The 288,358-nt window shown below is 35.5% G+C and overlaps 1 long non-coding RNA gene across 1 annotated transcript; it reads right to left on the reverse strand.

The window, feature by feature from the left end:
- Nucleotides 1-100,322: 100,322 nt before the first annotated feature.
- LOC132515658 (uncharacterized) lies at nt 100,323-225,817 on the reverse strand. Its single transcript, XR_009539157.1, has 5 exons — nt 225,606-225,817; nt 223,678-223,730; nt 164,655-164,712; nt 130,497-130,921; nt 100,323-103,581 (listed from the first exon to the last, which is right to left on the reverse strand). It is a non-coding gene; the product is annotated as an uncharacterized LOC132515658 (long non-coding RNA).
- Nucleotides 225,818-288,358: the final 62,541 nt, after the last annotated feature.

Here is a 288,358-nt window from a genome sequence, read left to right on the forward strand (position 1 = left end):
AGGCTACTGATAAAGATTGGCGAACAGAAAAAAATAGTCTCTGCCCCACGGTATCAATAGCCTATCGTTTGGGTCCAATTATATGGTAAAAATAAAGACCATTTTGTGAGTTATGTTGGTAATAGTCTAGTTACAAAAACAGCAAGAAAACAGATAATAACAATGCCATAAAGTAAAACAATAAAAGCTCTGATGATTTTCAATAAGTTCCTACAAGTTACAGCTAGGGATAAAATAAGCTTCTATAATTTCACAAGTATTTCATTTACAATTGAGCATATGACAATATATACGCAAAGAAGCTATTCAACTAAGACTGGTAAAATAAATTGTAAGGGCAAAAGAACAGATAATGAAATAGGCAAGAAAAGAAATATATGGCCTTAGAATTGAACCTCTTTCTAGAAACCATAGAAGAGCCTAAAGAATTATTTTAATAAAATAATAGTTAATATTTTGTAGCTGCTCACTGCATGCTATAAAATGTGCAAAGCTATATGTATGTTTTATGTCATTTAATTATTTCAATATTACTGCCACCTTATACATGAGAACATTAGAATTTAGATGGTGTTGATAATTTGTCCAAAGTCACAGAACAAGTCATTGCCAGGACACGGGACTCAAATCCAGACCTTCATGTCTCCAAATTTCGACCACTCATCTGCTATATTCTATGGGCTGTGATTGAAAAATTCTGGATCCTAAACAATATCTCTTTTTAATTAAACTTATTCTCTGGTGCTTTTCTTTCTTTTCTCTGGATAGTATCTAGCTCAGACTCAGGAGACTGAATTAATTTATGAACACAATAAAATTGAAAAAAGGAGGTGAATTAAATGACAGGAAAAACAGCAATCATATGATGATGCAAGTCACTATGTATTTTATTTCTGAGTAATTTTATTACCTTTATTAAAAAAAAAAAACAACCCAGGGAGCTCTACTAGAAAATTACCAAAAGGTCAGGTGACAATTGACTATTTATCATTTAATTACTCTACATATTTTATGAATATCTATTATTGATATTAACCAGTGTTTAAAATTAAAGTAAAATATATAGAATTAAAATACCTTTTAAAATCGATTTTCATAGAATATTATAGGAAATACAGAAAAAAATTATGAAAACCACAAAAAGCATATTTAATAATTTCTTCTATCCAATCAGAAATCTATTATCAATTGTAACTTAATTGTCTTTTTAAAATTTATTTATTTATTTTTGACTGTGTTGGGTCTTTGTTGCTGCGCACAGGCTTTCTCTAGTTGTGGCGAGCAGGGACTACTCTTCATTGTGGTGTGCGGGCTTCTCACTGCGGTGGCTTCTCTTGTTGCAAAGCACGGACTCTAGGCATACGGGCTTCAGTAGTTGTGGCTCATGCGCTCTAGGGCACAGGCTCAGTAGTTGTGGCTCACAGGCTTAGTTGCTCCACAGCATGTGGGATCTTCCCAGACCAGGGATCGAACCCGTGTTCCCTGCATTGGTAGGCAGATTCTTAACCACTGGGCCACCAGGGAAGTCCCATAACTTAATTTTCAATTTCCTTTCAACCTTAATTAGAATTGGGCTGTTGGAGAAATAATTATCCATCAAACGCAAAATTATAGCAACATACTAGGCCATGTACAATAATTATGCTTTTTTGAATTATTTTAAGGATTCATAAGACTCTACAAACATAAACATGAAGGATGCTTACTATTCAGTAGAAGGAGAAAAGAACAGGCAATCATCTAGCAAGCCTGAAACATTTAAGAACAGCTTTCAAATTGTTACCCCAGTGTCACAGAACACCCTTTATCTCTGGGCCAAAATCACCAAGATAGATTTCAGTTACTTTGGTCTCAGAAGCCACAGCCTTATCTGAGAATGGGTATGATATATGCTATGTAGTTATACAGTCAACATTTGGCTGCATGGTCTGACTCAACAACTAAAACAAGATAAAATAGCAGAAACCAGAGGCAAACCATCTATCTGAAACTCATATGATACTATATATGTATGTATATATGCGCATATGTGTGTATATATTTACAAGATAGATACAGGATGCCCCTTGACATGTTTCAAACTCTAGTACAGAACTGTTTAAATCACTAATCAGCACATTTAATCTTTGATTGGCCAAGGATCAGCAGTATGGCTTCAGGCATGTCTAGAGATAAACTCAGGTTTGCAAAGAACAGTTGAGAAAAACCCTGTGTGTATATATGCTGTTAAAAAATCCTGGCACTGGATTTTAATCTAGTACAACACAAAACACTCGTACATTGTTGGTGGGAATGCAGCCACTGTGGAAGACAGTATGGAGGTTCCACATGATCCAGCAATTCCACTCCTGGGTATTTACCCCAAGAAAATGAAAACACTAATTAGAAAAGATATACACACCCCTATGTTCATTGCAGCATTATTAACAATAACCAAGATATGGAAGCAACTTAACTGCCCATCAATAAATAAATGGATAAAGAAGATGTGGTATACACACACACACACACACACAGGAATATTTGCCATAAAAAAGACTGAGATCTTGCCATTTGAGACAACATGGTTGGATGTGGAGGATATTATGCTAAGTGAAATAAGTTAGAGAATGACAAATACTGTATGATTTCCCTTATATGTGGAATCTAAAAAACAAATGAACAAACATATCAAAACAGAAATAGAGCCATAGATACAGAGAACAAGCAGGTGGTTGCTAAAGTGGAAATGGGTTGGGGGGATGAGTGAAATAGGTGAGGCAGATTAAGAGGTACAAAACTTTCAATTACAAATAAATGTGTCACAGGTATAAAATGTACAGTGTGGGGAATATAGTCAATAATTACATAATATCTTTGTATGGTAAAAGATGACAACTAGACTTATCATGGTGATCAGTTTGAAATGTATAGAAATATCAAATCACTATGTCGTATACCAAGAACTAACATAGTGTTGTAGGTCAAGTATACTTCAAAAACAAAAAAACCAACAAACATAGCAAAAAAGGTCAGATTTGTGGTTACCAGAGGTAGGAGGTGGGGGGAAGGGGGATTGGATGAAGGTGGTCAAAAGTCAAAAGGAAAAAAATAGAAAATCCTGCCACCATGGATTTTAATACAACACAAAAGCAGTTCAATTATTTAAATGACCATTTTGTCATATTTACACACGAGCGTTAATTGACCTAAAATTTAGGTGGATTAAACCATTTTAAATAATGTCTATAAAAGCACATAATAGCATTAAAACACAATTCCCCAAAATGGAAGGCCTTACAATAGCACATTCCTACAATGAGGAGAAAATATTTGGAAGGGATGGGTAAGCCTTGTACTATATTGCATACCACCACTCTGAAGTAGGTTTATCTGGACATGCAAATGCTTTCACATGTGAATCTTAGCTTACTTCCTTTGAGAAACAAAAGTATATAAGCAAAATCATTGCAGCACCTTCCCAAATAATGCAGTATTGCTCTTGTAGGCTTCCTCCTTGGAAATATTCAAAAGTTGCTTTGATAAAATCCTAAGAAGTGTCAGGATAGTTTCACTGTGTAACTAGGTCACATAAAGTGATGTATTTATCACACATAAACCTGTTTTTTATTCTCCTGTCTCACTCAGGCTACAACCTCCTCTTCTAAAACCTGCCTTTAATTTAGCTGGTTTCTCTAAAAATTGTCTTGGTTTTGTTAATATTTATTTCCTTGACTAAGAATTCCAGGGGAGAGGCAAAGATTTCAAGCTGCTTCCGAGAATCTGAAAATTAACAGACATTATTACATTTATTATAGAAACTGAGATCACTATGCTTAGAATTTCAAGTCTTTCTCAGAAGAAGATGATTTGATTTTGGCATGAATACTGCTGAAAAAAGAGAAGATTAGTGTATGTGATTATAAATCTTAGAGTCAATGTATTTAAATAAACTCAAATGGATAGAAAAAGATGGTTATTTTGTGAATATCAATATATATACCTTTAAATTATACTTTAAAATATGATAGTCTGTGGAGACACTAGGTTTAACAAAGAGAGTATTTGCAAAGTAAAATAAAAATTCCATTTGATTACAAATACAAATCTGCTATTCCTTGTCCAATATTCTTTGAATATCCTTTTAATGTTCTCTCACATTTCCACTTTAGGAATTATGGCTTTCTCGGGTAAAAATAAAACAAAAATACCACTTTTCATGGTGTAATCTGCATTTTGTAATATCTATTGATGTTGAAGGTAGGTAGACTCTATAACCTAGCAACTTTATGCAGTAATGAAAATGGTTAATCTCCAGCCACACCGACAAACTGGGTGAAACTTATAAATATGTTTAATTAAAAAAAAAAGCTAGAAAAAAACCCTACATATTGCATATTTCCTTTTATATATATTTTTAAAAATGAAAAATAAACTATAGAGTTGGAAGTCAAAGCAGCAGTTAAATTAGCAAAAAAGAAGTGGAAGAGTAGTGAGGAGAGGGTAGAATGAGGCTTGTGGGGTGATGGAGGTTTTATAATTGATGATGGAGCTGTTACACTTGATGTTGTCATGGTATTTACCTAGTTGTATTCATGTTGTAATATTTCTTCAAGCTGGAAAATTGTAAATTATGTACTTTTCTTTATTCATATTATACTTCAATATACATTTTATGACATTTTAAGGAAAACAATCTATAATCCTTGGGGAAGGAAAAAAAAAAGCCTTTTCATACTTGGTAAAACAATGTGCATACGACGTGGATAAGGCAGGATTGACGCCGAGGCCTTCCAACGATGCAGGAGTGAAAGCGCCTAGGCCTTTCAGGGCAGCTCTGGTGGAGCCCGACATGCCTGGACTACTATGCCTGTGATGTTTTGCTCGCTTTCTTCCTGATTATTTAATAGTAAGCTTGATTTGGAGGTCTTTCCAGGGATTTTGTGACTCTCCTAACATCCTTTCTGAATCCCTTTCTGCTGAAACTTGCTAAAGTGGATTTTGACACCTGTAGCTAAGCAACTTGTTTATTTTAAAAATTACTTTGATAATCAAACTGATGATCCTGTAAAGGTTTCTAGCTTTAAAACTGTCAAATAAGCATTCCCGCGTGTTCTTTCTCCCAAGTCAACCAGTAAAACCTGTGACTATTTGATGACATTTGGAAGTGAATACTGATGTATCGGATAGCTGCAGTTCTTATGAAGAAGAAACTATTTCGAGTTGCTGAATGTCTAGTGCAGGGGGCCGGGGAGGGGGGACGGATCTGGAACTGCTTGACTAAGAAAAGGGCCTTTCTCTCCCGCAGAGGCTGAAACAAGGCTGTAGATTAATTGTTGGGTCCGAGGAACAAAGATGCAGAACAGGGTGATGCAAAGTAACTAAAATAAGTATAAGTATCTTTGCTAACACAAGCATTAAAAATAGGAACAGAATACATTAATATTGAGTTTGGGACAGAGAGTGCTTGGGATTTAAAGAAAAAAAAAAGGTATTTGGGATAACTCAAACTGATCTGCTACAATTTAGACATTACAAAAATAACCAGATCCAAATGAATATAAAATTAGCTATGAACCAATCATAACTTCATTTTAAACAAAGGAGTTTTTGAAATGCAAGATTAACGTTTACCATATATTTTAATTTACTGCTGCTCACTTGAGCAATTGTATTGTTTACCCCTTGACCAAATTATGGTTATTGCATAATTAGAGAATCATGTTCAGGTCAATGGCAAAATTTCATTATTCACCAAATGCAATTCTGTTTGAGTTTTATGTCTTCCAGGATGTTTAGTTAATATGGAATTCCTGAGGGTGTTTTTAAATATACTTAAGTGTATCTCTTTCTATTTCATGATGTAGTATTACTTTATAACTTGTATCCATAGAATATAACTTTAGAAATTCATTCAAGCCATAAAATTGGAAACTAGAGGTAATGAATACAAATGACTTTAAGTGCTTTGGTCACATGGCACAAACTGCAATCTGCATATATTACATTAAATTACTATTATGGTAAAAATTTTATGTAGTTATTGATTTTAAATCTTGTCTTTATAAAATATTCTGATTCAACCCAGTGAGGTAGAAACTTAACACACATTTGTCTCCCAACACTGAACTAAACATGTAGTAGTTTAAAAAACAGAGAATGAGGGCTTAGGGTGTCACTAGTGAAATATAGACTTAAACAAATTTTGTGACAAGAAGAAGAAAATCAGAAGGGAAATGGATCAAATAAGCAGAGGACAGACAATATAGAATCCGGGTATAGCTGGGGAGGTGGCTGATTTTAACAATAGCAAATGTTTGTTTCTTTAACTCAGATTACTAAATATCCTATGTTGTGCAGGCTATTTCTATGTAATAGCACATTTTCTTACCCCAAATCCTTTTATTACTTTCATTGAGAAAACTGCAAGAGTGTTTTGAGATAGCATATTTATTGTGTGTACCACTGCTGACATTTGTTCACTGGGATAAGCATGTTAGTAAATTGTTTCTCTATTGATATTTGTTCTCAATGAAAGGTTTTGATTTCTTTTCTAATGTATAATGCCCTCAGAGTGTCCACTGGATATTAAAATTTCATCTTTTGAAATTGGCAAAGTGGTTATTTACACTTAAAAAGTAAAGTTTGTCTCTGAGGGCTTTTTAACAATGTTTTTGGTATTCTAACAGTATGTATAGGTTTCTACTCAGCTGGATATTAGCTAGCTTATGATTATTATAATATTATTTAAATTCAGTGAGCAATTTATTGAAGTAACTCACAGGCCTCCTGGAAACATTAATTAATTTCACTTCACTGTGATCTCTTTTCTCAGCAGGTCATGCATTGAAACTTGTCTTCAAAAACAGAAAATATGTAAGAAGTATTTACGTACATAAGAATATCGCATGATTATTTTTAACCAAAAGGTTTTTTTTAAAATTAAAGTATGTACATTTTGTTTTTAGACATAATGCCATTGCACACTTAATAGACTACAGTGTAGTGTAAACATAATGTTTATATCCACTGGGGAACCAAAATATTCATGTGACTCCCTTTATTGCAGTATTCTCCTTATTGTGGTGGTCTGGAATGGAAACTGAGTGATTCCTGAAGTATGCTGCATGTATACATAATGAACTGATTACTAGAGTCAAGTTAATTCATATATAATGCCCTCACATAGTTACTATTTTTTTTGTGTGATGAGAGAACCTGAAATCTACACTCTTAGCAAATTTCCAGTATTAAAAACAGTATTATTAACTATAGCCAACATGTTGTATTCAATAGTTTAGATCTCTAGATGTATTCATATTACATAACTGCAAGTTTTTAACCTTTTACCGGTATCTCCCCATTTTCCCCACCTCCCTGCCTCTAGTAGCAATGGGTCTACTCTCCAATTCTATGTGTATTTGTAGGTTCTGCATATAGTGTGAGATCTCACAGGGTTTGGTTTTGTTTCTGTATCTGGCTTACTACATTTAGCATAATTTCCTACGGGTTTAGCCATTTTGTTGCAAATGACTGACAATTTCCATATCTTAAAAATTGTAAATAATGCTGCAGTGAACCTAAGTGTGAAGATATCTCACCAAGGTAGTGATTTCATTTCCTTTGGGTATATACCACCAGTGGAATTGCTGGATCATATGGTAGTCCTATTTTTAATTTTTAGAGGAACCTCCATACTGTTTTCCATAACAGTTATACCAATTTAAATTTCCACTAACAGTTATCAGGGTTTCCTTTTCTCCACATCTTCTCTACCACTTGCTGTATCTTGTCTTTTTGATAAGAGCCATTCTAACAAGAGTGAGGTGATATTACATTGTAGTTCTGATTTGCATTTCCCTGATTATTAGTGACGTTGAGCACCTTTTCATGTACCTGTCGGCCTTTGTATGTCTTCTTTGGAAAAATGTATATTGAGGACCTTTGTCCAGTTTTTAATCCAATTATTTGTTTTGTTTGTTTGTTTTTGCTATTTAGCTGTATGAATTCCTTATATATTTTGGATATTATCTTCTTATCCAATGTGTGGTTTAAGAATATGTTCTCCTGTTCTGTAGCTGGCTTTTCATTTTGTTGATTGTTTCCTTTACTGTACAAAAACTTTTTAGTTTGATATTGTCCCACTTGCTTATTTTTGCTTTTGTTGCCTGAACTTTTAGTGTCAAATCCAAAAAATAATTGCAAAGATCATGCCAAAGCATTTTTTCCTATGTTTTCTAGGAATCTTATAGTTTCATGTTTGCTGACTTATTTTTTCAGATGCAAAAGAGTATCTCGTTTTCCCAATACCGTTGCCCAGAGACACTATCCTTTCCCCATTGTGTATTCTTGGTACCTTTGTCAAAAATTAGTTGACAGTATTATGTGGGTTTATTTTTGGACTCTATTCTGTTCCATTGTTCTGTATGTGTATGTGTGTCATATGTGTGTCTATATGTATTTTTATACCAGTACCACACTATTTTGATTAATACAGCTTTGTAATATAGTTTTAAATCAGGAAGTATACCTCCAGTTTTATTCTTTCTCAGTGTTGCTTTGGTTATTCAGGGTCTTTTGTGGTTCCATACAAATTCTAGAATTGGCTTTTCTATTTCTGTGAAAAATGCCACTGGGATTTTGATAGGGATCGAGTTGATTCTGTGTATCACATTGGGTAGTAGAGAAATTTTAACAACACTAATTATTCCAGTTCATGAACACAGGTTGCCTTTCCATTGATTTGTGTCTTCTTCAGTTTCTTTCATCAGTGCCTTATAGTTTTCACTTATCAGATCTTTCACCTTCTTAATTAAATTGATGTCTAACCACTTTATTCCTTTTAATACCATCATAAATGGGATTTTCCTTTTATTTTTTTTTCAAAGGCAAGTCAAGTGAAACAGTGAGAGTGGAGAAAGAAACAAAGAAATCTGTAATTGGCTGCGACCAATAAATGGTAAAAACCACTGCACTTGGACCAGCTGGGATCATTTTCTTGATTTTCTTTTTAAATATATTGTTTTTGATGTAAATAAATACAACTGATTTTCCTTTGTTGATTTTATAACTGTACTAAATTCATTTATTCTAACAGGTTTTTGTTTTTTTTTCTAAATGACGTCTCTAGGATTTTCTACATATAGGATTGTGTCACCTGCAAACAAAGATATTTTTACTTCTTTCTTTCCAATTTGAATACCTTGTATTTCATTTCCTTGTCTGATTGCTCTGGCTAGTACCTCCAGTACTTTGTTAAATAGAGGTAGTGAGAGTGAATATCTTGGCTTTGAACAAACTTTAGAGGAAAAGCTTTCAGTTTCTGTCCATTGCTTTTCATGTTAGTTGTGGCCTTTTTATAAATGCTCTTATTGTGTGGAGGAAATTTCCTTTTATAGCTATTTTGTTGAGAATGCTTTTTTTTATCATGCTTGGATATTGAACTTTTCAAGACATTTTTATGCATCTATTGAGATGATATTTTTATTTTTCATTCTATTAATGTGGTGTATTCTGTCAATTCATTAGCACATGTCAAGCCAATCTTTTATCCTGGGGATAAATCCCACTTGGATGTGGCACATAATCTTTTTGATGTGTTGTTGAATTCAGTGTGCTAGTATTTTATTGAGAATTTTTGCACTTATGGTCATCAGAGATATTCACGTGTAGGTTTCTTTTTTGTGGTGTTTTTGTCTGAGTTTGGTATGAGGGTAGTGCTGGCCTCTGAAAATAAGTTTGGAAGTATTTTCTCCACTTCTACTTTTTGGAAAAGTTTAAGAATTGGTAGTCATTCTTCTTGGACTATTTGGTAGAATTCAGCCATAAAGATATCTGGTCCTGAGATTTTCTTTGTTGGGTGATTTTTTATTACTACTTTAATCTCATTATTTGTCATTGGTCTGTTCAGATTTCCTATTTCCTCTTAAGTCAGTCTTGGTAAAATGTATGTTTCTAGGAATTTATCCTCTTTTCCTAGATTATCCAGTTTTCACATATAATTCTTCATAATCATCCCTTATGATCCTTTTTTATTTATGAGCAATCCATTGTAATATTCCCTCTTTCATTTCTTATTTTTTTTCTTCTCTTTTACCTTTTTTTTAAAATTTAATTTACCTAAAAATTAGTTGATTTTATTTTTTGTTTGTTTTCAAAAAACCAGTGAGTAAGAGTCTCTCAACTAGTTTCCAGACTTCTCTCAAGGGAATTAATCCATATATAACTGTGTATTTGGTGTGTCCATGGGAAGAGGGAAAGTCAGGAACATTCTATTCTGCCACCTTGTGTAGAACTCTGATATTGTTTATTTTTAATACATATTATATACATGATGTAAGTTACTTCTTTATCCTAAAGATATAACCTGTATCAAAAGAAGTTTTAAAATAAAAAGAAAGAAAACACTTTTTTTTTAATTTTTTAATTTTATTTTATTTTTTTATACAGCAAGTTCTTATTAGTTATCCATTTTATACATATTAATGTATATATGTCAATACCAATCTCCCAATTCATCCCACCCCCACCCCCACTTTCCCCGCTTGGTGTCCATACATTTGTTCTCTACATCTGTGTCTCTATTTCTACCCTGAAAACCAGTTCATCTGTACCACTTTTCTAGGTTCCACAGATATGCATTAATATATTTGTTTTTCTCTTTCTGACTTACTTCACTTTGTATGACAGTATCAACATCCATCCACGTCTCTACAAATGACCCAATTCTGTTCCTTTTTATGGCTGAGTAATATTCCATTGTATATATGTACCACTACTTGTTTATCCATTCGTCTGTCAATGGGCATTTAGGTTGCTTCCATGACCTGGCTATTGTAAATAGTGCTGCAATGAACATTTAGGTTGCTTCCATGACCTGGCTATTGTAAATAGTGCTGCAATGGACATTGAGGTGCGTGCGTCTTTTTGAATTATGGTTTTCTCTGGGCATATGCCCAGTAGTGGGATTGCTGGGTCAAATAGTAATTCTATTTTTAGTTTTTTAAGGAACCTCCATACTGTTCTCCATAGTGGCTGCATCAATTTACATTCCCACCAACACGGCAAGAGGGTTCCCTTTTCTCCACACCCTCTCCAGCATTTGTTGTTTATAGATTTTCTGATGATGCCCATTCTAACTGGTGTGAGGTGATACCTCATTGTAGTTTTGAGTTACATTTCTCTAATAATTAGTGATGTTGAGCAGCTTTTAATGTGCCTCTTGGCCATCTGTATGTCTTCTTTGGAGAAATGTCTATTTAGGTCTTCTGCTGATTTTTTGATTGGGTTGTTGTTTTTTTTTTAATATTGAGCTGCATGACCTATTTATATACTTTGGGGATTAATCCTTTGTCCATTGATTCGTTTGCAAGTATTTTCTCCCATTCTGAGTGTTGTCTTTTTGTCTTGTTTATGTTTTCCTTTGCTGTGCAAAAGCTTTTAAGTTTCATTAGGTCCTATTTAGTTACTTATTTTTTTATTTCCGTTACTCTAGGACGTGGATCAAAAAAGATCTTGCTCTGATTTATGTCAAAGAGTGTTCTTCCTATCTTTTCCTCTAAGAGTTTTATAGTGTCCGGTCTTACATTTAGGTCTCTAATCCATTTTGAGTTTATTTTTGTGTATGGTGTTAGGGAGTGTTATAATTTCATTCTTTTAAATGTAGCTGTCCAGTTTTCCCAGCACCACTTATTGAAGAGACTGTCTTTTCTCCATTATATATCCTTGCCTCCTCTGTCATAGATTAGTTGACCATAGGCGTGTGGGTTTATCTCTGGGCTTGCTAACCTGTTCCATTGATCTATTTTTCTGTTTTTGTGCCAGTACCATACTGTCTTGATTACTATAGCTTTGTAGTATAGTCTGAAGTCAGGGAGTCTGATTCCTCCAGCTCCATTTTTTTCCCTCAAGATTGCTTTGGCTATTCGGGGTCTTTTGTGTCTCCATACAAATTTTAAGATTTTTTGTCCTAGTTCTGTAGAAAATGCCATTGGTAATTTGATAGGGATTGCATTGAATATGTAGATTCCTTTGGGTAGTATAGTTATTCTCACAATATTGATTCTTCCAATCCAAGAACATTGTATATCTCTCCATCTGTTGGTATCATCTTTAATTTCTTTCAACAGTGTCTTATAGTTTTCTGCATACAGGTCTTTTGTCTCCTTAGGTAAGTTTATTCCTAGGTATTTTATTCTTTTTGATGCAATGGTAAATGGGTATGTTTCCTTAATTTCTCTTTCAGATTTTTCATCATTAGTGTATAGGAATACAAGGGATTTCTGTGCATTAATTTTGTATCCTGCAACTTTACCAAATTCATTGATTAGCTCTACTAGTTTTCTGGTGGTATCTTTAGGATTCTCTATGTATAGTATCATGTCATCTGCAAACAGTGACTGTTTTACTTCTTCTTTTCCAATTTGTATTCCTTTTATTTCTTTTTCTTCTCTGATTGCCGTGGCTAGGACTTCCAAAACTATGTTGACTAATAGTGGTGAGAGTGGACATCCTTGTCTTGTTCCTGATCTTAGAGGAAATGCTTTCAGTTTTTCACCATTGAGAATGATGTTTGCTGTGGCTTTCTCGTATATGGCCTTTATTATGTTGAGGTAGTTTCCCTCTATGCCCACTTTCTGGAGAGTTTTTATCATAAATGGGTGTTGAATTTTGTCAAAAGCTTTTTCTGCATCTATTGAGATACTCATATGCTTTTTATTCTTCAGTTTGTTCATATGATTCATTTGCATATATTGAAGAGTCCTTGCATCCCTGAGATAAATCCCACTTGATCATGGTGTATGATCCGTTTAATGTGTTGTTGGATTCTGTTTGCTAGTATTTTTTTGAGGGTTTTGCATCTATATTCATCAGTGATATTGGTCGGTAATTTTCTTTTTTTGTAGTATCTTTGTCTGCTTTTGGTATCAGGGTGATGGTGGCCTCATAGAATGAGTTTGGGAGTGTTCCTTCCTCTGCAAATTTTTGGAAGAGTTTGAGAAGGATGGGTGTTAGCTCTTCTCTAAATGTTTGATAGAATTTGCCTGTGAAGCCATCTGGCCCTGGGCTTTTGTTTGTTGGAAGATGTTTAATCACTGTTTCAATTTCATTACTAGTGATTGGTCTGTTCATATTTTCTATTTCTTCCTGGTTCAGTCTTGGAAGGTTGTACCTTTCCAAGAATTTGTCCATTTCTTCCAGGTTGTCCATTTTATTGGCATAGAGTTGCTTGTAGTAGTCTCTTAGGATGATTTGTATTTCTGTGCTGTCTGTTGTAACTTCTCCTTTTTCATTTCTAGCTTTATTGATTTGAGTCCTCTCCCTCTTTTCCTTGATGAGTCTAGCTAATGGTTTATCAATTTTGTTTATCTTCTCAAAGAACCAGCTTTTAGTTTTATTGATCTTTGTTATTTTTTTCTTTGTTTCTATTTCATTTTTTTCTGCTCTGATCTTTATTATTTCTTTCCTTCTACTACCTTTGGGTTCTGTTTGTCCTTCTTTCTCTAGTTCCTCTAGGTGTAAGGTTAGATTGTTTGAGATTTTTCTTGTTTCTTGAGGTAGGCTTGTATTGCTATGAACTTCTCTCTTAGAACTGCTTTTGCTGCATCCCATAGGTTTTGGATCATCATGTTTTTGTTGTAATTTTCTCTAAGTATTTTTTGATTTCCTCTTTCATTGCTTCAGTGATCTCTTGGTTATTTAGTAGCATATTGTTTAGCCTCCATGTGTTTGTGTTTTTTATGTTTTTTTCCCTGTAATTGATTCCTTATCTCATAGTGTTGTGGTCAGAAAAGATGCTTAATATGATTTATATTTTCTTAAATTTACTGATGCTTGATTTGTGACCCAAGATGTGATGTATCCTGGAGAATGTTCCATGTGCACTTGAGAAGGAAGTGTAATCTGCTGTTTTGGCATGGAGTGTCCTATAAATATCTGTTAAATCTATCTGGTGTGTTGTGTTTAAAGCTTGTGTTTCCTTATTAATTTTCTCTTTGGATGATCTGTCCATTAGTATAAGTGAGGTGTTAAAATCCCCCACTATTATTGTGTTATTGTCAATTTATTCTTTTATAGCTGTTAGTAGTTGCCTTATGTACTGAGGCGCACCTATGTTGGGTGCATATATATTTATAATTGTTATATTTTCTTCTTGGATTGATCTCCTGATCATTATGTAGTGTACCTCCTTGTCTCTTGTAACACTCTTTATTTTAAAGTCTATTTTATCTGATATGAGTATTGCTACTCCAGCTTTCTTTTGATTTCCAATTGTACGGAATATCTTTTTCCATCCTCTCACTTTCAGTCTGTATGTGTCCCTAGGTCTGAAGTGAGTCTCTTATAGACAGCATATATATGGGCGTTGTTTTTGTATCCATTCAGCTAGCCTGTGTCTTTTGGTTGGAGCATTTAATCCATTGATGATTAAGATAATTATCAATATGTTTTTTCCTATTACCATTTTCTTAATTATTATGCGTTTGTTTTGGTAGGTCCTTTTCTTCCTTGTGTTTCTCACTTAGAGAAGTTCCTTTAGAATTTGTTGTAGAGCTGGCTTGGTGGTGCTGAATTTTCTTAGCTTTTGTTTGTCTGTAAAACTTTTGATTTCTCCATCAAATCTGAATGAGATCCTTGCCAGATAGAATAATCTTGGTTGTAGGTTCTTCCCTTTCATCACTTTAAATATATCATGCCACTGCCTTCTGGCTTGTAGAGTTTCTGCTGAGAAATCAACTGTTACCCTTATGGGAGTTCCCTTGTATGTTATTTGTCGTTTTTCCCTTGTTGCTTTCAATAATTTTTCTTTGTCTTTAATTGTTGTCAGTTTGATTACTATATGTCTCGGCCTGTTTCTCCTTGCATTTATCCTGACTGGTACTCTCTGTGCTTCCTGGACTTGGGTGGCTGTTTCCTTTCCCATGTTAGGGAAGTTTTCTACTATAATCTCTTCAAATATTTTCTCAGGTCCTTTCTGTCTCTCTTCTCCTTCTAGGACCCCTATAATGCGAATGTTGTTGCATTTAATGTTGTCCCAGTGGACAATATTTTTTCTTTATTCTGTTCTGTGGCAGTGAATTCCACCATTCTGTCTTCCAGGTCACTTATGTGTTCTTCTGCCTCAGTTATTCTGCTATTGATTCCTTCTAGTGTATTTTTCATTTCAGTTACTGTATTCTTCATCTCTGACTCCCAGAGTAATGGAAATAAAAAATAAATAAATGGGGCCTAATTAAGCTTAAAAGCTTTTGCACAGCAGAGGAAACCATCAACAAAACAAAAAGACAACCAACAGAATAGGAGGAAATATTTTCAAACGAAGCCACTGACAAGGGCTTAATCTCCAAAACATAGAAAGATCTCATAAAGCTCAATATCAAACAAACAAACAAAAAAACCTCAATCGGAAAATGGGCAGAAGATCTAAAAACAGATTTCTCCAAAGAGGATATACAAATGGCCAAAAGGCACATGAAAAGATGCTCAGCATCACTAATTATTAGAGAATTGCAAGTCAGAACTACAGTGAGGTGTCACCTCACACTTGTCAGAATGGCTATCATCAAGAAGTCTACAAATAATAAATGCTGGAGAGGGTGTGGAGAAAAAGGAACCCTCCTACACTGCTTGTGGGTATGTAAATTGGTACAACCACTATGGAGAACAGTATGAAGTTTCCTTAAAAATCTAAAAATAGAGCTACCATATGATCCAGCAATCCCATTCCTGGACATATATCCAGAGAAAAACATAATTTGAAAATATACATGCACCCCAATGTTCATAACAATACTATTTACAGTAAGCAGGATGTGGAAGCAACCTAAATGTTCATTGACAGATGAATGGATAAAGATATTGTAACTATATACAATGGAATATTGCTCAGCCATAAAAAAGAATGAAATAATTCCACTTGCAGCAACATGGATGAGTCTAGAGATTATCATACTAAGTGAATAAGCCAGACAAAGACAAGTACCATATGATATCACTTATATGTGGAATCTTAAAAAAAAGGTTCAAATGAACTTATTTACAAAACAGAAATAGACTTAGAAAACAAACCTATGGTTACCAAAGGCAGAGGGTATAGAGGGATAAATTAGGAGTTTGGGATTAAAATATACACAATACTAGATATAAAATAGATAATCAACAAGGACCTACTTGTATAGCACAGGGAACTATATACTCAGTATCTTGTAATAACCTATAATGGAAGAGAAAGTAAAAAAAAAGAATGCATGTATATATATATATTTATATATATATATGTATAACTGAATCACTTTACACCTTAAACAAACACAACATTGTAAATCAACTATATTTAAGTAAAAGTTTTAAAAAGTGTACCTATCAAAAAAATAAGTCAATAGGCAAGAATAGATTGTACTTAACCAGCTTTGTTCATTAAGGTATTTAATTCTGAGACTAAATGTTAACCATTTAAAAAGTCCTTCTCTTCAGTATAAAAAATAAAACAAAATAGAATCAAACCATAAATATATAAACATTGTTAACAGGACTAACAAATGATAAAATTGGAATTTCATAGAGGTGAAGAGATTGGCTGTATCTCAAGAGGCAATCTGTAATTAAAACCCAGTTTCTTTTCCAAAGACCAATACCTTCAATGTCACTACATAAGAAACCAGCTAATACCTTAGGAAGGGGTGGTCAAAGTTCTGAGAGTGTGTGAAGAGGAGAGGGATTTATCTTCCTTGAGTATTTACAAGAGCCATTTAGTAAGAGATGCTATAAAGCAACAGAAATTGAAATTAATAAAGGCAAATATTTCATAGAAAAATCATCCCATGTTTAAGAAGGAAAGAGTAGTACTTTTTTTATCATTTACTGTGTACTGATTTCTAATAAATAAAATCTCATTTATTTCTGTATGTTAGTTATCATCACTTCATTTTATAGAAGTGACTTGGAGAAATCCAAGCTATTATGCTAATGAATGTTGGACCTGAGATAAGAATGCAATTTCTATGATATTGCCTCAGTATTATTTAATAGGATATCATAGGTTGGGAATCTGGAAGATGTAGGCTAAAAAAAAGAAAGAAAGAAAAAGAAATGTCAGGGTGATTACAATGTTTATATTAAGTTTGTTTCAAGTTATATAATGATATATCATGGAAATTTTGAAATATGAAATTATGGAAGGCTCCAAGAACTTCTGTCTTCATACTATGTCATTTGATGAAAAGATATTTGGAGGTTTATCTTATTTTAATAGATGCCACATGACCTAATACTGTACAATAGTCCTTCCAAATGTTAATAATACCCAGGTATTAAATGATGAACAAGTTGCAGAGGGATGACTGATAATTTATAAATAAGGTATGTTAGGATTTAAGTTTTAATTTCTAGAAAAATAGTACCAAATAACCCCAAACCAAAAGAGCAAACCCAAAATCTTAATCTTGATTTAAAACCAAAAAAATCTGGAAATCTTCATCAAAAGATTACCTAGAGGGCTTCCCTGGTGGCGCAGTGGTTGAGAGTCCGCCTGCCGATGCAGGGGACACGGGTTCGTGCCCTGGTCCAGGAGGATCCCACATGCCGCAGAGCGGCTGGGCCCGTGAGCCATGGCCGCTGAGCCTGCGCGTCCGGAGCTTGTGCTCCGCAACGGGAGAGGCCACAGCAGTGAGAGGCCCGCGTACTGAAAAAAAAAAAAAATTACCTAGAAAAAAAAAAAAAGGTGACTCTCTGCTTAATAAAGTCCTAGAAGTCCTGCTGAAATCTTTTAATCACAGGGAATTTAGTTAATTCCTCATTTGTCAAAGAAGCAATTACTTCAGTACGGGTTGTGCTGAATATGACAAAGCCACGAGAGAAAAGATTCCACATTTTCATGAGTTATTTTAATTTATATGCTACCCATGAAGGCATTCAAATCACTCTAATGATTCAATAAAGTGAGAGTAAGATTGCCCTTAAAAGAAAGTGAGCACTTGCACATTTGCTTGGATGACACAAAACTGCATTCATACACACACACACATATATATATGTAAAGATGATATTTTACTTAAAAATATTTTAGTGTTTAATTTACTCTGCTTTGGAAGCATTTCCTACGAAGGGAATGAAACCAGTAGGCTATGAAGGTCCCAAGTTGTAAATGTTGCCAGTGTACTTGTGGTGTTTGGATGTATCCATGGCAGTATTTTGCAGTTCTAGCTTTGAATGTTATTCAGAAGTTTAATGACTAGATAAGCTTATTTTGCACAGCAAGCCTCGAGGCTGAACTCTGCGTGGGAGCCTGACCCTGGGGGCCTCTTCAGTTCCAACTCACTTTACTCACCAAGCGTGATGACTGAGCAGGTGAGGTTCCTTCCTCACATCATGTTATCAGGCCCTGACCCCTTAACATTTTCCAAATCCGCACACTCCCACTTTACCAGCAGTGTGCTCCTATAAATATATAATTTTTACAATATAAATCTTTTCCAAGTGGTACACCAGATACATCTTTATCTGGTTATATTTTACATTCAATTTGCTAATGTTTACTCTTTCATCTAGAACATTGTAGCATATTTGCACTTTCTGTTATTTCAGTCATCATACTCTTTTCCCAATTATCTTTCCTTTTATCTTAGCGCTACGATCTATAGTCACTTATGAAAAATTTGGTCTCATCACGTGATATAAACAATTTCTTTCTCTGGTAGTCAATACCCTTACCCTATTTCATTTTGCTTCATTGCACTTGGAACCCATTATTTATATGTTTATTTGTATATTTTACTTCTTCCCTATTAAACTGTAGACTACAAGAGCTCAACGATTAAGATGTATGGTTTCAGTATACCCACAGTCTATAACGGCGCTTGCCATGCTGGAGTAGTATGCACTCAACAGACATTTGTTAGACAATGTAATAGTAGTTATCCAACAAATATTTGTCAAATAAAGGAATGAATGAGTAAATTCTTGAAGGCAACAGGAAAATATCCCTCTTGAATTTCTATGAGAGACTGCTTTTTGTTAGCTACTAACAGCTCATAATTGTATATCTATCTGCAAAATATTTAAACTTAAGTAGAAATATTCTGTCCATTGATTTAATTAATTTCACTTTCTACCTTATTGGCTTCAGAAGAAAAAAATCTAAAACCTTGCCTTGATATTTTGTAGCAAGTTTCATCCATTTATTGAATAATATAACTGATTATTTCCATATAAATATATACTTCTGATAGCAAAGTTCATGACAAGCTGGAAAGATTCATTTTCACCATGTAATTTGACAGCAGATTTATAGAAAACATCTCTTATGAGTCAAAAAAAAATAACAGTTGTAAATTGTTTTATGCAATTAAAAGAAAGTGTCAACTTTTAATATTATATTTTAAACCTCTGTAAAAACTGAATTAAGTTTGTAATTGTTAAGTAAATACAGTTTAAACAATTGAAAAGCTATTGCTCCATATGAAGGCAACTTTCTCAAAAGTATGTGTAGTTAGGGCTTCCCTGGTGGCGCAGTGGTTGAGGGTCCGCCTGCCGATACGGAGGACACGGGTTCGTGCCCCGGTCCGGGAAGATCCCACATGCCGCGGAGCGGCTGGGCCCGTGAGCCATGGCCGCTGAGCCTGCGCGTGCAGAGCCTGTGCTCCGCAACGGGAGAGGCCACAACAGTGAGAGGCCCGCGTACCGCAAAAGTATGTGGGGTTACATTCATTTTTATCAGTCATACTTTTTGTGGTAAAATTTTTATAGGGTAGATTAAAAAACAATGGAAAGTAACATTTTTTTCTTGGAAAAATAACATACCATATACCAATATATTTTACATAGAATATTTTGGTTTATAAGCGTTACATATGACACTATGTATAAAGTAAGTTTAAATCTTGTTTTTAATTTTTTTTCTTTTGCTACTAGTGTGTCTAATTATAGATGTGTATAGATCATATACAAAATTGTTTCCTGCCATTTATAATGACAGAATATGCCACTTAGGAAAGATATATCTTCATGATATGAAATAACTCTCTATTTCTAAATTAATATAGCCTATTATAGTAACACCATTTATTAAAACATTATACCAATTTTAAAGAGCCATTCTATTAATTATATCATTATCCAGAAGTTTAGAATTTTTAAGTTATTGAGTCATATTAGTCAAAGTTTAATGGCAGCTTTGTAACACTTAACCATACCTTAAATATTTAATGAAGTTAAATACATTTCCAGTAGGAGGGCAACATAATATCATACATCCTTTGTACTGTGGATCTCCAGGATTCCACAAAATTGCATGATTACATGCAGTCCACACGCAAAGCATTTTTTTAAAAAATTAAATGGTTGAGCAGTTAAGTTTTACACTGCCTGAAACTCCATGTTTGTTGTTTTTACGGAGGATTGTTATTAGACAATTTTTAAATGATTTTGCATAACAAAAATGGCCTGTTAACTAGAGAATGAATGTCTACTTGCTTATCAAATTCTTACTTTGTAATCTTTCTTCCTTTAGAACACTAGATATTTTGTGCTGTGGTCTATTGGATGGAAGTGTTCTGGAGGATAGTCCTAATGAAAACTTAGTATGTTTCCTTGGCAAATCTCTGGCTATATTTTTTCTTCAGTTTTAAATTTAAATGTTTTGCCCATTATGTGTAAATGTTTGTATTATTTCATTTACTTTGCCTGCTCTTCAGTGAGCTTTTTTGATCTAGAAACACAGGACTTTATTTAGCTTAGTACAGGTTTATTTAAATATTAGATCTTTCATTATTAACACTGTTATATTTGTCCTGGTCTCTAGCTCAGAAAACCAATCCATAGGTTGAGTTAATTAATTCATGTATTTATTTAACATAGTGGATTGTATTCAATATTTTATCCATTTTGAATTATGTTATAGTTCTAATGTCAATTCATATTTTGGGCTTTACTTGTTTGTTTTTTTCAAGTTTGTGGTAATTTGATACTGCAAGGAAACTCAGCATAGGAGCAGAGCTTTGGAGAGGCATGAGAGATAACTGCTTGTATATTAATGAAACTTATCGCTAAGAAAAACAACTAAAGGACACAATGGCCTATTAAATGAGTTAATTTATACTCACTATCAATTACACTCAAAAATATAAATTCTTTAGGGATACATCATTGTATACATGATGTATACATCATTTAGTCAGTGGATTTGGAAGTCTAAATAGTTCCTCCTCTATTTTTTTTTTTTTTTTTTTTCGGTACGCGGGCCTCTCACTGTCGTGGCCTCTCCCGTTGCGGAGCACAGGCTCCTGACGCGCAGGCCTAGCGGCCATGGCTCACGGGCTTAGTTGCTCCGCGGGAAGCCCCCTCCTCTATTTTTTATTATCACTCCCTGTGAGCTTCACGTAGGTAACACAGCTTATGTTCATGGTCCTCGTGACTATGGGGATTTTTTTTTCTTTTATCTTAATCTTCCACACTGAAAAAAAATTAAGGATGAAGCCACATTTGTATTTATGATTTAAAATTGAGACACAAGCTTTGTTGATACACAAAACTAAATGTCTCTAGGTTGTCGTCTTGTCTTTTTATGAGGACACGAATCCCATCATGGGGGCCCCTCTCTCATGACTTCATCTAAACTTAATTACCTCCCAAAGGCCCCACCTCCAAGTACCATCATACTCCAGTTAGGGCTTCAATATATGAATTTTGGGGAACCACAAACATTTAATCTGTAGCAAGTCTGCCACTTCTCAATGTCCCTAAGATATCTGCTGTGCTTTCAGGTATTGGATGCACGTATGACAATGTCAAGCAAAAGTAAAAGAAGCTTTTCTACCCTAGCACCTCTTTTTAATCAGAAAAATATCCTGACTCAGATGCTCTTCATCAGACATCCTCTTGTTTGCTAGTATTTTGCCACATCCTTTTCTCTAAAATTTCAACCAGTCAACGTAAAGGAAATAGAATTACCATGAGGTATTAGCTTAATTAAGAATCATTGCCTGGGTTTTGTGAAAGGCTTATTTTTCTCTGAAGCACAATTTTATTGGGTTTATATTAGGAAGGGATACGGTGGGAGAAATTGATATTTTTAGGCAAGAATGAGTGTCTAACATAGTCACTGGCTGCCTGAGTAATGTTGGGAAGTCAATTAATTCTTCTCACCCTCAGTTTCTTTATAAATTAGTTATGAGTTATATTAGTTATCTACTGACTCATAAAAGATATCCCCAAATTTAGGAGCTTAAAGCAACAGACCTCTACAATCTCAAAGTTTCTAAGGGTCAGGAATACAGGAGCAGCTTAGCTGGGGGTTTTGGCTCAGGGTCGTTTATGAGGTGAAAATCTATCTAGTATGTGGCTATAGTCACCTGAGACTCAACTGAGGTAGAGAGATCCACTTGTGATTTTTGGCAAGGCTTCCATCCTCTCTGGTGCCAGCTGGAGATTCCAGGTTCTCACCATGAAGCCCTCTTCATAGAGGTGCTCAAATATGGCAGCTTGCTCCCCCCAGAGATAGTGATCTAAGAGAAAGGATGGAAACACCACCAGGATGGAGGTTGCAGTGTTTTTTAAGTAAATGAGATAATAGGAATGAGAATATGTATGAATAATAAAACTTGTGTAACTCTGAGGATGATATATTTTCATTCATGAAAGCTTTATTAACTTCCCTCAAATAATGCCGTAGAAATGCAAATTGTATTTTGGCCAAAGATAACATTTTCTGGAAGGGAAAGTATTTATAAAAGAATCTGGCACCAATTATATATTGTCAAGGAAAAGACAAATCTGACCCTGTAAAGAATATTCAGTCTTGAGAATATCCTTTGTTTTTTTTTTATGGGGGCTCATTTCTCCTCACACCTCCCCACCTTCCCCCTCAGGATTTCCAAAATAATTTTTCTAATTCCATTTCAAGCAGTCTGAAAACACAAATATTTGCCTTTAGTGAATAAATTCAGAATTCACTAGAAAATACAGACTTTCATGAACAGAAAAGAGAAAGAGAAAAAAAAAAGCCTACTCATCAACAAGATATATGGTAAGAATAAATTATTTCCTCTTCCTGCTCAGATGAGATTTATAGCACTACTCAATATTTGACAAAGGTTTAGATATTGCCAAAACATTGGAAATCTTTACAGATAAAGTATTCATGGTATAGTGGTATACCATTATATTCCATGGCTCTTTGACTTTTTTAATATCAAAAGAGTCAGTCAACTGGCTACAGTGTAGGTCCAATGGCTAGAAAGTAGTATGCCTTAAAATCCCACTGAGTTAGTTTGATTGTCTCTTCATTTTGGTTCATATATAGTCATAATGAAATTAAGAATATAGAAAGATTCAAACAAGTTAAGGTTTTTTTCTCTATAAACAATTTGTATATTAATATTCATAGGAAAATATCTCATATACAATTATACTTTTCTGTCTGCAATGCTAATTTCTGAGTTTGTGAATTTTTTATAACCTTTTGATTATTCAAGTCATAAAAGATAGAAGGGAGGTAACTACAAAACTAATGTGTCAGTTTTGTAAGATTATCTTATTGGTGAGATTATTACCTGTGTTTCTGTAATGTAATAATTGTATTTAATACAATTTAAGAAAAACTAAAGCTTAGCTTTTGTTTTAATAATTATTAACTTTATTTGTCAATGATATTGCTTAAGTAGTTAATTTGCCCCCATTTTCCTAAGGAAAAAAAATAGCCTTATAAATGAAAAAGTTTTAAACGCAATTTATTTACAATTGTTTTTTATTTTATTCATTATGGCTATTACAATAATGTATTGTACAAAATAGCTATTATTTTATAATAGATTTATCTTACACGATAGTGATTAAAATTGCAAAATAAAATAATTTTGCTGATAGCCCCCACTAGATGTCTACTTCTAGATAATAATCAATATTAATAGAGTTTCTCTATTTACATAGACATGGTTTAAATTATTTGGAGACTAAGTGAACTCTTAAGTGAACTCTTTGTTCATTCATAATTCAATGTTTTTTAATGTATCACTGTATATCATTTATGCTCTTCTTGGAAAATAAATGTACTCTTGGGGCTTATTAATAAAATATATTCTGTAATATAAATTAGCATATATGTGCTACTTTAGAGTAGTACATTTTTCCAGTTTCTAATCTAGACTTTTCTTAAAAAATGGAATTGTTTTGTTGGTTTTGATATATACTAAGACTTTTGGTAACATTTAGATTTGTTATTTTAATTTCATTCTGTTTAGGCTATTTGAAACTAGTTTATATTTCCTGGATAAATAGAGGACAGAGAAAGAAAAATATTCTGCATTTGTGCTTCTGGCCACCATGTAATAGTAGGGGCTGGAATTGCCCTTCTCCTTTAAATAGAAAATCAAAAACAGGTATGATAAACAGTTTCAAATGCTAGAAAACAGGCAACACAGGAAATTGATTCTGGAGAAAAGGGATATGAAGTTGGTAAACCCTCCATTTGTCCAGGTTATTGCCTAGAGAGAATTTCCATGTTACAAAACAGAGAGGGAGAACTCACACAGAGTTTGGGGGGCTTGCTGAGTTGAGGAGACTGAGTTCAGAGAAGCTTAGATGGGTCGAATTTAGAGGGAAACGTAGTAGAGATGAAGATACTGCACAAAGAGAGGAGCTCAGGAGATCTGCATTTAACTGTCCACTTGGGTCCTGAGAAGAGTTCTGAATTATGCATGAATGGAAGGAAATTTCCTTGGCCAGGGAAGGAGGGACAGAGAACAAGTTGGCAGGATAATCCCTGGTGCTCTCATGAGATCGTGACTAGATCATGCTCCAATCAACCAGAGAGAAAAACCTCCTCAATCATGTGGCACCTCATAGAATGTTCAGAATATTTTTGTTTTACTTGATGTATAAAATCGGCACTCAAGTAAAGGCTGCTCTGGACCTCCCCTAACAAAGCTTAACAGGAGCTCTCTAAAGAAGTAAATATCATATGATATCGCTTATATGTGGAATCTAAAACAAAGTGTACAAATTAACTTATTTATAAAACAGAAGTAGAGGCACGGATATATGGTTACCAGGAGATAAGGTGGGGAGGATAAACTGGGCGATTGGGGTTGACATGTACACTGCCATATATAAAATAGATAACTAATAAGAACCTGCTGTATAGCACAGGGAACTCCACTCAGTACTCTGTAATGGCCTGTATGGGAAAAGAATCTAAAAAAAAAAAACAAGAGTGGATATATGTATATGTATTACTAAGTCACTTTGCTGTACACCTGAAACTAACACAACACTGTACATCAACTATACTCCAATAAAACTTTGTAAAAAAGAATTAAATATATTAGAAGTAAATTAACTAAACCTGAATAAAGTCCATGATATTTTAAGTATAACAAAATTTGGCACCAACCAGAGTAAAATCTAAAATGGCCAGCACCCAATAAAAAATCACCAGTCATCTACAGAAGTAGACAGATAGACCCATAACCAGGATAAAAATCAACAAAAACAGACATATTTAGAAATAACCCAGATGATAGAGAACAGAGAGACATGGATATTAATACCCCTATTGTGAGTATACTCCATATGTTTAAGAAAGTAGATGGAAACATGAACGTGAGGAGGGGAGACATGAAACTACTAGTGGTGAAAAATATAATATCTTAAATGAAAAGTACACTGAATGGGGTAACAGCACGCTGAACACTCTAGAAGGAAAAATTACTGTGCTTAAAGGACATCACAAAAGAAACTATCCAAGTAGATGCCTGACAAGAAAACAGACTAAAACAAAGAAAAAGGAACAGTGAAAAGAGCACCAATGAGTTGTGGGTTAATATCAGTTGGACTAACGTCATACAACCGGAATCCCAGAAGAAGAGGAGAGAGTGGGGGAAGGAAAGTGAAAAATATATTGAATATATTTGAATATGTTATTTGAAGAAAAATGGATGTATTTTTGAAGAAATATAAACCCAGTGTATTAGTTTCACACTGCTGCTGTAATAAATTATCACAACTTGGTGGCTTAAAATGACACCAATTTGTTATCTTAAATTAGTAGTGATCTGAATTCCAAAATTGGCCTCACTGGGCTGATATCAAGGTGTAAGCAGTATCACATTTCTTTTTCTACAATCAGGTAGAGGCTCTACAATCAGGTTATTTTTTGCCTTTTCCAGCTTCTAGAGGCTGCATGCATTCCTTGGCAGGTGCCCCTCTTCCATCTTCAAAGCCACCAATGGCCAGTGAAGGTTTTTCACATTGCATCACTCTGATACTGACTCTTCTTTCCCCAGCTTCCACTTTTAAGGACTCTTATAATTACTGCCCCAAATCCACAAATAGTAAAAAAATAAAGCCACTAAATTAATAAATAGGATTTAGTAAGGGTTTATTTTGCATATAAGAACAGTTCACAAACTGGGAACTTTCGAAAATAAAAACTTTTGGAGTTCAGGGGCATGAAGTTGCAGGATGACTATAAAATGAAAATGAAGAAGTTGTTTAATCTGTACAATGATTGGCTATTCCCATGGGGGTTTCCAGATGGCAGCGGACTGGTTAAACATGACTATCTCATACCATTTTTAGGGAGATGACTAAAATTGCTTTTATGATGATCAGAGACATTTACAAGAAATAACATAAGTTTCATTTATGTTCATGAAATAAACTAGATTTACTTTTGCTTACATGGCTTAAATACTTGTGTCTGCTCAGGAAATTCTTAAATCTGTTCTCCATTTTGTTTTTAATATTAACATTACAGTGGCCCCTTCTGGATGATCTTTGATAATCTCCCTACCTTAAAGTCAGATTATTAGCAGCCTTAACTCCATCTGCCACCTTAATCCCCCTTTTCCACGTAACGGAACATATTAACAGTTTCTTTGGATTTGGACTTGGATATCCTTGGGGGCTCATTATTCTGACTATCAAACCTGCATATTCAATAAGTCAATAAATTCAACAAACTCCAAGCAGAAGAAACATGAAGAAAAGCACGTGAAGACACATCATAATCAAGTTGCTAGAATGAGAGAAAAAGAACAAAACTAAAAAGCAACCAGAGATTTAAGGCATACAACATTTTAAATGATGTTGCTTCCAGTAATCTAACCAGATCAAGGTGTCAGCAGGGTTGGTTTCTTCTGAGGCCTCTCTCCTTGTCTGGCAGACAGCTGCATTCTTGCAGTGTCCTCATGTGGTCTTTCCTCTTTGTGTGCCTGTTTCTGATTATAACTTACCTTGAGCACATCAGAGAGTTGACTTCAGAGGACAGCAGAATACCCTGACTTCCTAAGAGGGAGAAGTCATTGAAATAGTGTCAGGGTACATTTCAATTTTGCCAGAGCGAAGTGAGCTTAGCTATCTTAAACCAAATTAAAAGCTTAGCTATCTTAAATTAAAAGCTTAGCTATTAAAAGGTAGCTATCTTAAAACCAAATTAGAAGAAATCAGCTAAAAATTTAAAAACACGTTAAAGCCAAGGTTGAGCTGTCATGTGAGTGTGCAAAAATTGGAGTGTATCACGTCAAGATGAGGATTCCAAACCCTCACAAAGCTCTCTTCTGTGGTTTTCCACTGAGTGCTTATGCAAAAGACTGGACAGTGCAGGAGTCCATAGAGAGCTTCCCTGGGTGGAACAGCTGTTCAGTAGGTGATGGGTGGTCCCTAGAGGATAAGCACAAAGCCCCACTCGTATACCTATGACCTTTTCTTCTAAGAAGTAAAATTCTTAAGCTGTGGAGGGAGAAGCTGCAAATTCTCTGTCTTTCAAAACCCAGGAGAGAAAAATACAAAAAACCCATAATTGATTCTAAGAGATGAGTAAAAACAAAACTGATCTACTTCTGTAGGACAAATAGGCAACCCTCTGGCTCCCAAGATAAAGTCAAATTTCCTTTGAAGTTCAGAGGAAGAAAGAAAAAAAAATGCCGCTCCCGGAGAAGGGACAGCAAAGGATCTTAGACAAAGGATCCGGTACCTAAACCAAGCAGTGGTCTTCTCTCTGTGTATGGGGGTTAGGGATCTGATGCCCAAGACCAAGCAGAAGTATTTGGGTTTGACTGCCTTGGGCTGAAGGAAGGGGAAGGCTCAAAATTACATCAGTCCTGAGAACTGTGACTCCACCTAAGACTGTAGCTGTACCATGACAACAGAGAACACCCCTGTCCCCATCACAGGCTCTGCATCAAGTAGCAGACAACACTGAATCTACCTGCGGAGGAGGGCCAATAGCATGAAGAGAGACCCTGTCTGTGGTCAGATAAAAGCTGAGGGGCAGCAGTCAAATGGAGAGAAACCCTCAGGACCCCAGCCCCTACTCTGAACACAAGGCAAGAATAGCTGACCATCAGAAGACGTTGAAATAAGAGCTACACTAAGGTAATGATAGTGACAACACAACATAAACACATTGTAGTGACCATCACCCTAACAACCTGATAGACATGCCCGTATGCGGATATAAAGACCGTTGAATTCACTGAGGTCCCATGTGAAATACGGTATGATAAATTAAGTGTATTGTAAATACTAGGAAAGCCAATGTAAATGATATAATTGTTAATCATTTAAAAATAAATATTTACAATTCATGCTTACGAATAGGCTAATGGTGTAAGAATAAATCTATTTGTGATGAAGTAAATGTTAAGAATTCATAAATTTAATGAAGTTGCCCTCTATGTGAGCAAGTCCTGACCAAGGATTTTTGAGTTTTTCTCTAAATTTCATTTTATTATTACAGAATACAACTCATCTCCGTTGTTCCTACTGGTAAATATAAAATATATTTACATAACAATAAAAATAACCATAGCTGTACTTGTAAAGTTACTCATCTTGATTATTATTGCATTGTGTTCAATTTTACTTGATTAAATCATTTGATTAGAGCTCAGATTTGAAAATCACTACTTATATATTTTCCTTAATTTCAATCATTAAAAACAATAAAAAATTAACAAAAAGGGGAGTGGTACATAAAAACACTTATAATTGTTGATCAATCAATCTAGCTGTTTGAAAAACCACAGTTACATTCACTTTTTGCCCTTAAAATAATCTAGTTAAACTTTAAAAGCACGTTCTTTTTATTTATGGAAATGAGGCAGACAACCTTTTAACTAGAGAACTTGACAAAGGGCAAAATAGCTAGCCTTTATGGAAATCAAATCTCAACATCAAATTCAAGGGACGCACAAAAAGAGGAGTCATTCAGTTTAGCACCTATGATACCATATATAGATAGCAACGTGGCTCTTTTAATACATTTAAATTGTCTCATTTAATTTATCATGACCTTAATGATGTAGCTGCTCTTTTTAAGTGGGCAATGTTGTAAACATTTCAAGATCTGAGAATCCATGGATTTCTGCATATCATTAGATAAAAATTGCACAAATTATCCTGTCTAACTATGTTGATCTAATTGGGCAGATAAGATGAAAACAGTTCCACTTATACTCTTTAGACATAAACTTGAATTAAGTTTCTCATTGTTAAATTAAAATATAATTACAAGGTCAGTTTCATAGGTGTATGGAAATAAGGATACAGGGCCAACTATTTTTACTTTTTGGAAAAAGTAAAAGCAGAAAGGGAAAATATTAACTCTCATTACTTGTAAACTGTTCTCATAGATCACATAATCACATATTTCAATTGAAAGTAAATATCTATTCTGATTAGGAAAGCCAGTTTGTTCTTAAGACAATGGCAAGTTCCAGTAATCCTGTAAGTATAAATTCAGTGAAAGCTTAGAAACTTCTTTAGGTTTCTATATAAATGAAAAACATTCGTGTTTGTAAGCATGTACATATTTGTGTGTTTGTAAGCTGAGTGATACCTAGTTGTTAATAGTCCTGATGAAACATCACTTACAAAGGTAAAAAGTAATGCTTTCCTGATATACTTACTTGGACCATCAGAAATTTCACTAGGATTTTAAAAAAATTTTTATTGAGGTATAGTTGATTTACACTGTTGTGTTAATTTCTGCTATATAGCAAAGTGATTCAGTTATACATATATCTGTTCATTTTTAGATTCTTTTCCCATATAGGTTATTACAGAGTATTGAGTAGAGTTCCCTGTGCCATACAGTAGGTCCTTCTTAGTTATCTATTTTCTATATTGTAGTGTGTATGTATCAATCCTAATCTCCCAATTTATCCCTCCCCCTCCTTTTCCCCCACTGTAACTATAAGTTTGTTTTCTACATCTGTGACTCTATTTCTGTTTTGTACAATATATAAGTTCCTTTGTACCCTGTTTTTAGATTCCACATATAAACGATATCATGTATTTGTCTTCCTCTGACTCACTTCACTCAGTATGATAGTCTCTAGGTCCATCTATGTTGCTGTAAATGGCATTATTTTGTTTTTTTTATGGCTGAGTAATACTCTATGGTATACATGTACCACATCTTCTTTATCCATTCCTCTGTTGATGGACATTTAGGTTGCTTCCATGTCCTGGCTATTGTAGATAGTGCTGCAATGAACATTGAGGTGTATGTATCTTTTCAAATTACGGTTTTCTCTGGAGATATGCCCAGGAGTGTGATTTCTGGATCATATGGTAGCTCTATTTTGAGTTTTTTAAGGAACCTCCATACTGTTCTCCATAGTGGCTTTACCAGTTTACATTCCCACCAACAGTGTAGGAGGGTTTCCTTTTCTCCACACCCTCTCCAGTATCTATTGTTTGTAGATTTTTTTGATGATGGCCATTCTGACTGGTATGAGGTGATACCTCATTGTAGTTTTGATTTGCAGTTCTCTAACATTTAATGATGTTGAACATCTTTTCACGTGATTTTTGGCCAAATGTATGTCTTCTTTGGAGAAATGTCTATTTAGATCTTCTGCCCATTTTTGATTGGGTTGTTTGGTGTTTTTGATATTGAGCTGCATGAGCTGTTTGTATATTTTGGAGATTAATCCCTTGTCAGTTGCTTTGTTTGCAAATATTTTCTCCCATTCTGAAGGTTGTCTTTTTGTTTTGTTTATGGTTTCCTCTTACGTGCAAAAGTTTTAAGTTTAACTAGGATTTTATTTTTAAAACGTATTTACCCTTAATTAATGGGGAAATATTTTTAAAATAGTAAGAAGAATGGCTCATTAAGAATGTATGAATATACAGTTTTGTGACAATTATATAGTTTGTTAAAATGGACTTGTGTAAAAGAACATATGCAACAAACCATAGATACTATGTAACATGGTTACTGCATTTGATAAATAACTGTGGTTTCTGAATTAAGCCCTAAAAGTCAGTAACTAAAGTTAACAAAAATCCTTTTTTTTTTTCTCACGTAAAGTCTATTTTTTTTTCTTGATTTGCTTGTGGCATTTTGCAGTCATTCAGGGACCCATGTTCCCTTGAAGTTGGGCTTGGCCCTTACCTGGAACTTCAGAGCCCTCTGCTAGAGCTACATACTCAGCATGTAGGTACTAGATACTCTGCCTCTGGCAAAAGTTGGGGCAAGAAAACATGGCAGAATTTACAAAAGGTCTGTATGGGCCAGGGCCCAGCACAGAGCACATCACTAATGTTCACAGTGTGTTACCCCAAACTCAGTCACACAGTCAGAACTTACCTTGCAAGGCAGGCTGGCAAAAGTGATGTAGCTATATGTCTGGGAGAAGAATGAGGAACAGAGGTCTTGGGAACGCCAGGTATTCTGGGTCACACATGTTACACTAATCTCTGGTCTTAAATAGGGTTTGTTGGATCTACTTCTGATCATGTTACTTCAGTTTCCAGAGATGATTATTTCATTAACTTAGTAGTAAGTTATTCAACAAATGTTTAGTAAGTGCCTTCTATGTACCTGGAATGTTTATTAACGGAGCTGTGTATATAGGATAACCAACCACCTGGTTTGCTGGAAGCTGATGAGGCTTCTTGGGACTTTCAGTGCTAAAACTGGAATAATCTTAGGCAAACCAGGAAAGTGAAGCCCAAAAAATATTTTTTAGTTAAATTACCATTAGGAAAATATCCTATCAGTTTCTACTAGTATTCCATGCTTATTGTAAAACATTAGAAAACACAGGTAAAATGGAAATCTGTGTACAGACAAGTGTTAATATCTGGGTATATAACTCTCTGTAATTATATAAATGGACTCATAAAACACAAACTAGTTTTCTAATAGTTTGTAGAATCTGATTCTACTTAGAATCCGATAAGTATGTGTCTAACATTATTTTAATGACTTTATAGCATTTTATGAATGAATGCATGGTTATTTATCATTAGCTTTTCACTGTCAGACATTCATTTCAGGTTTTGACAGCTAGAAGCACTGATTGAATTAACATGTTGGTATATACATTTGGGGATATTTGTGTCAAGCAAACAGTAGCAGATGATGACACAGCATATAATCCAGGTGTAGCTTTTATTGGGAGAATCTTACAGGGACAAGAGCAGTGGTAGCACCACTTCATCTGGGAAATACCCAGCATTCTACCTCTGGGTGACAGGTTTTTAATCTACTTGTTGGAGACAGTATCGATTGCTTCTCTAATATATCAGGGACTGGGGTTCTGGCTCAGAAGTTGCCACTATTTGGCCTGTGAGAACTTCAGTCTCCCATCCTGCTTTACCGCCCCGCCTTCTATCAAAATGGTTGTCAATCAGTGGAGACTAAGTCTCCATACCTTGAGGGTTTCAGGTCCTGACTGGTCTCACCTGTGCTCTGAAAGGCTTGGCTTAGCAGTTCAGCCTCAGGCAAGTTCATCTTTTCCTTTCATCTGTATAAATGGGTCTGAGTGTGCACCAGTAGCACTGCACAGTGCACATACAGAATGGGTTTATTTGCAAAACATGTTACTAGTAATAAGTCAGTAGAGCATACACAAACTCCCAAATTTTCATTACTCGCAGATTGTCTGCAGGGACCACGACCGGTATCCTGACTGAGAAACACTAGGCTCCCTAATCATCTATTTATGTATACCGATTGGGGTAGGAAGCATTAGGAATCATGAAACAGTGTAAGTCCCTGATCCAGGAAGTAACCTCCTGAATATTAAGGATTCTCTTGAATCCTTAATCTCTCAGTGGCTGGAGTCAGCCTAATTTCCTCTTGATTCAATTCAAACCTGCTGAACCATTTCTCCACTAAACTACTAAAAAGGGAAAGAAAAACAAACCAGTAAAATTGGCTAGATTTGTCTCTCCTCCCTCACAAGAGGTCTAATAATTTAAATAACGTCAGTTATATCTTTGATTGAATGTTTGATAGAACATGTCTTTAAAATATTTTGCATGTAAGACCTTTTTGGAGATACTTTGCCAACTTTTATAATCTTCACTGTGCTTATTGAAGAGAATGGAGTTTGACAATGATGCTGTATTTGTAATGATTAGACAGGCTGAAATATCTGAGAAAAACCACTCTATTAATAAACAGATGTTCCAATTGCAAGAAGAAATGCAGTGGGGATGAACAGTGAGTGTCTACAGTCATAGTGATTTTTTTAAGTATATTATTGTCTTGCAAAAACACTAAGAAAAAGCCAAAGAGCTGTGTGCTGAGAAAACCTGAGGAAGAAAGACTTTCTAATTCACTGTCATCTGTCTTCTTTGCCACCACTGCTGTGGTGTTCTTTCTTGCCACCCTTTATTAAAAACAAAAACCAGAATACTAAACAAGGACCAAAAAACAAAAATCAATGTGTACACATAAAAGGAAAACATAAAAGATGGCAAAGTATTTTTTAAATTATAAATGGAGAATAAAACGTTGAAAAATTATAGAAAAAAGAAAAATAGGATGAAAAATATCTTTAAAGACTAAAATGGCATAAATTATAAAAGCATTAGTCTTTTTTTTGAAGTATATTTGTTTTACAGTGTTGTGTTAGTTTCAGGTGTACAGCACAGTGTACAGTTATGTATATATATATATATATTCTTTTTCAGATTCTTTTCCCTTATAGATTATTACAGTATATTGAGAATAATTCCCTGTGCTATGTGGTGGGTCTTTGTTGGTTGTCTATTTTATGTATACTAGTGTGTGTATGTTAATCCCAAACTCCTAATTTATCCCTCCCCCACCCCTTTCCCCTTAGTTAACCATAAGTTTGTTTTCTATGTCTGTGGGTTTATTTCTGCTTTGTAAATAAGTTCATTTGTTCTTTTTGTTTGTTTTTTTTAGATTCTATATATAACAATACTATGTGATATTTGTCTTTCTCTGTCTGGCTTACCTCACTTAGCATGATAATCTCTAGGTCCATCCATGTAGCTGCAAATGGCATTATTTCATTCATTTTTATGGCCGAGTAATATTTCATTGTATATATGTACCACATCTTCTTTATCCATTCATCTGTCATTTAAATGTTTAGGTTGCTTCCATATCTTGGCTATTGTAAATAATGCTGCAGTGGACAGTGGACAGAGGTGCATGGCTCTTTTTGAATTATAGATTTCTCTGCATTAATCTTTTAATAGGAATTAAAGTTTAATTTTTAAAAATAAGAATATAAACATGAGATTTAAAATTAATTCAAAAGGGCTTCCCTGGTGGTGCAGTGGTTGGGGATCCGCCTGCCAATGCAGGGGACACGGGTTCGTGCCCCGGTCCGGGAAGATCCCACATGCCACAGAGCAGCTGGGCCCGTGAACCATGGCCGCTGAGCCTGCACGTCCAGAGCCTGTGCTCCGCAACGGGAGAGGCCACAACAGTGAGAGGTCCACATACCGCAAAAAAAAAAAAAAAAAAAAAAAATTAATTCAAAGACCTAAAGTTAAAGGATGTAACGTTCAGATAAGATATAATGCATCAGCCTTGATAAATTTATGCTGAGTGATAAGTGTAAGAGTTTATGACAACTTGTGATACTTTAAGATATTTTTAAAAGGAAATTTGGTGAGTATATGTATAAGCAACATACTAGGAATAGAGAGGTAAGATATGAACACTATATATACTTTTTTAACTTCCACTATCAAATAAGCCTTCTTTGTGTGAGGCTTGTCATGCCCCTAGGATCAGAGAGGTTTCCCCCAGCTACAGTCAAGTTACATCCTATTTTCAGTGTGTTTCATAATAAATGTGTAATAGCAGGTAGACGGGAGGGAATAAAGAAGAGGAAATACTAACACAGGGGCACACACAGCACATGAGCAGCAAAGTGTGTGACCCGATCTGTCTTCTCCTGGCAGATATTACAGTGCTTAAGTGGTGCTGGTCCGAAGAGAATGAAATGACAAGAGAAAAAACAACAACAAAAGATGATCCTGCATTTTAATATGATTATTCTTTAACTTCAGTGGACCTCATGATAACTCTGAGAGCTTGTGCAAATGCAGATTTCTGGTCCATGGAATAAAAATTTCAGTCAGTCAGTATGGTTGTTGCCAGAGAATCTTCATTTTTTATGCTCCTCAACTTAACCTAAAGTTTAAGAAATACTACTATATTCTGTCAAGGAGAGCCTGCAATCCCAAGGAATCCCATGTCTCCATTTATTAAGCAAAAGTGGAAGGTCTGTATGGTCTTTTAAAAATGTATTTTCTATTGTCAAAATTTTTAAATTTTCACTACAACTGACACTTGATAGAAGAGCAGTAAGCATTTCTTCCAATACCAAGAAAATATAAACAGTATTTTATTGGATGATTTAGTTAGTATGAGATCTGAGATTTAATTATTAGATTGACAATTATAAGGCTAATGAGTAAATTCAAAATAAATTTCTTATTTAAAAAAATTAATAAATACAAATTCCTACAAGGACATGCATATAAGCATCAAAGCACTTGTATTAAAAACATTGATTCCAGTTCTCTCAAGGAATCTGCTACTGAAAATTGTCTGACTTTTGGTTTCAATTTTAATATTAAGTGTATCTGAATTTAAAAGTATGGTTTCATAATTTTGACTTCTATATGCCATAACTATAACACTTATAAACTACATCAAATAAAATCTCAAAAAAATCACAAATCACATCCATTGTTGGCTACCAAAAATTCCAGGGGAAGAATCTTATTTATAAACTAGGTATATGCATCCAATCAGTATACACAGATATAAATGAAATAAAAACAGACTATGGTATACCTATATTTTTCTTCTCCCATTCTTCATCATATTATTATTATTTTGAAGCCTCTGAGTTGTGAAAAGACTTACTTGAACTTTCAAAAACAATTTCATTTGAGAGCCAGAAGAACTTTTAAAACCAGCAGTATGAATTTTCTGGGCAAGCAAAACAGTGATATTTATAGTGATTTTGTTCACAAGGCTGCTTATTAAACTGCTCTGCCCTATCCAATTTGAAGTTGAGCCATCTAAGTCATAAGTGGAGAAGCATCTGAGTTTTTTATGAAATTTTATATTGTGCTATATTGTGTTTTTAAATATAATACCTGCTACTGTCAGTTCCATTTTGACTATTCGTAGAGCCATAGAGTCATTATCACCCTGAAGCTAGAGTAAGAATCTGAGACTAGAAAAAAAAAAAATAATAAAATAAACAGGCAGCCCAAAAAGAAGAAATGTGGTCGAGTAGAATAATACGGTGGAGAGCGTATAAGGATTGTTCTATGCTTTAAGCATTTATTTACCGCTGGAAAGTAGATAAATATTTTAATAAAATACCATCACTTTGTTACATATTTATATTCTGTTTTTGGAACTCATCATACAAAATTAATAGTCAGGACAATGTACATTTTACTAAATGAGGAAAATATAAAAGCACACACAAATCCTCTTCAGCCCAATACTTTTCTTCCACTTTGGATGACACAGTATCTCAGCGATAGAGTTTTTTGTGGTTTAGCACAATATAATGAAAATCAGAACTTTTCAAAACTGCTTACTAGTAATAGCCACAGGATTTCTGTCACTCCTCATTTATATATCCTGAATAAATGCTCCAAGCAAATGGTAGCTGAAGTTTATAAATACGAACTGATGTCAAATTGGTTTTTTTTTTTAACATCTTTATTGGAGTATAATTGCTTTACAATGTTGTGTTAGTTTCTGCTGTCTAACAAAGTGAATCAGCTATATGTATACATACATCCCCACATCCCCTCCCTCTTGCATCTCCCTCCCACCCTCCCTATCCCACACCTCATTTCTCCAGAGAAGATATACAGATTGCCAACAAACACATGAAAAGAGAAATGAAAATCAAAACTACAATGAGGTATCATCTCACACCAGTCAGAATGGCCATCATCAAAAAATCTACAAACAATAAATGCTGAGGGTGTGGAGAAAAGGTAACACTCTTGCACTGTTGGTGGGAATGTAAATTGATACAGCCACTATGGAGATCAGTATGGAGGTTCCTTAAAAAACTGAAAATAGAACTACCACATGTCAAATTGTTTCAAGTAGCTGTCTCCTGCTGGTACTTCTAAAAGAATTTCTTCAGAAACTATCTGAATCATGAGAAACCAAAAGGAATACTGTTTACTATTTGGTTGGAAATTGCAGAAAACCACTTTTTAAAAAAATCTCTCCTGTCCAGAAATTACTCTTCTGTGGCTGATTATGGCAGTTCACAAGGTTGTCAAAGAACCAAAAGCTTTCTACCCTCCAGTTCTGTCCTAACTAAGCTCTGACAGTTATGCTCATGCTTCAGAATGACTGTGGCAGCTCCAGGCTTCATACCCACCCTTAGCCATCAGGAAGTCAGAAAGGGAAGAGGAGGGCATTGCCCTGGTTTTAAGAATGCTTCATGGAAGTTCAGCTCACATACAATTGGCCAGAACTTTGTCACATGACTACATCCAGCTGCTAAGAAAACTAAGAAATGGACTCTTATTTTGGGCAGCCACATGCCCACAAAAAAATTTGAGGTTTTTTTCATAGAACAAAAGAGAACAGATATTGTGGAACAACTATCAATCTCTGACATAACCTCTCTATTTGGATACCCGTAAATGCCTATACTCGCCTCCCGAAGGAAGACACACAATCCAGTTACTGCTTTCAGCTCAAAGCTCATGATCTCAGGGTTATATTTAGCCTTCTCGTCAAAAGCTGTAACTCTTCATGGTCTTGTGACCTATAATAAAGGACATATTATTGTCCCTAACACAAAGAAAAAAAAAAAAAACAACTGCACCTGGCAAGAGCTACTTGGCGGAAAGGAGTATGGGAAACAGAGCAGTCACGGATCCATAGCCCTTTTTTAAAAAATTCATTTTTATTGGAGGATGGTTGCTTGACAGTGTTGGGTTAGCTTCCACTGCACAACAAAATAAATCAGCCATACACATACAGATATCCCCTCCCTTTTGGACTTCCCTCCCATTTAGGTTACCACAGTGCATTACGTAGAGTCCCCTCAAATTCCACTGAGCTGAAATTGTAAAGATCCCTTTCTGTGCAGGGGACGAAGTTTCTCACTTAGCCCATTGGGCACTGCCTGCTTCTTTTCTGGGAAGAAATTCCTTTCACCAGCGTCCTCCAGGGACCATGACTCTGCTTTTTGGGAAGGTCTTTATCCTCAGTAACCCACACAGAAGAATAAGAAGTGGGCGTTGAGCACATGATTGTCTTGGTGGCTACAAAGCCTTTATGGCCTCTATCCTGCTGGTGTTTATTTTTGTTTTTTTTTTCTTTTAATGCCTTTATCTTTTATGCTTATTGAAGTATGATTTACATATCATTCACAAATTTTAAGTATATAAATTGGTGACTTTTTTATACTTTTTTTTTTTACATCTTTATTGGAGTATAATTGCTTTACAATGGTGTGTTGGTTTCTGCTTTATAACAAAGTGAATCAGTTATACATATACATATGTTCCCTTTTGAGAGCCCAAGAGTTTCTTCAGGGATTAAACAACTATGGAATATTTCAAGTTAGACTTTTTTATCTCTGTGGCAATAAATTTCCACAAAATTTCCAGACTTCAGTTGTTTTGCTTCTGGGCAGTTCTGCAAATGGGCAACCATAGGCAAATACTATACAGACATAAAGCCTGAAGACCCTGGTCTTTTACTTACTGGGCTTAGTATCATGGCCACCATCACCACAGCCTGACTGGTAGCTCTTCTGTGGTCATCTGAAGCAAATGACACTCTTAATCAGATCTTTGCCGCTATACTGGCCCTGATGCCTGGTATGGGACTATTTATGTAGGTGTTTAAAAAATGTATGGGGACCGTGATGTTAAGGACACCATTATGAGCAACTGATTATCATCATTTCTCTTTGGGATACAGATGGTTTTAAAACAGCAAAACTTAGATTGTAGAACAGAGATCACCCTGAGCAGACATATTCCTTTCATCTCTGTCTATAAACTGACTATTTCTAGGAGTTTGCAAAAATCTAGTAGAAGCAGTCAACATCCAGACCAGAGCACCATGGTATTGCTGACTGAAGTTTTGATCAAATATTCTTCTACAAATATTTCTACAAAGCAATAAAGATTATCACTTTGTCAGCTTACAAACTTAAGTCCGTGTTACCTACTAAGTTAATACCACAGATTTTTGTTTAAGTGAAGCATTTTTAATGTAGACTATAGTCATTTATAATAAGCTGTGTCCAGGTATGGAATTCTATATTAATTAAGGTTCAATTTGGCGATGAGTGAAAGAATAAAATTTCAAATAACAGAAACTTAAACTGATGAGGTTTAAGTCTCTGGGTTAAAAATTCAGAAGTCAGCTGTCCAGGGCTGGTAGAGAATAAGTCATCAGAGACTTATGTTCTTGATGGCTTGCCATTCTGTCATCCCTAGGGAGTAGCAGTCATTTTTTTCATATTTCAGTTTTCGTTTTTATAATTTTCCTGCATGTATTCTGATACTACTATGGTGTAAAAGTGAATTTTATTCATGTTTCAGTCTTCATCTTGATCATTTTCATCCCTCTATTTTCCTTAAGTAATTTTTATTGTCAAAGAAGAAAAATAATGTCATAGTATTTTCTTTTCAGTTTTTAACCTTGCTTTATGGAATATATACAATTTTCTAGAACTATCAGACCAGACTTACTGCATCCCAGGAGGTGGAAAATCTAGCTGTTGCCAGAAGGAGCGCTCATCCTGCCATTACCCTGGCAACTCCAAGCCTCAAGATAATATAGAGAGGCATGATTTAGCTCAAACAACTTCAGGATGTATTATTGCCTACATTCCAAGCTACCAAACCATGGATGTCAAGCAATGCCCAGTACAAATTAGTCTCAGAGAGGCAAACTTACACGTATTTTTTGTTAACTGTAAAATATCTTCTCCAGTTTTATTCTCACGGCAACCCCAAAATAAAAAGTGTCTGAGGAAAGAAGTCTAACGTTTAGCCTATCCATAGGTCTTTTCTTGGGTACTGACATTTCACTCTAGCTGGATCACTATTTGCCATATTCTGTTCATTAAAAAAGCCTAAATCACCTAGATTTTACTTGGTTACTAGTGCAGTGATCCTCTAGGGGGCTGGTAATCATGTGAGGTCATGTTGGAAAAGGTGTACTTTTTTGGCTACAGTGATTGGGGGTCCTTATTGATATTCAGTTGGCAAGGGTCAGGAGTTCTAGTTCTAGCTTTCCTGAAGTGCTCAGGAGAGTCATTTACATATAGAAAATACATACACAGTTGCTATGCAGGGGAAAAATGGTTTATAATTATTTGATCCTAAATCCTAGCCTAATTTAACCTATAGAAATATTTTTTGCACAGTTTTAACATACACTGAATTTTCCAGGAATGCATTTATATTAAAATAAGTTTGTACTTTGATTTGGATCTTTATCAAAAGTTGATCTTAATTTAGGAAAAAGTATCACATCATGGATGACACTATCACCCATGACAGAATGTTAAACGTATCAGGCTGCTTTCCATGTTAGGGTAGTGTATATAAATATCACACTGTTCACATTTTTCTGTGACATTTCTTTTGTATAGTATGACAATAGATAAATATACAATAATTTAATTTTCTGTTCTTTTCTAGACAATTCTTTGTTTCCAAAGTTTGCTATTATTAAAAAATACTGCTATAAAAATTTTTGGACATGTCTATGTGCTATAGTCTGAATGTTTGTGTCTCCCCAAAATTCGTATGTTGATATCCTAACCCTCAAGATGATGGTATAGGAAGTGAAGTCTTTGGGGTTTGATTAGGGTATGAGGGGGGAGTTCTCATGGATAGGATTTGTGCCCTTGTAGGTGAGTCCTGAAAGAGCTCCTTCCTCCCTTCCGCCATGTGAGGTTTCAGCTAGAAGGTGTTATCAATGAACAAGGAAACCGGTTCTCAAAAGAACCCGCCCATGCTGGCACCCTGATATTGGACCACCAGCCTCCAGAACTATGAGAAATAAATTCTGTTGTTTATAAGCTACATAGTCTATGGTATTTTTGTTATAGCATCCAAGATGGGCTATGACACTGCTTTAGACAATGGCAAGACTTTACAGATATTCACCTGGGAACAGACTTTCTGTTATAAAGTTTGGGCAGGAATGATATTCAGAATATTTAACCACTGTAATGTCACTGGCAGCACCCTATCAGAATGTAGGCCAGCAATCAACTACTTACTAAGCTGTACAAATGTGGACCAACATACTAATATTCATGGGTATAAATGTTTTTATAATTATTAAATAATTCCAGACTGTATCCAAACAGGTTCTACTTGTCTATATTATCAAAACCAGTAGAAAATGAGGGCTCTCTTTGCCCCACTTAGTGTCATCAGACTTGGATATTTTTTTCTGAAGAAGTAATTAACACGACATAATGGTTTTTCTTTGCATTTCCTTAATGGTTAATACCATGTTTTTCTAAATTGATGCTTTTTTGCTTCATCTTTTCAAAATTTCTGTTCTTTTCCTTTTGTTTTCTAGTAGATTATTTATATTCTTTTACTAATTCAGACAATATACCTATTCTTTATATTTAACCCTTTATTTATCGTTACTGCTCCAAATGACTTCTCCAAATTTGTTGCTTGTCTTTATCATGTCTTTGCTTATTATGAACTACTATATAAAATGCACTTTAGAAAGTCAAATATTCCCTTTATTATGTCCATGTCTTATGTGTCACTTATGAAATCTTTCTAGCTGAACTCATATTCTTTCCTAAAATTATTTTTTGGTGGATCATGTATGATCAGGGTTCATTTTTTCTTTGTATGGAAAATCAGTTGCCCCAGCAAATTTATTGAAATGCTCATCCTTTCCACATTTGTCTACAAAGAAATATTTATCATAAAAGGACTTTACATAAAAGTATACATCTAACTCTTTGCTCTATAGTCTGTTATTTTAATCAATTTGTCGAATTCTACACAAAATCAGAACTGACTTAATACCTATAATTTACATTGCATGTCTCAAATCTAATGAGGCAAGTTTCTCTCCCCATCTTTGTTCTTTGGAATTATCATTTTTGGCTATGTTTAGTCTTTGGACTTTCTCTAAGTATTTTAGAATTAGTTTATGACAAAATATCCCAAAATAATACTTGTTTTATTTTTGAATAAAAATATTAACTTTCTCCCCCAACCATTATGAATCATCTAGAATACTCTTTTGTGGGCATTCAGCCTATTTTGGACACCTCTGAAATACAGTGTAAATAACTGTCTTAGTTCTATCACTAAATTAATGAAATGTATTCTCTAGTCACCTGAAAAATTTCAATTATTTCTTACACATGCAATGCTCCTTCACAACTAATGTCTCTGTTTCAACAGTTCCATGGCCTAGATAATTTTCTTCTAGTTTTCAGCTAATAAAATTCTACACATCTTTGATAAACACCTTGAAATATCCTGTCCTATATTATATTTTATGATACTCACAGAAGTATAATCAGATGCATTTTCTTATTACATTATACTACTATATAATACATCTAATTTTATAATAGTTGTTACTTTTCGATGTGTCTATTTCCTTTATTAATTTGCCTGTGTAATAATATCAGAAAACAGATAATATTAGATTCCAAATACTTAACACAGTGCTTAGATCTGCTAAGAATTATATTTTGTCTTAAATCAATTCATTAGATTTTTTTCAAATTTATATTTTTTCTAAACTAAATATTATCCTGTCAGAGAAACACATTTATTTGGTATATAAGGCCAATTGTTAAATTATATCACATTTGCATGTAATATAAATTTAGATGGATATTCATTAGGAGAAAATTAATTACTAAATTTTTATGGGTATATTATAGCTTTAAGAATTACAGTTAAGTAGTACCTTCTTAGTGTCTCAGAATTTCATTGTTTATACCACTTAGTCAATTCTTAACATGTAAATCTAATTATTTTCTTTTATGTATTCCAGGCTTCTGAATAGAAACGTAAAATAGTCATGATAGAAGATAACTTGATCACCTGTTTTTTAATTTTTTTTCACATTTAGCAGATAACTTGCCTTTATTGAGAAAAGAAAGGTTTGTCTCTTATTTTTTATGATTTTTCTTAAAGCACTTTTTGCTTCAAAGCAAAACTGATAAAAAGAATTCAGAGATTTCTCATTCTTTCTTAGGGTTTCCATTTCTGCTTACATCATGCATGTGTTCTCACATGCTGTCTACTTTATCCATCAGAGTGCTTGGATATTAATGATAGTTGTTTTACATTTCAGTCTGGTATTTCCAACATCCCTGCCATGTCTAGTTCTGGTGCTTGCTCTGCCTCTTCAAATTGTATTTTCTGCCTTTTTGTGTGCCTTGTAATTTTCTCTTGCTAGCTGGCCATAATGCATAAGGAACTGCTATAAATAGCTCTTTGGTAATTCGGTGGTGAGGTGTGAGGTGGAGGGGTAGGGACAGCGTCCTATAGTCCTGTGATTAGGTCTCAGCCTCTCAGTGAGTTTATGCCTCCAGACTGTGAGCTTCCCAGGTGTTTCTCAGTTTTTCCTCCCTCCTTAGGTGGGACAGGATGGCTGGAGCTGACTGAAGCTGAGAAGTCATCCCTCAGTATTTGGGGGGGATTGGTTTCAGGACCGCCAGCCCCACCCCAGGGAAACCGAAATCTGCAGGTGTTCAAGTCACTTACATAAAATGGCAAAGTACAGCAGGACCTCTGCGTCCATGGGTTTCGCATCCCTGGATACAGAGGACCTGCTGTATTTCCCTTCCCCCAGGTCAATTAGGCTCTTATAATATGCAGCTGGTTAGGCTCTGGTTAACTAGTTTCCCCTGAGGGCAGGGCTTATTAAGAGGAGCAGAGTGCTCTGGCGTCTTTCGAAATGATTCCTTTTCCCCTCCTCTTGCTGGAAGTACACGGGGAATTTTCTCCAATATTTACTGTGAGAACCTGGTGGAGCTCCTGTAGGTAAATCTCACAGATTTGTGGGGCCGCCACGACTGGGTCCCCCTGAAGATTCTAACTCTCAGAGTTGTCTGCACGGAGCTTCCAGCACTTGGTCAATTACAGTGCAGGTTTTCCTGGCCCAGGTCTGGTTCCGCCCGTGATTTCCATTACGGAGTCTCTGATCTGGTAAGCTGACTTCTGTATTCGCCTGTCTCTCCAATCTTAGTGACTGTGGTTTGACATGTTCTTACCTCTCATATGGATCCGAGAAAAGCTATCAATTTTTCAGTCTGTTCAGTTTTTTACTTCTGAGGGTGAAACGGTGATTTCCAAGCTCCTTACATGCAGAACTAAAAATCCAAAGTCCCAAGATGACTTTGTTGTATACTTGTGTAGATAAGATTGCATTTTCTGTATGCTAGGAAGCAAAGTCTACTTGGTTTTTAAACTGAAGATGTATGTGTTAAGTATGTAGATCATAAATGTTCATTTGGGTGTATTTTTATATATATATAAATTTATTTATTTATTTATGGCTGCATTGGGACTTCGTTGCTGCATGCGGACTTTGTCTAGTTGTGGCGAGCGGGGGGGCTACTCTTCCTTGAGGTGCACGAGCTTCTCATTGCGGTGGCTTCTTTTCCATGTGGTGCTCGGGCTCTAGGTGTGCAGGCTTCAGTAGTTGCAGCACACAGGCTCAGTAGTTGTGGCTCCTGGGCTCTAGAGCGCAGGCTTAGCAGTTGTGGCGCACGGGCTTAGTTGTTCCGTGGCATGTGTCCCCTGCACTGGCCGGTGGATTCTTAACCACTGCAACACCAGGGAAGTCTGTCTGGGTGTATTTTTAAAGCAAAATCATCCTCGTAAAGCTCAGAGAAACATATCCTAAAAAACTGGTGCATTATGAGAGACTATAGAAGTATTTCCCCAACTGAAACAACCCCCCTTGAAACACTGTTCAAAAGATTGGCTTAAGTTTCAGATTAATATCATGAATTTTAGTTTTTAAGATTTGATGTGGATGATTTGTAGACATAAATATTTGAATTGTTTAATAGTAATCAAGGATTTAATTGTAAGTTTGAATCCTCAAAATTATTTTCCAAAGATACATGCTTCCAACGTATTCCAACAAATTACAAATTGTTATCTAAAGTAATGAATGTTGTGCTGTTTTCTAGTTGTCTGTACTTTGTTAAAATCACATCCTAAATCATTCTTTTTCTCTCATTTGAAGATGCTTTTACTTTATTTGCATTAAATACTGTGATTAATAATACCTTTGTTAAATTTAGAGACAGCTTGACACCTGCAATTTTATTCATAATTCTACTCTTGATGTGGCCATCTAGTTCCTTTGTTTTCCATTAGTAAGAGAGGTAGCTATATATTTGTAAAACGAGGTAAACAATTATACCTTATGGATGTTCACACTTATTTTTTTTATATTCTATTCAAACATTTTGTCCCATCATTTCTGAAGTAATAGAATATATTTAGGAAGAAAGGTAGAAAACGTATCACTGATGCAAACTCAGTGTTCATATAAATGAGAGTAATCCAGTATTGCTTCAAGCAGGGCATATAATGTCTGATGTGGTATAGAGATAATGCATAGGCTTATGATTGCTAGAAACTGTTGTGCTTCACACAAATCTAAAATAAGAATTTAATCCTCTTCAATTTGATTTGCTGGTGTATTTTTAGTTGTTAAAAATGTTAAGATAGGGCTTCCCTGGTGGCGCAGTGGTTGAGAGTCGGCCTGCCGATGAAGGGGACACGGGTTCGTGCCCCGGTCTGGGAAGATCCCACATGCCGCGGAGAGGCTGGGCCCGTGAGCCATGGCCGCTGAGCGTGCGCATCCAGAGCCTGTGCTCCGCAACCAAAAAAAAAAAAAAATGTTAAGATAATTGTAGATTTACAGGCAGTTTTAAGGAATAATACACAGAGATCCTGAGCCATCTTTACTTAGTTCCTCCAATGATAACTTGCAAAACTATTGGGGAATATCACAACCAGGATATTGACACTGATCTGGTTAAGATAAAGAACATTTCCATCACCACAAGGATTCCTCATGTTGCTTTTTTGTATCTCTCAACTTCCTTACCTCCACCACCTACTTATATCCTGACAACCACTAATATGTTTTATTTCTATAAGTTTGCCATTTCAAAGACGCTGTTTAATGGAATGATACAGAATGTGACGTTTAGGGATTGTCCTTTATCACTCAGCAAAATTCTCTGGAGTTTCATCCAGATTGTTCCGTATATTCATCGTCTGTACTCTTTTATTGCCTAGTTAAACTTCATTGTAAGGCTATACAAACAGGTTTTTTTAATGCTTTCTCTTTTATTCATTTATATAAATAATATTTTCCAAGACTTGATTCCCAATTCCTTTCCCTAAATAATTCAGCCTTATTCATCTCCTCCATTATAAATACTTCAATACCATATTCCCTAGGTAATTATAGGTATTTGTATAACATAGTATATTTGCACCAGTGAATAAATGCATTTGTAATTGTTCCCTTGTTACTTTATATATTTCCGTAACTACATGTAAAATTGTCAAAGTAAATCATAATAACTAGTTGTCACTGGATACATATTATGATCAGTTTTTATGCTAAGCATCTCATAGGCACACGTAACGATTCTCACAGCAACTATATGAAGTATTGAAGTATTAGTGATCCATTTTACGGGTAATAAAACTAAAGATTATCAAAGAACACCTAAGCCTTTCACTCCATACCCTCTACACTAGATTGTTTTGTGCTTTAAGTGTACTCTTTTTTTGGAGATATAATTGATACATAACATTGTGTAAGTTTAAGGTGTACAACATGTTGATTTGATACATTTATGTATTGCAGTATGATTACCTCTGTAATGTTAGGTAACACCTCTATCATGTCACATAATTATTCATTGCTTTTTTGTGGTGAGAACGTTTAAGATCTAGTCTCTTAGCAACTTTTGATGCATATGATAAAAGTATTGTTGACTATAATCACTGTGATGTGCATTAGGTCTCCAGAACTTATTCATCTTCACAGAAGTATAATCAGATGCATTTTCTTATTATATTATACTACTGTATAATACATTTAATTTTATAACAGTTGATATATTTCAATGTGTCTATTTCCTTTATTAATTTGCCTGTGTAATATCAGACAACAGATAATATTAGATTCCAAATACTTAACACAGTGCTTAGATCTGCTAAGAATTATATTTTGTCTTAAATCGATTCATTAGATTCTTTTCAAATTTATATTTTTTCTAAATTAAATATTATCCTGTCAGAGAAACACATTTTTTTGGTATATAAGGCCAATTGTTAAATTATATCACATTTGCATGTAATATAAATTTAGATGGATATTCATTAGGAGAAAATTAATTACTAAATTTTTATGGATATAATATAGCTTTAAGAATTACAGTTAATTAGTACCTTCTTAGTGTCTCAGAATTTCATTGTTTATACCACTTAGTCAATTCTTAACATGTAAATCTAATTATTTCCTTTTATGTATTCCAGGCTTCTGAATAGAAATGTAAAATAGTCATGATAGAAGATAACTTGATCACCTGTTTTTTAATTTTTTTTCACATTTAGCAGATAACTTGCCTTTATTGAGAAAAGAAAGGTTGTCTCTTATTTTTTATGATTTTTCTTAAAGCACTTTTTGCTTCAAAGCAAAACTGATAAACAAAATTCAGAGATTTCTCATTCTTTCTTAGCGTTTCCATTTCTGCTTACATCATGCATGTGTTCTCACATGCTGTCTACTTTATCCATCAGAGTGCTTGGATATTAATGATAGTTGTTTTACATTTCAGTCTAGTATTTCCAACATCCCTGCCATGTCTAGTTCTGATGCTTACTCTGCCTCTTCAAATTGTGTTTTCTGCCTTTTTGTGTGCCTTGTAATTTTCTCTTGCTAGCTGGCCATAATGCATAAGGAACTGCTATAAATAGCTCTTTGGTAATTCGGTGGTGAGGTGTGAGGTGGAGGGGTAGGGACAGCGTCCTATAGTCCTGTGATTAGGTCTCAGCCTCTCAGTGAGTTTATGCCTCCAGACTGTGAGCTTCCCAGGTGTTTCTCAGTTTTCCCTCCCTCCTTAGGTGGGCCAGGATGGCTGGAGCTGACTGAAGCTGAGTAGTCATCCCTCAGTATTTGGGGAGGATTGGTTTCAGGACCGCCAGCCCCACCCCAGGGATACCGAAATCTGCAGGTGTTCAAGTCACTTACATAAAATGGCAAAGTACAGTAGGACCTCTGCGTCCATGGGTTTCGCATCCCTGGATACAGAGGACCTGCTGTATTTCCCTTCCCCCAGGTCAATTAGGCTCTTATAATATGCAGCTGGTTAGGCTCTGGTTAACTAGTTTCCCCTGAGGGCAGGGCTTATTAAGAGGGGCAGAGTGCTCTGGCGTCTTTCGAAATGATTCCTTTTCCCCTCCTCTTGCTGGAAGTACACGGGGAATTTTCTCCAATATTTACTGTGAGAACCTGGTGGAGCTCCTGTAGGTAAATCTCACAGATTTGTGGGGCCGCCACGACTGGGTCCCCCTGAAGATTCTAACTCTCAGAGTTGTCTGCACGGAGCTTCCAGCACTTGGTCAATTACAGTGCAGGTTTTCCTGGCCCAGGTCTGGTTCCGCCCGTGATTTCCATTACGGAGTCTCTGATCTGGTAAGCTGACTTCTATATTCGTCTGTCTCTCCAATCTTAGAGACTGTGGTTTGACATGTTCTTACCTCTCATATGGATCCGAGAAAAGCTGTCAGTTTTTCAGTCTGTTCAGTTTTTTACTTGTGAGGGTGAAACGGTGATTTCCAAGCTCCTTACATGCAGAAATAAAAATCCAAAGTCCCAAGATTACCTTGTTGTATACTTGTGTAGATAAGATTGCATTTTCTGTATGCTAGGAAGCAAAGTCTACTTGGTTTTTAAACTGAAGATGTATGTGTTAAGTATGTAGATTATAAATGTTCATTTGGGTGTATTTTTTTATATATATATAAATGTATTTATTTATTTATGGCTGCATTGGGTCTTCGTTGCTGCATGCGGACTTTCTCTAGTTGTGGCGAGCAGGGGGGGCTACTCTTCCTTGAGGTGCACGGGCTTCTCATTGTGGTGGCTTCTTTTCCATGTGGTGCTCGGGCTCTAGGTGTGCAGGCTTCAGTAGTTGCTGCACACAGCCTCAGTAGTTGTGGCTCCTGGGCTCTTGAGCGCAGGCTCAGTAGATGTGGCGCACGGGCTTAGTTGTTCCGTGGCATGTAGGATCTTCCCAGACCAGGGTTCAAACCCGTGTCCCCTGTACTAGGCAGGCGGATTCTTAACCACTGCACCACTAGGGAAGTCTGTCTGGGTGTATTTTTAAAGCAAAATCATCCTCGTAAAGCTCAGAGAAACATATCCTAAAAAACTGGTGCATTATGAGAGACTATAGAAGTATTTCCCCAACTGAAACAACCCCCCTTGAAACACTGTTCAAAAGATTGGCTTAAGTTTCAGATTAATATCATGAATTTTAGTTTTTAAGATTTGATGTGGATGATTTGTAGACATAAATATTTGAATTGTTTAATAGTAATCAAGGATTTAATTGTAAGTTTGAATCCTCAAAATTATTTTCCAAAGATACATGCTTCCAACGTATTCCAACAAATTACAAATTGTTATCTAAAGTAATGAATGTTGTGCTGTTTTCTAGTTGTCTGTACTTTGTTAAAATCACATCCTAAATCATTCTTTTTCTCTCATTTGAAGATGCTTTTACTTTATTTGCATTAAATACTGTGATTAATAATACCTTTGTTAAATTTAGAGACAGCTTGACACCTGCAATTTTATTCATAATTCTACTCTTGATGTGGCCATCTAGTTCCTTTGTTTTCCATTAGTAAGAGAGGTAGCTATATATTTGTAAAACGAGGTAAACAATTATACCTTATGGATGTTCACACTTATTTTTTTTATATTCTATTCAAACATTTTGTCCCATCATTTCTGAAGTAATAGAATATATTTAGGAAGAAAGGTAGAAAACGTATCACTGATGCAAACTCAGTGTTCATATAAATGAGAGTAATCCAGTATTGCTTCAAGCAGGGCATATAATGTCTGATGTGGTATAGAGATAATGCATAGGCTTATGATTGCTAGAAACTGTTGTGCTTCACACAAATCTAAAATAAGAATTTAATCCTCTTCAATTTGATTTGCTGGTGTATTTTTAGTTGTTAAAAATGTTAAGATAGGGCTTCCCTGGTGGCGCAGTGGTTGAGAGTCGGCCTGCCGATGAAGGGGACACGGGTTCGTGCCCCGGTCTGGGAAGATCCCACATGCCGCGGAGAGGCTGGGCCCGTGAGCCATGGCCGCTGAGCGTGCGCATCCAGAGCCTGTGCTCCGCAACCAAAAAAAAAAAAAATGTTAAGATAATTGTAGATTTACAGGCAGTTTTAAGGAATAATACACAGAGATCCTGAGCCATCTTTATTTAGTTCCCCCAATGATAACTTGCAAAACTGTTGGGGAATATCACAACCAGGATATTGACACTGATCTGGTTAAGATAAAGAACATTTCCATCACCACAAGGATTCCTCATGTTGCTTTTTTGTATCTCTCAACTTCCTTACCTCCACCACCTACTTATATCCTGACAACCACTAATATGTTTTATTTCTATAAGTTTGCCATTTCAAAGACGCTGTTTAATGGAATGATACAGAATGTGACGTTTAGGGATTGTCCTTTATCACTCAGCAAAATTCTCTGGAGTTTCATCCAGATTGTTCCGTATATTCATCGTCTGTACTCTTTTATTGCCTAGTTATACTTCATTGTAAGGCTATAAAACAGGTTTTTTTTTAATGCTTTCTCTTTTATTCATTTATATAAATAATATTTTCCAAGACTTGGTTTCCAATTCCTTTCCTTAAATAATTCAGCCTTATTCATCTCCTCCACTATAAATACTTCAATACCATATTCCCTAGGCAATTATAGGTATTTGTATAACATAGTATATTTTCACCAGTGAATAAATGCATTTGTAATTGTTCCCTTGTTACTTTATATATTTCCATAACTACATGTAAAATTGTCAAAGTAAATCATAGTAACTAGTTGTCACTGGATACATATTATGATCAGTTTTTATGCTAAGCATCTCATAGGCACACGTAACGTTTCTCACAGCAACTATATGAAGTATTGAAGTATTATTGATCCATTTTACGGGTAATAAAACTAAAGATTATCAAAGAACACCTAAGCCTTTCACTCCATACCCTCTACACTAGATTGTTTTGTGCTTTAAGTGTACTCTTTTTTTGGAGATATAATTGATACATAACATTGTGTAAGTTTAAGGTGTACAATATATTGATTTGATACATTTATGTATTACAGTATGATTACCTCTGTAATGTTAGGTAACACCTCTATCATGTCACATAATTATTCATTGCTTTTTTGTGGTGAGAACTTTAAGATCTAGTCTCTTAGCAACTTTTGATGCATATGATAAAAGTATTGTTGACTGTAATCACTGTGATGTGCATTAGGTTCCAGAACTTATTCATCTTCTAGTTGCAAGCTTGTACCTGTTAACAGCATCTCCCCAATTCACCCCTCTGCCCCTGACCTACCACTGATAACTACATTCTATTCTGTTTCTACTAGTTCAATTTTTTTTACCTTCCACATATTAGTGAGATCATACAATATTTATTCTTCTCTGTCTGGGTAATCTCAGTAAAATGCACTCATTTCCATCTATTTTCTTGCAAATGGTAGGATTTCCTTCTTTCTCGTGGTTGAATAATATTCCCTTGTATGTGTACACCAAAACATCTTTATCCATTCATTCATTGACAGACACTTAGGTTGTTTCTATATATTGGCTATTGTGCATAATTCTACAGTAAACATGGGAATGTAGCTATCTTTTTGTTATTTTCTTTTCATTTCCTTTGAATATATCCCCAGAAGTGAGATTGCTGGATCTTATGGTAGTTCTATTTTTAATTTTTGGAGGAAGCACCATACTGTTTTCAATAGAGGCTGCATCAATTTACATTCCCACCCATAGGGCACGAGGGTTTGTTCTTCTCCACACCTTTGTCAATACTTGTTACCTCTTGTCTTCTTGATGATGGACATTCTAACAGGTATCAGATGATATCACATTATGGTTTTGATTTCCATTTTCCTGATGATTAGCAGTGTTGAATTTTTTTTCTTGTTCTGTAGGTTGCCTTTTCATTTTGTTGATGGTTTCCTTTGCTGTGCAGAAGCTTTTCAGTTTGAGGTAGTCCCACTTGTTGATTTTTGCTTTCATTGCCTGTGCTTTTGGTGTCATATCCAAAAAGATCATTGACAAAACCGATGTCAAGAAACTTCTTCCTTATGTTTTCTTCTGGAAATTTTACAATATCATGTCTTATGTTGAAGTGTTTAATAAATTTCAAGTTAATTTTTGTGGTCGTGTATTATAGGGGTCCAACTACATTATTTTGCACGTGGCTCTCCTGTTTTCCCAAATGATTTGTTGAAGTGAATATCCTTTTCCCTTTGAGTCTTCTTGGCTCCCTTGTCAAATAAAATATTAGTTGACCATATACGTGTGGGTTTATTGCTGGTCTTTCTATTCTGTTCCCTTGGTCTATGTGTCTATTTTTTATGCAAGTATCATACTGTTTTAATACTATAGCTTCCTAGTATAGTTTTAAATCAGAAAAAGTCACACCCCTGATTTTGTTCTTATGATTTCTTTTGATAATAGGGGTCTTTTGCAGATTCATAAAAATGTGAGGATTGCTTTTCCTATTTTTGTGAAAAGTGCCATTGGAATTTTGATATGGATTGCACTGAATCTATAGATGGATTTGGGTAGTATGGATATTTTAACAATATTCTTATGACCCGTGAACATGGAATATCTTTCCATTTGCTTGTGTCATCTTCAATTTATTTAATCACGGTCTTGCTGTTTTCATTGTACATATCTTTCACTTAGTTAAATTTATTCTTAAGTATTTTATTATTTTGATGCTATTGTGAATGGAATAGTTTTCTTTGTATCTTTTTCAGAAGACTCATTGTTAGTGTTTAGAACCACAACTGATTTCTATATGTTACTTTTATATCCTGCAGTTTTACGGAATTGGTTAATTAGTTCCAACAGGTTTTTGTTGAGTTTTAATGATTGTATGTAAGATCATATCATCTGCAAATTTTACTCTTTTCTTTCCTATTTGGATGCTCTTTATTTTTTTATCTTGCCCAGTTACTCTAACTAGGATTTCCAGTAAAATGTCCAATAAGAGTGGTGAGAGTGGGCACACTTTTCATATTACTGATCTTAAAGAAAAAGATTTCTACCTTTCACCATTGAGTGTGCTGCTAGCTGTGGGTTTGTCATAAATTCCTTTTATTATATCGAGGTCTGATCCTTCTTACCCAGTTAAGTGTTTTTATCGTGAAAGGGTATAACATTTTGTCAAAGGCTTTTTCTGCATCTGTGAAGATGAGAATATGATATTTATCTTTCATTCTATTAATGTGGTGTAGCACATTTATTGATTTGTGTATTTTGAACCAGCCTTGCATCCACAGGATAAACCCCACTTAGTCATGGTAAATAATCCTATTAATGTGTTGTTGAATTCAGTTTACTAACATTTGGTTGAGAATTTTTGCATCCTATATTTATCAAGGATATTGGCTTATAGTTTTCTTTTCTTGTAGTGTCTTTATCTGGCTTTGGTATCAGGATGATGCTGGCTTCATAAAATGAGTTTGGAAGTGTTTCCTCATCTTCAGTTTTGTGGAAGCATTTGAAAAGGACTGGTAATAATTCTTCTTTCAATGTTTTGTAGAATTCAGCAGTAAAACCATCTGGTCCTGGGCTCTTCTGCACTGGGGAGTTTTTTGTTTTGTTTTGTTTTTTAATTTATTTATTTTATTTTTGCTGTGTTGAGTCTTCGTTTCTGTGCAAGGGCTTTCTCTAGTTGTGGCAAGCAGGGGCCACTTTTCATCGCGGTGCGAGGGCCTCTCTTGTTGCGGAGCACAGGCTCCAGATGTGCAGGCTCAGTAGTTGTGGCTCACGGGCCTAGTGGCTCTGCCGCATGTGGGATCCTTCCAGACCAGGGCTCTAACCCGTGTCCCCTGCATTAGCAGGCAGATTCTCAACCACTGTGCCACCAGGGAAGCCCCAGCATTGGGGAGTTTTTAGTTACTAATTCAGTTCCTTACTCATTACAAGTCTGTTCAGATTTTCTATTTCATCATACTTTTCATCTTTGTAGGTTGAATGTTTCTAGAAATTTATTGATTTCTTGTAGGCTATCCAATTTGTTGGCATACAATTACCTATAGTAGTCTTTTGTAATTCTATGTATTTCTATGGTCATAGTACAGTATCAGTCATAATGTCTCCTCTGACATTTCTGATTTTATTTGAGTCTTCTATCTTTTTTATTAGTCTAGCTGAAGATTTGTCAATTTTGTTTATCTTTTAAAATAAATCAGCTCTTTGTTTCATTGATCTTTTAAAATGTTTTTTCTGGTCTATATTATAGTTGTTTCTGCTCTGATATTTTTTTCTTTCCTTCTTTCTACTAACTTTGGGCTTAATTTGTTCTTCATTTTTTAGTTTCTTAAGAAGTAAGGTTAGGTTGTTTATTTGAGTTATTTCTGTTTTCTTAATATATGTATTTATTGCTATAAACATCTTGCTAAGAACTGCTTTTGCATCACACACCATAGGTTTTGGTGTGTGATGTGTCCATTTTCATCTCTTTCTTAATATTTTTTGATTTCCCTTTTGATTTCTTTATTGGTTATTCAGGAGTATGTTGTTAGTTTCAACATGTTTGTAAATTTTCCAGCTTTCCTCTTACTCTTGATTTCTCATTTTATTCCACTGTGGTTGGAGAAGATACTTGGTATGATTTCAATCTTTCTAAATTTACTACTATTTGTTTTTTGGCCTATCTTATGATCTATCATGGAGAATGTTCCATGTGCACTTAAGAAGAAAGTGTATTCTGCTGCTACTGGATGAGTGTGTGTGTGTGTGTATATATATATAATACATTTGGTTCAACATTTCCTTGTTGATTTTCTGTCTGGATGATCTATCCATTGTTAAAAGGGAGGTACTGAAATCCCCTACTATTAATGTATCATTGCTTATCCTTTCAGTTCTGTTAGTAGTTACTTAATATAAATGGGTGCTCTGATGTTGGGTGTGTATATTTTTACACCTGTTATATTTTTGATGAGTTGAACTTTTGCACAGAATAACTTTTTCCATCCCCTCACTTTGATTCTCTGTTGTCCTTAAAGCTGAAGTATGTCTCTTGTAGACATCCTATAGTCGAGTCTTCTCTGTCACCTCTTCTAATCCTCACTAGTTGCCTTCAGGTGGGAGATACTTGCCATTTGTCCAATTTATATCTGGGGCTTTCTCCTATCTTGTTTGGATACACTTGCTCCATGCTTCTTGCTCCCTCTTGTGGCAGAATTCTTCAGTTTGTATATTTTCTCTGGCTCTTACTACTCACCAGACCAGCTGCTGGAAGCCTGTCTCTTGTTTTTCTGAAGGTGGCACCTCAGTTCATTTGTAGTTTCTCCCTTGGCCACAGACCCTGGCCTTTTTTCCGTGTGCACTCCCTTTCTACCACTCGTTGTCAGTGCAGCCCTCAGGAGCACACACAAGGAGTCAGTCTCATAGTGGGAGGTGTGTGGGCTTGGCAACTAGTGCATCGTGGTTGCCATGAGGGCCTGGTAAGTGTATCCTTGAGTGAGGATTTCCCAGTGACTATGGATGGGTTTCCTGCCAGAGTTCACAACACAACAGGAACCACATCCATTTAATACTCTATAGTATTCTTCTCTTCCTCTTACAGGATCCCTTTCCTCCTCATCATCATGGGGGTCCCACCTCAATACTTGGTACTGCAGGAGAGAAATGAGTTTCTCTAGGAGTGTTCTGCAAACTAGAGAAGCCAGGAGCTCACTGAGGCTCTCCCTTTCCCCCAGGGTAAAAGTCACCACTGCCTAGTTCAGCCTCACACTGTGCCTCCTTAGGGGGAGGGGCAGTGCTGGCAAAGCTCCTCTTACCCTCTCCACTGTGTCCAAACTTGTATAATTTTTTGTTCTAATGAAGTACTGGAAGCTGTCCTCAGTAATCCTGGACTTCTACAAAAGTTCTCTTATCAGTGGGTATCTGGCCAAGTCAGCACTCTCTAGCTGTCCCTGACTGTGGCCAAGAGAGTTTGAGCTGCTTCACAGATTCCTACTGGTTCTGCAGCCTGTATGAGGTCTGTCTGCCCATTACCTGATGCAGAGGTGGGTGAGACTCCTCCCAGGTCCCTTGGCATATAGTGCTGGATTCAGCATCTCCCACAGAGGTACATTTGTTCAGGGATGGATGCTGAATTTTAGCTGTTAAGTGGGGGAACAAATAGGAGGGACTCCTCATACTGCCATGATGCTGACATCATTCCCTGTAGGACACTTTGCTTAACTTCTTATCCACTGCGAGACATCTGGGTTGTCTCCAGTTTTTGATTATTATGAATAAAACTGCTATAAACATTTATGTTCAAGTTTTTATGTTGATGTATGTTTTTATTTCTCTAGGAGTAATATCCAAGAGTGCATTTATTGGATTGTGTGGTAGTTGCATGCTGAGTTATTTTAAGAAGCTACTAAACTGTTTTCTGGAAAGTCCATGTTTCACATTCCTATCAGTAATGTATGAGTAATCCAGTTTCTGTCCATTCTAACCCACATTTGGTATTGTCACTGTTTTCTAAAGCCATTCTGGTAGATGTGATATCCATTGTGTTTCTCTAATGGCTAATGAAGTTGGACATGTTTTCATGTACTCATTTGCCATCTGTATATCATCTGTGGGAAAATGTCCCTTCTTATCCTTTACCCATTTTCTAATTGGATTGTTTTTAACTCTTGAGTTTTGACAACTCTTTATATAATCTAGATACTGTCCTTTGTTAGATGTGTAGTTTGTATGTATTTTCTCCCAGTGTATAATTTTCCTTTTCATTCCCTTAATCTGTCCTTTAACAGAGAAAATGCTTTTAATTTGGAAGTACAATATATGAGTACTTTTATAAATTATACTTTTGGTATCAAGTTTAATATGAGGATTAAAAGGATCTATGCCTTCCCCTAGATCCCAAAGATACTCCTGTGTATTTTTTCTAACATGAGATGAAACAAAATAAACTGATACCACATTTGGAAGGGGTATATAAGAAAGGAAATCAGGGTGTGAAAAATTTTAAAGGTAAACTTAGGCAACCTGCACCAGACAAGGCTGCACGAGAAACATGCCACAGTTCACTTTTCGATAGCTGAATAGGGTCATAATCTTGGGTCTGAGCTTCCTCTCCTACAAAACAAGGAACAAAACCATCAATTTGGATTTACTGTCTGTAATATTTACTATATTTACTAATATTTACTTTAATATGATCAGCAATTCATAAATCTTTTTTCTCATAGTGAAAAATTATTTTTACTATAGGTACAATATAATTTACAAATATGTGTGTATATCTGTATATAGATAGATCCAAAAGTTCAGTCATTCCATCATTATATCACAATATGTGATAAAATATTTCATTCTGTAAGTAATTTGTTTAACGTAACAATGATATGGATCCTATAGTCAGACTTACTGAGATTTAAAACCTGAATTTGGCAATTAGTAACTGGTCAACCTTGCTTCTGCTCTGATTTTCTCAAACTAGAAAAAGTGAGAAAAATATTATATTCAAAATTCCTAGCAGGAGCCTAGCAAAATATATGATATCAATACTTCATTACCTAAGAGTAAAAATGTTTATCCTTTATATTATTTTTTTATCATTTTCTGATTAATTTTCTCAAATTGTGAGTGACAGGGTTGGTTAGGAGATATGGATAAAAAAGGTCTGGGGTAAAAGTAAGGAAAGAATATAGCATTATTCACCAGTGCCTGTGGGTATGCAGAAACTGTGGGTAAACTTGTTTGCAGCTTTCCATATAAAATAAATGAATTATAAAAAGAAGATCATAATAGCCTGATCATGAAAAACTGCTACTAAAGTTTATTTGCACCCATGATATCGTATACCTGAGGGGAAAATGTATTAGAAAATGATCACTTTGGGTTGATTCTCTGTTTTTTTTTGTTATTTTTTGTTTTTCCTGTAATAAATAGCTTCTGATATTCTAATTGTCTCCTGTTTCCTTAGGGTATCACACTTAGTAGAGTCCTTGGACTCTGCCCCAATTATAAAATTCCTAGAAGTCCCCCTTCTGAACTTCATTGAACTGCTTCTAAAGGCAGTTAACCAGCGATCAGAGGAGGGCCAGCTACTGTTAAGCAGTACATTAAAAGACAGCACAGTGAAGGCAGTTTATTTTCTTATTGTATTTGCCACCCCACGGAGGGAGGTGCAATACTTGTTGGTGCTTGCTTTCTTTTAATTTGTAGAGATGATACAGTGCAAGTAAAATGATCTCAGACACAGTCCCTCAAAGAATGAAACTCTCTCCAAAATGCCTGAGTACTCACTGAGTACTTAGAGAATTTGAAATTAAATCTTCTGTGGAACTGCATAAAAATAGATCATAAGGTTTCTTTTCTCTATTAGTATAGAAAACATCCATGGAGTATCAAATGAGAGAGGTTCATTTTTTAAAATTATACAAATGCCAAAAATATATACTCTTTATACTTTTTATAATATGTAGTAACCATTTCTTCCCAGTGATTCAAATTTTCTTGTGAATTTTAATATCACAATTTAAATTTTTATATATTTATAATTTTAAAATTGTATATTTTATATAATATGTAGTAATGACTTTTTTCAATGATTCAAATTTTGTTGTGAATTTTAATTGTGCAATTTAAATATAATTGTATAATTAACAATTACAGAATCAAGTTGAACAATTACAGAATCAAGTTGAACAGTATATGCAATTTTCTTGTAGTGATTGTTTACATTTTACTGTGAACTTGTCAGTGACAGAGACATGATTAGAAATTATATCCCCTGAATTTTTTCTGAGAATCTATTCCTTCATACTGTGCAGTTTTTCATCTTTCCTTAAATAATGAATCTATCTGTGGTTGTCACAGCACTTCTCAATATCATAAACAAAGGAATTACAACAAAAAAAGCTGAGCTAATACTGTTCTAGTAATGTTTAGTTTGAAGTAGGCTAAGTGAATATTTCAGTTTAGATATGCAATTTTTTCCTGCTTCCTATGTTTAATTTGTTTTATTTCACTGCCACGGATACACCTTGAGGATAAATTATTGTTCCTAAAGCAAGGGACTGATAATTATCAGAGCTTTATTAGACTTATACAAATTCTCAGTGAAACTATATAAATATGCTATGTCATTAGCTGCAGTAAAAATGAAATAGAAATCTATATAATACTGTTATGATTTCCTTAAATTATGTAAGGGGATTATAAACCAATAGTAATATTAATCTTTAATAATTTTACCTCAATTTTAGTGATGATTTATCTGCACTCAAATATGCCATTACTCCAAATTCTCATTTATACATTTAATTTCATAATCTTATTATTTACCTTGTAAGGTAGGAAGCAGATTGCACTCTCTTTATTTTAAATATTCAAGGAAATACAGGAGACTGCTATTTTAGGTCATCTTTTGCTCTAGTAACAGAAATCACCAATAGCTCAGTGGCTTACAAATGCAGTTTTTTCTTCGCTCACATTACATAAAGGAAATGGGTCAACTACAAGTCTTCTTCTGGTCTCTCCTGGTTTTTCTGGGCTTGGCTGGACTCAGCTCTATGTGAGTTCTCACCCTGGAACAAAATTTGGAGGAACAGTGACTATCTAGGTCATTTTGTTTTTACAGTGAAAGGCAGAAGTTCCATAAACTATAAAATACATTAAGGCATTTCACTCAGATACAACAAATATCACATCTTTCATACCTCATTAGTCAAAGCATGTCAAATGTTCAAGAGTTGCAACTCAATGGTTTGGGAAGGTCTATTATACCTACAGAGAAGCATGACGAAGAATAAGAGGGAATGAATGATTGTAAATGAATAATACAAATTACTATGATTATCCTCCAGTCCCAACTTTGCCTACCTATTTTTGTGCCTTCAAACTATAGTCCTGATATTTTCAGGTTGTATAACTGTTAATATTTTATCCCTGATGTCTTAAAGGGGGAAAACCCCCTTTCAGATGAAAACATTTTGATCAACTAATATTTGGTTGTTTCACTTCATGTTAAAGGATCTCAGTAGTTCAGAATCCTAGCTTCCAGGTTGATAAGTATAAGCAGGAAGATAAAAAGGGTTATCTCTTCAAAAATAAGAAATTATGTAAGGTATTATATATAAAATCATAATCACCCTATATTTTGTTTAATAGCTTAAAGTTTAAGGTTTTTTTTCCAACACTAACTAAGCTTTCCTCCATAAATACAAATGACAATATATTTAAACTAGAATTAGGATCACTTACTATAATACTAAGTTTGGTAAAATTGATATTTGAAATCAGTACAGTTAAAGAAGAGAAGGAGGAAAAAAACCCAAAAAAACCCTGCAACTCAGACAGATACATCTAGCAATTGGTGGCATGAATTCCCATACTATTCCCATAAGTAGAACATAAGTATAAAACTGGACAAGAATACTATTACATGACACTAGAAAATGACCAAAGATAGATGATATTTTGAGAAGTGTTTCCTCATGAAGGAGAAGCACTGCCTCAAGTAACAGTGATTGCAATCGTGGGCTTCTTATCTCAGGCCATTTCCACACCCCTAGAAATGGATGTCTTGATCCAGAGTATGTGGCATAGAAGAGAGCATATTAATGGAGAGATTCTGGAAGTGAGAAAGCTATAGAAAGTTAAAGATTAACAGCAAGACTGCTGTAGCAGCAACAGCAACTCTTCTCATATTCTTCAGTGAGTGCTGAACGGGAAAAATAGGTAAGGGGCCCCAGAGGATGCTGGGGAAAACAGAAGATCTGGGGAGTTTGCAAATTTAATGCACCTTTGAACGCATTTTTCAAGGAACACAGATTGAGCAGCATAAGGTGGAACCTTTTGAGACTTGAGGTGAATAATCCCCTTTATGAATATCGGTGGCTTCTAAACTGTGCAGGTATAGAGAAGACCACTAGGGAGCCAGGAAAAAAATGAGGATAGATATCTGTGGCTGCACACTGCAGTGAAGACAAAATAATTGCCTGCTGAGATAAATACCAACAGTTCTCATAGCACAAATTACAATCTGAGTTAGACAATAATTTATCTACAATATCCAGTTTCCAACCAAAAAGATAGTAGAAAGGGCGGGAATAAATTAGGAGTTTGGGATTAAAATATATACACTACTATATATAAAATAGATAATCAACAAAGACTTACTGTATAGCACAGGAAACTATACTCCATATTTTGTAATAACCTATAAGGGAAAAGAATCTGAAAAATATATATGTATATTCATATATATATATATATCTGAATCACTGTGCTGTACACCTGAAACTAACACAACATTGTAAATCAACTATATTTCAATAAAAAAATTTAAAAAACAAAAATATTAGACATGTACAGAAACTGAAATGTGAAACTCAGGAAGAAAAGCAGTGACCAGAAAGTGATTCTGAATGGGGCCAGAAAATAATTTATTAAAGAAAAGTCTTCAAAGAAAGCATTATAAATGTGTCCAAAAATGGGAAGAAAATTATTCCATTATCCAGTTACCAAATACAGAAAATTAACAGAAAAATGGAACTTTAAGGAAGAACCACATGGAAATTCTAGAGACAAAATTTATAATAATAGCAATGAAAATTTCACAAGATAGAATCAACAGCAAATTTGTGGAAGAGAGAAATGGTGAACTTGATTATAGACAGTTATCCAGTTTTCCCTTCTGGAGAACACAGAAATAAAGATTGAAAGAAAAGGAACAAAATCTTATAAATCTGTTAGAACATATCAGTTGTTCCAACGTTTGTGAAATTATAGTTTCAAAAGAGAGGAGAAAAAGAAGTAGAAACAATGCTCAAATTAATAATGGCCAAAAAGAATCCCAGATTTGTTTAAAACATTGATTTACAGCCGCATGAAACTCAAGAAATTCAAAGTAAAATAAAAGCAGCATACCACACTGTGGTACTCTAGACATAATACTCCCTAAAGATGTTCGTGTCTTAACCTCCAGAATCCATAAATATGTTACTTTACATGGCAAAAGAGATTGCAGAAGTGCTTGAATTAAGAATTTTGAGATGTAACGATTACCCTGCATTATTCCTGATGACCCCATGCAATCACAAGGGCTCTGATAAGAGGGAGGTTGAAGGGACAGAGTAAGAAAAAAGAGGTATGGTAATAGAAGCAGAGCTGGAGTGACCTACTTTGTGGATGGAAGAAAGAACCGCAAGCTAAGGACGGCGGATAGATTCCATAAACTGGAAAAAAAGGAAACAGATTCTCCCCTGGAGCCTCGAGAAGGAATAAAACACCACCAGCACCTTGATTTCAGTCTGGTAAGACTCATTTCAGGCTTATGATCTCAGGAACTATAAGGTAATTAATTTGTGTTGTTCTTAGCCATAAAATTTGTGGTAATTTGTTACATACAGCAGCAGTAGAAAATTAATATGCATATATACACACATCATAGTAAGATTGGCAAAAGTCAAAAATAAGGAAAAAATAGGTAAAAGAGGAAAACAGCATCTTACATATTGGGGAGCAATACTATAAACAGCTGACTTCGAATCAGGAAAAGTAGAAGCCAGAAGACAATAGGATGACATACTCAGTGAGCTAGGTAAAGCATCCTAACAACAAACTGAGTTAGACAGCAAGACCTTAGATTTTAAAGGTCCAGTCATGTTGAAGGCTGTTTCCACTGCCTTTAATGTTCAGACCTTGGCCCCCTGTTTATAGACTGGTGCCTTGATATTCTTCCTTGGACCAGTGATCGCTTGATTTATTTATTATTACTAAAATGTAGTCTCACACACAAAAAGATAAATATGTGAGGTAATGAATGTATTAATTGACTAGATGAGAGGAATCCTTTCATAATGTATATCGTCACCATGATGTGCATTTTAAATAGCTCACAATTTTATATGTCAATTATACTTCAATAAAGCTGAACAAAAGAAAGCAGGTGTTCCCTAACCTTTTCTGAGGCTCATCTATAAAGAGGCAACAATTTCTGTAGTTTGAAAAGGTCATAAATTATGTCACTCCTAACCCCCTTATACATGGGTAAACATGTAATCACAATGTTTCTTGGAACTAATGTGTAGGCTTTGTGAAAAGTCATTTTGATTTTAGGTTAGGAGTTCTATATAGAGAGTAATGTGAAGCTCATGACAGCCGTCTTTCACTCTATTTAAAGAGAAGCTATCATCAAATTCAATGCAAGGAATGCAAAGGGCACCCACAAAATAGAGACATAAAACTCTAATGTAATTACTTGAGCTCCTAAATCTAGGCATACCTGATGAAGCATTAGCATAACATTCTGTTACATAAACATACATTCCATCATTGATATTAATAAAAATCATTTTTATATCACATTTGATGCACAAGTCCTTCATAATATTGAAACTGGATCTCAGAGTAGGTCATTGTAAATGGCAAACCATAAAGTCTGGAACAGACTGAATTAAAATAGGGCAGAAGATAGTGAAGATTTTGTTATTCTCTTACTTTAAATTGTTACTCTGCTCATTCTAGTATAATATAGCCCTCAGTATTAAGTATTATAAATTTTATTTTCAGACTGGGCTAAGGGCAAAAAAACCTAGTTTACTCTCTAACCGTTGTAGAAGGAGCACATCTGTTAATAGCAGGGATAAATTTTTTTTAAATGAGGTCCATATTAAAAATATGAATGGATAACTATTGTCATTGCAGTTACTGGTTCTGAATTATTTGAAAAGATACTTACACAGCTAATGAAATCTTGAGAAATTATTGACAAGAAGATTGACAAATAAGAATCTATGATTTCTCAACCTCTGAATACAGCTCAGTTCTTACACCTGTGAAAAAGAAAGCCTCACTGTTAACGCCATCCAGCTCTGGAAAATGAAGTCCTCCTCTACACTCCTTTTAGATATAAACATGGATGGAAGGGCAAAAAATATTCACTCAGAGAAAATTACAAGAGTGGAGAGATTTCTGGTGAAAGCACTCACTTCACAGCTAGAAGACCTTGGCATTTCACTCTAGCACAATGTAGTATATGCTGTGGAGTTGGGCCCACTCTCTGTTCCTCCTTTTGTATGTGTGTGCCCTTTTGTTCTTTTTTATGATGAAAAAATTTATATTTAGAATTAGCCAGCTGGATTCAGTTTATTTTTTTCTTTTTTGTAATTTAGTGTTTATTTTATATTGGAGTATAGTTGATTTACAATGTTGTATTAGTTTCAGGTGACAGCAGAGTGATACACATGTCTATTATTTTTCAGATTCTTTTCCCATATAAGTTATTATAGAATATTGAGTAGAATTCCCTGTGTTATACAGCAGGTCCTTGTTTATCTATTTTAAATATAGTAGTGTATATATGTGAATTCCAAACTCCTAATTTATCCCTCGTCCCACCTTTCCCCTTTGGGAACCATAAGTTTGTTTTCTATGTCTGTGAGTCTGTTTCTGTTTTGTAAATAAGTTTAGAAGAACCTAATTTTGTTGGCAACATCCAAAGCATCAGTCAGGACCTAGTGGAACATATGCCTTCTTCTCTCCATTGGGCTTGATTAGGGTATTGACCTTGGCCACTTCTATGTCATAGAGCTTCTCCACAGCCTGCTGGATTTGGTGCTCTTGGGGTTGATGTCATGATGAACACAAGTCTGTGGTTTTCTGTTGTCTTCTACCTTCTACATGACTGACTTAGTAGTCAGGGGGAACTTGATGATGGCATAGTGGGGACGGTCTTCCAAGGATATTTGGGCCGCCTTCAGAGCTGCTGTGTCTTGGGTCTCTAGAAGGTGGGTGACCTATGGGTCTTCCATTTTTGTGTGGCTGTGGACACCTTTTAGTGCTGCCTTCTTGGCCTTCAAAACCTTTGCTTTGGCTTCAGCTTTGGGAGGGTCAGGAGTTTCCTTCTTTCCTTTCAGCCACATTTTTGTGAAAAGCTTGTCCTTTTCTTAAATGAGAATGTTTATTATGATTATTCAGTAATCCTTCTTTTTGTGCTGTGTGTTTTGGAGTTTATTAAACATAACACTTAGTCTAAAGACCGTAGAAAGTCTAAATTGGGTTTACGATGACACTAAAGGAGAAATAAATGTCATCTGGAGACTATGAACTCTGAGAAAAACTGACTTCTATAATCATCTCTAGATGTAATAACTGGACTTGACTTTACATTGTTTTCTAAAGTCAGAAAGATATATACTCCTTAAGATGTTTTCTCCAAAACTCCTCCTTGCTATACTTCCGTAGTTTGACCAGAAGTGTGTCACAAGATTGTCTCTAGTTGCAAGTAGAAACTGGAAAGATACTGCTAACTACAAAAATTACAACCCATAATTACAGTTTTTTTTTAATAAGAGGGAAGTAGAGAATTACAATTTAGTAGAAGACTATTCATGATTGCCTATTCAGAAAATGAAATCATTGAGTTCCAGTTAATGACAAGAGACTTCTATAAATGATCATTTGTTACCATAATGAGAAGACTTCTAAATTACTGATAAACATTGCAAAATTATTCTTTCATGGATTTACAGAATGGTGGATTACTTGCTTAAGGATCTGTCTTCCCCTCACCTGGGAATTGGAACTTCATCACTATTTACAGGACTGCTATGAGGGCTGCAGTGTTTTTATGTGGACCCTGCTCTCTGGGCACAGTGGGTTGTTCTCTGTGTGTGCATTCTGTTTATTGAAAAGCCAAATAGTTAATGGTTTTGAGCTGCATCAGTTGCGATAACTAGGCTATGTTGCAGTAATCAACAGTAAAAATTCTTAGAGGCGTATAGCCATGAGTGTTTTCATCCTGTGGGTTCATCTCAGACTGGCACAAATTCTGCGTTCCACTGTCTTCATGTTGGGATCCAGGCTGACTGAACGACCTTGATCTGTAATTTCACTCGTCTTATGTAAAGGGGAAAGATGCACGGCTGTCCCTGGGCTAGCTCTTAAAGCTTTTGATTGCAAGTGTCACATGACGTTTTTACTCAAATTCTTTAACCAAGGCAAGTTATAAGACCCCTCCTAAATTCAAAAGGGGAGGGGATCAGTGAATAGTTTGAGCAATGATAGAATATTCTTCAAAAGACACTGGGCACTGCATAGGTTAAATTCTGACTCTGTCATTTAACAACAATGCTACTTTTTGTTTGTTTGTTTGTTTTTTGTTGTTGTTTTTTTGTGGTACGCGGGCCTCTCACTGTTATGGCCTCTCCCGTTGCGGAGCACAGGCTCCGGACGCGCAGGCTCAGCGGCCATGGCTCACGGGCCCAGCCGCTCCACGGCATGTGGGATCTTCCCAGACCGGGGCACGAACCCGTGTCTCCTGCATCGGGCAGGCGGACCCTCAACCACTGCGCCACCAGGGAAGCCCAACAATGCTACTTTTTAGACAAGTTAGAAAATGTTTCTTGTGCATCACACTTTTCATTGAAAAGTAAACATAATTCTGGTTACAACTTACACAGAACTGACCTGAGGATTCAATAAAATTGTTAGGTAGTTAGTCAGACATTAGCAGCAAGGAGGTGACAGTGGTGAGAAAAACAAGAAGAATAAATCAAGTCACACACCCAGCCGTCTGGGGACTCTCCCTTGACCCCATTCAGATCGGGCTGAAACTATGCTCGTGTGGTGGGCCGCTTATCCTGATAAAGAGGGACCACAGGAATACGAGGGGACTTCCCTGGGCTGCGCATGCCCAGACCAGACAGGTGTATAACCTATAGTAAACCCAAACTCCTTATACCATAATTATAATAAAATCTACCTGTGGTTTTGCCCCCCTGAGTGGGCGTTTCTTAGCGATTCAAGGATGAGAGCATGCGCAGCAGTAAACTTGTTATACAGCTCGGGACGTCAATCAAATAATGATGCCCTGTCACTCACCCCTGCCTCCCTGCAAAGTGCTCCTTAGAAGCGCCCTTAAGCTTGTATAGAAATGCTGCTTTCAATTCGCAGACTCTCTCTCTCTCTCTCTCTCTCTCTCTCTCTCTCTCTCTCTCTCTCTCTCTCTCTCTCTCTCTCTCTCCCTCCCTCCCTCCCTCTCTCTCTCTCTCTCTCTCTCTCTCTCTCTCTCTCTCTCTCTCTCTCTCTCTCTCTCTCTCTCTCTCCCTCTCTCTCCCCCTCTCTCTCTCTCTCTCTCTCTCTCTCTCTCATTCCCTCCCTCCCTCTCTCTCTGCCTCTCTGAGAGTGTACCTATGCTTAAATAAACTTTGCCCTGTGCTTAAGCGTAATGTGGTAGCTTGCAATTCTTTGTTTACTACCTTGGAACCGAGATTGCTTGTCCGGGGCGGTACGCGGGCCTCTCACTGTTGTGGCCTCTCCCGCTGCGGAGCGCAGGCTCAGCGGCCATGGCTCACGGGCCCAGCTGCTCCGCGGCATGTGGGATCTTCCCGGACTGGGGCACGAACCTGTGTCCCCTGCAACGGCAGGCGCACTGTCAACCACTGCACCACCAGGGAAGCCCCGGGGCCTTCCTTTGACCTCGGTTGAAGCTATTTTGTTACAGCACACGTATGCCCCGTGACAAAATAACGGCTAGAAAATGCATAGCACAGTATTTGGCCTCAAAGCATCAACTTTAAACAAGGTTATATTATACTGGATTCACCTTTTGATTCAAAACATTAAAGTTGACTTAGATAAAAATAACCCATGTGCTCTAGTTCTGACCTATCTTCTTTTAATGAATTGCTACCCGGAGATCATAAAAGGCTGAATGCCTCTGTCAATAGTAAATTGTTTGCCTGGGGCTTTCATTGTCCATTCTTTGTTCTCGCAGTAGCCTTCAATCTTTTTACTTATTTTCATAAGAGACACTTTGATTAAGATTAAGACTCATCAGCTGCTCTTAAGATTTAACAGAAAACTGAACGTAATACCCTCTTTTACAGAATGTAAATAATGCAAACACACGCTGTTACCATGGAAGCAGTCTAATCAAATAGCAAACAAGTGCCGTGATTCATTTTAGTAATCGTCCACTCTGTGATACAGAAGTCCATGGCACTGGTGTTGCTACTTAGGGGTTCACCTGTATTTTACCCTCTGAAACCTTAGATTAGTTTTGTATTCTCATTCCCAGAGTCAAACATTGTCCTATTTACTGGATTTATCTGTTCTCAGAACATAGTTCAGCCTTTGCAACCAGAAAACTAAAGCAAGCTCTGCCTAAGAGGGGCAAGTTTTCTCTCAAGCCAAACAGAAACTGTCATTTTGCTTTTGCCAGTTTCTGGCCTTTTAGGATCTCACCAGCTGAGTTGATCTCACTGTCTGTTATGGGCTTCTTTACTTACCATTGCTGTTCCTGTCGCCTCTAGGGCAGGAGACAATATTTTCTCCTGCTTTGTAAAAAGAGATAGGCTTAGCCTCATACTTTGCCATTGATCACGCCTTCAGAGCGACTTGGACAAAGACAGTTGCCTTTTTCAATTGCATTTTCCTGACCCCAATGCAACATACAGCAGCATTGCCAGTCGTTTATATTTTATGCCCAATGACCTTCCAAATATATCATTTTCTCAAAATCATAAAAAATAAAATATGTTTAGGTATCACATTTTATTTGAATTTAAAGCAAGAATTCACACTGGACAATTTACTACAATCCTATATTTATACATTTATGAATATGTATTTATATTATGTCTATAAGTAAATATGAGAGGTAATATTGATAACTTAAATTTTGTTTTAAAAAATTTAAAGGAAACTATTTCTGTGGTCATAGTTAGCAGAATAAGAGATCTCATTTAAGATCAAATAACAGTAAGTTCATGTTTATAGTATCTTCGAGAGATACAAAATGTATGCCTTTATTTTATGTCATGGTTAATTTAGGCCCTTCTAGTATATCTCTGCAAAGTACCCATGTAGTAAAACTAGCTAGAAAATCAAATAAAATGAACTGTAATGCAACAAAAAGACATGCTAGGCATTAATTTACATTAGGACAAATATAAATCATGAAGTTTCTCTTTCATACTTCATGAGAATTAGAATTGAGTTGTACAGTTGACATACTTAATTTTATTTTCCATTATTGCTATACATTTATTTTATACATTTTTATTCATGTACATAAAATGGACTAGAATTATACAGAGAATCTCATTCACTTATTTTTATTACTGAGGGAGAGTATCTACAACTTTCTTGCTTCTTAATTCTGTTCATGGATGTCTTAAATAACAGGATTTAACTTGTGTGGGGCTGGAAACTAGGGCATTCAGCAAGAAGGCATTAGAGTTTAAGAGAAGACTGGCTAGGAGAACTGATTGAAAGATAGATTGAAAAATAGAAAAGGAAAAGGAGCAAAGATAAATAGCAGCCATATAATAAAATAAAAGTAAAGATAACATTTGACCCATCAATCAAGTCTATATGAATAATAATTTTTTAAAAGGAAATAACAATCAAGAAACAGCTTAGAACAGCCAACATTATCTCATTTCCCAGAGAAAGTATGAAAGAGACAATGACCACTGCAGATTGCCTTTCAGAAATTTCACCAACTCAAATCAGGATACACTGCACTTCCAGTTCAGGATAAAGCATTTTAAAGTTCATGCTGGCATTTTAGATAAAGTTCTTAGTGGTAGATAAGATAAAGTATAACTGAAGCCAAATAAAGTATTTGCTTTATTTTTCATAGATATGGTGTGCTGGACCCCTACAGAGAGTTTGGTTACCTGTGATGAAATGGGAAAAAATAATAAATTCACAAAGAATACTCTTTTTACTTGAATGTAAAGTTAAGTATACATGAAACAATTTTGGATAAAATGTGAAATTTATTTTAATGGATATAATATTGAGCTTTTTAATTTACTATCATTAAATCACTGATTATCCATATTGTCTATATTTAACAAATATTATTTAAAAGATTTGAAGATTATGTCTTCAGATCCATAGTTAGTTGCTATCCAGATGTAGCAGGAGACTGATGTTGCTACAGCCAGAGGCATAGCGGGACTACACAGCTGCTTCTCACTCATGTTGCCAAGACCCCAACTCAACATCTAAACTAAAAAGACAATGCTGAATGCACTGCTTCCTCTGCTTAGGAAGAGCAATGCTGCTCTGAGCAGAGCAGGTGACATTTTTACATAGGAATTATGGCACATATGGAGTTCAGAGGTTGGTTGACTTTTAGAGGGGTGAGTTGGCCTCATCTATAGATGTGTGGTTACTCTGGTGAGACTGTTTTTGTTCACCGGTTGGCACTTGGAGGCGTTCTCTGGTGTGACTCTATTGCTTACTGACTGACATTCAGAAGTGAGAGACTGACATTGCAAAGTATATTCACTGAGGCAAGTTGTCATTATTCATTGAACTACATGGGGGCTACATGTTACCATGGATACAGAACAATCAGTCTTTTCCTAAGTTTATAAGAACTTCTTCAATCTCACCAGTGATGAGACAGTAGAACACATCAGTGGGAGCCTGCTTGTCTGCATGTGAACCAGAAAAGATGATCTCATTCAGATAACCTCAACTGTATCCAGGACACAGAACCAGATTACTATACTGTCTTAGCAACAAAGCTTTTGGCCTTTTAGGTCCTATGATGTGGTAGATTAATTACATTAATGACTAAAATTCATTACCACTTACAATATGGCTACAGACTAGCACACCGGAGAATGGAACACATGAAGGAGAGGTGAGTCACTTCAGTTGCTCCATTTGAGGCAGGCCAGTGTCAGGAAGACTAGCCAACCACCAGATATGTGGGTGAGCCCATCCAGATCTGTACCTGCCTGTTGACACATGAGCAAGAGGTTAACAAAGCCAAGCCCAGATCAGAACACATTTGTGAGCAAAATCAATACTTATTATTATATGCAACTAAGGTTTTGTGATTGTTTGCTTCACAATATTATTTAGGCAATAAAATGATAGAGGGGGAACAGAAAGGACAGGCGAAGATAAGGATTTACCACTTTTATTATTAGGATTTACCATTATTAGGATTAAGGATTATTATTAGGATTTACCACAAATGTGAACTTAAATATTGGATTCTTCCCATCTGGTCGCACCACTGGGAATGGCTTTACAATAGGAATAGAATTTCAAATAGAGTCCAAATAATAGGTAGAAATTTGATGGATGCATGGATTAGAATATGAAGTGAAATGAGCAGTGGCATATACTAATGTAAATAAAATATCTAAAGGACAAGGACTAGGGGCATTGAGCTTAGAGTAAATGAATTGAGCTTAGAGTAAATGCATAATATTGATATTCAAACTGATGAATTTTTGTCTTGGGCTCCAGGTAGGGACAGCAAGTAACAGTATTGTGACGATAGAAACTATGGATCTTGGCAATTCACTGGTTGTGAGTGAGGGCTACAGAGACAAGAATGATTTCAAAAGCATATGTGACTTAGAAAGCAATGTTAACAAAAATAAGCAAGAGTAGGAAAACAGATTGATAAAATATGACTTTATAGCATTTTAATATGATATACAGTTGACCCTTGAACAAGGCAGGGGTTTGGGGCACAGACACATCCATATCCAAAAATTCAACACACCACAGATGGTGTAGCACTGTAGTATTTACTATTGAAAAAATCCTCATATAAGTGGATCCACACAGCTCAGACCCACGTTGTTCAAGGGTCAACTGTATATGTTTATCAGTTAGATTATGGTATAAAATTTATCTCAAAAATAACCTTACCTCCCCTTCCATATAAAATTTTTTGAGGGAAAATATGTACATAAATAACAGTAAACCCTTCACCAGTCAGCCTGGCCAGAGATTCTGAGACGGCTGGTTGCTGGGGACCACAGGCTGGCTGTCTGGCCTGGGTCAATGGGCAGAAACTTTTGGAGGTGATGGATATGTTTATGGCATAACGATAATGATGGTTTCCCAGATGTATACTTATCTCTAAACTCATCTAGTTGTAGATGTTAATGACGTACAGCTTTTTGTGTGGCAATATATCACAAAATATTCTAAAGGAAAAAAAAAGCATGCAGTTAATAAGATTAATTTTATTGGCATCATTAAACAATAATTCAGCAAGTTATTATTTGTTGGTTAGATACCAAATAACTTATATTCTGTAACAGTGAAAATAAAATAAATGGAATGCAATCCATTCATTTAATCTGATAGGGTAGGTAAGGCTTCAGTTAGCCATTTAATATTACAAAGTAATACATAATTAATGGCAAAATACTTGGTACACATGATAAATGTAATCTGAGGTCAAAGGTAGAATAGTATAGTTTTATATTATAAAAATTGGGGGTAATTAAAGTAATAAATAAGCACTTGAAGGTTGTACTTGATTAAGCAAAGGACCACAGATAGATATTCAAGACAGATATTCAAGACATTCAGAAAAGGCTTAGATTCAGATATGCCATTTTTACAGGGTAAATTGAGTTGGAAAGGTGGCTTTATTTTAGGGACTAGTGAGAGACTGGTTAAAAAGAATGGATTTGATTTGGAGAGCATTAATTGATGTAAGTATTTTGACGTTGGTCTTCTTTGTAACAGAGAGACATTGATATTGTTTAAGCAGGTAAATGACAGGATACAATGAACATATTAGAATGGATTTGTTGAGGAAGAGGCTAAATTATTTAGAAAACAGTTGCTTTAATATACATATTAAGATGCTACAATGAGCATGGAAAGGAAATAGCAGGTTGATATACTGTGTAGTTCAGAAAGATGTTGGACATGAAAGAAAAGTGGAGTCAAGATCTATTGCAAAGTGTAATTTGTATGAGTATTGGGGTTATGAGTGTGCTTTGTTTGCAGTGAAAATTGAGAAATTCCTAAATTAAGCTAGGGAAACTTGGAAGAAGATGAGATACTTAGGAAGAAGATGGTAAGCAAAGGTTGATTGTATCAACTGAGAAATGATGAAAATTATTCAGATAAAAAAGTCTTATAAGAGAAATAAAGTAGGAGAATACTATTTCTCTGAAAGATTGAGGCTTAAAAATTATACTTTATTTTTCATTTTCTTTTTAAAAATAAAACAAAACCTCAAAATCCTCATAAACAATGATATTATATTAATGAATCAGTATTGGTTACCTTGTAAGATTTTATTATTAATAAATGTGTGTTTCTGAAACAAGGAAATGTTTAGGTAATAATACACATGGAAATAAGAACATATTTTAAATATCAACTAATCCTTGATATATTTTGCATAAACCCATTTTAAAGCATTCAGACAGAAACATTACTCTTTTTTGAAAGTGACCATTGCATTTTCAGTCAATAAGGCTAGCATATTTTAGTATTGTAAAAAATATAACTGTCTTTTATATACTTTCTTCAATAAACAACATATATTTTCTTTATAAATTTATCTTCTTAATCACCTTTGCTTCAACTGGAAAGAAGACTAATTCTCTTACTAATATCTTTAAGCTGTTTAGCTTTGTTGACTGATTAATTTTAAAAAGCAGTCAATGCAGCGATTTTTTTTTTTTTTTTTTTGGCTGCACTGGGTCTTCGTTGCTGTGCGTGGACTTTCTCTAGTGGCAGCCAGCGTGGGCTACTCTTCGTTGCGGTGCGCGGGCTTCTCATCGCGGTGGCTTCTCTTGTTGCAGAGCACGGGCTCTAGGCGCGTGGGCTTCAGTAGTTGCGGCACACAGGCACAGTAGTTGCGGTTCGTGGGTTCTAGAGTGCAGGCTCAGTAGTTGTGGTGCACGGGCCTAGTTGCTCCACGGCACATGGGATCCTCCCGGACCAGGGCTTCAACCCGTGTCCCCCGCAATGGCAGGCGGACTCCCAACAACTGCGCCACCAGGGAAGCCCAACGCAGTATTTTTGCATTTGTGATGCGTGGATAATAATAGCTATCTTTAATAAATAACTTATTTTCAAAAGCATGTAGCACAATGACTAGCATTCAGTATTTGCCAAACTATTAAATCCTATAATCCTGATATTTTAACATTTTTTAGGCTCTATTTCTCAGAATCGTATGGAATATGCCTGATCTCTTTTCCATACACTAAACATTCTCCCCTGCCAGCCTAAACATTGTTCATTCTTTCAATTGTTCCTCATTTATCACGGATCAGTAGTAGATTGAAACATGACATTTATTTACTCATTAACAAAAAACAATAACAAGTAGCAGCAGAGAGCTTACATTTTGATTAGAAGTGAGCTAATAGTGTAGAAAGGAAGGCAAGATGAAGCTGTTGCAGATGAATTAGCAAAGAGTTTGAGAAGGTTTCACTACAAAGCAGAGTGGATGGCAATTTGAAGAAAAAAGAAACTTAGAACATTGGTTTCTATGTTGCAAGTAAGGGACCTAAATCTAATATGTCCGATTACACAGTAAATTATTAGTTGTCTCTTAAATTCAGTATCTCCTCTAATTTCAGGGAATTATAGGAAACACATTAGGATACTTGACAGGTAACTCATCTGCAAACCAGTCTCCATCTTCCCCCTTTCCATTTTGTGTAAGTACCTTGGGGCCTGTCTGCCCGGTCCACTGCAGAATGAACATTTGAGGAAAGAGGACTGAGGTTTTGCTGTCTCACATTCCCCAGCCTCTCATAATGACTCAACAAAAATGTTGAATGAGTTAATATACAAATAAAAAAATAGTTAAGCATATAGAGGACATTTCTAACACAGATGCCTTAAAATTATTAAAGGTAGTTTTCCTCTCAGAGGAGTTCTCCCTACTTTTTCAATAAAAACTATTAACATATTCTATATTACTGCTTAATTAAATCATCCCCAGGTATTTTGTTTTATTTCATGTCTCTATTAAAAAACAGTCAACCCTTTCTTTCTCTGAATTCAAAAACAAATCATTCAGCCTTTTTTTAATATTAGTGTAACAGTCTCAAACAATTTCACTATTTTTCTTCTTAATCTCTTCTGAACAATTTTAGTCTAATTATTCTTTCATTGATAGTGTCTAGCTGAGCGGCTTATACATTCCCACACCTTCCCTCACCACCAATACACAGGAGTTAGCAAAAAGGAAAATCAATAGTCTAGGTGAGTACTAACCATGTATATGTTTTATCAATATATAAATATTGCTTTGCTCTATTATCCCTCATTGAAGACTTTCACAAGTTTATTGAGTGGGAAAGCTAGGTCTGGAAAGAAATAGAAAGTATAAATCAGGAAGATAAATGAGATAGATAGCTTTAAAGGAGATTAAGAAGAATAATGGCAAGTCACTCTATAGGATTTTATAAGAGAGGATACAGGAGAAGAAGAGTTAAATAAAAAGCTATAAAAAATACAAAAAAGATATATAAGTAATTAAAATCAACTGCTTACATTACATCATTTTAGACTCTTAAAAATTCAAATTCCTGTACACCTCCCAAACTGACCAAGGTGTAAACCATGTCTCTGCTTCTTCATCACTTTCTGAATAGCGTAAACTATTCTTGACTTCATGAAACTTGCAAGAAAAGTCAAGAATAGTATGAATACATTTACTGAGAGAAGAGTAGTTTTAAAGACTGAAGTGTATCTTTCATAAAACATTCCAACAAGGTACTGAACTAGGAGTTACATAGTTTTGCTTTAATCCAAGCTTTGGGGAGCTATCTGATTTGAGGTAAGCAATCTAACACCTCTGATTTGATATCCTCATCATATTATAAAGTTGGCTGCATGATTAAAGGTACTCCATTGTTTCCTTGTCCTCAACTTTTTATTTGGAGGAAATCATATGTGAGGATAGGAGAAAAATATCTAAAATAGATTTTTTTAAATGAAAGCATCATTTTCTGTGTCTACCTAAAGAGTAAGTGAGGGCCTACCTATTCAGCTCTCTGTCCCCGGAGAGAATTCACAGAACGCACTCCATAATGCTAGTGGGGACACTAGGTAATCTCCAACTCTAAACCTGAGTGATCTAAAATTGCTTTTCTGTAATTACATGAATCATTCTAACTGTGAATGCATTTTTAAAAAAAATTATAGTAAGATGGGTGAAATTATTTGAAAACAAGTATTAATTTTTGCCTACCTAATCTCAGTGTTCGACTAGTCATCTTTTAACAAATGAATGGCTTAATATAAATCTCATATATTTAAAGTATATAATATAACGATTATTCTCATCAGGCAAATTTGGAATATTTGTCAGAATTCATACTAACAAGGCATTTTTACTGCCTTTCATTACATAATGTTAATTTTGTTTATAAAATTAGAGATTCTCTACAATGTGATGTTGAACCTTTATGAGATATTTCTTGTACTCATCATTTGGTTTTTAATTATTTTACAGATTTGCTAGACACACACATCCATTTCTAAATTTCTTTATCTCCCATTTTGCTAGCTATCTAATCATTAATTTACAGAAGAAAAAAAATAAGTTCTTTGGCATCTTAAAAACAATAAAACTCTTAGGTATAAAATTCAACCTTGAAATGCACTTATTTTTTTCCAGTGAACAAGTTGCTCACAATCCCCAAATATTATGCTCTTCTTATCCATTAGTCTCAAAAATATCTCAACCAAGGACATACTTCAACGGAGTTCTCACCTTTCAGTAATGCAGAGTTCAGGTTATTAGTTCAATGGTATCGTAAATACACCAGATTACAAAGAAAGTAATTTTTTAAAAAAAGTTGTGGCATTCATGTGGCCGTCTCATGAATTTACAATGTGTCAGAATATATGCTAATTATTAAACTACTATTCCAGTGCATTGAGAACACTTATCTGAACAGAAGAAAAAAAAATGTGTCCTTGCTAGAGAACTCTATGAGAATGAATAAACTTAGTATATAATGTATGTATCCCAGGAAACACTGCATGGTCAGATTTAACCAAACAACAACAGAAAGCTATATACATTAAAAAGTTAACATTTATTATAAAAATAGTACAAAATATTTTATAAATGTATAAAAGTATTTTCATGAAATTAACTGTAAACTATAATTATTTTAATAAAATAATTTTATAATTTTTTATAATAATTTTATTTTATCTAAGATCTATTCAGTTCTTTGTTCAAAAACTTATTACTGAGGCTCCTATGTCTTTCAGATACTTTACTAAGATGTAGAAAAGAAAAGAAAAATATGGTTCTTACATTCAAGATGTAATAGTGTCATCATAAGACAGACATACAAGAAAAAAAAGCACTGCACTGTAAAAGGCTTTAATTGATATATACACAGGAAATCACATATATCCAGTGATTGCATAGGTAAAGCTGTTCCTAAATCTGTGGGCAAGATCAGAGGAGTTTTTCACAGATAGAGCTCTTCACGGTGGATGGCCAGGTTGACAAAGCAGAAGGAAAAGCATTTGTAATGGTATGAAGTAACTGAATTAGCTCAGGGCTATTTCCCCAAAATGTGTGTGTGTGTGTGTGTGTGTGTGTGTGTGTGTGTGTGTGTGTGTGTGTGTGTGTGTGTGTGTGTGTGTGTGTGTATGGGCAAATGTGTAAGATGTGGATGGAAGAGAAAATAAAATCTCAGGCTGAAATGGTAGGCAAGTAAGGATAACAAAGTGTTTCATGTACGATGATAATGAATTTAGAAACCATCCTATAAATATCTAGAAAGCTATCAGATACTTGAAATCACAAGATCAGCATGTTCAGATTTGTATTCCAAATACATATCTTCAGCAGCAACCTGAGGTTGTATTTTAGGATAACAGGCTTTGAATAAGGAGGGTGAAATGATATGGAGATGATTGATGTAGACAGAAAGAAAAGTGCTTAAACAACATCAACACTGGTCTTGATTAAGAGCACCAATGAAATAAGGCACAAATAACAAAAAGTAGTGATTGGTCTGGGGGATGAGAGAGAGAACATCTTCAATATGTCACCAGCTCCTGACTAAGGTCAAGAATAGATACTGGATTCATTCACTAAGTTTGGGTATACAAAAAAAAAAGTAATTTATTTGCAGAACAGCTGACTTTGTGAGGCTAGTAGGTCATACCACTAAAAATATCCAGGAATAGTTGCATTTGTATACATGCCCAGGGGTTGAAGAGCATTCTGGAATAGAAATTAGATTTTTTTGATATAGATGAATATAGATTTAGAAAATAGTTGGGAATTAAACTCATTTACACAGATGAAATTTTCCAGGGAAAGTGTTTAGAAAATAGAATATGGTCTACCAAGGAAAGCCAACATTTAGGGGCTGAGAGAAGAAAGAGAAAACCACAAGACATCCTGAGAATAACCAGTCTTAAAATTGGAAATAATCCAGGGAAGAGTGGGGCTGTGGAAGAAAATATAGGAAGGAGATATTTTTTAAATGCAGCAGTCAGTAAAATTTTAGAGAAAGAAAATTTTTTTTCTCTTCCAGTTTTATTGAGACTTCATTGACATACAGCACTATATAAGTTTAAGGTATACAGCATCATGATTTGACTTACATACATCATGAAACAATTACCACAAGTTTAGTCCATGCATCACTTACATAGATACAAAATTTTAAAAATAAATAAAATAATTTTCCTTGTGATGAGAACTCTTGGGATTTATTCTCTTAACAACTTTCATTTGTAACATACAGCAGTGTTAATTATATTAATATTGTTGTACATTACATCCATATTACTTATTTATCTTATAATTGGAAATATCTACCTTTTGACTACCTTTGTCTCCATACAAAGATATTACATTGTCAGTGACTATATTCCCCACAGCATACATTTCATCCCAGTGACATTTATTTTGTAATTGGAAGTTTGTACCTCTTAACCTCCCTCACCTATTTCACTCATTTCCCCACTTGTTTCCCCTTTGGCAACCACCTGCTTGTTCTCTGTACCTATGATTGTTTCTGTTTTGTTTGTTCATTTGTTTTTTAGATTCCACATATAAGCAAAATCATATAGTATTTGTCTTTATCTTATTTCACTTAGTATAATATATTCTAGGTCCATCCATATTTTCACAAATGCAAGATTCCATTCTTTTTTATGGTTGAGTAATATTCCATTATATATATCATATATAACAATATCTATATCTATATATCTGTATCTATATCTATCTATCTATATATATATATATATATATATATCACACCTTCTTTATCCATTCATCTATCGGTGAGCACTTAGGTTGCTTCCATATCTTGGCTATTGTGAATAATGCTGCCATGAACATAGGGGTGAATATATATCTTTTCAAATTAGTGCTTTTGTTTTCTTTGGGAAAATACCCAGAAGTGGAATTGCTGGATCATATGGTAGTTCTATCTTAATTTTTTGAGACACCTCCATACTGTTTTCCATAGTGACTGCACCAATTTACATTCCCACCAACAGTGCAAGAGGGTTCCCTTTTCTCCACATACTTACCAACACTTGTTTTCTGCTGTCTTTTTGATAATTGCCATTCTGAGCGGATGTGAGATGATATCTCATTCTGGTTTTTATTTGCATTTCCCTGATAATTAGTGATATTGAGCGTCTTTTCATGTGTCTGTTGGCCATCTGTATTTCTTTTTTGGAAAAATGTCTTTTTAGGTCCTCTGCCTGTTTTTTGCTTGGGTTGTTTTTATAAATAGATTGTGAAATATAGAATAAATTTAAGTTAAACCTACAAGCCAGAAACAGACTAAAGCTCTAAATCTTAGAATTTGTGTGTAAAGTTAACCAATCTTAATTTGAAAATTCTGTATACTGAAAGGCCAAGTTCAACTGGAACTTTGAACTTGATATAGTTGAATATAGATTTAGAAAATAGATGGGAATTAAACTCATTCTTGATTCAGTACTTGATGGAGTCAAGAAGCATTGGGTATCACAGTGTTCACAAAATAGGGATAGCAACAAGACACTTTCTTTTTTATTCTAGGTACACAGAGGATGATGTGTATTTTAAACATCAATCTTCAACTTCCTGGATGACATCTCTTTTGCAAATACAAATATTTTTACTAAGTTTCCAGTTGTTTTTTTTTCCCTTAAAATTTGTGGCACCATTTTTCTACACTCTCAAATTTACCACACAGATTATTTTTATGAACATAAATATATAATTAGAAACTATCTGCATTCTCAATAATTTGAAAACTATCAAGAGAATGAATAGCTTTGAGAATTTTTATGGAACCCCAAAATATCATCTTATGATAGCCAGATAGATTTGGGAGATTATTTTGTGACATTAGAATCCATTCTCCTCCAACTTTGGGTATACAACATAGATCTCAGATACGGATGTAAGAGTCAGAAACAGCAGAAAATGCCACAAGGAAGTCCTGGGTGGGGTTGCCCCACTGGTCGATGTGCTGGTGAGGGTGGTAGATGCTGAGTAAAGTACAATCCCCACCTTTATGAAGATGGTATTTTTGTCGGGTATCTATAGACCATGAATACTGACATTATGAAATTCCCCACCTACAGAGACTGGTTTCAGGCATAGAGAAGTGTGATTCAGCATCGCTTCTGAGCACTCAGACCATGACCCTCACAGCAGTCTTTCTCTCTAAGGTCACTTCTCTGATGTAATGTCCTTTGCATTCAACAGTCATCTCTTTTGCTGCTGCTGCTTCTATCTCTGACACATTCCTGTCTACACCACCCTTATGCTTCCTGTTTGTTGGTTTTATACAAATCCTTTGTGGACAATAAGGAAAAAGCTCAATTGAACTTTAAGTGTCTAGAGGCCATGTAGAAAATCACTAACAACATTTAAAGAAAGTCAGGTCTACCCTTCCTTTTGGGCAAGAATGGATCTTGTTGAGGTTTTTCAAAAGCAAAAAGGACTAATGTTTGCTTCCTAGAGATGATGGCTATGAAGCAGATAATTTCATTCTATGGTGAAAGCTGACTTTCTCCCCACAATATGGCCATTATTTTATTATATTTTGCCCAAGAAATTTTTATTCAGAACGTATTATGTATACACAAGCTCTTGTAGGTCATACAGATACAGTAGTCAACAAAATAAAGAACGTTGGAGAAATTTACCTTTTTGAAGGAAAATATGTCTGTCAGGGGTAAGGCTTGTAGAATTAGACATTCTGTTTCCTGATTTTTAACTCACCCAAATGTCCTTAAGATGCTATCTTGATTTATTCATGATAAAAAGGATAATTGTAGCACCTTCTTCATAGGATTTTGGGAGAATCGAATCATCATTTATGTAGATCCATAGTAGGATGTGCTATATATGGGAATTGTGGTCCTTCTCACTTTCTTCTACCTCTTCTTTCACATCTTTTTCCTTCATATCCCACCACCTCCTCCTCATTATTATTATTATTGTCAATATTATCATTGGTATGACGGACACCTCAGGATAGTTGGGGATCTCATTTATTCAGCTGTATGTATTAGGAACCATCAAAAACAAAGTGTTTGGCTTCCCTGGTGGTGCAGTAGTTGAGAGTCCGCCTACCGATGCCGGGGACGCGGGTTCGTGCCCCGGTCCGGGAAGATCCCACATGCCGCGGAGCGGCTGGGCCCTTGAGCCATGGCCGCTGAGCCTGCGCGTCCGGAGCCTGTGCTCCGCAATGGGAGAGGCCACAACAGTGAGAGGCCCACGTACCGCAAAAACAACAACAAAAACAAAAAAAGTGTTTATACTTGGTCATGAATTTTAAAAGAAGAAGAATCACAGGACAGAAAGTTATCAGTGTTTAAGGAAAGGCCTAAAAACATATTCCTTCATTACTTATCTATCTAGAGACATAGATGTAACCCCTTTATCTGAAATTAATACTAGAATTTCCTAAGTAAAAATGTAGGCCCTTGGTTGGGGAAGGGGTGCTTTTATAAGTGGATACGTCAGAGGTATCTCCCAAGAGGAATGGCAGCCACATTCTTGTCCATCTCTCCCAGGATGTCTTTCCTTCTTTCAGATCTCTCTCAAGTTCCAGTCCCGTCCTTATCTTTGTTTCTCTAAAGAATCAATGCTGAACATTTAGCTAAATTAAAATCCTCGTTGCCACTAAATCCCTATCATTTTAAACAAAGTCACACAAATCATTCATGTGTTTGTTATGAACTATCTTCTATTTTTACTGATCTGTTCTATAAAATGTAGGACCATATCCCCAACTAGCCTTAGGAAGTTAAGGGTTGTATATTTCCAAAATATCAAATACTCTCTGGGCTTTATAATTGGTGCTCAATTATTATTTAATATGTAATTCAATTCACAATGATATGAGCTCATAAAGAAAATGATATATATGCATGTGAAACATCCTTTGTGCAATCTTTAGTTATAGGCTTGATATTTCTAACCAAGTCAGTTTTGTCTTTCACAGACTTTCATAGGTTGTTTGCATGTCAACTATAAGAGTTGGAAATGTATTTTCTAGATATCAAGGAGTTTTATAACTGTTATTCTGGCTTTATTTCACAGTTCTTTTGTGGATCTTTTTATTTATTATTTACAGATTTATCTATATAATATTAAAAACAAATCAAAACAAAATCTCTCAAACACCCTTTGGTGTAAAATTTTTCATGGAAAATTAAATTATATATATTTAATTTTACTCAGTGGTCATGTGGCATGTACTGTCAGTAGAAATGTGCCTATAATATATAGTCATACATGTTAAATGATGTTTGATGTGTGGAGTTTTCTATATTAAAGTGACAGTGTTAATTTTTCAACTCAGAGACAAAGGCATTATTATAAGAGACAGACAGAGAGGTATGATGTTAATGTCATTACAGAGCAAATAAAATAAGAAGCATCAGAAACTAGATAATGTTATGTGAACCCTCAACATTCACAAGAACGTGCCCGGCTGTCATTTCTTGCTGAACATTTGTGTTCTTTCTTCCTTTGCTCTTTCTCAGTTATTCACAGAAATACCTCTTTCCTTATAAAATGTTCTCCTTTTTGCACTTCATCTGTGGAAACAAATTAAAGTGAGCAGAGTATACTCTAAAGAAAAAAGCAGCAGGCAGTCCTGCTTAAGACCCAAGCTGCTAGTGCAGATAAGACTGCAGAGACTTAACAGTCATCTAATTAAAATATCTATTCAGGAAATATAGAGCTGTTTTAGAAGCACACACTTATTTTAAAGAACTTCGGGGAGGTTTTAATTTTTTTCTATAAAATTTAGAGTAACTTCAGAAATTTTCCTTAGAGTATAGGGACTGGAGAGAATATTGAAAAGTCCATTAAGGAAAGTTTTAGTGCAGCAAGACATTTTAAGATATCTTTTCTACGGTGCTTGTCTGTTGTGTTGGTTATTTTTTTTTGTTTGTTTACTTTTAGTATGCATTATTTTTGTTTTGAGGAATGGTAAAGAGGTAAGTATGAAACTGAATATGGACTTGGCAAAGGCAGCGATGAAAATCACTGTTGTAAAAAGGCATGAAAATGGTATCACTGTTGCCAAGTTATGACAGAAAAGATCATGGAAAATCAATTCTACACATACTTAGACCCAGCTATATTTTATATAAATTCAATAATATTAACCTTCAAAATTTATATGATAAAGATAACAATATGATATGATAAATGAGAGAAATAATTGTTTTCATTTCTATAGTGACAGAAAATCTAAAGAGAAGATTACCAGATCGACATGTATTGGAAAAGCTATTTAGAAACTGAAATATAAATTGAGGTAATGAATACATAGAGGATTTGTTCGGAAGAAACTGAACTTTAGCAAGTTTGTAAAAGCCTGCAAATACCAAGGCCAGAGATTAATTGTACTGTTCCTTGTACATCCTGGAATAAGTCGTGTTTTTCCAGGAAAAGAGGCAGTGTATGTCACTCATGGGTACTACTCGATGGGCTGACAGTATGGAAATATTCCTTAACTGCTTTAAAGAGGTCATCCAATCTGCCAAGGACTAATTAAAACCAGATATGTGCAAGTTACTAAAGTTATGACCCAAAAGTCTTTTTCCACTAAGTAGCCTGCTGAATCCGTATTGCTTAGGGGCCTTGACATCTACTTTACCATTTTCTTCTTCAATTCCTACTGCTGTAGCTGCAGTAGAGTGAGAATGAATGTTATTCTGCCTTTGAAGCTTTGAAAGTTAATTTGTTTTAAAATTTCAGACTTCAAGTCCATGAACCAGAAGTGTCAGAAATAAATACACACTTGTATATTCTGGTGAGATGATTCAACGCATCAGTGCTATGCATAAACATCTAGGATGAATCCTCAAAAATGACTGACTTCTCAATTTGTTTTACATAGTATCAAACAGAAAAAAGAAAAGAACCTATACTTTTTAGTAATCTAGGGATTTCCAAAACTCAGTTGCTTTGACATTATAAACAAAATAACTTAATAAGAAATGTCTTTTTTTAAGTATGCTATTGAAAATAAGACAAATGCGTTATTTTTAAACTTATATTATATATATATATATGACTGCACTTTGTCTATATTAAACTGCTGATACATGCGATCTCTTCTATGTAATTGTGTGAAAGGAAGTCTAATAAATGTAGAGGATAAAGAAAGGGGCCTCTTCCCAGGCCCATGACACTTGTGGCTAAACTCACATTGAAAATCAGGAAACTTTTTTGACCAGTACCAACCACTAAGAGTTGGGAACTCCCAAGGAACTTTGTCATGACACTAGTATATCTAATCATAAACCAAATTTTCTAAGAAATGTTTTCTATATTAACAAGCTGATGTAAAATCACAGTGACCACAACATCTCTCTCAGTTAACTCTTTCTAGTAATAAAAATCAGAACACATCCTTGAAAAAGTAAGCCTTTTAGAAATTTATAATTTGAAGAATCAAAGTTGACATCTTAAATCATGCTATGGGTTAAATTTGTTTCTATCAAGAAGTTATTAATTTTTCACATTCTCTAGCAATGTCTGTTATTACATGGAATAGCTATCAAAAAACAATTCCCACTTTACAATAATCCTCTTGTTACATGCTTAGAAAAACCTTAATATTTTATAAAATACAATATTTTATTACCAATAGATTTTTAAAAATATACAAATTTTTGCATGTGTTATCACTAACATCCATCAGAACGGGATTATGATATCTGACTGATTTACATATTTTTCCAAGTATTATCCTTGGACAGTATTAATTTATTCTCAAATATATCTTGAATACCTATTGATTATCGGACGCTGTTCTAGGTTCAATGGGTACAGCAATAAAAACAAAGCGCCTATATTTAATGGACTTTCTATTACATGGGAGAGGAGGCAGACAGTATACAAATATATAGAAAAATGATGGTAATTGTCTTAGAGACAAATAAAGCAGAGGAAATTAGATTGATAATAACCATACGGGTCAAGATTGATATTTTATATAATGTGGTCAAGAAAAATCTTTCTGATTAGGAGACAGAAACCACTCAGTAATTTGAATAGCAAAGGTTCAACTTTAAGAATTAGTCATTATGAAAGGGGATTAGAGTAACAAGGAATCAGCTACTAGGAAGTAAAGAAAATTCTAAAGAATACAGCGATTGTAGATGTAGCATCCACTCCCCCTAGGGCTGAGATGGAGCACAAAAGAGGCTTCTCTCACTTTGGACAGGACTGTGATCCAGCCTCTGTTGGAGAGGGTATGGTGATGGATCATTGAATGGCAAACCAGTCACCTTGGTGTCTCACCAGTGGAATTTCCTGGAAATCTGTCCTCTAGAGTGCTGGGAAAAACTTCACCAGAGGTGAAGAATCACCCTAGGGATGATCTGGGAGAAGGTGCTGGCTGCTGAGGGTTGCTGGCCACCAAGCTGGTGTAGTGAAGATGCTGAACACACTGGGAGCCACAGACTGCAGCACACCAGCATCAGGAAGCAGCTAGGAGCACCACAGAACTAGGAAGCACAGCTCTGTTCCTCCTGTATCTCCAGGGCTCTTTATTAACAAAGCTTAACAGACTACTGACTAGACAAGGACAAATATTTAGGGGGCCCAGATACATTTTCATAGACCAAGCAATGAATGATGGTTTGGCGTTTATAGGTACTAAGTGATAACTGGCACATAGAAAAGAGTGAGGGAAGGATTCTCCGATAAGGCCGAGACCTTGAAGGAAGTAAGGGAGTAGGTCATCCAAATATCTAGCAAAATAGCATCTAGAGATACGAAGTAAGTGCAAAAACCCTGACTCTACCACATGCCCTACATATTGCAAAGTAACAAGATGCCAGCTTGTCTGGTGCAGGCAAAGGGAGGGGGTATGCAGTAAAACATGTCAGTGAATTAGCAGGGGCAGAAATATGGCGAAATAAGGACTGCCTTTTCCTCTCCCTGAAATGGAAAGCAGTGAAACCATTTTGAACTGAGAATACGATCTGATATCTATTGGTAAGTGTAACTCTGGTTGATTTGTTGAACACAGAGAATAAAAGTTAAGAGTAGAAGAAAGGACAGTGGTAGTAAATCTGTGGTAGTAATCCAATGAAACTTACTGGTTAATTTGTCTAGAACATTAATGGTAGATGTGGTGGGCAGTGGTCAGTATCCCACACACACACACACCACACACACATATATAAACACATACTCACACACAAGTTTAAAGAGACAGGGTTACAGTGTTGTATAAAAGAATATAAGTGTTAAAGAGGACTTCAGGTTTGCGACTTAGTAAGTGAAAGAATAAAGTTGTCATTTCTAAAGTGGGAAAGACTGAAGGAAGACCATGCTTTGGATTAAAATAAGATGTTCCCTTTTGGACTTCATCTTTGAGATGCCTGTTTTATTTTTTTTAATTATATCTTTAATTTTTTTTTTAAGAAACTGCTTTTTATTTATTTATTTATTTATTTATTTATTTATTTATTTTTGGTTGTGTTGGGTCTTCGTTTCTGTGCAAGGGCTTTCTCTAGTTGCGGCAAGCGCGGGCCACTCTTCATCGCGGTGCACGGGCCTTTCACTGTCACGGGCTCTCTTGTTGCAGGGCACAGGCTCCAGACGCGCAGGCTCAGTAGTTGTGGCTCACGGGCCCAGTTGCTCTGCGGCATGTGGGATCTTCCCAGACCAGGGCTCGAACCCGTGTCTCCTGCATTGGCAGGCAGATTCTCAACCACTGCGCCACCAGGGAAGCCCATATCTTTAAATTTTTATTGAAATATAGTTGATTCACTGTGTATTTTGTATTTTTTTAATTTTTTATTTTATATTGGAATATACTTGATTTACAATGTTGTGTTAGTTTTAGGTGTACAGCAAAGTGATTCAGTTATACATATATACGTATCCTTTTTCAGGTTCTTTTCCCATTTAGGTTATTACAGAATATTCAGTAGCATTCCCTGTGCTAAACAATAGGTACTTGTTGGTTATCTGTTTTAAATATAGTAGTGTGTATATGTCAATCCCAAACTTCCAGGTTATCCATCCCCGACACCCTTCCCCCCCCAGTAACCATAGGTTCATTCTCTAAGTCTGAGAGTCTGTTTCTGTTTTGTAAATAAGTTCATCTGTACCATTTTTTTTAGATTCCACATATAAGCTATATCATATGATATTTGTTGTTCTCTGACTTACTCACTTAGTATGATAATTTCCAGGTCTATCCATGTTGCTGCAAATGACATTATTTCGTTCTTTCTAATGGCTGAGAAATATTCCATTGTATATATGTACCACATCTTCTTTATCCAGTCCTCTGTTGATGTACATTTAGGTTGCTTCTATGTCCTGGCTATTGTAAATAGTGCTGCAATGAACATTGGGGTGCATGTATCATTTTGATCCATAGTTTTCTCTGGATATATGCCCAGGAGTGGGATTGCTGGATCATATGGTAGGTTTATTTTTAATTTTTTAAAGTCCCTCAATACTGTTCTGCATACTGGCTGTACCTATTTATATTCCCACCAACAGTGTAGGAGGATTCCCTTTTCTCCACACCCTCTCTAGCATTTATTGTTCGTAGACTTTTTGATGATGGCCATTGTGACCGGTGTGAGGTGATATCTCATGTTAGTTTTGATTTGCATTTCTCTGATAATTCTTTGAAGAAATGTCTATATAGGTCTTCTCATTTTGTTAATTTTTTATTTTTATTTTATATTGAGCTGCACGGGCTGTTTGTAAATTTTGGACATTAATCCCTTGTCAGTTGCATAGTTTGCAAATATTTTCTCCTGTGGGTTGTCTTTTCATTTTGCTTATGGTTTCTTTTGCTGTGCAAAAGCATTTGAGTTTAATTAGGTCCCATTTGTTTATTTTTTTAAATTTCTATTACTATAGGAGATGAATCAAAAAAGATATTGCTGCAATTTATGTCAAAGTGTGTTCTGCCTATGTTTTCCTTTAAGAGTTTTATAGTATCCAGTCTTACTTTTAGGTCTTTAATTCATTTTGAGTTTATTTTTGTGTATGATGTTAAAGAATGTTCTAATTTCATTCTATTACATGTAACTGTCCAGTTTTCTGAGCACCATTTATTGAAGAGACTGTCTTTTCTCCATTGTACAGTCTTGCCTCCTTTGTCATAGATTAATTGACCATAGATGCATGGGTTTATTTCTGAAATTTCTATCCTGTTCCATTGATCTATAGTTCTGTTTTTGTGCCAGTACCATACTCTTTTGATGACTGCAGAGCCTGATTACTCCAACTCTGTTCTTCTTTCTCAGGATTACTTTGGCTATTCGAGTTCTTTTGTGTTTCCATGTAAATCTTAAATTTTTTTCTTCTAGTTCTGTAAAAAATGCCACTGGTAATTTGATAGGGATTGCATTGAATATAGATTGACTTGGGTAGTATGGTGATTTTAACAATATTGATTCTTCCAATCCAAGAACACAGTGTATCTTTCCAACTGTTTTTGTCATCTTTGATTTCTTTCATCAGCATCTTACAGTTTTTGTAGTACAGGTTTTTGCCTCCTTAGGTAGGTTTATTCCTAGGTATTTTATTCTTTATGATGCAATAGTAAATGGAATTGCTTCTTTAATTTCTCTTTCTGATCTTTTGTTGTTAGTGTATAGAACTGTAACAGATTTCTGTGTATTAACTTTGTATCTTGGAAATTTACTGAATTCATTGTGAGTTCTAGTACTTTTCTGGTGGCATGTATAGTATCATGTCTTCTGCGAACAGTGACAGTTTTACTTCTTTTTCAATTTGGATTCCTTTTATTTCTTCTCTGATTGCCATGGCTAGGACTTCCAAAATTATGTTGAATAATAGTGGCGAGAGTGGACATCCTTGTCTTGTTCCTGATCTGAGAGGAAATGCTTTCAGCTTTGAGTATGATGTTAGCTGTAGGTTTTTCATATATGGTCTGTATTATGTTGAGGTAGGTTCCCTCTATGCCCACATTCTAGAGATTTTTTATTATAGATTGGTTTTGAATTTTGTCAAAAGCTTTTTCTGCATCTATTGAAATGATCATATGGTTTTTATGCTTCAGTTTGTTAATGTTGTCTGTCACATTGATTGATTTGCGGATATTGAAAAATTCTTGCATCCCTGGAATAAATCCCACTTGATCATGGTGTATGATCCTTGTACTATATTGCTTGAATTGGTTTGCTGGTATTTTGTTGAGGATTTTTACATCTATGTTCATCAGTGATATTGGCCTGTAGTTTTCTTTTTTAATGCTGTCATTGTCTGGTTTTGATATCAGGGTGATGGTGGCCTCATAGAATGAGTTTGGGAGTGTTCCTTCCTCTGCAATTTTTAGAATAGTTTCAGAAGGATAGGTGTTAACTGTACTCTAAATGTTTGTTAGAATTTGCCTGTGAAGCCATCTGGTCCTGGACTTTTGTCTGTTGGGAGTTTTCTAATCACTGTTTCAGTTCAGTACTTGTGATTGGTCTGTTCATATTTTCAGTTTCTTCCTGGTTCATTCTTGGGAGATTGTAGCTTTCTATAATTTTGTTCATTTCTTCTAGATTGTCCATTTTATTGGCATACAGTTGCTTGCAGTAGTCTGTTATGGTCATTTGTATTTCTGTGCTGTCTGTTGTAACTTCTCCTTTTTCATTTCTAATTGTATTGATTTGAGCCCTCTTCCTTTCTTTCTTGATGAGTCTGGCTAAAGGTTTACCAGTTTTGTTTATCCTTTCAAAGAACTACCTTTTAGTTTCATTGATCTTTTCTATTGTTTTGTTCATATCTATTTCATTTATTTCCACTCTGATCTTTATGATTTCTTTCCTTCTACTAACTTTGGGTTTTGTTTGCTCTTGTTTCTCTAGTTGATTTAGGTGAAACGTTAAGTTATTTGAAATTTTTCTTGTTTTCTGAGATAAGAGTGCATTGTTAAAAATTTCCCTCTTAGACTGCTTTTACTGCATCCCATAGGTTTTGGATTATCGTGCTTTCATTTTCATTTGTCTCTAGGTATTTTTAAATTTCCCTTTTGATTTCTTCAGTGATCCATTGATTGTTTAGTAGCGTACTGTTTACCTCCAAGTGTGGGTTTTTTTTCCTTGTAGTTGATTTGTAATCTCACACTGTAGTAAGAAAAGATACTTGATATGATTTCAGTTTTCTTAAATTCACCGAGGCTTGCTTTGTGGCCTAGCCTGTGATCAGTCCTGGAGAATATGCCATGTGCATTTGAAAAGAATGTGTATTCTGCTGCTTTCGGATGGAATTCTTTATAAATATCAGTCAAGTCCATCTGGTCTAATGTGTCATTTAGGGCCTTTGATCATCTATCTACTGATGAGAGTGGGGTGTTAAAAGTCCTCCACTATTATTGTGCTACTGTCAATTTCTTCTTTTATGGCTGTTAGCATTTGCTTTATATATTGAGGTGGTCTTATGTTGGGTGCATATATATTTACAATTGTTATAGCTTTTCCTTCGATTGATCCCTTAATCATTTTGTAGTGTCCTTCTTTGTCTCTTGTAACAGTCTTTATTTGAAAGTCTGTTTTGTCTGATATGAGTATTCCCACTCAAGCTTTTTTTTTTTTTTTTTTGATTTCCATTTGCATGGAATAGCTTTTTCGATCCCCTCACTTTCAGTCTGTATGTGTCCCTATATCTGAAGTGGGTCTTTTGTAGACAGCATATATATGGGTCTTGGTTTTGTATCCATTCAGCCAGTCTATGTGTTTTGGTTGGAGCATTTAATCTGTTTACATTTAAGGTAATTATATGTATGTTCTCATTGCCATTTTTGTCAACTGTTTTAGATTTGTTTTTGTAGGCCTTTTTTATCCCCTTTCTTCTTATTTTCCTTATCTTGTGATTTGATGACTAACTTTAGTGTTGTGTTTGGATTGCTTTTTCTTTTTTGTGTGTGTATCTATTGTAGACTTTTGGTTTGCAGTTACTGTGAGGTTTTGATATAGCAGTCTGTACATAAACAATATTTTAAGTTGCTGGTCTTTTAACTTCAAATGCATTTCCAATATTCTGCATTTGTACTCTCCTTTTCTCACAATTGCTGGTCAACGAGCTTTTAGTTTCAGGTGTACAGCAAAGTGATTCAGTTATACATACATATATACCTAGTTTTTTTTCAGATTATCTTCCTTTATAGGTTATTACAATATATTGAGAAGAATTCCCTGTGCTATGCAGTAGGTCCTGTTGGTTATCTATTTTATATATAGTAGTGTGTATACTTTAATCACAAACTCCTAATTTATCCCTTTCCTCCTTTAGTAACTATAAGTTTGTCTGTGAATCTATTTCTGTTTTGTAAATAAGTTAATTTGTATCTTTTTTAGATTACACATATAATGATATCATATGACATTTGTCTTTGTCTGATTTACGTCACTTAATATGATCATTTATAGGTCCACCCATGTTGCTGCAAATGGTATTATTTCATTCTTTTTTATAGTTGAGTAAAATCCCATTGTGTATATATACCGCATCTTCTTTGTCTATTCCTCTGTCAGTGGACACTAAGGTTGCTTTCATTTGTTGGCTATAGTAAATAATGCTGCTATGAACATTGGGGTGTATATATCTTTTCAAATTAGAGTATTCTCCCAATATATGCCCAGTAATGGGATCTATGGCTCACGTGGCAACTCTGTTTTAATTCTTTAAGGGATCTCCATACTGTTTTCCATAGCAGTTACACCATTTCAATTTACATTCCCACCAACAGTGTAGGAGGGTTTCTTTTTCTCCCCATGCTCTCCAGCACTGATTATTTGTAGAGTTTTTAGTGATGGTCATTCTGACTGGAGTGAGGTGATACCTCATTATAGTTTTGAGTTGCATTTATCTAATAATTTAGAGATGTTGAATGAGATGACTCACTTAGATCTGAGTGGAGACATCCATGGGTATTTTCATATGTTGATTGGTAGTTTGCAGAAGTATGGCCTGAAGACAAATATTTGAGACCCATGGGCATAAGATGGTGTTTTAAGCTGTCCAAATATGTAATAACATATATGGTAGAAGTATGGCTATGGAAGTCAGATCTGAATTCCAACTTCAGAGAGATGAAAAGAAACCAATAAAAATAATATAAGAAGTGGCATTAAAGTAAAAAAAAAAATCAAAACAAGGTAGAAACTAGTGAAGAAGATATTTTAAGATGGCAGGAGTGATCAGCTATGATAAATGATTCTGATAAGTCCAGTAAGAAGCCTCCTGATGCTTGACCACTGAATTTAGTAATATTATGATAACAGGTAACCTTTAAAAGATTATATTGGTGAACACGAGGGGGTAAATTTAGGTACATTTCAGGGGAAGAATATATTGGAGACAGTAATTTAACAACCGTAACTAAATAGGGAGAGTAGCTCTCAATTATAATGATGGACCAGAGGAGATAAAGTAGGTAAATAAGAGAGAAAGGATTCAAGTGGAGGTAGAGAAAAAAGGTCAAAGATGATTGAATCAATAGACTGGTTGTCCCCATACCCTCAAGTAATTTTTGAAGTAAGAGGAAGAGAGGGATGACCTGGAAGGACAGATGATAGTGGTCAAAAGGAGAGATACTAGAAATCAATATTATGGAGATGGTACAGTTATGGATAATAACAAGACTTCATGTATGACAACAGAGTTGACTAAGTCAGACAGAAAACATAATTATTGGATAAGAGTACATAAAGAGTAAATATTGAAACCACCAAAGATGGGAAAAAATGTTTTGAGATCTGGAATATAAAATGTTCAAGTAACAGGTTGTTGATTATATGCTTTGCATATAATTATATTACAGAAGTATGGTATAATTAATATTACAAATTATACATTTTTCTGGAGGTGAAAAATGAGAATTTACCATTTTAATATGTATCTTAAATGATTAAAACGTAAGCCAACGGCATTCTAGTGTGTACACTATACTTCTATAACAATTGCTGAATTCTTTTGAATCAACAAAATTTGGGTGATGGATGTAGTTTCAAGACAAACCTATTTAATGTCATACCTACAGATACAGGTAAACACACATGGAAGAATTGTGAAGTTCTTTGATTTTGTTGTTGTTGTTACATAGAATTAATTTTTCATTTGTTATAGTTTCTCCAGAAAGTTAAAACCCGGCAAAATGTTTAGTGAAAATGGAAACAAGGGAAAGGAAGGATTCTGTGCCAGAATTTCTGCCTAAAATGACCCTTTGGTTTGCATTTCCGAAATTTCTTCCTTTTATCTTTTACATTTTTGCTTTTACAGAATAGTTTTCCACTTAATAGTTTTCATTTAAACTTAGAATCTTAAGTCCAAAATACATTTTTTTTTTGCCATTAACTTGGAAACATGAGAATTATGTGATGGCAGAAAAGTGAACCAAAACGGTAATACATGTAAAGTCCTTTTTAGAATGTAAATGCAAAAATCTTATTATTACAGAACCCACATTTTCATAATGTTGAAATTAATATATTTTTTATAATTCATGAGAAGTAATATAAAATTAACTACGAAACAATGAAAAGTGTGCAAAGCTCTGATCAGACATGCATTGGCATATGTTATCTTCTTTAATCTTAGTGACAATGAGATAATTGGGCCAGGCTATCTGAATTGGAATGCCCTTTATCACTTAGTATATCACATCAGGCAGTTACCTCTCTTCACTTTAGTTTTATCATCTGTAAAATGGAAATGCCAATTGTTTTCCACCTCACTGACTTGTTATGAGGAAAGTTAAAAAATATAAAACATTAGATTGATGGTGATAACAATACTGTTACTTATTATTTTATTAGTATTAATTTTCACTACAAGTTTGCCAGTTTGGTATTTATTTTCTCCTTTGTAAATATTGTGCAGTGGAGGAAATACCTCTACCTGATATTAAAAGAATTTATACACACTGCCATGGAAATAAATGAGAGAGTCAAGATTCAAGTTTGAATTCTGCCTGACTCTATCTCTGCCCTTTTTACTCAACATCTCATTCACATTGCCCCATATTTGTAATATAATTTCACTCAGATGACAGCTCAGATCTGAAAAATAAAAATGTTGTGTTTAGGCGATTTTAAGAACATGAAGAAAATTCTAGAAACATTTTAAAAACAAGAATATCTTAAGATGTACAAATTTAGAAATTTCAGCGTGTGATATTTAAATTGGGAGCAGATGGTACATAATGTTAATAAGTTTTAAACACTGCATAGTGTTATTGAAGCTACTGGTGAAATGTGCCAGATTAATCTTTGATTTATATGATTTAAGGAGGAGAAGAGGTCTTAAGAAGTAATGAGTAAAAAAATGAACTTGAACACTCTATACTTTTAAAACAGCTTTTGAGGATATATCAAGTAAGAGGAATTTATGAAGTTGTATTTTAAAGGGGAGCCTAAATTTAGATTCTAAGAAGAACATTTTGGTATAATGCTTGAAGATCTCAATGTTTATCTAAATTGAAGAAGTATTCATATGTTTTAAAAATAGTAGTTAAAATAAATTAAAAACAAATATATAAATAAATTAATAAGTATATATGAAAATATTCCTCTAGGAAAGTAGTCATTAACTCTATATAACAGAGGTATTATATTGCCAAATTCAACCTGACCTGTTATTGAATGATAAGAAAACTAGCGAGAAGAATGTGTTAGAATCAGAAATAGAGGACAATAATTTAAATATAACATATAGGTAGATTGTTCCTTTTTATTAACAACCCCCAACAAATTACAATGCCTAATTTAATGGTATATACTAATATACAATATAAATAAAGAGTAAGGGCTTCCCTGGTGGTGCAGTGGTTGAGAGTCCGCCTGCTGAGGCAGGGGACATGGGTTCGTGCCCCAGTCCGGGAAGATCCCACATGCCGTGGAGTGGCTGGGCCCGTGAGCCATGGCCGCTGAGCCTGTGCGTCCGGAGCCTGTGCTCCGCAACGGGAGAGGCCACAATGGTGAGAGGCCCGCATACCGCAAAAAAAAAATAAAGAGTAAAAGCAGCATCATGATAAATCATGAATATTTCTAATCTATTACTTAAAAAACAAAAGGTTCTAAATGAAATTTTTGATGTGCATTACCTCCTGTCATGGGCTTTTGAAAAGGACAGCAATTTTTTTGCCCAGGTACCTACTGGTTTTTAACAAGTTGTAATTCTTTCAATTACGATAAAAATAAAAGTATTTTGATATTATTTAAATTATTTATATAGTACAATATGTGATCATGATAAACATGCTGTTTCTACTCTCATTATTTGTAATTTAATGTTAAAAAAGACAATAGTGTCTTGTTGGAAAGCCAATCCTTCAACTTAAGCTAGAAAGTCTCATCCCTGGATTTCTTCTGGTTCTTCCTCTAATAAGAGAATGGGATACACAAAGAGCCTAAATTAGGGTTTTGTTCCTGCCAAGATGGGGGATTAGATAGTGTTGAAGTTCTCCCCGTTAAAGTACAGTTAAAATTTTAACCATATAAAATGTCTTGTTACTGGGAATTTACACAGTAAGGTGAACCTCTTAGGGGATGGACAAACAATTAAAAGCAACAAACATTATCTTGAGTATAAGTGATGATATTATTTACATAATAGGGGAACATAACTCTTGTGCCAGTGATAAGGTAGGGGAGCTGACCTGAAACTAATTTTTAAATTTGATAACCTTCCTGAGTAAAATATAATATTTATAATAGTTAGATAATTTTGCTTTATGAATATAATGCATTTGCAAGACAGATTTTATAAATTTCTTGGATTTGTCTCTGAGCTCTGTATTCTCTTCGATCAGTCTGTTTATTCTTTGATATGACATTTTGAAGATTTTCATGATTTGCATCTCCATATCCACAAATAGTTCTCACAGATACACTCAGGTGAGATTCTAATACTCAGCAATAATGTGTCCACTCTCCAAAGTTAATATTGACTCACCTGTGCAAATCCCTTTGTGTGATTCAGGAAAGTGTAATTAACTCATTAATTTATTATGCAGGTAACCATCTAAATGCCAAAACCTTTTTAAATTCAACTCATTCCATCTGACCTTTAAATCAGAAGAGACATATGGCTCTAAATGTATGTTAAACACCAAAAAATGAGAACTCCATAAAATGAGAAGCATTTTATTTCAGAAACATTTTCACTCCTTTGAAAACATGTGTCACTGTCTGTTTATTATGAACAAAAGACAAGGTTAAAATTTTAATTATTCGATCAATCAGAATTTTATTTAAGCATTGAAGGTGATTTATAAATTAGTTCAGACATAACTATTCACACTCAAACATTTTCAGAATTAGGAAAAGACATGTAAATATCTACTGATAAATGTCACAGTACTAATCACAGCTCTTCCCTCTCTGGCCTCACCTCTACCAGCTGCCAAGTCCATGCTGTGTTAGCTTAGCATCTACAGTTTCACAGGCAGTTCTGAGTATGCCTGGCATTAAGTTAGAACGGGGATATATCTGGCTTACAATGAGGCATCTGGATGTTCACTAGTGTTTTTCTAATTTGGGAGATGCTAAAATACTATTATGACCTTTGTTAAAACAATAAGTCTGCCTTTATTCAGGGAAATTATTGTGATGCCTAAGGGGGTTTTGCAGTAGGGGAGAAGATTGGGCTCAACTTGGATTTCCTTCCTCAAGAGGGAAAACTGGGAATGTATATCCATGGAGCAGGAGACTGAGGGTGGGAGTGGGGGATTGCTAGATGGTCAACAGATGGAAAATCACTGAGAGGAAACATCACGGGTAAGGAGGAATCCTGTCTAAACTGACCTAACATGATTCTTTAGGAGGGCAGGCCAGAGTGATCAGACATCACCTGTGTTGACTGAAAAAACCAAAAAACAAAATGGACGACCTAAAGTTTGAGAGTTATATTTTTTGGTTTTTAGGGGTTTTTCTGTGGTACGCGGGCCTCTCACTGTTATGGCCTCTCCCATTGCGGGGCACATGCTCCGGGCGCGCAGGCTCAGCGGCCATGGCTCACAGGCCCAGCCGCTCCGCGGCATGTGGGATCTTCCCAGACCAGGGCACGAACCCGTGTCCCCTGCACCGGCAGGCGGACTCTCAACCACTGCGCCACCAGGGAAGCCCGAGAGTTATGTTTTATTTGGCAGATAAAACTGAGGACTTAAGCCTGGAAGACAGCCTCTCAGAAAGCTCTGAGGGACGGCTCCAAAGAGGTAAGGGAGGAGCCGGGATATATAGGGGCTTCTGGGACAAAAACCAGGTAGTTGGAACATCAAAAGATTACTGTTAAAGAAAACCAGACGTCTCAAGTTAATGAATTTAGCACTTTTCTATGTATGGGAAAATGCAAGAGTCTGGGCTCATGGAAATCTTTGCTTTGATATGCACCTTAGCTGTCTAGGGCGAGTATCCCATTCTTTCCCATCCTGAGTCCCCTCAGGGTGCACAGTTGTGGGTGGCTACAGTGTCTGAGGGGTTGGCAGTGGGCAGCCTGTTTGTCTCCATCCTGAGTTCCCTCAGGGCGCACCATCAGGGGTGGTTGTAGTGGCCAATGGCCTCATGGCCATAGCATCCTTTGTTTGCTGATATGGCAAGCAACATTTTTTTCATCCACAGTGTCTCCCCTTGGTCATAACTTCGACGAATGTTTGGGAAGCATTTCATGACCAATTTTATCCCATTACATTAGGAAGTCTCATTCCTAGATCAGGCAAGGATTCTGTTGATATGCCACTCATGGTTCTAATTTTTGGATCTGTCCTTGTTAATTTAAAATTCTGTGGATCACCTGTCTTACTAGTCTATTATGATCAGGAAATGTTTTCCCTTGTTGCTTTTTCCCACATCTAGAGTTGCACTATTACAATTATTCTATGTAGAGTTGGGTATATATGATAAACTGTCTCAAGACTTTTAGCCATCATTAATTTTGTTGGAGACTTGGTTACACATTGGGTAATGCAAGAGAAGATCTTATAAACTAGACAGGGTAAGTAATATATGTAATAACATTAATAAGGTCATAGTACAGGAGAGAGAGACACAAAACAAAAAAATTGGAGACAAAGAAAACAAATCAATGATTACTATAACTAGTTGTAATCTGGTTGCAATAAACAATCAAATCTACAGGGGAGCCAGCTGGAGAAGCCAAATTCTGGAAGGATCAGGTAGAAAGACATAAATGTTTCACCTTTGTTTACAGTAAAGATACTTTATCAACGTGTAGGTCAGGGTGTAAGAGGAAAGCTTTTTCTGGAAAACAAAGATTAAATGCCAGTATCTTTCAGAAAAAAAAGTCATAAAATTATAAATCATATTTATTCATTCAGTCCCATGTATTAATCCCTGCTGATCTGCATGAAGTTACCAGGTTTTCCATTGGAGTTTTGTAATTTCTTACCCAGTTCAGTGGTATGATATAGAAGTTATCAGAAAATTATATTTGTCAAGAAGTGCTTTTGTGAATTTTCTTGAAGATTTTCATTTTATAAGAGTATAACAGTGTAAAACAGTGATTGTTTATAACAGAGTTATAACATTGTTTATAACATTTTATAACAGAGTAAAACAGTGATTGTCTGTAAACCCAAACATCTTTAGTTTCCCTCTTGCAACAAGACAAAAGGAGGTAAATTTAGACCAATTTAGCAATTAATGTTCCAGCATTTTATCTTACTTGAAATGACCTGGATATTCAATTAATTCCCATCATTTAACTTAGCAAAAAACAAGTTACCAAAAATCTGGAGAAACTATTTTAGATAGACATACCCAAGACATAATTATTTCCAAAGAGTTCACCTGAAAACTCTTATCTCATTTACCTTTATTTTGCAACTTATGAAAATATTATAATACCAAGTTAATTTTGTTGTTGTTGAAAAACTCTAACTGAAATAACATGAATCGACCTTTAGTAAACCTAGGTTCAAAAAAAGTAAGGCATGTCTAAATTGATTAAATCGGTAAGTTTAAGCTAGCTTTAAAACAGGATGTTAATTTAATATTGAATATTTCCTAGATCACGTGAAACCTGAAATGCTTTCTGGCCAGTTTCTTTTATATTTAGAAATATTTAGTTTGTAAGCTCTTACTTTTAAGTCAAGTAAATAAAGCTCTTTTATAAATTTAATTTTGATAGTATTTTCCAGAGGAAGAGACATCTCATATAATGGGCACACAGACATAAAAACTGAAAAAAACTAGAGATCTCATAGCTTCAATTTAAAAACTTAGTTATGAATCAGCTATTACAATATAATCTTACTAGTTATTTATAACAATAGGAATAAGTTAAATCTATTTGCACAGATGACTGTTTTCATTTATTTTTTTTAACATCTTTATTGGAGTATAACTACTTTACAATGTTGTGTTAGTTTCTGCTGTATAACAAAGTGAATCAGCTATACATATACATATATCCCCATATCCCTTCCCTCTTGTGTCTCCCCCCACCCTCCCTATCCCACTCCTCTACATGGTCACAAGGCACTGAGCTGATCTCCCTGTGCTATGCAGCTGCTTCCCACTAGCTATCTATTTTACATTTGGTAGCCCATATATGTCAATGCTACTCCCACACTTCGTCCCAGCTTACCCTTCCCCCTCCCTGTGTCCTCAAGTCCATTCCCTACGTCTGTGTCTTTATTCCTGTCCTGCCCCTATGTTCATCAGAACCTTTTTTTTTTTAGATTCCATATATATGTGTTAGCATACGGTATTTGTTTTTCTGACTTCACTCTGTATGACTGACTCTAGGTCCATCACCTCACTATAAATAAGTCAATTCAGTTTCTTTTTATGGCTGAGTAATATTCCATTCTGTATATATGCCAAATCATCTTTATTCATCTGTCAAAGGACACTTCGGTTGCTTCTATGTCCTAGCTATTGTAAATAGTGCTGCAATGAACATTGGGGTGCATGCATCTTTTTGAATTATGGTCTTCTCAGGGTATATGCCCAGGAGTGGGATTGCTGGGTCATATGGTAGTGCTATTTTTAGTTCTTTAAGGAACCTCCATACTGTTCTCCATAGTGGCTGTATCAATTTACATTCCCACCAACAGTGCAAGACGGTTCCCTTTTCTTCACACCCTCTCCAGCATTTACTGTTTGTAGATTTTTTGATGATGGCCATTCTGACTGGTGTGAGGTGATATCTCACTGTAGTTTTGATTTGCATTTCTCTAATGATTAGTGATGTTGAGCATCCTTTCATGTGTTTGCTGGCAATCTGTATATCTTCTTTGGAGAAATGTCTATTTAGGTCTTCTGCCCATTTTTGGATTGGGATGTTTGTTTTCTTCATATTGAGCTGCATGAGCTGCTTGTATATTTTGGAGGTTAATCCTTTGTCAGTTGTTTCCTTTGTGGATATTTTTTCCCATTCTGAGGGTTGACTTTTCCATCCTGTTTATGGTTTCCTTTGCTGTGCAAAAGCTTTTAAGTTTCATTAGGTCCCATTTGTTTATTTTGTTTTTATTTCCATTTCTCTAGGAGGTGGGTCAAAAAGGATCTTGCTGTGTTGTATGTCACAGAGTGTTCTATGTTTTCCTCTAAGAATTTTATAGTGTCTGGTCTTACATTTAGTTCTTCAGTTCATTTTGAGTTTATTTTTGTGTATTGTGTAAGGGAGTGTTGTAATTTCATTCTTTTACATGTAGCTGTCCAGTTCTCCCAGCACCACTTATTGAAGAGGCTGTCTTTTCTCCATTGTATATTCTTGCCTCCTTTATCAAAGATAGGGTGACCATATGTGTGTGGGTTTATCCCTGCGCTTTCTATCCTGTTCCATTGATCTATATTTCTGTTTTTGTGCCAGTACTATACTGTCTTGATTACTGTAGCTTTGTAGTATAGTCTGAAGTCAGGGAACCTGATTCCTCCAGCTGTGTTTTTCGTTCTCAAGATTGCTTTGACTATTCAGGTTCTTTTGTGTTTCCATACAAACTGTGAATTTTTTTGTTCTAGTTGTGTGAAAAATGCCATTGGTCGTTTGATAGGGATGTCAGTGAATGTGTAGATTGCTTCTGGTAGTATAGTCACTTTCACAATGTTGATTCTTCCAATCCAAGAACATTGTATATCTCTCCATCTGTTTGTATCATCTTTAATTTCTTTCATCAGTGTCTTATAGCTTTCTGCATAGAGGTCTTTTGTCTCCTTAGGTAGTTTTATTCCTAGATATTTTATTCTTTTTGTTGCAATGGTAAATGGGAGTATTTCCTTAATTTCTCTTTCAGATTTTTCATTAGTGTATAGGAATGCAGGAGATTTCTGTGCATTAATTTTGTATTACCATTTTCTTAATTATTTTGGGTTTGTTTTTGTAAGTCTTTTTCTTCTCTTGTGTTTCCTGCTGAGAGAGGTTCCCTTGGCATTTTTTGTAAAGCTGGTTTGGTGGTGCTGAATCCTCTTAACTTTTGCTTGTCTATAAAGGTTTTAATTTCTCTGTCGAATCTCAGTGAGGTCCTTGCTGGGTAGAGTAGTCTTGGTTGTAGGTTTTTCCCTTTCATCACTTTAAATATGTCCTGCCACTCCCTTCTAGCTTGCAGAGTTTCTGCTGAAAGATCAGCTGTTAACCTTATGGGGATTCCCTTGTATATTATTTGTTGCTTTTCCCTTGCTGCTTTTAATATTTTTTCTTTGTTAATTTTTGATAGTTTGATTAATATGTGTCTTGGTGTGTTTCTCCTTGGATTTATCCTGTATGGGCCTCTCTGCACTTCCTGGACTTGATTATTTCCTTTCCCATGTAACAGAAGTTTTCAACTATAATCTCTTCAAATATTTTCTCAGACACTTTCTTTTTCTCTTCTTCTTCTGGGACCCCTATAATACGAATGTTGGTGCTTTGAATGTTGTTCCAGAGGTCTCTGGAACTGTCCTCCATTCTTTTCATTCTTTTTTCTTTATTCTGCTCGGTGGTAGTTATTTCCACTATTTTATCTTCCAGGTCACTTATCCGTCTTCTCCCTCAGTTATTCTGCTATTGATTCCTTCTAGAGAATTTTAATTTTGTTTATTGTGGTGTTCATCATTGTTTGTTTACTCTTTAGTTCTTCTAGGTCCTTGTTAAACATTTCTTGTATTTTCACCATTCTATTTCCAAGATTTTGGATCATCTTTACTATCATTACTCTGAATTCCTTTTCAGGTAGACTGCCTATTTCCTCTTCATTTGTTTGGTCCGGTGGGTTTTTACCTTGCTCTTTCATCTGCTGTGTATTTCTCTATCTTCTCATTTTGGTTAACTTACTGTGTTTGGGGTTTCCTTTTCACAGGCTGCAGGTTCATACTTCTTGTTGTTTTTGGTGTCTGCCCCCAGTGGCTAAGGTTGGTTCAGTGGGTTGTTTAGCCTTCCTGGTGGAGGGGACTGGTGCCTGTGTTCTGATGGATGAGGCTGGATCTTGTCTTTCTGGTGGGCAGGACCACGTTTGGTAGTGTGTTTTGGGGTGTCTGTGACCTTATTATGATTTTAGGCAGCCTCTCTGCTAATGGGTGGGGTTGTGTTCCTGTCTTGCTAGTTGTTTGGCATGGGTTGTCCAGCACTGGAGCTTGTTGGGTCTTAGCATTGAGATGGAGATCTCTGGGAGAGCTCTCACCGATTGATATTACGTGGGGCCAGGAGGTCTCTGGTGGTCCAATGTCCTGAACTCGGCTCTGCCACCTTGGAGTCACAGGCCTGACACCAGGCCAGAGCATCAAGACCCTGTCAGCCAAACAGCTTGAAGAAAAAGGGGAAAAAAAAGAAAAATTTACTAAATAAATAATAACTTTAAAAAATTAAAATAAAAAATTTTTAAAAAAGAGAGCAACCAAACCAATAAACGAATCCCCCAATGGTTACAAGCACTAAAAATAAACTAAGATAAACATAAATATCAGAATCAAATCAGTCACAGACAGCAAACCCCAAGTCTACAGTTGCTTCCAAAGTTCACTGCCTCAATTTTGGGACGATTTGTTGTCTATTCGGGTATTCCAGAGATGCAGGGTACGTCAAGTTGATTGTGGGGATTTAATCCACTGCTTCTGAGGCTGCTGGGAGAGATTTCCCTTTCTCTTCTTTGTTCTCACAGCTCCCGGGGTTCTGCTTTGGTTTTGGCCCCTTGTTGGCTTGTAGGTTGCCTGAGGGTGTTTGTTCCCTGTCCAGAGAGGACGGGGTTAAAGCAGTGGCTGATTAGGGGTAATCTTGCTCACTCAGGCTGTGGGGAGGGAGGGGTATGGTAGTCATAATTGGAATACAGGGTGAGCCTGCAACGACAGAGGCTGGTGTGACGTTGCACCAGCCTGAGGCACGCCGTGCGTTCTCCCGGGGAAGTTGTCTCTGGATCATGGGACCCTGGCAGTGGCGGGCTGCACAGGCTCCCAGGGAGGTGTGGATAGTGACCTGTGCTCGCACACAGGATTCTTGGTGGCGGCAGCAGAAGCCTTAGCGTTTCATGCCCGTCTCTGGGGTCCGTGCTGATAGCCGCGGCTCGTGCCCGTCTCTGGAGCTCCTTTAGGTGGTGCTGTCTTCTGTGGGCACACAGGGAAGGAATCCCCTCTCCTCGTGCACCCTGAAACAATGGTCTCTTGCCTTTTCGGCAGGTCCAGAGTTTTACCCCGACTCCCTCCCAGCTAGCTGTGGCACACTAACCCCCTTTAGGCTGTGTTCACGCAGCCAACTGCAGCCCTCTCCTTGGGATCTGACCTCTGAAGCCCAAGCCTCACCTCCCAGCCCCACCCACCCCAGCAGGTGAGCATCTCAGGCTGGTGAGTGCTAGTCAGCACCAATCCTCTGTGAGGGAATCTCTCTGCTTTGCCCTCTGTACCTCTGTTGCTGCGCTCTCCTCTGTGGCTCTGAAGCTTCCCGCCTGCCACCCGCAGTCTCCACCAGTGAAGGGGCCTCCTAGTGTGTGGAAACCTTTCCTCCTTCACAGCTCCCTCCCAGGGGTGCAGGTCCCATCCCTATCCTTTTGTCTCTGTTTATTCTTATTTCTTTTGCCCTACCCAGGTATGTGCTGATTTTCTTGCCTTTTGGGAAGTCTGAGGTCTTCTGCCAGCGTTCAGTAGGTGTTCTGTAGAAGTGGTTCCACATGTAGATGTATTTTTGATGTATTTGTGGGGAGGAAGGTGATCTCCACGTCTTACTCCTCTGCCATCTTGAAGGTCCCCCTAAGGCATCATTATTTGTGGAAAAGACTTTTAAGACTTGTATTTGTTCTTGATAAATCCTTAAGGAAGCTATGAATTAGAATTTGGCTGAGGGAGCCTTTCCAGTGGTTTGAATTTAAAAAGGCCACTTTTAAATTCTTTTAAACTTTTCAGGTTCTACCTGATTGAGCTGATTAGGCTCAGTCTCAGTTCCTTGTGAGCTGAATTGACATTTCTGATTTGAAGAGATTTGTAAGACAAAGACAGTAGCTTTCAATTCCCCAAAGAACTGGTCTGTCACCTAAATGACATTAAGAATTGATTTGCCCAACTATATTTTCTTTCATTTGATTTTCTGAATGAGTGAGAAGATTTCTAGCTAAACTGAAATTTATGAGTTCTGTGTTCCAGAATTGCAGGGCTTAATTTATCATGCCTTCAAAAGCTTCCATAAGCAGTCAACAAAGCCCCTCTGAATGCACAGATTAGACCCAGAGCAAAAGCTCTGTTACTATTTTTATTAGCCCCTGAATATTAGTTCCCAGTTTTACTTTATATTGTACAGGTTCAGGTAACCATATTGGTTTCCTTTAGAATGTTTATTTAATGTTTCCTGAGGGGTAGATTCCTATGCTCTGTCTTATAATACCAAGCAGGGGAGGTGTTCCCCAGTGAAACATGTCTATCCCACAGTATAGTTAAGCTCTTTGTAACCATCTTATATAAAGCTCATTTAAATATACCAATTTTTATAAACTCTCATCTCAGTTATATATCTTTTAGTTTCCATTATGTTGACTAGAAAGAAAAAAATCACAATGTGAGAGTTGTGAGTTAAGTTTTATTTCAGGCAGAATGAGGACTATAGCCCAGGAGAGAGCATCTCAGGTGGCCCTGAGGAACTGCTCCTGGGCTATAGTCCTGATTTTGCTCAAAATAAAACTTATCTCACTGGCTTCCCTGGTGGCGCAGTGGTTGAGAGTCTGCCTGCTGATGCAGGGGACACAGGTTCATGGCCCGGTCCGGGAAGATCCCACATGCCGTGGAGTGGCTGAGCCCATGAGCCATGGCTGCTGAGCCTGCGCGTCCGGAGCCTGTGCTCCGCAACGGGAGAGGCCACGACAGTGAGAGGCCCACGTATCGCAAAAAAAAAAAAAACAAAAAAAAACCTTATCTCACAACTCTGACATTGTGCATTTTTCTTTCAGTTGGCACTTTTGGCAACCAACAAAAGTGACCCAGAGCTGACTTCTCTCCTTCGCCTTAACTACAAGAACTGGAGCCTTGGTACCAGCAGAGGCCTCTTGAGCCCATCTAACTCCTCAGAGAGTTCAGACAGATTTGGGTGAGTCTCTCCTGGTTCTTGGATCTCCCAAATTGGTTGATGATCCTGAGTTTTATTTGGAGATCTATAACAAGTACTTGGCCCCCCCAGTGGAGAGATACTGGGGTTTGTTCAGTTGAAAGAGACTAAGTGGTCTGGGCTGAGTGGTTAGGTAAGAGACTGGTCTGACACTTTTCCTTAATTTGGCTTCCCTTATAGAATTTGTTGGGATAAAAGTGAAGTTATTACAGGAGAACTTTGCTACAAAGTAAAGGGACAAGACTCCTCCTGGTCAGTTACAGCTTTCTCAGCCAACTGAGAAGGTTACAGGAGTGGTGGAGGTGGAGTCCTCATACTGTGCAGTGGTCCCATAGGGCAACCCACTCATTAATTAGAAGACTTGCTCATCTGGGGTCACGTATAAGAATTGGTCATTCAGTGATCCAAACACCCACAGTGGTCTTAGACCACCAAAGGGAACACTAAGCCATGTAAGAAAGCTGAAATGGCTCTAGGGGGATGTCTAGAGGAGTTAAGCTCACAACAGCACACTGGCCCGACACATAATTTCATCAGTAAATTTTATCCCTGACTAATTCAACTTTAAAATGGAAAATAGAGGCTTCCAAACAGAAATGAGGGGCCTCAGAAAACCAGCCTCCAACTAACACTGCAGCCAGGTTCATGTACATACAAAACTTAGACTTAGAAGTACTTACTTATTTGGGAATTAAAGGAAAAGTTTGCCCTATGGCCAAAATGGGCTCTTTTATTACATATGCAGTTAAGGAAAGCTGGTTTGAAAAAAAAAACAACGTATTTTTAGAATCCTGACCCTGAGGGAACAAGTCCTTCTAGGAGAACTTGCTTTTCTCTCCCTGTGCCTCCGGACCAGGGTTCTCAGGAACACTTTATCTAGACCATCTCTAATTCCTGAGACTGAGAAAAAAGTGGAAAGACAACTTTTAAAATTCAACTTATTCCAACTCTTATTTATAAACTAGTGAGTTTTATATTGTAGCACCCGATTATTGACTATGATTTAAAATGAAGCTATGAGATCTCTGGTAGTATCTGTCTATATGTCTGTGCATTTTATATGTATGTATCTACCTTTAAATAGTATTACCAAAATTAATATATAAATGGGCTCTACTTGATTGGATTAAAGGAAATAAAATGCTTATATAAATTTCTCAGAAACAAAAGGAAATTGGCCAGGATGAATTTCAGATTCACAGGAACTGGGAAATATTGAGTATTAAATCAATATCTGGTATTAAATTTGAAGTTTGTTGATTTAATTAATATAGAGATGTCTTTAGAGTCATCAACATTAAGTATAATAACTTTGTAAAAGAGGTCAAATAAGATCTTCTTATATCTGTTGCAAATTGGTCAGCAAGAAAAATAACAGTATGAATTTTTTTATTATTAAATTAAATACAAATGAGATAAGAGCTTTTGGTGAGCTCTATGGGAATAATTGTTTTAGGAAAGTCTACTTAAAAATTAATCTCTCCAGATATTTGGTTACTTGAAATTTTAGAGTTGTGCTAAACTAAGTTAAAAGATGGAAGTTTATTGAACAGCTGGGTCATTCCCAAATAAAACAAGATAGTAAAACATTAATTACTGAATATAGGCTTCTTTTTACAGAGAAACAAAAGATATTTAAGAGTACTGATAAATACCTTTGTTGTGACTGAGATATTTTCTATAAGAAAGCACATGTTTTTAGAAATTATTATTGGTGTTTGTTTGCCAATCTACAGAATGCTAATGTAAAAGTTTATAATTGCTTACTTCTTAATTTTCACTAGAAATTAAGATTTTTAAGAGTTGAGGATTCTAATTTAAATATGTAAATAAAGCTACTAGAAATAATGAAGGAAACATTTCAGTGTATAATAGGAAGGCAGGATGTGTGTTTTCAGTAAAAGAAGGCATGATGAATGGAATTGCATTTTCTTAAAAGAAAATAATTTTGGCTTAGAGCTCGTTGTTTATGGATGGAAAAAATAAGAGACAAACTTATACAGATACAGAAAGGGATGGAAGGTTTGTGGAAAAGGAACTTGAGAAAAGAGTTTGTGGATATCAATGTTTAGAATAAGTTTAATTGAGTAAATGACTTTATATACATATATACACATATACATATATAAACATATTTATACATTTACATATATATTCTTTTTCAGATTCTTTCCCATTATCAGTTATTAGATGATACTGAATATATATATAGTTTCCTGTGCTATACAGTAGGTCCTTGCTGTTTATCTATTTTCCATATAGTAGGGTGTATCTGTTAATCCAAAATTCCTAATGTATACCTCACACCCACTTTCCCCTTTAGTAACCATATTTGTTTTCTATGTCTTTGCATCTGTTTTGTAAATGAGTTCATTTGTATCATTTTTTTGGATTCCACATATAAGTGATACATATGATATTTCTCTTTTACTGTCTGACTTACTTCACTTTGCTATAATAATCACTAGGTACAACCATGTTGCTGCAAATGGCATTATTTCATTCCTTATTATGGCTGAGTTATATACACACACACACACACATGCACATACATACATACACACCACAGCTTCTTTATTCATTCATCTGTTAATAGACTCTTAGGTTGCCTCCATGTTTGGCTATTGTAAATAGTACTGCTATGAACATTGAGGTGCATGTATCTTTTCAAATTAGTTGTCTTTTCTGGATATACACCCAGAAGTGGATTACTAGATCATATGGGAACACTATTTTTAGAGGTTTTTAAAGGAGGGTCCCCTTTTCTCCACACCCTCTCCAGCATTTATTATTTTTAGACTTTTTGATGATGGCCATACTGACCAGTGTGAGGTAATACTTAACTGTAGTTTTGATTGGCATTTCTCTACTAATTAGCAATATGGAGCACCTTTTCATGTGCATGTTACCATCTGCATATCCTCTTTGGAGAAATGTCTATTTCTTCTGCCCATTGTTTTTGTTTGTTTTTAAATGACCTGTATGAGGTATTTGTGTATTCTGGAAATTAAGCCATTGTTGGTTGCATCATTTGCAAATATTTTCTCTGTGTCAGTAGGTTTTCTTTATGTTTTGTTCATGGTTTCCTTTGTAGTACAAAATCTTTTAAGTTTGACTAGGTCCCAGTTGTTTATTTTTATTTCCATTACTCTAGGAGATGGATCCAAAAAGATATTGCTGTGATTTATGTCAAAGAGTATTCTGCTTATGTTTTCCTCGAGGAGTTTTATAGTATCTGGTCTTATATTTACTTTTTTAATCCATTTTGAGTTTACTTTTATGTATGGTGTTAGAGAATGATCTAATTTCTTTCCGTCCTGTTTTCCCAGCACCATGTATTGAAGACACTGTCTTTTCTCCATTGTATATTCTTCCCTCCTTTGTTGTAGATTAATGACCTATAAGTATGTGGGTTTATTCTGGGTTTTCTATCCTGGCCATTAACCTATGTGTCTGTTTTTGTGCCAGTACTATACTGTTTTGCTTCCTGTGGCTTTGTAGTATAGTCTGAAGTCAGGGAGCCTGAGTCTTCCAGCTCTGTTTTTCTTTCTCAAGATTTATCTGGGGTCTTTTGTGTTTCCATACAAATTAAAAAATTTTTGATCCAGTTCTGTGAAAAATGCCATTGGTTAATTTGATAGGAATTGCATTGAATCTGTAGATTGCCTTGGGTAGTATGGTCATGTTAACAATATGGATTCTTCTAATCCCAAAACACCATATATCTTTCCATACATTTGTGTTATCTTCAATTTCTTTAAGTGTTTTATAGTGTTGGTAGTACAGGTTTTTTGCCTCCTTAGGTAGGTTTATTCCTAGGTATTTTATTCTTTTTCATACAGTGATAAATGGGATTTTCCCCTAAATTTCTCTTTCTGATAGTTCATTGTTAGTGTATAGAAATGCAACAGATTTCTGTACATCAATATTGTATCCTGCAACTTTACTGAATTCATTGATGAGCTCTAGTAGTTTTCTGGTGGCATCTTTAGGATTTTCTACGTATAGTATCATGTCATCTGCAAACAGTGACAGTTTTACTTCTTCTTTTCCAATTGGATTCCTTTCATTTCCTTTTCTTCACTGATTGCTGTGGCTTGGACTTCCAAAACTATGTTGAATCAAAGTGGCAAGAGTGGACATCCTTGTCTTGTTCCTGGTCTTAGAGAAAATGCTTTCAACTTTTCACTGCTGAGTATGATGTTAGCAGTGTTTTTGTCATATATCACCTTTAATATATTGAGGTGTGTTCCCTCTATGCCCACTTTCTGGTGAGTTTTTATCATCATAAATGGGTGTTGAATTTTGTCAAAAGATTTTTCTGCATCTATTAGAAATGCAGAAATGATCATATGGTTTTTATTCTTCAATTTTTCAATGTGATTAATTTGTGGGTATTGAAAAATCCTTGCATCCCTGGGATAAATCACACTTGACCACAGTGTGTGACCCTTTTAAAGTATTGTTGGATTCAGTTTGCTAGTATTTTGTTGAGTTTTGCATCAATGTTCATCAGTGATATTAGTCTGTAATTTTCATTTTTTGAGGATCTCTGTCTGGTTTTGGTCTCAGGATGATGGTGACCTCATAGAATGAGTTTGGCAGTGTTCCTTCCTTTACAATTGTTTTGGAATAGTTTCAGAAAGATAGGTGTCAGCTCTTCTCTAAATGTTTGATAGAATTTGCCTGTGAAGCCATCTGGTTCTGGACTTTTGTTTGTTGCAAATTTTTAAATCACAGTTTCAATTTCAGTACTTGTGATTGGTCTGTTCATATTTTCTATTTCTTCCTGGTTCTGTCTTGGGAGATTGTACCTTTCTCAGAATTTGTCCATTTCTTCTAGGTTGTCCATTTTATTGGCATATATTTGCTCATAGTAGTCTCTTATAATCCTTTGTATATCTGTGGTGTCCATTGTAACTTCTTTTTCATTTCTAATTTTATTCATTTGAGCCCTCTCTCTTTCTTCTTGATGAAGTCTGGCTAAAGGTTTTATGCATTTTATTTTTTCAAAGATCCAGCTTTTAGTTTCATTGATCTTTTCTATTGCTTTTTTTTTCATCTATATTTCATTTGTTTCTGCTCTGAACTTTGGTTTCTTTTCTTCAAATAACTTTGGGCTTTGTTTATTCTTCTTAGTTGCTTTAGGCATAAGCTTAGGTTGTTTATTTGAGATTTTGCTTGATTCCTGAGTTAAGCTTTTTTTGCTGTAATCTTCCCTCTTAGGCCTGCTTTTGCTGCATCCCATATGTTTTGAATCATCATGTTCTCGTATTCATTTGTCTCTCGGTATTTTTGATTTCCTCTTTGATTTTCCTCAGAGAGGAAATCCATTGGTTGTTTAGTAGCACATTTTCTCATCTCCATGTGTTTGTGCTTTTTGCAGTTTTGGGTTTTTTGTAGTTGATTTCTAGTTTCATAGCATTGTGGTTGCAAAAGATGCTTGATATTATTTCAATTTTCTTAAATCTACTGAGGCTTGTATTGTGGCCAATCATTTGATCTATCCTGGAGAATGCTCCATGTGCACTTGAAAACAATGTGTCTGCTACTTTCAGTTGGAATGCTCTATAAATATCAATTAAGTCCATTTGGTCTACTATGTTATTAAAGACCTGTGTTTCCTTACTGATTTTCTGTCTGGATGATCTGACCATTGATGTAAGTGGGGTGTTAAAGTCCCCTACTATTACTGTGTTACTGTTGATTTCTCTTTTTATTGCTGTTAATATTTGCCTTATATATTGAGGTGCTCCTATTTTGGGTGCATATATATTTACACTTGTTAAATCTTCTTCTTGGATTGACCCTTTGATCATTAGGTAGTGTCCTTCTTTGTCTCTTCTAACAATTTTTAAAGTTTATTTAGTCTGATATGTGTATTGCTACTCCAGCTTTCTCTTAATTTCTTATTGCATAGAATACCTTTTTCCTCTCCCTTAAATCTGTATGTTTGCCTAGATCTGAAGTGAGTCTCTTGTAGGCAGCATATATATGGCTCTTGTTTTTGTATCCATTCAGTTAGCTTGTGTTTTTTGGTTGAAGCATTTAGTCCCTTAACATTTAAGGTAATTAGCTCTATGTATATCCTTATTACTATTTTGTTAATTGTTTTGGATTTGTTTTTATAGGTTTTTTTCGGTTTCTTCTTTTGTTCACTCTCTTGTGATTTGATGACTATCTATAGTGGTATGTTTGGATTCCTTTTTCTTTTTTATTTGTGTATCAGAGATTTTTGGTTAGATTTTTGGTGTGCAGTTTCCATGAGGTTTTTGTATGCGTGTGTGTGTGTATGATTGTTCTAAGCTGCTGATCTCTTAATTCTAAATGCATTTGGAATACTGTGAATTTGTACTCTCCTCCTGTCACAATTACTATTTTTGATATCATATTTTACATCTAAATTTCTGTTTCCCTTAACTGCTTATGGTGGTTACAGTTGTTTTTACTAATTTTGTCTTTTAACCTCCCTACTAGCTTTGTATGTGGATGATTCCCTACCTTTACTGTATGTTTGCTGTTTCAGGTGAGTTTTTCATTCCCTAATTTTCTTGTTTCTAGTTGTGGCCTTTTCTTTTTCACCTAGAGAAGTTCCTTTAACATTTATTGTAAAGCTTGTTTAGTGGTGATGAACTCTTTTAGCTTTTGCTTGTCTATAAAGCATTTGCTCTCTCCATCAAATCTAGAGACTTGCTAGGTAGAGTATTCTTGGTTGTAGGTTTTTCCCTTTCAACACTTTAAACATATCATGTCACTCCCTTCTGGCCTGCAGAATTTCTGCTCTAAAATCAGCTGATCTCATTATGGGAATCCTCTTGTATGTTATTTGTTGTTTTTCCCTTACTGCTTTTAGTATTCTCTCTTTATTTTTTCTTATTTGGTTTACAATGTGTCTTGGTGTCTTCCTATTTGGTTTAATCCTGTATTGGACTCTATGCACTTCCTGGACTTGGGTGACTGTTTCCTCTCTCAGGTTAGGGGAGTTTTCAGTGGTTATCTCTTCAGGTATTTTTTCAGGCTCTTTCTCTTTCCCTTTTCCTTCTGGAACCCCTACAATGTGAATATTAGTGTGCTTGACCTTTTACCAGAGGTCTCTTAAACTGTCCTGTTTGTTTTCTTTTTTTTTCCTGTTCATCAGCCATGATTTCCACTACTCTGTCTCCCAGCTCACTGATCCATTATTCTGAATCATTTAGTCTACTATTGATTTCCTCTAGTGTATTTTTCATTTCAGTTATTGTATTCTTCATCCATGTTTGGTTGTTCTTTATATTTTCTAACTCTTTGTTAAAAACTTCTAACTTTTCATTCTGTGCATCCATTCTCCTGAGTTCTTTGATCATCTTTACAATCATTACTCTGAACTCTTGGATAGATTACCTATCTATCTCCACTTCACTTAGTTCTTCTTCTGGGGTTTTATCTTGTGCCTTTGTCTGGAATATATTCCTCTGCTGCCTCATTTTGTCTAATTTGCTTTTAGTATTTTTATGTATGTTAGGTTAGTTACATTTCTTGACCTTGGAGAAGTGGCCCACTCTAGGAAGTATCTTATGAGTCCCTGCCATGCACTACCCTTTTGTTACCCATGCTAAATGCACTAGTGGTTTCTCCTAAGAGGGCTGCATGGGTCTTTCTGTGGTGGTAGGATGACTATGTGGGCAGTCTGTTAGGCTTGTTTGGCCTCTAGTCTGGTTGGTTTCCATTTCCTATCCTCCGTGGATGATGCTGTTTAATGGGGCCTGGTTATGATGTGGCTGTTTGCAAAATCCTAGGGGGCCTCAGGGCTAGTGCTGGCTCACTGTGGGTGCAGTCAGGGTTCCAAAATACTGGGGCTGTTGCCCACCAACTAGCAGGTGAAGCCAGATCCTGGGGTTAGTGCCAGACTACTGGAAGGCAGAGCTGGTTCCTGGAGTCTGGCTACAGAGCCCAGGGATCCCAGAACTCATTTCACATTGTTGTTGGGGCAGGGGGATTGTTCACAGACATTGCTGGGTATGGGGTCTGAGGTGTCCTGAAGGTTGCTTTGGCCTGCTAGTGGGCAGGGCCAGGGCCCGGCTGGTCCTAGGGTAGGGTCTGGGCTGCATTCCTGGATCACAGTCTTCTTGCTTCTGGTATCTACCCCCTGGTGGTTGAGGCTGGTCTAGAGGCTTGTTCAGGCTTCCTGGAAGGAGGGGCTGGTGCCTGTCCACTGGTGTGTAGAGTTGGGTCTTGGCTCTCTAGGGGGCTGAATGTCTAAGGGCACGTTCAGAGGCAGCTGTGCGCTCTTTAGTCTTTAGGCAGCCTGTCTGCTGATGGGTGGTGCTGTATCCCCACCCACTTAATTGTTTGGCCCGAGGCATCCCAGCACTGGTGCCTGTAGGCTGGTGGGTGGTGCCAGGTCTTGGTTCTAAAGAGCCAATATTGTCTGTCAGCTGCCAGCAGCAGTAGTGTTCACGTGACTGAATGTTCTCCAATATATCTGTCACCAATGTCGCTGTCCCCCACCTCTTCGGGAGACTCTCGAAGATCAGCAGTTAGGTCTGGCCCAGGCTCCTGTCAAATTACTGCTTTTGCCTTGGGTCCCAGTACATGTGAGATTTTGTGTGCACCCTTTATTAATGAAGTCTCTATTTCTCCCAGTCCTTTGGGACTCCTGCTGTTAAGCCCCACTGGCCTTCAAAGCCAAATGCTCTGGGGGCTCATGTTCCCAGTGCCAGATACTGGGGCTGGAGAGACTGATAATGGGCCTCAGAGCTCTCACTGCTATGGGAGAACTTCTGCAATATATTCTCTAGTTTGTTGGTTGCCCATCTGGGGAGTATAGGATTTGATTATATCACAATTCTCCCCCTCCTACCCATCTTGTTGTGGTTCCTTCTTTGTGTCTTTTGTTGTACAAGATCTTTTCCAGTAGGTTACGGTCTTTTTCCCTGATGGTTGTTCTGCAGATACTTGTGATTTTGGTGTGCTTGTGAGAGGAGATGACCTCAGGGTCTTTCTGCTTTGTCATTGTGGCCGCTCTCCTGGAGTAAATAAATTTTTAAGGTAGCTGGTGCAAACTTGAATTGGGTTTGACTCTTTGTTAAGAGGACAAAGCCTTGTTAGATTGTTAATCTGCTTCTAATAACTGTACAGTTTCTTTACCTTTAATCAGTAATCTGCTATAACTTTCCATATTTGCCTCTAAAACCTTTTGTCACTTTTGGTTAAGTGAATAAGTATTGTTTCACAGTGATCTATGATATTTGACCAAGTCTTTTAAACCCTCTTTATATTTTTTTGACAAACTTCCCAAATCAAATTGTAATGAAGTTCCTTTGACCCCTAGCTAACTTTGGGATGCTTCAAAGGACCCCTGAAACATCCCAAGGAGAGATATTAAGCTAATTAGGTTCATTTGGTGTGTTAAATTCCATGGGAAGTATTGTCAAATGAGTAGTAAATCTTCTTAGTTTATGTTGTATGGGTAAATGTTGTTAATATTGGCATTCTAGTAATTATATGGCACTCCCTCAAATCTAGTATGTCCTGGTAAAATGTTATCAGTCATAATTCTAGTTATTATCTTTTAATATTGAATGTCACAGAAATAACCAAACTTCTTTGTCAGTTTCATTATGATCAGGTTTTTTATCATGCGTTCTTAGGTCTTTTGCCAGTCATGGTCAGTTATGGTTTTACTCTGAGGACTTTTTCCAAGTACAGGTTTCTGATTAATTTCAGATCATACTGCTGAACTGGGTAAAAAAGAAGTCTTATGGGAAGGCTAATGGCTTCATAAAATTGTTTAAAAAAAGAATTAGTGACACAGGACAGATGAACTGGTGAATATGGGTATAATTTATGGTTTCTCTCTGAAACATTACTGGCTTTTAATCTGTGTTTTCCAGATTTAAGAAAACTCTTCCCCTCAAGCTAATTATGACTCACAGCAATTTGGTAAGTTACACCTTTGTAAGCAGAATTGAAACATTTATCTTTTCTTTCTACCTGATCCCTCCAGAGATTGGAAACTCTTAGGTTCCTAACAGCTTTACCAGATAAATTAGGAAGGTCACCTCCTAACAGATGCAGGAATCTGAAGGTATTCTGGGGACTTTGAAAAAGGGAGGAATTCACCTAAATCTGTAAGATGAAATCTGTGACAAGCCTTTGGCATGGCTTGCCTGGCCTTGAGAGGCCTTTAAAATTTCGATCTGAGATTGCTTATAAAAGTCCCAGTGAAGCAAATTTTAAAAGAGCCTATGATCAGTTACACTTATATACATCATCATGCCAAGTTTATTAAAACCAACAGATTAGTCTTAATTTGTCTATATTTGGTAGAAATGAGGGTCATTTTAGAGAGAAAAAGATTGTTTCAGTGAATATTAAATTCTAGTTTTGTTATTGAAGTTGGTATTCCCTGTCTAAGACTCACTTCCCAGACAGCTCCTTGCTTTTATGTTATTGTAAATTTAATTGAATTATTAAAATGACGCTTTAAGTTTGTTTCTGAAGTTTATCTCAGTAACTTATTTTTGGATGAAGATCAGACGCCCCGTGACCTGCAACCACATGATTATGCATACTGGAGAAGACAAATTTAAACAACCATCTCCAACCTATATGGAAGGACCCTTATCAGGTACTCTTAACTAGCTCATGAAGAGAATTGATGCATGGATTAATATTTCCAGTTAGAAAGGGCCCCTGCACTGGACTGGCCTATAGAGAGGAGAGCTGACCTCAAAATCACCGTAAAACAATGTTCAAATAAGGAGAATCTATCAGACCAGGATGAGAAGAAAACAACATGTGAAGTAGATAGCTGATCCAAGATGCCAGACCAGGTCTGTATACCAATTACTTTGACAACTGCTCACAGTTTTGCTCATGAACCAAATGTACTTCACAGTCTTATGCAGAATCCAATTGTTAGGATTATGGTCAATTATCTACATATCCAGTACTTCTGGGTTACCTTGGTGGATTTCTCCACTCCAACGCTCTATCTAATTGGATGGCCCTTAGGAAATTATTCTAGAAGAAATCATAATTCTCTTCAGGCCACTAGTGATATTACTAGTTGGGATACCCTCACCTCACCAATTAATAAGTGAGGCAGAAAAATGGGTAAGTGAGCTGGAAGACAGAATGGTGGAAATCACTGGGGCAGAACAGAAAAAGGAATGAAAAGAAATGGGGACAGTCTAAGAGACATCTGGAACAATATTAAACACAACATTTGCATTATAGGGGTTCCAGAAGGAGAACAAAGAGAGAAAAGATCTGAGAAAATATTTGAAGAGATGATAGCTGAAAACTTCCCCAACATGGGAAAGGAAACAGTCACCCAAGTCCAGGAATCCCAGAGTCCCAAGCAGGATAAACATGAGGAGGAACACAATGAGAGGCATAGTAGTCAAACTTACAAAGGTTAAAGATAGAGAAAATATTAAAAGCAACAAGGGAAAAGCAATAAAAAACATCAAAGGGAATTCCCATACAATTATCAGCTGGTTTCTCAGCAGAAATTCTGCATGCCAGAAGGGAGTGGCACAATCTATTTAAAGTGATGAAAAGGAAGAACCTACAACCAAGAATACTCGACCCAGCAAACTCTCACTCAGATTTAACAGAGAAATCAAAAACTTTACAGACAAGCAAAAGGTAAGAGAATTCAGCACCACCAGACCAGCTTTTTCTAACAAATGCTAAAGGAACTTCTCTATGCAGAAAAGAAAAGGCCACAACTAGAAACAAGAAAATTATGAATGAAAAGCTCACTGGTAAAGGCAAACCTACACTAAAGGTAGCAAATTTCCACACACAAATATGATATCAAAACCAGCAATCATGAGGCGAGTACAAATGCAGGATATTGGAAATGCGTTTGAAATGAAAAGACAAGCAACTTAAAACAATCTTGTTTATATATAGAGTGTTATATCAAAACCTCATGGTCACCACAAATCAAAAATCTACAATAGATATACACACACACACACACAAAAGGAATCCAAATACAACATTAATCATTAAATCACAGGTTAAGAGAAGAAGAAAGGAGAGAATTAAAAAGACGTACAAAGAGTCCATCTGCCAATGCAAGGGACACGGGTTCGTGCCCCGGTCTGGGAAGATCCCACATGCCGTGGAGCGGCTGGGCCCATGAGCCATGGCCACTGAGCCTGTGCGTCCGGAGCCTGTGCGTCCGGAGCCTGTGCGTCCGGAGCTCCACAACGAGAGAGGCCACAACAGTGAGAGGCCCGCATACCGCAAAAATAAAACAAAAACAAATACAGAACAATTAACAAAATGGCAATAAGAACCTATCAATCATTAGATTAAACATAAATGGTTTAAATGCTCCAACCAAAAGACATGGACTGGATGAATGAATACAAAAACAAGACCCATATATATGCTGTCTACAAAAGACCCATTTCAGACCTAGAGACACATACAGACTGAAAGTGAAGAGATGGAAAAAGGTATTCCATGCAAATGGAAATCAAAAGAAAGCTGGAGTAGCAGTATCATATCAGACAAAATAAACTTTAAAGACTGTTACAAGAGACAAGGAAGGACACTACATTATGATTAAGAGATCAATCCAAGAAGAAGATGTAACAACTGTAAATATATATGAACCCGACATAGGAGTACCTGAATATATAAGACAAAAACTAACAGCCATAAAAGGAGAAACTAACAGTAACACAATATTAGTGGCGGACTTTTCAGACAAAAAATCAATAATGAAACACAGGCCTTAAAAGACATATTAGACCGGACATACTTAATTGATATTTATTGAGCGTTCCATTCAAAAGCAACAGAATACACATTCTGCCCAAGTGCACATGGTATATTCTCCAGGATTGATCACATGCTGGACCACAAAGTGCGCCTTGGTAAATTTAAGAAAACTGAAATCATACAGCATTGTGGTGAGAAAAAATGCTTGATAAAATTAGAAATCAACTACAAGAAAAAAAAGTGTAAAAACCAAAAACGTGGAGGATAAACAATATGCTACTAAACAATCAATGGATCACTGAAGAAATCAAAGAGGAAATTTAAAAATACCTAGAGACAAATGAAAATGAAAACATGGTGATCCAAAACGTATGGGACACAGCAAAAGCAGTCTTAAGAGTGAAGTTTATAGAAATACAAGGAAAAAAAAATACTAAGGAAAAAAAATACTCTATCTAACCTTACACCTAACACAACTGGAGAAAGAAGAACAAACAAAACCCAGTTAGTAGAAGGAAAGAAATCATAAATTTCAGAGCAGAAATACATGAAATAGAGACAAGAAAACAATAGAAAAGATCAATGAAACTAAAAGTTTGTCCTTTGAAAAGATAAAACTGATAAACCTTAGCCAGACTCATCAAGAAAGAAAGGGAGAGGGCTCAAATCAATAAAATTAGAAATAAAAAAGGAGAAGTTACAATGGACACCACAGAAATACAAAGGATCATAAGAGACTACTACAAGCAATAAAGTGGACAACCCAGAAGAAATGGACAAGTTTTAGAAAAGTACGAGTTCCCAAGACTGAACCAGGAAGAAATAGAAAATAATAACAGACCAAACACAAGTACTGAAATTGAAACAGTGATTTAAAAACTCCCAAAAAAACAAAAGTCCAGAAACAGATGACCTCACAGGCAAATTCTGTGAAACATTTAGAGAAGCATTAACACCTATCCTTCTGAAACTATTACAAAAAATTGCAAAGGAAGGAACACGCCCAAGCTCATTCTATGAGGCCACCATCACCTTGATACCAAAACCAGACAAAGATGCCACAAAAAAGAGAGAAAATTATAGGCCAATATCACTGATGAAAATAGATGTAAAAATCCTAAACAAAATACTAGCAAGTTAAATCCAACAGCATGTTAAATAGGTTATACACCATGAATAACTGGGATTTATCCCACAGATGCAAGAATTTTTCAATATCTGCAAATCCATCGGTGTGATACATCACATTAACAAATTGAAGAATAAAAACCATATGATCATCTCAGTAGATGCAGAAAAAGCTTTTGACAAAATTCAACACCCATTTATGATAAAAACTCTCCAGAAAACAGGCATAGAGAGAACATACATCAACACAATAAAGGCCATATATGACAAACCTTCAGCTAACATCATACTCAATGGTGAAAAGCTGAATGCATTTCCTCTAAGATCAGGAACAAGACAAGGATATCCACTGTCACCACTTTGATTCAATGTCATTTTGGAAGTCCTACTCTCAGCAATCAGAGAAGAAAAATAAATAAATAAAAGGAATCCAAAATGGAAAAGTAGAAGTAAAACTGTCCCTGTTTGCAGATGACATGATACTATATGTAGAAAATGCTAAAGATGCTACCAGAAAACTACTAGAGCTCATCAATGAATTCAGTAAAGCTGCAGGATACAAAATTGATGTACAGAATCTGTTGTTTTCCTATACAGTAATAATGAAACATAAGAAAGAGAAATTAAAGAAATAATCTCATTTACTATCACATCAAAAAGAATAAAATACCTAGGAATAAACCTCCCTAAGGAGACAAAACACCTGCATTCTGAAAACTATAAGACACTGAGCAAAGAACGTGAAGATGATACAAACAGATGGAAAGATATACAATGTTCTTGGATTGGAAAAATCAATATTGTGAAAATGACTATACCATCCAAAGCAATCTACAGATTGAATGCAATCCCTATCAAATTACCAATGGCATTTTTTGCAGAACTAAACCAAAATTTTACAATTTTTATGCAAACACAAAAGACCATGAATAGCCAAAGCAATTTGAGAAAGAAGAATGGAGCTGGAGGGATCAGGGTCCCTAACTTCAGACTATGGTACTGGCACAAAAAAAGAAATATAGATCAATGGAACAGGATAGAAAAGTACAGGGAGGAGCTTCAAGATGGCGGAAGAGTAAGACGTGGAGATAACCTTCCTCCCCACAAATACATCAGAAATACATCTACATGTGGAGCAACTCCTACAGAACACCTACTGAATGCTGGCAGAAAACCTCAGACCTCCCAAAAGGCAAGAAACTCCCCACATACCTGGGTAGGGCAAAAGAAAAAGGAAAGAGACAAAAGAACAGGGACAGGACCTGCACCTCTGGGAGGGAGCTATGAAGGAGGAAAGGCTTCCACACACTAGGAAGCCCCTTCGCAGGCAGAGACTGCGGGTGGCGGAGGTGGGAAGCTTCAGAGGCACAGAGGGGAGTGCAGCAACAGGGGTGCAGAGGGCAAAGCAGAGAGATTCCCGCACAGACATTCACCAGCCTGAGAGGCTTGTCTGCTCACCCACCAGGGTGGGAGGGGGCTGGAAGCTGAGACTCAGGCTTCAGAGGCCAGATACCAAGGAGAGGACTGGGGTTACCTGCGTGAACACAGCCTGAAGGGGGCGAGTGTGCCACAGCTAGCTGGGAGGGAGTCTGGGAAAAAGCAGGAGACTTTTTCTCCCCTCTTTGTTTCCTGCTGCACGAGGAGAGAGGATTAAGAGCACCGCTTAAAGGAGCTCCAGAGAGGTCCGGCTATCAGCGCGGACCCCAGAGACTGGCATGAGATGCTAAGGCTGCTGCTGCCGCCACCAAGAAGCCTCTGTAAAAGCACAGGTCACTATCCACACCTCTCCTCCTGGGAACCTGTGCAGCCCGCCACTGCCAGGGTCCCATGGTCCAGGGACAACTTCCCCGGGAGAACACACAGCACCCTCAGGCTGGTGCAACATCACACCAGCCTCTGCCACGGCAGGCTTGCTCCGCATCCCATACTCTTCCCTGCCCCTGGCCTGTGTGAGCCAGAGCCCCTGAATCAGCTGCTCCTTTAACCCCATCCTGTCTGAGTGAAGAACAGATGCCCCCAAGCGACCTACACACAAAGGTAGAGCCAAATCCAAAGCTGAAGGGAACAAAGCTGTGTGAACAAAGAAGAGAAAGGGAAATCTCTCCCAGCAGACTCAGGAGCAGCAGATTAAATCTCCACAATCAACTAGATGTACCTTGCATCTGTGGAATACCTGAATAGACAACGAATCATCCCATATTGAGGAGGTGGACTTTGGGAGCAATGATATATATATTTTTTCCCCTTTCTCTTTATGAGTGTGTATGTGTATGATTCTGTGTGTGATTTTGTCTGTATAGTTTTGCTTTTACCATTTGTCCTAGGGTTCTCTCTGTCCATTTTCTTTTTTTTAGTATACTTTTTAGCGCTTCTTATCATTAGTGGATTTCTTTTCTGGTTTGGTTGCTTTCTTTCTTTTTGTTTTATTACTTAAAATTTATTCTTAATAATTATTTTTAAATTTCAATAACTTTATTTTATTTCATTTTATCCTTTTCCTTTTTTCTTTTTTTCCCCCTTTTATTGTGAGCCATGTGGATGACAGGCTCCTGGTACTCTGGCCAGGTGTCAGGGCTGTGCCTCTGAGGAGGAAGAGCCAAGGTCAGGACACTGGTCCACCAGAGGCCTCCTGGCTCCACGTAATACCAAATGGTGAAAATCTCCCAGAGATCTCCACAAACGCCAAGACCCAGCTCCACTCAACTACCAGCAAGCTACAGTGCTGAACACCCTATGACAAACAAGTAGCAAGACAGGAGCACAACCCCACCCATTAGCAGAGGGACTGCCTAAAATCATAATAAGGTTACAGACACCCCAAAACACACCACCAGACATGGACCTGCCCAAAAGAAAGACAAGATCCAGCCTCATCCACCAGAACACAGGCACTAGTCCCCTCCACTAGGAAACCTACACCACCCACTGAACCAGCCTTAGCCACTGGGGGCAAACACCAAAAACAATGGGAACTACAAATCTGTAACCTGTGAAAAGGAGACCACAAACACAGTAAGTTAAGCAAAATGAGAAGACAGAAACCACCCAGCAGATGAAGGAGCAAGGTGAAAACCCCCCAGACCTAACAAATGAGGAGGAAATACGCAGTCTACCTGAAAAAGGATTCAGAATAATGATAGTAAAGATGATCCAAAATCTTGGAAATAGAATGGTGAAAATACAAGATATGTTTAACATGGACCTAGAAGAACTAAAGAGCAAACAAACAATGAGGAAAAACAAAATAAATGAAATTAAAAATTCTCTAGAAGGGATCAACATCAGAATAACTGAAGCAGAAGAACGGATAAGTGACCTGGAAGATAAAATAGTGGAAATAATGACTGCAGAGCAGAATAAAGAAAAAAGAATGAAAAGAATTGATGACAGTCTCAGAGACCTCTGGGAAAACATTAAACACACCAACATTCGAATTATAGGAGTCTCAGAAGATGAATAGAAAAAGAAAGGGACTGAGAAAATATTTGAGGTGATTATAGTTGTAAACTTCCCTACTATGGAAAGGAAATAGTTAATCAAGTCCAAGAAGCACAGAGAGTCCCATACAGGATAAATCGAAGGAGAAACATGCCAAGACACATATTAATCAAACTATCAAACATTAAATACAAAAAAAAATATTAAAAACAGCAAGGTAAAACCAAAAAATAACATGTAAGGGAATCCCCATAAGGTTAACAGCTGATCTTTCAGTGGAAACTCTCCAAGCCAGAAAGGAGTGGCAGGACATACCTAAAGTGATGAAAGTGAACAACCTACAACCAAGATTACTCTACCTATCAAGAATCTCATTGAAATTTGACAGAGAAATTAAAACCTTTAGAGACAAGCAAGAGCTAAGAGAATTCAGCACCACCAAACCAGCTTTACAACAAATGCTAAAGGAACTTCTCTAGGCAGGAAACACAAGAGAAGGAAAAGGCCTACAATAATATACCCTAAACAATTGAGAAAATGGTAATAGGAACATACATATTGATAATTACCATAAATGTAAATGGATTAAATGCTCCAACCAAAAGACATAGACTGGTTGAATGGATACAAAAACAAGACCCGTATATATGCCGTCTACAAGAGACCCACTTAAGACCTAGGGACACATACAGACTGAAAGTGAGGGGAGGTAAAAAGATACTTCATGCACATGGAAATCAAAAGAAAGCTGGAGGAGCAATTCTCATATCAGACAAAATAGACTTTACAACAAAGACTATTACAAGAGACAAAGAAGGACACTACATAATGATCAAAGGATCAATTCAAGAAGATGATATAACAATTGTAAATATTTATGCACCCAACATAGGAGCACCTCAATACATAAGGCAAATACTAACAGCCATAAAAGGGGAAATCAACAGTAACACAATCATAGGAGGGGACTTTAACACCCCACTTTCACCAATGGACAGATCATCCAAAATGAAAATACAGAAACACAAGCTTTAAATGATGCATTAAACAAGATGGACTTAATTGATATTTATAGGACATTCCATCCAAAAACAACAGAATACACATTCTTCTCAAGTGCTCATGGAACATTCTCTAGGATAGGTCATATCTTGGGTCACAAATCAAGCCTTGGTAAATTTCAGAAAATTGAAATCATATCAAATATCTTTTCTGACCACAACGCTATGAGCCTGGATATCAATTACAGGAAAAAATCTGTAAGATATACAAACACATGGAGGCTAAACAATACACTACTTAACCAAGAGATCACTGAAGAAATCAAAGAGGAAATCAAAAAATACCTAGAAGCAAATGACAATGAAAACATGACAACCCAAAACCTGTGAGATGCAGCAAAAGCAGTTCTAAGGGGGAAGTTTATAGCAATACAGTCCTACCGTAAGAAACAAGAAACATCTCAAATAAACAACCTAACCTTACACATAAAGCAGTTAGAGAAAGAAGAACAAGAAACCCTAGTTAGCAGAAGGAAAGAAATCATAAATATCAGATGAGAAATAAATGAAAGAAAAATGAAAGAAATGATAGCAAAGATCAATAAAACTAAAAGCTGGTTCTTTGAGACGATAAACAAAATTGATAAACCATTAGCCAGACTCATCAAGAAAAAAATGGAGAAGACTCAAATCAATAGAATTAGAATGAAAAAGGAGAAGTAACAACTGACACTGCAGAAATACTAAAGATCATGAGAGATTACTACAAGCAAATATATGCCAATAAAATGGAATACCCAGAAGAAATGGACAAATTCTTAGAAATGCACAACCTTCCGAAACTGAACCAGGAAGAAATAGAAAATATGAACAGACGAATCACAAGCACTGTAATTGAAACTCTGATTAAAAATCTTCCAACAAACAAAAGCCCAGGACCAGATGGCTTCACAGGCGAATTCTATCAAACATTTAGAGAAGAGCTAACACCTATCCTTCTCAAACTCTTCCAAAATATAGCAGAGGGAGGAACACTCCCAAAATCATTCTACAAGGCCACCATCATCCTGATATCAAAACCAGAAAAAGATGTCACAAAAAAGAAAAGTACAGGCCAATATCACTGATGAACATAGATGCAAAAATCCTCAACAAAATACTAGCAAACAGAATCCAACAGCACATTAAAAGGATCATACACCATGAACAAGTGGGGTTTATCCCAGGAATGCAAGGATTCTTCAATATACGTAAATCAATCAATGTGATACACCATATTAAAAAACTGAAGGAAAAAAAACATATGATCATTTCAATAGATGCATAGAAAGCTTTCAAAAAAATTCAACACCCATTTATGATAAAAACCCTGCAGAAAGTAGGCATAGAGGAACTTTCCTCAACATAATAAAGGCCATATATAATAAGCCCACAGGCAACATCATCCTCAGTGGTGAAAAACTGAAACCATTTCCACTAAGGTCAGGAACAAGACAAGGTTGCCCACTCTCACCACTGTTATTCAGCATAGTTTTGGAAGTTTTAGCCACAGAAATCAGAGAAGAAAAAGAAATAAAAGGAATACAAATCAAAAGAAGAAGTAAAGCTGTCACCATTTGCAGATGACATGATACTATACATAGAGAATCCTAAAGATGCTACCAGAAAACTACTAGAGCTAATCAATGAATTTGGTAAAGTAGCAGGATACAAAATTTATGCACAGAAATCCCTTGCATTCCTATACACTAATGATGAAATATCTGAAAGAGAAATTAAGGAGACACTCCATTTGGCATTGCAACAAAAAGGATAAAATACCTAGGAATAAACCTACTTAAGGAGACAAAAGCCCTGTATGCAGAAAACTATAATACACTGATGAAAGAAATTAAAGATGATACAAAGAGATGGAGAGATATACCATGTTCTTGGACTGGAAGATTCAACATTGTGAAAATGACTCTACTACCCAAAGCAATCTACAGATTCAATGCAATCCCTATCAAACTACCAAGGGCATTTTTCACAGAACTAGAACAAAAAATTTTCACAATATGTACACAATATGTATGGAAACACAAAAAACCCTGAATAGCCTAAGCAATCTTGAGAAAGAAAAATGGAGCTGGAGGAGTCAGGCTCCCTGACTTTATACTACAAAACTACAGTAATCAAGACAGTATGGTACTGGCACAGAAACAGAAAGATAGATCAATGGAACAGGATAGCAAGCCCAGAGATAAACCCACGCACATATGGTCACCTTATCTTTGATAAAGGAGGCAAGAATATACAGTGGAGAAAAGACAGCCTCTTCAATTAGTGGTGCTGGGAAAACTGGACACCTTCATGTAAAAGAATGAAATTAGAACACTCCCTAACACCATACACAAAAATAAACTCAAAATGGATTAAAGACCTAAATGTAAGGCCAGATACTATCAAACTCTTAGAGGAAAAGACAGGCAGAACACTCTATGACATAAATCATAACAAGATACTTTTTGACCCACCTCATAGAGAAATGGAAATAAAAACAAAAATAAACAAATGGGACCTAATAGAAAAAGCTTTTGCACAGCAATGGAAATGATAAACAGGACAAAAAGATAACCCTCAGAGTGAGAGAAAATATTTGCAAATGAAGCAACTGACAAAGGATTAATCCCCAGAATTTACAAGCAGCTCATTCAGCTCAATATCAAAAAACCAAACAACCCAATCCAAAAATGGGTAGAAGACCTAAATAGACATTTATCCAAAGAACATATAAGATGACCAACAAACACATGAAAGACTGCTCAAGATCATTAATCATTAGGGAAATGCAAATCAAAACTACAATGAGATATCATCTCACACCAATCAGAATGGCCATTATCAAAAAAATGTACAAACAGTAAGTGCTGGAGAGGGTGTCAAGAAAAAGGAACTCTCTTGCACTGCTGGTGGGAATGTAAATTGATACAGCCACTATGGAGAACAGTATGGAGGTTCCTTAAAAACTAAAAATAGAGCTACCATACGACCCAGCAATCCCACTACTGGGCATATACCCTGAGAAAACCATAATTCAAAAAGAGTCATGTACCACAATGTTCACTGCTGCTCTATTTACAATAGCCAGGACATGGAAGCAACCTAAGTGTCCATCAACAGATGAATGGATAAAGAAGATGTGGTACATATATACAATGGAATATTACTAGCCCTACAAAGAAACGAAATTGAATTATTTGTAGTGATGTGGATGGACCTGGAGTCTGTCATACAGAGTGAAGTAAGTCAGAAGAAAAAAACAAATACTGTATGCTAACACATATATATGGAATCTAAAAAACTAAAAAACAAAATGGTCATGAAGAACCTAGGGGCAAGACGGGAATAAAGACACAGACCTACTAGAGGATGGACTTGAGGATACGGGGAGGGGGAAGGGTAATCTAGGATAAAGTGAGAGAGTGGCATGGATATACATACACTACCAAATGTAAAATAGATAGCTAGTGGGAAGCAGCCGCATAACACAGGGAGATCAGCCCGGTTCTTTGTGAACACCTAGACAGGTGGGATAGGGCAGGTGGGAGGGAGGGAGACACAAGAGGGAAGAGATATGGGGATATATGCATATGTATAGCTGATTCACTTTGTTATAAAGCAGAAACTAACACACCATTGTAAAGCAATTATACTCCAGTAAAGATGTTAAAAAAAAGAATAGTCCAGCAATAAACCCAGGCGCCTATGGTCAATTTTGGTCAATTTATCTACCACAAAGGAGGCAAGAGTATACAATGGAGAAAAGACAGTCTCTTCAATACGTGCTGCTGGGAAAACTGGACAGCTACATGTAAAAGAATGAAATTAGAACATTCTCTAACACCACACACACAAAATAAACTCAAAATGGATTAAAGACCTAAATATAAGTCCTGATACTATAAAACCCTTATAGGAAAACATAGACAGAACACTCTTTGACATAAATCACAGGAATGTCTTTTTTGATTCATCTCCTAGAGTAATGGAATATAAACAAAAATAAACAAATGGGACCTAATTGAACTCAAAAGGTTTTGTACAGCAAAGGAAACCATAAACAAAATGAAAAGACAACCCACGGAATGTAAGAAAATTTTTGCAAATGATGAGAATGACAAGGATTAATCTCCAAAATACATAAACAGGTCATGCAGCTCAATATCAAAAAACCAATTCCTGGCAGTATCAGTGTGCTTGTAAAAGAAAAATCAAAAACAGAGAGGTTGTTTTACATAGTAATAATCGCCTTCTGGAATGGAATCCCTGCTGTATCAGTGAGAGGAGCTAGTGACAAAGTCAAAGCAGAAAATTAGATGGGTCTTTTCAGAAAGCATAAATAAAGAGCCTCCTATTCTGTGGCAGAAGCTCCTCTAGATCATGATAGATTCCAAATCAAGAATCTAGGAATGTGGAAAGATTTAATTACAAGGCCTTGAACATGGACTGTCCCAAACCCTTGCATCCCGCAGTGAACTCTGATTTCTGGGTTGCTTTGAAAACCCCATATTCCTTTTGTCAGCTTATATTTGGGGAGCCTGTTTGTTGGCTATCCTTTTCTTCGACTCTGTGTCAGTTAAGTCTCTAGCATGTGTTTCTTTACCTACCATCCAGTTTTGTTTAAAACACAAAACTCTAGAGAGCCTTGAGAAAAAGTCTTACTTGGTTGCTAGTAATGTGTTTTTATTTATTCAGGATAGTTTTGTGCTAAGAACAGTGTTAGATTTAAAAATTAGAGGTTTAATTCCTCTTTTTTGTGTTGATTTCATTATTGAAAATAAATAGAACTTTGTAAAAACAAAAACAAAACAACCCAATCAAAAAATGGGCAGAAGACCTAACTAGACATTTCTCAAAGAAGACATACAGATGGCTAACAGGCACATGAAAAGATGCTCAACATCGCTAATTATTAGAGAAATGCAAATCAAAACTACAGTGAGGTATCACCTCACACCAGTCAGAATGGCCATCATCAAAAATCTACAAACAATAAATGCTGAGGGTGTGGAGAAAAGGGAACCCTCCTGCACTGTTGGTGGGAATGTAAATTGATACAGCCACTGTGGAGAACAGTATGGAGGTTCCCTAAAAAACTAAAAATAGAGCTACCATATGATCCAGCAATCCCACTCCTGGCTGTATATCCAGAGGAAACTATAGTTGGAAAGGATACATACACCCCAGTTTTCATTGTAGCACTATTTACAGTAGTCAAGACATGGAAGCAACCTAAATGTCCATCGACAGATGAATGGACAAAGAAGATGTGGTACATATATACCACGGAATATTACTCAGCCATAAAAAGAATGAAATAATTCCATTTGCAGCAACATGGATGGACCTGGAGATCATCATACTAAGTGAAGTGAGTCAGAGAATGACAAATATGTGATATAGCTTATATGTGGAATCTAAAAAAAAATGATACAGATGAATTTATTTACAAAACAGAAACAGACTCACAGACTTAGCAAATGAACCTATGGTTACCAGTGGGGAAGGGTATAGGGGAGGGATAAATTGGAAGTTTGGGATTGACATATACATATTACTATATTTAAAATAGATAACCAACAAGTACCTGTTGTTTAGCGCACAGGGAACGCTACTCAGTATTCTGTAATAACCTAAATGGGGAAAGAACTTGAAAAAGAATAGATACATGTATATGTATAACTGAATCACTTTGCTGTACACCTAAAACTAACACAACATTTTAAGTCAAGTATACCCCAATTGTTAAAAACCTCAGGATAATCAACCAATGATCAGGAGATCTGAGAACCAGGAGAGACTCACCCAAATTCATCTGGACTTCCGAGGAGGAAAGGCCTCTGCCAGTACCAACGCTCCAGTTCCTTGTAGAGTTCAGGTGAAGGATAGGAGTCTGCTCTGGGCCCCTTCACTGTCTGTCAAACTGTGGACTGAAAAAAAAATGTACAACCTCTAAAAGTTGAGAATTATGTTTTATTTGGCAGACAAAACTGAGGACTTCAGCCTAGAAGACAGCCTCTCAGACAGCTCTGAGGGACTGCTTCAAAGAGATTAGGGAGGAGCCAGGATACATAAGGATTTTTGCAACAGAAACCAGGTAGTCAGAACATCAAGAGGTTACTGTTACCAAATTCCCTGGTGGTCCAGTGGTTAGGACTCCACGATCTCATTGCTGAGGGAGCAGGTTCAATCCCTGGTCAGGGAACTAAGATCCCACAGACTGCAAGGCACTGCCAAAAAAAAAAAAATTACTGTTAAAGAAAACCAGAGGTCTCTAGTTAATGAATTTAGCACTTTTCTATGTATGGGACAATTCAAGAGTCTGAGTTCATTGAAATCATTCCTTTGATATGCACCTTAGCTGTCTGGGGCCAGTATCCTGTTCTTTACCATCCTGTATCCCTTAAGGGTGTACAGTTTGGGGTGGCTGCAATGTTTGAGGGCTTGGCAGTGGGCAGCCTGTTTGTCTCCATCCGAGTTCCCTCAGGGCACACCATCACCATGGGGCAGCTGTAGTGGCTGATGGCCTGATGGGTGCAGCACCCTTTGTTTGCTGATATGGCAGGCAACAGTTTTTCATCCACACCTCAAGGATGGTCAGGGATGAGAAATTTGGTCCGATGTCAAGGGCAATCAGACATTGATGGTGGGGTATTCTAGCAAACTTGTCTCAGCAGGATTCTTGCTAAAATTGGTTCCTTAAAGACATGTTGAAGGATGGGTCCTAGTCAAAAAAGAGCACAGAGGATTCTGAATAGAATTTGGCTAAAGAGAGAATCTTGTCTGAGAGGTAAAGATCAATTTCATTCTGAGCTATTATCTCCTTAGAAATTGAATTTCTAATTATGCTATTCCTTAAAATGTCAATAATTTGGACTATGATGTAATATGTAATATAAGTAAGTCACTATATTCCTCAATCTGGCAGAAAAATAGCAGTTCTTCATTCATTTTATCTTATGGTTAACTCTTCTTCACCCATCGCATGCATTTTGTATAGTTGGAATCACCAAATAGGACTGTATTTAAAATTTTGGGTTTTTAAATTATTTTCCTTCCAATATACAGTTTCACTTATCTGAATATTGGTGGGCATGGGGGGATGAAAAACCAGTACTGGGCTTATCTTTAAGTATCATTAAGTATGATCTATTCAGTATAACTTAGGTCAACAAAGATTAAAACTCCCCAAAGAATTAGAAATAACCTAAAATATGAATATTGCAGAATTTAGTCTTAACTTTGTTCAAACATAGGTACTGGTAGTATGCCTGTTAGAGATAAACAGAAAATGATCCCTGGTATTGTAGAAACTATACTATAATGAAGGGAGGGAGGGAGGGAGGGAAGGAAGGAAGGAAGGAAGGAAGGAAGGAAGGAAGGAAGGAAGGAAGGAAGGAAGGAAGGAAGGAAGGAAAAGAAAGAAAGGAAAGGAAGGAAGAGAAGGGAGGGAGGAAAGGAGGGAAGGAGGGAGGGAGGGAGGGAGGGAAGAAAGGAAAGAAGAAAGAAAGAAAGAGCCTGGTGGCTTCAGGACATGCTACCTCAAAATATGACACCTTGGCAATTGAATATTTTAAATGGAAGCAGTTTGAGAAAACAGCAGGAAGGTCACTCTGCCCTCCCATCCCCCTCCTTCTTCCCTGAAGCAGGTCATAAACCCTCACAAGAGAAGTGCCCTCCCTATATCCAGACCAAAAAAAAAAAAATCCTTTTCTTCAAAGACAAAGGGATTCCAAGAAGAATCCTAACAAAGAGGCATTGCTAAGTTTCCCTGTTTCCTACGCTTACCTCGTACTGTCTGACCTATCCTATTTCTCCATTAATCCATCAAACCTGCATGAAGAAAAGCAGGTCTGTTTCTTCAGGCTTTTGTTTCCTTGTGATTGCTTCCATGTCACATGGCAATTATATTAAATGCATTTCTATGCTTTTCTTTTGTTAACCTGTCTTTGTCAGTTTAATTTTCAGACCCAGCCAAGGACCTTAAGAGGATTGAAGGAAATCCTTCTCCCTTGAAAACCCAAAGGCAAAAGTTTTTCTTCTGATGTTGTATAAATAGGATGTGGTATCAATGCAAGAGACTAACAAAATAATGAACCACAGACCTAATTTCTTGTAAAACATGAAGCTTTGCACAGATTGTGGTAAACTGTCTTTTCATCCCAGTACATTTATCATTTTTTTTTTGATCAGATTGAGATTGGTGGCCATTTTTAACAGAGAGAGAATTTATTGGCATTATTCTATCATTTACAAAGAAGGTTTCCTATTTCTTTCAGTTTTGATACTTTAAAATTTTTCCTTAAAACTGCCAGGTTCATTTAGATTTTCAGTTCTATTGGTCTAAATTTATTTATGACACATTTTTAGTTTTTTTAAATTTTTCTATATGCAATTATTTTAAAATATTTTTTAAATGTCTGAAGCTATTTATTTGTAAGTTCTACCTGTTTTCTTTGAACTTACTTGCCAATGTTGGTCTATTTTATTTTCGTTTTCTAGAAACAGTTCTTAGCTTTGTTAAAAAATATGTCCCTTAACTGCTTAGTTTTTATTTTTATCAGTTTACTAGTTCATGTTTTTTATTCCTTTATTTTTTAATTTTCTCTTTTTGGTTGGAAGCTCAGTACATTGCTTCCCAAATTTTTTTCTTTTTTTTTTTTTTTTTTACTAATCAGGTTGTAAATTTCTAAGAAGGCCATAAATTACCTGATGAATACAATATTATCAAAATCAGTGTTTTTACATGGTGTGTTTTCATTTTCACTACTTTTATCAAAATAATGACATACCACTTTATACTCCTGACTACTGTTTACATTCAATTCTATCCTATTTTTGCCATCATGTTAATAATGCCACAGAATTGAAAATATGTGGGCTTTGTTTTCTACCAATCAATTTCCAACATTTCTGTAGCATTTGTTATTTTTAATTAGGAAAATGCATTGTATTTTATGTGAAAATGCATTTCCATACATTATATCTTCCCATATTTGATGAAGGAAAATTAAATGTTTTTTTAGTATGTATTTTCATAGCATGGTGCAAATTACAGTTATCATATTAAATAGCCATAAGTGTGTTATATGTTCATTTTGATTGCATTTACTTTGTATTAGAATTACAACTTACTCATTTCTTACAAACATGATAATCCTTAGTATTTAATATATTCTTAATAAAAAAAATGAGTACGTGAACCACACAAATAGTCCTTTCCATTTCCTTCAAATGTGAAGTTTGCTAATTTACTATTACATATAGACATTACCTTATGTATGTACTGATAGCATTGTCTCAATTTACTTGCAAAAATTATCCCCTAAAAAATTTAAGACAATCTGTTTTGTCAATTGGAATTGGTTCACAGTTGTCCATAGCTTCCCCAAATCTATGTACTTCTGTAAAAAACTGTATTTTTTCTACATTCCAACTTGGTGATGATACAACCTCAGTTCATTTAAGTACATGACTATCATTCATTCATCAAACGTGTCCCTCCTGCTAGAACTGTGCTTTGAGAAGCAATGTTTCAATGTTGGTTCACAGGCTGTGTCCCAGGACTTCTTTTCAGTTCATATAAATATAGTTAAAGTCAGTTGGTGAGGGGGAAAAGCAATTTCCAAACCAAGCATACACACAAAAAGGCAATCCTTGACACACAGCCAGACACATTTTAAAAATAATCTCCTCAGTATAGACTGGTGCAGCCACTATGGAGAACAGCGTGGAGGTTCCTTAAAAAACTAAAGCTAGAGTTCCCATATGATCCTGCAATCCCACTCATGGGCATATATCCAGAGAAAACTCTAATTTGAAAAAATACATGCACTCCAACATTCATAGCAGCACTATTTACAATAGGCAAGATATGGAAGCAACCTAAATGTCCATCGACAGATGAATGGATAAAGAAGATGTGGTACATAAATACAATGGGATAGTACTCAGTCGTAACACAGAATGAAATAGTGCCATTTACAGCAACATGGATGAGCCTAAAGATTACCATACTAAGTGAAGTGAGACAGACAAACACAAGTATCATATCACTTATATGTGGAATCTAAAAAATATATAAATGAAATTATTTACAAAACAAAAATAGACTCACAAACATAGAAAACAAACATGGTTATCAAAGAGGAAAGAGGGGGAGGGATAAATTAGGAATTTGGGATTAGCAGATATAAACTACTAAATATAAAATAGATAACCAACAAGGACCTATTGTATAGCACAGGGAACTATATTCAATTTCTTGTAATAACCTATAATAAAGAGTATGAAAAGAAATATATATGTACATATACGTGCATATATATTCAGTTATATATATATATATATATATATATATATATATATATATATATATATATATAACTGAATCACTTGGCTGGACACCAGAAACTAAAATAACAGTGTAAATCAACTATACTTCAATTTAAAAAAACTCCACAAACGAAAGGGGTAAAGGGACTTCTATAAATTATGGTATATCAAAATTTACAGGGCTTCCCTGGTGGCGCAGTGGTTGAGAGTCCCCCTGCCGATGCAGGGGACACAGGTTCGTGCCCCGGTCCAGGAAGATCCCACATGCTGTGGAGCGGCTGGGCCCGTGAGCCATGGCTGCTGAGCCATGCATCCGGAGCCTGTGCTCCACAACGGGAGAGGCCACAACAGTGAGAGGCCTGCGTACCGCAAAGAAAAAAAAAATTTACAGCACTATTTTTTCTTCTACGCTTTACCTTTTTTGTAACTTGTTGTTTAACTTGTGTCTTCAATAATTTCTATTTTATTCCAATATAACAAAAGAAAGAAGCTATGTCACTGAAAGCAATATTAACAGGAGGTTTAAGCACACATGCCATTAGCTAAATAATATATAGCAATATTGAAGTTTTAAAGCTTAAGTCTTGCCTGCCCTTGTGGAAAGAGATACTTGAAAAAATGTGATTTTTTCATATTAGAGGAATTTGCTTCTATCATTTTCATCTCTCTTTCAATCTAAATCCCAGAGTCCATACTTTCTCCAGAAATTGTAAACTCTTTTGTCACTACTCTATGGACTCATTAAAGTGCTTTCTAGCCAACAGTTATTACATTTATTTGGTAGAAACTTTTTCTGCTTCATTGGCTTCTAGGAAAACATAATGACATGTCTCCAAAGAAGACATACAGGGGGCCAACAGACACATGAAAACATGCTCAACATCGTTAATTATTAGAGTAATGCCAATCAAAACTACAATAAGTTATCACCTCACACCCATCAGAATGGCCATCATCAAAAAGTCTACAAACAATAAATGTGAAGAAAAATAAACCCTCCTACACTATTGGTGGAAATGTAAATCGGTACAGCCACTATAGAGAACAGTATGGAGGTTCCTTAAAAAAACTAAAAATAGAGCTATCATATGATTCAGCAATTCCACTTCTGGGTATATATCCAGAGAAACCTCTAATTCTAAAATATACATGCACCCCAGTGTTCACAGCAGTGCTATTTACAATAGCCAAGAAATGGAAGCAACCTAAATGTCCTTCGACGGATGAATGGATAAAGAAGATGTGGTACATATATACAATGGAATACTACTCAACCATAAAAATGAATGAAATAATGCCATTTGCAGCAACATGGGTGGACATAGAGATTATCATACTAAGTGAAGTCAAAGACAAATATCATATGATATCACTTATATGTGAAATCAAAAAAATTTATATAAATGAATTTATTTACAAAACAGAAATAGACTCACAGACACAAAAAACAAACTTACAGTTACCAAAGAGGAAAGGTGAGGGGGAGGGATAAATTAGGAGTTTGAGATTAGCAGTTACAAACTACTATATATAAAATAGATAACCAACAGGGACCTATTGTATAGCATAGGAAATTATACACAATATCTTGCAATAACCTATAATGGAAAAGAATATGAAAAAGGATATATATATATATAACAGAATCACTTTGCTATACACCCGAAACATTGTAAATCAACTATATTTCAATTTTTTAAAATTAACAAAACTACATAATGATGTTAAACTGTGTAACAGGTTGTGAAGCAGAATTCCTTCTGCTCCCAAATCGGGAGCAAATTGTTCTAATGAAAGCAATAACTACTTCTGGCCACATTCACTTTAGGGCTTATAAATGGGTGACCCAGATTTTATTTAATTCCTCCAGAACTTTGAAGCAGACGTTATTTATGAATAAGGATAATGCCAGTGGATATATCACCAAACAACTGGATTTGAAGTATAAATTGTAAATGCTATAAACAGGATTTGTTCATGGATTAGAAGTTGCTGAAAAAGACTGGGAGGGATTTGAAATGGCTCCTGGAATACTGGATTGAAGAATTGGATAGATTGCATTGCTAGAGCTGCAGAAGACTTGTAACACAGAGCAGTTATGGGATGGAAAATCATCATGCAGTTCACATTAGCAATAATGGAAGTTTTAACTATTGACCTTGAGGTAGATTAAATTATAACATATCTTGATTAGTTAAAAAATATTGCCTGACTTTTTTGGCATTAGTTTCTGTTCTAAATAATGGTAGTAATTTTTTTCACTCTAAAACGGCTGTGTCACTAATTATGGATGAATATGGTTGTGATCGTTGGCTAATAAAGGAAGGATAAGGAGGGAACATGGGAATAATTACAAAATACAATGCAGTTCAAGAAAGATTATATAATAAGTTCTATCAGGGAGGGAGGGGGGAGCATCTACAACAAAGGTGAACAGAGGCTGCCTCCAGTGAACATAGATTTTAAAAGACAAGTGTAAACAACATAGATAATGAGATATATAACCAAGGAAATATACAATAACATTACATAGATAAATAACAGTACTGATAAGCAGAATTCTAAAGTGATTAAATCTTGTTTTCTTTTTTTTAATGTCTTTAGCCCCTCAAGATAGCTGAGGATAGATGATGCATATTTTTAGAAAAATAAACAGATAACAGAAAGAACTGTTCAGCTTGCACATTGTTGCCCTCTTTCCATAAAAAAGAAACCAGTGAATTGCCCAGAAAGGGTAAAAAATTAACAAAAAAAGGAACATGAGGAAACTTCTTTATAGATGAGCAGCCCCTTCTGCTATAAATGTATTTTAATAAAAATACTTTCAAGGGCTGCCCTGGTGGCGCAGTGGTTGAGAGTCCGCCTGCCGATGTAGGGCACATGGGTTCGTGCCCCGGTCCAGGAAGATCCCACATGCCGCGGAGCGGCTGGGCCCGTGAGCCATGGCCGTTGAGCCTGCACATCCGGAGCCTGTGCTCCGCAACAGGAGAGGCCACAACAGTGAGAGGAACACATACCGCAAAAAAAAACCAAAAAAATACTTTCAAACATAAATTTTAAAATTTCTCTATAAATTAGATAAGACCAGTATCAATACCCAGAATGAATTTATATAAATAGTGCTGTCAATGATTCTTGGTTCTTTAATATATGACAGCAACTAGCCTTCATAAAATTGAAGTTAGGTACTATTTTTTCATTTTATAATGAGACACCTGGCACTTTTAGGAATTCACATTATAAAGATCTAGAATACCCAGGGTTTAGAGTTAAGTCTATGTGTATGATAAAATCCTAGAGCCCTCAGCAATTGATGCATGATGGGAAGAAGGAGGGAACAGCTTATATAACTTCAAATTAAAAAAAAAAAAGAAAAACAGAAAAAAATACATAAAATATTTACTGAGGCTAAACAAATAAAACTGAACACATGTAGAGTTTTGTATTATAACAATTATGTATGTGATTAAAAAAATTATTAATTTTTGATGACATTCTCAAGAACAATATATAAACATTGTAAAGGTCATCTGTGTGAGAAAATTAACACATATTTTAACGTCATTTAGGTATATTGATAACACAGCTTTTAGAATGAGAAATATATAAAAGCTTTGATATGAAATGTAAAAATGTATTCATTTTAATTCTGTATTTGACAATGTAGTTCTGAGATAATTCATTGTGTAAACATTTCATCTTAGGTTACTTTATTGCCAGTAATATAAAACAAACATGATTAAGTTAAAGAAAGAATGATTTTGCAGTATTTCATGAAAACCAAAGGAAAAGTCACACAGGTAGACCTCTGGAAGGATGGGAGCCAGGCAGTTCTGGAAAACTAGAAACCCACAGTAGTGGAAGATCATGGGATAGATACCTCCTTAGAAGAAGCAACTCTGAATTTTTCCAGTCTTGTATCACTTCTATCATTCAGACCTTAGAAGTCTTTGATAGACTTTGTTTGGTAACATTTCCATTTCCCATTCTTGGGCCAGTGGAGGAAAAGTTACTTTGAAAGACAGTCTCACCAAGAATGCTCACAATGGGGGCAGGACAGTTTTTCAAAGGGAAGGAAAATGGAAAATAGGAAAATATAAAAATATATTTGGTGGATTCTGGCATAAAATTCAGTAAGATGAACTTGTACAATGCTTTGAAAATAGGATACTTTAAATCCAAATGCTTATATATTATTAATTTAAGACAAAATGAATCATATTTTTTAAGTGTTTCTGATTCTAATTCTAAATGTTTAATTTCTGTCATAAAATTATATTTTTTACCCCAATAACAAATATTTTTATAAAAGCTATTTTACAAAATTTATTATAATCTCCTTTTATAGCTGTATGTTTCAAATTTGGAAGATTCTCATCCTAAACTCTGCCAAAGATTGGCAGTTTTCTCTATTACATTTAATCTTTTCTACTACAAATATGAAGTTCAAAAAGAATTAACATGTGGAAAGCACATCATTCCTTGGAGTTGCTTGAAAATGACATAAAAATATCAATTTCTGGGCTTCCCTGGTGGTGCAGTGGTTGAGAGTCCTCCTGCTGATGCAGGGGACACCGGTTCGTGCCCCTGTCTGGGAAGATACCACATGCCGCGGAGCAGCTGGGCCCATGAGCCATGGCCGCTGAGCCTGCGTGTCTGGAGCCTGTGCTCCGCAACGGGAGAGGCCACAACAGTGAGAGGCCCGCATACCGCAAAAAAAAAAAAATATATATATATATATTTTTTTTTAAATTACAAATAATGAATTATTATTGCCAGCTTTCTGATGTTTATATTCCTCTATATTCTTTATTCTCATAAATATATTTTAAGTATTTACTTAAATTTTATATTCCATTGGTTATTTATCTGATATCTTTGCCAATAATCCTTACCCAATTCTTGATTTCCCACAATTTTACAAAGTACAAAACTATGTTTGATTAATGAATTGGTCTCTGTCTCAACTCCATGTCAATAACCTCTTCTTGGAGCCTCAGAACTAAAGAGACAGTGTGTACAAAAGTGGAAAATGAAAAAAATATTTAAATATCTTACATCTTCCTGTGAAACAAGACTTGTTTGTTAATTTAGGATTAAATATTTTAAAATGTGATGATTAAAGACTTGATTTAATTGGTTTATCTTTTATTGAGTACCTAGTAAATGCAGGTCATCTTTCTGGATTCTATTCTTTAAAAGATAAAATAAATGGGCAGACAAAAATAATAACTGTCAGTTTAAGAATGTAGCATTCTGAATATATTTCAAAAGAGAGAATGAAGAAAAGCAGCTCAAAATCCAATAAATTTTAAAATAAATATTCAGTGCAATAATAAGATTATCATATTAAAGTCTTACAAAATGTCTGAATATTTATTTTTAACTCACAAATTGTTTGCTTTAATTATATAAGGTCAACAATATCATATCATGCTGTAATTGAATAAAATCATTTGAATATGGAGTCAAGCAAATAAAGCATGTGCATTTGATTTTTTTAGTGATCTGACTATATCAAGATTGTACTTCCCTAAAGTAGTAGAGTAATATTTTTATTTAATTGGTGTCTCCTCTGTTAATGAGGATATTGAATAAGTACTCAACACAAACAGGTCAGATAATATTTTTCTGTGTTTCTGACATATCTCTGTGCTACTTTCCTTTCACTCTCAGTGTACTATGATTCATCAGAATTCTTACTAAAAGAAAGTGGTAAACCATATGAGACTGACATACAAATGTTTTTGAACTTCAAGTACAATTCTATATGGTTCAACTTAATAACTGCTTCCAAATTCTAAATGCCAGGAAGACTTATTTTATTTTGGTAAATTATTCTTCACTAAATTTTCATTAAGTGCATATATGGTTGTGGTATACATCTTTTTCTTGGTTATAGTACTCATATTTGTTTTTCAAGTAAGTTTTTCACTTTCAGTATAAACATTTTGAAATATGCTTCTTTTTCTTATCAAATTATGAGTACTTTAAATTGCATTTATTTGAAAATTTACTTTTATTTAAAAAGAGCAACATTTGAGCTACTGACTTTTCTAGACAATGAAACCTAAAAAAATAATAATATGCATAATATTTTTATAGTGGAAAGGACTGGTTATTCTGTTAATTTTAAAGTCAAATTCTATGCACATGTAGGAACTCAATAAGTACTAACTCGCAGAAATAAAGTGGGCATCCATGATAATCATCATGTAATAGTGGTGAAATAAACTCAGCTGAAATAGAAACAATTGTTTTGGTTATTTTCTGACTTCTGATACAAAAAGTAGGTTTAATCATATCACTTAGTTTACTGAACATTTCATAATTGGTCCTGGACAAGCCCATGCCTGATTTTATTTCCTTATTTATTCACATTTAATACAGTCACACTCTCATTTCCTTCCCTATCAAAAGTTTGTTTTGAAATAAATTTTAAATTTTTCCTTTTTTTATACTTATAAGATGTGTACTGTTATTCTGAAAACTTGCATTTAAAAAAAATTTTATTGAAGTATAGTTGATTTAAAATGTTGTGTTATTTGTCCTGTATAGCAAAGTGATTCAGTTATACATATAATTTTTTTCATATTTTCATTATGATTACAGGATATTAAATATAGTTACTTATGCTATATAGTAGGACCTTGTTGTTTATTCATCCTATATATATATAGTTTGCATCTGCTAATCCCAAACTCCCAATCCTTCCTTCCTCCAACCCCTTCTCTGTTCTCTATGTCTCTGTTTTGTAGATATGTTCATTTGTGTTGTATTTTAGATTCCAAATATAAGTGATATCTTTCTGATATTTGTCTCTCTCTTTCTGACTTACTTCACTTAGTATAATAATCTCTAGGTCCATCCATATTGCTGTAAATTGCAATATTTTGTTCTTTTTTATGGCTGAGTAATATTGCATTGCATATATGTACCACATCTTCTTTATCCATTAGAACTTGCATTTTTAAATTTGCACAAATTGTACTGGACTATATATCCCTGCCCTCTTCCCCCAGCCATGGCCAGAAGTCCCTCTATCACAGTATAATTTTTTATGTTAAAATATAAAGCAGAGATTAATTCTTATCAGAATGACTTTTCTCTAGATTGTGAGTTCTTGAATAAACAGTCTCCAGAATAACAAATTATTTTTATTTTTCACATCCATTTATTTTTCATATGAAAGAAAAGAATACTCACAAAATTTAAGGAAATGTACCCTGAAAAAATTAGGTCTGTTTGTATATTTTTGCCCAAGGAGAGTGAGAGTGTGCTGCATGAAAGTAAAAGGAAAAGGTCATATACAAAGTGCAAACCATTTTATGCTATAATATACCACTACAGCAAAATATAAAAATTAGTAGGAATTTTGAAGATATGAAAAATTTAAATATCTTCAGATGGAATATGGAAATTAAGAACAAATTAAATTTTGAAGTAGGTTAAATATAATTTAGTTTTATTTTTGTCACCATTATAGATCTAAAAGCTATCTAGGAGTATAAATTTTAATTATTCATAATTCTAAAGGATTATTAAAATTGTACCATGCATAACTCAGCTTGCTTGTAAAAGTACCATGTTTTGCATATTAGAATTAGTTTTCTCAGACAATAATTACAAATTCACGAATTTAATTTTCTTTTAAATATTTTAATTTTTATAATCAATGAAGCTAAATGTGTCTGCCAGCAAGTAATCTGAAAAAAAACTTGGTTTCTCTTTTGTGAAAACTTGAAAATAGACAATATCGTTAGTATTACGGTAAAACAATGTAAAGCATTATGTTTTCTGAAACCAATATTTTCTTCAGAATTAAGCAAGAAGTCTCCTTTTCAAAAAACTACTTCAGGTTAAAAGTATTTAAAAAACCCAAATAATGTTCAATATAATTTTTCCACATGGATCTATCTAATCAATTCTACTTGATTCACCTTAATATTGTGGATTTGTATCATTTTGTGTTTTATGTGTTTTTCTTTTATTTCTAACAATTAGAAATTTTTCTAGATTTAGTTTTTTTCTTGTTGAATTTAAGTTATTCATCTATTCCTCTTTATATTATCTTTCCTCTGAAAGAGAACTAGAATCTAAACAAATAGATACATGTAGTTTAGCCCAAGTGTTATAGAAACTGTCTTTGGGCAATAATCAACCAACAGTATACTGTAAAGTCCACTCCTAACCTACATTTAGCTTTGAGACTCTTGTTTTTCCCTTCAGTCTCAATTTGTTTAGGTATTGTATTATTAATTTATTAAATTTCTGAATTTTTAAATTAATTCTAACATTTTGTTAGTATTTAAAATTTTTATACATAAGATTATGCTATCTGCAAATATATATAATTTTATTTCTTTCTTTCACATACAAAAATTAGTGTGTTTTAAAACAGGAAAAATGAAATATCTGAAAAGGAAATTTAAAAAACAATCACATTTAAAACAGCAACAAAAAGCATGAAATACTTAGGAATAAACTCAACCAAGGAGATGAAAGACTTGTATAATGAAAACTACAATCATTGATAAAATATATTCAAGAAGACACAAATGGAAAGAAAACCCATGCTCATGAATCAGAAGACAATGTATTAAAATGACCATCTACAGATTCAATACAATCTGCAGATTCAGTGCCGTCTCTACCAAAGTTCCAATGGCACTTTTTATAGAAATGAAAAAAAAAAAAAAAAACTAAAATTCATTTGGAACCAGAAGATTTCAAATAGCAAAAGTAATTCTGAGAAAGAAGGAAGCTGGACACATCACACTTACTGATTCCAAAATATATTACAAAGCCACAGAAATCAAAACAATATGATACTGGCTTAAAAACAGACAGATGGGTAGATGGAACAGAAGACATAACCCATAAATAAACACATGTATACCCTCGAAAAGAGATTTTCAACAAGGGTTCTAAGAATACAAAGGGGAAAGGACAATCTATTCAGCAAATGGTGTTGGGAAAGTGCATATCTACCTACAAACAACTGAAAATAGAGCCTTATCATCCACCGTATAGAAAAATCAACTCAAAATGGATTAAAGATATAATTATAAGACCTGAAACTATAGAATTCCTAGAAGAAAACATAGGAGAAAAACTTGATGATATTGTACTTGGCAACTGTTTCTTAGATATGTCACCAAAAGCAAAAGCCACAAAAGTAAAATTAGACAAATGTCACTACATCAAACTAAAAAGCTCCTGCACAGGAAACAATGAACAGAGTGAAAAGACAACCTACAGAATGGGAAAAAATATTTGCAAGTCATATATCTGATGAGAGGTTAATATCCAAAATATACTGGGAACTCCAGCAACTCAACAGCAGAAATACAAAAAATCTGATTTAAAAATACCTGTCAGAATGGCTATCATCAAAAGAACATAAATAACAAATGGTGAGGATGTGAAGAAAAGGGAGCCATAGAACACTGTTGGTGGGAAGACAAATTGGTGTGGCCACTATGGAAAACAGTATGGCGGTTTCTCAAAAACCTAAAAATAGAACTACCGTCTTACCGAACAATTCCACTCCTGTGTGTATATCCGAAAAAGGCAAAAACACTAATTCAAAAACATACATGCACTCCAGTGTTCATAGCAGCATTATGTACAATTGCCAGGATAAGGAAGCAACCCAAGTGTCCATCAACAGATGAATGGATAAAGAAGATGTGAGATACACACACACACACACACACACACACACAGGAATACTACTCAGCCATAAAAAATAAAATTTAGCCATTTTCAGCAACATGAATGAACTTAGAGGGCATTATCCTAAGTGAAATATGTCAGACAGAGAAAGACAAATACTGTGTGATATCACTTATATGTGGAATCTAAAAAATACAACAAACTAGTGAATAAAACAAAAAACAAGCAAACAGATATAGGAACAAACTAGTGGTTACCGTGGGAGAAAAAAAGGGAAGGGGCAATATAGGAAAAAAAAACTAATCATAAATGTAACTAGTACCCTATTTTAGCTTGGAACATTGAAATATAGGCCTTATTGTTCCTTGTTTTGAATTCAACACTATAGGATGTGTGCAGATAACTCTTTTAGAGTCAGGAACAAGAACAGACAATAAACACAAAGGTGGCATTTTTATGTTATCTACAATCTCATACACCACAAACAGGAGATGGTTATGGAAAACTGATGGACAAGAACATGTCCTGCTATTTTACAATAAAGGAGGGGGAACATTTTATATCCGTGACCCAGTTCCATGTCCTTGAAGATGTAAACCTGTTTCATTTAGAAGAGAAATACTCAACAAAGAGCTATGGAAACTTTATAAGAATTATGTCATAAGGATCAGCACATGCTAAGGTTTTATATTCCTTTTTCTATTTTAGTTTTTTTAACTACTTCAATTAGTGGGGGAAAGAATCTCTCACTGCCAACCTGTACAAATGAGGAAAGTTAGAGTCTGGAGAATCCCTAGAGAATACAAATCCTAGAAGCCTACTTAGTTATCTGCAAAAGCATCGATGTTAAATAAAATGCTCCTGTTTCATTTTATTATGTAAAACATATAGACCTGAAAAATGTGGAATAAAATGTGAGTTTACATGGAAAAAAATAAAAAACAATAGGCAAAGGAACTGATTAGATGTTTCTCCAGAGATGATATAGGAAAATACAAATCAAACCTACAATGAGATATCACCACACACCTGTCAAGACCTATTAAGAAAAAGACAGATAACAAGTGTTGGGAACTATGTGGAGAAAAGAGAACCCTGTACAATGTTGGTAGGAATGTAAAATCGTGCAGCCACTATAAAAAACAGTAAGAAGTTCATCAAAAAATTGAAATAGAATCACCACATAATCCAGCAATCCCACTTCTGTATATATATACCAAAAATAATTGAAATCAGGATCTCAAAGAGATGTCTGCACTTCCATGTTCACTGCAACATTATTACAATAGCCAAGGTATGGAAACAACCGGTGTCCATGAAAGGATAAATGGATAAAGAAAATGTTGTGTATGTATACGATGGAATATTATTCAGCCGTAAAAAACAAGGAAATTCTGTATGATCCCTGCATAATAGTACTCAAAATTTTTTGTTGATGTAGTGAATACCTGTCATAGTTATGGAAGCTTTCTTATTTACATTTATATTACCTTCACAAAGCAGAATTATCTGAATAATTATTGATTTGAGAAGAAAATTCACTTCAATGAATATATTTGAACTTAAGCTGCTAGAGTGGAGGCATTTATTTATCCACTTCATAATCACATATGATGTTCAGATACTATGCCTGGCACTTGGAGTAAAATAGTGATTAAAACGAGATTTGCTCTCTATTCTTATGGGGATTATGATCAGAGATTCAAACACAAAATGCCAATATGAGATATTCATGCAAATATAAGAGTATTTCAGTTGAGATATGCATGAAGAAGAATAGATGGCACTTGGAGAATTTATGATATAGAATTTAATACGTTAAGAATTTAAGGAAAATTTTCTTGAAAAAGTACAAGACAATTACAATAAGAATTAAGGGTTTAAGAGAAGTTAGTAAGGTGAGGAAGGAAGGGAAGAGTTTTAGCCTGAAGAAACAGCATCTGCAAAGGCTTCATGATGGGAAGGAGAATGGTAAATTAAAGGTAATGAAGATGCCAGTTTATCTGAGCAAAGCCATGGAGTAGGAGTTTGAAGAGATATAAGGCTGCAGACATAGTAGGAGTGAGATTATTCAGAGCCCTATGGCTTGTTTGCATGATCTGCATATTCTCCTAAGAATCATAGGAAGGTACAAAAGGGTTTTAAGTACAGTGAGTACATGTGTGATGGGGGGTCAGGAGGGAATGCTGGTTGTAGTAGCAGTTTCTGGTGAGGGGGAATATGATTTGTGTTTCAAAAATATAGCTTTTGCTGTTGAGCATTTTTGGAGGTCAGTTAAAATATTATTTGTGGAAGTCTAACCAAGGCAAAGTTATGGCAAGAGGGATGAAAAGAAAATTATTTAAGAGATATTTAGAAGGTCACTTAGACATGAATTGGTGATGCATTGAGTATGAGAGTAGAGAAAGAGAAATAAGAATGATTCTGAAATTCCAAATGCTTATTATTAGGTAAATACGATTGTTATTATCATTTTCTGAGACAAGGAATAAAAAAAGGATATTTGCTAGTGGGAAGTGGGTAGAGGGAATTCCATACATTTCTTTTTCCACACATGTTGGATTTGAACAACTTTGAAACCACATGCCTGGCTCATTTGCAATCACACATGGACTCATATATGGAGAACTGAGTCAATACACTAGCTCCTGTGACTTGGTAAATCAGTTGGAGAGTGCCTCAGAAGGACAGAAGTAGAGGTCCTTGCAAGAATCAGACATGTGTGGAATATGTACCTCAAAGTGGATTTCAATGTCAACTCTGTATGATTTGGTCAGAACTTATGACCCATGAAGGCCAGGTAAAGTTGATTAGGGAGCTGAGACTTCAATTCTGTGGGGAATGAATCTCATTTCATTTCTATAGGAAGATGAGAGCAGAGTTGTTTCATGCAGCTCTATTTGGAGAGAACAGATAGCTTCCTCTTAAATCCTAGGTTTACAGAGCAGGGTCCACTGAGCTTTTCATCACCTGTAGGAACCCTGCTAATAGAGAAATTCCAAAAACTATGCTTGAGCCTGAATGAGTCAAACACAAATACCTTTCCATCTGAAGTAATGCAAATATAGGCGATTCAATTTGAACAACCAGAACACAAAACCAGTTAAATATATATTTACATGTAAATATATATTCATATATATGAATGAACATCTAGGGAGATTATTAAAGCCTATGTAGACATAAGACTGAACAAATGCCATTCTCCATGGTCTGATCACTAGTTGTAGGCAGCTGTAATGTTACCAGAGTTTTTCTGCATTTTGCTGGCCTCTGGGTGCTAATAATATTTTCCAAATTTCTGGAGTGAAGCTACTGAGGCAGAACCTTTAAGCAGAGTTAGGAAAGATCTATAGTTTTTACCTTTCCTCCTTTCAACAACTGTACAAATATCTGAAATTCTGTACTAAACACCTTTATATTTGAAACATCTAGAGTGATTTCTGTTTCTTGTACCAAATTCTGACTGATTCCATAGGGCTGAAGATGCAGAAAGATAAACATAATTATAAGCTAAGATGTTTCCATGAGACAGGGGAAAGTTGAAGCCATGGATATAAATAAAAAAAGATCTCGACTAGAATATATTTCTCAAATTAAAAAAAATTTAAGATTTAATATTTATTAAAATTTAAGCAAAGCCTAATATAAATCTCTGTTAAAACAATTTGTATAAGTAATTTTTTAACATCTTTATTGGAGTATAATTGCTTTACAATGGTGTGTTAGTTTCTGCTTTATAACAAAGTGAATCAGTTATACATATACATATATCTCCATATCTCCTCCCTCTTGCGTCTCCCTCCCACCCTCCCTATCCCACCCCTCTAGGTGGTCACAAAGCACCGAGCTGACCTCCGTGTGTTATGCGGCTGCTTCCCACTAGCTATCTATTTTACATTTGGCAGTGTATATACGAAGTGAGAGAGTGGCATGGACATGTATAAGTAATTTTTAAAAATCATCTAGAAGTGTATGTCAATTGCCTTTGCCATTTAATTTAAATTAATTTATATACGGAGACATAAAAAATCCTCTACTGCAAAATTTCATAAATTAAAATTTCTAAAAAATAAAAATGCTAACAGCATGCTAAAACATGGGAAATGTCTTTTTGTTTTAAACACTCTGGTATAAATATCTTTCTACTGTGAATTTTATCTTTTGACTTTACAACCAGTTACCTCTCTTTTGATTTTTTCTACCAAAATTCCTTCTCATCCCAACAAGGCTTTGGCTTGTGTCTCAGAATTTCCTCTCCACAATTAGGGTATTTCACTGCTCAAATTATTGGATTCATCTAATTCATCAGCCTCACATTTCCTTGACCTCTTAAACTACAGTGACTTTCATTTGCACCCATTTCTTTATTCCTGGAAGCATCACTGTATATTCTTATTACATAAATTATCTGAATTCTCATCTTAAATCCTAACAGTTTACCCTATGACAATATCTTTCATTATTTCCTATTATTCCATTTTCTCTCTCTCTGTAGCTCTTCTATAAATAGGTAGAACCCATAATTTATTTGAATTTTAAGTTATCCTTTTCCCTTTAGCTATTATTTTTCCTTCGAAGATTTAACTCTATTAAAAAAAAACCTTCAAATTATTTTTCTTCTGTAGAAAAATTTGCCATAATAAATGATCATAAATGTATGGCTCAAACCATGGAAATGTATTATCTCACAGCTCCAAAGGGGAGAAGTCCAGTGGGCCCTGATAGCTTCTCTGCTGTGGGCCTCACAAATCTCCAATCTTATCAGGCTCATTCAGATTGTTGGCAGAATTTAGTTTCATGTGATGGTAGGACTCAGGCGCCTGTTTCCTTGCTGGCTGTTGACAGGGTTTGCACTCAGCTTCTTGAGCCTGCCTGCATTCCCTTCTACCATATTCAAAGGCAGCAGTGACAGATCAAGTCCTCATACTTTTAATCTCTCAGACCTCCTTCTCTCTCTAATCTCTCCTGCTTTTTATTTTGCCTCATCTCTCTGATTGACTCTACTTAGAGTGTGAAAACAAAAACAAACATTTGCAATGGATAAAGGAAGGACTATCACTGATATTTTATGAGAACTAAAGTGGAGGCCAAATAGGGCAATACTCAGATTCCATTTTCACCTCTTTGGGAAAAAAACAAAACAAAATGAAACAAACAAAAAACACAAAAAAACAACAAAAAACCTAAAACACACACAAAAAACTAGTTGGACAACATATTTTAATATCATGGTCATCAGAACAAGTACAATGCCATTATTTGAGAGACTACAAAGGTTCCTATTTATATAAAAAGCCACTTGGCAATATATTGAAAAATATTTATGCATTTGACTTTTGAGCCAGCAATCCCAATTATAGGAACTTCTAAATGATACACTGGCAAAAATGCAAACTGACCTATTTCTTCTGGGTGGTAGGAGAAGACTGTATTTCAGTCTTTATTTTTCTTTTACACACAATATCTATCATGAATACATTAAAAAACAAAACAACATGTACAAAGAAGCAGGAAAGCATGACCCATAATCAACATAAGAGTCAAAAGTAACTGACCGCAAATAACTCATAGGTTGGACTAACAAACAAGAACATTAACTATTATAAATTATTAAAAATTGACCAAAGATTTGGAAGAGGTCAAGATGAAAAAGATGAACAGAAGGAAAATATCAGCATAAAGAAGGGAGTTATTTTCCAATAAGAACCAAAGGCAATACTGGAACTAAATAATACAAAAGATAAAATGAAAAATTGACTAAAGGAATTTATTGAGGCACACAAAAAAATTTATTCCCAATGGGAGCCCACGCCAGTAAAAGAGATGAGAAGCAAAAGAAATAGTAAATGTGTGGGTTAATGTAACCACTGTTGTTTTTAACCTTTAAATAAGTATTGGTTTTTAGTGTGAACATGATAACCAAGTACTGTGGACCATATAAAATATTTAGAAGTAGAATGTATAAAGGCAAGAGTACAAAGGGTACAAAAGCATTATATGGGACTATGTAGTGTCAAGTTTCTCATATTCCATGGAATTTTCATAATATTTAATCCAAAATAAAACTGCCTCAGGACCTAGAGTGAGCCTGGTCCTGGGTCACTAGATTCAGCTCTGTGATTCTCCAAAAAAATAAGCCTAAGAATGAGGCAGAGGCTGCCAACATGGTATGAATACAAAGCTCATCAGTGTCAATTTCAATATATAGAAACTTCCTTTGGTTATTTTTTGAAAAAACTAATACTCATATGACATGATACCAGGAGATGTGTTAAGTGTCATACAGACATGAATTAAGAAAGTCTTAATGTTAAAGTTTTATCAGTTTTCCACATGTTTATTCTAATATTGTTTCAGAATGCAGGTGAAATCTAGACATATAGATTCTCATTGCAATGAAAACGACAAGCATTGATTAGCAACATAATATACTTGACAGTAAGAAATATATTCTCGATAGTTATCTAGATTTATTATCTCATTCATGTTGAAAAGACATTCAAATTTCACTAAAATGTAAAAATGTTAAGTAACCTAGGTATGGTCACAGTAAGTGGAAGAGTTGGGTTAGAAATTAAATCCATCCAACCTACTCCTGTGCTAAAGTGCTCTTCTTTGCTCCCTCTTTCCTGTGGACCAGCACAGGAGTGCTTTAGTTTTGGATGGGATGGTACATCTTGTGGTTTGAGATTCCATGTAGGATATGATGATTGTTAATGGAAATATGTATAAGTTTAAAGCAACAAAGAGAAGTTGCTATCAGTCTCTGTGCTAACATAGGAACGGTAAATCAAGCCTAGCCGTAGTACATGGTCACCACAAAAGGAAAGAAAATGAACAAAGACACAGTACCTCAACGGTGATTTGGGCTCTAAACTCAAATATTGAGAAAGTAGAAAGGTTATAGGTCATCTTTTGCCAGTCTCTCCATAGAATGGCACAGTCCTGTTCACTGTAGGGAATTCATATGAAGTATTCCAATCTCAAGGAGCACAGCTTCCAAGACAAGAGAATAGAAACCAAAGCAGAATTCAAATGATTGAAATTAGGCTTTCCAATCACAGTGACATGGGTATGAAGGCTGGTACAATCCTTATTAACTGTGTGACTTTGAGAAAGTTGCATAAAATTTGAGCCACACTTCTGCCATTTATCAAGTAGATATAACAGCGCTTAACTCACAGGGATATGGAAAAAGCACTGTGTTTTACATAAAAGGTACTTTAACCATGTTCATCCTCATCTTCTGGCTCTGTACTGGTGTTTTATCTCCATCCATTCTGGGTTGAGTAATTAACATGGAACCCAACTGGATGGGTGCACTTAGGCTGTCAAACATTGTGTGTTCGATTCTGTCCTCTATGCAACAACTCTATATTACTCTCCTATTGAGAAAAACTCTACTAGGAGTAGATACTATTGTTCCTTTTTTGTACAAAGATGATAATTCTCTATGCACCTGAAAAACAGTTTGTTTCTGGCAAACTGCACATGAAACACCTGCATGCAAAATACATATGGGAAGTCTGTAATGGCTCGTATATTGGCAGCACATTTTTCCCAGCAGTTTCTTTAGGTGTAATGAATTGGGAAAATGTATCTCTTACAGAAACTTAATGACTATTCCATAGCACAAGTACATAGGAAAATTATGAGGAAACTGATCATTTTAACACCTGTGTTTGTTTAATTCCAGCCAAAGCAACAACGTGATATATGTTTGTGAGAAAAGTAGAAACATTGGTTGACCAAAAATAATGGAAATATGCTTGATTTCAGATTCAAAAGGATGTGCAGCAAGTTTTAAATCATGAAAATATTCCTCAAAGGCACTGAATGAATCCCAGACAATATCCCTCTTTTAAACATTGTCTTGGTGAAGACTTTTTTTGGAGAATTTCTAAAGGTTTCAACGCAGCTGATTCCAGTCTATGGTACCTAATGAAACACTTTGGTGTTTGTGTGTCAAGATTAAGAATTCTGGGGCTTCCCTGGTGGTGCAGTGGTTGGGGGTCCGCCTGCCGATGCAGGGGACACGGGTTCGTGCCCCGGTCCGGGAAGATCCCACATGTTGCGGAGAGGCTGGGCCCATGAGCCATGGCCACTGGGCCTGTGCGTCCGGAGCCTGTGCTCCGCAACGGGAGAGGCCACAACAGTGAGAGGCCCACGTACAGAAAAAAAAAAAAAAAAAGGATTCTGAATCTATACAAGAAAGAATGTGGCAGAAATAATTTAATTTCTTTAATGTATTCAAGAGTAGCTAATATTACATTATTCTTATTAAATATTTTATTAAAGATTCATAGAGAATCCTGTGTTTTTAGAATCAGGAATACCTGGCTGGGCTGCTTATTAGGTATTTACAGCTTGACAAGTTATTTACCTTTTCCAAGCCTTATTTTTTTTATAACAGCTTTGTTGAGATATGCTGTATAAAACCTGCATATATTTGATGTGTACATTTTTATGAGTTTGGACATATGAAAATTCTTTCATTCCTATAAGGGCAACTATTCTCAGCTCATAGTTTTGTGTGCATACATGTATGTGTATGTGTATGAGGATAGGAAAAATATGTTTTAATATAAAAATGCATATGTAAGACATTCGAAAAGTAGCAGATATTTTTTAGTGAATTTAAAAAAACCTGAAAAATAAACTTAGCTATTTAACTGGAGTAAACATAATATCAAATATCTTGAATAATAAACTTAATAAATGATTTTCTGGAAAACATAATTTTATTTCACTTTCAAGTATTTTTACTAGTCGTCTTTAATCAACCAGTGAAATGACCTATTACGTGCCAGCTGGTGTAAGGGGTACAAAGTTTACATAAAATATGTTTTTACCTCTCAAGGAAATTATATTCTTGTTGAAAAGACAAAAATTAGACTCAAACAATGAAATAGCAAGACAATGGAATAAAGTGCAGGGCTGTTTGGAACAGAATATGCAGGCAATGTGAGCGAGAGACTAGCAAAATTAATGTAGTCCAGAGTCACAAGAGAGGGCTGCTTTCAGTTAAAACTCTAATATTTTTAGTTTGTCAATATATTCTATTGGTTTCTCTTTCCTCTTTGCTTGCTATTTCTTGTAAAAATACATTTATTTTAAAAATAAACGTATAGGTTTCTGACCTTGTAATGGTTGTATGTGATTATTGATGAGACAACTGTCAATTAAATAAAGTAGTCTTATTAGGAAAGGGCAATTTTGACAGTGTGCTTGTAACTAGAGACATATTTATGGATCCCAGTAGTTGATGTTCCCTACTAAAAGGGCAATGGTATATGAGAGTATATAACTTATACAGATACATATTTCTAACTGGGGTCACTATTTACCAGTTGGATGGGATAATTCTTGATTGTGAAGGACTGTCCCTGTATCACAGATCTTTAGCATCCCTGGTTCACATTCACTGAATGACAGCAATGTACTCCATCAGTGTCACATCCCAAGCCACCTAAGTTTCCAAATATCTGTATATTATCCAGTGATATATGAATGCTATAAGAGAAATCTGTCCACATACATTTTGAGGACAATTTTGGACACACACACACACACACACACACACTAACCTTGCTGCTTTTAGTGAAATTTAATCCATCATCTATGAGTACATTTCCCTCTCCGTAGCACCCACACATTAAAATAATATCTTTCAAACAGATAGAAAAGATTCAATCAAAATAACTAATCTAAAACATTCTTATCTCTTGTCAGCTTTACTTATAATACTTCAGGGCAATATTCTTTAATCTCCATGTTTTAACATAGAAAATCCCATTGAAGGGATATTGTTGACACAATATCTCCTATTTCATTTTCATAACTTACTTTTTTTCTGTATCACTCATGGTGTTGTGTTTGCTCATATAGTGTTAATTTTATTTTTTGAGCTCATCATCAGAAAGTTTTCTATTTTGATTTTGATGTTTGTGTTTCACACTATCAGACATACTAGAAAAAATGCTTAGAAGGCAGTAGTGGAGGGGAAACTAGGAAAGACTGAGAATTTAGAACAGTCTTAATGTGGACCATGGGTTCTAGATGCTGCTACAGTTTCATATAAGGTGAACCAAACTTATCAAAAACAGAGGTTCAAACCACCTCAGCACAAAAACTGAAAAATTAAAAGAAATAAGTTCCTCAGTGGTAACATCTGGTAAATTGGACATTGTACTAACCATAGATCAACTCATTTTAATTAAATCTGTGGCATAACCCCAGCTTAACTCCCCTGCAGGTGGATTCACAGTAATCAGCAACTCAACCTAGCTGCCAAAAAGAAGAAAGGCCTGAATCCTCTATAACAAACAAGAACAAAAAGCTGCATTATCAGTTTCCATCACTCCTTCATACACATATATGAAATTTTTAAAAATATGGTACATGCAAAGGAAACAGGAAAATGCGACACATAAAAGAAAATACAGTCCAAAGAGGCAGATAACCAACATATTGGAATTACCAGGTGATAATTATAAAACAAATATTTAAATATATTAAATAATTTACTGGAGGGGATGGACATAAAGGGTGGAAGAATGGGAAAATTCAGAAGAAAAATGGTAACCTGTAAAAATGAACCAAATAGGAATTTTACTACTGAAAATTAAAATGCCTGAAATAAGAAATTTACCATATGGCTTAAAAATGGGTTAGACATTGCAAAAATAAGTAATAGAAAACTTGAAAAACGGTCAACAAATATTATCACCTATACAGCACAAAAAGAAAACACTTTAAAGCAGAGCCTCAGTCATCTGGTAATGTGACTAACCATCAACTGGTCTAACACAAATAAAATCCAGAATAAACAGAGAGAAAAAGAAGAAGAAAAGTTTTTGAAGCTATGATAGAAGAAACATTTCCAGATTAGAGTAAAAACAACAATTCACATCTCCAAGAAGCTCAGTTCAGTGAACTAAATTCCAAATAAACATAACTGATACACTTTTAGCCAGATTCATCAAGAAAAAAAGGAAGAGTGCCCAAATCAATAAAATTAGAAATGAAAAAGAAGTTACAAATGACACACCAGAAATATAAAGAATCATAAGTGACAACTACAAGCAACTATACCCCAATAAAATGGACAACCTAGAAGAAAGGGATAAATTCTTAGAAAGGTACAATCTCCCAACACTGAACCAGGAAGAAATAGGAAACATGAACAGAAAAATTACCAGTACTGAAATTGAATGTGTAACTTAAAAAACTCCCAACAATCAAAAGTTCAGGGCCAGATGGGTTCAAAGGTAAATTATACAAAACATTTAGAGAAGAGTTAATATCTATCCTTCTGAAACTATTCAAAAAAATCACAGAGGAAGGAACACTTCTGAACCCATCCTATGAGGTCAACACCACCCTGATACCAAAACCAGACAAAGATACCACAAAAGAAGAAAACTACAGGCCAATATCACTGATGAACATAGATGCAAAATTCCTCAATAAAATATTAGCTAACCGAATCCAACAATACATTAAAAGGATCACACACCATGATTGAGTGGATTTATCCCAGGGATGCAAAGGAGTTTTCAATATCCGTAAATTAATCAGTGTGATACACCACATTAACAAACTGAAGAATAAAAACCATATGATCATCTCAATAAAAAAAAAGTTTTGATAAAATTCAACATTCATGTATGATAAAAACTCCCCAGAAAGTGGGCATAGAGGAGATATACCGCAACATAATAAAGACCGTATGTAACAACCCCACAGCTAACATCATACTTAGCAGTGAAAAGCTGAAAACATTCCCTCTGAGATAAGGAACAAGACAAGGATGGCCATATTTATTTATTTATTTGTTTACTTAAATAATATTTATTTAACATAGTTTTGGAAGTCCTACCCACAGTAATCAGAGAAGAAAAAGAAATTAAAGGAATCCAGATTGGAAAAGGAGAAGTAAAACTGTCACTGTTGGCAGATGACATGATACTATATATAGGGAATCCTAAAGATGCCACCAGAAAACTACTAGAACTCATCAATGAATTTGGTAAAGTTGCAGGATACAAAATTGATGTATAGAAATCTGTTGCATTTCTATCCACTAACAATGTACTATCAGAAAGAGACACTAAGGGGAAAAATCACATTTACCACTGCATCAAAAAGAATAAAATACCAAGGAATAAATCTACCTAAGGAGGAAAAAGACCTGTACTCTGGAAACTGATGAAAGAATTTTAAGACACACAAACACATGGAAAGATATACTGTGTTCTTGGGTTAGAAGAATCAATATTGTTAAAATGACTGTACTACCCAAGGTAATCTACAGATTCAATGAAATTCCTATCAAATTAACCAATGGCATTTTTCACAGAACTAAAACAAAAAATCTTAAAATTTGTACGGAAGCACAAAAACCCCCAAATAGCCAAAACAATCTTGAGAGGGAAGAAGAGAGGTGGAGGAATCATACCCCCAGATTTCAGACTATACTACAAAGCTACATTAATCAGAACAGTATGGTACTGGCAGAAAAACAGACTTATAGATCAATGGAACAGGATAGAAAGCCCAGAAATAAACCCACACACTTTTGGTCAATCAATCTATGACAAAGGAAGAAAGAATATACAATGGAGAAAAGACATTCTCTTCGATAAGTGGTGCTGGGAAAAACTGAACAGCTACATGTAAAAGAATGAAATTAGAATATTCTCTAACACCACACACAAAAATAAATTCAAAATGGATTAAAGACATAAATGTAAGACTGGATACTGTAAAACTTCTAGAGGAAAACATAAGCAGAACACTCTTTGATATAAATTGCAGCAATACTATTTTGGATACCTCTTTTAAAGGAAATAAAAGCAAAAGTAAACAAATGGGACCTAATTAAACTTAAAAGCTTTTGTGCAGCAAGGAAAACCATTGACAAAATGAAAAGACAACCTACTGAATGGCAGAAAATATTTGCAAATAACATGACTGTTAAGGGATTAATATCCAACATATATAAACAGTTCATACAACTCAATATCCAAAATCAAACAATCCAATTAAAAAATGGGCAGAACTAAATAGACATTCTTCCAAAGAGGAAATGCAGATGGCAAACAAGCATATGAAAGGATGCTCAACATCACTAATCATCAGTGAAATGCAAATAAAAACCACCATGAGGTATCACCTCACTCTTGTCAGAATGGTTATCATCAAAAAGAACACAAATAACAAATGTTGGCTGGCAAGGATGTGGAGAAAAGGGAACACTTATACACTGTTTGTCAGAATGTACATTGGTGTGGCCGCTGTGGAAAACTGTATGGAGGTTTTACAAAAAACTAAAAATAGGACTACTGTATGACCAAGTGATTTCACCCTTGGGTATATATCTGAATAAAACAAAAACACTAATTCTAAAAGATACATGCATTCCAATACTCAGCTGCATTATTTACAGTTGCCAAGATGTGAAAGCAACCTAAGTGTCCATCAAGAGTTGAAAGGATAAAGAAGAGATGGTATATATGTATAAAATAGACTACTACTAAGCCATAAAAAACGAAATTTTGCCATTTGCAGCAACATGGATGGACTTGGAGAGTATAATGCTAAGTGAAATAAGTCAGAGAAAGACAAATACTGCATGATATAGCTTATATATGGAATCTAAAAAATACAAAAAACTAGTAAATATAACAAAAATGTAGCAGACTCACAGATATAGAGAACAAACTAGTGGTTATGATGGTGGGGGCAATATAGGGGTGCAGGCATGGGATGTGCAAACTTTTGGTTGTAAGATAGGCTCAATAATGAATTGTACAACACAGGGAATATAGCTAATATTTTGTAATAGCTGTAAATTGAAAGTAACCTTTAAAAATTGTATAAAACATAGAAATAAATTTTAAAAATAAATAAAATTCTATATCCAGTAGAAAAAAAAGATTTCACAATGAAGGCAAAATAAAGATACTTTCAGAAAAAAGAAAAAGCTGAGGGAATTTTCTCCATAAGACTCCCCCTTCCACCCATTCACAAAATACATTTAATGAACTGCCAAAAAATGTTAGTGAGGATAGAGAAAAATTTTACAAGACATAAACTTGGATATATTTTAAGGAATGAAAAGCACTGGATAGACTATATACTTTAACAGATATAAAACAACAATAATAGTTTTATTACCTTTTTTTTAAGTTTGTGGACTACTCAGGTAGATATAATTAGAAGTATATTATTTTAAATGTTCACTATATAAATATTTGTGGACTGCATCTAAAGTAATACTTAGAAATAAACAAATTCACATGCATATATTAGAAAAGGATATAATTAAATTAAGTGCTCTCAGTTTCCACATCAAGAAGGAATTAATGAAATGATAAAAATAAAAGTACAGAAAACTGAAATAATAGGAAAAGATAGAAATGAAAGAATATCAAGAAGCCAAAAAACTTTTCTTTGAAATGGTCAATATAATTGATAAATCTGAGTAAAAAATTTTAAAAAATAGATAATAAATACTTGATCATTATCAGGAATAATAGAAGAGGTATCACTGAGAATGCTACTCATAATATGAATATTATAAGAGCCTATAATGAACATTTATGTTAATTAATTCAATAAACTTAGACAAAACAGACCACTTCAAAATCACTACTTAAAAAAAAACTGTCAAGAAAAATTACAAAATGTACAATATCCTGTATATTTAAAAAAATGAAATTCTCAAAATTTTCACAAACACGACTCTATATCCAGATTATTTCATTGATGAAATTTACAAAACACGTAAGGAAAAATACTAACCGTCTTACAGAAATTCTTTAAAGAGGAGGAAGAAACATGCACAGAGGGGAAAAAAGGAAAAAAAAGAAAAAAAGCAATGGCACATTTCCTTCTCATTCACTGAAGTCTCTAATATGGTAAGAAATTTTACTTAGTGACAATGTGAAAGAACTCATTCAATGATGGCGCTAGGTAAAAATTCCACCAAGTCAAGGACTTGCTCATAACTGACCCCTTTTACTGACATTATGCAGTGTGGTGGCCAGAAATAAATAGTAAGTGATCAGTTGCAATTAACACTCATTCTACTCTAGGACTTTATTGATTGATCTAGTAACAAAAGCAATTATCGATAATACAAGTAAAAGTTTAGGAAATTTTAAAAAAAAGCAAAGGACATAAAAGCAAAAATAAACAAATGGGACCTAATTAAACTTAAAAGCTTTTGCACAGCAAAGGAAACCATCTACAAAATGAAGAAAATCTACTGATTGGGTGAAAATATTTGCAAATTACATAACTGTTAAGGGATTAATAGCCAACATATATAAACAGCCCATACAACACCATATCCAGAAAACAAACAACCTGATTAAAAACTGGACAGAAGACCTGGATAGACATTTTTCCAAAGAGGCAATGCAGATGGCCAACAGGCACATGAAAAGATGCTCCACATTGCTAATCATCAGGGAAATGCAAATCAAAACCACCATGAGAGATCACCTCACACTTGTCAGAATGACTACCATCAAAAAGAACACAAATAACAAATGTTTTGGCTAGGATGTGGGGAAAAGGAACCCTTGTACACTGTTGGTGGGAATGTAAATTGATGCAGCCAGTGTGGAAAACAGTATGGAGGTTTCTCAAAAAACTAAAAATATAACTACCATATGATACAGCAGTTTCACTCCTGGGTATATATTCATAAAAATTATAAACACTATTTCAAACAGAAACATGCACACAAATGTTCATAACAGCATTATATATAACTGCCAAAAATTGGAGGCAACTTATGTCCATCAACAGGTGAAACGATAAAGAAGAGGTTGTACATACAGTCAATGGAACAGCACTCAGCCATAAAAAAGAATGAAATCTTGCCTTTTACAGCAGCATGGATGGACTTGGAGGGTATTATGCTAAGTGAACTAATTCAGACAGAGAAGGACATATACTGCATGATATCACTTATGTGTGGAATCTAAAAAAATACAACAAACTAGTGAATATAGCAAAAAAAGAAGCAGGCTCACAGATATAGAGAACAAACTAGTGGTTACCAGTGGGGAGATGGAAGGGGGAGGGGAAATATAGGGGTAAGGAATTAAGAGGTACAAACTATTATAAAATAAGCTATAAAGATATATTGAACAATATGGGGAATACACTCAATATTTTATAGTAAGTATAAATGGAGTATGACCTTTAGTAAGTGTGAATGCCTATTGTACACCTGTAACTTATATAATAAATAAATGCTTCTGTTTACCAAGGTCCACATTTTACTGCTGTTAGTGTTTAAAAATAAGCAAGGAAATATTATAATAATGTAGATAATACATCTCTTATCAACCTCAGAGCTGTGGTTTCCATACAAAATGAAATGGGCAATTTAAAATATCTGTTGCTGAAAGCAGGTGTTAAAAAGTATTCAACAGCCTAAGTCAAATAAAGAAACATGTTTTAATAAAAATATGACACACTGTAATGTGTGGTTGGTGTCCAGCTGGATAGATCTCTAGGATTGGGAAATTAAACTAACACAACATTGTTAATCAACTGTACTCCAATATAAAATGAAAACTTAAAAAAAAAGAAAACGTGTGATTGGAAAAGGAGTTTTGTTTATACCTTTCCCATCTCACAAAGATTTTATTTATCTTGACTGATCTGGACGTCCCAGATTAAGGGTTGTACTGATGTGTGCAAATCAAAGGAGTCATCAATGAACTTAACATGGTACCTACAGAACTACATACAGCATGATGTATTCCCGAGGGGATCTTGGGCTGGGTCAAAACCTCACCTCATATATCCAGATTTGTACTAACAGTGAATGGATCCCAATTATCTAAAGGCAGGGGAAATCCTGTAATTCTTTACCTATCAAATCTTTCAATACCTTCCAGGGATGGATCAGAGAGAGAGAGAGGCCCATGTAATACTGATTATACTCCTCACTTTATGTGTACACTGTATAGTCAAAACCAAACACCATATCAAAGGAGGGAAAATATGATTTAAGAAGGAACCTCAGTGGAAACCAAGAGAAATCATGGCAAATGGTAATGAAGCTTGTATGTGTGCTTAATTCGTAGGAAGGATGCAATAATGAGAGCATTTAAAAGCAAAACTCAACTCACTGCATTTGCTAATACCCATTACATTTGCTCAGATCTGCTGTTAATTTTTAGCTGATGCTAATAAAAACCACTACTGATTTTGTCCAAAAATTGGGAAATTGAACTATGCTGATTTATGGTCACTGACTAAAACTCTGTCCAAATAATCTAGAGAAAAACACGACTTGCTAACCACAGATGACTTAGTTGACTAGTAGCCAGTTGCAGTGATAACTTGGTGCATGATTTTTGCTCTATGTTACTATCTTTTTTTCAAGTAACATGAGGGAATATGATGTTTGAATTATAAATTTTATTGTGGATATAATGCTTTCAAATAAAGTAGAAATGTTACTTAGATGGTCCTATACCATTCACCAATTATGTTCCTTTGGGGGACACTTTTGGAAAGTCTTTTGACACCCAGATTGTGGAATATGACAAATAGAGTTTCAAGGAACATAAATTTTTTATCAATACTGTGAAAGTAAATTTACCAATGTCAAAATTACTACATTACAATGTAATATCATGAAGAGAAGAATTGTTAAACCAAATGTGGATGATAAAAGAAGTATTTTTCCAGGAGACTGTTTGCAAATGGAAGTCATTTCAGGAGGATAATGAAGGATTCGTGAATGGACCAGAGAAGCCACCTATGTGATGGAATATCACAGGCATTAACAAAGACAGGAGAGAAGGTTTGAGCCATTTCTCAAGGAAGGTGGTTGGATAAGGTCAGTGGCCAGGTGCATTAGTGGTCTATGCCAGGGAGGTGCACTTATGAGGACAACATTACAAATTTAAGCTGAAGCAGAATGACATCAGACAGTGTGGCCTTTACTCCTGTTCTCTGTGTTCCCAAGTAATACATATCAGCACTGAAATTATCTCCTTTGTGGTTCAAATTGTCAGGATTAAAAGAATAATGTTAAAAATCAACACTCGGGGCTTCCCTGGTGGCACAGTGGTTGAGAGTCCGCCTGCCGATGCAGGGGACACGGGTTCGTGCCCCGGTCCGGGAGGATCCCACATGCCGCGGAGCGGCTGGGCCCGTGAGCCATGGCCGCTGAGCCTGCGCGTCCGGAGCCTGTGCTCCGCAACGAGAGGCCACAACAGTGAGAGGCCCGCGTACCACCAAAAAAAAAAAAAAAAAAAAAAAAAAAATCAACACCGTGTCATTGCAATTGGGGAGGCAATGGTAGTATTATATTATCTTACCTAAAATCCTGTGTTAGTAGGAACATATGCCATGATATATGATTATGGTTATGTCCAACCACCACGTGGAATCTGAAGGGTTTTCAAAAAAAATGACCTCTAGTAACTACCCCAGGTGTTACAATTATGGGTACATAGGTTAAGCACATGAAAAGAAAATATATACTATAATTTTAACTTATGCATCATATGTCAAATATTATGTTGAAGTCCCTATTTTATTAACTTTAGTATTGCATTAAAATCAACTTCTCAGGCCAATCAGAATTAGAAAATGTTGGGGGATTTATCTGAAGCTCTTGATCAATGTCATGCATATCAATATATATAGATTGGTCAGAAGAAGGCTTAAGAAATATCAGACACACCTTCATTAACATACACAAAAAGTCCAAATAATCCTTGGTGGCAGAGAAAGGGAATAATCAAGCTGATAAAAGTATCAAAATGCCTGTGAAGGGATAGAGTCATTACTAAAATGATATATATAAAAAATAATTCCCATTTTCCATTAGATAGGTCCAATCCCAGGAGTCACTGGAGTGTTTACAGACTTGTTTGTATAAAATCTTGGGGGAAATATTTTCAGGAGATATGTTTTAAGACAAATTAGGAAAAGATACATCGAAATATTTGGCAAGACGATATTGATCAAGCTCAGAGGGTGGATGGTGTAGTAAGGCTAACAGCCAGGCTTTGATTTATTTCCTCCTACTTGGGGACTGTAGAGACTATAGTTAAACTAGATCAGACCTCCTTGTAAATAAACTGATGACATTTATAAATGGGAATATACGTAAGAGTTCTTTTAAATAAATTCATTTTGGCAAGACATGACTTGTCTATCTGACTCTCTTATTGTAAATAAACCCAGAATTTAAGGATTTATAGAACATGATCAGCTGGAGAATGAAAGTTAGTCAAACACAAGGGTAACAATGCTAAAAGAAAAAAAACCTTTATCTAACAGTAATTTTATGGACACTTGGTTAGGTCTCCATGTTTTCATCATCCCAATGTGGGAAAAAGGAATACTTAGAAATTGCTTCTGATGGTTTTGGTCTCTCCAGAAAGAAGTTGGTGCTTCTATAATATTTGAATTCTCTGAATAGTTCCTAAAGTTTGGTGTTGGAGAAAATCTATGATTTATGTGAGTCTGTTTTGACAATTCAATTATTTTATGGTAATGCAGCAAGGTTGCTTCAACATTTTTAAAACTCAATGTAAATTACCACATTAATAATGGAGAATATATAATCAACTCAATAGAATCAGGAGAATCACTGACAAAATTCAATACATATTTATGATAAAAATACATATCAGAAATTTTGAAACAGAAAGGCACTTTCTCAGTTCAATAAATATGTTTAAAATGTCTAACATCATACTTAACTGTGAAATATTGGATATTTTCCTCTAAGATCAGGATAGCTAATCTCACCACCTCTTTTCAACATTATAGTAGACACCATAGCTACTGAACATAGTATGAGAAAATAACTCATAAAGGTTGGAAAGGATGATCATAAGTAGAAAACCTAAAATTATCTACAATAAAAATACTATGACTAATAAGTAAACTTACCAGTGTCATAGGATCGAAGTTAATACACAGAGAGAACTGTATTTCCACATGCTAGCACCTAATCAGTGGAAAACAAAAAAGAAAATAATACCATTTAAAATAACATTAAAACATTTAAAAATAAATTTAACAAATATTGTCTATGACATCTATTCTGATGATTATAAAATATTTTTAAGGGAAATTTAAGATGGTGGATAAACATATCATTGTTCATGGAATTAAAGTCTCTCTCAATCTTTTAAAGATGTCAATTCTTACCAAATCAATATACAGAAACAGCACAGTCATAATTATAACAAAATTTATAGATACAGTCTAATCATAAAATTATATGAAAATGCAAAGAATTTAAAAGAGCCAGTAAAATCTTGGATTTTAAGACTCACTTTAAAACTACAGTAAATAGTATGGAATTGGTATAAATAATGATAACCAGATTAATATGAAATAAAATTTGATCAATGGAACAGAATAATCAGATATAGATTCATACACATGCTATCTTGACATTCAACAATGGTCTCAAAGAAATAAAATGGAGGGAGAAACAACTTTTCAATTAAGTAGTACCCAAAACATTAAAATATCTGTTGAGAAAAATAAATGAACCATGATCCTCTTCTCACACAACACATAAGAACTAATTCAAGAAGGATCATAAATCCAAACATAAAATATAATGACATAAAGGATACTATAAAAATCATGAGAAAATACTTTCATCACCTGAAGACAAAGTATTTCTTACATAGAGAGGGCACAAAAAGCACTAAGACAAAACCACAAAACTAAACCAAAACAAACGAACAAATATTCCATGAGTTGGGCTCATTGAACAAAGTCATTAGGATTAGAAAATATTGACTCAGATAAGAATAAAGTATTTATTATGTATATCTGACAAATTACTTGTATCTAAACTATATAAAGTAAGCTACAATAGTGAAATAAAAAGATGCAAACCCGGGCTTCCCTGGTGGTGCAGTGGTTGAGAATCCCCCTGCTGATGCAGGGGACACGGGTTCGTGCCCCAGTCCAGGAAGATCCCACATGCCGCGGAGCAGCTAGGCCTGTGAGCCATGGTCACTAAGCCTGCACGTCCAGAGCCTGTGCTCCACAGCGGGAGAGGCCTCAACAGTGAGAGGCCCGCATACCGAAAAAAAAAAAAAAAAAAGAAAGAAAGATGCAAACCCAATTTCAAAAAGAATAGCATAAGACGTTAAGCTTATAGTTCACAAAAATTATATACAAATGGCTTAAATGGGCATGGAAACATCCCTAGTCCCCAGAAAAAGGTAACTTTAAGCTATAATGAGACATACATACCAATGATTATAGCTGAAATCTTTAAAATCTCATGATATTAATGTTTGTGAGACTGTGGGACAATTGCAACTTGCATACATTTTTATACAAGTCTTTTCAAAAAATAGCTGACAGTTTCTTTTAGACTAAACATACACCTAACGTATGACCAAATTATTCCAACTCTAGGTGTTTACCAAAAATCAAATTAAAACAAATGCCCATGAAAAAAGAAATGAAAACATATGATCACGAAAATATATTCACAAGAACGTTTTTAGCAGCTTTATTTATAATATATACAACATAGAAATGCTCTAAAAGTCCACTAATAGGAGACTGGGTAATCAAACTGTGACAGAATCACAAAATACAAGTCTAGACAACAACTACAAAACAAACAAAACAAATAGCAATTGATTCATGAAGCAACATGGATGCTTCTAAAATACAAAGTAGTATATACTGAGTATTACTAACTTCACAAAATTTCAAAGAAGGCAAAATAATCCATGGTGGAAAAATAAAGTATAACCATGTTGCCTTGGAGGAGCATGGGTTATCTGGGAAGAGGCATGCAGGAAATTTCTGGGTTGATGTTATGCTATCTATCCTGATAGGAGTTTGGGTTAACAGATGCATACATCTGTCAAAATGCATTAAGTGGTGTACATAAGTTTGCTGAATTTCACCCTATGTAAATTTTACCTGAGAAAACTGTAAACAAACATTAAATTCCTATCGGTGATATGTCTGTTAATATGTTTAGGGATGAAGTTTACTGATTTTGTCAGCCTATGTTGAAATGCATCTAAGTAGAAGAGGAATTGATGAATGTATGGTTAAAGGACTGAATAGACAGATAGATATGTGAACTAAATATAGTAAAAATAGTTTTTGTAGAATCTTGGTAATAAGTATATGGGTGTTCATTGGGAAATTTTCTGATGTTTTAAAAGTTTTCATAATAAAATGCAAAAAAATGAAAAAGAGCAGTAAGAATTATCAATAAAAAATTAATCCCACATCAATCAACATAAGGAAAATACTGGAACATCAATTATTAATACTGTAATTGAGATATTTCAGACATTGTAGATATTGCATTAAATATGGAAGTGCAAAGCCCTATATATGTATATAATACATATATTTGAACATCACAAGGTAACATAATAGTTATTTGAATTAGTAAAATAATGTCCATACATAAAATAGCTAGTGATACAATGTAAATGCTTTCCCAAAGATCAGTGAAACCTATTAGAAAGTCTAGCAATAGACCGTTGTGGTACTATAAGCTAACAATTCTGAGAACATTATACACAGATACTGGAACAGAACAATTAAGTAAATGGATGTCGGACAGTGTGTGCTAGATTCCTCACTGTTGGAGGAGCGGAGTTATAGATAAGAAAGGGGAAGAGACTAAAATCATCAAGATGATAATGCATTAGAATTGAGGACTTCTGTGTGAATTCATGTTAGCTTAATACAGACACAGAGGGAAACACATAAAGCTATTTAGAGGTACATGTATAAACACAGGTGACTATACACATATATTCCTTTTTCTGTCCTTTGAGTAGGTCTAGAAGCAACAACACCTCAGTAGCAATGAGTACCCAGATCTTGTTTTTTTTAATCCATTTTCCAATGAAATTGCTGACTCGAGTGCCTTGAAATATAGAAGATGAGGCTGAAGCATCTTGTAGTGCCAAAAAGAAAGTACTTACAAACAAAAAATATAAAACAACAAGAAACAACCCACAATGATAGGGGTATATCAAAGGCATACAAGGGCCATCTCAATAGGTAAAGTTGGAATACTTTGAGAAACAAAAGAGTATTGGATTATATCTCAAACTATAAATACATATGATGCATACAGGTATAAATAAGCAATTGAATAAATAGATGGGGTGAAGAGATAAGTGTCACCTACAGAAAAATTATAAATCATTTATGAAGATACTCTGTTCTCAAAAAGGGAGCACATCACTCCCAACTCGCTGAGTATGGGCTATACAGTGACTTCCTTCCAAAGAGTACAGTATGGACAAGGAAAAAAGAATAACTCTCCAGTGGAGAAATCTGCCAAGTGCTACTTCATCCAGGTGGTTAAGATGAACACCAACAATGATAAGACATGGTGATAGCATGAATCCTTAATACAATATGATGAACATGGCACTTTACCTATGTTTTCTTCCAAAACACATAATCCCAGTCTAATCAAGAGGAAAAATATCAGACAAATACCAATTGACAGGCATTCTTAATGTACCTGAAAGACACTCCTTGAAACTGTCAAGGACATCAACAAGGCAAGTCACAGAAACTGTTACACCCAGTTGGTACCTAAGCATACATGACAACTAAATTTTGTGTGGAATTCTGGATGGGATCTTAGAACAGAAAAAGGACTTGGAAGAGAAAAAGGTTTTCCTTAGGAAAAAAGTAAGGAAATCTCAATAAAGTATAAATTATAGTTAATAATAATATAGCAATGTTGGTTCATTAATTGTATACCATACTAATACAAGATTTCAAAATTAGGGGATACTGTGTATGGGGAGAATGAGAATTTACCATACTAATTTTGTACTGTTTCTGAATATGTAAAACTGTTCTAAAATAAAACATTTGTTTAAAAATAAGGTAATACAAATTCCATGTTCCTCATAGGAAACCAAGTCTAAATGATTATACAAATTCTACCCAATTTCCAAAGAAAGCATCACTGTAGCATTATTTAAATTTTTCTAACACATGTACAGCAAAAGGAGTGCCCATCTGATTTTTCCAACTCTCAAAATTATGAAGCCTTAACTAGACATGCACAGATTTAAAAAATATTATATGGGGGGGTATGAGTTATGAAATAAAATACAACAATGTTAAAAGTACCATATTAGTTTCCATTTGCCATTGTAACAAATTACCACATATTAAGTGGATTTAAACAATACAAATTAATTATTTAATAGTCTTGGAGGTCAGAATTCTGAAATTAATTTCACTGGGTTAAAACCAAGATATAAGCACAGGTGTATTCTCTCTGCAGTCTCTATGGGAGAATCAATTTCTTCATCTTTCCAGTTTCTAGAACCTGCGGGTAGTCTTTGGCTCATGTCCGCATTACCCCAACCTCTGCTTCCATCATCACATCTCCTCTGAATCCCACATCTTGCCTCCCTCTAATGAAGACTTGTCTTTATGATGCCCACGTTGCACCCATATGGGCAATCCAGGATAATCTTCCCATCCCAAGATCCTTAACTCAATCATATCTGCAAAGCCCCTTTGGCCATGTAAGGTAACATATTCAGTTCCATGGGTTAGGATGTAGACATCTTTGGGGAACCATTATTCTAAGCTACTAGGTACATATGAAAATATTGGTATGGAAACATCTATAACGAGTATCCTAAAAAAACAGTTGTTTGCTGACTAGGTTAGTTTGCTTTGTTTTATGACTTCAAATGATCATATGCAACAACTGGTTTATGCACTTTTTTAGATTCCTGTGTCATGTACCATCAATATGTCCTTAATATCTAACTTTTAAACCATATTTTAAGCTTCAGTGTTTATAGTCCATGACATAACTGTTCTGTCCTTGTATTCCAAGTACTTAACATATTGTCTGGTACCTTTAGAGCATTCACCAAGTGAATGCTACACATTAAGATTACATTTTATTTTATTGATCAGAATTCATGTTTTGTAAGGACATGATTATTTTAAGGTATAGCATATGATCTGGAATGCTATAGTGACAAATAAGGTTTCCTTGGGAAACCGTGGGAGGGGATGTTGGATTACCTCGTTGAAAATATTGCTTCTACCCTTTGGACATGTTGTTTTGGGCAAATTACATAAACTCTCCTTATTTCAATTTCCTTCTCTCTAAAATGGCAGTGTTCATAGGATCTACCCCATGAAATTTTGTGAGAATCAGTGTATACTATATGTAAAACACTTAGATCAAAGTCTAGTTATAACAGACACTTTATTCTACTGCTACTACTACCATTATTATTACAATATTGGGGCAGTCAAGTACCAATGTTTCTTTATTTACACTATTTAGTTCTTTTACAAAATAATATATTGTTATATGTGTCATAAACAAAAATATGTTAAGGACATCTGTATTGATTTATTTCAGATATTTACAAAATTTAAAGGAAATTGTATGTATGTTCCACCAGAATTCAGGCATTAATCTTGTGGAAAATTCAACTGATTTGTGAACACTATAATATTCTGGCTGTCATCGAGAATGAGACTATAATAAAAGATGTAAGGCTAAAAATGCTCTCCCTTTACTGTTAATCTCATCTTCACTTAGACAATCATTATTTATTTAGATTTATTCAGAAGTTCGGTTCAGAATATAAATGATATTTTTTTAAAAACTATTAATTTAAAAAAATGTGTATTTGAAAGTGCAGCATATGCAAAAATACCATAAACTGTTCTACAACTTTGCTGGAGCTTGCTCTGGCACAGCTAAATTCATGATGATTAAAGGCATTTGCTTCATAAAATTCTCCAAGTTTCATATCTACTGTATTAGCAAAACTTTGAAATCCACTGTATACATTTAGAGCCCTAAATAAACTTTATTGTATCTGCTATTAAAATATATATTCCAAAAGACATCAATACCAACCACAAAGTCAAAAGAAACTAATATAAAACATTCAGTGTGCATTTTGAATATCTTTTCCAAAGGGCTCTATTTTATATTCAATTTCATAGAGGATGGTTTCCTTAGCAACTAACCCTCTGCCACATAGTTCTTTAATAGGACATTACTAAAAAATTAATGGTTAGGTATTATGTGGCTGAAAATGTGAGATTTTTACTACTTGTTACAGTTATTATCCATTTTTTAAAATATCATTGAGGTACTTACAATTTAACACATTTGGGCCCTTAAATTTAGTGTGGTGTAGCTGAAAAAACACATCTCCTAAAATCGTCACCTCTAAGAAGAATTCATTGAACTTGCTAAAATTATGAATGGAATTTATCTTTATTGTCAGTGTTCACAGCAAAATGTATTGTAAAGGCAATGAACCTGATGCTAGAACAGGCTTAAATTATAATGATAAATAAGGTTTCTCTTAAAAGATGGATATCCTCATAAATATACCTTGACTGTGCATTAATATATCTATTGTCCTGCAATCAGTTTTAATAGAATTGGAGATATAAATGTCTAGGTAGATCAAGTCACATATATATTCATATATATATTTATTTTATTTACTTTGGAGTTTGTATAATATAATACTGTGTATTTACCTAAGTGTATAAATGTCTTCAGTGTAAACTACCTACATCTCTTTCCTTACAATAAATGTACCTGCAGAAAAATGTTTCTTTGGACCTCTAAGAAAATGTTTTAAAACAAATGCACTTCAAGTCTTTAACTTATTGAGGAAAACACATCAATCATCTACTTGGAGTACTTTAAAGAGTGTTTTTAATATATGTGTGTATATATATATATATATTTAAAATATATATAAATTTTTCCCATTATTTTGCTACTCAGAGTCACCATGATAGAAATAACATAGGAAATGAGGCATTTATTCCATAATAGGAATTATTATTATTATTTAATAGGAATTATTATTACTATTATTTTTGGCTACACATTAATACCACAAATATTTATTGACCATTTATTTTTTATTTGCATTGTTCTATAAATAGTGACAATGATTATTGTGGACTGATTGATTACCCTCATTAGTTAATAAAATGTTGAAGATGGTTTGTAAGAAAAATGATAGAAAAGAAAGTGAAACTTCACAAGAATAGAGAAACAAGAATATAAAGGTGTAGAAATGAAGAAATTTAACAAGAATCCCTAAAAGAGCAGTTATCAGAAACTGATATGAGAATCCAGAGTACAGAATTAATTTACTGTTATAAAGTGATACATAAAAATACTGTGAATGAAATGATAACCACATTATATCTTCATCAAAAATTGAGAAAAATTTTCCACATAAAGCAAAGGACTGGATTATATACATTTTTCAAAATCTGTCAAATCAAAATACTAAAATACACAATACAGGTACAGACATATGACTCAGAGGTTCCTATGAAATGCCATCTTGGATGGCATTCCAAATCACTGAAGGAAAGAAGCTGAGAAAAGTGACATGAAAATGTCATCTTTCCTTTACTCCTTATATAGAAATATATCTCATATTTAGAAAGTATTTATACCATGATGAAAATGAAAAATAATACCAAAAAAATTACTAGAAGTACAATGGATAAAAGAAAACATTAAAACTTTGTATTCAGACATTTTTCTAAACATACCATATACATCAAAAGCCATAAGAACATGAATGGTTTATTGAAAAGATATAATTATAAAATTGTAGGGAGTTCCTTGGGGGCCTAGTGGTTAGGATTCTGGGCTTTCATTGCAGTGGCCCATGTTCAATCCCTAGTTGGGGAACTGAGATCTCGCAAGCCACGTGACACAGCATGGCAAAAAAAAAAAAAATTGTATAAAACAAGATACACCATTAGCGAAGTTGACAGAAAAATGAAATATTCAAAAATAAACACAACAATAATGACAAAGAGCTTCATTTTCCTTTTTATTAAAACAAAAGATAAAAATTATAAAATAAAAGATAATTTCATTGAGAATTTTCCAAAGCAAATATTAGAAACTTTTAAGGCAAGTCAAAAGAAGAAATGCAACTCATAACTATGAGAAAATGTATTTACATTCACTAATTACCACATGATACAAATAAGATATTCCTCCTATAAGATAAACCAAAATTTAAAATATTGCAAAATACCAGTATTTCCTGTGGAATGTTAGAATGCACACTCTTATACACTCTTGGTAGGCGTGTAAATTTACCTTTTTTTGAGCATCTTGGCATTATTTTTATTATGTGAAGGTGAAGGTAATGCTAGTAATTTTAGTGAAAATGGTAAGAAAAAAGTAATAACAACAAAAACCATAACTTATCGAAGACTTATGCACTAGTCAGTGTTCCCAGCACTTTATCTTTAGCTCACTCAGAAATACTTAATATGATAGGCACTCTTAAATTCTCCAGGTCAAACACTAGGCATCTAAGAAGAAATGTTTTAATATGTTTTCCTAAGGTCACATAACTAGTAAATGACAGAAATGAGATATTAGTCCAGGCATTTTGACTCCAAATCAAGTTCTATTAACCACTATACCACACTAAGGAAAAGTAAAAGTGAATTAAAAGTGCCAAAGGAGGTGATTCACCTATGTACAGTTATAGATGTAGATCTAGAGTGTATATATGAATAGAGAATATTCACCAAAGTTTAAAAAGTAATTATTTCTAGACATTTTAGGCTGAGATTTTGGCATGAATTAGAATTCACCCTAAACATTTTAAATGATGAGACTTCAATGGCGAGTCTTCCTTCAAAATCTGAGCACACATTGTTAGGGGTAAAAACAAGAAATGAGAATATGCCTAGAAAAATACTACAATGCAAAACTACCACAGCCCTTTTGATGAAAAGATAAGGGCAATAAATATTTTTACTGGAGCCGAGTATTTGCCACACAAAGATGGGACTCATGTACTAGGAGAGACATGGTCCTGAAGGGAATGCAGGAGAATTACTCCACCTTATTTCAGTTTTGCCTTCCTTTTTTTTTTTTTTTCCTCCCATTGTCCTAACCTAACCTGAAGTCCACAGCTGAATTATATTAGGGCAGGAGCTAGCCATCAGGGACTAGTCTTCCTGAGTACAGAGCAGGGCAAATGGGGGCAGAAAATGTGTCTAAGGAGCTGGGTGGGAAAGGGTGTCTCAAACAGAAAAAAATCAGCACTAGTAATTAAGAAATGCACTTTAAAATTTTCCTCTTCTTAAATTATCTATGAGATATTTTAAAACTTCACAAGAGAGGACCTTAAAGATGGTGGAGGAGTAAGATGTGGAGATCACCTTCCTCCCCACAAATACATCAAAAATACATCTATATGTGGAACAACTCTTACAGAAAACCTACTGAATGCTGGCAGAAGACCTCAGACTTCCCAAAAGTCAAGAAACTCCCCATGTACCTGGGTACAGCAAAGGAAAAAACAGAGACAATAGAAAAAAGAAAAAAACAGAAAGAAAAGAAGAGAGACGGGCCCTGCACCTCTGGGGGAGAGCTGTGAAGGAGCAAAAGTTCCCACACACTAGGAAGCCCCTTCACTGGTGTAGACGGGGGTGGGTAGAGGGAAAGCTTCGGAGCTATGGAGGAGAGCACAGCATCAGGGGTGCAGAGGGAAAAGTGGAGAGATTCCCGCATAGAGGATCAGTGCCGACGAGAACTCACCAGCCTGAGAGGCTTGTCTGCTCACCAGCCAGGATGGGTAGGGGCTGGGAGCTGAGGCTCAGGCTTTGGAGGTCAGATCCCAGGGAGAAGAATGGGGTTGGCTGCGTGAACACTGCCTGAAGGGGGTTAGTGAGCCACAGATAGCCGGGAGGTGGTCTGGGAAAGCCTCAGGACCTGCCTAAGAGGCAAGAGGACATTGTTTTGGGGTGTACGAGGAGAGGAGATTCAGAGCACTGCCTAAACAAGCTTCAGAGACAGTCAAAAGCCATGGCTATCAGCGCGGACCCCAGAGACGGGCATGAGACGCTAAGGCTGCTGCTGCCGCCACCAAGAAGCCTGTGTGCGAGCACAGGTCACTATCCACATGTCCCCTCCCAGGAGTCTGTGCAGCCTGCCACTGCCAGGGTCCCAGGAGGCAGGGACAACTTCCGTGGTAGAACACACAGTGTACCCCAGGCTGTTGCAATGTCACGCCGGCCTCGGCCCCCTCAGGCTCACGCCGCATTCCATACCCCACCCTCCCCCCGTCTGAGCAAGCCAGAGCCGCCAAATCAGCCATTCCTTTAACCCCCTCCTGCCTGGGTGAAGAACAGACACCAGAGAGGGACCTACGTATAGAGGCTGGGCCAAATCCAAAGTTGAACCCCACGGATTGTGCAAACAAAGAAGAGAAAGGGAAATATCTCCATGCAGCGTCAGGAGGAGCAGATTAAATCTCTACAATCAACTTGATGTACCTGCATCTGCGGAACACCTGAAGAGACAACGAATCATCCCAAAATTGAGGCAGTGGACTTTGGGAACAACTACAGACTTGGGGTTTGCTGTATGCAACAGACTAGTTTCTGATTTTTATGTTTATCTTATTTTAGATTTTAGCATAAGTTATCATTGGTGGATTTGATTATTGGTTTGGTTGCTCTCTTTTTTTAATTACTTTTTAATTTTAATAATATACTTTATAAATTTTTTATTTTAATAACTTTGTTATCTATTATTTTATGTTAATTTTCCATTCTTTCTTATTTTTCTCCCTTTTCTTCTGAGTCGTGTGGCTGACAGGGTCTTAGTGCTCCAGCCAAGTGTCAGGTCTGAGTCTCTGAGGTGGGAGATCTGAGTTCAGGACACTGGACCACCAGAGACCTCCTGGCTCCACATAATATCAATTGGCGAGAGCTCTCCAAGAGATCTCTGTCTCAACGCTAAGACCCAGCTCTACTCAATGACCAGCAAGCTCCAGTGCTGGACATGCCATGACAAACAATAAGCAAGACAGAAACACAACCCCACCCATTAGCAGTGAGGCTGCCTAAAATCATAATAAGTTCACAGACACCCCAAAACACACCACCAGATGTGGTCCTGCCCACCAGAAAGACAAGATCCAGGCTCATCCATCAGAACACAGCCACCATTTCCCTCCACCAGGAAGGCTACACAATGCACTGAACCAAACTTACCCACTGGGGGCAGACACCAAAAACAATGGGAACTACAAACTTGCAGCCTGCGAAAGGAGACCCCAAACACAGTAAGTTAACCAAACTGACAAGACAGAGAAATATGCAGCAGATGAAGGAGCAAGGTAAAAACCCACCTGACCAAACAAATGAAGAGGAAATAGGCAGTCTACCTGAATAAGAATTCAGAGCAATGAAACTAAAGATGAGGAAAAATCTTGGAAATAGAATGGAGAAAATACAAGAAATGTTTAACAAGGACCTCGAAGAACTAAAAAGCAAACAAACAATGATAAACAACACAATAAATTAAATTAAAAATTCTCTAGAAGGAATCAATAGCAGAATAACTGAGGCAAAAGAATGGATAAGTTACCTGAAATATAAAATAGTGGTAATAACTACCGCAGAGCAGAATAAAGAAAAAAGAATGAAAAGAATTGATGACAGTCTCAGAGACATCTGGGACAACATTAAATGCACCAACATTCATATTATAGGGATCCCAGAAGAAGAAGAGGAAAAAAACGGATTAAGAAATATTTGAAGAGATTACAGTTGAAAACTTCCCTAATATGGGTAAGGAAATAATCAAGTCCAGGAAGTGCAGAGAGTCCCATACAGGATAAATCCAAGTAGAAACACACCAAGACACATATAAATCAAACTATCAAAAATTATATACAAAGAAAAAAATATAAAAAGCAGCAAGGGAAAACCAAAACATAAGATAAAAGGGAATCCCCAGAAGATTAACAACTGATATTTCAACAAAAACTCTGCAAGCCAGAAGGGAATGGCAGGACATATTTAAAGTGATGAAAGGGAAAAACCTACAACCAAGATTACTCTACCCAGGAAGGATCTCATTGAGATCCAATGGAGAAATTAGAAAACTTTACAGACAAGCAAAAGCTAAGAGAATTCGGCACCATGAAACTAGCGTTACAACAAATGCTAAAGGAACTTCTCTAGGCAAAAAACACAAGAGAAGGAAAAGACCTGCAATAATAAACACAAAACAATTAAGAAAATGGTAACAGGAACATACATAGCGATAATTACCTTAAATGTAGATGGATTAAATGCTCCAACCAAAAGACATAGATTGGCTGAATGGATACAAAAACAAGACCCATATATATGCTGTCTACAAGAGGCCCACTTCAGACCTAGGGACACATAAAGACTGAAAGTGAGGGGATGGAAAAAGATATTCCATGCAAATGGAAATCAAAAGAAAGCTGGAGTAGCGATACTCATATCAGACAAAATAGACTTTAAAATAAAGACTATTACAAGAGACAAAGAAGGACACTACATCATGAATAAGGATCAATCCAAGAAGAAGATATAACAATTGTAAATATTTATGCACCCAACATAGGAGAACTTCAAAACATAAGGCAAATGCCAAGAGCAATGAAAGGGGAAATCGACAGTAACACAATCATAGTAGGGGACTTTACACCCCACTTTCACCAATGGACAAATCAACAAAAATGAAAATAAATAAGGAAACACAAGCTTTAAATGACATGATAAACAAGATGGACTTAACTGATATTTATATGACATTCCATCCAAAAACAACAGAATACACTTTCTTCTCAAGTGCTCATGGAACACTCTCCAGGATAGATTATATCTTGGGTCACAAATCAAGCCTTGGTAAATTTAAGAATATTGAAATCACATCAAGTATCTTTTCAGGCCACAATGCTATGAGACTAGATATCAATTACAGGAAAAAAAACTAAGAAATACAAACACATGGGGACTAAACAATATGCTACTTAATAACCAAGAGATCACTGAAGAAATCAGAGGAAATCATAAAATACCTAGAAACAAATGACAATGAAAACATGACAACCTAAAACCTATGGGATGCAGCAAAAGCAGTTCTAAGAGGTAAGTTTATAGCAATACAATCCTACCTCAAGAAACAAGAAAAACCTCAAATAAACAAACTAACCTTACACCTAAAACAATTAGAGAAAGAAGAACAAAAAAATCCCGAAGTTAGCAGAAGGAAAGAAATCATAAAGATCTGATGAGAATAAATGAAAAAGAAATGAAGGAAATGATAGCAAATATCAATAAAAGTAAAAGCTGTTTCTTTGGGAAGATAAACAAAATTGATAAGCCGTTAGCCAGACTACTCAAGAAAAAGAGGGAGAAGACTCAAATCAACAGAATTAGAAATGAAAAAGCACAAGTTACAACTGACACTGCAGAAATACAAAGAATCATGAGAGATTACCACAGGGAACTGTATGCCAATAAAATGGACAACCTGGAAGAAAGGGACAAATTCTTAGAAAAGCACAACGTTCTGAAACTGAACCAGGAAGAAATAGAAAAAGTAAAGAGACCAATCACTAGAACTGGAATTGAGACTGCGATTAAAAATCTTCCAATAAAAAAACCCCAGGACCAGACGGCTTCACAGGTGAATTCTATCAAACATTAGAGAAGAGCTAACACCTATCCTTCTCAAACTCTTCCAAAATATAGCAGAGGGAGGAACACTCCCAAACTCATTCTACGAGACTATCACCCTTATACCAAAACCAGACAAACATGTCACAAAGACAGGAAACTACAGACCAATATCACTGATGAACATAAATGCAAAAATCCTCAACAAAATAGTAGCAAACAGAATCCAACAGCACATTAAAAGGATGATACACCATGATGAAATGGGGTGTATCCCAGGAATGCAAGGATTCTTCAATATACGGGAGTCAATCAATGTGATACACCATATTAACAAATTGAAGAATAAAACCATATGATCATCTCAATAGAGGCAGAAAAAGCTTTTGACAAAATTCTACATCCATTTATGATAAAAACCCTCCAGACAGTAGGCATAGAGGGAACATACCTCAACATAATAAAGGCCATCTATGACAAACCCACAGCCAACAGCGTTCTTAATGGTAAAAAACTAAAACCATTTCCACTAAGATCAGGAACAAGACAAGGTTGCCCACTCTCACCACTCTTATTCAACATAGTTTTGGAAGTTTTAACCACAGCGCTCAGAGAAGAAAAAGAAATAAAAGGAATTCAAATTGGTAAAGAAGAACTAAAGCTGTCACTGTTTGCAGATGACATGACAGTATACATAGAGAAGCCTAAAGATGCTACCAGAAAACTAATCAATGAATTTGGTAAAGTAGCAGGATACAAAATTATTGCACAGAAATCTCTTGCAGTCATATACACTACTGATGAAAAATCTGAAAGAGAAATTAAGGAAACACTCCCATTTACCACTGCAACAAAAAGAATTAAATACCTAGGAATAAACCTACCTAAGGAGACAAAAACCCTGTATGCAGAAAACTATAAGACACTGATGAAAGAAATTAAAGATGATACAAACAGATGCAGAGATATACCATGTTCTTGGATTGGAAGAATCAACACTGTGAAGATGACTATACTACCCAAAGCAATCTACAGATTTAGTGCAATCCCTATCAAACTACCAATGGCATTTTTCACAGAACTAGAACAAAATAATTTCACAATTTGTATGGAAACACAAAAGACCCCGAATATATCTTGAGAAAAAAAGCGGAACTGGAGGAATCAGGCTCCCTGACTTCAGACTATAGTACAAAGCTACAGTAAGCAAGAGAGTACTGTACTGGCACAAAAACAGAAATATAGATCAATGGAACAGCATAGAAAGCCCAGAGGTAAGCCCACACAAATATGGTCACCTTATTTTTGACAAAGGAGGCAAGAATATACAATGGAGAAAAGACACCCTCTTCAATAAGTGGTGCTGGGAAAACTGGACAGCTACATGTAATAGAATGAAATTAGAACATACCATACACAAAAATAAACTAAAAATAGATTAAAGACCTAAATGTATGGCCAGACACTATAAAACTCTCAGAGGAAAACATAGACAGAACACTCTAAGACATAAAATACATCAAGATCCTTTTTGACCCACCTCCTAGAGAATTGGAAATAAAAACAAAAACAAATGGGATCTAATGAAACTTAAAAGCTTTTGCACAGTAAAGGGAACCATAAACAAGATGAAAAGGCAACCCTCAGAATAGGAGAAAATATTTGCAAATGAAAAAACTGACAAAGGGTTAATCTCCAAAATATACCAGCCACTCATGTAGCTCAATATCAAAAAAAACAAACAACCCAATCCAAAAATGGGCAGAAGACCTAAAAAGACTTTTCTTCAAAGAAGACAAACAGATGGCCAAGAGGCACATGAAAAGATATTAGACATCACTAATTATTAGAGAACAGAAAATCAAAACTACACACTGGTCCAAATGGCCATCATCAAAGAATCTACAAACAATAAATGCTGGAGAGGGTGTGGAGAAAAGGGAACCCTTTTGCACTGTTGGTGGAAATGTAAATTGATACTGCCACTATGGAGAACAGTACGGAGCTTCCTTAAAAAACTAAAAATAGAACAATCATATGATCCAGCAATCCCACTACTGGACATAAACCCTGAGAAAACCATAATTCAAAAAGAGTCATGTATCACAATGTTCACTGCAGCACTATTCACAATAGCCAGGACATGGAAGCAAACTAAGTGTCCATCGACAGATGAATGGAGAAAGAAGATGTGGCACATATATGCAATGGAACATTACTCAACCAAAAAATAAACAAAATTGAGTTATTTGTAGTGAGGTGGATGGACCTAGAGTCTGTCATACAGAGTGAAATAAGTCAGAAAAAGAAAAACAAATACCATATGCTAACACATATATATGGAATCTAAAAAAAAAAAGGCTCTGAAGAATCTAGGGGCAGGAATAAAGACATGGACATAGAGAATGGACTTGGGGATATGGGGAGGTGGAAGGGTATGCTGGGAAAAAGTGAGAGAGTGGCATTAACATATATACACTACCAAATGTAAAATAGATAGCTAGTGGGAAGCTGCTGCATAGCACAGGGAGATCAGTTCGGTGCTTTGTGACCACCTAGAGGGATGGGATAGGGTGGGTGTGAGGGAGGTGCAAGAGGGAGAGGTTATGGGGATATATGTATACGTATAGCTGATTCACTTTGTTATACAGCAGAAACTAACACAACAATGTAAAGCGATTATACTCCAATAAAGATGTTAAAAAAAAAAAAAAGAAAAGCCTGCACAAGCCACATAGACCAGCCTCACCCACCAGGGGCAAGACACCAGAAGCAAGGGGAACTGCAATCCTGCAGCCTGTGCAAAAGAGACAACAAACACAGAAATTTAAACAATATGATGGCAGAGGAATATCTTCCTGACAAAGCAACAAGATAAAACCCTAGAAAAACAATTAAGTAAAGTGGATATAGGCAATCTACCTGAAAAAGAATTCAGAGTAATGATAGTAAAGATGATCTAAGATTTTGGAAAAAGAACGGAGGCACAGACTAAGGAGATACAAGAATTGTTTAACTAAGAGCTAGAAGATATAAAGAATAAACAAACAGATCTGAACAATACAGTAACTGAAATGAAAAGTACACTGGAAGGAATCAATAGCAGAATAACTGGGGCAGAAGAACAAATAGGTGAGCTGGTAGACAGAATGTTGGAAATAAGGCCACGGAACAGAAGAAAGAAGAAAGAATACAAAGAAATGAGGACAGTTTAAGAGGCCACAGGGACAATATTAAATGCACCATTCATATTATATGGGTCCCAGAAGGAGAAGAGAAAAGGAAAGACCCGAGGAAATATTTGAAGAGATAATAGCTGAAAAATTCCCTAACATGGGAAAGGAAATATTCACCCAAGTCCAGGAAGCCCAGAGAGTCCTATACAGGACAAACTCAAGGATGAACATGCTGAGACACATATTAATCAAATTCACAAAAATTAAAGACAAAAAGAAAATATCAAAAGCAACAAGGGAAAAGCAACAAATAGTATACAAGGGAATCCCCGTAAGTTTATCAGCTGATTTTTCAGCAGAAACGAGGCCAGAAGGGAGTGGCACAATATATTTAAAGTGATGAAAGGGAAAGACATAAAACCAAGAATACTCTACCCAGCAAGGATCTCATTCAGATTCCATGGAGAAATCAAAAGCTTTACAGACAAGCAAAAGCTAAGTGAATTCAGCACCACCAAACCAGCTTTGCAACAAATACTAAAGGAACTTCTCCAGGCAGAAAAGAAATGCCCAAAATTAGAAACAAGAAAATTACAAATGAGAAAGCTCACCGGTAAAGGCAAACATACAGTAAAAGTAGGAAATCATCTACACACAAATATGATATCAAAGCCAGCAATCATAAGAGGACAGTACAAATGCAGGAAATGGGAAATGCATTTGAAATTAAGAGACCAGCAACTTAAAACAATCTTGTATATATATAGATTGCTATATGAAAAACCTCATTGGAAAAACCCAAAAAAGAAAATCTACAATAGATATATACATACACACACACACACAAAAGGAATCCAAACAACACTAAAGAATGTCATCACAAGTCACAAGACAAGAGAACAAAAAAGGAAGGGAAGAAAAAACACATACAAAAACAAGTCCAAAACAATTAACGAAATAGCAATAAGAACACACATATTTATAATTACCTTAAATATAAATGGATTAAATGCTCCAACCAATAGACATAGAGTGGCTGAATGGATACAAAAACAATAATCATATATATGCTGTCTACAAGAAACCCACTTCAGATCTAGGAATGCAGAGAGACTGAAAGGGAGGGGATGGAAAGAGGTATTTCATGCAAATGGAAATCAAAAGAAAGCTGGAATAGTGATACTCATATCAGACAAAATAGACTTTAAAATAAAGACTATTACAAGAGACAAAGAAGGACACTACATCATGACTAAGGATCAATCCAAGAAGAAGATATAACAACTGTAAATACCCAACATAAGAGCACCTCAATATCTAAGGCCAATGTTAAGAGACATAAAGGAAGAAATCATCAGTAAACAATAATATTGGGGAGCTTTAACACCTCACATACATCAATGGACGATCATCCAGATAGAAAATGAGTAAGGAAACACAGGCCTTAAATGACACATTACACCAGATGGACTTAATTGATACTTATAGAGCATTCCATCTGAAAGCAGCAGAATATACATTCTTTTCAAGTGCACATGGAACATTATCCAGGGTAGATCACATGCTGGGCCATAAAGCAAGCCTCAGTAAGTTTAAGAAAACTAAAACCATATCAAGCATCTTTTCCAACCATAATGCTATGAAACTCAAAGTCAACTGCAAGAAAAAAAACTGCCCAAAACACAAACACATGGAGGGTAAACAATATGCTACCAAACAAACAATGGATCACTGAAGAAATGAAACAGGAAATCAAAAAATACCTAGACACAATTGAAAACAAATGCATGATAATCCAAAACCTCTGGAATGCAGCAAAAGCAGTTTTAAAAGGGAAGTTAGCAAGAAAATCTTACCTAAGGAAACAATGAAAATCCCAAATAAACAACCTAACCTTAAACCTAAAGGAACTAGAGGAAGAACAATACCCAAAGTTAGTAGAAGGAAAGAAATCATAAAGATCAGAGCAAAAATAAATGAAATAGAGATGAAGAAAACAATAGAAAAGATCAATGAAAATAAAAGTTGGTTCTTTGAAAAGATAAAACTGATAAACCTTTATCCAGATTCAACAAGGAAAAAGGGAGAGGGCTCAATTCAGTAAAATTAGAAATGAAAAAGGAGAAGTTACAATGGACACCACAGAAATACAAAGGATCATAGAGACTACTACAAACAGATATATGTCAAAAAATTGACAACCTAGAAGTGGACAAATTCTTAGAAAAGTACAATCTCCCAACACTGAACCAGGAAGAAATAGAAAATATGAACAGACCAATCACAAGTACTTAAATTGAAACTGTGATTTAAAAACTCCCAACAAACAAAAGTCCAGGACCAAATGGCTTCACAGACAAATTCTATCACACATTTAGAGAAGAGTTAACACCTATCCTTCTGAAACTATTCCAAAAAGTTTCAGAGGAAGGAGCACTCCCAAACACATTCTATGAGGCTACCATCACCCTGATACCAAAAAAAAAAAAAAACAAAAGGAAAGAAGAAAGAAAATTAAAGGCCAATATCACTGATAAACATAGACACAAAAATCCTCAACAAAATACATTAAAAAGCTCATACACCATAAACAAGTGGGGATTATCCCAGAGATACAAAGATTTTTCAATATCTGCAAATCAATGTGATATACCACATTAACATATTGAAGAATAAAAACTATATGATCATATCAATAGATGTAGAAAAATCTTTTGACAAAATTCAACCCATTTATGATAAAAATTCTCCAGAATGTGGGCATCAAGGGAATATACCTCAACATAATAAAGGCCATATGTTAGAAACTTACAGGTAACATCATAATCAATGGTGAAAAGCTGAAAGCTTTTCCTCTAAGATCAGGAACAAGACAAGGATGTCCACTCACATCACTTTCATTCAACATAGTTTTGGAAGCCTAGCCATAGAAATCAGAGAAGAGAAAGAAATAAAAGGAATCCAAATTGGGAAAGAAGAAATAAAACTGCCACTGGTTGTAGAAGGCATGATACTATACATAGAAAATGCTAAAGATGCTACCATAAAACTACTAGAGCTCAACAATAAATTCGGTAAAGTTGCAGGATAAAATATTAATACACAGAAATTTGTTGCATTTCTACACACTAACAACAAAGATCAGAAAGAGAAATTAAGGAAACAATCCCATTTATCATTGCAACAAAAAGAATAAAATACCTAAGAATAAACCTACCTAAGGAGGCCAAAGACATGTACTCTGAAAACTGTAAGATGCTGATGAAAGAAATCAAAGATGACACAGATGGAAAAATATACCATGATATGGGATTGGAAGAATAAAAACAGTCAAAATGAATATAGTACCCAAGGTAATCTACATATTTAATGCAATCCCTATCAAATTACCAATGTCACTTTTTACAGATCTAGAACAAAAATCTTAAAATTTGTAAGAAAACACGAAAGAACCTGAATAGCCAAAGCAATCTTGAGAAAGAAAAGTGGAGCTGGAGGAATCAGTCTCCTTGACTCCAGACTATAATATAAAGCTACAGTAATCAAAACACTGTTGTACTGGCATGAAAACAGACTTATATATGAATGAAACAGGATAGAAAGCCCAGAAATGAACTTACACACCTATGGTCAATTAATTTATGACAAAGGAGGCAAAAATAAACAATGGAGAAAAGACTGTCTCTTCAATAAGTGGTGTTGGGATAATTGGACAGCTACAGGTAAAAGAATTAAATTAGAACATTCTCTAACACCATACACAAAAATAAACTCAAAATGGATTAAAGTCCGAAGTGTTAAACAAGATATATAAAACTCTTAGAGGAAAACATAGGCAGAACACACTTTTACATAAATTGCAACAGTATCTTTTTGGATCCACTTCCTAGAGTAATAAAAATAAAAACAAAAATAATCTGGGCTTCCCTGGTGGCGCAGTGGTTGAGAGTCCACCTGCCGATACAGGGGACACGGGTTCATGCCCCGGTCCGGGAAGATCCCACATGCCATGGAGTGGCTGGGCCTGTGAGCCATGGCTGCTGAGCCTGTGCGTCCAGAGCCTGTGCTCCGCAATGGGAGAGGCCACAACAGTGAGACGCCCGCGTACCACAAAAACAAACAAACAAACAAACCCAAAAATAATCAAATGGGACCTAATTAAACTTAAAAGCTTTTGCACAGCAAAGAAAACCATAAACAAAATAAAAAGACAGCCTACAGAATGGGAGAAAATATTTGCAAACAATACAACCAACAAGGTTGCAATCTCTAAAATATACAGCTTATGCAGCTCAGTATCAAAAAAACAAACAACTCAAGCAAAAACTAGGCAGAGGCCTAAACAGACATTTCTCTAAAGAAGACATACAGATGACCAAAAGGCACATGAAAATTTGCTCAACATAGCTAATTATTAGAGAAGTGCAAATCAAAACTACAATGAGATATCACCTCATACCAGTCAGAATGGCCATCATCAAAAGATCTAAAAACAATAAATGCTGGAGAGGGTGTGGAGAAAAGGGAACCCTCCTACACTTCTGGTGGGAATGTAAATTGGTACAGTCACTATGGAGAACAACAAGGAGGTTCCTTTAAAAACTAAAAATAGAACTACCATATGATGCCACAATCCCACTCCTGGGCATATACCTGGAGAAAACCATAATTCAAAAAGATACATGCAGCCCTATGTTCATTGCAGCACTATTTACAATAGCCAAGACATGGAAGCAACCTAAATGTCCATTGACAGAGCAATGTAAAAAGATGTAATACATATATACAATGGAATATTACTCAGCAATAGAAAAGAATAAAATAATGCCATTTACAGCAATAGGGATGGACCTAGAGATTATCATACTAAGTGAAGTAAGTCAGACAGAGAAAGATAAATTTCACATGATATCACATGTGTGGAATCTAAAAAATGAACTTATTTACAAAACAGAAACAGACTCGACTTAGAAAACGAATTTATGGTTACCAAAGGTGAAAACTAGTGGGGAGGGATAAATTAGGAGATTAGTATTAACATATACACACTAATATATATAAAATAGATAATCAACATGTACCTACTGTATAGCACAGGGAACTCATCTCAGTACTCTGTGATAACCTATATGGGAAAAGAATCTGATAAAGAATATATATTTATATAACTGAATCAATTTGCTGTACAACTGAAACTAACACAACATTGTAAAGCAACTACACTCCAGTATAAAAGAAAAAAATTAAAGTATTAAAAAAATGGACTATAATCAGTAGAAAACTAAAATTATTTGGTTCAGAACAGACCTCAGAGAATAGCCTAGTTCTAGAGCATGTATTTCCTGTAATAATAAGGAAACTTGAGTCCAAATAACAGAGGAATGTTTATTAAATAACTATGAAGGAGTTGTTAATAAAGCACAGATATCCTGATTTACAGTCTAGTCCCAATATATCATACAAAGCAATGAAATCATGTCACTGCTACCTTTACTAGAAAACTAGAATATTCAACTCTATTATACTATTTTCCTGGAGGTGACATGGCAAAGTTTATAAAGAGGTGTATATACACACACACACACACACACATATATATATATACTTATGTATATATATACTTATGTATATATATACACATATACATACATATATATGTTTATAAATAATATATACAAATAAAAATACAAACCCTGAACCATTTTTAAAGAAAATGACAATAAAACATTAACCAACGTGTGTGTGTGTATATGTGCATGTATATGTTTTCCCAAAACCATATCATCTTTTCTTTAAAGCAATTATAAGATCATGCCAATAATTGTTCAAGCCAGGTAAAAAAGTAGTTTTTCACTTTTTTTCATGATAAAATACTTTAATTGTCAAACACATCAAATTGTTTTAAAAGTAAACCACTCTGACTAAAGAGTATTAACAGTGCTTTGCATGCTGTAGTATAACACACCGTTAAGATGTCCAACTTTAAAATTTGTCAAGATTCGCATGTATACTTTGCCATGATGCTGAAAAATATTAGGCATTCATAAAAGAAAAAGAGAGCTTTTCCTTCACTGACAGTTTGAAGCTCTCAAGATTAGAGAAGTACCATTATAAATCATCACTAGGATCAGCACCAATTTGAACCCTCTGGATGAACTGTGTTATGTTTTTACAAATTACATCTCAGAAACTTCAAATACCCACATCAGTGAATCACAGTTGCATGAAACATCCACCCCGATACAATTTGAAATTATATTGTGACTATCCATCCCATGTCCACAGTATGGTTACCATGAATAAATAAAAGAATTAATGGTACCTATTTTGGTGATTAAATTTTTCCCTTAAGAAGATTTTAAATGTCTTTTATTTTGTTAAAATTCTGGCATAATTAGGACTATCTCCAGGTAATATACTGAATTTAAAAGTCAAAGAGGCATATAGTGCTAAAAGTACATTGATGATTTCTTTCTAACTTCCATCAAGAGTTCTTAGAGCTTATCACAGGGTCTGTCATATTGCACGCCTTCTATAAATTAATTTATCCTGGAATAACTTCACAGGGAATTTTTTTTAAGCTAAATCTTGAAGCATCAATTGAAGCATGCTTAATAGCTCTGGCTTTGGAAATCAAAAGGGTCAGCAAAGCCCAATTTTCAAAATTTGTTAACTAGATAAGGATAATGCAGTTTCTTAAACTTATTAAGTCTGTTTACTCAGTTGCCAGAAGCATCCTACCTAAGAGGCAGAGTCAGCCAGATGTTCATCAACCCCATTTCTTCTTCCTATGGGCTGCATGTCACAGCCCAAGGTAAACTTGAAGTCCACTTGTAAAGTGTAAAGGGCATACTTTTCAACTGCTTTTATCCCTGAATAACTGTGTGGACGACCACCTTATGTAACCAGCAGACAGAAATTTTGAATCACTTTGGTCTATGTTACAGGAACAAGAAACATATTTCTTTTCTGTTGAAATCACTATTCATTTTTGGTTGTTTTCATTATGTTGTTGTATAATAAATAAAACTAATATGTGAAAGATATTTTGAGGATTGAAAAAGAAAACACAATTAAAGATTTTAGCCCAGGAACTGGCACTAGATTTCTACCAATGATAACAGGGTCTCAGCAAGCACACACACCTGTAGGTAAATACAAAAGTAACGATGTTTGGAAAGAAAAATTGCCTAACTGGATAAACAAATTAGAAAAGTTTCCCTTCCTTCATACTAATCCAACCTTTGGTTAATATACTTGGTTTAGCAAAGGGAGCTAACTTTCATTACGCCTATGCTAGGTGTCTATCTGAAGTGCAAAAACTGTACAACCATTTGGAGTTGTTGTTAAAGAGCAATAAAAACAATTGAGGGAGGACTGGGCATGGGAACAGGAGAAGTAAAAATGTAGTTTTTGAAAAAAAAGTGATGAGAAGTCTGAGTGATGGTGAGAGTGATGAGAGAAGACACTTAAACAGATCAACAACATTAATGGTCTTAGAGAGTATCATACTAAGTCAGTCAGAGAAAGACAAATATCATATGATATCACTTATGTGTGGAATCTAAAATATGCCACAAATGAACTTAAACAGACTCACAGACATAGAAAACAAATGTATTGTTACCAAAGGGGATGGGTGGGAGGGATAAATTAGGAGTTTGGGATTAACATATACACACTACTATATATTGATATATAATAGATAAACAACAAGGACCTACTATATACCACAGGAACTATATTCAATATCTTGTAATAACGTATAATGGAAGAGAACCTGAAAAATTATATATATATATTTATATATGTACATATATAAAAATATGTACGTAACTGAATCACTTTGCTCTACATCTGAACCTAACACAACACTGTATATAAACTATACTTCAATTTTTAAAAATTTTAAAAATTAAATATTGGATAAAATTAAAGAAACAATTTAGGGTCTTTGAATGAAAGCAATAAAGAAGATATACTATTTTCAAAAAGAAAACATCAAATATTTCAAATTGTGGTGGAGATGACATATTAAACATATATAATACTACATTAACATTCAAGTTATTAATAGTCCAGTGCTCAATGTCCGGGAATGTGTTTGATGATTTAGGAGTCAAACTACAAATAGAATGCACAAGAATCATTGAGGAACTTCTTAAAAATAACTGGTCTTTCTCCACTAAATGAGACTTTGCTATAGAAAGCGGTTATTTTGAAATTCTTAGTGTGTTCAGCAAACTAAATGTACTCTGGTCCTGCTTGTCTCACAAACACCAGCAGGGTAATGCAGAATGTAGAATATTGTTTTTAAAAAGGAATGCATTTTAAATATGTAATTTGATTTCTTGAGAACACACTACTGTACCAAAGAAATAACAGTACTTCAGCACTTTGATCATGAATGTACTTCTCAGAACAGAGGAAAATAAGTTTTCATACAATCTTCACTATTACATTGGTTGCAAGGTTTCAAACTCAGCAGTCTGACTCCTGTCATTTATGTCACTTAAGTCACATCTGTCATCTTCACCCTACAATTTTTAAGCTATGTCTTAGTTTCCCTGTCTGCAAAATGAAGGATGAGAATAATGTCTACTCCACTGAACTGTGCTGAGGGGTAAGTGGAAAAAATAAAATCATGAAACATGCTTGGAATCATGGCTGCCATCGAGTATAAATGCCCTCATCATCATTTCTGTTTGAGATTGTTGTATTCGTGATTGAAAGCTGATACTAAGTATATAGACTCATAGAAAGTTGGAGCTTTGAAATGTGGACACCACCTATTTTAGGATCTGAAAAACGATGTAACAGGAACACATCCTTTTGAGCACACTGTGGGGTTTCCTAGTTGATCTCAGCACTCTCTAAGTGTGAGCTTAGAATCTGTCTCACAACAGTTCTCTGGCTGCCACAATTTGTCAATTAAGTCAACAAAAGACTACAATTTGTTGCCCATGTTTAGTAAAACTATTTTCTCTTATGAGGAGACTAACAGTAACACTAACTTATATATAAGAGTAGGCCTTTCCTTATAATGACAAAAAATGATCTGTTACAGTTTAAGGGTATAAGAGAAATCAAGGAAGAAAAGGGGATTAACTGAAAGAAGTTAGCATCATATTCATAACCCAGATCTATCTCGTTGTTAACGTTTACTTCTAGATTTTTGGAACAGTTTTTCTTTTTCACATCTTTATTGGAGTATAATTGCTCTACAATGGTGTGTTAGCTTCTGCTTTGTAACAAAATGAATCAGCCATACATACACATATATCCCCATATCTCCTCTGTCCTGTGTCTCTCTCCCACTCTCTCTATCCCACCCCTCTAGGGGGTCACAAAGCACCTAGCTGATCTCCCTGTGCTATGCGGCTGCTTCCCACTAGCTATCTATTTTACATTTGGTAGTGTATATATATCCATGCCACTTTCTCACTTTGTCCCAGCTTACCCTTCCCCCTCCTCATGTCCTCAAGTCCATTCTCTACATCTGCGTCTTTATTTCTGTCCTGCTCCTAGATTCTTCATAACCATTTTTTTATTTTAATTTTTTTTTTAGATTCCATATATATGTGTTAGCATACAGTATTTGTTTTTCTCTTTCTGACTTACTTCACTCTGTATGGCAGACTCTAGGTCCATCCACCTAACTACAAATAACTCAATTTTGTTTCTTTCTATGGCCAAGTAATATTCCATTGTATATATGTGCCACATCTTCTTTATCCATTCTTCTGGCAATGCACACTTAGCTTGCTTCCATGCCCTGGCTATTGTAAATAGTGCTGCAATGAATATTGTGGTACATGACTTTTTGAATTATGGTTTTCTCAGGGTTTATGTCCAATAGTGGGATCGCTGGGTCATATGGTTGTTCTACATTTAGTTTTTTAAGGAATCTCCATATGGTTCTCCATAGTGGCTGTATCAATTTACATTGCACCAACAGTGCAAGAGGGTTCCCTTTTCTCCACACCCTCTCCAGCATTTACTGTTTGTAGATTCTTTGAAGATGGCCATTCAGATAGGTGTGAGGTGATACCTTATTGTAGTTTTGATTTTCTGTTCTCTAATAATTAGTGATGTCAAGCATCTTTTCATGTGCCTCTTGGCCATCTGTTTGTCTTCTTTGCAGAAACGTCTTTTTAGGTCTTCTGCACATTTTTGGATTGGGTTGTTTTTTTGGTATTGAACTGCATGAGCTGCTTGTATATTTTGAAGATTAGTCCTGTCAGTTGCTTCATTTGCAAATATTTTCTCCCATTCTGAGGATTGTCTTTTCGTCTTGTTTACGGTTTCCTTTGCTGTGCAAAAGCTTTGCAGTTTCATTAGGTCCCATTTGTTTATTTTTGTTTTTATTTCCATTTCTTTAGGAGGTGTGTCAAAAAGGATCTTGCTGTGATTTATGTCATAGAGTATTTTGCCTATGTTTTCCTCTAAGAGTTTTATAGTGTCTTGCCTTACATTTTGGTCTTTAATCCATTTTGAGTTTATTTTTGTGCATGGTGTTAGGGAGTGTTCTAATTTCATTCTTTTACATGTAGCTGTCCAGCTTTCCTGGCACCACTTATTGAAGAGGCTGTCTTTTCTCCACTGTATATTCTTGCCTCCTTTATCAAAGACAAGGTGACCATATGTGCGTGTGTTTATCTCTGGGCTTTCTATCCTGTTCCATTGATCTATATTTCTGTTTTTGGGCCAGTACCATACTGTCTTGATTACTGTAGCTTTGTAGTATAGTCTGCAGTCTGGGAGCCTGATTCCTCCAGCTCTGTGAAATTTATATTGGGTTAGTCAAAAAGTTCATTCTGGTTTTTCTGTTAGATGTTTTTCTGTAACATCTTACGGAAGAACCGGAGCGAACTTTTTGGCCAACCCAATATTTCTTTTCATCTAAGTTAATATAATTATTTTGTATGCTATCATAAAAAAATCCCACCCATATTATTTTTAGTGAAACAGTAGAACAAATTACAGAAACATGTGAGACTTTAGGCTAAGTAGAAAAATTAACTTCAATGTAGATTTTTAAAAAGTGTAAAATATCAGTGTACAAAAATCTAGCATCTATAAACAAATTGCAATATGCCAAATATAAAACATTTAGATATAGCAATATTAATATTTTCATGCTTTCTTAAATGATATGTTAGCTTTCTAGATATAAGGCATCTGTATTTTGACAGGATAGACACCGTTAATTCTTTTATTTCTTTACAGACAACCAAATATTGGCAAACTCAATTCAATAGCTATAAAAATAATTATACACCATGATCAAGTGGAATTTATTCCAGGTATGCAAGGCTGGTTCAACATTCAAAAATTAATTAACATAGTCCATTGCATCAACAGACTAAAGAAAAAAATCATATGGTCACATCAATAGATGCAGGAAATGCTTTTGACCTATTGATTATAAAAACTCTCAGAAAAATAGGAATAGAATGTAATTTCCTGAACTTGATCAAGGACATCTCAAAAATCTACAAAGAGCATCATACTTAATGGTGAGAAACTAGATACTTTCCCAGTAAGATCAGGAACAAGGCAAACAGTTCTCTCTCACCACTCCTATACAACATAGAAGACAGACAATTCAATAGAGAAAGGACAGTCTTTTCAACCAACAAATGGAGCTGGAACAACTGGGCATCCACATGCAAAATAATGAACCTAGACATATACATGATACCCTTCAGAAAAATTAACTCAAATGGATAACAGATATAAATGTAAAATGTAAGCCTATAAAACTTGTAGGAGAAAATATTTCTATTTCTGCTCTAACTCTCTTCCTTTCTTTATGTAGGAGTATAACTTTATAGCTGGCCCTCTGTATCTAAGGTTGCATCTCAGGATAATGTAGTACTGCAGTATGTATTTATCCTGCAGTTCTTCAGTTGTGTTCACTGTTATCACACAGAAGCCCTATTGTGGTGGTAAAAAAAAAAAAAAAATGGAGGGATGGGGCACATTTCAGAGTCTTATGATTGGACCTCGTTGTGAGCTGCAACTTTCATATGTGTTTCTCATAGTGGAGTCCCCCCCTCCCCACTCTTAGGTCACAGAGGAAGGCTAGAAGGAGCTAGAGTTATGGAGGTGGAGCTGGAGTTCCTTACTCCGAGGTCTGTTAGGCTCTGGTAAAACTCCAGTGGGTTAGGCTCTGGAAGAATAATTCCCCTGAGGCAATTACTGTTAAGAGGACAAGATGCTCTGGGTGTATTTCAGATTGACTAATGTCTTCCTCTCCCTGCCAGAAGCAGAAACATGAAACAAGAGGAGATTTTTCTGAGATCTTTACTTTGAGAACCTCGTAGGGCTTCTGGGGGTAAAACTCACAAACATATGTGTGGGGGGTTGGGAGGGGGGAGCACTTTGACTGGCTTCCCCTTATAGTTTTTAACTGTCAAATCTGTCCACACTGAGCCTCCCAAAATTTCATCAATTACAGTTTAAGTGTTCCCATCCTGGTACTAGTTCCTGCAGACGATTTGGCTCCTGGGCTTCTGCTCTGATTAACTGTTTCTCCAGTTTTGGAGACAGCAGTGTGCCCTGCCACCTCAATTTTCTGCTAAAGAAAAAGGAGTACTGAGTTTGTTCTTGTGAGGATGAGAGTTATGGCTTCCAAGCTGCTTACATTCTGGTATGGAAACTAGGAGGGTTTTCCCCTTTACTTTTAAACCAAACAAAACCTAACAACCCAACAAGCAGGACATTTCTTTGGCTCCGTATTCACTCCAAATGTTCTGTTTTCTACATTTACTTCCTCATTTGATTCACCATCTTCTGCCTGTTCTCTGTGGCCATATGGCCTCAATCCCCACCCTAAAGTTCAACTGTTTTTGCCAAAGTCACACTTTCCTGATTGCTAAACCTATTACAAAGGTTTTTCAGGTCTTGTATTAGTCAACGTACACATACCATTTTAAAATATGGACTGTTTTCTTGAAATACGCTTTCTTTGGTTTCTCAAATACCATTTACTTTTCTTCTCCTCTACCTTTTCTTGATCCCTTTTATCAGGTCTCAGTTTTAGTTTGCTTATCTCATAATTTGTCACCAGTCCTGGAGGCTTTGTTCTAAGATGTTTTATTTTACACATTTACTGTAGGTGACCTCACACCCTCCTAAAGAATTATTTACTAAAACTTCCTCTCCCAAATTGTAAATCAGTTTCTCCACTTGTGTTTCTTATCACAGAGAACATTACAAGCCACTCATTTGCCTTAGCTGATAATATAAAATTAATTCATCCTTTTTAAGTGTCACAAGAATTTACACATATAAGTAAAAATATATATTTTATAAGATATATATTTTTTATTATATAAATATCGTATAGATGCAGCTTATCATAGATGCAATGATACATACAATATACAAAAAGCTATAACATATTCAAGTTTTTGATTGCTAAATTCACTTAAATACTTCAGATCCTCCAAATAATGTGCATCCATGGGCATAAATATCACTTCTTTCTTTATATGTATTATGTTATAGAATGTACTGCCAATAATTTACATAAGTAATAACATATGGGCACAAAGAATGGAACAGCAAAAAGTAAAATTCAGAGAAAAGTAATAACAGAACTGCATAAATGAAACTTTTAATGTTAAGCCAAACCTCTACTGTAATAAATCACAAATCATGCACATATTCTTCATGATATACACTTCCTTAGAGAACTAAAGCCCAATTTTGGCTTTGCAGGCACAATTCAAATATTAAAATCTAGTTTCTATTTTTCTGTAGGGAAAAATCCTTTAATAAATCTGAGAGATGTTTTTGCATAGAATACAAAATGGGACCCTAATGTAGCATGGAACCTGGTGGATTTGACATACTTTTATCAACAAAATTTGCATTCTTTCTTTCTAAAAAGAGATAAGTGTCATAGTCTTTTCCTACAGGTTATATTTGAATTCCTCCTGGCTTGAAATAATCCAAGACAGAGAGACTAACAACAGAAACAAAGTTACCAGTTATATATTTCATTGTGAAGATATTTACTGTAAGTGTAAATTATAAAAGTAATCATGTTAATTACCTTAGTTTATCATTCTAGCAAGCCTGATGATTTGGTTTTCCCTTGTATCAGTATGCCTACCTGAATGTTCTTTTTCTTCATTCTAACTCAAGAAGAAGAAAATTTGAAGATCTGTGACAAGTCCTTTGCCTTGAAGAGTTTCTGAACACTACAGGTCTCATGAGTCAGATCCTCCATATGATGATGCCATATTTTCCCAGGAAACACACAAACACCTTAAAACTCTATTACAGTATTCAATATTACCTTGAAGACACTTTAAGCAGAAACATAGTTGGGTTTTTGTGGTGAGTAGGGATAGAGAACATTGAAATCTTTCCTGCAGTAAATGCAGAATTCATTTTTAGAAGTCCACTGACAGGGGTGGGGAGAACAGTTTCAGGAAGAAGCTACTGAAATCAGGATTCCAGAAGAGACTATTGAAATCATAGCAGTGTAAATGGGAAACATCCTTTAGAAATATTCTTAAGGGATAGCAATGTGGTGACTTTACAAGGTAGAATTTGGAGGTGCAAGAAAGAGAGGAATCAAGAATGATTCACAGCCTCTTTTCCAGCTGGAAACATAGAGTGAGTTAAAGAGAGTTAAAGGAAGATCCTAGCTGTGCCAGTTACAGTGAAGTTAAAAACAATTTAATTTTACAAATAGCTCACGCAGCTCAGTATCAAAAATACAAACAAACAACCTAATCAAAAAATGGGCAGAAGACCTAAAAAGACGTTTCTCCAAAGAAGACATACAGATAGCCAAGAGGCACATGAAAAGATGCTTGACATCACTAATTATTGGAGAACAGAAAATCAAAACTACTGGCCATATATCCAGAGAAAAACATAGTTCAAAAGCATACATGCACCCCAATGTTCATTGCAGCTCTGTTTACAATAGCCAGGACATGGAAGCAACTTAAATGTCCATTGACAGATGAATGGATAAAGAACATGTGGTACATACATACAATGGAATATTTATTACTCAGCCATTAAAAAGAATGAAATAATGCCATTTGCAGCAACATGGATGGACTTGGAGATTATCATACTAAGTGAAGTAAGTCAGACAGAGAAAGACAAATATATGATACTACTTATATGCAGAATCTAAAAAAATGATACAAATGAACATTTACAAAATGAACATTTACAATGAACATTTACAGAAACAGACTCACGGACTTAGGGAATGAACTTATGGTTACCAGGGGGGAGGGTTGGGGGGAGGGATAGACTGGGAGTTTGGGATTGACACGTACACACTGCTATATTTAAAATAGATAACCAACAAGGACCTACTGTATAGCACAGGGAGCTCTGCTCGATACTCTAATAACCTAAAAGAATTTGAAAAAGAAGAGATACATATATATGTACAACTGAATCACTTTGCTGTACACCTGAACCTAACACAACATTGTTAATCAACTGTACTCTAACATAAAATAAAAATTTTAAAAAAAACCTTAATGATGTACAACTGAAGGCTGACCTAGTAGAAATTTGCCCAGAAGGTAATATTTTTTAAATAGGTGGATTTATGTGACAAAGAAAAGATAAGCACTATTCTGAGGAATATAGGTAAATGTTCTGAAATGGATCAGATGGCTAGAATGGGAACTTAAGAAACCTAGCAACTTTGGTGGACTTGCGGAATACACGCTGACATTTATCACAAGGATGCAGGTATGTGTGGTGTGAGCTGAAAGGTTTAAAAGTTGCTGCAGCACCTTTGTTTCATCAACTATTCAATGACACCTTGTTAAGGTCAACAAAGCTTCAGCTGGGCATTGTGAAATCACAAATTTCACGGAGTTACCCAAAGCTGAGGTCAGCAAATTAACTGATCTACAAGTGTGGTTATGGGAAAATCAATTAAAAGAAAATTAGCCTGAAATTAATTTTAAGTGTGCCACCCAAGACTCTCGGTAGACCAACAGAAAAATCTGATTTATTTTTTATTTTGAGCAATTTTTTATTTGATATGATTATATGCTAATTAATATAATTATTTTTATGTTATAATGTCCTGATTGCCTAAGACAATGAGCTATTCTGAAACCATGACTTCAATACGTTAATTAAACATTTTATCTCAAATATATATTGTAAAAATTTATTTTCATTAGCATTTTCAAAAGATGTTACTTTCTAAAGCATTTGGCTACTAGCATTTGGTAATGTGAAAATGGCATTCATAGCTTCCTCTTTTATTTTTAATTAGATTTAAAAAATTTTTAATTACATAAGTTTTAAAATGAAATTATTTGGAACCTCTTACCCTAGGAATTAGTCTCTTTACAAAGACATATTTCTCTTCCATAGATTGCTGTAATAGATTTTTAAATCTCTGCCTTACTTTAAAAAAAATGCTTATAAAGGAAAGATGTGAGACCATGTGTTTAACTACACAAATATAAAGGACAAATCACTGAACATCAGCAAGCCGTCATTCTAGAGAATAAAATAAACAAGTGAGACTCCTAAGTTAATAAAAATGTCACATTATTAAGTTTGATGTCAGTGTAGATAAGAATTACACATGATCAATTTCTATTTTAGTCTTAAACCTCATTATTGTTTATTAAGGTGTCAAATCAACATGTTTCTTGTTTGCTTTGCATGCAACTCATGAGTACTGACAGTTTTAAAATGCCCTAAAGGACTGGGCAGGTTACTGAAATAATTTTCTTATGATATATTAATATAACTGATAAAATGTTCAGAGGATTTTTGGTGATCTGACTCTACTGATACTTCACCCTCCTAAAGTTGAAGATATGGCTTTGCGAGGACCAGGCCTGTGCTTCAAGAATTTGTTATCTACAACCATCCAAATGGGATTTCACAAATTATTGGAAACCCAGAAGGTCATTCAGGCCTTACACTGTGAATGGCTTAACAATTTTGACTTTTCAAATGAATAAGAAAAGCAAAGCTTGCCAACCCTCAAATATGTTTAATGGCCTGGAGCAAATAATCTATACTAATAGTATTTAACACTTCTTTAGTAAATACTGACTCATTCATTTATTATATAAATTTTAAAACATTAATTAAGCTCCTAGTACACATACTGTGGCTCAAGCTGGCACACTTTCCTCTAGGAGAGAATTTCAATGTGGAAACAGTCACGCAATGGTATACACTCTGTAATAGAGGCAGTTATTGAGAAAAAGAAAGAGGAACACTTAGATTTCTAGGAGATCATAAGGGAGTTCTTCCAAGAAAATGACATCTATATGGGATAATAAAATACAGCTAAACTGTTTATTTTAATTATAATTCAATATTTTCTCCTAATTAATGTATGTTTTTAAAGGTATAAATGGGTTTATTAATTTCCATTTTTGATTACTCAGGAGGTGATTACTCATGGAACATGAATGCAGATTGTGGGAGTGGATTAAACTTCTCCAAAACCTGGGCTTCACAGGGATGATATCCTATCAAGGGCAAGAACTTCTAGAAAATGGGTGAGAAAACAGAGGGCCTCTGAGCAAGAGGAAACACCACCGAATGTCAGAAAGATGGCAAGAAAAACCTGTGGGTCATATTGAACATATCCCTTCAATCAAAACTAGACCCTAGATCTTCATCAAATTCATATCTACAGTGGGATTATATTTCCTGGCCAAAAAATGACAAAGTTTCATATCTGGGTCTGTTGAGCTGTAGACTCAAAAAGAGCTGTCCAATAAGCACCACATTTTTCTGAAACTTTGAGAAGAGTGAAAGCCTTATCCACATTGTGAAATCATTGATTTGGAATAAGTTTACCTAATTATGAGGGAGTACAAAATTTCTAAATGATGTGTTATAAGTTGGGTTACCTTGTCACATCGTTTGATATAAGGTTCTTATCATATAAAGTCATTATCATTGAAGTGAATCAACAGTGCATTTCCCCACTGATTTCCAAACCACTAGACTCAATCTAACCATAGCATAAGAACTCAGGAGCAGATGTTCAGATAGAAAGTCCATAGTACGCAGTGTAATGTGTCTTAACTAGAGAGAACAAGACTTTGTAAATTGTCTCTTGAAATTGCATTGTAGACATAATTACTGAACATAGTGTTTTAAGAAATTGTAGTTCTTTCTGGAAGGGAAAAGAGGTAATAATATAATTAGCTACTTAATTCAAAATAGATTATTGAGCACTTAGTATGTACCAGCTACTCTTCTATGTGCTAGGAATACATTGCTGAATGCAACAGGCAAAAATCCCTATCTGTCTACATGGAGCTAATATTCCAGTGGGAGGAAACAGAAAATAAAAAGTGATGCCCTGGAAGCCAAGTGATCTACGTTTCTAGGAAGAACCACTTGCCTACCATGTTAAATGATGTTAATGGCTCAAGCAAGATTAAGACTGAAAGTTCACCATTCATAGTTTCATGGTGGTCATAGTGACCATGCAAAGACCATTTTCAGAGGAGTGTTTAGAAAAATCTGAAGAGAAGATTTAAGAAAGAACAGAAGAATAAAGTTTGGTGACAGAGTGACTGGGCAATGCCTTAGGAGCATTACTGCAAAAGGGAGCAAATAAATAAATCAAAAGCTTGCGGGTCAATGGAGGTAAAAAAAAAAAAAAGCATTTTTCTTGTAATAAGAGAGGAAATACATTATTTGATGTACATTACATCAAATAATGTAATCAAATACATTATTTGATACATTATTTGATTCACATGGTCAAGTAGAGAAGGAAAAAATGATGAAGGAAAAGGGCAGAACTACTTGAGTAACGTCCTTAACTTGGCATCACCGGATAAGACTCATTCACAAGTAAAAGGGATGGTCATACATTAGAAGTAGCAACAGTTCAACTATAGTCATAAGAGGAAAGGTAGGTGGGTAGTTTTGTAAGGTGGCTAATGGAAATACTCTTTTAATGGTGTCGATTTTCTCCTTGAAGTAGAAAGCAAGGTCACCAATTGAGAGCAATGATTGGGGAGTGATGTACAGGTTTTAGAAGAGAGGAGAAGAGTATGATAAGCAATTAGGAGAGTGGAGAGGCAAAGGATTAGAGAATTAAGCCATGGTTGCCTTGCAATGCCAATGATCCTGAGACGTTCATGGTAACATATTTAAATAGAAAGAACTCTGATTTTTTTTTTAAGTTATTGTTCAGCCAAACTCAGCTGCATGGGCACAGGTGTTGGCTAGGCAGAACACTGGACTTAACCAAAGTTGTTATTTTGTTGCGGGAGTGCAATAAAGTCAGATTGGAGGAGGGAATGGAGAGTAAGTTCAAGAAAAATGATGTTAACAGTTGATCATTCTTAGCATATTTGGGTGGATTTTATTTAATGTGTGGCTGGTTGTCAAGCAAGAATTGAATTTCTGTAGGGAGAAAAGAAACCAAAGGCATTTGTGGGAACTGGAGAAAGGATTTTGAGCAGTGGTTACTATACGATGCTGAAACGTTGCCAAAAAACCAGGCACTGGAGGAAGAGATTTGAGTGAGCTTAATGCTGTGTTAGGAATTACATATGATCTCAAAACAGTAAATTAAGGTAGAATTTGTGACCGCATCTGAATGGGTATATGGTAATTTAGATAGAAGACAGTGTATTATTTATCTTAAGATCTTTTGTCAACAGGAATATAAAAGCATACTTATTCCATGGATCATAGGGGTGATATTTCAGTCATCCAAGCAATTTGCAAAACTGGCAAAATAGGTCTATCTACATCTAGTCATTTCAGGAGTGGCTAATTAGAAATATTTCTGGAAAAGCTAAACAAGGGATATGATCCTCCCATCTAGCCCTCATCTCTCCCTTCCCACACTGCTCACCCTTAAGGAAGAAGAAAATTAAAGGAGAATTAATTCCCTCTACTCGAGTGCGTCATGGCACATGGTTGAGGGAATATGGACACTGGAAGAACAAGCTAAATATTGTGAGTAAAGGTGATACAGGTACAGGTGAATCACCTGAGGATAGAAATAGGCAGTCCCGATTCTCCTTTTAAGAAGTGTCATCCAGACCAAATTTGGAACTCAGATTGAATAAGCTTTCTAATACATTACTCTTCCTATAAGAACAGGAGTTACCATAAAAATAACTCAAGTGTTATTACCCCTTCATGTCAAAAAGATCATATACATACAGGGCAGATTTCAGGGGAAAAAATCAAGGAAATAATTGCAATTTGCTGAGGTTAGAATTTGTTTTTTCTGCAGCAAGAACAATATCAATACTTTTACAGGTGAGGCTATTGAGATCAAGAAAGTAAATAAATTTATAGGGCCACAAAGTAAGTGGATGAGTCCGAATTCAATCTCACATAATAGAGTTTGCCCTCTTAGGTTGAGTTCTAAGGAAGAAAATATTAACCTGGTCCCTCAGAATGTACCATCTAAGTGAGGCAGGAGTGAAGTGCAAATCTGACCTCTTGAGTATAAAGGTGCACGAATACTGATTTCCTTCCTTTAGAAGGCACAGGCTCCGGGGAGGGATCCTAAGAAAGCCAGGCTCCCATCTGAAGATGCTACTGCACAGCCAATCAGAGCTTCAGACACTTGATGGGGCTTCTCTGAGAGAATGAAAGAATTATGACAGACACCTTAAACTCAGAATTCATTCTGACTGCCAAGCCACATTTAATAATAATACTGCTTTTTGTATTTGATCCTGCCCATTCCATAATTACTCAGATATTCCTAAATGCTTCTTGTGATGCAGAACAAGCACTTACTGGCTGTGCTAATATATGAGATCAAATGACAGGAACTAGTGCTCCAGAAGAAGGACTAGAGCATTTCAATTTACGAAAGTTAAGAGGTCAAGACAAGACACAGTCTCCAAGAAGGAAATTGGGGAAGGGAAGGTTTTTCCCAATTCTTAGGGAAAAAAAGAATCTAATCCTTGGGGGGAGAAACGATAAGCAGGATGAATGGACTTCTAAGATTGAAGTATCTGGATTATACAAATAAATACATATTGTATGTTTTCTTCTTACTTCTTACTACTTGCAATAGAGCACAATTCCTACTAAAATCCCAACACTATTTTTGGTAGGTGTAGATAATTTAGTTCCTATTTTAAAAGAAAAAGAAAGGAACCAGAACAATTTTGAAAGAGAAGAATAAATTGGAAGAATTATAGTATCTGATTTTAAGACTTCACCTATAGCTCCAGTTAAAAAGAAAGTGTAGTATTGGCAGGGTAACAGACACATGGATTAAAAGAATAGAATAAAGAAGCCAGAAATCGACCCACCCAAAAAGTCAACTAATTTTAGACAAATGTGCCAAAGCAAATAAATGGAATAAGAATGATCTTATCAACAAATGATATTGGATATTTGCAAACAGCAATAAATGAAACTCAACCTAAATTTCACATCTTATTCAAAGCTTACTCAAATGCATAATAGACTTAAATGGAAAACAAAAATTTAGAAGAAAATATAAGAGAAAGCCAATGGTACCTAAGACAAGGTGAAAAAATATTCTTATTCATGACACCAAAGTCATGATCGATAAAATTTTTAAAATATATAAATTGACTTACTTAAAATTAAAAGGTTTTTTTTCTTTATAAAGAACATGTTAAGTAGATTAAAAGACAAGACACAAACTGAGAGAAACTATTTGCAATTCATATATATGACAAATGATTTGGATTCATAATATGTATAAGTAACTCTCTGTATTAGGAATTGCTTAAACCTATACATCAATTTGGAGAGAATTGACATTGTTACTAGTTTAAATCTTCTAATCCACAAACAAGATATGTCTCTCCATTTATTTAGATTTTCTTGGATTTATTCCATTAGGCATTAATAGTTTTTGACATTCAGATACTGTACATATTTTGATATGCTTATGCCTACATATTTTATTTTTTAGAGTGAATGATGACAAATGATGCTGTGTTTTCAAATTTGGTTTTCCCATGTACTTTTTTAGTATATAGAAAAAATTGTTTTTATGTGTCGATTCTGTGTCCTGCAACCTTGTTTAACTTACTTATTTGTCTAGGATTCTAGAATTCTTTTTGGTAGATTCATTGGTATTTTCTGTGTAGGTAAGCATGTCTTCTGCAAATACGGGCAATTTATTCTCTTACTCTCCAGTCTGTTAAACTTTTACTTCCTTTTAAAATATTATTATTGTTCTAGCAATACAAACATTTATTGCTGTAAATTTTGGTTTCAGCAAATTTAACAGATTTGACAAGTATTTTCATTGTCATTCAGTACCATATATTTTGGGGAATTTTTTAAACATCCTCTTTCACTTATGAATTACTTGGAAGTTTCTTTTTTTAATTTACAATGATGTGTAGAGATGTTTTATCTTTCCATTATTGATTATTGAAGTACAGTTGTTTCGTTCATATACACATACATAACATTTAGTTATGTCTTCTTGGTGAATTGATCATTTTATCTTCATGTAGTGACCTTACTGTCTCCTCTGAAGTCTACTTTCTCTGACACTAATATAACCATTCAACTTTATTTTAATTATTGTTTGCCTTTGTTTACGGAGTTACATGACCATGTTGAAAGCAACCTGAGTGTAAATTATTTTATATTTCCTTGAGTAGTGATCAAAAAAATTGACCTTACAAGTTTACTTTTTTCATCTAAGGGATAGCACATTGATCAGCATCCATGTCAAATCATCACGATGCTGTCAAGAGAAGAGAACTATAATTGAAGCAAATCTACTCATTTGCTTAGTATATGAGGAACTATTTCCAATGTAATAATAATGCCATCTAACCCTTGATACTTGAAATTTCAAAATGTAGATGTGGAAGAGATTATAGACACTTAAGAAAGGATAATCAAACTAAAGGGACTATGTTAAATGTTATATTCATTGTCACTCAAAATATGACCATAATAGCTATATTATCAAATTTCAGTTTTTAAATAAAGTTTTATGCAGCCCTCTGAAAGTCTCAACTCTCATTTTAACATAGTCCATTTTCTTTCTGCTCTTTTTCAATTTTTCTTTTCTATCTGTATCCAGAATGCTCAAGCTGTTCCATCATCTCCTAGCCCTATTATCAAACTGATACAACATGCTGATACAACACCATTCCCTAATGATAAATAAAGACCAGGTAAGGAAGAGTAAAAGTCTTCAATTTGTAAATGATCATTAATACAATATGATTAACCATAGAGGAACTAGGCTCTATACAAGTACATATTCATGTAAGGGTATAAAATTTGTTTTTTTGTTTTGTTTTTGGTATTCATTCACATCAGCTTTATTTTAAGCCAAGAAATAGTCTGAATTCTATCACTTTTCCAGAAAAGCAACTTGCCTTCCAAATTCAGTTTGTATAGTGTTACAGGCAAAGGTCAGACATTATGTTTCCTCCAATCTACTGCAATATATGGTCTACTGTAATTCTATATTTCTAATGTAAATATCATCAATTTAAATAATTACATAATTTTAATTTTCACAAATCTTTCTGTCATTGATATTATGCTGAATTGGCAAAACTAAGCAGTTCTATCTTGGCAATATATATTGTATCTTGAAGATTAGGAAATGTTAAACTAGAAGACAGCTCAACATATCACCTTAACCAGCTCTGGGCTTTGAGGCAGTGGAAGTGAACACTGTAGTTGATCCCCTAAATTCAAACCATTCTAAATGGTTGTAAAAAAAATAATAATTTAGGGTACCCCTGTTCTGTCTGGACCTTGATTATTGAGAGTCATTATCTGATTCTGATGTCCCTTGATAGGTTTTTGTTTTTATTTTTTTGTTTTCTTTTCTGCTTTGTTTTGTATTTTGTGGAGAATGAGGGCCTAATATTATCCTTTAATGATAATATTAAAGGATATTAATATTATTCTTCTGTCAGCCGAGCCTGGTCCAGGAATAGACACACAGTCCAACCCAGTAAATGAGATATAAGAAACTGTCCTCAATACCAAAAATATTATAGTGCTAGGGTCTGAATGTTTATGTACCCCTAAAATTCATAGGATAAAATCTTACCACCCAAGGTCATAATATTAGGAGGTAAAGCCTTTGGAAAGTGATTAGGACATTAGGGTGATGTCCTTATAAAAAGGCTCAAGAGCGCTCCCTTCCCTCTCCTACCGTGTGAAGATACAGCAAGAAGGTGCCATACATATAGGAACCAGGAAATGGACTTCACCTAGACACCCAATCTGCCCATCTTCATCTTGGACTTCCCTGCTTCCAGAACTATAAGAAATAAATTTGTGCTGTTTATAATCCACCCAGCTTAGGATATTTTGTTATAGCAGGTCTAAATGGACTAAGGCAAAGAGTCTTAACAACCATGAACAAGAAACGTGGGCCTGTCTCATCCCAGTAACCCTCCCATAACCATGAGGAGAAGGAGGCTTGGCACAAAGCCAGCACTGTAGATGGCAACCCAGAAATACGCCAAGAGCTGGATCCCTAAAGATGTAACACGGACCAGTCGTAGACTCAGTCATCACGCTAGATTTTCTCTCTTGTGAGACAAAACATGCTTAGTTTTTAAGATAATTTTTTGCTGTTTTCTGTTCCATTTAGTTAAAATAATCCTAACAGATATAGAAGTTCACAACTTTAGGAGAGATATTGCAGGGAACAACTTGAGAACACATGCTAGTACAAGAAAATGTGACAGATTGAAAATATCAAATTTTCAAATTTATAGTATTGATATTTGTGACATGCTTCCTATGGGATATAAAAAGAGGAGGGTACAGATGCCTAGGAATAACTGTGAAAATCTGAAGCTGATAGGGTTGAGGTGAAAAGCAGGAGAAGGCAGGACTGGGATGAGAAGTGAAGCGCTGTAAGATTTCAGGATGCAATGGAGCACATGTCAAGTATAGAAAAGACAGTAGAGCAAAATGTAAGGACAGAAAACAATCATGAGAAATTGCCCCTAGCACTGAGATCATGGATACTGATGGAATGTACTATATATTTAGAATACATTGTATATTTTCCCCCAAAATCAGCATTTACATAAATTATGTAGATATAATCCAAATATTACAATTATACATTATTTTTATTCTATGCTTATATGTAATGCAGTAGTGTCCTCAGCCCTTATATTGAGATATAGAAATTATTTATCCATTTTGTGTTCTCTGATTTGCACACAAAATATCTGGGGAGTCAAAATTTACTTACTTCTGATGAAAAGGAGAATCATGTACTTTTTTATATCCACATGTACAGTTCAAAACTTAAAATACCCATAAGACACAGAATGAAAATCACCAGAAATAATTCTAAGATAAAGATATTATTTTTAATTACAAGTTATTGTAAGAAATATAGTTCATGAAATGTTTTGCTTTTCAGTATATATCTTTTTGTCCTCTTATAGTTAACCATTTAATATTATATTTCACTATGTATTATCCTCAACAATTGGAAGGGAAAAATTAAGTGAAATTATACCAAGGATCTCAAAATAAAAATCAAGAAGTAAAAGGGGAATCTTTTTCTTGAATGGACAGGAAGTTAGAATTACGCCTACAGATAACACACACTAATGAGCTCCAACTCTGTCACTGTCCAAGCCTGCCACTCGATTATGGCTCCACAGACACATAATTGCAGTAATTCTCTGGCAAATCCTGATGAGGAAGTTATCTTTATCCAGAGCTCTAGTGAGCATATCATATTAGAATTAATGCAATGAACTTTATGTCTTAGTTCTCACTTCTCTAATAATTACCATTCTGAGTTTGTACTTCAAGTAACAGATAAATAAGGTTAATTTAGGAGGACATAAAGAATCATTCTGAAGTGTTCTTTTTTCCCCTGATAATAACTAATATTACTATCTATACAGCTCTGGTTAACTAGCATCCCTATGATTTCTCTTTACAATCACTAGCAATGGTCCACTTTGATTCTGTCTAGTGAGAGTTTCTTTTCTTACAAACTTAATCTTATTTGTATCTCTGTACTTTTTCATATGCTGCTGCCTACAAGGACCTTCCAATAACTCAAGAGTCACCTTTCGAATACTCTATTAATCAGCATTGCTTTAAACATCAGGCTATGTCAAGTGCTGATATGTGCTCCCACAGAATACTGTGTGTGCGTGTGTGTGTGTGTGTGTGTGTGTGTACCTGCATTGCTCACTGTATTATATTGGAAATAATCCCTTTGTGTCTTTTTCCCCTACTACATTTGAATTTCTTTAATAATAGAGATTATATATTATTAAATTCTGTATTTTTCAAACTTGTCCTCAACAGTTTGGCTACCTTAGGAAAATCGCAAGCAATATGTTGGGATACCTGAAAATAAGCCTGGAGAGATAAACAAGAAAACAGTACTGGGATTTCAAATTTCAAATTATGGAATTCCTTAGATGTTAAGTAAACATCCTCTTTTCTTACATTTATCACTTTATTTTAATTATCTAGACTTTGGCAAAGAATGTGAAACTAATTTAACCTTTATGAAAATTCTGTTCTGTGTAGAACACAGAACAGACCTATGCTCAAGTGAAAACGGAAGGTTATAAATATATTGTTCCAGAAACAGTTTAAATGTACCCCAATGTTCACTGTAGCTCTATTTACAATAGCCAAGACATGGAAGCAAACTAAACGCCCATCAACAGATGAATGGATAAAGATGTGGTACATATATATAATGGAATTTTTTTTAACATCTTTATTGGAGTATAATTGCTCTACAATGGTGTGTTAGTTTCTGCTTTATAACAAAGTGAATCAGTTATACATATACATATATCCCTATACCTCTTTGCTCTTGCGTCTCCCTCCCTCCCACTCTCCCTATCCCACCCCTCTAGGTGGTCACAAAGCACCGAGCCGATCTCCCTGTGCTATGCGGCTGCTTCCCACTAGCTATCTACCTTACATTTGGTAGTGTATATATGTCCATGCCACTCTCTCACTTTGTCCCAGCTTACCCTTCCTCCTCCCCGTATACTCAACTCCATTCTCTAGTAGGTCTGCGTCTTTATTCCCGTCTTGCCCCTAGGTTCTTCATGACCATTTTGGTTTTGTTTTTGTTTTTTAGATTCCATATATATGTGTTAGCATACAGTATTTGTTTTTATCTTTCTGACTTACTTCACTATGTATGACAGACTCTAGGTCCATCCACCTCACTACAAATAACTCAATTTCGTTTCTTTTTAGGGCTGAGTAATATTCCATTGAATATATGTGCCACATCTTCTTTATCCATTCATCTGTTGATGGACACTTAGGTTGCTTCCCTGTCCTGGCTATTGTAAATAGAGCTGTAATGAACATTGTGGTACATGACTCTTTTTGAATTATGGTTTTCTCAGGGTATATGCCCAGTAGTGGGATTGCTGGGTTGTATGGTAGTTCTATTTTTAGTTTTTTAAGGAACTTCCATACTGTTCTCCATAGTGGCTGTATCAATTTACATTCCCACCAGCAGTGCAAGAGGGTTCCCTTTTCTCCACACCCTCTCCAGCATTTATTGTTTGTAGGCTTTTTGATGATGGCTACTCTGACTGGTGTGAGATGATATCTCATTTATACAATGGAATATTACTCAGCCATAAAAAAGAACTAAATACTGCCATTAGCAGTGACATGGATAGACCTAGAGATTGTCATAACAGAGTGAAGTAAGTCAGAGAAAGACAAATATCATATGATGTCACTTATATATGGAATGTAAAAATATGGTACAAATGAACTTATTTACAAAACAGAATCACAGATGTAGAAAACAAACTTAATAGAAGGGGGGAGGGATTAATTGGGAGACTGGGATTGATAGATACACACTACTATGTATAAAAGAGATAACTAATAAGAACCTACTCTATAGCACAGGGAACCCTACTCAATACTCTGTAATGACCTATATGGGAAAAGAATCTAAAAAAGAGTGGGTATATGCATACCATATGACTGATTCACTTTGCTGTACAGCAGAAACTAACACAACATTGTAAATCAACTATGCTCCAATAACAATAATAAAAAATGATATAATTTGGCCTTGTATTTAGTTTCTTTGAAATATATAATTACCTTCATGAAATATGTCTAAGTAAAATATTTCTCTAGGAATACATTAGAAAATGTTGAAGATTGAGAAAAAAATAACACATAGAGAAAAAGACACCCCCTCCCCACACAGATGTTAGAGAATTTATTAGCATTTCCTTCAAATAGTATTAGATGTATTTTTAATACTAAAAGTTTGCTAGTGGTTTGGGTTTGATGTCAGTGAACATGGTAGAATAGGTAGTTCCAAGGGGCTGTCCGTCTAAAAACATAGTAGATTCTTGAAAAAAGTCAAAGGCTTACAGCAACAAAGTAAACACCTAATCAAGAAGGCAACTTAAAAACAGATGGAGAGCTCTGAAGTATTTTTACTTGCCTTTGTCCTACCTCCCTCTGGCTCAACAATGGTTTTGAAATGATAACCTATGTTCCCAGTATGTAATTCTGGTCCCTGGCTCCAGAGGGAGCAAAGCTGACCTTGTTCTCTAATAGTTATTTTTGTCTGTTTTAATCTGTCTAATGGCTAGCTGAAGGACTGACAAAAGCACTTGCCTCTGTTGCCTCTGTCTCACCTAATCCAAAACTTTCTCAGGGCAGAAAAGTGGCTACACAGAGGGCATTCCTCAAAAACTTTAAAAGGCAAATGAAAAACCCATTGCCGTCTAGAGCAAATACAATTTGAGGGGACTTAATAGACTGCCAGAAGCTTGAGAGAAAATTTTGTGGAGAAAAAGTATTTGAAGAATTATGGCATTGAAAATCTCACATGAATATTGGGGAATACAGAAAGTTATGTACATGCCCAGAGCAGGATGTGTGTTCAAAAACACAACTGGGAAGACCCTAAGCTTTTACCTTAGACTGATTTTTAGACTCTGCACAGCAGGAAGTAAAGACTAAGGAAGGTTTGTAACTACTCAGCTAAGTGTTAAAAGAGTGTTACAACACATAGCCAATGTGCAAAGACTCAGAATTTTTGGTTCTGTTTTTGGCTCCAAACATTCAAAGAAATCTGTGAATATTACCTAATCAAAAGATAAACGGGAGACTGCAGAGACCACACATATCAATTAATACAGAATAGTTTTAGATTTCAGAATATAAAATTGTTTAGAATTGTCACTAAACAACCAACCAATTACAAAGCAGAGAAAGCAACAAGAACAAATTTCAAGGTGGCAGAAGAATCTGATTCCCAGAATTAACAAGTCATAATATTCAAAATGTCCAAGTTTCAACAAAAAATTATGAATCATGTAAAAAAAATGTACGCCCCACTCATAGGAAAATTAACCAGAACTGTCTCTGCGGAAGTACAGACATTGGACTTACTAGAAAAAGACTTTAAATTTACTGTTTTATATTCAAAGAGGTAAAGGAAATTATGGACAAACTAAAGGACACCATAAAAATAATGTCTCGGGTATCAGTAAAGACATAGAATTTATAAATAGGAACTAAACAAAAATTCTGGAGCTGGAAAGTACAAAATGTCCAAAGGGCTGTCCCTCTACCAACACAGTAAAAGTAAACAAAAACTCTCAGAATTGTTTTAACTCTTGAAAAAAATCAGACTTATAGCAACCAAATAAACACTGAATCAGGAAGGCAACTTAAAAATAGTTGGAGAGCTTTGAAGTACTTTTTAGTGAAATGAAAAATTCACTAGAGTTTCAACAGGATATTTAAGCAAGTTAGAAGAAAGAATCAGTGTATGTAAAGAGAGATCAATTGCAGCTATTCAGTCTGAGGAACAGAAAGAAAAACTAATAAACATAAAAAACAGTTAAGAGGCCTGTAAGACACCATCAAGTGTACCAACATATGCATAGTAGAAGTCCCAGTGGGAGAGGAGAAAGTGAGAAAATGACAGAGTATTTGAAGATACGATGGCTAAAAACTTCCCAAATTTGATGGAAGACATGACTCTACACAAACAGGAAATTCAATGAACTCCAAGAAGAATGCACACAACAGTATCCACACTGAGACACACTATAATCGAACTGTCAAAAGCCAGAGACAAAGAGAGCACCCTGAAAGCAGCAGGAGAGGAGCTACTTATCACAAACAAGTTATTGACAACATTAAGTGTAAAATTCTCAGCAAAAATGACAGTGGCCAGACAGCTGTGGGGTGGCATTCTTAACTTGTTGAATAATAATAATAATAATAACAACCTATTGAATTCCATATGTGACAAACTAAATTTCAAAATCAACAAGAAATTAAAACAGTTTATAGCACATGGAACTGTACTCAATATCTTTTAATAACCTATAATGGAAAAAATCTGAAAAAAATATGTATATACACACACATATACCTACACACATATGTATATATACACACATATGTATATATGTGTGTGTGTGTGTGTGTCTCTCTCTCTCTCTCTCTCTCTCTCTCTCTCTATATATATATATATATATACACACAACTGAATCACTTTGCTGTGCACCTAATTCTAACACAACATTGTAAGTCAACTATGCTTCAATTAAAAAAAAAATTCCAAATAAACAAAAATTGAGGGAGTTTGTTGTTTGCAGACCTACCCTATAATAAATGCAAAAGGGTGTCTTTCAGGTGGAAATACAAGGATACTATACAGTAACTTGAAGCCATACAAAGAAATAAAGAAGACTGGCAGAGATAACTATGTAGGTTAATGCAAAATCAATTATTATTATATATTTTTTTAAAAATCCCACCACTTATTCTTTTAAGATTTAAAGGACAGATGCATAAAAATAGATATAAACTTATGCTAATGGGTACATAATGTATAAATATATAATTTGTGATGACAACAAAAATATCAAGAGAGAAATATGGAGCTGTATGAGAGCTGAGTATTTGTATAGTACTGAAGCTAATGTGGTATTAATCCAAATAACTTGTTATAAATTTAAGAAGTTAATTGTAATCTCTAAGATAGCCACTAGAAAATAATTTTAAAATACATATAAAAGGAAATGAGAAACAAATAAATGTACACTATACAAATCAATTAAATACAAAAGGAGACAGTAATTAAGGAATTGGAAAACAAAAGATATGATATATACAAAATAGCAAAGTGGCAGAAGTATTTCCTTATTAGCGATTAGTTTAAATGTAGAGGATTAAAAGCTCCAATATAAGGCAGAGATTGTTGAAATGGATTAAAAAAGACACACGGTCTACTTGCCATCTATAAGGGACACATATTTTATCTAAAGACACAAATAGTTTGAAGGTAAAGAGATGGAAAACAATATTCCATACAAAGTTTTAGTAACTAAAAGACAGCTGGATGGGCTATACCAATATCGTAAGACATAGAATTTAGCTCAAACACTGTTACAAGAGACAAAGAACAACATCATATAATATATGGATAAAAGTGTCAATTTATCAAGAAGATATAACAATTATATATATGCACCTAACAACAAATAGATACCCAACAGTAGCAACTTTTCATTTTTGAAATTCCTTTTAGGCAACACTTCTTTATATTTTGCCCATAATCCACTTATCTGAAAATAGAAATCTTATCTTTTTCTGAGTGATAAAAATCAATGTTTTTTCTGTTACATTTCTTAGTACTTTAAATATGATCAAACCGTATCAAGAAAAAATGGTGTAGTTGAGCATTTTTACAGAAAATGTGCCCCTGATACAAATTCATGTATTGAAGCCCTGTCTCCCATTGTGACTGTATTTGGATATGCGACCTTAAAGGAGGTAATTAAAGTGCAATGAGGTCAAAAGGGCCCTAATCTAATAGTACTGATGTTCATATAAGAAGAGGAAGACACACCACCAGGAGCACGCACATCCAGAGAAAAGGCCATGTGTCAACACAGTGAGAAGGATCTGTAAGCCAAGGAGAGAGGTCATACCAGAAATCAACCCTGTCATCATTTTGGTCTTGGATTTCCAGCCTCCAGAATTATGAGAAAATAGAGTTCTCTTGTGTAAGTCCCACAGTCTGTGGTATTTTGTTATAGGAGCCTTAGCAGATAAACACATGCATTCTGTCCTTAGTCCTCATATGGATGAGATGTATCTCTTTATGGATAATATGTATCTCATACATAACTTCTTTATTAATATAATTAAGAATTTTTAAGAGGTTGATTGCCTAATTTAATTAAATGAAATTTTGTGTGTGTGTGATTTTCAGTCTGAATGTACAGCTTTGACTTATTGGAATCATGTATGGTATTGACATAAAATTTATTCCTTTCTAAAGAAAAATTTGGATGTAGATCATAAGTCTCTTATGGCCATCTGAAACATACTTATTAATATTTTGTAAGAAAATATCTACCTTCATTCATAAATATGAGTTACCTTAATTATTTTGGAGTGATCAAGCATGGACTCAAGATTTCTTAAACTTAATGAAAGCCTTTTTCCATGCTCTGTAACTATTTTATAAAATGAGAATTGCTGTCTGTCATAGAAATAAGGAATTGTCCCATAAACTTAATTTGAATTTGACTTAGAATCAGTTATTTGGTGCCTTTTTATTTTTAATTTGGTAACTATTTACTCTGAATATTGAGTAATTAAGTTATCTGTACTTCCTTGGATTGATTTTATGAATTTTTGGCTCTGCCTGAGTATAATTTGTTACAAGATTTTCAACTTCATTGACTTACCTTACCATTGCACATCTAAGTCATAGACACACAAACACATGCACACACAGACACATTTTAGCTATCCCATTTTAGCTATTCTATTTCTTTCTTTCTTCATCTTTGTTTAGATTTATCAGAGACCATTTTATCTTTTTTTAAAGCTATCAGTTCCTGAACTGTTTAATCAGTTTTACAGATTTGATTTCTTTTGTTTTTGGTGTATTAATTTCTATGACTTTATTTTTCATCTCATTAATTTAACTACATTTCTTTTAATTATTTGAAATAAATTAGTTAATTTTTTTTTAATTTATTTATTTATTGGCTGTCTTGGGTCTTCGCTGCGGTGCGCATGCTTCTCATTGCGGTGGCTTCTCTTGTTGCGAAGCACGGGCTCTAGGCACGCGGGCTCAGCAGTTGTGGCTCGTGGGCTCTAGAGCGCAGGCTCAGCAGCTGTGGCGCACGGGCCCAGCCGCTCTGCGGCATGTGGGATCCTCCCGGACCAGGGCTCAAACCCGTGTCCCCTGCATCGGCAGGCGGACTCCCAACCACTGCGCCACCAAGGAAGCCCTCATTAGTTAATTTTTAAAAAATTATCTTGTTTAATGTTTAACATACTTGGTCTCTTTATCTCTAGCTGAGCATAGTTTTAGTTCTATCACTTAGGTTTCAATTTTGATTTAATTATTATTTGGTATATAAATTATTTTGTAAAGTTTTTTTATTACCTTATTATTGGGGCTTATATTTTACACTTTTATTATTAAATTATTAGATTTTTATTTATGTGTGTATGTTTGTGTATTTGGGATGTACTGATATAACAGACAAATGATATTGCCTGAACAATGTACTTTATAGGAGCTTTTTTCAGGTTTTCTCACTAACCTAAAATATAAAATTATACAAACATACTCATAGATACAACACCGACCATATTTTATCACTAGTATTGTTTGTTATTTTGGTAGCCAAATATTGGAAATAGATGTCAGGAACCCATTTAGTTTCTGGAGACAATGTTTACAAGGCATCACAGTAACAGAGGTTGAAGCAATCCTTGGGTGGTTGAGGTCACTGGCATCTAGAGCTCTCAGTTGTAGGCATTATTTCCTAAAGTTAATGTGAGTTAGAGGAAAAGCACATTTTCTATATTAATGCTATGGCTCTTGGCACCAACTACAGCCAAAAAAAAGAAAAAGTTAGATAGAATGACTGTATTTTCTACTTCCTGGACTTCCTCCAAGTACATTTACACTTTCACGCAATCTCTAGAATAAAATAAATATTAATGACATGTAACAAAAAAAAAAGTGCCTCTAGAAACAACCTAGCACACAAACAGGTATTTCCACCTTAATAGCCAACTCACCCCCAAATCAGCTCATAATCATATGATGTTATAAGAATTTAGGTTATATGAGATTTTAATCATCTCCCAATGCTTTTAGACTTTCTCATAGAGTTGAGTCTAATGTCAGTTGATCAATTTGACTTATGCAGAATGAGTCATTTATAAAGTCAGAGGAATCCAGACAATCCAGACATGCAAGCTCAGTTTTGTATACCATTGACCAAAGGAGAGACCATATGGTAACTCAGGGCTGTACCAACACACATTTAAGATACTTACTACTATACCACAGTTACATATTTTCATGTTAAAGAATGAAAATGGTTAAAGAAGTCCCAGGCACATTCTATGATGGGTAGTAAACTAAAATTAAAACCACCTTGAAGAGAGTCCAAGTCTTTAAACTCACCTTTTTTTTTAAGTTCATCAGTACCAAGGGAAAAACCTGATTGTATCAATTTTCTGTTCTGTAAGCATAGTACATTCCAAAATGTCTAACAGCAGATTTTGAGAAGGGCTGCAGAGATCAAGCTGTAAGCCAAAATCTTGCATCTGTATCATTTAATGAACATGGATTTGCTGTGGTGAGGAATGATTGCCTATTTACACTGTTAGACAAGTTTTCTTACTGTTTGAATATTAATTACAAAATTTCAGGCTTTACCTTTTCTTTTACCCAATCTACATCCAAGATAACTCTGGCTAAGTTTTTCTTTACTGTATTACAATAGTTTATAATATAATAGGTAGTCAGGTAGGGCTTAAACGAATACCTGAAATTGGCAGCAGGAGCTAGAGAATGGTTAAGAATTCTTCCAAAGTCTACCATGTATCATCTTACACAACACCAATTGGTTAGGAACTTACAAAAGAACAATATTTTCAATCGTGTTAAAATAGAAAGTTGATGTGTTTTACAAAAAGGAGCTATTATTAAAAGTCAGTAATTGAGAGGCCATAACACTCATTAATTTCATGGTGAGGGAATAAAACACTGGCCAAGTATACTTAAATATAATGTCAAAACATTAACCATTTAATATTTCACATAATTTCATTATCCCACATATTATCTCATTTTCATCGTTTCATTGACAAAAAGTCAAACTCATGTACAATTATGTAGAACATCTAAATGCATTTCTTTTTCTTTATATATAAAATTTTAATGTGATTTTGCCTTGTTCTATTTGGCACCTGGTGAGTGTAAATAATTTTTCTTTTTAATCAGTTTTGGACTTTGGCATCTTCTTTAAAAATTTGATTTAAATAATTCTTTTCATATCCTTTTTCATTTTTGTCACCTTGACAAATTTGGACAAAAGGAAAACCACAAAGGATGCAAAATAAAGCAATGTCATCAGAAATTAAGAATTGTAATAGATTATATACAAATCTTGAGAATTCCCTAATAAAATCAACAGAAGACCCTGTTTATCTTGAAATGATAATTCATTTACAGTGAAGCTCTGTCAATTACAGTACTAATAGGAGAAAAATAAGATGGCTATGTTACTTTTTATTCTCAAGTATCTTAATGAGTTACAAGAAAAAAGCTAATAACAATTCAAATAGTCAATATCTATTCTACAAATGTGAGGTCAGAACTGAGTCTCAAATGTGAAGAGAATTCATAAAAGCAAAACATAAGACAACAAAATCTTTCAAACTGGGAATGTACTACATTTAGCACTGCAAACACTGTGTGTATGGGCATGTGTTTGCAACAACATATATATTTTTTTCCTTACCACATCTTTGCAGATTTTTTTCTATCAGTAACAGGAAATTTTCCAAATAATAACAAAAGATATTTCTCAAAGTCACCATATACAATTTTTACAAGAAATTTTTAAAAATGTAATTGAGTTTATTTCATCAGCCTATTTCAGTCCCATGAACTGGCTTAAAATATAATCATTTCAAGACTATATAATATTTTAATATTTAAAATATATTAATATTTTTGGCTTTGTAAGAAAATCTGAAAATTTTAGGACAAAAACAAAATAATTACATTAAAGTTATCTTCCAGTATATTGACCATAGTATAATATCCATACCATACTAATTCCCACACACAAATATACACATGACAATAAAAGCCTCCAAGACTTTGAAGGTCATTTTCCTACAAAATATTAATTTAATATCTTTATGTATGAATTTTTAGAAGGCTTTTTAATTCTTTTTTTTTTTTTTTTTGCAGTACGCGGGCATCTCACTGTTGTGACCTCTCCCATTGCGGGGCACAGGCTCCGGACGTGCAGGCTCAGTGGCCATGGCTCACGGGCCCAGCTGCTCCACGGCCTGCGGGATCCTCCAGGACCAGGGCACGAACCCGTGTCCCCTGTATCGTCAGGCAGACTCTCAACCACTGCACCACCAGGGAAGCCCTAATTCTTGTTATTTTTATAATGATAAAGTAAAACACTCTTTTGATATCCACGTATAGATTAAAGTGTGAAGAGATTCAGGAAACATTCTACTAAAGATTGACATTTTGATAGATTATAGGTCCAAAAATATCAAAATATTTATTATTTCAAAAAGAATAGAATTGCCAAATTATCAACTTACCAACTTAGTCTCAAAGGATGTTATGGAACAGCAGTATTTTTTCATGAATTAGTCTGAAAAAAATGAGAGGAATATGTAAAAACCAGAAAGAAAGATGCTGGCTCACTGGGATTCTAAAATTAACATAGCAGGCATTTCCTGCTGAACACCAGCAAATTTTTCCTGAAAATTTAGACTTATATATAAAAATACTAATTGGAATACTATTTCCAAGTAGGTAATTTATACATTGACACCAAACCTCCCATCTATTTCCCCAAAATACAATTAAAATAGCAAAACATGCATATAGACACACATACACCTACAAAACAATCTGTGTGTTTACTCTGACCACAAAAGTATCTATGCTGTTAACAATCGCTTTGTATGTTTATAATAACATTTCTCCTTTCCTTTGCTCTCTTCTCCACAAATTTAGCATATTTGAGTCTTTTGATACTCGCTGCACACATGAACAAAAGTATGGATTAAGTGTGCAAGGAAATGTGGAAATACATTCTGAACAAACACACATTTGCAAAAATCATGACACAGAGTATGACACTGTGATGCCTTTCGTAAAGCAAACAACATCCAAGACAGACACACCTATATGGATACACAGTGAGGTTTTCAAATAGCTACATACAATTTCTAGTTGCTACCAACTGAATTTGGAATACAATTCTAGACTTTTCCTCCATATATATTTAATATTTTATATATACTTTGAGACAAAATATAAATGTTTTCATGTAAACATTAGTCAAAAACACTGAACTGAGAGATATGTATGGTCTATGATATATTGTGATAAAAATCTAAGCATTGGTCTACTGGATTAAATACTAACACAGAGGGAAATTTTTTTTTTTTTTTTTTTTTTTGCATTACACGGGCCTCTCACTGTTATGGCCTCTCCCGTCGCGGAGCACAGGCTCCGGACGCGCAGGCTCAGCGGCCATGGCTCACGGGCGCAGCACCTCCGCGGCATATGGGATCTTCCCGGACCGGGGCACGAACCTCTGTCCCCTGCATCGGCAGACGGACTCTCAACCACTGCGCCACCAGGGAAGCCCACAGAGGGAAATTTTTTATACTTTTATGTCTGCTCAAGGATTTGGAACTGACAGTACATACATACATCACATTGAGAAAACAGAATAACAGGGACAGAAAGTTAAAGCCTTGCTAAAGGACAAAAAGTGGACCTATATTAAGAAATGCTTGGACATCAACAAAGATACTGATATTTAATTTTACACACAATGATAGCAATAATGCCAGCTACCTCCCTTGATTAAAGTTTGACATGTTCCGAAGCAATATTTACAAATACTTATCTTGCAAAGTAATTATTAGGAGCACTTCTCATAAATATGTTTATGTATTGTAAAGTTTCCCTCCTCAAGTCAGACCACCTGGGATAAAATCCTATGTCACATGACATTCAATAAACTGAGAATTTACCATGCCTTTGTTAAATAGCCTATAATTCACGTAACAACATTTAGCTCTCAAGGTGATTCTGAATATTAAATTAGCTAAAGAGGGTCTGGTTTACAATCCAACAGGATAATAGGTCTCAAGAAACATTACCCCCAACCCTACATACCCTCTTCCACTTTAGCTATGCTTAGGTTGGAAGTTTGCAAACAAATTTCATAATTTGTTCTACTGAAAGTAAATTCTTATTCATCATTATTCTTGCAAACTTGTTTAAAGCACCATATCTAATTGTATGTAAATGCATATATGTCTCTGCAGTTTCCAATTTAGGGAATGAAAGCTTTTTTTACAACGCACTTTTCTACGATCAATTAAGCAAAATACACTTTTTTCCAAAGCCTATTTGAAGTACAGCCTTAGTGGAATTTTTTTTTTCAGTTGTTGCACAGATTATTTTTCTTTTCAAGAAAAACAAATGTACTTCCAGTTTCTAGTTCTGCATATAAGGAGCCTGGAAGTTGTCATGCTACCCTAACAACAGGTTTAAAAAAAACAAACAAAACCGAACAGACTGAAAAATAAACAACTCTTCTTGGATCCAGAAGAGAGGGGAGAACACAAAAAATCTACTACCCTCAAGACAGGAGAGACAAACAGGCAAATGCATACAGGCAGGCACATCTTACCAGAGCAGAAACTCAGGAACAGAACCACGGAGGAACCAGTGCCAAGGTAGGAAGTTCTGTACCATAATTGATGAATTGCTGGAGGCTCAGTGCCAAGTCTGAGAGTTAAAAACTCCACAATATTGCGAAATTTATCTCTAGGAGCTTAACAAGGTTCCCATTTTAAATATCAGAGCAAAATCCTTTCCAGCTTCCGTCAGGAGGCTGAGGAAAGAAACCATTTTGAAATACGCCAGAAGATTCTGTTTTTCTTAATAAGGAGTGCCCTCAGCAGAAACTAGTTAACCAGAGCCTGACCTCGGGAAGGGAAATAACCAACTGCAGCTGGTTCTAGCCTTCCATGCGGGGAAGAGGAATAAACAACTCTAGCCCACTCTAGCTATCCTGACCCAGCTGAGAGGGAGAGAAAAAGCTGAGAAACACAGTTTACAGTCTGTAGGCATACACTAAAAACTGAGACCTAATCAGCATAGAACTACAGAATGCTTCATCTCCTCTCACACCTCACCACCACATTACTAAAGGTCTACTGACAGCAGCTCCATTTACCCAGTGCATCACATCTGGTTATCATGAAAAACAAAAAATGGAAATGCATACCAAAAGGCAAAAACACAATTTAAAGAGACAGAGCAAGCATTGGAACCAGGCATGGCAGGGATATTGGTATCGTTAGACTTGGAATTGGAAAGAACTGTGATTAATATGCTAAGGGCTCTAATGGATAAAGTAGACAACATGCAAAAACAAATGGAAAATATAAGCAGAGAAGTGGAAATCCTAAGAAAGGACCCAAAATAAATGCTAGAGATAAAAAAGAGTGGAACAGAAATAAAGACTGCCGCTGATGGGCTTGCTAGTAGATTGGGCACAGGTGAAGAAAGAATCTGCACTAGAGAATCTATCACTAGGATCCTCAAAAACTGAAAAGCAAAGAGAACAATGACTGAAAAAACTGAAGTGAGATTCCAAGGACTGTGGGACAACTACAGAAGATACACATGTAGAAGGAGAAGAAAAAGAGAAAAAAAACAGAAGAAATATTTGAACCATAATTGATAATTTCTCCAAATTAATATCTGACACCAAAGATCCAGAAAACTTGGAGTATTGCCAGAGCTGCTCCAGGTGTTTGTTCAAAACCCTGCAACTCCCACCTTTAGCAGGAGTTAACATAAATCTTAACATAAAAGAGACAAGAAAGGAAGCTACAAACAAACAAAAAAACCCAGATGGAACCAGCTGGGACCAAGATGGTGATACATCTGACCTGCAACAGACCCTGAGTCTCATTATATACGATTTTACTACATGAGCACATTAAATGACACACCTACCGGTGGCCAGGACTGGACATTAAGGACCATAAAAGTATAAAAAGAGGGTGGTGCCCACTCCCTCAGGGAAAAAGCCCCACCCCGTCCCATAGACTAATACAGATGTCTCCCCATCATCAGCCTCACTCCTCCTCCCTTTGGCTTTACTCTTTATAATTAAATCACTCTCTCCAGGTGGAGAAGTTGATCTGTGAACTTAGTTCCTGAGTCTCCATTCTTTGGCCACTGAATAAAGTTTGTGCTGTGTCGATCTCTGCTTCAGTTTTGTTATTCGCCTACTCAAACTCCAAAGGAAAAAGAACCCTCCTACGCAGAGGCAGAGAGCCTCGGCTGCCCAGGCTGGGGCCCGAGCAGGGTCCATTTGACTCAATTTGGTAACAAGAGGACACCAAGAAGGATAAATATATAAAAAAATTATACCTCAGCACATCTTTTTCAAAAATAAGGAAAAATCTTCTAAAAGAAGCCAGAGGAAAAATACACTTTATCTAGAGAAGAATAAAGATAATAACATCCAACTTCTCTTCAGAAAACATGAAAGCAAGAAGAGAAAAAACAGAAATATTTAAGGTGTTGAGAGAAAACAGCCACCAAATTAGAATTCTGTACGCTGTGAAATTATCTTTCAAATGTAAAGGAGATATAAAGACTTTTTTGGACAAACAAAACTAGAGGGAATTTGGTGCTAGTGGACTTGCCTTAAGAGAAAAGTTAAAAGAAGTTCTATAGAGAGAAGGAAAATAATGTAGGTTAATAGGTTATTACCCTGGATCTATATAAAGAGCATGAAAGAAGGAATACATAAAGATAAAATAGAAACTTTTATTTTTCTTATTCTTAATTGATCTAATAGATAACTGTTCAAAATAAAAACAGTTGTAATGTATTCAGTTATGTATGCTTATGTATATATATATATGCTTATTTATGCTTGTATATAAGTGAAAGGATGACAGCAATGGTATAAGGGATGAGAGGAAGTCAGGGTTATTTTGTTTTTAAAATGTGTGCATATTACACATGAAGCGGTATAGTACTATTTGAAAGTGGACTGGGATTAATTGCAAAGGTATATTGAAAACTCTAAGACAACCACTAAAAAAAAAAGTGAAAAATGAAATACAAATGAAATATTAAAAAGAGAGAAAATAGAATCATATGCTCAAAAAAGCAGATGAACAAGGAGAGAAAATGGAATCATATAAAACTATAAAAGGCCCAAAAGGAGTGAAGGACAAAAATAGGAATAAAGAACAAGGGCAACAAAGAGAAAACAGTAACTAATATGGTAGTTATTAATCCAACTGTATTAGTAATTACTTGGAATGTCAATGGTCTAAATGTACCAATTAAAAGACAGAGATTGCTAGAGTGGATCGAAAACTTGACTCGACCATATATCATCTATAAGAAACTCACTTTAAAAATAAAGACATACATAGATTAAGAGTAAATGGATGGAGAAAAATATACCATGTTAACACTAAGGAAAAGAAAGCAGGAGTAGCTCTATTAATTTCAGACACAGCACACATCAAGGAAAGCCATCAGGGATACAGAAGGACACTACATAATGATAAAGGGGTTGACTTTTAAAAAAATTTTATTGGAGTATAATTGCTTTAAATGTTGTTTAAATGTTGACATTAAAGTCATCTTCCAGTATATTGACCATAGTATAATATCCATACCATACTAATTCCCACACACAAATATACACATATGACAATAAAAGCCTCCAAGACTTTGAAGGTCATTTTCCTATAATTCTTTTTTTTTTTTTTTTTTTTTGCACTACGCGGGCATCTCACTGTTGTGACCTCTCCCATTGCGGGGCACAGGCTCCGGACGTGCAGGCTCAGTGGCCATGGCTCACGGGCCCAGCTGCTCCACGGCCTGCGGGATCCTCCAGGACCAGGGCACGAACCCGTGTCCCCTGCATCGTCAGGCGGACTCTCAACCACTGCGCCACCAGGGAAGCCTTAATTCTTGTTATTTTTATAATGATAAAGTAAAACACTCTTGATATCCACGTATAGATTAAAGTGTGAAGAGATTCAGGAAACATTCTACTAAAGATTGACATTTTGATAGATTATAGGTCCAAAAATATCAAAATATTTATCATTTCAAAAAGAATAGAATTGCCAAATTATCAACTTACCAACTTAGTCTCAAAGGATGTTACGGAACAGCAGTATTTTTTCATGAATTAGTCTGAAAAAAATGAGAGGAATATGTAAAAACCAGAAAGAAAGATGCTGGCTCACTGGGATTCTAAAATTAACATAGCAGGCATTTCCTGCTGAACACCAGCAAATTTTTCCTGAAAATTTAGACTTATATATAAAAATACTAATTGGAATATTATTTCCAAGTAGGTAATTTATACATTGACACCAAACCTCCCATCTATTTCCCCAAAATACAATTAAAATAGCAAAACATGCATATAGACACACATACACCTACAAAACAATCTGTTGTGTTTACTCTGACCACAAAAGTATCTATGCTGTTAACAATCGCTTTGTATGTTTATAATAACATTTCTCCTTTCCTTTGCTCTCTTCTCCACAAATTTAGCATATTTGAGTCTTTTGATACTCGCTGCACACATGAACAAAAGTATGGATTAAGTGTGCAAGGAAATGTGGAAATACATTCTGAACAAACACACATTTGCAAAAATCATGACACAGATTATGACACTGTGATGCCTTTCGTAAAGCAAACAACATCCAAGACAGACACACCTATATGGATACACAGTGAGGTTTTCAAATAGCTACATACAATTTCTAGTTGCTACCAACTGAATTTGGAATACAATTCTAGACTTTTCCTCCATATATATTTAATATTTTATATATACTTTGAGACAAAATATAAATGTTTTCATGTAAACATTAGTCAAAAACACTGAACTGAGAGATATGTATGGTCTATGATATATTGTGATAAAAATCCAAGCATTGGTCTACTGGATTAAATACTAACACAGAGGGAAATTTTTTATACTTTTATATCTGCTCAAGGACTTGGAACTGACAGTACATACATACATCACATTGAGAAAACAGAATAACAGGGACAGAAAGTTAAGCTTGGAACTGGAACTGACAGTTGGACAGAAAGTTAAAGCCTTGCTAAAGGACAAAAAGTGGACCTATATTAAGAAATGCTTGGACATCAACAAAGATATTGATATTTAATTTTACACACAATGATAGCAATAATGCCAGCTACCTCCCTTGATTAAAGTTTGACATGTTCCGAAGCAATATTTACAAATACTTATCTTGCAAAGTAATTATTAGGAGCACTTCTCATAAATATGTTTATGTATTGTACAGTTTCCCTCCTCAAGTCAGACCACCTGGGATAAAATCCTATGTCACATGACATTCAATAAACTGAGAATTTACCATGCCTTTGTTAAATAGCCTATAATTCACATAACAACATTTAGCTCTCAAGGTGATTCTGAATATTAAATTAGCTAAAGAGGGTCTGGTTTACAATCCAACAGGATAATAGGTCTCAAGAAACATTACCCCCAACCCTACTTATCCTCTTCCACTTTAGCTATACTTAGGTTGGAAGTCTGCAAACAAATTTCATAATTTGTTCTACTGAAAGTAAATTCTTATTCATCATTATTCTTGCAAACTTGTTTAAAGCACCATATCTAATTGTATGTAAATTCATATATGTCTCTGCAGTTTCCAATTTAGGGAATGAAAGCTTTTTTACAATGCACTTTTCTACGATCAATTAAGCAAAATACACTTTTTTCCAAAGCCTATTTGAAGTACAGCCTTAGTGGAATTTTTTTTTTCAGTTGTTGCACAGATTATTTTTCTTTTCAAGAAAAACAAATGTACTTCCAGTTTCTAGTTCTGCATATAAGGAGCCTGGAAGTTGTCATGCTACCCTAACAACAGGTTTAAAAAAAACAAACAAAACCGAACAGACTGAAAAATAAACAACTCTTCTTGGATCCAGAAGAGAGGGGAGAACACAAAAAAACTACTACCCTCAAGACAGGAGAGACAAACAGGCAAATGCATACAGGCAGGCACATCTTACCAGAGCAGAAACTCAGGAACAGAACCACGGAGGAACCAGTGCCAAGGTAGGAAGTTCTGTACCATAATTGATGAATTGCTGGAGGCTCAGTGCCAAGTCTGAGAGTTAAAAACTCCACAATATTGCGAAATTTATCTCTAGGAGCTTAACAAGGTTCCCATTTTAAATATCAGAGCAAAATCCTTTCCAGCTTCCGTCAGGAGGCTGAGGAAAGAAACCATTTTGAAATACGCCAGAAGATTCTGTTTTTCTTAATAAGGAGTGCCCTCAGCAGAAACTAGTTAACCAGAGCCTGACCTCGGGAAGGGAAATAACCAACTGCAGCTGGTTCTAGCCTTCCATGCGGGGAAGAGGAATAAACAACTCTAGCCCACTCTAGCTATCCTGACCCAGCTGAGAGGGAGAGAAAAAGCTGAGAAACACAGTTTACAGTCTGTAGGCATACACTAAAAACTGAGACCTAATCAGCATAGAACTACAGAATGCTTCATCTCCTCTCACACCTCACCACCACATTACTAAAGGTCTACTGACAGCAGCTCCATTTACCCAGTGCATCACATCTGGTTATCATGAAAAACAAAAAATGGAAATGCATACCAAAAGGCAAAAACACAATTTAAAGAGACAGAGCAAGCATTGGAACCAGGCATGGCAGGGATATTGGTATCGTTAGACTTGGAATTGGAAAGAACTGTGATTAATATGCTAAGGGCTCTAATGGATAAAGTAGACAACATGCAAAAACAGATGGAAAATATAAGCAGAGAAGTGGATATCCTAAGAAAGGACCCAAAATAAATGCTAGAGATAAAAAAGAGTGGAACAGAAATAAAGACTGCCGCTGATGGGCTTGCTAGTAGATTGGGCACAGGTGAAGAAAGAATCTGCACTAGAGAATCTATCACTAGGATCCTCAAAAACTGAAAAGCAAAGAGAACAATGACTGAAAAAACTGAAGTGAGATTCCAAGGACTGTGGGACAACTACAGAAGATACACATGTAGAAGGAGAAGAAAAAGAGAAAAAAAAACAGAAGAAATATTTGAACCATAATTGATAATTTCTCCAAATTAACATCTGACACCAAAGATCCAGAAAACTTGGAGTATTGCCAGAGCTGCTCCAGGTGTTTGTTCAAAACCCTGCAAATCCCACCTTTAGCAGGAGTTAACATAAATCTTTAAGTTAAAGGGTCCAGAGACAAGAAAGGAAGCTACAAACAAACAAACAAAAAACCCAGGTGGAACCAGCTGGGACCAAGATGGTGATACATCTGACCTGCAACAGACCCTGAGTCTCATTATATACGATTTTACTACATGAGCACATTAAATGACATACCTACCGGTGGCCAGGACTGGACATTAAGGACCATAAAAGTATAAAAAGAGGGTGGTGCCCACTCCCTCAGGGAAAAAGCCCCACCCCTGTCCCATAGACTAATGCAGATGTCTCCCCATCATCAGCCTCACTCCTCCTCCCTTTGGCTTTACTCTTTATAATTAAATCACTCTCTCCAGGTGGAGAAGTTGATCTGTGAACTTAGTTTCTGAGTCTCCATTCTTTGGCCACTGAATAAAGTTTGTGCTGTGTCGATCTCAGCTTCAGTTTTGTTATTCGCCTACTCAAACTCCAAAGGAAAAAGAACCCTCCTACGCAGAGGCAGAGAGCCTCGGCTGCCCAGGCTGGGGCCCGAGCAGGGTCCATTTGACTCAATTTGGTAACAAGAGGACACCAAGAAGGATAAATATATAAAAAAATTATACCTCAGCACATCTTTTTCAAAAATAAGGAAAAATCTTCTAAAAGAAGCCAGAGGAAAAATACACTTTATCTAGAGAAGAATAAAGATAATAACATCCAACTTCTCTTCAGAAAACATGAAAGCAAGAAGAGAAAAAACAGAAATATTTAAGGTGTTGAGAGAAAACAGCCACCAAATTAGAATTCTGTACGCTGTGAAATTATCTTTCAAATGTAAAGGAGATATAAAGACTTTTTTGGACAAACAAAACTAGAGGGAATTTGGTGCTAGTGGACTTGCCTTAAGAGAAAAGTTAAAAGAAGTTCTATAGAGAGAAGGAAAATAATGTAGGTTAATAGGTTATTACCCTGGATCTATATAAAGAGCATGAAAGAAGGAATACATAAAGATAAAATAGAAACTTTTATTTTTCTTATTCTTAATTGATCTAATAGATAACTGTTCAAAATAAAAACAGTTGTAATGTATTCAGTTATGTATGCTTATGTATATATATATATGCTTATTTATGCTTGTATATAAGTGAAAGGATGACAGCAATGGTATAAGGGATGAGAGGAAGTCAGGGTTATTTTGTTTTTAAAATGTGTGCATATTACACATGAAGCGGTATAGTACTATTTGAAAGTGGACTGGGATTAATTGCAAAGGTATATTGAAAACTCTAAGACAACCACTAAAAAAAAAAGTGAAAAATGAAATACAAATGAAATATTAAAAAGAGAGAAAATAGAATCATATGCTCAAAAAAGCAGATGAACAAGGAGAGAAAATGGAATCATATAAAACTATAAAAGGCCCAAAAGGAGTGAAGGACAAAAATAGGAATAAAGAACAAGGGCAACAAAGAGAAAACAGTAACTAATACGGTAGTTATTAATCCAACTGTATTAATAATTACTTGGAATGTCAATGGTCTAAATGTACCAATTAAAAGACAGAGATTGCTAGAGTGGATCAAAAACATGACTCGACCATATATCATCTATAAGAAACTCACTTTAAAAATAAAGACATACATAGATTAAGAGTAAATGGATGGAGAAAAATATACCATGTTAACACTAAAGAAAAGAAAGCAGGAGTAGCTCTATTAATTTCAGACACAGCACACATCAAGGAAAGCCATCAGGGATACAGAAGGACACTACACAATGATAAAGGGGTTGACTTTTAAAAAAATTTTATTGGAGTATAATTGCTTTAAATGTTGTGTTAGTTACTGCTCAACAATGAAGTGAATCAGCTATATGTATACATATATCCCCTCCCTCTTGACCTCTTTCCCACCCCATCTATGTCATCACAGAGCACTGAGCTGAGCTCCCTGTGCTATACAGCAGGTTCCTACTAGCTATCTATTTTACACATGGTAGTGTATTTAAGGCCAGCCTAATCTCCCAATTCATCCCACTCTCCCTTCCACCTCCCATGCCCACACATCCACTCTCTATGTCTGCATCTCTAATCCTGTCCTGCAAATAGGTTCATCTGTAGCATTTATCTAGATGTCACATATATGTGTTAATATACGATATTTGTTTTTCTCTTTCTCACTTACTTCACTCTGTATGATAGACTCTAGGTCCAATCACATCTCTACAAATGACCAAATTTCATTCCTTTTTATAGATAATATTCCACTGTATATACGTACCACATCTTTTTTATCCATTCATCTGTCTATGGACATTTAGGTTGTTTCCATGTCATGGCTATTGTAAATAATGCTGCAATCAACATTAGGGTACAGGTGTCTTTTTTTTTTTTTTTTTTGCAGTACACGGGCCTCTCACTGTTGTGGCCTCTCCCATTGCGGAGCACAGGCTCTGGACACGCAGGCTCAGCGGCCATGGCTCACAGGCCCAGCCGCTCCGTGGCATGTGGGATCTTCCCAGACCGGGGCATGAACCCGTGTCCCCTGCATCAGCAGGCGGACTCTCAACCACTGCACCACCAGGGAAGCCCCACATGTGTCTTTTTGAATTATGGTTTTCTCAGGGTATAAGCCCTGTAGTAGGATTGCTGGGTCATATGGTAGTTTTATTTTTAGTTTTCTAAGGAACCTCCATATTGTTCTCCATAGTGACTGTATCAATTTACATTCCTACCAACAGTGCAAGAGGGTTCTCTTTTCTCCACACCGTCTCCAGCATTTATTGTTTGTAGGCTTTTTGATGAAGGCCATTCTGACCAGTGTGAGGTGCTCCCTCATTGTAGTTTTGATTTGCATTTCTCTAATAATTAGTGATGTCGAGCATCTTTTCATGTGCTTTTTGTCCATCTGTATGTTTTTTTTGGAGAAATGTCTATTTAGGTCTTCTGGCCATTTTTTTGTTTGTTTTTTGTTTTTGCTATTGAGCTGCATGAGCTGTTTGTATATATTAGAGATTACTCCTTTGTCAGTTACTTCATTTGCAAATATTTTCTCCCATTCTGAGGGTTGTCTTTTCGCCTGGTTTATGGTTTCCTTTGCTGTGCAAAAGCTTTTAAGTTTCATTAGCCCCATTTGTTTATTTTTGTTTTAATTTTCATTACTCTAGGAGGTGGGTCAAAAAAGATCTTGCTGTGATTTATGTCAAAGAGTGTTTTTCCTGTGTTTTCCTCTAAGAGTTTTAAAGCGTCCGGTCTAACAGTTAGGACTTTAATCCATTTTGAGTTTATTTTTGTGTATGGTGTCAGGGAGTGTTCTAGTTTCATTCTTTTACATGTAATTGTCCAGTTTTCCCAGCACCACTTATTGAAGAGGCTGTCTTTTCTCCATTATGTATTCTTGCCTCCTTTGTCATAGATTAGGTGACCATATGTGCATGGGTTTATCTCTGGGTTTTCTATCCTGTTCCATTGATCTATATTTCTGTTTTTGTGCCAGTACCATACTGTCTTGATTACTGTAGCTTTGTAGTATAGTCTGAAGTCAGGGAGCCTGATTCCTCCAGCTCCGTTTTTCTTTCTCAAGATTGCTTTGGCTATTCAGGGTCTTTTGTGCTTCCATACAAATTATAAAACTTTTTGTTCTAATTCTATGAAAAATGCCACGGCTAATTTGATAGGGATTGCATTGAATCTGTAGATTGCTTTCGATAGTATAGTCATTTTCATAATATTGATTCTTCCAATCCAAGAATATTGTGTATCTTCCATCTGTTTGTGTCATCTTTGATTTCTTTCATCAGTGTTTTATAGTGTTCTGAGTACAGGTCTTTTGCCTCCTTAGGTAGGTTTATTCCTAGGTATTTTATTCTTTTTGTTGCAGTGGTAAATGGGATTATTTCCTTAATTTCTCTTTCTAATCTTTCATTGTTAGTGTATAGGAATGCAAGAGATTTCTGTGTATTAATTGTGTATCCTGCAACTTTACCAAATTCATTGATTAGCTCTAGTAGTTTTCTGGTGACATTTTTAGGATTTTCTATGCATAGTATCTTGTCATCTGCAAACAGTGACAGTTTTACTTCTTCTTTTCCAATTTGTATTCCTTGTATTTCTTTTTCTTCTCTGATTGCCATGGCTAGGACTTCCAAAACTATGTTGAATAAGGGTGGACATCCTTGTCTTGTTCCTGATCTTAGAGGAAATGCTTTCATTGAGAATGATGTTTGCTGTGGATTTGTCATATACGGCCTTTATTATGTTGAGGTAAGTTCCCTCTATGCCCACTTTCTGGAGAGGTTTTATCATAAATGGGTATTGAAATTTGTCAAAAGCTTTTTCTGCATCTATTGAGATGATCATATGGCTTTTATTTTTTAATTTGTTAATATGGTGTATCACATTGATTAATTTGCATGTATTGAAGAATCCTCGCATCCCTGGGATAAATCTCACTTGATCATGGTGTATGATCCTTTTAATGTGTTGTTGGATTAGGTTTGCTAGTATTTTGTTGAGGATTTTTACGTCTATGGTCATCAGTGATATTGGTCTGTAATTTTCTTTTTTTGTATTATCTTTGTCATTTTGGTATCAGGGTGATGGTGGCCTCATAGAATGAGTTTGGGAGTTTTCCTCCCCCTGCAATTTTTTGGAAGAGTTTGAGAGGATAGATGTTAGCTCTTCTCCCTATGTTTGATAGAATTTTCCTGTGAGGCCATCTGGTCCTGGACTTCGATTTGTTGGAAGATTTTTAATTACAGCTTCAATTTCGTTACTTGTATTTGGTCTGTTTATATTTTCTAATTCTTCTTGGTTCAGTCTTGGAAAGTTATACCTTTCTAAGAATTTGTCCATTTCTTCCAGGTTGTCTATTTTATTGGTGTAGCGTTGCTTGTAGTAGTCTCTTATGATCTTCGTATTTCTGTGGTGTCATTTGTGAATTCTCCTTTTTCATTTCTAATTTTATTGATTTGAGTCCCCTCCCTTTTTTTCTTGATGGATCTGGCTAAAGGTTTATCAATTTTGTTTATCTTTTCACAGAACCAACTTTTAGTTTTATTGATCTTTGCTATTGTTTTCTTCATTTCTATTTCATTTATTTCTGCTCTGATCTTTATGATTTCTTTCTTTCTACTAACTTTTGAGTTTTTTTGTTCTTCTTTCTGTAGTCTCTTTAGGTGTAAGGTTAGATTGTTTGAGATTTTTCTTGTTTCTTGAGGTGAGATTGAATTTCTATAAACTTCCCTCTTGGAACTGCTTTTTTGCTGTGTCCCATAGGTTTTGGGTCATCGTGTTTTTGTTGTCATTTTTTCTATGTATTTTTTTACTTCCTCTTTGATTTCTTCAGTGATCTCTTGGTTATTTAGTAGTGCATTGTTTAGTCTCCATGTGTTTGTGTTTTTTACAGTTTTTTTTCCTGTAATTGGTTTCTAATCTCATAGTGTTGTGGTCAGAAAAGATGTTTGATACAATTTCAACTTTCTTAAAATTTCTGAGGCTTGATTTGTCACCCAAGATGTGATCTATCCTGGAGAATGTTTTTACAGAAGGCCTAACAATTCTTAACATGTATGTGCCTAACAGCAGAGCATCAAACAATGTGAGTCAAAAACTGACAGAGTTTAAGAATAAATAGATGAACCCACTATCATAGTTGGAGACTTTAACACACCTCTGCAAGTAATGGACAGATCCAGAAAATCAATAAAGACACAGCTGAAATCACCAACACTATCAATTAAATGGATACAATTAACATCATACACTACTTTATCCAAGTACAGCAGCACACACATTTTTCTCAAGCACACATGAAACATTCACAAAGATAGACCACATTGTGAGCCACAAAACACACCTTAACAAATTTAAAAGAACAGAAATAATGCAATGTCTTCTCTTAGACTACATGGAATTAAACCAGAAATAAATAGCAGGAAGATAACTGGATGATCCCTAAATACATAAAGATTAAACAATACACTTCTAAATACCCATGGGTCAAATGAAATCTCAAGAGAAATTTTAAAAAATATTTTTAACTAAATGAAAATGCAGAAACAACTTATCAAAATTTGTGAGATGCAGCAAATCAGTGCTTAGAGGAACTTTTATAGCATTAAATGTACATACTAGATAAGAAGAAAGATCTAAAATCCAAGTATATGAGAACTTTCCACCATAGAAAACCAGAAAATTAGAGCAAATTAAATTCAAAATAAGCAGAAGTTGAAAGCAGAAAATCACTACAGAAAATCATTGGAACCAAAAGCTGATACTTTGAAAAATTTGATAAAATTAATAAATTTTAGCCAGGATATCCAACACAATATTAAAGGAGAAAAACGAAGTTGGAAGAGAGACACTACCCAACTTTAAGATTTAATATAAAGCTATAGTAATCAAGACAATGTGGTACTGGCAAAAGGATGGACTAATCGATCAATGGTATAGAATAGGAAGTCCAGAAATAGACAATGAGAAATACAGGACACTGATCTTTTAAAAAAGAGCAGTGGCAATAAAATGGAGCAAAGAAAGTTCCTTTAACAAATACTGCTGGAACAACTCAACATCCACATGCAAAACAAAGAATTTAGAAACAGACCTTACACCTTTCTCAAAAATTAACTCAAAATGTATCATAGACCTAAATGTACATAAAACTATAAAACTCCTGAAAGATAATGTAAGAGAAAACCTAAATGATCTCTGATATAGTGATGCTTGTACAACATCCATACAACCATAGGTGATGCCTATGGTGATGTTTTGACACAACACTAAGGAACAATCCACAAAGTAAACAAATGATAAGCCAGACTTCATTAAAATTAAAAAGATTTGCTCTATGAAAGTCAACGTAAAGAAAATGAGAAGACAAGCCACAGACTGGGAGAAAATCTTTGCAAAAAGACACATATGATAAAAGACTGTTATCCAAAATACACAAAGAACTTTTAAAACTCAACAATAAGAAAACAAACAGACTGCTGAAAAAATGAGCCAAAGACCTTAACAGACACCTTACCGAAGAAGATATACAGATGGCAAATAAGCATATGAAAATTTGCTCTACATCATATATCACCAGAGAAATGCAAATTAAAATAACAATGAGATACCACTATATATCTATTAGAATGCCCATAATCCAAAACACTGTGACAACATCAAATGCTGGTGAGGATGTAGAACAACAGAAACTCTTACACATTGCTGGTGGGGATGCAAAATGGTACAGCCACTTTGGAAGACAGTTTGACAATTTCTTACAATATGATACAGCAATTGTGCTCATTGATATTTTCCCAGAGTTAACAATCTGTGTCCACAGAAAAACCTGTATATGGATGTCTATAAAAGTTTTATTCATAATAGCCCATTCGTGTTAGCAACCATGATGTCCTTCATTAGGTTTATGGTTAAACTGTGGTACATCCAGACAAGGAATATTATTCATGCTAAAAGAAAGTGATCAAGCCATGAAAGGAATGGAGGAAATTTAAAAGCACATACACAGTGAAAGAAGCCAATCTGAGCTGGCTTCATACTGTATTATTCCAACTATGTGACATTCTGGAAAAGGCAAAACTACGGAGACAATAAAAGATAAGTGGTTGCCCCAGGTAGTGGTGGGTGGGGAGTGGAGATGAATAGGCAGAGCACAGAGGATTTTTAGGGCAATGAAAATACTCTGTATGATGTTATAATAATGGAGGTATGTCATTACAAATTTTTCTAAGCCCATAGAATGTTCAACACTAGAAGTGAACCCTAAGGTGAACTATGGACTTTGGGTAATTATGACGTGGCAATGTAGGTTCATCCTTGGTAAAAAATGTACCATTCTAGAGAATAATGTTGATAAAATGGGGGAGACTCTGCATGTGTGGGGGATGAGGGAATATGGGGAATCTCTGTAGCCTCCTCTCAATTTTATTGTAAATCTAAAACTTTTTTTTAAAAAAGTCTTAGAAAATAACAAATTCCAGTTGATATTCCAGTATAAAGTAAAAAAAATCACATATTTGACATTTATATTTAATGTTTAATTTAAATTTATTAAATTTAGTTAATTATTTGATCTTACTAATTATTATAAAAACTGCTATTACTTATGTTGGATTTATAATATGGACTTTATTACAGTAAACAGTTCTGAGTCTTAACTGAAATGTAATTAAACTTGTAATGTAAACTCCATGCACATAATTATCTTTAGTATCTAACTGCCAATTATAAAAATATTTCTTAACAAACCAATGTTTAATGATTGTGTTTTAATAGTAATTAAAAAAGATTTAAATATAAATTTTCACAAATCTACCTGTAAAAATTAAATGAAATTACAACAAATGGGAGGAGTAAGTTCTGGTGCCCTTTAATATTTACAGAGGATTTTCCTTATTTAAAATAATATTTTGGCATGTTAAAAGGTGCAATTCAATTCTTTTAATATAAAACTATTCTGCTTAATATAGAACTAAATTCCTATGTTCAATAATATTCTCATCCGAGAGGGTAAAGAAGAAAAAACCCACTAATTTGCAAGCTAATGACACACTGACAAAATAACATAGGATGATATGAACTGCAAAATGTTGAGACTTTAAATCAGTCAAAAGATAACACGTTATTTAAAACCAAAATTTTCCAGGCATGATATTACCTGATACTCTAACTTTTTGGAATGTGTAAAATAAAATAATTTGTCAATCATAGAAAGTTCAGAGTGCAATTTTTAATCCTTAAGAGAAGATAGGCATACTAGCGATGTTTCAGACTTATGTGGGACTTAAATGGAATGTGAGCAATTTAGGGCTAAAATTGAACTTCCAAAGCTTTTTTAGCGCAATGTCCATGATTGTCTAGAGATTTGCATCAAAAGATCAAAATGATGAGGTGATTATGCACAGATTCAAAATTTCAATCATACCATCTGTAGGTGGTCTCAATAATGAGCTCCTCATTGACTAAAGGGAATGAAAAATCGGCAGGCTGGTTTCTTGCAGAATTAGGGGAAATACTACATCTAGAGTAGTTTCTCAAATCATGAAATTAGCTTTTTAAATAATTTCTCTCAAATAATTAGCCCTTTTTAAACATGAAAATAAATACTTTGAAGATAAAACTAAGGGATTATTTTCAGTGTCACACATTACATGATCAAATGTATAATTATGTATCTGAAGTTTTACAAATTATAAATAATTTTCACATTTCAAATATAATCTTGATTTACAAAATATTTACTAATAAACGTATTTTAAACCTGGTATAGAGGAGAAGGCAGTTAGAGTGTCCACTCACCTTCCCTTTCTCCTATGTTGCTCAGCCAGCACAATGACCGTGATTGACAGATCATTAGATTTTGCAGGTGAAATGGATAATCCTTAGGCCTAAAGTCCTTTGGAAATGTTTTTTTTTATGGGCTATAATTTGTTAGACTACAGTGAAGACTAAGAACTACAGCATCCTGCTAATAAATTGCCATGCTTGTGTTTCTTACAGCAATGATCATCAATCAATCCATTTAATAGTTAAAATGAACATATTCCCTGGAGAAATGATTGGAGAGAGTACTAATATAAACCACTCAAATGATTCAGAGTTTTCAAGATAAAAAAAATCATTAAAAATTATAGTATTTGTCACAGGTCAATAATATCCCCAGGCACCTATCAAAATAAAATTCAGAAGCACTTCAGAGGCACATTTCCAAAACTTAGGTAGCAGAACAATCCTGTTGACTCTAAGTATATATTCCACTGAATACAATGTTAGTTTAAATCATGAATAGCAACAGCTGGTGATTATAACACATGGAAAGTAAAATGAATGACAGCAATGAATCAAAAGATGGGAGGGAAGGATTGGGAACATTCTGTTGTACTACCACATGAGATGATCTGTTACATTAATAAAAAATGAACACTATCAACTTTAGGCAATTGATATGCTAGAAAGGAGATTAAAATGGAATCATAACATACTCAGTTAAAACCAGATAAGAGAGTGAAAGAAGCCTCTGTCAATAAATAGAAAACAATTACAAACGTGGTTTATGCTAATCCAAGTTTAAATATGAATGGTCTAAAGATATTAATTAAAAGACAGAGATTGTCAGAGTTTATTTAAACTATAGCAACTATATGAGGTCTACAAGAAACCTACTTTACATATAAAGACTAAGATAGATTACAAGTAAAGGGATGAACTTCTGCTTCTGGAAAAAAGAAACATCATACTTTTCCCTATGCCTCTTCACAAATACAATGAAAAGTTCTGGACAATTATATATAAAACAAATCTAAGAAGACTCTGAAAGGTGCAGAAACTTCAGTGTGTATAGAATAACATGGTAATGAGTTCTTTGGGTTTTCTTTTTACTTCATATATTCCAAACTTGGGAGTTGAAGAGCCCAGCAACCTGAGAATGCCAAAAGGCACAGGACAAAAAGATCTCCAACAAAACCAGCCCTTTCTAGATAAAGGAACAGGAAAGGAACAGCCTAGCAAGACAGACATATAAGACAATACAGCTCCACTGCAGTAAAACAGCACAGGAAACAGCATGACGCTCAACTCCACGTATGCCAGCAAGTGCTGAATGGAGACCCTATACTTTGGGGTGGTATCAGGGGAGGCCTGGAAAAGTGTCAGGACTTTTAACATCACCCAGTGGAAACAAGGTGACTTCTGTAGCACTGTCAGTGGAGACCAGGTGGGGAACCCGAATTCCCATGCCTGGCCAAGGGTAATGAGGAGCTCCCTCCTCACTGGGTATCAGCTGAAAACCAGCAGTGAATCTGGAATTCTAGCCCCACCCAGGGACAGTGAAGTACCCTCCTTCCCTTACTGAAGTGCTAGCAGAAAAAGCCAGCTTAAACACCAAGTTCAAATAAGATCCAGAGTCTCACAAGATAATGCAGAAATGTCCAAGTTTCAATCATTTCATACATAGAACCAGGAGGATCTCAAACTGAATGAGATGAATCAATCATAAATACCAACACCAAGAAGAAAGAGATATTGAATAATTTCACAAAGATTTTAAAGTAGTGATCACAAAAATTGTTCAAGGAGCAATTACAAATATGACTGAAACAAATGAAAAAATAGAACCCCCTCCCCCCAAAAATAGAAAGTATCAGGATATGAGAAGAAAAAAAAGAAAAGATACAACTTTTAGAACTGAGAAATAGCGTATCTGAAATTAAAATCTCAATGGATTTTTTTTTTTTTTCGGTACGCGGGCCTCTCACTGTTGTGGCCTCTCCCGTTGCGGAGCACAGGCTCCGGACGGGCAGGCTCAGCAGCCATGGCTCAAGGGCTCAGCTGCTCCGCGGCATGGGGGATCTTCCCGGACCGGGGCACGAACCCGTGTCCCCTGCATCGGCAGGCGGACTCTCAACCACTGCACCACCAGGGAAGTCCTCAATGGATTTTTTAAAAGACAGATATTGGCATGGTGGATCAAAAAATATGAATCAACTATGCTGACAGCAAGAAACTCTCTTCAAATATAATTACATGGAAGATTGAAGTAAAATAATAAAAAGATATTATGCAAATATTAATCAAAGGAAAACAAGAGTGGCTATATTAATATCAAATAAATTCAACTTCAGAGCAAAGAAAATCACTGGGGAGACAGAAAGAAAGAAAGAGAGAGAGAGAGAGAGATTGTATCATGATGAAAGTGTCAATCCACCAGAAAAATATAAAAAACTTATGTGGGTATGCACCCAGCAGTAGAGATGAAAAATACACAAAGCAAAATTTGATAGAACTGAAAGGAGAAACAGAGATGCCCATATTTGGTTAACGTTAAAGATTTTGATACTCTTTTCAAAACAATTGATAGGACAACTAGAGAGAGATTCAGCAAGTATATAGAAAAACTCAAGGACATCATTAATCACCAGGCTCCAATCAAAATTCATAGAACACTCCATGCAAAGGAGCAGAAGACACATTCTTTTCAGGTGCTGACAAAACTTATAACAAGGTACACTATATCCTGGGCCATAAAATAAACTCAAATATCTATAAGAATCGAAATCATACAAGGTGTGTTCTCTACCCACAGTGGAAATAAATTAGTAATCAGTAACAGAAAGACAAGGAAATCTCAAAACACTAAACAACAGATCTATTTCATTCATGTATCAAAGAGATAATCTTTAGGGGAGTATGAAATACTTTGGAATGAATAACAGTGAAAATATATCAATTGTCAGAGACAAGGCTAAAGCAGCTTTGAGAGGGCTATTATAGCACAAAGTGCATACATTAAAAAGAATAGCCTGCCATGCATACAGAGCCTTTTTATTGTTGAAAAGTGAGTTTCCAGGCCCCCCGCCTCCAGCCCCTGCTCCAGATGAGCAACCTATGTCCCCATCACGGAGGAGAAGATTCTGGCAGCAAAGTGCAGAAACCCATGCTCATTAGGCTTCCAGATCCCTGCTGGCTGCAGCAGCGAGACCTCTCCATCCTTGACAAGTTGAGCGACGAGGTATAAGAACCAGGTCTGGAAATTGAGAGCAGCTCGAAACAGTAATCTGAGCAGCGTTACAGACATCTTTGGCATAGAGGAGACGGCCATCCATGAGAGGTTCGGTGAGGAAAAGATCCAGAAGCCAGATGACCACTCAGGCAGTACAGCCCGGACCCAGCCACCTACCCAGGCCAGTATCACCCCAGGAGCTGACTGAGCTCTTCACAAGGCCATGGGCCTATTGCTGGAAGACAGTACCAAAGAGAAGATTGGCCCCAGCAAGCCTCTTGAGATTCCCCAGCAGCCACCACCTGCATATTCAGCAATCAACATCCCCAGCTCTGCCCCACCCATGACCTCAGTGCCCCGGTCACCCACGATGCCACCTCCTCGCGAATATTTTGGATACTACCTCTTTATCAAATGGGTATCTTGCAAGTATTTTGCCTAGGCTGTGCTGTATCTTTTCTTTCTCTTAATAGAGTCTTTCAAACATTCAACATCATTATTTTCCCATGGGTTATGCCATGCTTTTGATTTTGTTATCTGAACTCTCATTACAAAACCCCCAAATTAATTATTTTGTTGAAGCTTTCACTGTTTTTCTCCAACTATACAAATATGCAGTGCTGTCTTATTTTGGAATGCCTGTTTTTTTGCATCAGAGTAAGGGGAGAAAACAGGCAAATTCATTATTGAGTAAGAAACTAAGAAAGCGAACTGTTTTTGTTGAAGTAACATCCCATTCTTGAAGGTGAAAAAGATTCTATGCTCTCACAGGTCTGGTTATGCTCAGCTGAAAAAGGAGTCCAAAGTATCCTCACTAGGAGGCAAAATCAACATTAAGTTAACTTTCTTCAAAGCCTCAGAGGAAGTTTGGCCAATTTATAATTTATAGGTTATAATGTTCTTGATTGTATTTTCAGTTAAAAGACATAAAGGTAATATTGCTTCAATGAGCTTTGCCTCCAGAAAAGTGGAGCCTCTACAGAACTACATATCAAAATTGGGACTTATTATCATTAACGGGAAAATTAAGAAATGTAGATAGCAGATGGAATAATTCTAGGAGCAATCTTTCTAGTTATTGTTCTGCTTTCCTATTATTTAGCTTAGGGTTACTTAGGGGCAAAGATTTTGAGTTGCTCTAAGCACACCTTCCTAGCTGAGGCTGAAAATGATGACACTCTGCCTCCTGTTTCAGCCCTTATACTATAAACAAGTGTTCTTTTTTCAGTCTATTTAGTGCCAGTTTTTCACATTTTTCTGCTTTTTTGTTGGTAATTTCACTGTCTAGTGTCCCTAAGCACAAGAGGGCTGTTATTGTGACAGAGGATATATTTTGGATATTCATTGATAAAATCCACATCCATGGGAGCCATGCATAAAACTGAAGCCCACAGAGTTTAAATAACTTGCTCAGGTTACACAGCTGGAGTTGATATATAAACTCTCTTGCACTTTCAGCCACTGTGTTATACAAAATGTTAATAAAACCCTCCAGGTGAAAGATACTCCCCTCTCAAGTGATGAGCTATTTTGATCATTCTAAATAAAATGAAAGAAAGCAAAAATGAGAAAAGAAAAACATTTTATCTTTTTGCAATTCAAAACGTATCTATTGTCACACCATGAATTCATTTTAGGTGCAATCTTTTAGGAATAAAAGTAACTTCAGACATTTTTATATTTTCAGCATTATTGGAGTAATTTTACTTATGTATAATTGATTTTAAGTGGATTTCACTCTAAAAATTGACAGTTACAGAAATAGTTTTACTATTTTTTTATTATGTTTACATTAGATGTTTAGCATGAAAATCAGTTAGACATTTGGATTGGTGAAATTATTAAGGTATATTATTGTGTTTAACTTCACTGATTTGACCATGGCACCTTAAATTAAAATATTAAATGAAAATCTAATATACTATATTCATTAGCCAATTAAATACTTGCTAAGATATAAAATGATTCTATAAAAAGCAAAGTTATTTTGAGCATAAATCACATTTAGCTCCACACTTCTATTCAGTCTTAATAAAGCCTTACCAAGCACACTAAGAATCAGTGAAGGAGTTTACCAGCAGGATACAATAGTTGTACAATTATCTCATTTATTTAGAAGATAGCCTTGTTTTCTTTCATGGAAGTAACTGCATGACTATATGCCTGTGAAACAATAAATTATATTATTTTCCCAGTAGAATCACAAAGAGGAAACAACATACATTAAGTCAATTTTAGTTTTCTGTTGTGCAAAAAAATTTAATCTTCCTTTCAGGAAATCATGACCTTTTATTTCCATTATTAACTAGTTATATGTCGGGGATGAGTCAATTCTCTTTAGAAATTACATTTGAACTCTAAACATCTTCCTCTCTAGGTTAGATAAAATATTAATAGCGCATGACCTAAACTGTATTTTTATGATCTTCTAGTTTATGAAAAAAAGTTTAATTTCAAACATGCTAAGTTACTGCTAAGAACTTAGCAGTAACTTAGCAGTGGATATGAATCTCCACTGGCATAAAAATCCACTTTATGTGTAACTGTAAAAGTATTCTGAATTTTAAGGGCAAAACCATGCAGTAATGCTTTGATTGTCCTTTGAAAAGATGAAGACATTGCACAGAACTGTTAATGTCCTGCCAAGTAGTTAGAGAAATTTTGATATAACCCTAAATTCTTCCTATATTAAAACGTACATTAAATATATATTTTTAAATTACATACACACACACACACACATATACATAGTGGTAAACCCTGTCTACTCCAACACCCTACAATACTACTGATTTCTGAGAACAAGAGACAAGGTTGTCTACTCATTCTCAGAAAATTAGAGGTGCTTTAGGTTATTTCCGGGGTGAAGGATCTTGGTGTGTGTACGGAGGGAGGGTACAGGGAGAAAGTAAAGACAGCTTACGCATAGTTTAGAAAACTAAGTTTCTCCTGGAACTGATCTATATTTGGTTTCACCTAAAACTTTGAAATTACCCCCAATTTCAAACTAGAGTGAATTGAACACATGCAGCGTGAAAAATTAGATGTGAAAATCCCTAAATCTATACTCATCTGGGTCCACAGTAAACACTGATTATCTGGGGTGTCTAATATCATCAGAGAGGCAGCTTCCTTTCTTTTGATAGTGAAACCTTGAGGTGAATTAACATACCTGAAGCTCTTATTAGGAACAAAGAAACACAAATCGGAATTTTCTTTCCTAGTAAAATGTGTTTACTGAACGTAAACAATCATCATGATGAGAAGAGAAGAAAGGAGTAGCTACTCTATAGCACAAAGGATCTCTGCAGGAAAATACTGTCTCATACAGAAATTTGTAGGGATATTTTCAGGGACATCACTTTGAGTTAGTAGTCTGAGGACAGAGAAGCTAGAAAGTTTGTAAGCTATGGAACCTCTTTCCAAATCAAAGATTTGTTCCAAGTCCCACATAGTATTTAAATACCTGTCAACTATTCAAGGCACCTGCCAGGCCGGCATAAAAAAAAAAAAAAAAACAAACGCTATTCTACATTTAAGTACTAGACACTGGCACAGTTTTAATATGCACTGAGTCTCCCAGGGCTGCAACCACTATGTAAATTGAGGACAGACTTTTTTTCTATTTGCTACAGGGTACATAGTAGGAACTCATTAAATATTTAAGTAATTGATTGAATAAGATACAGGGAAAATACACTAGAACAGTGAGGTTTTTTTCAAAATAGGCTTAATAACATAAATCAGTAAGAACAAAATATATACATAATCTATAAAAGTACATGTCGTATGTTACCATGCTAATAATGTTTTTAACTTACCCTAGAAAGTGAGCAATTTGAGGGTAGAAGTATTCCTTATTAAACTCTTGGTTCCCGTAACTTCACCTACATATGATCTATTTATCTATCAATCTACCTGTCTACCTATATAAATGCTAAAGGCATTGAAAAAAGAATAAATGGGAAGGATAGATTAACATCTAGGCTCCTCTGCTTATGTTATGCGCTGTGCAAGGATATAAACAAATATGTCAAGCTGCACACCTATTTATACACACTTATTGGTATTTTTAGTCAGAAAACTAGTTAAAAATCTTATTTACAGCAGTATGATTCTCAGATTATTCCTTGTTTATACATACAAAAACAAAGGAAAGCATTAATTATAACTAAAATCCTGTCATTTAGACCACATTATTGAGATCTGGCAGTTTTCTTTTCCCTAGGATGGGAATAACTCCCTTTGATTTGGGCTACCAGTATCCAGGACATACTAAAATTGCAGGGTTTTTATTAAAATATAATTATATTTCCATCATATCTTCTACATTGTGTATGGTTTCAGAAGGGCTGTTTCTAAGGAATTTTGAAGTCCACATAAAAATTATAAAGATGAAGATGATTATAAAACTGCATGCACATTAATTGTAAATGTTCCTATTGTCTCAGAATGTTAATTAGAGGTTCTTTTTTTTTTTTAAGCGCTATGTGTACCACCATTACTCCTAAGAGAGTAACAGAATGCCAGAGATTCCTTAGAGAGAGTATTTTTTAAAAGGAATGTATAGGAGTAGAGATCATCAACTGCCTCCTACTTCAGCCAGATGAGAATAAAAACAAGGAAGTCCTTGGGGGGGGGGGGGGTGTGTGTGTGTGTGTGTGTGTGTGTGTGTGTGTGTGTGTGTGTGTGTGTGTGTGTGTGTGTGTGTGTGTGTGTGTGTGTGTGTGTGTGTGTGTGTGTGTGTGTGTGTGTGTGTGTGTGTGTGTGTGTGTGTGTGTGTGTGTGTGTTCTTTTTTTATAGCTCTCCCTTTCTCCCTGGCCAGAAGCAGGATAAACAGAAGACAAGGAGAGGGGCAAAGGGGGTGAAGAGGAGAAACGCAAATGCAGAGACAATATTCCATCTTACCCAGAGCCATTCCCTTGCTACTTGTCAGGCCTCGGATAAAGAGAGGGAATGAATAGAAACTTTAAATTGGATGTGAGTTCAAAATTTGATTTACACGAGACAAGTTTTCTAAATAGCTATAAGTGATGAAGCAACCCTCTTCAATTAACTAAGCCAAAAATTGGGATTATAGATTTGCTTTATATTAATATCTGCTCCTTGTTAAAACGAAAAAAATTATCTTCATTAGTCAAAAATTTCAAACAAATGTGGAAGAGGGTTTTGAGACTTCAATGCATAGACATGAACTATATCATGCATAAAAGAGTGCTTGTTTGTTGCAGTTTTTTCTGACACATATAAATATGGTGTGATCAGGCAGATAACTAGGAATGCATTGATTTGACAGAAAACTGCTCATTTATCTTCTTAAAAAAGGATCTGATTTGAAACACACCTTAAGATTTTTCATACCATAAATGTGCTTAAGCAACTTATCATTTCAAAACAAAGCACTTCAAGAATCAACAAACCTCTTTTTTAAAAAATATTTTTAATCGAAGTATAGTCCATTTACAATGTTGTGTTAGTTTCAAGTGTACAGCAAGTGATTCAGATATGTACATATATATATTCTTTTTCAGATTTTTTTCCATTATATGTTATTATAAGATATTGAACGTTGTTCCCTGTGCTATACAGTAGGTCCTCATTGTTTATCTATTTTATATATAGTAGTGTGTATATGTTAATCCCAATCTCCTAATTTATCCCTTGCCCACTTTCCTCTTTGGTAACTATAAGTTTATTTTCTATGTCTGTGAGTATATTTTTGTTTTATAAATAAATTCATTTGTAACAATTTTTTAGATTCCACATATAAGTGATATCATATAATATTTGTCTTTCTCTGTACGACTTACTTCACTTAGTCTGATAATCTCTAGGTCCATCCATGTAGCTGCAAATGGCATTATTTCCTTCTTTTTTATGGCTGAGTAATATAGTCCACTGTATACATATACCTCATGTTCTTTATCCATTCATCTGTCAATGAACATTTAGGTTGCTTCCATGTCTTGCTTATTATAAATAGGGCTTCTATTTGGGGTGCATGTATCTTTTCAAATTAGTTTTTGTCTTTTTCGGATATATGCCCAGGAGCAGGATTGCTGGGTCATTCTATTTTTAGTTCTATTGCTGGGTCGTTCTATTTTTAGTTTTTTAAGGAACCTCCAAACTGTTCTCCATAGTGGCTGAACCAATTTACATTCCCACCGACAATACAGGAGGGTTCCCTTTTCTCCACGCCCTACCCAGAATTTATTATTTGTAGACTTTTTGATGATGGCCATTCTGACAAGTGTGAGGTGATACCGCATTATAGTTTTTTTATTTCTCTATTAATTAGCGATGTTGAGCATCTTTTCATGTCCCTGTTGGCCATCTGTCTGTTTTCTTTGGAGAAATGTCTATTTCTATCTTCTGCCCAATTTTTGATTGGGTTGTTTGGTTTTTTAAAAAAAATATTGAGTTGTATGAGCTTTTTGTATATTTTGGAAATTAATACCAATATTTCTGAAACTATTAAAAAATTTTCAGAGGAAGGAACGTGTCCAAACTCATTCCATGAGGCCATGATCACCCTGATACCAAAATGAGGCAAAGATAGCACTGAAAAATAAAATTACAGGCCAATATCACTGATGAACATAGACGCAAAAATCCTCAACAAAATTCTAGCAAACCAAATCCAACAATACATTAAAAAGATCATACGCCATGGTCAAGTGGGATTTATCCCAGGGATGCAAGGATTCTTCAATACCTGCAAATCAATCAATGTAATACACCATATTAACAAATTGAAGAATAAAAACCATATGATCACCTCAATAGATACAGAAAAACTTTTGATAACATTCAACAAATCTTTTAAATAAGTGAATAATAATTGATATGCTCTTCTCAAAATCCAACAATTAAAAATAAGTTTAAATTTGTAATATAAGGGTTATTTTCCTCTGTATTTTTTTATTCATGGAAAAATTACATAAGGATGGAGATAAATGTCTTAAAGAGGCTTTCTTGATGATTCAGTGTAATCTCTATTGTGGCATAGAATAGGGAAATATCCTATATTTCTTGTGGATTTCAAAAGTGGTTCCTGCAGTATAACCAGTGGATCTGTAAATACTGTGACATGAATGATGTAGGTGAACAAGCTGGTTGAATTTCCATTGGCCACTGGAACTCAGCTGTTTTCCCACCTGAAAATTCTGATCCACCTCTTCCATCCTAACGACAACAGACTGTATCCCTGGGCAACTGTGCTTAGGTTTTTTCCTTAGTTTCATAGTAAATACTTTGATATGATATCTTGTATCTTGTGACAAATGATAATGACCCAGTAAAACTGAATCCGTTTTTCTCTTTTCAAACCACAGGGATGTCATCATCATTATCATCACCATCACCACCATCGTTATTATCATCACCTCGTCATCAGGGCAGCATCTTATTTTAGTTGGTGCTAAGCTCTGTAAAAACAGTCAACGTTTTTTTGCCTTTTTGCCTTGAAATGTGTATACAGATTTGATGATACACATCCCATCAACCCAAACATAAGTTTGTTCTAAAATCATCTCAGAAAGCATAAGCAAAGAGTTCAATAAAGCTGTTGCCCCAAACCTTCAACCTGGTCAACCATCAGATTATAAGGCCTTGGGAACAAGGATACCAGAGACACCTGTTCCAATGACTTGGAGTCAAAAATTACTAGGAATCATTGGTCCAAGGACAAAGGCTAGAATGTGCATTGGCAGCAAACACTATGTGTGAGTCTCAGACTTGCTTTCAAGTTCAGGCTGACCCAATTTGAGCAGAGACAACTGACATGTGGGTTGCTGATAGAATTAGGACAACAGACACGCCACCTTGCTATCATCATTATCTTCCATCTAGCTGTTTTCCAACACCACCGACACTCGGAGACTGAGTATGGATAATAGTGGACTCTATATCAGCTACTAGTTGCACAGTCCTAGAGAAATCTTGATGGCTTTTTGGAGAGCTTCATTTTATTCTGCCTCTTTTTGGAAAAGGTTCTCACCTCTCTCTCTCTCTTCCTATACCAGTTCTTGCTTTCATTTGGTATCTGTGGCTTTTTTAAATGGATAGTGCCTACACCACAATGGAATGCAAACATCCGCGGTGCTCAGAACAACTGTAGTGGTGCTGACGTGTTTCTGCAACGATTTGAAGACTCTCAGTGCTCTGGGGATGAGGAGATGGGGCCCAGAGTGTCTCCCACAGCCTGTCTACAGGATAAGGCTTAATGGAGGTCTGGCCAGGGTAGCATCTGTGGGATTCAGCCACCAGCAGCCTTCCTGAGACACAGAGGCCAGAGCATGAAATGCCTATAAAGTGGCCAAGTGCCTCTATATCAAGATCCTGTCAAGGGGCTTCCCTGGTGGCACAGTAGTTAGGAATCCGCCTGCCAGTGCAGGGAACACGGGTTTGATCCCTGGTCCAGGAGGATCCCACAAGTCACGGAGCAACTAGGCCTGTGAGCCACAACTACTGAGCCCGCGTGCCAAGAGCCTGGGCTCCACAACAAGAGAGGCCACCGTAATAAGAAGCCTGCGCACCGCAACGAAGAGTAGCCCCTGCTCGCTGCAACTAGAGAAAGCCCACACGCAGCAATGAAGACCCAATGCAGCCAAAAATAAATAAAATACATAAATTTATTTAAAAATAAAAGATCTTGTCAAGGGGCAGACAGAGAGTATTCAACAGAAAACAGTGGTGAGGAAGAAAGATCATTTGTTATTTTGTCTTATTGAGTTTAGTCAATTTAAACAGACCAGTTTCTGGAGTAATAATGAGCATGCCAATTATTATTTTGGAATGCTTACTAGATAATCTTCTTCAGTTTTTAAAATGGGTTAGGCTCAAATGCTATAAGTCCCATCTCATCCATTCTGCTCATTAGCTATATTACCTTGGACAGATGGCTTTAACTGTTTAAATTTCTCAGTTTCCTCATCTGTAAATGAGAATAATAATAGTGCCAACTTCACATGATTATTGTGAAAATGAAATTGAGATCCTATAAGTCCTCAGTTATTATTAACCACCATTGTTAATCCTTGAAACAACACTAGGAAGGATATTGTTTTTACAAATAGAGAAACATATATAGAAAAATGTACCTTTCAAAAGGTTCTATAGAACTCAGTATTTGAACTCAATTTATGTTATGCCTGAGCACAAGTTCTTAACCATTGAACTATAGTCCCTCTCCATTCAGGTCAGGTACTCCTTGGATGTTAAACTACTAATCCTGATCAGAAAGATATTTTCTAATGCTATGAAGTTATCATGTCAGAACAGGTAAGCTGAAACAACAAGGAAAATAATTCAGAGAGCAGTGCTTAGAGCACTGATCTAGAAATGAATCCCCCAACGGCATCTTTTGAAAAGCAAACTAATTTCCACCCAATCCCTTGTTTAATTCCAGACACTCGAATTAATCTTTCAAATTCCCCTATTTCCTAAAATAGATAAGATGACTATAATCCGATATATTACCTTGAGACTGGTGTGAGGAATAATTCAGTATAAGAGATTTATTAAAATATGTAGGATAGATTTTGTTATCCTATATGTCTAAAGGTTCATAATAGAAGTTGTTAAACAAGTTTCTAATTTTCCAAAGATAATTTATACAGTGAAACTTTAACTATGCTGTCAGCATGGGGGATATTGCATCTGGAGTCAAACTGATTGAGGTCACATATTTCATGAATGTTCTCTTCCTATGTTTTATGGTCAACTAATTGTTTTATTTAAAAATTTTTAAACTGCAACCAAATTTCAACAGAATAAGACATTTTAAAATAGTGTATACTACATTTAAAGGCATTACATTTTTATTTATATTTCATTTATTCATATTTTCATTATTTAAAATAAAAATATAGTTTTTATTAAAAATTAGTTTTATTTTAATTCTCATTACCATCATAAAAATTATATAGGAACAAATATGTTTTACCAAAAAAGCCCTCCAAACTTCCACCAAAATATATGGAATCATATTCTGGCTCATGGTAGTTGAATTTCTATCAGATTTTCTATGACGTTTAAATAAATAATCCATTAATAAAATGGGTAGCCAAATATTTAGGGAAACTTTAAAATATGCCAGGAGCTGTACTAAGAACTAAGGGTACTAAGATCAATTAGAAGTCACTCTTGCCTTGAAGAGATCCTATTCTAGTTGTTGAGAAAGACACTTGAAGTACTAATTACAATCCATCATGTTAAAGGGTATGATTAGTTAAAAAGAGAAAACTCTATGGGAAGATACAGAAGGGATTGCCTGACTCATTATGGGTGTACTATGCCCTTAAGATAATTAGATCTCTCTTAAGGAGACGAGAGGAGACAGAAGTCCAAATGGAGAGCAAGAAATTTAAATGCACAACATGATGATTCTGCAGTTGCTGGGAAAGCTCCTGAGAGCTGGAGAAAGCCTGTGTGAAGAGTATGATACAGTAGGAAGTGGTAAGCCTGGGGCCGGACTTCAGTTTTGTGGTTATACGAATATTAGGCAGGACTGAGGTCCCTCCTGGTTTTCAAATGTCAGATCCCATTGCATGTTTTGAGATGACTGCAGAAATCCAGGCTGAAGTCTTTGCTTTAGACTACTCTGGGACTGGTCTGGACACTTGTTCACACTGCAAGGACAGATGTGAATATCTACAGGGTGAGAGGGACTCATGATGGCGAGTCTTGCAACTGATGATGACTTGTACATCCCGACACCCAGCTAGTGAGTAGTGAGAATCCCTAAAAGCCTCTCACAGGAATAGTCACAGGAGTACAAAGCCCCTCCTGTCAAACACTTTAAGAATGTCAGGTTGAGATTCTTACAAACACCTGATGGAATTCTCATCCCACTCAATGTGTGTGTGAGCTTAGGAGGGAATTTAAAGGAAAGAGAACTTAGCTTCCGAAAAAGAACACATTGTATCTACTAAACAATGTAACCATTTACCCAGACAAAATGCATTGCTTCTCAATATTTTCTCCTCTACAAAATACAAATACCACCGCCCCCACCACCACTACTACAAATAATAATGTGTACTTGCAGAGTGATTTTGAGATTTAAATATCTTAATCATGAACAATGCTTAGAACAGTACCTTGTGCAGAGTAAACAAGATATGTTAGATGTTATTACTGTTATAAATTATCAATATTATTATATTAAGGGAACTTTTGCTTATCTGCTGATGTCTTCCTGTTATTTTTCATCAAAATTATAGTCATCATTTGAGGCATAAAAGTAGATAGATCCAAATCATAAAGTATCTTTGGATATTATCCTCTGTTAGTAGACACAGATGAGCTTTAATTCTAAGAAAATGACTCCTGGAAGCCTGCAGATGGAGTTATATGTAGGAGTGACAATGAGCAGATAGACTAGTAGGAAAAAGTCTAATAAGATAATAATTGAAAACATAATGAAAACCTAACGTGAGGCAGTGGAATGAAAACTGCAGTGGTTAGGACTGCTTTATCAAGCCTGGGGAGAAAGGCCCAACCTAGGGGATGTAGCAAATGGAGTAGATAAAGCTATTGAGGGGGCCTGGGCAGGGGGCAAGCTCTCTAAGATTAAGGACCTTTCCTAACCTTATCAAGTATGTTTACAACATATAATAATATTTTATCAATTATTTTACACATAATTATTAGTGCAGACTATATATCTATGTCCCAATGAGGAAATGTTTGAAATGTCTTTCCCTTATATGATTTAGAGTTTAGTATTAAATGTTGAGTGTGGGTTCTGATTTTATCCCATATATAAGGCATTGAGTTAACCGATTGCTGTTTCATGGATGGTAGCAGAAGACCCAAGGCTCATAGGTGAGAGTCAAATGACTTTATTACTCAGGGCAAAGTAAGCACCCTGATTGTCATGTTTGCATTGGTTCCTTTTGTACCCTGTGCCCTGTGTGAACCAGATGGATGTCTTGCACACCCAGCGGGTTGCATTATGGAAGAAACTTGCTGAGCTTGGCAGTAAACGAAATTGCTGTTTGCTCCAGAAAGACACACTACTCCTGTCCTCAAGTTGCTTTGCAAACTCCAAGAAATGGCTTGGGTAAAAAGCAGTCAAGGCCTTATATTCTTGTTATTCTAGAAAGACATGCAAATCTGTGAGAGACCAATAGAGGACTGTCTCCCAATGGTAAAATACAGAGAATAAACAGGTATTTACAAGTCACTGTGATAAATTCTGCGAATGTGACAGGTTAGTGTGCCATAGGTATACACAGGAAGTATACAACCTGAGTGCTGCGTACATCAGGTTTGCAAAGAAGCTGATTTCTAAGTGAGAACCATAAGTCTGAATAAAATCAAGTTAAATTAACTTGCAGACAGTAAGAACATTACAGAGAGAGGTATCAGAGAAAACCATTTAAGACAGTGAAGAAAAGTTAAATATTATTTTATCTGGGTATCAGAGTGCCAGAGTAGGGATATAGAAAAAATACCCAAAAATAAGCAATTGCAGGATCACATAAGAATCTGTCAGCTACGTTCAGAAGTTTAGAGAGTATCTTAAAAACCTTAGAAAACCACTGAATGTTTACACTTATCCATGCATCCATCTATCCATCTACACATTCAGTATATTCACCTTAGAATTTTCCATTTTTAGACGGTGTGATTTCAGCAGAGGGATAGACGCTTAACCCATGGAACAGATTAGAGAACCCAGAAGGAGAACCACACAAAATGCCCACCTGGGGACTTCCCTGGTGGTGCAGTGGTTAAGAATCCACCTGCCAATGCAGGGGACACAGGTTTGAGCCCTGGTCTGGAAATATCCCACGTGCTGCGGAGCAATTAAGCCCGTGGGCAGCTAAGTGCACCATAATTACTGAGCCTGCACTCTAGAGCCCGTGAGCCACAATTACTGAGCCCGTGCACTGCAACCACTGAAGCCCTCATGCCTAGAGCCCATGCTCCACAACAAGAGAAGCCACAGCAACGAAGAGTAGCCCCCGTGCGCTGCAACTAGGGAAAGCCCGTGCGCTGCAACTAGAGAAAGCCCGTGCACAGCAATGAAGACCAAACGCAGCCAAAAATAAATAAATAAATAAATCTATTTTTTTAAAAATCCCACCTGATTTTCAACAAAGATGTAAAAGCTATTCACGAGAGGATGTAGAGTCTTTGGCAAATGGAGCTGGAGCAGTGGACATCCATAGGTGATTAACAAACCTTCAACACCAACCTCATGTTTTATACAAGAATTAACTCAAAATGGATCATGGACTTAAAAGTAAAATATAAAAATATAAAACTTTCAAGAATAAAGAAAGAAACATGGTCTAGAATCTTGGGGATCTATGGTTAGAAATAGAATTCTTAGATTTGAAAACAAAAGCATGATTCATAAAAGGAAATTTTGATCTATTGGACTTCATCAAAATGAAAATCTTCCTTTGTAAAAGACCATTTTAAGAATAAAAGAAAATAAGCTCCAAAATGGGCAACACTGTTTGCAAACCATTTATCCAACAAGGGGCAAGTAGGTAGAAACTATTTTAAAATTCTCAAAACTGAGTATTAAAAACACACAGTCAGATCATCAGCAAAAGACATTAACAGAACTTTCACGGAAGCTTCAACCTTGCCAGAGTACTTTGTTGAAGTGTCTCTGAAAACTGATAATCTCATGGTCTCCTATCACTCAGTTTCTTTCAGGAGCCAGAGAATAAATTTTCTAAATTCCCACTGTCTATATCTTCTTATAAAGTTTTAACTGTAAACGTTTGGCCATCATATTTCCTTTTTATTTTTATTTCTTCTTTAAACTCCTGGTCTGCTATGCTAGTCCACCATTTTGCCACATAGTTAGTATGAAATAAGTTTCCATTCAATAAGCGTGTTTATGTGTGTGCTCCTCCCCTCCTTGCCATGGTTTAGTGACGTTTTGGAGAAATAAGATGATGGATATCTGGTCCCATGATGATTTCATCATAATTCTAAAATGCCACCAAGGTCTTTGAATTGCACTGCAGTCATGTGTGAATAAAGCAATGCTACTAATTTATTGCATCCAGTAAAAAATGGATAAAACTAAACATGGAAATCCATAATCTACTGGCAAATATTCTACAGCCGAAGACTCTTTAAAAGAAAAGATATAAACAGGTTAATGATAAATATACCTAAAGATAATTGACCACAGATATCGAAAACTCACCAGATACTCACCAGTAAAGACAACCCACATAATGGGTGAAAATATTTGCAAACTATGCGACCAACAAGGGATTAATCTCCAAGATATACAAACAGATCATGCAGTTCTATATCTAAAAAACAAACAACCCAATCAAAAAATGGGCAGATCTAAATAGACATTTCTCCAAAGAAAACATACAGATGGCCAAAAGGCACATGAAAAGATGCTCAGTGTCAGTAATTATCACAGTAATACAAATCAAAACTACAATGAGGTATCACCTCACACTGGTCAGAATGGCCATCATCACAAAAAAAAAAAAAGAAAAGAAAACTTCTACAAACAATAAATGCTGGAGAGAGTGTGGAGAAAAGGGAACCCTCCTACTCTGTGTAGGAATGTAAATTTGTACAACTACTATGGAGAACAGTAGGGAGGTTCCTTAAAAAACTAAGTAGAATTACCATATGATCCAGCAGTCCCACTCCAGGGCATATATCTCAAAAAAAACATAATTAGAAAAGATTCGTGCACTCCAAGGTTCACTGCAGCACTATTTACAAGACCCAAGACATGGAAGCAAACTAAATGTCCATCAACAGAGTAATGGATAAAGAAGCTGTGGTACATATATACAAAGGAATATTACTCAGCCATAAAAAAGAACAAAATAATGCCATTTGCAGCAACATGGATGGACCTAGAGATTACCATACTAAGTAAAGAAGTCAGAAAGAGAAAGACAGAGAGGAGTTTCAAGATGGAGGAGGAGTAAGACACGGAGATCACCTTCCTTGCCACAAATACATCACAAATACATCTACGTGTGGAACTGCTCCTATAGAACACCCACTGAACGCCGGCAGAGGACCTCAGACCTCCCAAAAGGCAAGAAAATCCCCACGTACCTGGGTAGGGTAAAAGAAAAAAGAAAAAACAGAGACAAAAGAATAGGGACGAGGCCTGCAACAGTGGGAGGGAGCTGTAAAGGAGGAAAGGTTTCCACACAATAGGAAGCCCCTTCACGGGCAGATACTGGGGGAGGGCTGAGGGGGGAAGCTTCAGAGCCACGGAGGAGAGCACAGCAACAGGGGTGCAGAGGGCAAAGCGGAAAGATTTCTGCACAGAAGATTGGTGCCGACTAGCACTCACCAGGCCGAGAGGCTTGTCTGCTCACCCGCCGGGGCGGGCGGGGCTGGGAGCTCAGGCTTGGGCTTCCGAGGACAGATCCCTGGGAGATGACTGGGGTTGGTGGCGTTAACACAGCCTGAAGGGGCTAGTGCGCCACAGGTAGGGAGGGAGTCTGGGGAAAAGTCTGGAGCTGACGAAGAGACTTTTTCTTAGCCTCTTTGTTTCCTCGTGTAGAGGGGATTAAGTGCAGAGGAGAGGGGATTAAGAGCGCTGCTTAAAGGAGTTCCAGAGACGGGCGTGAGCCACGGCTATCAGCGTGGACCCCAGAGGCTGGTATGAGACGCTAAGGCTGCTGCTGCCACCACAAAGAAGCCTGTGTGCGAGCACAGGTCACTATCCACACCTCTCTTCCAGGGAACCTGTGCAGTCCGCCACTGTCAGGGTCCCGTGATCCAGGGACAACTTCCCAGGGAGAACACACGGCGCACCTCAGGCTGGTGCAACGTCACGCCGGCCTCTGCCGCCGCAAGTTCGCCCTGCATCCGTACGCCTCCCTCCCCCGGGCCTGAGTGAGCCAGAGCCCCCGAATCAGCTGCTCCTTTAACCCCGTCCTGTCTGAGCGAAGAACAGATGCCCTCCAGTGACCTACACGCAGAGGCAGGGCCAAATCCAAAGCTGAACCCCAGGAGCTGTGCGAACAAAGAAGAGAAAGGGAAATCTCTCCCAGCAGCCTCAGGAGCAGCAGATTAAATCTCCACAATCAACTTGATGTACCCTGCATCTGCGGAATACCTGAATAGACAATGAATCATCCCAAATTGAGGAGGTGGACTTTGGGAGAAATGATATATATATTTTTTTCTCTTTTACTTTTTTTGTGTGTATGTGTGTGCTTCTGTGTGTGATTTTCTCTGTATAGCTTTGCTTTTACCATTTGTCCTAGGATTCTGTCCGCTTTTTTTGTTTGTTTGTTTTTTTAAATATAATTTTTAGTGCTTGCTATCATTGGTGGATTTGTTTTTTGGTTTGGTTGCTCTCTTCTTTCTTTCTTGTTACTTTTAAAACATTTTTTAATAATTATTTTTTATTTTAATAACTTTATTTCATTTTATTTTATCCTCTTCTTTCTTTTTTTTTTCCTCCCTTTTATACTGAGCCCTGTGGATGACACACTCTTGTTGCTCCAGCCAGGTGTCAGGGCTGTGACTCTGAGGGGGGAGAGCCAAGTTCAGAATATTGGTCCACAAGAGACCTCCCAGCTCCATGTAAAATCAAACGGCAAAAAACTCCCAGAGATCTCCATCTCAACGCCAACACCCAGCTCCACTCAATGACCAGCAAGCTCCAGTGCTGTATAACCTATGCCAAACAACTAGCAAGAAAGGAACACAACCACAGCCATTAGCAGAGAGTCTACCTAAAATCATAATCAGGCCACAGACACCCCAAAACATACCACCAGACGTGGATGTGCCCACCAGAAAGACAAGATCCAGCCTCATCCACCAGAACACAGGCACTAATCCCATCCACCAGGAAGCCTACACAACACACTGAAACAACCCCAGCCACTGGGGGCAGAAACCAAAAACAATGATAACTACGAACCTGCAGCCTGCAAAAAGGAGACCCCAAACACAGTAAGTTATGCAAAATGAGGAGACAGAGAAACACACAGCAGATGAAGCAGCAAGATAAAAACCCACCAGACTTAACAAACGAAGAGGAAATAGGCAGTCTACCTTAAAAAGAATTCAGAATAATGATAGTAAAGATGAACCAAAATCTTGGAAATAGAATGGAGAAAATACAAGAAACTTTTAACAAGAACCTAGAAGAACTAAAGAGCAAACAAACAGCCATGAACAACACAATAAACGAAATTTAAAATTCTCTAGAAGGCATCAATAGCAGAATAACTGAGGCAGAAGAATGGATAAGTGAACTGGAAGATAAAATAGTGGAAATAACTACTGCAGAGAAGAATAAAGAAAAAAAATGAAAAGAATTGATGACAGTCTCAGAGACCTCTGGGAAAACATTAAACGCACCAACATTCAAATTATAGGGGTCACAAAAGAAGAAGAGATAAAGAAAGGGACTGAGAAAACATTTGAAGAGACTATAGTTGAAAACATCCCTAATATGGGAAAGGAAATAGTTAATCAAGTCCAGGAAGCACAGAGTCCTATACAGGATAAATCCAAGGAGAAACATGCCAAGACTTAAATTAATCAAACTATCAAAAATTAAATACAAAGAAAAAATGTTAAAAGTAGCAGGGGAGAAATAACAAATAACACAAAAGGGAATCCCCATAAGGTTAACAGCTGATCTTTCAGCAGAAACTCTCCAAGCCAGAAGGGAGTGGCAGGACATATTTAAAGTCATGAAGGACAAAAACCTACAACCAAGATTACTCTACCCAGCAAGGATCTCATTCAGATTTGACAGAGAAATTAAAACATTTACAGACAAGCAAAAGGTAAGAGAATTCAGCACCACCAAACCAGCTTTGCAACAAATGCTAGAGGAACTTCTCTAGGCAGGAAACACAAGAGAAGGAAAAGATCTACAATAACAAACACAAAACAATTAAGAAAATGGTAATAGGAACATCCATTTTGATAATATCCTTAAATGTAAATGGATTAAATGCTCCAAACAAAAGACATAGACTGGTGGAATGGATACAAAAACAAGATCCATATATATGCTGTCTAGAAGAGACCCACTTCAGACCTAGGGACACGTACAGACTGAAAGTGAGGGGATGGAAAAAGATATTCCATGCAAAGAGAAATCAGAAGAAGCTGGAGTAGCAATTCTCATATCAAACAAAATAGACTTTAAAACAAAGACTATTACAAGAGACAAAGAAGGACACTACATAATGATCAACGGATCAATCCAAGAAGAAGATATAACAATTGTAAATATTGATGAACCTAACATAGGAGCACCTCGATACATAAGGCAAATGCGAACAACCATAAAAGGGGAAACTAACAGTAACACACTCATATTAGGAGACTTTAAAACCACACTTTCACCATGGACAGATCATCCAAAATAAAAATAAATAAGGAAACACAAGCTTTAAATGATACATTCAACAAGATGGACTTAATTGATATTTATAGGACATTCCATCCAAAAACAACAGAATACACTTTCTTCTCAAGTGCTCATGGAATATTCTCCAGGATAGAGAATCATATCTTGGGTCACACATCAAGCCTTAGTAAATTGAAGAAAATTGAAATTGTATCAAGTATCTTTTCTGACCACAATGCTATGAGGCTAGATATCAATTACAGGAAAAAATCTGTAAAAAATACAAACACATGGAGGCTAAACAATACACTACTTAACAATTAAGAGATCACTGAAGAAATCAAAGATGAAATCAAAAAATACCTAGAAAAAATGACAATGAAAACACAACCCAAAACCTGTGGGATGCAGCAAAACCAGTTCTAAGAGGAAGTTTATAGCAATACAATCCTACCTTAAGAAACAAGAAACATCTCAAGTAAACAACCTAACGTTACACCTAAAGCAATTAGAGAAAGAAGAACAAAAAAACCCCAAAGATAGCAGAAGGAAAGAAATCATAAAGATCAGATCAGAAATAAATGAAAAAGAAATGAAGGAAACGATAGCAAAGGTCAATAAAACTAAAAGCTGGTTCTTTAAGAAGATAAACAAAATTGATAAACCATTAGCCAGACTCAACAAGAAAAAAACGGAGAAAACTCAAATCAATAGAATTAGAAATGAAAGAAAGGAGAAGTAACAACTGATACTGCAGAAATACAAAGGATCATGAGAGATTACTAGAAGCAACTCTATGCCAATAAAATGGACAACCTGGAAGAAAGGGACAAATTTTTAGAAATGCACAACCTTCTGAGACTGAACCAGGAAGAAATAGAAATTATGAACAAACCAATCACAAGCACTGAAATGGAAAATGTGATTTAAAATCTTCCAAAAAACAAAAGCTCAGGAGCAGATGGCTTCACAGGTGAATTCTATCAAACATTTAGAGAAGAGTTAACACCTATCCTTCTCAAACTTTTCCAAAATATAGAGAGGGAGGAATACTCCCAAACTCATTCTACAAGGCCACCATCACCCTGATACCAAAACCAGACAAGGATGTCACAAAGAAAGAAAACTACAGGCCAATATCACTGATGAACATAGATGCAAAAATCCTCAACAAAATACTGGCAAACAGAATCTAATAGCACATTAAAAGGATCATACACCATGATCAAGTGGGTTTTATCCCAGGAATGCAAGGATTCTTCAATATACGTAAATCAATCAATGTGATACACCATATAAACAAATTGAAGAATAAAAACCATATGATCATCTCTATAGATGCAGAGAAAGCTTTTGACAAAATTCAATACCCATTTATGATAAAAACCCTGCAGAAAGTAGGCATAGAGGGAACTTACCTGAACATAATAAAGGTCATATATGACAAACCCACAGTCAACATTGTCCTCAGTGGTGAAAAACTGAAACCATTTTCACTAAGATCAGAAATAAGACAAGGTTGTCCACTCTCACCACTATTGTTCAACACAGTTTTGGAAGTTTTAGCCACAGCAGTCAGAGAAGAAAAGGAAATAAAAGGAATCCAAAGCAGAAAACAAGAAGTAAAGCTGTCACTGTTTGAAGATGACATGATACGATACATAGAGGATCCTAAAGATGCTACCAGAAAACTACTAGAGCTAATCAATGAATTTGGTAAAATAGTAGGACACAAAATTAATGCACAGAAATCTCTGGCATTCCTAGACACTAATGATAAAAGACCTGAAAGTGAAATTAATAAAACATTCCCATTTACCATTGCAACAAAAAGAATAAAATATCTAGGAATAAACCTACCTAAGGAGACAAAAGACCTGCATGCAGAAAATTATAAGACACTGATGAAAGAAATTAAAGATGATACAAATAGCTGGAGAGATATGCCATGATCTTGGAGTGGAAGAATCAACATTGTGAAAATGATTATACTACCCAAAGCAATCTGCAGATTCAATGCAATCCCTATCAAACTACCACTGGCATTTTTCACAGAACTAGAACAAAAAATCTCACAATTTGCATAGGAACACAAAAGACCCTGAATAGCCAAAGCAATCTTGAGAAAGAAAAACGGAGCTGGAGGAATCAGGCACCCTGACTTCAGACTATACTACAAAGTTACAGTCATCAAGACAGTATGGTAGTGGCACAGAAACAGAAATATAGATCAATGGAACAGGACAGAAAGTCCAGAGATAAACCCATGCACATATGGTCACCTTATCTTTGATAAAGGAGGCAAGAATATACAATGGAAAAAAGACAGCCTCTTCAACAAGTGGTGCTGGAAAAACTGGACAGCTACATGTAAAAGAACGAAATTAGAACACTTCCTAACACCATACACAAAAATAAATTCAAAATGGATTAAAGACCTAAATATAAGGCCAGACACTATTAAACTCTTAGAGGAAAACAGACAGAACACTCCATTACATAAATCACAGCAAGATCCTTTTTGACCCATCTCCTAGAGAAATGGAAATAAAAACAAAAATAAAGAAATGGGACCTAATGAAACTTCAAAGCTTTTGCACAGCAAAGGAAACCATAAACAAGACAAAAAGACATTCCTTAGAATGGGAGAAAATTTTTGCAAATGAAGCAACTGACAAAGGATTAATCTCCAGAAATTACAAGGAGCTCATGCAGCTCCATATCAAAAAAACAAACAACCCAATCCAAAAATTGGCAGAAGACCTAAATAGACATTTCTCCAAAGAAGACATACAGATTGCCAACAAACACATGAAAGAATGCTCAACATCACTCATCATTAGAGAAATGCAAATCAAAACTACAATGAGATATCACCTCACACCAGTCAGAATGGCCATCATCAAAAAATCTACAAACAATAAATGCTGGAGAGGGTGTGGAGAAAAGGGAACCCTCTTGCACTGCTGGTGGGAATGTAAATTGATACAGCCACTATGGAGAACAGTATGGAAGTTCCTTCAAAAATTAAAAATAGAACTACCATACGACCCAGCAATCCCACTGCTGGGCATATACCCTGAGAAAACCATAATTCAAAAAGAGTCATGTACCACAATGTTCACTGCAGCTCTATTTACAATAGCTAGGACATGGAAGCAACCTAAGTGTCCATCGACGGATGAATGTATAAAGAAGATGTCACATATATACAATGGGATATTACACAGCCATAAAAAGAAACGAAATTGAGTTATTTGTAGTGATGTGGATGGACCTAGAGTGTGTCATACAGAGTGAAGTAAGTCAGAAAGAGAAAAACAAATACCATATGCTAACACATATATATGGAATCTAAAAAAAAAAGGTCATGAAGAACCTAGGGGCAGGACGGGATAAAGATGCAAACCTACTAGAGAATGGACTTGAGGACACAGGGAGGGGGACGAGTATGCTGGGACAAACTGAGAGAGTGGCATGGACATATATACACTACCAAATGTAAAACCGATAGCTAGTGGGTAGCATCTGCATAGCACAGGGAGATCAGTTCGGTGCTCTGTGACCACCTAGAGGGACGGGACAGGGAGGGTGGTAGGGAGGGAGACACAAGAGGGAAGAGATATGGGGATATATGCATATGTATAGCTGATTCACTTTGTTATAAAGCAGAAACTAACACACCATTGTTAAGCAATTATAGTCCATAAAGATGTTAAAAAAATATTGAAATTTTAAAACAATATAAAGAAATGCATTATGGAATTTAAACTATTGGGTTGTCCACAAAGTTCGTTTAGATTTTTCCGTAACAATGTATGGAAAAAACACGAACGAACTTTTTGGCCAATCCAATATATTATGTATTGTAATTGCCAGTGCTAGCACAGAAATATGCAGGTGGTAAATGGAATTTCATGTTTTAAGTTTCTTGAGCTATCCAGAAAATGGTAAAAGTATCAATGTAAGGTAAACTATAATAAGGAAAGTTTGTTATTGTCTTTTAGTAATCGCTAAATGAATATCAAACGTATAGGTGGAAAAAAAATTGATTAACCATGAAGAAAGCAAGAAAAGTGAAAAGAGAACAGAAACATGAGACTAATACAAAATAAATATTGATATGGCAGATTAAAATCAAATTTATGAGCACTTACACAAAGATTGTAAGAATGAATTGAAAAATAAATATATGTTGCTTACAAGACTGATCTTTTTAATATGGTATGCCAGAAAATTTGAAAACGAAAGAATAGGAAAAAAAGATATTCACACAAAAGCGTATATAACAAATCAGTGGTTCAAAAAAATATTCCCTCCTCAGAGAAACCATGTTATTTTATTTATTTATATCTCTTACCGTCCCACCCCGCTAACATAAGAATATAATCTACCTGATGAGATACGTTTGTTTCCTACTCCAAGACTCTCGAAGAGCACATGGAATGTAAGAAGTATTTAGTAAGCATTTGAAGACATTTCTTTGTTATTTTCACACCAGTCTAGTCCTCACTTTACCCCAAGGTACTACGTCTATGTATTAATGACCTGAACATTATCAACCAGCCTTGTCTTGCCATAAACTACACTTCTCATGTGACCCTTTGTTCTTTCATTGCATCTTTAGGGCTAGACCTTTATCCTAGATACAATCACGCTTGCCTTTCCCTACCACCTGGGTGAACTGGTACAAATGCCTGATGATCTTATTGTGTTCTATAACCAATTCAATCTGATTCGCTTTTCTGAAGATCACATTAACTTCCTGTACCTGACAAAAGAATAAATAGAAAACAAAACCATAAAACTACTATCTAAATATGGCTGGAGACATTCCATATCAGATTTATATGCATGTAAGTAGATTTTAAAGCATATGGAAAAGTTCATATAGCCTCTATCCACAGTAGGTAAAAAATGCTCAGAAAATATACAGTTCAAATAGACTGAGAGAAAAACCGAACTGCATTCTCCTTAACCAAGACAAAAATCAAGTTTCAGCAAAGTGCATGGTCTCCTCTCCTATAACAGAGGTATAGAGAATGACATGGACCAGGCTTAGCACCTGCCAGTCAGAATAATCAAACTCTAGAGAAGCTTAATGCCCTATCAAGGAAGGTCAGTTATGCTAGTGTGAAAACCCAGTTTAGGATGCCTGAGAAGTTTTGAAACCCTAGACCTCTCTAAACCCTTGAAGCTTGAAAAAGTGGCTCATCTCTTCCTTTTAAGGGCTAGGCTTTCTAGAAACTTAATGCACAAAGAGACCTCTGTCCTGTGAGACAATATGTTCACCACATAACTGGCCCCATCCTTCCCTGCTACACACCCTAGACATATATCTGATGTTAAGTTGTGGCATAACCCAGCTGGGAATTTGCTGATCCTCATAATAAAGGAAAGGATCACTATCTCAAGTTACCTAATTAGCATTTACCAGCAGTAGCTGACAGAATACAAGTAGGATTTAATTCTGAGATTTTTTGATTCAGGGTACCGGAATATAAGATTGAATATGGCAGAATGTCTTTATTTAGGAGACATTTTTGAGGATACACATTTTAGTACTCTGTCAAGGGCCTCAGGGTTGGTATGAACTGGCTACCAAGATAGCTTCTAAAAGCTGGAAAAAGAATGAACATGCTAAGTGATGTCAAAATCCCATTGTAGACTACAGAAGAAAGGATTCAAATGCTTGGGGAAGTGGGACTGCTGGAGGGGTTACAACATGTTGGGCTGGAAATGTCACCAGGTGGTTACATTCCACAGGAAGGGTTGGGGGATTCAACACCTGCCATGGACATAAGAAACATGCCCATAGAGGGGCACCGGCATTATTAAAATGTTCATTAGTTCCTCTCCTCAGCAAGCTAGGGCTGATTGTAGGAGAGGCTGTTACAGAATTAGGAACAATAATAGAAATGGAGATGATAACACCCCCAAATTGTAGATATGCACAACCATCAGAAGCCAGGGAGGTGTGATTATTGCAATGAGTAGCTGGGTTAGATTAGCAGACAAAAGGCCTGTCTAATCGACAGACATTTATGGAGATAGAAGGAGAACACAGTGCCCATAAATGCAAAAAAGTAGGCAGCCCCAGTGGGTACTATGTATCTTATAATATCAGGAGAAACCAGTTATATGACTTTTGGTTGTAATCTCCTAAAAAAATATAATTATATGCCCATATTCCAGACCTAAGCTTATTTTCAGATCCAGGAGCCTTTTACTTAAAAGGAAGCCAGATCTCCAGGAGGAAGGACGTAGCAACATCACAGAAACACGTGAATGGTACCTCCAGACTTCCTCCAATGGGAATTCATGGCTATTAACTTGGATAACTGCGTTGGAAAAAGGAGGGCATCCAAACTTTAGATTGTCTTTCATTCTCTGAGTTGACATGAGTACCAGGAGATCTGAAGCATCATCATGGTCCCCTGCTTGACTGGATGGGACCAGGTAATAAATATATTTCTTCACGTAGTTCAGCAAACAGTGGGTAAACTGGGTTCCTACACCATCTCGTAATCATTTTCTAGGCTCAGGAGCATATGATTGGGATTGACATATCTAGTAGTTGTTGACATTCCCATATTATGTTGTGGGCCTATAGGAAAAACATTATCAGATTGAGTGATACCAAGTGCAAGCCTCTGTAACTGACTCCCAGGATAATGAATCAGAAGTAGTCTCACATCATGGGTTAAGATGGCAGACATCAGTGGACCCTCTAGGATCTAAAGGATACAGATACGGTGTCCCTCAACATTTCTGTATTAAATTTACCATCTTGCCTCTGCAGACACGAGGTCGATCCTGAAGAGTGACAATAGACTATCCTGAATTCAATTAAGTTGTAGCATCAATCGCAGCTGCGGTCATATGTTGTATTTTTTTCTAGGTTTGGAAAATAAATTATTTTCCATTCTGATAGGAAAAGAGATCAGAAACAGTATCCAAATGAAATGGACAACTATATATATTTACAGTTTTTTTGTTCTCTCCCTCCTGACCAACCAGGGCTATGCTAACCCTCACTCATAATATAGTTGGAGAGAGCTGGATCTTCTGGATTTCATTCAGAACATCACATTGATCCACATCACATTGCTCTAGTAAGAAGAAAAGAACAGAAAAATGTGTATGTTTGGACTTTTTCTTCTAGGTGTGATTGTACCATGTAAAGATTTTAAATAGAGTGATTCAGTCAGAATTTCAGAAGCCACACTGGTGGCTTCATGGCTGGGCTCAACTTGAGATAAATAATGCCAAAAAAAAAAAAAGGCATTGAAATAGTCCCAGTGAGACATAACAGATGTTTGTCAGAGTCTTGGCAAGACAGAGGACCTGGCACACTGAACTTGGATGAAGACGATTTCATGAAGAGACAATTTGAATAGGTGTGGGTAAGGTTATGGAAACCCACGAGGGTTACTGAGGTACCTGAGGGCTCCTACAAATGAGAAACACTACCATATTTGTCCAGGAGGCAAGAGGAGGGAACAGTGTTAGTGCAGCTTGGATGAGAGTTGGAAGAAAAATCACTAGAAAGTAAAGACTAGTCTTGGAGAGCCAAAACCTGTCAAGACCATGTAAAATCTAGGGGAGGAAAAAAAGATCTATATGTTTACTCTCTAATTTCTAGTAGAAATGGACACTTACTGTAAGGATGCTATGAAGAAACAGGTGTTTTCTCTCTTCCATGCTTACCTTTTCCTCTCCAACATGATGTATTTAGGAAGAGTCACCCAGAAAACCAGTCAGCTGGGAGAATACAGCAGCCTTGAGGAAGATGGTGTGTCAGAGGAGTTCTGCGAACAGGGTAATGTATCAAAGCCATTGCCAACTGTGAAAAGCAGGAGACCCTGGCAGCTCTTCTCTGCCAGGGTAGTGTGTAGTACCATGTACGGTGGGACCAGCCCAAGTAACTGGCTATCTCTAAGTCCTTATGTGCTGAATTCAGGCTTGCTGACACCACTTTAGATTATCTATCTTTACCATATAGCATTGTTTCAAGAGTTTTCAAGCAGAAAATACTGAAATATGCCATACAGTGTATTGGAACAATTGTTGAATCGGGTCTTAGACTTAAGTTTTGCTTGATATCAACAACACATTAATAGCTCTTTTTCATTGAGTAGCTACTGTGTTTAAGGCACTATAATGGATGCTTTATAGTCTTTATTTGATTCAGTATTCATCATAACTAGAGGTAGATGATATTAAGTCTAGAAATTTCATGTAAGAAGACTAAAGCCGAGAGAGGATAAATAATCAAAGGCCATATTGAAAGTAAGTGGATGAGCCAGTGTTGAAACCCACAATTGTCTGATTAAGAATATATAAGTTTAGGGCTTCCCTGGTGGCGCAGTGGTTGAGAGTTTGCCTGCCGATGCAGGGGACATGGGTTCGTGCCCCAGTCTGGGAAGATCCCACATGCCGCAGAGCGGCTGGGCCCGTGAGCCATGGCCGCTGGGCCAGCGCGTCCAGAGCCGAGCCTGTACTCCGCAATGGGAGAGGCCACAACAGTGAGAGGCCCGCGTACCACAAAAAAAAAAAAAAAAAGAATATATAAGTTTAAATGCAGATGACCAACAGGCACATGAAATCTGCTCAACATTGCTAATCATCACAGAAATGCAAATCAAAACCACAGTGATATCACCTCACTCCTGTCAGAATGGCTATCATCAAAAAAAAAAAAAACCCACAAATAACAAATGTTGGCGAGGGTGTGGAGGAAAGGGAACCCTCCACACTGTTGGCAGGAATGGAAATTGGTACAGCCACTGTAGAAATAATTATGGAGGTTTCTCAAAAAACTAAAAATAGAGCTGCCATAAGACCCAGCAATTCCACTCCTGTATATATATCTGAGAAAAACAAAAACACTAATTCGAAAAGATACCTGCACCCCAATGTTCATAGCAGCATTATTTACAATAGCCAAGATATGGAAGCAACCTATGAGTCCCACAACAGACGAATGGATAAAGAAGATGTGGTGTAAATACATACACACACACACACACACACACACACACACACACACACACACACACACACAATGGAATACTACTCAGCCATAAAAAAGAATGACATCCTGCCACTTGCAGCAACATGGATGGACTTGAGGGCATTATGTTAAGTAAAATAAGTCAGAGAAAGACAAATGCTATATGATATCTCTTACATGTGGGATCTAAAAAAATACAACAAACTAGTGAATATAATAAAAAGAAGCAGTCTCACAGATATAGAGAACAAAGTGGTGGTTATCAGTGGGGGTGGGGGGAAGGGGTAGTACAGAGAATTTAAGAGTACCAACTATTGGGTGTAACATAGCCTGAAGGATGTACTGTACAACACGGGGAATATAGCCAATAGCTTTTAATAAGTGTAAATGGAAAGTAACCTCTATTGTATAAAATTTTTTAAAAAAACTTAAAGCCCCCCCCAGAAAGAATATATGGGTTTAGTCACAGACAACAATGCTCATGTGAACAGATTATGCAAAGTACTTAGAAAGATAAATATCCCACTCAGAAAAGATTTATGCAAAGCAGTATGTGATGAAATATATATAGTTTTGCACAATAATCAAATGATTACTGGAGTAACACTGATAAAATTGGAATTTGTAACTGATAATAATTAACCTTGCTAGGAATAATCAATGAAGTATTAAAAAGCAGAAATATATTTATCTGGATGTTTAACAGTGGGTAGATTGCATAAGAATCTTCAAAAACAGAATAGACAGCATTATTGATCAACCGTTTCTGACATACTTCATAAAACTAACCTCAGCTGAGGCACAATTTCATCTCTGTGGTTCCGAGTTCTATTGTAAATATATACCTCTCCTTATTTTCTTACCAAAATTATTTATTTGTTTTTGATAAATAAGAAACCATTTATAATCTTGCAAAATTAAGATATTTCTAAATATATAAAAAAAGAAATCTATTCTCTCCATTTCTAGCTATTTTGTGGAGTCCAAAATAATCAGAGACCTTTCTTAAATAGTAGATTACAATAATCATAATAAACAACTTGCTATTTAAAGGAGTTTATATAAGGTCAATACGCTATAGCATTTAGTAATAACAGGTTTAATTCTGATGTTTTTATGAGTAAGAGTGTTTTCAAAGTTGAGATTGCTTTCCTAAGTCTTTGTCTTCACAACTACCTGACAGGTGATTTGTGAGTTTGTGTCACAGTTGGACAGTGTGCATCCATCTAAGAAATAACAAACACAGGGACCTCTTGGAACAGATGGAAGGCATTCATGGATGGTTTCACCTACTTAGCAAATTGGCAAATTAACCAAGGAGTCTGGGTTCTGATATCGAAATAGTTGCTTGCTAGCATCACTGCAGAAGTCGTCAATGACAGCTGCTGTCTCTAAGTATTTTAAACTCTTAGTCAAGCCTCAGTTCTCGAGACTTCATTTTGCATTTGGAAAAATAAGTCCCAGTAATAAATATTGGGCTTTTCTTGCATGCTTTTTTTTTTTTTTCAATTTTCTTAGGAAGCTTTCTTATACTGAAGAGGAAAAATGTTACAGGTAGAAGAACTATATTATAGATAAGGAAAAGAGGGGGCTATTTATAAAATAAATACCAAGTTTCAAGTTTTGCACTTTCACAGATTTTCCATGAAAATTACTCACCATGTATAATTCTCTTTCATTAAAAAACAGTCACATTTGACTGAAAATATGAACACCTGCCTGACCCATAATCCTAATCTTCAGAAGGCCAGGATATGTAATTTGGGTTCCCTCTGCCTTCCACCATTTCCTTCCTTTTTTTCTCAGAATGTCAAGAATGCTTTCTAAAGTGAGATAAATTATGTTATTAGACATCAATCCATCCTTGTTTTATTTTTTTAAAGACTTTCCTAATGGTATGAGTACATTCTGATTTTCCTTTTGGATTATTTTTTGTTGTTCTTCCTGAAGACTGATTTAGGTCAGGGTTTATTTTCTTCTTCCTTAGTTAAAAAAATTAATCCCTTGAAAGTTGAATATATGATTTTAAGAGAAGTACTTTCATTTTCTTCAATTATTGTTCTTATGGGCCATATTTATACTGATACTCCATATGCATTGAGACCACAACTAAAAACTGATACAGAAAATTTTCATATTTTAGTTCTTTACCATCTCTTTATAAAGTTCTTAATGAATTAGGGTGCTGAGAAATTTAAGCATTTTTTAATAGTTGTTCTGCCACAGCTGCTTCTTTATTTACCATCCCAATTAATAATATGTAAAACTAAATTATATATTAATTAAATCCACAGGTAACACTAAATTGGGAGCAGTTGTAAATGAGAGCAGTCACACAAAAGTGTTATGATATAGAAATCGTTTAACTTGAGGAAATGTAATTTTTCTTGGGTAGAGAAAGTTACTGGGCTTTTTGCCAGTCTTTGCCTCTATTCAACATGTATGTGTTGGTATAAATCCTGATTAGAACCCTAGGAAGTAATGATTGTTTATTTGAAGCTTTGGAAAATACGGAAACTTTAGCTTTCAGCACCTTAATGCCTTATCCGCATAGGACCATGTGGAGTAAATCATAGCTCTCCTGTACTACACTGTTTCTTGTTTTCTTTTACGTTACATTTAACATATAATTTATCTCTAAGCATAAGTCTTTCCTTTTATTTGAGATGATGTATAAAATCTTTCATACAGGCTCTGCAGCTCACAGCTTTTTAAATTAACTTGACTTGTGTTAATACTAGTAACATTTATTTTTGCCTGGACTTCTGTATGGAAGTTGATTTAAGAAAATACGAAGGGAACTCATATTTTATTTACTAATTTTCCCCATCATAGTTATTTCAGTCAAAAACCCTTCAGAGACATCTAAATGAGCAACATACTTTTCTATGTTTATTGGGATGATAAAATGGGTAATACTGTAATATCACAACATAGTAAGTACTGGTATCTTAAGAAATTATGTATAATAAGAGAGAAGATAGATGAGCATAACACAAATACAGCAAATATATATAAATTGAAATGATTAAGAATTAATCTTCACTTAAATGTGAATAAAAAAGTAGGCTCATATAATGAAATGAGAGTCTTGGCATTTTACAAATTAAGTAGGTGATTTTTGAAACCAAGAAATTTGAGAGCTGTAGGGATACCCTAATCATAGAATAATAAAATATTATATCAGTAAATAATCTCTGAGTTTTTGGCTAAGAATTTGTGGCAAAGAAAGGGGTGAATTATCATAGACTATGGGTAGAACTAAAGCTAGAACTTAAGTATTCTGATTTACATTTTGGTGTTATCATCACTGTACCCTGTGGCCAGTGTACTGCATTTCTCAGGGCCAATATTTAACTTATATTAAGATATTAATAAGCTTTCACTAAAACATGCATTGCTTTTTAACAGACTGGAACAGAGATCAATCTATCAGCCATGAAAATATCAAATTTTTGCTCAGCAACTCCCTTCGGATTACAATGAGCATTGTCCAAGGAATGGAGACATTCAAGATGGTATTTCTGTTTTGAGGAACTTAAAACTGGGCTTTATAGATTAAAAAATCATATTCAGAAAAAGCACAATAATGAGAAGCACTGTTAAATGCTGTTGGAGTATTAAAGACAAAATATTCTACTGCATTTTAGAAGAGAAAGAATTTACTGAAATAGAGTCATCTGTTAAAGCATTATTAGATGAATGAGCTTCAAAGCACCAAAACCTATAAATCAATAGAAAAACAAGAGAAAAGCATTATACATGGAGGGATTCTCAATTAGAAAATGCACAGATATGGAAAGAATGTTTTCTTCAGGATGATTAATTTTACTGAATTAGACATTGCTTTAGATATAGCATGAGGAAAATTCAGAAGACACTTTTATGAAACCATTTATTACTTTAAATATTAAGATAATTTTTAAGCAAGTTTTTGATATTTACAAGGCAATGTTCTAAGGACTGAAAGGAACTTGAGAATTTCTTTGTAGGATGAAATTGAGAATAAATTTTATACCCTGGTCAAACATACTACATGGTCTTTTAGCATTATGAATGATTTCAACAGCTATGACTTTAAAATGTACAAACAGCTCATACAACTCAATAATAAAAAAACAAACAACCTAATCAAAAAATGGTCAGAAGACCTAAATAGACATTTCTCAAAAGAAGACTCCTGGGCATATAACTGGACAAAATTATAATTTGAAAAGATACATGCACCCCTGTGTTTATAGCAGCACTATTCACAGTAGCCAAGACAGGAAAACAAACTAAACGTCCATAGACAGATGAATGGATAAAGAAGATGTGGTACATGTATACAATGGAATATTACTCAGCCATAAAACAGAATGAAATAATGCCATTTGCAGCAACATGGATGAACCTAGAGATTATCATACTAAGTGAAGTAAGTCAGAATGAGAAACACAAATATTATGATATCACTTATAAGTGGAATCTAAAATGTGGTACAAATGGACTTACTATGAAACAGAAACAGGTTCACAGACATAGAGAACAGACTTGTGGTTGCCAAGAGGGAGGAGGGTGGGGGAGAGATGAATTGGGAGTTTGGGATTAGCAGATGCAAACTATTTTATATATATATATATCTGAATCACTTTGCTGTACACCAGAAACTAACACAACATTGTAAATCAACTATATTTCAATAAAATAAATTTTAAAAAAGGAAATTTTAACTATTGTTGGGCTGTACCCTGCAGGCCTACAAGGCCTGTGCTTGCCCAGCTTCAAGACTGAAGAAAGAGCCCAGAGTCAGAGACAGAGATATCAATGGTTTAATGGATGGGGGAGCTTACATGTTGGAAGCAAGGTCCTGGAGCAACACCGGAGGTCAGTCATGTGTGTAGGGTGTAGGTGAAGCAGGCACTGATCAAGCAGGGGATGTACAGAGAGCAAGAGAACAGCCATCTTGAGTGGTCTGACCACACACCTATGAAAGAAACCAAGTTCTTAATTAGGTAGTGGCATTGCCATAGGAAATCACTCTTACAGAGCTTGGTGAGTTAAGTAGATATATAATCTGAGCCTTTGGTATTTAACCTGATGGTTTGCTACTCATTAAGACCAAACAGAATTCCCTAAAATGAGACTTGCAAAGGGATTCCATGTTGCTTCAATAAATTGTGATATCTAAGAGCAAGTCAATCAGTAAAACTCACTTTTGGAACATATATTATAAGAATATATAAGAAACTATTGCTTCTCATCATAACTTAACTAACTCCTCACCTTCTAACTTTCTTCAGTATCATCCTTGACTTGATCACCCCACTTACCTGGTTCATTTTTATTGGCTTGTTTTGGCTCCCACCATCCTGAATGGAACTTTTGGTATAAGTTCTTTAGGTATAACTATTAAATTTCAAAACCTGGTCCCATAGGCCAAGACTGAAAATTGCATTTGATATATTTATGACTTGCTTTCTTCACCTGCCTACATGTACAAACACAGCTAAATCTACAGCCATTGCTCATTATTCAGCCACTAAACCAGATTTAATAATGTGGAGCCCTTTCTTATTTACGACCAGACAACTTTCAGTTTCTATTAGTAAATTGTCCTAGTTTGAACCTTGACATTTAATATAGACATCAAAATGTTGTAGGCAAGAGTATGGAAACAAAAAGTGATATTTTATAAGATTAATGTATCTACAACATGCAGAAAGCATTGGAGCAGAGTGGAAAAAGAATAAAGGAAACTATTACAATAGTTCAAAACTGGGGTGACATTGGCCCAAGATAGAGTAAATACAGTGGTTATGCTAAGACAGTATATGTATTATTATGCAGATGCATAATAATTTGAAGAGAAAAATCAACAGCACCTAGTGACTAACTAAAGGAAGAAAGAAAAAAGAAAAATGCTGCATTGTTCTAGAACCCAGTCTTTAAGAGACAACAGTATCACTAAAAGAAATCAGAAAACCTAGAGAAGAATGGATTATGATAAAATTAATGCTTGTTTAATTTGAGGCTAAAGCATCCAGGTGGAGACATTCTGCATGGAAATTCAACATCAGAATTTTGAATAAATGTTCAGGACTAGATATTTTGGAAGTTATGAACGCAGAAGTGATATATGAATCCATTATGGTAGATGAGATCTAAAAATAAAAGAGAGAATAATAGAAGGGAGCTGAAATCTCAGGGTTTCATGGATATTAGGCGTAATTTTGCACAGCAAACCATAAACAAGACCAAAAGGCAACCCTCAGAATGGGAGAAAATATTTGCAAATGAAGCAACTGACAAAGGATTAATCTCCAAAATTTACAAGCAGCTCATGCAGCTCAATAACAAAAAAACAAATAACCCAATCCAAAAATGGGCAGAAGACCTAAATAGACATTTCTCCAAAGAAGATATACAGATTGCCAACAAACACATGAAAGAATGCTCAACATCACTAATCATTAGAGAAACGCAAATCAAAACTACAATGAGATATCAGCTCACACCGGTCAGAATGGCCATCATCAAAACATCTAGAAACAATAAATGTCGGAGAAGGTGTGGAGAAAAGGGAACACTCTTGCACTGCAGGTGGGAATGTAAATTGATACAGCCACTATGGAGAATAGTAAGGAGGTTCCTTAAAAAACTACAAATAGAACAACCATATGACCCAGCAATCCCACTACTGGGCATCTACCCTGAGAAAACCATAATTCAAAAAGAGTCATGTACTAGAATGTTCATTGCAGCTCTATTTACAATAGCCAGGAGATGGAAGCAACCTAAGTGTCCATCATCGGATGAATGGATAAAGAAGATGTGGCACATATATACAATGGAATATTACTCAGCCATAAAAAGAAATGAAATTGAGTTATTTGCAGTGAGGTGGATGGACCTAGAGTGTGTCATACAGAGTGAAGTAAGTCAGAAAGAGAAATACAAATACCGTATGCTAACATATACATATGGAATTTAAGGAAAAAAAAAGGTCATGAAGAACCTAGGGGAAAGACGGGAATAAAGACACAGACCTACTAGAGAATGGACTTGAGGACATGGGGAGGGGGAAGGGTAAGCTGGGACAAGTGAGAGAGTGGCATGGACATATATACACTACCAAACGTAAAATAGATAGCTAGTGGGAAGCAGCCGTATAGCACAGGGAGATCAGCTCGGTGCTTTGTGACCACCTAGAGGGGTGGGATAGGGTGGATGGGAGGGAGGGAGATGCAAGAGGGAAGAGATATGGGAACATACGTATATGTATAACTGATTCACTTGTTATGAAGCAGAAACTAACACACCATTGTAAAGCAATTATACTCCAATAAAGATGTAAAAAAAAAAAAAAGAAGAAGAATGGAGCCAGTAAAATATAGAGAGAAGAGGGAAAAAGACAAGAGACAAAACAAAGATAGTATGACCTCAAAAAGAGAGGGAGATTGAGAGAAAGAAAGGGAAAGGGGGTGCGAAGATGGAGAGAGAGGGATAGAGAGGGAGAGAGGAAGGAAGGAAAAATACGATTTATCAGCACCTGGGATGTTTTCAGGGAATGTGAGCTAAGGAAGACTAGGGTCTATCTAGACACCAAAAATAACACTGTAATTTTGAGTATAACAGTTACAGTTATGATTAACCCTCCCTGTTTGTTAGTGATCATAGGAAAAAACAGCATTAAAACAAACAAAATACACAAACACCAAAAGACAAAAATAAAAGCTCCTATTTTGAGACATTAAAAAACTTACCAGCAGTTGCATTGGTTGGCTGTTGTCCTAACATCTATAGCTCTGCTTATTTAAGAAGTTCAAGGATGTCCAGTAAAGGCCAAACAACACTAGATTTATGTTAAGAATGTGTTTTTTCTTATCTGTGCTTTCTTTTTCTTTAAAAAAAAGTGATTTTTAACAAGATTGTGCCTTATAAATTTTGAAATTAAATATAATACATTGGAATTTAAAACAATCACATGAGAATATGAAATATAATAAATAATAAAAGACATTTTCACCTGGAAAGTAGCTAACCAGTTTGATGTTAGGTTCAAATGGGACAGTTTCTGACATATTTTGAAAAAGAGAGGCCATTAAGCTCTCAATATTTTAAATAAAATACTATATTGTCCTTAGTTTGAGAAAATGTGTATTAATTATTGAAAATTATATAGGATGACTAAAACAATTAGTTCTAGCAAGTAAGAATAAGAAAAAGGTTTAATGTATCCTAGTCAAGGCAGCTTACAAAGCTGTTATTCAAGCCTAGTAAAGATTTACACCTTGCTTCACCCTCAAACCCACTTCAAAAACCAAGCACACTCGTAAGAACATGGGTAAGATTTTAAAAGAGCAGACCGATGGAAAGGCTAAAGTCATATCAGAATCTTCAAATTTGATTGCATCTTAGGAAATGATCATATAATTATTTTGGGTAATTAAAAAGAATCAAATTTCTGATACATGCTACAATATGTATTAATCTCATACACATGATGCTAAGTGACAGAAGCTGGACAGAGAGGCTACATACTGCATGACTGCATTTAAAGAACATTCTAGAGAAGAAAAATCTCTGGGTATAATGAACAGAATAGTCATTGCCAAGAGATGAGTTTGGGATGAAGTACAAAAGAACACAGTGGAAGTGTCTGTGGTGATAATCATATTCTATACCTTGATTTTGGAAGTGGCCACACAACTGAATACATTTGTCACAACCCATTGAAATCCCCCCTTAAAAAGCAGTGAAGTTTATCGCATGTAAAATTTAGTTCAATAAAGCTGATTTTAAATAGAAAATAAATATCATGTGCTATCAGGCATGAACAAGGATGGCTTATCTGAGTATTTATTTAATTGTGGATGATAGTTATTAGCGGTTATCCTCCCCAGTGATGTTGTACTCATTATGATTTTGATGATTATATAAAAAGATAGAGATAAATATATACTGTTTTATATGTAAGATTTAAATGATCCTTTTAAGATTAGGTGGTAGACTGCCTCTTATAATCATTTTCCTTAATGGCTAATAGAGTGAAAGGAGCTAATCCTTAAATTACTGGACCTGTATTCTCAACTGTTAGGTATATTTCCTGGGTTAACACAAATGACTGATCCTAAAGCTTAATCCAAAATTCTGTGTTTCCTTTGCAAACTATTTTTTTTCTACATGCTCTGAAATTTCATTCAATTTTCCTGTAATGTCCCGTAAGTAGGAAAAGCTGTTAATTTATTTTCTTTTAAAGATGAGTAATTTGATATTGAAAATAGATGTGCCATTTGTCCAGGGATTGTTACATGGTTAAACATCATTAATATTATTACAACAGCTTCATAAAGCAGATCAAGGCTGGGTTTATTACCATCCACATAATTATATCAAAGACACTTCATTTACTGCCTTTTTCCACTGTGGGAGTTCTTTTAGTACGGAGGCAGTGTGGAAAAGGTTCTTTCCTAATTTATGCCACATTTTATTTTCAGCATGAAGTGCTAAAACTATTGAACCATAGACCTTTGGTGAATTGATTTCTTCACTCGCAGTATTTACCACTCCGGTAAATTAGGTGTACATAATAAGCAGCTGTCGACCTCCAGATGCAATGGAGTCAAGCTGCATAAATTGCCATCTTTCCAGACACACATATTGATGCCTTTATCTGAGAAGTTGGTCTACTCCTGATGTAAATAATTTCATACTGTGGAAACTAACTTCATGCCATCTTTGTTTTTATTTATTTACAAATAGGGAATATTTGTGATAAAACTTCAACCACAGTAGCAATACTATCAAAGTTTTTTTAACAAGGACATTTTGTCAAACAGAAGTTCACATTTTAAATTATTTATTTCCACTAAAATTATATATCTAATAAGTGAGGACCACCTTTTCTTAATAAAATTATCTGTATCCTAGAGAGAGTATTGTCCATTAACTGAGTCACAGTATCACTTATACTTTAATTTCAACTTTGGCAATGAATAAATAACCAGAAGAGCATTTTTTAAAAAAAGGTGAGAAAGCTCAGTCCCTGAATAATGTTGATTGGAAAAATGGATAATATAAATGAATCTGGCAAATAAACTCAATGACCAAGGAAAGAAAATTTTCTAAAATTAAAATTTTCTTAAGTTCCTAGGTACCATAGAAGAAAAAACAATGCATCACACACATGCATACATCAAATAGTTTGGGTAGCCACTAAGGTACAAGGAACAAAATAAGAGTAAGCGCAGTTTGATTGAATCAAAAACTGTCAGAAGATACACCACTTCCAAAGAGGAGCCCCACTGAATCTGCTGTAGCTCAGCTGAGAAAGAACTTATCTCAGCAAAATGTTCACCACGTGAAAGATGAAGGTCAGCAGAAAGGACTGAAGTAATTATTGCAAAGCCCAAACTTGCCATTTTGGGACTGTATCTTAATTTGAAAAATTGATGATATTACAGTTATAAATAGATTAATCAGTAAGAAGCAAAAGCTGACTGAGACAGTCAAGGGCCAGTTGGCCTTTGCTCGGTCAGGATAATAAATGGAGCACAAGACTCTATTGACAATCACTCCAGGAGGTTTTATGATTGACAAAGAAGACATGATGTGAAAGACAGTATTATGGAGGTATTCTTGATAGTTGTAGAAACATTTTTCAAGTTATAATTGTGCTAATAATTTAGTAAAAATGGAATTATTAGCACAGTGGTGATTAGCAGTGTCATTTTAAGTAACAGGTTCTAAAATAAGGGCATTTTATAAAATTCCTAGTATCAGCTGGAAACCAACAAAACTGAATAAAGAAGCAATGATGGAATAATATCTTGATTTCAGCTGCTGGTGGAAGAGTAGAAGCAAAGCCATGAGCACATTCATACTAACAAACAGACCTGTCTTTCTACCAAATATGATCATTCTCATCTGTAGGTCACGCATCACTGCCTCCATCTGGGAGTATAAAGACAAACCACACTGTACTCTCCAACAGAACGTTAGATTGGTGGGGGTGGGGTGAGGTGGGCCATTCCTGTCACATAAAGATTACCACAACAAAACAAAACAAACACACACACAAACCACAAAATACCTAGACGGATAATCATTTCCTGAATGTGCACAGCTAATTTTTCTAGTTAAGCCAGAATTTTCTCCCCAAGGAACTGATAACTGGAAAGTTATAGTGAAAGATAATAGGCTGGTTGTCACAATAATAAACTCTGATTAACTATGTACACGGAGTTAACCAGAGAGGGGTTAGTAGCCAACAGTTAAGTTTTATGCAAATCAGCTCAGATGTTTGATTCTCACAGAAATCCACTATATTGTCACAAATGTCAAACTGATCTTGCAAAGGTAGTGACCACAAAATAACTCATATGGATAGGAAATAATTTAGTACCTCTCCCCTTATTTATACATCAACTAATTAAAAAAATTTAAACTAACAACATACAGGATTGTCTAAGAGACATCTCCTTCAGCCCACACTTCTCAATCAACAGGATCCTGAAGGTCTTGGATTAAAAATTCAGACTTTTTATAAAACACTATATAAACACAATTAAAGAACCAGCCACCATTTTTTTGTTGTTTTGTTTTAAACACTTTCTTTTTACTATCACTTTCAGTAAGAAACACACTGACACGATAAGAAAATGCACACATACTCAACCACACAAAAATGAATTGAATTAATCACTGAAAAAAATGAATAAATGAATACATATGCACACTACTTGGTAAAAGTAGGTAAGTCCCATTTTAATTTTCGCATCTATGTTCATCAGTGATATTGGCCGGTAGTTTTCTTTCTTTGTGACATCTTTGTCTGGTTTTGGTATCAGGGCAATGGTGGCCTTGTAGAATGAATTTGGAAGTGTTCCTCCCTCTGCTATATTTTAGAGGACTTTGGGAAGGATAGGTGTTAGCTCATCTCTAAATGTTTGATATAATTTGCCTGTGAAGCCGTGTGGTCCTTGCCTTTTGTTTGTTGGAAGAATTTTAATCACAGTCTCAATTTCAGTGCCTGTGATTGGTCTCTTTATATGTTCTATTTCTTCCTGGTTCAGTCTCAAAATGTTGTACATTTCTAAGAATTTGTCCATTTCTTCCAGGTTGTCCATTTCATTGGCATAGAGTTGCTTGTAGTAATCTCTGATGATCCTTTGTATTTCTGCAGTGTCAATTGTTACTTCTCATTTATCATTTCTAATTCTATTGATTTGAGTCTTCTCCCTTTTTTTCTTGATGAGTCTGGCTAATGGTTTATCAATTTTGTTTATCTTCTCAAAGAACCAGCTATTAGTTTTATTGATCTTTGCTACTATTTACTTCATTTCTTTCTCAATTATTTCTGATCCGATCTTTATGATTCTTTCCTTCTGCTAACTTTGGAGTTTTTGTTCTTCTTTTCTAACTGCTTTAGGTGTAAGGTTAGGTTGTTTATTTGAGATGTTTCCTATTTCTTGAGGTAGGATTGTATTGCTATAAACTTCCCTCTTAGAACTGCTTTTGCTGCATCCCATAGGTTTTCGGTCATCGTGTTTTTATTGTCATTTGTTTCTAGGTATTTTTTGATTTCCTCTTTGGTTTCTTCAGTGATCTCTTCGTTATTTAGTAGTGTACTGTTTAGCCTCAATGTGTTTGTATTTTTTACAGATCTTCTCCTGTAATTGATATCTAGTCTCATAGCACTGTGGTTGGAAAAGATACTTGATATGATTTCAATTTTCTTAAATTTACCAAGGCTTGATTTGTGACCCAAGATATGATCTATTCTGGAGAATGTTCCATGAGCACTTGAGAAGAAAATGTATTCTGTTGCTTTTGGATGGAATATCCTATGAATATCAACTCCATCTTTTTTAATGTATCATTTAAATATTGTGTTTCCTTATTTATTTTCATTTTGGATGATCTGTCCATTGGTGAGAGTGGGGTGTTAAAATCCCCTACTATGATTGTGTTAGTGTCTGTTTCCCCTTTTATGGCTGTTAGCATTTGCCTTATGTATTGAGGTGCTCCTATGTTGGGTGCATAAATATTTACAATTGTTATATCTTCTTGGATTGATTCCTTGGCCATTATGTAGTGTCCTTCCTTGCCTCTTGTAATAGTCTTTATTTTAAAAGCTACTTTTTTTGATATGAGAATTGCTACTCCAGCTTTCTTTTGATTTCCATTTGCATGGAATATCTTTTTCCACCCCCTCACTTTCAGTCTGTATGTGTCCCTAGGTCTGAAGTGGGTCTCTTGTAGACAGCATATATATGGGTCTTGTTTAGTATCCATTCAGCCAGTCTATGTTTTTTGGTTAGAGCATTTAATCCATTTACTTTAAGGTAATTATAGATATGTATGTTCCTATGACCGTTTTCTTAATTGTTTTGTGTTTGTTATTGTAGGTCTTTTCCTTCTCTTGTGTTTCCTGCCTAGAAAAGTTCCTTTAGCATTTGTTGTAAAGCTGGTTTGGTGGTGCTGAATTCTCTTAGCTTTTGCTTGTCTGTAAAGGTTTAAATTTCTCCATCAAATCTGAATGAGATCCTCGCTGTGTAGACTAATCTTAGTTGTAGGTTTTTCCCTTTCATCACTTTAAATATGCCCTGCCACTCCATTCTGGCTTGCAGAGTTTCTGCTGAAAGATCAGCTGTTAACCTTATGGGGATTCCCTTGTATGTTATTGGTTGTTTTTCCCTTGCTGCTTTTAATATTTGTTCTTTGTAGTTAATTTTTGATAGTTTGATTGATATGTGCCTTGGCATGTTTCTCCTTGTATTTATCCTGTATGTGACTCTCTGCACTTCCTGGACTTGATTGACTAATTCCTTTCCCTTATTAGGGAAGTTTTCAACTATAATCTCTTCAAATATTTTCTCAGTCCCTTTCTTTTCCACTTCTTCTTCTGGGACCCCTATAATTCAAATGTTGGTGCATTTAATATTGTACCAGAGGTCTCTGAGACTGTCCTCAATTCTTTTCATTTTTTTTCTTTATTCTGCTCTGCAGTAGTTATTTCCACTATTTTATCTTCCAGGTCACTTATCTGTTCTTCTGCCTCAGTTATTCTGCTATTGATTCCTTCTAGAGAATTTTTTATTTCATTTATTGTGTTGTTCATTATTGTTTATTTGCTCTTTAGTTCTTCTAGATCCTTGTTAAATGTTTCTTGTATTTTCTCCATCCTATTTCCAAGATTTTTTTATCATTTCACTATCATTACTCTGAATTCTTTTTCAGGTAGACTGCCTATTTCCTCTTCATTTGTTTGGTCTTATGGGTTTTTACCTTGCTCCTTCATCTGCTGTGTGTTTCTCTGTCCTCTCGTTTTGCTTAACTTACTGTGTTTGGGGTTGCTTTTCAATGGCCGCAGTTTTGTAGTTCCCCTTGTTTTTGGTGTCTGCCCACAGTGGCTAAGGTTGGTTCAGTGGGCTGTGTAGGCTTCCTGGTGGAGGGGACTAGTGCCTGTGTTCTGGTGGATGAGGCTGGATCTTGTCTTTCTGGTGGGCAGGTTCACGTCTGGTGGTGTGTTTTGGGGTGTCTGTGGACTTATTATGATTTTAGGCAGCCTCTCTGCCAATGGGTGGGGTTGTGTTTCTGTCTTGTTAGTTGTTTGGCATAGGGTGTCCAGCACTGTAGCTTGCTGGTCGTTGAGTAGAGCTGGGTCTTAGTGTTGAGGTGGAGATCACTGGGAGAGCTTTCACCGTTTGATATTACATGGAGCCGGGAGGCCTGTGGTGGACCAATGTCCTGAACTTGGCTCTCCCACCTCAGAGGCACAGGCCTGACACCCAACCAGAGCACCAAGACCCTGTAAGCCACACGGCCCGGTACCTGGGAAGTTTCTTGCATTTTGGGAAATCTGAAGTCTTCTGCCAGCGTTCAGTAGGTGTTCTGTAGGAGTTATTCAACATGTAGATGTATTTCTGATGTATTTGTGGGGAGGAAGGTTATCTCCATTTCTTACTCTTCCGCCGTCTTGAAGGTGTCCCTCCAAAGGTGTCATGTGCATTGCCAACTCTCTGGTTCTTCAGAGTCCCCCAAGAGTCTTATACTTTTGGTGGTGACTGGCACAAACAGAGGCAAAAGGCATGATGTTATAAGCCTCATACTTTCAGTGAGGCTATGAATATGGGGAGGAGATGAAAGCTGGTTCAACAAAATGTGCAGGAATCTCTGGGACTGCGACCCTTCTTCATTTCCATGCATGACGGTGTAGAAGCCTACTCTTAATTCCTGGAGCCAGAAGTGTGGAAGTTCTAAATAGTACAGTCTTCTTAGAATTTATAACTGTCTTATTTGCTTTGTCTACATGTAGATCTTAAACTCTGAATATCAAAAATAGAATTTATATCATTATGACTTTAAATATTGTTGACTGCAGGGCCATGTAATATTTAAGTTTTTTTTTAATTCTACAGACCCATTGTTCCAAGCCACAGGAAATTATACAATGCTTCTAGCATTAAGATTAAATAATATTTTTCACATATTCCCTTAACTGCTTAAAATTATGTCACATTTTATTCTGCTGCATATGTAGACTATTAATTTATTTGACTGTTTACTTGCCTTTTCCAGGAATTTCTGGTTACTTTTCTCCTTCACTGAATTAAAATAAAGTGAATTCAACATAGCCTCATGTTACCCAGAGTCTCCTGACTGGAGTTCTGTCTTTCGCCTCTTAGAACTTTGTTCTTAGGAAAACAGTTCTACAGACCTATTTTCATTCATTCTTCTGCAGAACTCTTCAATTTGGGATTTTTTTTTTTTTACTGCCTTCCTTTGTTATGTGTACTTTAATCTGCATAAAAAAATCTTCTGCAACCATACTCTCTGTCACTAAATGAATGATAATATATAGTGATTTCATATGAAAAGTTGATACAGACACACTTCTTGGGTAAACATTTGTAAACAATGTCTTGAATTTTCCATCAATGATATGTGGAGATCTTAAATTTAGATTCCAAATTATTTTTACTCAATATTTTAAAGTAATTGCTCTGCTGTTTCATAATCAAACAGGAGATATGAAAATTCTGTTGCCAATTAAAATTTATTTTATTGATTATGACATAGTTTCTGTGGGTTTTTTGTGTGTGTGTGTGTGATGGTAGTGTTTTTCTCTACGCACCTCATCCTTGGAATCATTTAAAACTTTCTACTTATCCTTGGAATTCTAAAAGTCGTTGTGGATGTTTCTTGGTTCAGGTCATATTTTGTTTATCTTATTTTTTTCTCAAAGTTGTGAAGAGAGAGTAACACTAATATTCCTTCCAAATAAAGATGCATGTTGGATTTTAACACTGGGAAATGTTTACAGTTGCATGTGTTTTCTGCTAAGTTGATTCTCTGTGTTCTTATTCTTTCTCTTGTATGTTTAAGATATTTTGCTCTACAATATAAAATTGCTTTTCATATTTTTAAAATTTTCTAGAGTTTCTATTGGTGTTTTTTGGCAATATTTTTTCTTTTCTTTAATCTCTAAGTACGTTGCCTTAGTCTATTCAGGCTGCTATAACAATACCACTACCTAGGTAGTTTACAAACAACAGAATTTATTTCTCACAGTTCTAAAGTCTGTAAGTTCTAGGTCAAGGTAACAACATGGTCATATTCTGGTGAGGACCTAATTCCTAGTACATAGCTGGCCCTTCCTGGATGTGTTCTCACATGGTGGATGGGGACAAAGGATCTCTCTGGAACCTCTTTTGTAAGGGCACTCATCTCATTCATAAGGGCTCCACCCTCATGACCTAAGCACCACCCAAAGGGCCCACCTCCTCATTCCATCACCTTGAACATTAGGATTGCAACATATAAATCTAGGGGGGGGACACAAACATTCAGACCATAACATATGTTTTCTGGCACTCTGATAGTTTATTATCATTCTTCTCCTATTTTATGGGGGTTGTATAATCTTGAATCTAATATATCAATTAAAGTATTTTGTTTGTTTTGGAGTCTCTTACATTGTTTGAATTAATTATGCCAAATTTTATTTTCATCATGATTTTTTGGACTGTAAACTGTTTTCCCCCATTTTGGTGTCAGAATGTTATTCATAACCTCAGTTTGTTTGTTACACATAAACAAAATTTGAGCGGCTGCTATGGGTTTTTCTCCATTGCTGAGAAGTAGATGTGTTCTCTGGTAGAATCTCCCTTAAAGCCAACTGGCTTCAACTTAGGGTAGGAAGCAGAAACTTATTCTCATGCTACAAGGCCTCTGAATGTCAAAGTGTGCTAAGCTTTACTGTGAGCCACCAATCTCACAATGAGCCATTAACTCTTCCAAGATGGTTGTTCACTTTCTGTAATGAAGATCCTCTGGTATTTTACTTTGAAAAGCGAATTGTAAGAGTAACAGTATCATAAATTAGGAGATATTTGGAAACTTTTGGACATGTTTGTGTTCTAGCATATTCTTTTCTGAACATATGCATATGGAAATATTATTTCATAATAAATTATTTTTCTCTTCTTTTCTGTATTATAGTTACAGCTTTAAATTTATGTTCAAAAATAGACAAATATGTAGGTGGGTTATACTGTCTATGACTTTCATTTCACAGAGTAAGTCTAGCTTTGATCTGATATAGTTGAGAAGAGTTGGCTGCAGGTTCTTCCACTCTGTTTTCTCCATTAACACATTTCTATGCAGTGCTTCACCAAAACTTCCCCTCCCTATCTTTACTTCTAGTATGAATTTATTGAACTTTGCCCATTTTAATCTCAGTGGGATTTCAGGAGGTATGGCAAATGAGTCAAGGTCACAGCAAGAGAAAAGTATATATCCAGAGAAAAATCTAATTCCAAAATGTATATGCACTCGTATGTTTATAGCAGCACTATTCACAATAGCCAAGACATGGAAACAACCTAAATGTCCATCAACAGATGAATGGATAAAGATGTGGTACATATATACAATGGAATATTACTCAGCCATAGAAAATGATGAAATAATACCATTTGCAACAACATGGATGGACCTAGAGATTCTCATACTAAGTGAAGTAAGTCAGACAGAGAAAGACAAATAGTATATGATATCACTTACAGGTGGAATCTAAAATATGATGTAAACGAACTTATTTACAAAACAGAAATAGACTCACAGATGTAGAAAACAAACTTATGGTTACCAAAGGGGAAAGGGGGGGAATAAATTAGGAGTTTGGGATTTATATATATATATATATATATATATATATATATATACATACATACACACACACACACATATATATAAATATACTATATAGGGCTTCCGTGGTGGCGCAGTGGTTGAGAGTTCGCCTGCTGATGCAGGGGACACGAGTTCCTGCCCTGGTCCGGGAGGATCCCACATGCCACGGAGCGGCTGGGCCCGTGGGTCATGGCCGCTGGGCCTGCACGTCTGGAGCCTGTGCTCCACGGCAGGAGAGGCCACAGCAGTGAGAGGCCCATGTACCGCAAAAATATATATATATATGTGTATATATATATATACTATATATAAAATAGATAACCAACAAGGACCTACTGTATAGCACATGGAACTATACTCAATATTTTGTAATAAGCTATAAGGGAAAGGAATTTGAAAAAGAGTATATATATATATATATATATATATATATATATATATATATGTGGACTGAATCACTTTGCTGTACTCCTGAAAATAACACAACATTGTAAATCAACTGCACTTCAATAAAAAAAAATTTTAATTTAAAAAGAACTGAAAAATTAAAGATCACAGCAAGAAAGAGATGGCACAATGAGAATGGTGAGTTAAGAAGAGTTGAATAGATGGTCTTTCTGCAAAGACATGCATAAGGTTTACTATTTCAACAAGGAAGATGCAATACCGCAGGCTAGACAGGTTAGATAGCCTAACACCTGCTCCCTGTGCATGAACTCCTCTAACACTCCGTGGGTGGGCTAGACTGGAGGTTCAAGCTGCTTGTTGTTGTTTTTTTCCCCATAGATATGATGCCTTGGTGACTATATTAGTTTTCTAAGGCTGTTGTAACAAAGTACTACATGCTGGGAAGATTAAAATAACAGAAATTAATTTTAAGGAGGCCAGAAGTCTGAAATCCAAGTGTTGGAAGGGCCACATTTTCTTTGAAACCTGTATAGTAGAATTCTTTGCCTCTTCTAGGTTCTGGTGTTTGCTGGCAATTCTTGCCATTTCTTGGTTTGCAAATACATTATTCCAATCTCTGCCTCCACTGTCACATGGATGTCTGCTCCCATTTCTTCATATTATATTATCTTCTTGTATGGACAGCAGTCATATTGGAATAAGGGTCTACCTACTCCAGTAGGCTCTCATCTTAATTATTCACATCTACACTGATCCTATTTCCACATAAGCTTGCATTCTGAGATGCTCAGAAGTAGAACTTCAACATATCTTTTTGGGGGACTCAAATCAATTCATAACAGTGGGGATGGTTGGAAGCATGAGCTCAGTTTAGACTGTTTACATCTTTGGCACTCTCAGGGAAGCCAGACTTCTTACGTCACAGCTGGGTTCCTCCAGAGTAAGTGTTCTAAGCAACAGGAGGTGGAAGATGCCAGGTTCTTGAAGTCTGAGCTCAGACTGGTACAGTTTTATTTCACCTATAGTCTATTGATCAAAGTTGTTATTTTGTCCAGCTGATTCAAGAGAAAGGCAATTTCTAGTCAAAGACAGAAGTGACAAATCATTTAAAGTCATCTTTAATCTACTACAGACCTCAGTTAAGCTAACCCAAAACTTCATTCCAAGATCATAGTGGTCTTATCCTTAATGGGCTATTGCAGATTCACATGGACCAGTATTACTGGGCAAGGGAACACTAAGAAGGGCTGATATGAAGTCCCCAGAAATTTCAGAGATAGTACTTCTTATTCCATTAGGCATCAATTCAAATTATTCTTTATAATTGGAATCAAGCAACAGGTTGGTGAGTCAACTCTTCTGGCTACTGGGCAAGGTGCATGAAGAATTCAGAGTAACTTTGTGTAGTGTTAGCTCCCAAATCAATGGAGCCTTTGTTGTGTTCTCTGGTACAAGCATCTCCTGCTTTGATACTAGGTCATCAAAACCTATAGATTCCAAGTTTACTATAGTGGGAAACAAAAGACCCTTAAAGGAATTATTGGGCATAATTGTAAAAGGGGATGCTGCCATCCTCTCCTTGTTCTCAAAGAAGGTCATATATTGGTCAATGGTGAAGAGAAAAAATATTCATACCCTGTAGGAAATAACCCTGACCTCAAACACATTGTATCTCACCTGGCATGCTATTCCATTATTCTGTCAAGTCAGTTACTTCCTGTTGATGGGCACATATTAATCTTTGTAAATTCCTTATGGTTATACATTGTCATACAATGAGTTTGTTGGTCAAAGGTACTGTAATGTAGAATATCAAACAAGCAAGGTAACAGAGTACAAGAACATTGATATATAAAAAATGTTCTTTGCCACATGAATATATATTGCTTCTGATTACTTTTGCTCTTATAAATTGAAAAGAATCCATTTACTAGCTGAAGAGGTACATACCAAATGTCTGAGTCTATTGCGATTTGCTCCAGCAAATACACCACATATGGAACCATGGTTGGAATTAGTGTCAACTCCAGATTTAGTTTATAATAATACATGGTCATTTTTCACAACCTGTTTGACTTTTGAACAGGCAAAATGTGAGGTAAAGAGGTATGGGGTATAAATTAATAACCCTGCATCTTTAAAGTCCTTGGTTTTTGCATTAATTTCTGTAGCTCCCTCAGAAATCTTTCAAAGATATTGTATTACATTTTTCCCCCCGTTTAATATAAGGGAACACAGACGAGAGGCAGTTCCAAGGGCTTATGATTCGGTCCTTCCTTCCATAATATCACTCCGTGAGACAGGGATCATTGTTGGAATTTTTCCAGTTTTTAAATTATACCTTTTCTGACTGTACAGTCTGGGACTAAAGAAATACTCTTAGTAGTGGTATAAGTCAGGGCCCCACTGGACCATCTGGGAAGCAGGCTCAGAATAACACTCTATAAACCATGAAACTTCACTTGTGGCTGGTGTTGCAGTTTTCAGGGATAGGTAAAAACAATACTTTATAAATGCATGGAAATTCAAAACATTTTCCTTTTCTTAATAAATGGTCACTTCTTAAATGACTACAGGTCCTACTGTGAGAATCTTGAAGAAAGATTCATTGTGGCTACATGGCAGAGTCCTTCCTCAAAGAGATCTTCTATCCCCTCAATCAAGGGGATGCAGGTATGAACTGGCTTCAGTTTGGCAATGGGATGAAATGCCTGTACAGTTAACTGAATCAGCTCCCCCCCCCAACAGACCTAGAGTATTTTTCTACTTACATAGGTTACATAACACTTTAATATACCATCTTAGGATAAATCATACACAAGAGTCTAGTATGCATCCCATCCACGTGTCTTATTATGATAGTAACCAACCTCACTCCTCTTATTTCCTCAGACGCCCCCATGCTCGCATTAACCAAACCAACTAGAAGGCACAAAAGTCAGCTTGATACAGAATAAAGAGATTGATTCTCAGGCCACATAATAATGAAAGATGGAATATAGAAATGCAAACAATACCATCCAGCCCAGATGTAAGAATTCTCTTGATAACTACATTTTCCATTTTAATTAAACAATTCTTCAATGATCCTTTTGTATTTTCTTCATTATTATGGTTTGGTTATGGCAGAAGAGGTAAACA

Source organism: Lagenorhynchus albirostris, chromosome 2 (genome assembly GCF_949774975.1).
Source record: "Lagenorhynchus albirostris chromosome 2, mLagAlb1.1, whole genome shotgun sequence".
NCBI classification, from domain to species: Eukaryota; Metazoa; Chordata; class Mammalia; order Artiodactyla; family Delphinidae; genus Lagenorhynchus; species Lagenorhynchus albirostris.